The sequence below is a fragment of the Carassius carassius genome, chromosome 22 (genome assembly GCF_963082965.1).
Source record: "Carassius carassius chromosome 22, fCarCar2.1, whole genome shotgun sequence".
NCBI classification, from domain to species: Eukaryota; Metazoa; Chordata; class Actinopteri; order Cypriniformes; family Cyprinidae; genus Carassius; species Carassius carassius.
The window spans coordinates 6,100,828-6,369,154 of record NC_081776.1 but is presented as its reverse complement, the minus strand read 5'-3'; the positions used below and the strand labels follow the sequence as shown (position 1 = coordinate 6,369,154).

The 268,327-nt window shown below is 36.4% G+C and overlaps 7 protein-coding genes across 12 annotated transcripts; 2 read left to right on the top strand and 5 right to left on the bottom strand.

The window, feature by feature from the left end:
• The first annotated feature begins 26,823 nt into the window (after positions 1 to 26,823).
• On the top strand, positions 26,824 to 45,155 carry LOC132098811 (liprin-beta-1-like). The gene is made up of 25 exons (XM_059505021.1): positions 26,824 to 27,021; positions 31,967 to 32,048; positions 32,790 to 32,995; positions 33,554 to 33,643; positions 33,820 to 33,933; positions 34,071 to 34,181; positions 34,812 to 34,925; positions 35,346 to 35,463; positions 36,226 to 36,287; positions 36,646 to 36,730; positions 37,969 to 38,051; positions 38,348 to 38,421; positions 38,797 to 38,848; positions 41,290 to 41,449; positions 41,580 to 41,709; positions 41,789 to 41,920; positions 42,015 to 42,165; positions 42,306 to 42,417; positions 42,533 to 42,621; positions 43,297 to 43,416; positions 43,508 to 43,633; positions 43,720 to 43,908; positions 44,055 to 44,204; positions 44,345 to 44,410; positions 44,496 to 45,155. Exons 2-25 carry the CDS (start codon positions 31,985 to 31,987, stop codon positions 44,571 to 44,573), a joined length of 2,676 nt encoding a protein of 891 aa, XP_059361004.1. The 5' UTR covers positions 26,824 to 27,021; positions 31,967 to 31,984; the 3' UTR covers positions 44,574 to 45,155.
• stab2 (stabilin 2) lies at positions 44,864 to 72,327 on the bottom strand. The gene is made up of 68 exons (XM_059505020.1): positions 72,160 to 72,327; positions 71,372 to 71,499; positions 71,030 to 71,136; positions 68,790 to 68,875; positions 68,636 to 68,702; positions 68,446 to 68,541; positions 68,242 to 68,364; positions 67,819 to 68,015; positions 67,588 to 67,718; positions 67,376 to 67,509; positions 67,112 to 67,194; positions 66,271 to 66,414; positions 65,923 to 66,066; positions 65,737 to 65,799; positions 64,989 to 65,105; positions 64,809 to 64,862; positions 64,642 to 64,722; positions 64,270 to 64,422; positions 63,874 to 63,933; positions 63,001 to 63,096; positions 62,331 to 62,417; positions 62,124 to 62,235; positions 61,851 to 62,028; positions 61,485 to 61,578; positions 61,249 to 61,407; positions 61,076 to 61,171; positions 60,896 to 60,991; positions 60,685 to 60,732; positions 59,887 to 60,023; positions 59,672 to 59,780; positions 59,483 to 59,560; positions 59,197 to 59,286; positions 58,969 to 59,076; positions 58,743 to 58,874; positions 58,531 to 58,659; positions 58,376 to 58,438; positions 58,003 to 58,098; positions 57,452 to 57,647; positions 57,261 to 57,356; positions 57,093 to 57,138; positions 56,101 to 56,180; positions 55,868 to 55,993; positions 55,594 to 55,670; positions 54,555 to 54,626; positions 54,224 to 54,343; positions 54,099 to 54,143; positions 53,935 to 54,015; positions 52,713 to 52,862; positions 52,474 to 52,608; positions 52,288 to 52,347; positions 51,863 to 52,039; positions 51,632 to 51,721; positions 51,378 to 51,524; positions 51,125 to 51,184; positions 50,251 to 50,374; positions 49,879 to 50,028; positions 49,687 to 49,791; positions 49,468 to 49,575; positions 49,193 to 49,386; positions 48,940 to 49,081; positions 48,268 to 48,401; positions 48,010 to 48,175; positions 47,819 to 47,925; positions 47,616 to 47,732; positions 46,684 to 46,833; positions 46,341 to 46,589; positions 45,954 to 46,061; positions 44,864 to 45,713 (listed from the first exon to the last, which is right to left on the bottom strand). The coding sequence occupies exons 1-68, from the start codon at positions 72,244 to 72,246 to the stop codon at positions 45,654 to 45,656; spliced, it is 7,635 nt and encodes a 2,544-aa protein (XP_059361003.1). The 5' UTR covers positions 72,247 to 72,327; the 3' UTR covers positions 44,864 to 45,653.
• A 4,640-nt stretch (positions 72,328 to 76,967) lies between these two features.
• Positions 76,968 to 82,217, bottom strand: LOC132098808 (protein Wnt-16-like). Its single transcript, XM_059505019.1, has 4 exons — positions 81,714 to 82,217; positions 81,324 to 81,550; positions 79,381 to 79,667; positions 76,968 to 77,965 (listed from the first exon to the last, which is right to left on the bottom strand). The coding sequence occupies exons 1-4, from the start codon at positions 81,803 to 81,805 to the stop codon at positions 77,501 to 77,503; spliced, it is 1,071 nt and encodes a 356-aa protein (XP_059361002.1). The 5' UTR covers positions 81,806 to 82,217; the 3' UTR covers positions 76,968 to 77,500.
• An 828-nt stretch (positions 82,218 to 83,045) lies between these two features.
• On the bottom strand, positions 83,046 to 131,091 carry LOC132098807 (cadherin-like and PC-esterase domain-containing protein 1). 5 transcript variants are annotated; one of them, XM_059505017.1, is made up of 21 exons: positions 130,295 to 131,086; positions 122,948 to 123,119; positions 118,326 to 118,420; positions 117,649 to 117,730; positions 113,924 to 114,008; positions 113,677 to 113,833; positions 110,339 to 110,469; positions 109,983 to 110,055; positions 109,652 to 109,822; positions 109,301 to 109,405; positions 108,927 to 109,078; positions 108,137 to 108,190; positions 107,810 to 107,992; positions 107,078 to 107,243; positions 91,992 to 92,049; positions 90,821 to 90,957; positions 87,744 to 87,964; positions 86,454 to 86,555; positions 86,168 to 86,255; positions 85,899 to 86,045; positions 83,046 to 84,541 (listed from the first exon to the last, which is right to left on the bottom strand). In XM_059505017.1, the coding sequence occupies exons 1-21, from the start codon at positions 130,577 to 130,579 to the stop codon at positions 84,308 to 84,310; spliced, it is 2,898 nt and encodes a 965-aa protein (XP_059361000.1). In that variant the 5' UTR covers positions 130,580 to 131,086; the 3' UTR covers positions 83,046 to 84,307. The 5 variants fall into 5 exon arrangements, 4 of the variants coding, with proteins under 4 accessions (XP_059361000.1, XP_059361001.1, XP_059360998.1 ...); XM_059505018.1 differs by having other exon boundaries at positions 91,992 to 92,046; positions 130,295 to 131,085; XM_059505015.1 differs by having other exon boundaries at positions 83,047 to 84,541; positions 91,929 to 92,049; positions 130,295 to 131,084.
• Positions 131,092 to 131,820: 729 nt separating this feature from the next.
• On the bottom strand, positions 131,821 to 140,594 carry LOC132098806 (inhibitor of growth protein 3-like). Its single transcript, XM_059505014.1, has 12 exons — positions 140,442 to 140,594; positions 140,240 to 140,311; positions 139,313 to 139,413; positions 138,386 to 138,451; positions 138,041 to 138,137; positions 137,712 to 137,783; positions 137,516 to 137,632; positions 136,165 to 136,325; positions 135,735 to 135,925; positions 135,025 to 135,211; positions 133,825 to 133,863; positions 131,821 to 132,718 (listed from the first exon to the last, which is right to left on the bottom strand). Exons 1-12 carry the CDS (start codon positions 140,467 to 140,469, stop codon positions 132,602 to 132,604), a joined length of 1,248 nt encoding a protein of 415 aa, XP_059360997.1. The 5' UTR covers positions 140,470 to 140,594; the 3' UTR covers positions 131,821 to 132,601.
• A 3,498-nt stretch (positions 140,595 to 144,092) lies between these two features.
• LOC132098805 (tetraspanin-12-like) lies at positions 144,093 to 157,566 on the top strand. The gene is made up of 8 exons (XM_059505013.1): positions 144,093 to 144,271; positions 144,611 to 144,742; positions 146,128 to 146,210; positions 148,049 to 148,184; positions 152,148 to 152,213; positions 154,056 to 154,163; positions 154,513 to 154,656; positions 156,647 to 157,566. The coding sequence occupies exons 2-8, from the start codon at positions 144,677 to 144,679 to the stop codon at positions 156,947 to 156,949; spliced, it is 906 nt and encodes a 301-aa protein (XP_059360996.1). The 5' UTR covers positions 144,093 to 144,271; positions 144,611 to 144,676; the 3' UTR covers positions 156,950 to 157,566.
• Positions 157,567 to 162,441: 4,875 nt separating this feature from the next.
• LOC132098803 (potassium voltage-gated channel subfamily D member 2-like) lies at positions 162,442 to 266,220 on the bottom strand. Of its 2 annotated transcripts, XM_059505011.1 has the most exons (7): positions 265,577 to 266,220; positions 264,088 to 265,276; positions 177,110 to 177,272; positions 170,331 to 170,429; positions 168,181 to 168,276; positions 167,061 to 167,302; positions 162,442 to 165,122 (listed from the first exon to the last, which is right to left on the bottom strand). In XM_059505011.1, the coding sequence occupies exons 2-7, from the start codon at positions 265,197 to 265,199 to the stop codon at positions 164,942 to 164,944; spliced, it is 1,893 nt and encodes a 630-aa protein (XP_059360994.1). In that variant the 5' UTR covers positions 265,200 to 265,276; positions 265,577 to 266,220; the 3' UTR covers positions 162,442 to 164,941. The 2 variants fall into 2 exon arrangements, with proteins under 2 accessions (XP_059360994.1, XP_059360995.1); XM_059505012.1 differs by lacking the exon at positions 170,331 to 170,429 and having other exon boundaries at positions 265,577 to 266,219.
• Positions 266,221 to 268,327: the final 2,107 nt, after the last annotated feature.

Genomic DNA, 268,327 nt, shown 5'->3' with positions numbered 1-268,327 from the left:
TCACCAATGCATCATGTGCAGTGACTGGGTGCCATCTGAATGAGAGTGTAAACCACTGATAAAAACATCACAATACTCCACACTATAATCCATCACAATAATCCAATTGACATGACTCTAGTCCATTCATTAACATCTTATCAAGCATAAAGCTGTGTGTTTGTAGTAAACAAATCCATTATTGAGACTTTTTATCTTCAAACTGTTACTTATGGCTAAAATATGTCTCATCTATCATTTTGGCAAGTGGAAAAAGTTGTCTCAGTACAGATCAAGCACTATTTACAAGTTAAAACAGTCTAAAACAATTATATAGAATGTCAGTGGATTTTGATGTGAGAGGACAACAAAAGATGGACTTTTTCCCTGAAGGAAGTGTTTTTTTTATGGATTATGGTTTCATATTTTGTCCAGAAGTGACAGTAAAAAAAGTGCAGTGCAGTGCAGAGTATTCCTTGGTGAGCAATTGATGTAATGCTAAATTTCTGTAAATCTTTTCTGATGTAAAAAAAAATAAATAAATAAAAAATAAAAAATTAATGGGTGGCCATTTTGGATGGCCTGAGGGTGAGATTTTTGGGTGAACTCTAACTTTATGGTATAGTCAGTTATATTTGCATCGTTCTCAGTAATAATACTGATAAGTATGAAAGACTAGTGCAGCTTCTGGTCATAAAATTTTTTTTTTTTTTAACTAACACCATTATGCACATGTAAGAACAGGTTCGGTTCAATAGGTCAGTCAAAACACTGTATTTATACAGTATTAAATAGCATGTGCTGATTCCATAACCTAAAATAAATAACGAGTGTATTTATGATAAGTAATGTCAATTAACATTTCAATGATACGGTTCTTATGACACGCCATTAAGTACAGACGCTCCCATGGCTCACATGTCCACAAACATCCATTAGAGCAGCAGGAAGATGCAGAAACCCAAATTACTCTTGCAACTATCTCTTTATTTACAGAGAAAATTTCACACTCTCGCTATGGAGGAAATATCACTTAGATTTGTTTTCATGACACTGAAAGCTATTTAGGAGATGAAACAGTAAAAACAATGTGCAGGGACTTGTTCTTAAATGTTGGCACATTTCAGGCATGTATTTTTGGGTTTATGAAGTACAGCAGTTTTTTTAACTCCTGATTTATCTTAGCAATACTGCATATATGTTCTGTCACTTCTTTAACTTCAGGTTTTTATCCTTTGTGCAATCATACTGTGTAGCCAGAAAGGAGCAAGATAATTTTGTTTTTGAACAAAGTATACAGTGATTGCATGTTAAAGCATATGATGTGTTTTATTTTGTGTTTAAATTCATAATACAGTATAAGAGGTTGCAAAACATTATATTTTAAAGGAATAGTTCACCCAAAAATATTAATATAAAAACTGCTGAATATTTTCTTACCCTCAGGCCATCTAAGATGTAGATTACTTTTTTTTTTAAAATCGGAACAGAAATTTAGCATTACATCACTTGTTTACCAAGGGAATAATCCACAACATGACATCAGTTAACATCTTGTGAAGTGAAAAGATTACTTGTGAATTATTATGTTTTTATCAGTTTTTTCAGTGCAGAGATTCCATTGGTGAGCAAGAGTTTTAATGCTAAATTTCTCAAAATCAAACTCATCGTCATCTTGGATGCTGACAGTGAGTTAATATTCGACAAAATTTTTATTTTGGGTAAACTACCCCTTTAAGTCATTTTTGTGTTGTGGTTCAAAAAAAGCATGCTGACCTTTAACCAAGTTAAATTCGACTCCTTGTTTCTCCTGCCACTAATTAGAAGCCGTTGTTTTCCTTTAATCACATGGTTAACAGACAGTATCCTAGGGCCACTAGTATAATTTGCTACATCCTTTCTCATTCCTTCAAAGGTTAAATTAATTCTTCATCTGTGTTAAGGTTCATTGCCCAAGAATCCCATTGTAGGATTGTAAAAGTCACCCTTTTTAAAACAAAGTAACTTCTTACATTGATTTTTTTTTAAGATTATTTTCTGTATTTCCCTAGCTAGCTAGTACTAATTCAGTGACAAAAAGACAATAATACATTGAATGTGCATTCCAGAAAAACTGTAAATACATCAGCAAAAACATGTTGTTCTCTTAGAATAACTGCTGCTTGACTATCAATAGAGGACCTGCATGAGCGCACATTCACAAACACACTCTAAAATTGCTGATCTTCTTTTCACACACAACTACATAGTCATGCGCACACACATACACACGTCTAAAGATGAGCAGAGGTTAGTTAGAGCCTCATACCGAGTTGTTCTGAGTGATTACCTCTGCATGGCTAACCTGCTGGACACCCCCTGTGATTGTGAAGTCATTATTCATAAAAGAGGCGGTTCTTGCATAACTATAACATTTCTTGTAGTGCATTTCTATCAGTCATGTTTTGATTTAAAAAGCCCAATTGCAATTGTTTGGTAGTGTTCTTTTTGCAAGCTATTAGTATCCATGAAACATTGTTTTGATGGCTGGTATTTTTTCTTTTATGTGAATGTAAATTCAGAATATTTTTTTAAAATGCATATTATTATTAGCATCATTTTTTGTAATATGTGTCCTGTAATGTAATACTTTGAAAGTCAAGTGTATTCTCATTTATAATGCAATTCAGCATAACAAAATTAGCAACAAATAAAATAAATAAAATAAAGAGAGAAAATAAATCTGATTCTAAAATGCATATGCTAATTCTCATAATTGACATAATTACCTACTGTAAGTGTACTAATTGTTTTGTCATTTTCAAACAAAAACACTCAAGTCGTATTTTTCTTTTATTACAAATCTTTCTGTTTCCTCCATTGTCCATGAGGGAAAAAATCAAAAGGAGAAAGCCTGATGAATAAAAACAGTTCTTGCATCCTCTTGTTGGTGCTATCATTTCATCATTTCAAGGATCACCATGGTAACAAATGACATTAAAATGTCAAAACAGAGCAAATTGGAAACTATATGCAGGCTGTTACAATCATGCTCAATTGTTTAGTAACTGATATTTGACAATGTATAGGAATATCTTGATTGTTCTAACAATATGTGATTAGAATGACAATAGGATGCTTTTTTATAATTATGTTGACAACATCTGTTTTAGCACCAATGGAGATTTGTGCTAACAAACAGATGTGCTACTTCATATTAATGTTGTAACAATGAGTATGAAGTATTTTCTATATCTATATAAGGTCAGTTATTAGTGTGGTTTGGCATGCCAACACAAATAATTATTAAATCTGAAGATATCCCTATCAGTATTTTAAAATGGTCATATTTTGACCATAAAGAGCATTATACAGAGATTGTCAATATGAAACACCCTCACAAGTCTCCCAAAACACATCCATGGTGTAACATTTGCATGTGTGTGTGAATATGCCCATGCAAGAATGCTCTGGACCGCAGCTTTACTCTCAAATAGGCGTTCACCATTCATCAGTCTTGCTCTTTGATTGCCCCGTTGCCAAGGCAACCCCATCGCCAGTCAATACTGGGGACTGCCGGTGGAGGTCTTCCTTACTGTCTAGCTGAGCTATAATTAAACTCCAATTAGACTGAGCATCCACTGCAAATCTTCGCCACTGGCTTTTTTCTACAAGGAGGTAGGAAGAGATGGAAGAAATTGTCTCAGTAGGAGCACTCCAACTGCACGTTTGCTTAATGGATGTGTTCAGACCTTATAACAAACTGCAGTACACTAGCGACAATCACCCTGCACTGTATCTGATCAGAAACAGGGACATTTTGGGGAAACTGGCCATTTGCTGCTTTCATCTAAATCAGCTACAGTATAAATGTGGAAAGCTGGTTCCAGGTTGAGACCTCCATGGAGTGGCTTAGCTTGATGCTTAAAGCAACATGATGGAAAAAAAGATGTCTGTGAGCAGCAACTCTCCAGTGACTCACTCATCCTCATTCAGAGAGAGATTAAACTCTCATGCTTACAGCTTCAGATCTTTTACTTGAAGAAGAAAATCACCATATGTATTATATAGAAACAATTTATTATATTTAACTATTTATTATATATAATATAATATAAGAAATAAACATAGTTCTTAAAGTTGAATGGCTCTGATTATTGGGTCTTTTCTGTGTGAAACACGTTTTGCAACTCTTGAATATCTCATAGATGACAGAGCATTCCTAAAAGTCTCTGGAGCTGCAGTGAAATCTAGTTATTATCCTCTCAGCATCTGATTTTTAAAAGAGTAATGTCAACTTCTTGACTGAAGAGTGATGCTATTCACTCTTAGCCACAGCGTATTTTATCAGCATAACTGTTAAAATGTTAAGATTATCACAATGTGGTTAACTTAATAACAAGCCTTTTAAAACCAATATATGCTCAGAAATTAATTAGCGTAGGATGACATTGCTTGAACAGTTTAATAAACAAGAATTTAGTACTAAGCAACTTACATTTTAGAGGCAGTATTGAGAGTTACTTTGTGTGCTTGAAAGTGTTTTGCTTGAAAAGTGTGCTCGTTGTCTTTCTTTAAAAAAAAGGGGGGGGGGTGCTTGGTTTGATATTTTGGTGAAGTAATGACATCAATACATTTTCAAGTTTTGAGTAAATGGCCAAGTACTCTTTCAAGATTAGTTTTTAGCTCTTTTGGAAACATATCTGACAGAAGCATTCATGTGAAACATTAACCAGTGAGACATTTGGTCAAGCGTAGCAGTATAAGAGAGAGCTGAATTGCTTTTACAGCGCAAGTCATGACCAGCAAATCCATGCTTCATAAATCTCTCACTCATCAACCGGGGGTGAAATATTAAAAGATATTTTCATTCATTCTCCACTGATACCAACCCACCAGCAGATCCACTAAGAGAGTCTATTCATGAATGCAAAGCACCCCAATCTCTTCCCTTCAATAGAAGCTAGTGAGAGCAGTTCTGTGACACAGGTGTGTGTGTTATTTATGGTGGTTCTGAGACTGTCTAAAAGTTATATCTACACCTTATGTAATCAGGTACACTGCATTATATAAGAGAAGCTTATGTAAGATCACTGGACAGGAGTGAATGATAGCTCTTACTGAGAAGTTTTCCTGTGAATGAATAGCTGATATTTGATGACCAGGATTAGGGATGTTTTAATCTCATTGTTATACAACCCAAATTCCGGAAAAGTTGGGACGTTTTTTAAATTTTAATAAAATGAAAACTAAAGGAATTTCAAATCACATGAGCCAATATTTTATTTACAATAGAACATAGATAACGTAGCAAATGTTTAAACTGAGAAATTTTACACTTTTATCCACTTAATTAGCTCATTTAAAATTTAATGCCTGCTACAGGTCTCAAAAAAGTTGGCACGGGGGCAACAAATGGCTAAAAAAGCAAGCAGTTTTGTAAAGATTCAGCTGGGAGAACATCTAGTGATTAATTAAGTTAATTGATATCAGGTCTGTAACATGATTAGCTATAAAAGCTTTGTCTTAGAGAAGCAGAGTCTCTCAGAAGTAAAGATGGGCAGAGGCTCTCCAATCTGTGAAAGACTGCATAAAAAAATTGTGGAAAACTTTAAAAACAATGTTCCTCAACGTCAAATTGCAAAGGCTTTGCAAATCTTATCATCTACAGTGCATAACATCATCAAAAGATTCAGAGAAACTGGAGAAATCTCTGTGCGTAAGGGACAAGGCCGGAGACCTTTATTGGATGCCCGTGGTCTTCGGGCTCTCAGACGACACTGCATCACTCATCGGCATGATTGTGTCAATGACATTACTAAATGGGCCCAGGAATACTTTCAGAAACCACTGTCGGTAAACACAATCCGCCGTGCCATCAGCAGATGCCAACTAAAGCTCTATCATGCAAAAAGGAAGCCATATGTGAACATGGTCCAGAAGCGCCGTCGTGTCCTGTGGTCCAAGGCTCATTTAAAATGGACTATTTCAAAGTGGAATAGTGTTTTATGGTCAGACGAGTCCAAATTGACATTCTTGTTGGAAATCACGGACGCCGTGTCCTCCGGGCTAAAGAGGAGGGAGACCTTCCAGCATGTTATCAGCGTTCAGTTCAAAAGCCAGCATCTCTGATGGTATGGGGGTGCATAAGTGCATACGGTATGGGCAGCTTGCATGTTTTGGAAGGCTCTGTGAATGCTGAAAGGTATATAAAGGTTTTAGAGCAACATATGCTTCCATCCAAACAACGTCTATTTCAGGGAAGGCCTTGTTTATTTCAGCAGGACAATGCAAAACCACATACTGCAGCTATAACAACAGCATGGCTTCGTCGTAGAAGAGTCCGGGTGCTAACCTGGCCTGCCTGCAGTCCAGATCTTTCACCTATAGAGAACATTTGGCGCATCATTAAACGAAAAATACGTCAAAGACGACCACGAACTCTTCAGCAGCTGGAAATCTGTATAAGGCAAGAATGGGACCAAATTCCAACAGCAAAACTCCAGCAACTAATAGCCTCAATGCCCAGACGTCTTCAAACTGTTTTGAAAAGAAAAGGAGATGCTACACCATGGTAAACATGCCCCGTCCCAACTATTTTGAGACCTGTAGCAGAAATCAAAATTGAAATGAGCTCATTTTGTGCATAAAATTGTAAACTTTCTCAGTTTAAACATTTGCTATGTTATCTATGTTCTATTGTGAATAAAATATTGGCTCATGTGATTTGAAAGTCTTTTAGTTTTCATTTTATTAAAATTTAAAAAACGTCCCAACTTTTCCGGAATTCGGGTTGTACATCACATCCTGTTTGGAAATACTGATACTGCTTTCCACAGAGGTTTAAGAAATTTATAGAGAATGCTCGTCCCAGTCTTTCTCAGCCTATCTTCCTCACATCCTGAACAAATGAAACAGTAGCTTTAACATGTATTCATATTAATAATCTGAATACTGGTGTGAGTAACTAAACTGGGCAAACAGTTAAACTAAAAAATTACACTGTTAATCTAATCAAATAGATGTAATAAAACTGGGGGGGGGGCATTTTATTTTTATTATGTTATAGAATTATTTTATACTAATCAAACCAACAATTACTTTTTTTGCGTACTTAATCATATTTGGTTTAGCATTTATTTATGCATATTTCTTTCTTTCTTTCTTTCTTTCTTTCTTTCTTTTCAAAGATGCATACAAGATTCAATACATACAAATTATTAAATAACTGTCTTATCATTGTTGTTTATTTTGTCATTAGATGTATCATTTAAAGCAATAAGGTTTGAGATGTTGTACTGTATTGCAAAAACAGATTCTTGTCATGGATTTTAGCACATTTGGAACATTGTATTGACAACTCAAAAGCTAGCAATGTCACTATTCATTTTATAATTATAAATTATAAGAAATGTATCATTTATATTAAGTATTCACAGTATCCAAGTGTTGTATTGGCATTCTCTTTCACATGAGTGTAAACCATTAAAATGTAAAGAAAAATGGATTTCAAAACCATAATGTGTAGCATAATTTCAAAAGCATGTGCAAAAGTTGCCAAAAGCATTCAGCATGCAGTGAGCACTTGTCATTAGATGCAGTAGGAATGACTGGAGCCTTTCTCTTTGTATGCATGTAATGTATTGCGCTGCTGCTCTGTGGGTGATCTGTGAGCAGAATAACCACTGGCAGCAGCTGTACATTTCACCTCAGCCTTTTATGTGCTCACTGCCCTTTTGGGTCCGCTGTCGATGTTATCAGACCTTTTCCTTCTAGCTGCCATGCCACACCTGACAGTGAGACAGTGAGACCAAAGGTGTGTAGAGCCTGTTTTCATGGTGTGATCTTTTGTGGTTTCCTATTTAACTTTATCTGTTTGCTCGCTCAGGTTTATCTAGACACTTGTTCACACTGAGACACTGAGACAAACAGAAGCCAAGAGTGAGGAGAGTGTAAATGCACTTTTGTTTTATACTTGCCTTTTTGCAATTTGACATGTAGTGCATGGGAAATAAAGTGTGTTTTTTTTTCTCCATTGGTCTTATGAAGTATTCTAAGTTGTTGAGATTTTGTTGAGGTTTTTTTGTTAAGCCAAAATCATCACAATTAAAAGAACCAAAGACTTAAACTACTTCAGTATGTGTGCACTGATAAAAATGATTTTGTGGTGCAGTAAATAAAAACAAATGTAATTTCTACATTAAATAATTAAGTTAAGGCAAGAATTAAAAAAATATAAAGTAAATTCTATGTTAGTACTCAATTTAAGCTTGTAGAAATTAAAGTTGGAACTCATAAGTATATTTTATATATTAAGTATACGTTTTGTGACACCTGGAGTTCATTTTCTACTCAAAATGACCCACTCATAGTCAAACACTAATCACTGATTGTTACAGTCATTGTGTGTGGTGTGAGGTCTCCGTGTTCATTTGGCTATTTATTTTATTGAGTGGGCATATTATCTTTAAAGGATAACAGCCTGTCTATATGCTTATTAGCATGTTTGCAAGTGAACCACATGCTTTAATAGCCTTGTTAAAGTAAATTTTATGAACTTACAGATTTTATTTAATTGAATGCTTAAGTTTTATTTATAATATATGAATGCAAAATTTGCAAAAGTAAAACTTACATATTTTTTTTCAGTGCAGTAAATTATTGATATTTAACAGCACACTTTTTTTTTACAGTGATAAGCATTACATGATGTAAAATTTACAAACAAAGAGTCAGCAAAATTAACTGGGAATTCCTAAGTAAACTTAACTTAAAAATGTCTAATTAAACCTACTAATAATTATGTTTAGGATTTTACTTGGCAAATTTTGCTAAATTTACTAGCCTTTTCTGAGTAACAAAACTTTCCAAGCTTTTTTCTAGCAAAACCTACACAATTTGAGTTGAATTACTGAAATAAAAGAACTTTTCTATTCCAATTTTTTTTTAGATGAACCTGTATATATTATATATGTGTGTGTGTGTGTGTGTGTGTGTGTGTGTGTGTGTGTGTGTGTGTGTGTGTGTGTGTGTGTGTGTGTGTGTGTGTGTGTGTGTGTGTGTGTATAAAATACAATAAAATTATAGGTACATTTTACAATGAACCAACAGCTCAAGTAGTTCTCATGTTCTCGCCAAGACAGAATGTAACATGAAATAAAATCTGGATCTGAAATTGATCCCACTGTGTATTCAGCTGTCACACTTTCTTTGAACTCACGTCCCGTCAAACTGAAAGTTTTTGCTGACAGGAGATAAATGGACCAGGCTTTTAATTTACAGAAAATGTCAATCAGAAAATGTCTGGGACAGGACGCTCCTGCTCTGTGCTTCTTCTCACTGCTGGTATCATGAACACAGAGCATGAGAGCAAAGAAACAGCGTGTTCATTCAGAAACAACACCTACTGATGGAAAGATGCCTTGGACAAGTGTAACATTCTCAAGGAACACAGAAGGAGAAAGACTTTCTTCTGTTTTTTTGTATATTCCAGCAAAGAAAACCAGAACCCAAACCAGAACCCAAATCATGTTTTATAATCATAATAAAACCATAATCACTCAAAATACAATTAAAATTAAAATCAGTATCTAAACAACGACTAAAATTTGCATATTAAATTGCAGCTGGCCTTGTGTTCAGCACTTATTTACATATTAATGTAATTGGGTGTCTATTTTCTTATCTTTTTAACCATTTGTTTAACTACTTCAGATGCTTGTGTGATCTTTAATTTCAGCCAAGAGGTCAATCTGTGATGTTTTGATCCTTTTTATTGGTCAAATGACTTTGTGCTTTAGATGTTTAGTGCAACTTCGGCATACAAACGGAAGGTGAAACTTCTATATATGTGCTTTCTGTTAATGTTCATTTGGCTAAATACTTAAGCTAATTTCAACCATTTATTGACACCTTTTTTGGAGCCTTGTTTTTTGCATTTCGTTTGTTTATCTCTTCAATTGCGGTGGGCTAGATTATAAGCTTAAAAAGTCAATGCTGTGTTATCTAAGTGGTTTCTGGTTAAAACAAACAGAGAGATTAAATGCAAAAACTCCAGTTAAGTAAAAATCAATATAAAGTACTGCAATTTAAGAGATAGATCATGATATGCGCAGGTGAAACTGCATCATTGCCTTTTATAAAAGTTTTAAGCATTCAGTGCAGCATCTCTGCATGAGAGCGATATGAATTGGAACCTGTGAAATGAGGTCTACTGTGAGAACTGATTAGAAAGTGATATGGTGGGAGTCCTAACTTCACCTCCGGCATGGGGGAGGTTCCGCGTTAAGGAGAGCATTCTAGGCAAAAGCAAAAGTGTGTGTCGACTTAGCATTGCAAACATGAAAAAGGCAGCCAGCATGAGATCAATATTGGCCCCTTATAGCTGCTCCAAAAAAGACTTAAGCATGGTGTGTTGGTCTCTTTCCTCTAGCGACAGTGAGATTCTCACTGGTTTAATTGGACACTTTAGTGGATTAGAGGATCCTCAATAGCTTGACTCTCAGGGTAGCATGTTAAAACAACAAGAAACCTTGCTAATGCACAAAGTCATCACTCAAAGTACAATAAAAATATGTATTTGTAGACAACACTAATTGATTTTTTTTCACAGAGTCTGCTGGTGCTTTTCATTCAGTCTTTATAAAAAGTCAGTCATGGTTTTCTAAGCTTCGGATCAGCTCTGTGAATCATGATGATGATAATGTAGTTTGAATTTCATGATCTTTAGTTTCTTAGCCTCATCCCCTCCAAGGATGTCTTGTTTATGAATTGCTCAGATAAAGCGGTAATCATATTTGCGTCATGGATGATGCTGAAAATGGCAAAGATTGTGAGTCAGAGAACTGTTCTATGCTCAGTGTCAATGCATGTGATATGAATTGACCTGGTTTCACACCTTGAATGTGAATATTTGTATTATGTGCCAATACACTAAAAAAAAAATTAAGCTTTCAGAAAGGTGTTTTCATAGCAATAATAATAATAATAATAATAAAACCTTTTAGTGAACAGTTGTTAAGATAGTATTTTTTTTCTAGGTGTTAAGAACACTTGAATTATCCAAAAGAACATTCCGCTATAAGAACCGTGTGTCCAGTGCAAAGGATCTAACAATGTTAAATATTCTTTATGGACCCATAGATGTTAATAAAGAGCCTTTATTTTTAAGCCTGGTTTTACACAATATCCCATTTTTAAAAGAGATTATACTCCGTGTTCTGATGAATAGCCTCATAACTTTGGTTTAAATTTAAGTGCTTAAAAGCTTATGGACTTTATTCAGGGAAGACCAAGAGATTAAGATTTTGCTGGTTAGCATGATCTGAAAGTGCTTTTCTAAATTGACAATGGTAATCCAAAAGTAGCTATGCATTCTGCAAAAAAAAAAAAAAAAAAAAAATGCCAGAATTGTATTGTATTATATTAATTTTCTTGGCAGTGTCCAACTTTTGATGGGACTAGAAACATGGACTTTTTGTGGTTTGATCTAATGACAGTATACTTATTTATTTCGGATTTAAGGATAACAACTTTTTTGCTATTTATTCATAAGTGTATGTAAATTGTTGCATAGAATTCAGTAGGTTTCAGTAATAAGGTCCAAGATTTTTCTGAAGTGATATGTGTGTGTATATATATATATATATATATATATATATATATATATATATATATATATGCAATTCTTATTAATTCTGTCAGTGTGCCACAAACCCAACCATTATCACTCCTCATTAAACTGGGAATCACATTGCAAAATGATGTGGTCAAGAGAGGCCCTCTTCAAAGCTGAAGTGCAGAGCATTGTGGTCAGATTCGAAATAGAGCTAAAAATAAATCAAGAGGGAGTGCTCTAGTGTTCTTGCTTCCTTTGTTCAATTCATCAAATCTTTATTTTAGCAGTGCCAAAAAGTTATCTGGTTTATCCACAGTGTGAAATGACCCTCTCAAAGCCGACATAATGTCAAGAGCTTCTGAGCACACACTTAAGTCCAGAGTGAGAAAACATAAACCTATGTGGGACTAGCTGGATAACAGCTACAGAGTTTCTCAGCTATTTGTAGTTTAAAAGTATCACTTTATGTAAAAAATATGGAAATGCAGTAATGATGCTTTTAAAGTGAAGTTTTTACACGCAGTCCATTTTCTAAACCACTTAAACTATACTTAAACATGTATGAATGCCATAGTAGCCTATTGGATAACTTAATATAAAACTGTGGTATTTATTGAAATAAAGTATCACTTTGAGGCAAAAGAAGTTCTTTGGTAATAAAGTCTAAAACAATAAAGCAATGTTTCGCAACCATTTTTTCATATGAAATAATCACACTGTACTCCATTAACCCTATAACCAACATCATGGTAAAATGGTAAAGTGATTTAATTAAATTTTATTACTGTTTCAAAGTGATACTTAAGCTTGTTTTGATGTTATTTGTCATCTATTCTAAACATTTCTTTTATTTATTTATAATATTACTTACCAGCTGATCAACAGTCATTGCAAAAAAAACAAAACAAAAAAACATGAATTAGCTAATGGTTAAGTTATCTGGGAAAAGGACATTTGTAATAGATGTCACTTTGATTTTTTTGTTATGTAATGCAGTATTGCTTATGTGACAAAATATGTTGTCAGATAAAAAAAAGATTCTTTTATTGGTACAAAAACGTCCCCCAAAGGGCACAAATTAGTAATCCAAGTAGGTAGTACTAAAATGCACCCTTATACACCCTATAAGTTACAAATCTGTATTTGAGGTTTCCAGTCCATGGAAAAGTAGTTTTTCTGTGTGCAATGGGCTCTTTCAATTTGACTTGTGTTTAGCTTGGTCATACTTTACTTTCTTTCTTTTTAACATGCCAAGTCTAGCAGAGTCTTTCTATCCTTTTATCCTCCCGAGTTCCTCACATAATTGACTCAAACCTGCTTTTGCCTGCATCAACAATTTACATGAGCAGTCTTTGTCCTGGCTTTTGGCTACCCTCTAATATTCCAAACAATGGTGGTGACCCATAGCCAGATGTTATTCATTACAGCCAAGCAGAAAATGGCCTCTTTTCAAGGTGTTTTTGAGCTGCAAGATATTTACATTACAAGCTGCCTTATGTCTAGCGCAGGAAAATATGTATAAAGCTTCTGTTCATACAAGAAAACATATTGCACATTAACACAGGTAGAGCAATTATACAAATTAGAGAGGGCCATGATTTGTAACACTCATCTTTGTTTTTGTCACACAGATGAATAGCAAACATGAAAGAGCATGACTTTGACTGTGCCAGGGGTTTTCCCCCCTCTAACCTTTAGATTAATTTCCATTGCTCAAGCTGGGCGATGTGTCTCCTATCGCCCTAAAGGTTAATTGATTTCTCCCCTTGAGCACCGAATACTCCGGAACACGGACATGAATAATAGAACAGGACTGTGAATGGTGCCGGCACACTGGGTGACGTGTGCAGATCATCTGTGTGTTGTTCAAGATCATGTAAAACAGACGTCTCCACCCCAGCTGACTCATTCAGACCTGAGGGAGAGGAGAAGGATCTTAGTAGAAAAAATCATGGGAAAAATTGTAACCCTCAGTGTGCGGACTAAATCAGTTTGCATGATTATTTGAACTGAAGAACAGGGTTATTTTTGTATTTTATATGTTATAACTGTTGAATGTTTGATTCTGATTGGTTGATGAATGTTATAAGGTGATAATTATTTATCAGTGAGCACACTGCTATGAAGTAGTTACAGGTTTCATTATAACTTTTGTGTGGGACCCCCCTTGTCATTTTGCGCCCCTGGCAACTATATGTCGCCTGCCTGTATGAGGCTGTTGTGATCAATAGACGTTAGGTAATTCAGAAACAATTTGTATAATTTAATTTAATATAAAGGTTCACAATTTTAATTTGTTTTAGTATTTGACTGGTCACCTGATCTTAAAATGATGGCCACCAGATGAAACTAAAGGTTTTTCTAGACAACTGATGAGTTTTTCTAGACCTCATGTGAGTGTCCATCACTTTTTTACATATTTGTCCAAATTAATTAAACAAATTTTAGATATAAAACTCTTAAAGTAAAAAAAGAAATGTCTAGATTTTCTGATTCTTCAAGAAGCTTTGCAATGTACGACTCCTATGCAAATATAGAGTACATGTAAATGCCAGATACTGCATGTTCCTTTTCCAAGAAAATATGTCTACATCTCACCGGGGAGCTGTCACATAATGAAAGATGAAAATCTTATCCTTCAGGCCACAAAGTAAAGGTCACCACGGCAAGTAATACTCCGCCTGGGGTCAAATAAATGTCACGAGCAAGGTTTCTGTTTGCGTGTCTGGTCTTGCGACGCTCTTGTTCACCTGCTGTGCGCATCTCTCACCTGCTTTTGAATCGGTCAGAAAGCAGGTGGCCAAATCTATGCCATTGCCCTGCAGGATCCACCCAGATCGATTGGTGACACTTCAACGCCTGCGGTGACTCTTTCACACAAAATATGCGTCAAACGGTTCAAGAGAATCAAAATGTCTGGGTTCAGCAAATCAGATAGACCTACACAACAGTCTTTAGCAACAAGTATGGAACTAAAGCACAGTTTGAGAATTTCTCTCAAATGAAGGAATGAGAGAGGCTTCCAAGTGAACGTAGTGCAAAAGAGGTTTGTTAAATGAACACAAAAAGAAGGCAGCGGCGCAGAGGAGATGAGGTTGTTTGCTGAAACACCAGGCAAATTGATTTCCTGGCTGACAGCAACAGCAGCAGCGCGGCCGTGCATCATGGGTTACATAAGCGATCTGCCATCATGATCAAGCTCAGCGGGAAGAAACATGCCAGCGCTCCACCGCCGGCGGGATTGACAGCGACAGGGCCGGCAGCATCGGTTACAGGAAATGCGACGTGGAAATCGGCAGGGCAGAAAATTTTTCCAGCACCCACCTTGTGTCTGTCGGGTGGCATCAAAGCAAGACACTTGGCTACAAAATTATCTAGGCAATAAAGAATGAAATACCTTTTGACATGCTTTGATGCTTTTGACATCACTAGGGTCGGAGGCTTGTTCTGTGTTGTGTTTTCATCGGTGGCTAGAGTTAGCCTTGCTCAACGTCTGAAATTTATGGATGAGCTGGCCTTGAAAATGTGGTATCCTCAGGAAAAGCTAATGTTGAAAAAATGATTGAAGTAAATTAACATTCTTTTTAAATTATGTTTTGCACTGGTAGAGCAGTTTTAAGCTTAATCCTAATAACTACTGTTCAAAAGTTTGAGACTGTAAAGATTTTATCTTAAATTGTCTTATGTGCACCAAGCCTGCATTTAACAAAATACAGTAATATCCCTTATATTGTGTAATACATTTATATATATATATATAAATACATAAAAAATAATAATTGCAATTTATTCCTGTCATGCAAAGCTGAATTTTCAGCTGTTTTCCACTGTTTTGTGAAATTGCACATGTATAAGATTCATTTTAAATCCTTTATAAAAATTAACTCTTCTTGGTAGCACATTTGCATGTTAATTGTAGTACTTTGGCTCCAAACCTCTCCGTGTTAAGCAGTAGTGTTAGAGTCCCAGCACTAAGATAGCTTACAAACTCAATGAACCTTCAGAGAGTTCAGAGGCAGAAGAAAACAAAGATGAATTGAGAAGTCTAGTAGCTGACCGTAAGGGCCGAATCAAATGAAATCAAGCATAGAAAAAGAAAGCAGCTGCTGGCTGACAGGTAATAAGTATCGAAGTCGGAGGTTATGCTCCGGTGTGCTCAGGATACCCGAGTCAATAACCACGAGACGTCCGCGTTCAGATGTTGACATTCAGCTTGACTGACATGCAGGCAATGGGAATGCCAGCTCCTGGTGTAGAATAACACACAAACACAGCTGTCCCTCTGAGTCTCCAGCAATGAAGACAAAGTGGCCGTGGCTTCATTCAATTGATCTCATCAGCTGAAATCAATGCCTGTGCACACGAAATGATCTAAACTGTTACAACTCTCTGTGCAAGGCCAGATGGCAGATGGCCATTCAAACAAGATAAACTTCACAGCAGGTGAGTTTGAGCTTGTGTTCTCTGCCACATATTGTCATCATTTAGTGGGACTGAATGATGTGTGGGTTACACTTTCTTAAAATGATGGTGGCACAAAGTGTTCGAAAAAGCCACATTTGAACAAGAAGACATTATGATTAAAACATTTTTTATTCAGTTTGTTCAAACTCATTATAACAGCAGGAAATAAGCGCACGCTAATTATTTAGGCCTGTCTTAAGTCATCTAACAAAATGCTTCGGGTATTAGAGACATTTCTGTGTGTCTGATATTATTTTGTTTGGCCCTTGGTGCTTGGAAATCTTTCATGCTGACTTTCCTCACATTTTGAGGTGTTTGTCTGTGTCCGTTTTTTTAAGGATTAAGCTAATGTACAGTATTTTTAACATTCAGACAACATATATAAAGAAATATAAAAGAAATAGACTCCATTTAATATTGTTATTATTATTTTCAAATTTTTAGGGACCTGGCATGCAAATTTCCATATTAACAAGGCATCTTTTTTGTAGATGCATATATATATATATATATATATATATATATATATATATATATATATATATATATATATATATATATATATATATATATACTTTTAAAAATAATTTATATTTATTTTAATTAATTGTTTGTACTGTCCCTAAATAAATTGATTTATATTGTATAAATAACATAAAATCAAACTGCAGCAATGTTTTCAAGCAAAAGTTTTTGCCTTCACAGAATCATAAAAATGATATGCATGGCCAAATATTTTGTTGGGCTTTGTGTTCGCTGCTCGCTGCCAACCAGTCTGAAAGTCCTGCCAGCATAATGTCAGTCACACAAATACACACACAGACATCTTCCTTCCCTCTCCTCTCTCTGCCCTTGTCTCGCCTTTTTAATTAACCTCCAGTCCACCCTTAAATCACTTCACACTGCTGAGACGTCTTGCATATGACCTACGGTTCCTCTCGGAGCTCTTCCATGATTGGCTGCCTCTCCCTCAGCACTTCCTGATTGCTTGACAAAGACCCCTCCGACTTTGGGGCTAGAGATGGCAGGGACATTTTTTGCGGCATATAGAGGACAATGCATTCTGATTTTACTGCATTTAAGTGACATATCTACTCAATTTTATACCACATACTGTAGGTTCCAGTTCTGGCCTTTGCAGGTCAGTGAGAGAAGGGATTGTCCACTTTGGACCCCTTTTACTCCAGTAATGGGATTGGACTTTTGTTTTAATTGGTGATTGAGCTGCTCTGTTGCTGCTGCATGGCTGCAGATCAGCTTTCAGAGCCATTAGAGATGATTGAGGTCAGATGTTAATTGCAGACTAGTTCTCAAAAGTGTATTTGGCTATGAATCCCATAACGGCAACAGAGATCTGTATTACAGTGTCAATATAAGTGAAGCAGGGGCAGATGAGACTCTGTGTAATGATACAACATGCAGCAGGATAATAGACTTTCAGTGAAAACTACTCTGATGTGACATCTGTGATTTCTAGATGCAATTTTTTTCCTTGCCGATGTTGCTCATGTCTAAACAGTTTGTCTTAGATTTTTGTGTGCTGTTCTGAGACGATCAAATATAATGGGTAAACAGTCTTATTTTTTTCCTAGTTTCATTAGGTGATAGTTCTGATTAGATTTGTGTCCTCTAAAATAGATTTGAACACTTAATTCAACTTTCATCCAGCAGAGAAACATCTGGTCAGGCCAAACTGAGCTTCTATCTAGCATTTCATTACGGTTTTCTCATTATTTGTTTTTGCATTTGTATGTGCATTTTATAGGATCCCACAGAAATATTCACAGATACCTGTCCTTCACATTTCCCAGTTTTCACATTTGTGTGTTGTTTTTGATTTTATTAAGCTTTCAGCTACCGCTTTTTACCATGTTTAAATGCTTTCCATATTTTAGTGCAGAAAAGAAGAAGAATACAAAGAATGAATAGGCATTATTAATATATTAATAAGAACATGTTGTTGTTGTTGTTATGCTTCACAGGACAGTGGAGAGAATGAACAGACTGTCATCTTGTTCCTTATCTTCTTGTTATTTAAATTAATTTGTTGTTTAATATTATTATTGTGGCATTTTTTCAATAAATAAATAATAGGAGAGCTCAGGTAATGAACAGACATATACACAGGATATTGTCATCTCATTATTCCTATTATTATTATTAAATAAAGTAAAGTATGTTTTTTTGCTCAAACAAAGCACTTGCATCGCATAAAATGGAGGTTAAACCACTGGAGTCACATTGATTACTTTAATGATACTACAAATATAGTCAAATTTGAATTTACAAATTTCACTCCTGCATATTAATCCATGTTCAGAGATCTGGCAGATTAGTGCCAATAAAAAGACCTTAAAATTAAAATAAGGCTCCTTAAATAAAAAAATAATAATAACTTATTAAAAAAAAAGTTGAAATTGCTTAAATAATTTTTATCAGTTAAAGTAACTTAAAACATATGTTGTCACTTTTTCATCTTTACAGTGTACTGTACCTTCCTCAGAGTGATAAAGTGAAAAGTGAAATGAGGGCTTTATGAACTAAGTTGTCAAAAATCCTTACTTTACAACCTTTTAAACATCAATCCAAGTACAAAAGAAAAAAAAACTCTTAGGATGGAGAGAGAAATAAAAGTGTGTGTGTTTGCTTGAGAACTTGGAACAGGCAATAGATTACAAAGAACAAAAAGGGGAAAATAGATCATGAATAGAAAAAACAGAAAAACACAGATGTATGCATTTGTGTGTGCATTTATCTATCTATCCTGCTGTCTGTCCGTATGAGTGTCTTTCTGAGAGTAATAAAGGACAAACAGGCCAGAAGGAATGCTAAAAAGGATTCAAAGTGGCACAGTCACTAAGTGCTCTCTCTCTCTCCTCATAAACAGTGATGATGGCTTTCACGAAGCAGAGCTGATAAAGTCTTGAAATGTTTTATTTACTTCAGAAAGCCGTGGTTTGTTCTCTTCTGTGAAAAACAGTTGGCAAAAAATTATATATAAAAATATATATGATATATATTTTTTAGCAATAATTATTATTATTGTTATTATTATACATTGGTTTACCCAATGTTTGGGTGATCTGGATGTGCAAATAAAAAGAAAGTTCAATGGTTTGATCTACATTAAACTGGAATAGGAGAAAGAATTTTACACCCCCCCCCCCAAAAAAAATCTGCACATAATCATTACAGTATTTGCCCAAAAAGAAATGATTGCTTGCTTCCTGAAGTGGAGAAGCAGACTGAGCTTTGCAATTTTTCCGACAAGGCAAATATAAAAAGAATGAAATTTTAATTATTACACATTCCCTCCTCCACAATCAAGCATATTTACTAATCCATTAGTTTGTCGATTTTTTCTTTTAGTCTTTTCGAAGGTCAGTATCATATTCTTTAAACAGATTTATAGTTCAGACTTGGGGATTGCAGACTGAGAGTTGAATTCATTACCATTTTCAGCAACACAATGAACAAACGCACTTTATGCCTTCTGTCACTCTTCTTCACTCAAGTGTGCTACATTGTGTGCGTATGCAGATGTAAGTACTTAAAACTTTGAACATTTGCCTGGAAAATGAGAGACTTTTTCCACACATATACTCTGACAGCCTAGATTACAAGATGTCTTACACAATCAAAGAGTTATTCGGTTTTCTTTTCCCTTTTTTTTATTTGTATGTTTTGATGTTGCCATAATTTCATGCTATTATCAAAAATTTGTTTGTTTGCTGGCATTTGGTTAAGAAGACGAAATGCTGAGGAAGTCTAGATGTAGCCTGTCCTTTATGAAGTCCTTGTTGGGTAAGACCTCAAAGCATTTGGCACAATATTAACATAGCCGCTGACGAACGTTCACATGGGTGACCTTTTACTGCAAACAACTGTCTTGTGGTATAGCTGACTTTGAGATTACAAGTACTTGCAAGTACATCTCATTGTTTGAGTATCAGCTGTTTGAGGTCGGTCATATATGGATAGATCTAGAGATGAATATTATTAAAATTACAAACTGAAAGGGACAATATTTCATGGTTTATTAAATGTTGGTAATGTGTCCTTTTCCAACCATCAATCTTCATAGGTCACAACAAGCCTTAATCGTGGCTTGAAATGCTTTTGGATGTACTGCTCATTGAACATCATTTCTGATTTTAAATTGTTTGCTGCAAAATTGATGTTTTTTTATCAAAGCATAAATGGCCATTTGTGCTGAAAAGGAAACAGATTGCCTTCAGATTGCCTCCACTACCTTTTAAATCTGGATAATCAAACCTAGCCTTGATCATGCAAATTGCTCCTTATAAGAGAAGCTGCAATACATTTCCCAAATAGTTTTTTCCCCCAGGACAAACATGCCTTTGAATCCGGATCTGCAGTTATTCAGCAATGCTTATCAGACAGTCAAAAGATGATTAAAGCTACTTTAACTTGTCAAGAAGCATGCACAATATATTGGGAGTATACTGTTTAATTGATTGCTTTCAGTTGGAAATTGGTCAGTGTCGGATTATTTTCGTCTATTTTTACATCTACATTTTTACATTTTATCTAATCAATAAATGTAATCTAATCAATCTAATAACATAATTATGTGATACCTAATTTCAATTTAACATTTAAAATTGATTATTATTATTTTTACTATTATTGTTTTACTCAAAATGGGTGTTTCATTTAATTTCACATATTTAGTCTTTATTAACATAAAGTTGTTTTACTTTATTTACTATAAAATGAATACAGTTCATTTGCCAGATTTGTAATATCAGCGGATTCCTTATTCTCAAAATGTATAAAACTTTAAACTTTAAAACTTTACATTACTGCATGGCTTTACCTTTTTGTTGATAGATTTGTTTGGTCTCTAGACCTTTTTGTGATTACATTGTTTCTGATTATGTGAATGAATAAAGAATAAAACTTGAAAAAAGCGAGTTCAGTGTTTCTGGCTCATATGCATGCAGCAGCGAGCTGGATCCGTGGCCTTTACAGGTGAGCCAGAACTGTTGTTATGTAACTGTTAACCTTCAAGGGGGTTGGCATGTTGTCATAACTTCAAATGAGCATTTGAGCAGGATATAATGATCTTGGTTAAAAGAATTATGTAATACTGACAGACAATTAGCCCAATGCCATACTACCCGCCAGCACCTGATCTCCTTTCAAAGGCACCAAACAGCATCCAGAGCTGTTACATAATCAGCTCCAGTCATTAAACACAACAAATGTTTACACAGGAGCTTCATGTTGGGTGCTGTCTTTTTTTTTTTTGGTTCCCATTGTTTCTTTAGGAGGATGTGGGATGTCTAAAGAGGATTAGGCTTTACCAACACTCTCTGCAGAAAATCACTATCTCAAGTCTATTTCTCATCAAACAGAGCCCCATATCGCATGCTGCCAGGCTCGTACTAAAATTAAAAGCTGCCATTTTGATGGTAACTGTAATCAATCGTGCCATTCAAGGTAACAATTCTGAGTAAGGATCATAAGCACAAAAACAAAACTTCTTCAAATGTTAGAAGGCCTTTAATTTGGATGCTTGTGAATGGGTGATGTGTATGAATAGAAATTGGACTCCAACATCAATGAAAACACTGTCCAAAACTTAAGGTTTAGTTAAGTAAATGTATTAACAAGGGAGTTTTTTTTTTTGTATGAAAGTATTACTCTAACCATAAATGAGGTCTAATGTTTATTGAAATAAATTGACTTCAGTAGAACATATGAGTGTTAATCAAAAAATTTAAAAAACAAAAAATTATTTGCTCTTTCAAGTGAACAACTGTCAAACCACACACACAGGACTGCCATTTTAAATCATTATTATCATGTATATATATATATATATATATATATATATATATATATATATATATATATATATAAAGATCTGAAGATGAATTAGCACCAAAAACAATGTAGAATTTTTTTTGGGTTGCTCCTTCAGACACGTTTTTGTTTCCACCAACTGCCAAACTGAACACACAGGATTGTGGGATACCTTAAGTTATGGGTCAACTACTATAATATCACCAAGCTCAGTCCTGTATATATACATCGATTATATTTGCCATGGTTAATAATTATGTAAGGCAAAATGTTTTCCTGTTGTGGCCGAAGCGGGACATTTATTTTGACAGTAGGTCTTTCTATTTAGTGTTTCCTGGTCTTTATTTGAGAAAATTTAATTACTTATGCACACTATTTGTTACTGTATTTACTGTCATTTTTATTCATATTCATATTTATGAAAAAAAAAATTTCTTACAGAACAGGATCATGAAGTTATTTTTCATATGAGATTTATTGCAGCAATATATTATTGTTTTGCTGCAATGTTGTGTGTCATTTACTGTCCTTAAATTAACTGCTTTTAAACCCATCCAGTTGAATGCATCTTAGTAAACAAGCTCATGTCCATGTGCAACAGACCTCTGTAAGTTCTACTCGCCTCTTCAGCCACTTAGATTGTATGATTTACAGCACCTCTCACAATGTGAGACTAATGAGTGATATGATATTGGAACAGGTGGCCTAATGCGAGTCCTTCTGTATGCATAATTACATTTATCATTGCAGAAAAGTGAGTTTGTATAACTCAGGCTGAATGAAAATGAGGAGTGATATGGTTTGGTTTGGTTTGGTTTGGTTTGCCCTTGCAGACAGCACAAATACCCCCCTCAGATGCAGACACCACCATACAAAGATATCAAATTCCTTTCATTTACATGCAAATGACTTGATTAATTAATGCGTGTTAATGTTTTCCAGTTGTGTGTATCTTTCAGTTTTATTTTATTTTCAATGTGCTAATTAGGCAGATAAGTGGGTCTCATTGCCAGTGTTTAAAAGCTCCAAGGAAAGATTGTATTTCATGCATTTAATTTATTGAGTTTCTCCTCAGACTGGTGTTACTTAATTACAGTTTAACTCCAAGACAAACATATTGAAAGTGTTAAAAGTGGATAATGAATAAAGGATCAAAAGTATGTAGACAATTCTATTATTTATTCATTCACATCATCAGAAATAATGCAATCACACAAAGTAGCAGAGCAGAAGAGACGACAGACTGTCCGAAAGACTGATTTATTATAAAGGACAAATCATTATTATCACAAAAGTATTATGCAGTTTTTAATGAAAGACATCAAGGAGACGTATGAATAAAGAAAAAAATGTTAAGAGGATTTAGCACTGAAGGCACTAAAGAAGAAGCAGCATTGCTTGTTATCACTAAGAAAGCATAGGCTTCAGTTTTAGAAGGAAAATTTACATGCACATTGTTATCAACACATTTATTCTTAGTTTTCACGATACATGCATGTTTTAGGTTGATTTTTGGTTGAACATGCATGAATAAATATATTGTGCATCTCAATACTTGTTATGTCCCTAGAATTTCAGAAATTTGAACTACTGATTACTGGTTTGAGATCATAATGGCTTTATTGTTAACAACTTTTTTATTTTAAACCATAGCAGTACATAATTATAAACATACATGTTCTTGAGTTCTCGGAGAGTATTTGTTGTTGTTAGCAACAGACAACTCTGTCTGGTTATACTTGTTGCTTGGTGTTATTTGTGCACCCAAAATAAAATGGCTTTTTACATACTGTACAAGGACACTTCTATCATCTTGCTATCATCAGTAAGACGAAAGGGTACAGTATTCATGTAGCATGAAGGGTTTAGCTTCTCAATTTCATTATTCAAACATTAGCTGATTTGCTATTACCCTTCAGCTGCATAGTAGACCTGACAGAGCAGGGATGTGCACTGCATATATCATTATTTTTAGCTTGCTGTAGCGCCCCAAAAAAAAATATGAAAATGGAGAGACTGAATATAATTTATACTGCACTTCTTGTTTCTTTATTCCAGGCTTGGTTACTTTGTGAAGGTTGTAAAGAGCTGAAATGTCTTAGAAATTAAAACATCTTAATGTTGGGGTTATTTCTTACAAACACAGCTTTTCACTTCACAAGATGTTAACTGATGGACTGGAGTCGTGTGGATTACTTGTGGATTACTGTTTTTATTAGCTGTTTGGACTCTCAATCTGACGGCACCCATTCACTGCAGAGGATCCATTAGTGAGCAAGAGGTGTAATGCAAAATTTTTCCAAATCTGTTCTGATGAAGAAACAAACTCAGTCTTCATCTTGGATGGATGGAATATGGTGAGCACATTTCCAGCAAATTTTTATTTTTGAGTAAACTATCCTTTTAATTGACAGTAGAAGTTTAATTTAAAAATAAATAATAAACATGCAAAAAAAAGAGAGATATTGAGGCTTTAAAATTTGCCGTGGTGACATCCTGTTCAGACCAATCCATGCATGAGTCACTGCTTTACTCACACCAAGCTGGATCTGAAAACTACTCTGAATGACCATTAAGTATATACGGTCATCATTATCAGCAGTTCCACCCCAGCACGCTCACGACAAACAAGGACCATTGATGACTAAATAACGTCATTGCTTCAATGGGAGTTTATTTTAAATGCCTCTAAATATAATCTATTTTTTAAGAACTTTCTTCAGCATTCAAGCTTCTTCGCAGTGAGTATTTAGAGAGGAAAAACAAAAGTGTGCAGGACCATGAGTGAATAATGGACAAGGAAATCGAAACATCTGTGATATGATGAAGAATTTCAGAATATTGAATTGAATTATTTAAAATAATACATTAATAATGAAATAAACAAAGTGCTATTAATAGCTTAATTTATACACAAATAAATCAGTTGTTGCTTTCAGTGTACTTTACTTCTGTGCACGTTCTTCATTCCCACTGTGTGAATATTTGTGTGTATATTTTTAATCACAGGCATTGGACAAGTGTTCTGTTTCTTGGAAAATGACATTCTTACATGCACAGAGGTGAGTGGTACCATGCAGTCGCCCAGGCGAGAGAAAGAGATAGCTGGTCTTCTTCTCGTTAATTAACATGCTGTGTCCTTATACACAGCAAATGAAATAAACAAAGGTCATCTCTGACTGAAACACCTGGATGCAAAAATGATTGCATAAAAACCCCTTTATGTTGGTGGTTCGGTGCGGGGTGTTTGCTGTAATGAGCGTCCTCTGTGTTCTTAGGACAGTGAGTCAATGGTTTCAATGCCTCTATTCACTTGCGCTAAATTCAGCAATACCTCTGCCCACACAAAATTGCTGGGATTCACATGGGAAGTAACTTTGAATAAGTTCTATCCCGTATTCTCCAGTACACTTTGTACTTTTCCAAGAGTGACAACTTGACCCAGGTAGGGTACAAACTCTTGCCTCGTTGGGCAAAATAAGTGTAATGTTTGTGCCATTGAGGAAAAAGGACTAAAATGATTCCCAATGAGCATGGTTGCCATGGACACAGAAGTGCCTCGATCCAAAAGGCAGAGAAAATAGACCGGATATTACAGGTTAATGGAACTTCTCTTGTGCTGTTTTTCAACGTCTTAAGGTGATAAATCATTGGGTACAGACTGTAAAGATGAACCAGCAAATCTCTTTAGATCCTGAAATCATGGGTCTGTCCTGAAACAACATTATTTAAACACTTTAGTGATAGAGGGTCATGCTTAAACAACCTAATACAAATATTTAATTATGATATCATCCCATAGTAAATAATAGTTTCAATAGCAGTTTTATATGTAAAAAAATAAATCAATAAATCAGAAAGAAAGAAAAAACAGCTGTTTCATCAAACTTCAATTGTAAAAAAAAAAATAATAATAATAATTCTAGCATTTGCCTGCCATCTAGTGAGAAGTGTTTGAAAATAACATGTATGTGTTAATGAGGACAACAATAGGGTAAGATGAGGATATACAATCTGAAATGTGATGGCACTGTATACTAGAACATGCATAATATTTTTTACATTATATTTTAATTGAAATATATACTTATATTCAGCTGCAAAATAAATATTATATTATTATCCACAAGAGGGCGATATATATCTCCGTTTGTCGGGAGCTTGTACAATGCAAACGACTCCATATCATTTTGGAAACCTTTTTAGTAACTCTCATTACTGTCGTCGACAAGCAATATATAGGCCTTAACATTATATTATAATACTAGTTTGAGCATATTGAAATAGGTAAACATCTTAATTCAAATATCGTATAACCTTTTTTTATCTTAGCATGGTATATTTAATAATGAATTATTAATGCAATTATAAAAAAGCAAAACATTAGTAAACAATGGATTTAAAAGCTCTCATTAGAGGAAAAGCCATTTATGTTCATTTTTTTTTATTTAGTCCAAAAATATCAATCTGTTTATAACAAACGTGTATATTGATTAATTAATATTTAATTTAAAAATATATATAAATAAAAAATTGTCCTGGGCAATCAAAAACGACGCTGATTAGTTTAGACTGAACAGAAGAAATAAACAAACACCACGTGATAACGCCGCCTGCTTAAATTTTTAACAACAATAATTTAATTTGATTTGAATAATAACATCCAAGAAACTTTCTTAGACATTGAAAATACATCATGAACAGTTTGCTGTGATTATTATTGTTATAGAACCATACCTGACCAAGTACCCTAACGTAACCTGGACGACAAACCGTTTTTTTTTTTTTCCTATTCTTCCCACTAATTCAATTTCTATTTTTACATTAGTTTTTTTTTTATCGCTCTGTTATCAGTTTTTAACAGAACACTGAAGGCTCATGTATGTAAAGTGTAAGTTTTTACTTCTGTTGGGTAACGGAGGATGGTTTTGTGGTTGTGATTGGTTAAACAGGCGCGTGCGCACTCGGACGCACAACTCACAGCTTGAAGCCAAAAGTTCCGCCGCAGCACTCGGTGGAGACACGTTTAACTACATTTGAACACAGTAATATGAGGGACCCTCGGGAATATCTGTTGATTTCGGAGACATACATCTGCTGAAGGAAGTTTATTAGTTCAAATAACGTTAGGGCTCTCATTATATTATAAGGTAAGCTATTTACGAAATTTGAAAAAGCGATTTAACAATATAATGCACTGCATCTCTATTAACGTCACACCTGAGAGTCCTTTACGCGTTTTAAAGATGATAGAATGATGTTTCTGTGCTTGTTTTTTATTTTATTTTTTTGTTTACTCATTCTCCGTCTTCTTTTTATTACCTTATTATAAGCTACAAACGAAATAAATGTAAAATAAATTAATTTAACACATCTAATTAATGCATTTGTACAAATCCCTATCTTTATACGTTTATAACAGATTAAATAGATCTTGCACTTTTTGCAAGTTAATGCTATTTTAGGGTTTGTTAACCTGATTATGTATTTTTGTTGGAGAATATCACATTTGCTGGTGGATTTGTGGAAGCTGAATTTGCTTTTGGGTGTGACTCTTGGTTGTGTGTGAACAAATCCTAAATATGCCTCTGTGTGCACAATAAAAGGACTGTCTTACCCTGTTTGAACCTTTCACAGTGGGAAAAAGTCGGCTATGACATAAGGGATTTTATTATTATTCTTATTATTAATATTATTATTACTCAAATATAAGACCCCAAATTGGGTCCCCAAATTTCCCATGCAGGCTTGAAGTGTGGGTCAGATGTTTCCTATCTTGTACGCCACGTGTTTCCTTTTATTAATTTAAGGAAACCACAGGCAAGCTACAAAATGTCAGAATCAAAGCATTATCAGTGCAGCCATTTGTTTTTGAGATCTTGGTGTTTATGTATATTTGTTGTGAGTGATTGGGGGAAAAAAGGCAACTCTGTTGGCCGCCATGTGATCACATACATCACAGAATACACATATGTATATTAAATTTGACAAAATAGACACATGGTTGTATATACAGGTGTTCTATAAATGGAATAGAATAAGATGTTGGGGTGGACTAAGATGTAGGGTAATGTCAAATAGATATAATTGTAATTGCATATTTTTATTGCACAATGGGGAGAGTTTTTAACTGTTCATGAGGTAGATTGCCTGGAAAGAAACTTTTCTTGTGCTGGCTGTCCTGGTGTTCAGTGCTCTGTAGCGCCGACCAGATGGCAAAAGTTCAAAAATGAGATGACTTGGGTGTGAGGGATCCGGAGGGATTCTGAGCCCTTTTCCTCACTCTGGATGTGTACAGTTCTTGAAGGTAGGAGAGTTGGTGGGCATCAATGATCCTTTCAGAAGTCTGAACCATTCCTCTTCTGATAACTGACTCTGTAGCTGAGCCAAACCAGACAGTTATTGAAGTGCACAAGACAGACTTAATGATGGCTATATATATAATACGGAGAAGTAAATGTTATTTATATATAACATTTTATTTTTGCAATATGTCTTGTTGGTACAATTAAGGATAATATATATATTTTAGTTAAATCTATAAAACAAAGTAGATTTAAGCAAATAATATAATCTAGATTGTTCAAATCATACAACATATTTAATGTGTGCATATTTGCAATATGTTTAAAGTTTATACTTTTGGTTGAATGAATTTTTCACCCCAGTGTCAATTGTATTTATAATAATATTAATGATAATGCTAAATCATCCCATATAGAATAAGAACACATGTCTGGTTTGTGTCGATTAAGGGCTTTACTGATGAAAATGTGGGTGTACTGTACATTACACATTAATGGTTGGGAAACAATGATGAACGGTTAGTGATGTGTCTCTGGTCTTTATCAGTCAACCGCTCACTCAAAAGGTATGCTGCTATCAAACCATGGAATAGAACATGGGATATGCTTTTAATTTTATTCAGTAACTGAATGAAAGTATTTTCTATGCACACTCCAACATCCTTGCCTAATGATTACAGTGGATGGGAATTCGCCACTATGAGCTGATTTAATGCAGAAGGCCACATTTATGTCACATCTGTGTGTTTGTATAGGGTAGCTATAGCTCAGTAGCACGATCCGTCTGAGGGATTGGATGTATTTCAGACGAGGTTCAGCCTGGATAACGGCATGGGCAGCGGGTTGTTTTTCTTTCAGGCTACCCTGACTCCATCCCCTATCTCCACATCTGGCAAATGTCAGAGTATGTAAATAACTTCTACCTTTGTACTCCTAGGCCTGTCTGGGCACCAAGCCAGTCAGTCACGAGCGTCCCTCCTACAGTGCTTTGGTTAACAGCCCTTTAAGGGAATATGCAGTCTGCTGATTTATTGTATATTTGCTAGTAAAACACATTAATTAATTTGCACGAGGGGGTTGACAGTTCTTTGGCCTGGGGGGGTTGTGGGTTAATGATATCTGTGTTTAGAGGAAGAGCTGATTGTGAAGGTATGTGAGAGGGAGCACACATCTGGAGGAGTTTTTCAGGAATCTGGGAGAAGGGGGGGAGGTTCTTGATGGAGCTGGTCATCTGGGTCATGGAGCAATTGGTGCATGGTAAGCAAAGGGCCTCTGGCTGAGACAAAACTTTTAGTACTACAGCCAATTAAGTCAACCAGTTGTTTCGCCTCTTTCCAAATGGAAAGCAATTCCTCAGTCCATTTGCGACTGATTAAAATCTCCTGCATTTACTACTGGAAAATATTGTTCAAAAGTTTGCTTGGAGCCAAAGATCACTCCATATTATCACGAGGGGCTCGCTTTATCCATATGATTTTACATCCAGGCTTCGTGAAATGGAAAATCTAAATATCCGTGAAAGGAACAGATCAGAGCTGGTTCTCATCAGAGTGGATGGAAACACAATATGTGTGATCATACTTGAGCTTCATTTCTCAGATTGCATCTGTGAGTCAAAAAAGTAATTTTTGATTTCATAATCTAAAACTGGTCAAATTACATCCCTGAATTTTTTTTTTTTTTTCACTTCTAAAGCTGTAATCTCAAAAAAAAAAAATATTCACTTTCAGAGTTTCTCCTTGCACTATTTGGAGAAACTGCCAGAGATCCAGGGCTTCCCCCATAGGAAGTGATACAGCTCCTTTTCCTTTCAGGGATGTGGAGAATGTTTTCTTTTAGCCAAAAGTAACTGGAAAAGCCCTGAATTTCAAGCTGAGCGGACCTCCATTTTGGCCAGTGTTTCCACAGGTGGTAATGGATCCAAATGTCAGATCAAATCCAGTAGATTGTAACTTATTTTAGCTCTTTTATTCATTCATCAGTGAGTTTTGTTTTGTAGTCAGAAGCTTGATTTAGTCATGGGGCTCTAAAACAGCTTTTATTTGCTTAGAAAAAGCTACTGTCCACAACATGGTGAATTTTGAGCAAGTGTTGTATACAAAAGGACTCATTGACCTGACAAAATCTATTATACCTGCTCCTCTTGCTACATAAATACTGTGAAGTGACATGAGGCAGTCTAGCCCTTTCTGCAGTCCTCATTGATCAGATAAGTTCTTAATTGAATAGGTTCGTGTTAGAATGAGAATGTAGCTTGTTTCTGTGCTCTTTCTCTGGGGGTTGGTGGTAAACAGACAAACAAAGACCTCTGTGTTAGTTGTTGAGAGTCCCAGCTCTCTTGAAGTCTGTAACAAAATTAAGTAGGTAATTTTTTGGAGCGTTTTACCCCATTTTTGACTTGTATTTGTGACCAGAAGTGTAATCCTATATTCTGATGGGTCAGTATGGTTTACTAGTTCTCCACCAAACAATGGAGCTATTTGTTTTTTATTTTCCCTATTATTTATTCTGTATTGTTTTAGCTTTGATATTTTTAGATAGTTTGCATAGTAAAACTTAAAATTTGTTTCCATTCCCCTTCATAGCACAGCTGTAAAACACACATTCAGAAGGATGTCTTTACCATTGCATTGCATCTTTGTTTTTTTTGAGATTCCTTTAAGATCATAATGTAATGGAACTATTAAAATAGTAAAATATAAAAAAAAAAACATATTTTGAGACCCATGTATTATGTTTTCACATCCCTTGTCCTATAAGCCTGAAGTTAACCTATGCCATTACTAATGTGAACAATTATTAGAATTTAAAACATGAAGTTTAAATAAATTAAATGTCATATTACAACACAAGTAATATTATAATTATTTTCCACAAGTTGGTATGATTCTTTAGGGTCTCCGTTAAATGTCTGCAACATACTTTGGTTTCTGTGCTTGTCTCTTTAAATTTACTATTTGTAGTATCTAAACAAATAAAATATTTCTTAATATTTTGTATGAGCTTATTTTAAAATTTCCATTTTAGTATCCCCCCATACCCTTTTTTATAATTTTTTATATATATATATTTAGTAAGTAATTTTAATATTTAGCTAAAAAAAAAATTCTGTTAAGTTGGTAATTTCGACTTTAACACAAACTATTTTTAATGTTTATTTTTAATGAACAATAACAACACTGTCCTGCATACTGTTTGGGATTGTTGTATGATTTCTTTACGCACATTTGAGCTGCTTCTTATGCATGTTTTGACATGTTCATAAATGAGGCATATCCGACTATTCGATTTAATTTGCCTTGCCAATATACATTTATTTAGAAATAGATTATTCAACGATCTAACCTCTTGTGCAGAGAAGGGAAGCTTCTGTCGAGCTGTAGGCCAGTGGCACTAACAGACTGGACATGAAACCTGTGGGACTTTGTTTTGAAGGACTGAAATTCCAAGCATTCCAAAGCCCAGTGGAGAAAAATCCTGGGAGAATCATTCCATTATCCCACACACAGGTCCTCCCATTCTGTGTTAGGGACAGAAACGCATCACATTATAGTGCAATGCAGGAGAGAGAACATTAGATAGGATTTTTTTTCTTCTATTTTATTATAATTGTTGTTATCAGATATAGCATATAGCATATAGTACGAGGGATTAACTTTTTAATTGTTTTTTATTTTTATAATAATAATAATAATAATTAAAATGGGTGGTTAATGTATGCACCACTAATGACTCTCGGAGAGAGAAAGAGAGCAGTGTCCTTGCTTACCTTTAAATGCTACATTTGCAGGTTTCTTGAAAGGTGATCATGATGTGCGATGCCAGTGAAATGTTGGCAGCTGCTTTGGAGCAGATGGATGGCATCATTGCAGGTACAACTAAACAAATGAAAAATGCTGTGTACAACAATTATTCTTTTTTTTAACCATTTGCAGCTTTAAACAGTCATCAACAGAGTAGTCTTTTTTTTTTTTTTTATTGGCAAATTATTTAAAAAAAAAACTTAAGGCCAATGCACTTACGTAAACTGGCAAGGAGAATAAATCTGCACTCTTGAGTGTTTCTGCAGATTTGTAAGATCTGAGAGTATGCGTAGTGAGCAACATTACAAGCTTTTTCCACTATTTCAGCACTGATGAAATCTAATGTATATTCAGTATGTGACCACACTATTGTCCATCTCTGGGAACATCAGGGACACATCAGAGAAAAATGAAAGTCTTTGCCTGGACCAAGAGTGAGTCTCTTGAAGATTATGTTTTTCTATTCACTCTGTAATTATGGCAGAGGACATCCCACTGTTTACATCTTCTGACAGTAAGCCATCCGAACAGTGCGGTCACAGTCATCCAACCTGTGTTTTGTTTTGGATAGTGCTCAAAGTAGATAAAGCAACAAAAGTCACCCAAAAAGTCACTCAGTACTCATTTTTTTTTTTCTTTTTTAGGTAATACAACCACACAGTCACATTCCAAAAATTACAAAAAATATCACAATAGAAATAGTCCATCAAGTTTATGAACTATTACAACCAATTGAATTGTACACGGAACCCAACAATTTGACTCATCCCTAAATCCCTTCACTGACTCTCATTCCCGCACTTGCCTCAGGTTCTAAGGCTATGAACTTCACCAACGGCCTGTTTGATTGTCAGTCACCAACGTCGCCTTTCCTAGGCAGCCTTCGGGTGCTGCATCTCTTGGAGGACCTGAGGGCTGCGTTGGACCTGATGGATCCCGGGGAAAAAGAAAGTCTACGCAGTCAGGTGTCCGAAACCACAGCTGAGGGTCTGATTGAGTGGCTACAAGGCCAACTGGTGGGTTTTCCTCATTTTATTTTTTGTTTTTTAAAGGCTATTATAGGAATATATATATATATTTTTAAAAATTATTCTTTTAGAATAATATTTGCACTTTTGGCCTTAATTTTGTAAACTGTTTGATGCAAAATCTTTTACATTTTTTCATACTATGTATATATCTGCAAGTCTGACGTAAGATTTCTACCTTTGCATTTTCCGTATTTAACTCCAGTCATGATTCATCTGGATTAAGCACATTTCAGCTCCCCAGTCCCTTTTTCCATATTCAACATGAAGCATACTTGCTTTGTGAAATTTTCACTCCTGAGCAGCAAAATCTTACAATGTGAAAACCTTGCACATGCATCTCTTAGTGCAACGTATCATCAGTACAAACCCCACATTACTCCCTGATGGCAGCATGTGATTTTTATTTTTCAGGTCCCACTGGCGTTTGACTGAATTTGGTCTTTAATTTCATTTCACTGCATTTTTTGATTGTTTAGAGCCTGTTAATGTTTAATGTTGACTAAAAGTACATATAACACTTTAAGCATTTATTTATGTTTCCAGACCAATGGCCATGGATCTGCAGCAGGGGATTTGGTCTACCAGGAGCGACTTTCTCGCTTGGAAAATGACAAAGAATGTCTAGTGCTCCAGGTGTGTTGTCATAAACAAGTTAAAAGACTTTATGGGTTTGTGTGGGATTTTCTTTTTAGATTTAAAGTTGTGTGCCTCTGCTTTCCTATTAGCTGTCAGTCTGAGTTCAGCAATTGTAGTTCTAAATGTCACGCATCACACAAATTCGATAACTTTCCACTCTAATGATCTCCCAGGTAAGCGTTCTTACAGACCAGGTGGAAGTTCAAGGAGAAAAAATAAGGGACCTAGACTCAAGCCTTGAGGAACACCGCATGAAACTGAATGCTACAGAAGAGTTACTACAACAGGTGTGTGGTCTCTTTTATAAGCTTATGTCCGATAACAGAAGTGCACAGCATTTAAGACACATTGTTGTAAGAGTGGTCAGTATTAACGGAATAGATTCCCTCAGAAAAACAGAAAATTTTTTGTAAATTGTGTGTAGGAGCTGGTAAGCAGGAGTGCGTTAGAGACTGAGAAACTGGAACTGCTGACCGAAGTATCAAGTCTGAAATTAAAGCTAGCTGCTGCAGAAGGTGATTGCAGAGAAAGTGAGGTAAGGACCACATGTTTGCACCATCACTGTGAATTTCATAGGACACAGAGTCCCACAAGCCTAATAAATTACAGTATTCCATCATTAATCAGAACCTTAAAAGTGCTCTGAATGCAGAACAGAATGAACTGTATTGACAATCTGAACATTTAATGAAATTTATCCTGGCTATTATGGTTTGACCACCCTATTCTTTCCATAGTGACATTCATTTCTGCTTAAGCTTCCAGTTTTATCCAGCAGAGGGTGAGAGCAAAATGCTTAGTGCCAGAGCCATTTCCTGTTATAAAGCTTTTTTGCCCTGTTTGAGTCCAGACTACACTGCACCCATTCAGCTGTCTCTCACTTGCATGAGCCCAAAAGGGAGTTTCATTTTCAGAAACCAGAAATCCACAGCGGACTAAAAGAATGGGTTAGGTTTCATCTGTTTAATGGAGATTTAGATTTCATATTAAGTATACTTGTAAGTTCTCAGTTTCAGTGTTTTTTCCACTTTGTTAGTGTCCTTGAGGTTGTTGTTTTTTTTGGCCCACTCATCCATCAAAACTCAAAGCAATTTAGCATTTCAAGTCACAAAATTCTTCTTGGCTCTTTGACTTATAGATACTGTATCATGGTCTGTCTCCTTAGGGTCTTTATCAGGATGTGAAAGACATGCGCCTTCAGTTGACTTCTATGGAGTATGAGAGACTAGATTATGAGAGAAGTCTTAACTCTACCAAAGTACGAGTGCCTCATGGTCAGGTGATAATTACACAACATAAGATTAACAGCAGTGAAGTATAACACCAAGCACTTTTCTGTGAATCACTTTACCACACAGAGAAATCCTTGTGTAGTTCACTCTAACCTTCAAACTAGCCACTGGAATGTGCCAAGCTCATGAAATTTATCCACATGCTCAAAGCTGGACAAATTCACATAGCTGGACAGATTCATGTAAAATTGTCTCTTTCTCTTAAATTATTTTTTGTGTGTGTGTGTATTTCTGCCACTCAGTTTTGTTTCCTACATACTTTGAAACAGCGTTGCACATTACTTTCTTAATAATGCTACATTAGATAAGTAAATTTGAGCTAATTTAATATGGGGTTGGCACATGTGGAGCTTATTTTTAGTTATGGAATGTCCTGGGAGCTGTTAATTATGATTTTTATTGGTCAGGAGGAGCTGATATCACTACAAAAGCAGTTGGAGGAGAGAGAACACGCACTTAGAAGACTTCAGGACCAGGCCACGCCAGAAGCCCCAAAAACAGAACAGTTACAAAACAGAGAAAACGGTACACTGAGCATTCTGCTATTTCAACACTATGCACTTTTCAATTTGAAATTTAACTAGTGGTTTCAAAATGTAATTTTAATGCAAAATTAAGAAATGTATTACGTAAGATAAAATATTTACAACAATCTCTCTGTGTATATAGGTGCACTGTAGTATTAAATATGTGCCTGAAAACTTGTTAAAATGTAAAAACCCAATTATCAATATTTTACATGGCATCTCTGTTAATGTGTTTTTGTATCCACTATCATTATTTATGCTGAGTTGCATAAATATGGTGTATGAGTGGAAAAGGTGACTTCTGTGTTTAGACTAAAGGCAGTCTCGCACAGACACATTTTGCATTTATTAAATCCCCTATTAAATGCATGACACAGGAACAAAAACATTTGAGTGTAATGAAGGAGAAACTATCACAGCACACTGTAAGCCCAAGAAAAACTGTGTTGGAATGTATGAGGTATAATAAGGTTTGTATTACACGTCTAGACATGCTTTTTGATTGATGGTGACCTGATTTTGGCTGCAGACTCCCCTGCTTTTATAACTATAAAAATAAGATTTGCTAGACGTGCTTGTATTCTCTCACAATATTTATTCTTTTCTGCAAATCATCTTTACTTCCAGCATGATGGGTATGCAGCTTCTGAGGTGTTTATTTTAGTGATTCCAGAGACAAAATGTTGTCAAAGGCCGTCTTGTTCTGAAATGTTTAGCATGTTGTAAGCTATAAAATGTGTTTTGTGGATTGTGTGTTCAGATTTGGAGGTGCAGAGAATGAGAAGAGCTGTTGAGTCTTTGAAGGCAGCTAATGAAGAGAAGGTAAACAATATGATGTCCTGATCACATCAACCACCTGCCAGCACACACATTATTTCACAGACATTAGTTTCTAATTTTTATTATTTGCCTAAATGTATGAATGTACAGTAGAAGTAGGTAGATTATATACAGAACTGGCCAAAATGATTTTTGTTTTTTAAAACAAGTTAATACTTCTATTCAGCAAGTATGCAGACAATTTATATATGTGTGTGTGTGTATATATATATATATATATATATATATATATATTATAATGTATTAAATCATAATAATAGAAAATTAAGTGTAATTTAATTATTGATTTGCATTTCATTTGATATTCAACTTTACATTGTTTGAATCTGAAACGTTTTAGGATTTGAAGATAAAAGAGCTGCAGCAGTCTCTGATCGGTTACAAGCGAGTTCAGGATATGGTGATGTCTGTGCAGGCATCAAAAGGTGAGATGTCCAGGGCACACTTATTTCTGTCTTTTGTTTATGTATTAATTCCTTAATATTACATTACATTAATGCTCATATTACAATGGCACACTATAAACAGTTAAAAACATTATCTCCTTGAAATGAATTTGAAACCTGTTGACTTTCTTAAAACCTCTGATAATAAGTATACAAGCCTTTCTGCTATAATGTAATACCATTGATCTTTAGTAGGTGAATCTCCTGTTACCATTTACTAGTAACTTGTTGCTAGTAATAATTTAAAGGGGTGGTTCGTGATTTTTGACATCGGACCTCATTTTTAAGTCAGCCTGGTTGTTATTCATTAGTGGAGACATTTTTTTTTTTTAATTATCCAGGGTTTATATTTGGATAGATAGCCGATGCTAGGCTAGCGCGAGTCAATGGGTATATGTTAGCCAGCCATTAAAAACCGTTTTACCCGCTCCACAGTGCACCAAACGGAAATCAATTATAACACTAGACTATCGATGCAAATGTCCGTTGATAGAATAATGTTAGAAATCAAACTTACCTTTCATCACATTGCATTAGTTATAATTTGTTCCCTGTAATCATAAGCCTTGTCGACAGCAGCAGCGGAGTGATATTGATTACCTAGGCAACCAAGTGAGCCGGTCCACACATGACGCAAGTGTATTTACCTGCCGCTGGCACACTGATTATCACTAACATCACATAAGCAGAGCAAAGTAGAGCCGGAGCAAAGTAAAATTCCGCAGCGGCTGAGAAACTAGTTCCTTTAGGATCATTGAGATGAAAGGTAAGTTTGATTTCTAACATTATTCTCTCAACGGACCTTTGCATCGATAGTCTAGTGTTATAATTGATTTGCGTTTGGTGCACTGTGGAGTGGGTAAAACGGTTTTTAATGGCTGGCTAACATATACCCATTGACTCGCGCTAGCCTAGCATCGGCCAACTATCCAAATATAAGGACTGGATAATTTTTTTTTTTAAATGTCTCCACTGATGAATAACAACCAGGCTGACTTAAAAAATGAGGTCCGATGTCAAAAATCCCGAACCACCCCTTTAAATGACATTCATTGCTTAATCAGTACCACTTGTGTCTGTTTTTCCTGGTGTCTTTATGAAATGTAGACACAATATTATTTTGATCTTAAAGAAATTTTCCAGAGAGCTTTTGTCCACATCCCAGTCTAATAGCTCGGCTGATTTATCCTGTCTTATGACTTGTGCTGTTTTCCCAGACAAACCCAGAGCCGAGGACACAAGAGAAGGCCTGTGTGACACCGAGATGTTCTCCACAGGAGGCACAGAGGAAACTGATGAAGTATGAAGGGTCTTACACACACACACAGTTTATGTACACAGGATGTTCCTCAGACTTCCTTTTAGACTCCCTCCTTGCAGTACTTTCATTGTGTTGGTCTGACAGAGAATAACAATTTAACCATAACCCCTTTTTTTGTGTAATGTCAAACGTGTTTTTGTTTGGGAGCAGCATCCTGTGATTTCCGACCAGTCACTGCCTGCTCCTCTTGTTCATTGAAATCTGACTCAGGAAAAATACTGTTCTCTTGCATACTCACATCCATCAGTGTTGTTGTTGTTTCTCATACTGTATAGCCTCAGCTCATTCCATGTTCAGAGCTGCTCCCTGAAGTGACCATACACAAACCTGCAGCTGAGACCACTGACAGGTCTGTTTACTTACTCTGGACGTTTGTTATTTAAACCATGTTCATACAAAGATATATTGATATTCAAGCATGTTTCATGATTGGGGAACTAAGTAGAGATAAAAAAAAATTGCTTAAACGTACTATGTTCAAATCTGTATTGATTTTCAGGCACTTTCCATGAGTAGTTTACAAAATAGGCCTTAAAAATTGAATAAATTAATGAAAAAATATATTTTAGATAAAAATATATTTTTCAGCTAGAATTCATCATCTTACAACTCAACTTCTCCCTGAAGATCATGGGATTTGTGCCTTTTATTGTACACTTTTATTATAAATTATTGCATTATTAAATTTGTGACCGATTTGATTTCTTCCATTCTGCTTTTTCAGTGTCTCTAAAGTACAGCAGCCTGGAAGGTCTCGTTTGACAAGCAATAATGAGGTACCAACTTAATCTATATGAGAAATTATGAACTAGTTATGTTAATAAGATCCTGTAAAAAAAGTTGGAGACTTTGCATGTTTAGCTTTCTGGCACCCCCTGTCGGTTAAAATCTCCACTTGCACACAATAATGCCGCTGTTCTCCTGTAAGCACAATGGCTCCCTTTACAGCGTTTCAGTGTACGAATTGTGTCAAAGCTCTTGGGGGGTACCCCCCACCCCACCCAAAAAAACAACAACAAAACAAAAAACTAATAATATATATTTGTATTTATTTATTTCATATAATAATATAATTTCATTTACTTTACTTGTGAATTTAATTTACTTTGTGTGTTTCAGAACATGTTTTTGCAGCTGAGCATTTACTATATGTAAAATTAAATAAAAATCTATATACTTTGAACAGTGCACATATATGCATTTTATTTCATTAAAAAAAAAAGTTTATCTTGAATGTAGTTACATAACCCTTTCATATTTTCTAGCGGAAGTTGTCATAGTTGGGAAAACTTCTATAGTGGTGAATGAGAGACTACATTAAATATATGTTTCATCACATTAGTGTTTCTACAAGAGGGTGAAAAATAGAACGAATTTGATACGATTACGATGCTGATGACCATTAATCAATTTCGATCTCTTGATTCACTATCAATTCACATGAATAGGACTACTGTACTTACTTTTCTTGGGTTAAATGCAGTATTTTCTTGCATTAATTTGCCTTTTTGCATTGAATTTAAAACCCTTTTCTCCATTTAACCTTAAATACTACACTAATTGTATTAGGCTATACATAATAACGGAAAATAGGATACAATTCATAACAAAAACGGTTGATCTGCATGTTTGTCTTCGGCGTAATAATCAATGCATGTGTGTCTCATGCACAATTTGTGAGAGTTAGCAACCCTGCTTTGTCATCGTTGACACAAAAAAGCCTTCACCTGATGAACATGTTCAGTAATAATGTCCTTAATTAAATTAACTGTTTTTGAGCAGTTAGGCCCTGTGTCAACCAAAGCGTTTTTAGGCAGCTGAAAACGCCCACCTGTGAGCGCTTGAGAACGCTTTTTGTGGGCTGCGTTTTTTTTTCAGTTGAGACCAGTGATCTATATATGATATCTATATTATAGATCAGTGGTTAAGACGCGTTGGTTGCTATGATACAGAATAACCACTAAATTGTTACTTGTATCTGATTTGGTAAATCATTTTTTTTTCTGACTGAAATGCTCTGGATGCTCAGAAACCAGCAATATTAATTTATATTCCATTTTTCTCGTTGTTGCGCTTGTTGACACGTCGTTGTAACAAATAACAGTTGTGACAGTTGATTGGTGTGTAATTTGGCCCGCCCGCACTCTGATTGGTCAGCTGACTAGAAAGTGACAGTGTTGAGCGCAGCGTTTTATCCAAAGTTGAATATTCTTCAACTCTCGGCGCGAGAAAATAAAGCCCAATGCTCAGCGCTCAGCGCGAATAAGACGCTCAGCGCCTGGCACGCTCATGGCGTTTTAAAAAACGCGGCACTCCCTTTGAGAACAACTGAAAAAATACGCTAGCTGCAGGGAAAAACGCTTTGGTGGACAAGCGGCCTTAAGGTTACTAGATTAAAAAATATTTTTCATTCAGAATGTGTGCAATGCTAGCTTTTTTCTCAGAATTACATTAGATGGCTAATTTACAACTAACAATCCGATAGTGAGCTAGCGTCATAAAAAAAACAACTATTGACAGACCAAGATTATAATAAAAGTAACTGTCCGATTCTAAGATAAACACTTATTCAGTAGCAGTAAATTAGGTGTACCAAACAATCATAAAACAAATAAATATTATCTTATCGTCATCGTGAGGTAAAATAATAATGAAGGATCACTCTGTCGGCCAATCACACAGCGACGTCGCTCGCGCCCGCAGTCTGTAAATTCCTTCAGAAAACAGTGTGTGGCGCACTTGAGCGTATTTTCAGACGCACATCTAATTTGAAGTAGCTTTTTATGGGAGCGGCAGCGCAATGCTTTGATAAAAAATAGATAAGGCTATGTCAAATATTGTTTCTATTTTTATATTTAATGAAAAACCAGGGGACCCCCCAAGGTCATTTTTTGGGCCTTATGGGGGGTCCCTTGATGCTTATGGGGGGTCCCGGACCCCCCCAGCCCCGCCTCAATTCGAACACTGCAGCGTTTCACATCACCCAGTCCAGCACACACCTAGTTCATTGTAAAATTAGATCAACATGAGCCTGACAAAGAGCTGTATTTACAATAAAATAGCTGCACTGGGCAATTTTTATTATAAATGATGCTGATTACGAAGCATCTCATTTGTTTTTCATTAGAACTTGGGAGGTTTTTAGAGGCAATCGTTTCTCAAAGCAAAATGTGCAATATCTTAACCAAGATCAGCAAACTTGCTTTTTATAATTTAGGATGAAGCCAGTAAAAATGGAGGCTCTCCATCAGTCTCCCCGACTCGGCCCAGCTCATTGGGGAATGAGAGTTTTGGCTCTAAAAAAACACGTTCCTCTTTTGGACGTGGCTTTTTCAAGATCAGAGGCAACAAGATGACAAGCAGCGCTCCCAATCTGGGTAAGTCAGGCCAAACACTTATATATTTTTTTTCACATTACAGTAGACTTCAGAGATGAAGTATGCACATTTCTTACCAATTTGCTGTAAGATTCACCCTATCGATGGATTGTTGGTTATATATTGGCAGTTGAAGGAGAGCGTAAGGGAACTGAGCACTTGGATTTGGCCGGAGTGCAAACTCGGAAAACAAAAGCATTGGCGACACACTCACCTGAAGGGAAGAAGAAATCGAAGGGGATCATGAAGTTATTTGGAAGGTCTTTTAAATGTGTTTCTTAATAAGTTAATACGTTTCAGTAATTATTAAGATGAAGATATAAACTGTATAATCATTAGGATGAAGAGAAGTCAGTCCACCTCCTCTGACCTGGACGATTCTCCAGAGTCAGAGTTTAGGAGAGGGGGAGTCCGAGCCACAGCGGGACCCAGACTGGGCTGGTCACATGATCTGCAGCGAAGCAATAACAAGTACACGCAGTTTGTTTATTAAGAGTTCTTTCATCTATTTCTTTTTTTCCCCCCCAAGCACTACAAATCGTAATGTTGTAAATGTGTCTGTCAGTGAGCTGGACAGCCCATTTTCCAGGTGGAGTAAAGAGCAAGTGTGCGAGTGGCTACAGAACCAAGGTCTGGGCTTGTATGTAAACCAGGCGAAGCAATGGATCAGCTCTGGACAGACTTTATTGAAGGCGTCTCAGCATGAATTGGAAAAGGTCTCCTGAACTGCCCCACATTTCTCAAATTTGTGTAACATATCTTCATGTTGAAAAGGCTACACAAAGCTCTTCTTATCTATATAGACTATATATTTGTTTATTCTGTGTACTGTATGATGGTTCTCTCTGCGCTTCAGGAAATGGGCATCAGGCATCCTCTACATAGAAAGAAACTGCAGCTGGCTCTTCAGTCGCTGGGCTCAGAGGAGAAAGATGCCATGGGTAAACTGGACTACAACTGGGTTACTCGTAAGTAACAATGTTGAATGTTATTTAAGACTGATAGATGTAAAACTAGGGATGCACTTATAACATTTTATTTAAGAGTGCGAGTACCAATTAGATTAATGTAATTATCTCAAAGGATGGCTGGATGACATCGGCCTACCTCAGTATAAATCTCAGTTTGACGAGGGCAGAGTGGATGGGCGCATGCTTCACTATATGACTCTGGTAGGTATCTAATAAATGAATACTAATATTATTATAATTTAAATATAACAATGCATTTTAATATAGTAATTCATTTTAATTTAATATAATATCTTCAAGAATCGGCTTAAAACCCATCTCTTCCATCTTTATTTGACCCTCTAAATTTAGCACTCACTATTCTACACTATTCTATTCTACAAAAAAAAAAATTGAACTACCTTTCTAATCTTTTTGTATTCTATTTTCTTTTCATTTATTATACAATTATAAAAAAAGACCTCTAACACTAGCTTGCTGTATTATTTTTCTATTCTATCTGTTTTCTTTTTATTTATTATATTATTTAAAAGCCCTTGCTACGTGTACTGCGTTTAAGCTAACTGAGACTTGTTATAGCACTTATATATCATCGCTCTTTTGTTGTTTTTGATTGCTTCCATTGTGCTCATTTGTAAGTCGCTTTGGAGACGCTTTAAAAGCGTCTGCTAATTGACAAAATGTAAATGTAATATATTTTAAAATGCAATTTATTCCAATAATGGCAATGCTAAATTTTGAGCAACAATTATTCAAGTCTTCAGTCTCGCATGATCCTTCAGAAATCATTCCAATGTGATGATTAGGTTTTCAAGAATCTAAATATTCTTGATGAAAACATTTCTAAGGTTGAGGTTTCTACATCTCTTTGGTTAGGATGACCTGTTGGGACTGAAAGTGGGCAGTGTGCTTCACCATCTCAGTATTAAGAGGGCCATTCAGGTGCTACGTATTAACTGCTATGACCCCAGCTGCCTCCGCCGCCGACCGACTGAGGTAGCACAACCTGTCATTATGCTACCACACTTAACTCCACTCACTTTGAAACAGACTTGAATTTTTGCTTTATTTTTGGCCCTTTGATTAGAACAATCCCACGCCAGCAGAAATCTGTCAGTGGACCAATCACAGAGTGATGGAGTGGCTTCGTTCAGTGGATCTAGCAGAGTACGCACCCAACCTGAGAGGAAGTGGAGTCCACGGAGGCCTAATGGTACATGCAGGAAATAAGTTCAAATTCACAGTGCATTTACTTATTATTTTCCTTTTTTTTTTTTTTTTTTTACTTGCCTTTCTCAGGTTTTAGAGCCACGCTTCAATGTTGAAACAATGGCTCTGCTTCTTAACATCCCACCAAATAAAACTCTGTTGAGACGTCACCTTGCAAACAACTTCCATCTTCTGATTGGCTCAGAGGCACAAAGACTGAAGCAGGAGTATCTCGAAAACCCAGATTACACTTTCCTGACAGCCACAGCTAAAGTTAAGGCAAGTAACTGTGTGCAAGCATGCCTTTGGGACCTTGAATGTCACTAATGTTTGAAATACAACAGTAAACAGCTGTTTATTAACGTACAATAACAGTATGCTGATAAAGTTTCTTCTTTTCCTTTACCATCCTCTCCTGCTTTTAGCCAAGACGTCTGTCGTTTGGAAGTTTTGGGACAATGAGGCGGAAGCGACAGGAGGAGATGGAAGAGTATGTTTGCCCCATGGATGTGCAGATGCCTCAGAGCAGCAGTTTCCATAAAGTCCTTTGCATATATGAGGATCAGCTGGAGCAGGTACAGGCAGCTCTGCAGACTAGGATGTAATGCAGCTAAATTGTGAATCGTATTTTAATTGTCAGTTTTTAATACGTTTTCTGTACATAGTTGGATGTTATTGTTAAATTGTTTATAAGATGTTGTTATTCTCTGTGCAGATGGAGGACTCTGAGGGCACAGTGAGACAGATCGGTGCATTCTCGGAGGGAATCAACAACCTGACTGTAAGACAACCACATAATATTCCTGCTGTACTGTATCTACTGTGGTGTCTCTCGTCCTTACCTCAGTTTCTCCTGTGTTCTCCAGAGCATGCTAAAAGAGGATGAGTTCTTCAGGGAAGCGTCCTCGCTTTCACCTGAAACCAGTGTCACAGATGTCGACTGAGACATTTAAAAATGACAACCGTCACTTAAGTCTGCAACTGTGAAATTTGAGAAACTGAAAGTGACTGATTTTACAATGAAAGCAGGAGGCTCCACTCACAGTGAAACTCAAATTACACCATAGATGCCATAACATATTAATTCAATGAAAAGATCATTATTTATTTAGGATTTGCAGTATATGAAAAAAACAACAACCGTATTTATGTGTTTGCACCAAGCTAAAACCAAAGATGACAAATCAAAATTGCAGTTTAGTCTTTCTTTTATATCCCAGGCTATTCTTATATGACCATTTGCTTCATGTTTATCTTTTTTTTTTTTCTTATGGTGGGATGTTTATGTAATTTTATTGGGAGGGAAATATTTTCTTTCCCTGTGAAGTCTGGATATTGTTATTGTTGCTATAACCATATCAGTGAAAACCATGTACTGTTTTATGCATGTGTAAGTCAAAGAAATTCAATTAAAACTAAAATTTTTTTTTTCCAAATCCTGTTTTTAGACTATGCATATTAGTTTGTCTTAGGTTTATTCAAATGTAAGATTATCATCATCTGTGAATCTATAAATTTTTTTTTTTTTTTTTTAAACCGAAAATGATTTTCAGGTGCATGTACTTTAAGGTGATTTGGATAATTAAGCATGTCATATGTGTCAAAGATTGCACCTCCACAAGACTTATGCATAAAAATAGATATGTAGACCTCACAACCATCACAATTTGTATCTCTTTTTCATTTAATTTGTGCTTTGAGCAGGGCAGTTATTGAAAACATTGTATGCTGGGCATTTATTAATGCCTCTAGTGCAACAGAATTTAGAGACTGCTGGTAACCAAATTCAAAACATTTACACATGCAATTAATTGCTTGTCCAAAAAAAAAAAAAAAAAGGCATACACAATCTCAGTGAATTCAGATTGATTTCTCAGTCTAGAGTTCGTGTTCCACTGTCCCATCACTGTGACATGTTCACAGCATCCTCTTCTGTTCTCAAAGAGAACTGCAGCAGAATGTCCCACTGCTCTGCTAAAGAGAGGATTCAAATAATTCTGTAGTTTATGCTTGATGTGCTGATTTCAGCTGTCCTGGAGGAGGTCATAGGATCCACTGGAAATCACTTGATGCTTGTCTTCTTCCTTTTACAAAAGACAAAACAGATCCACTCTAATGTACTTCAATTTGAACACATTAGTTCAATGAAATATTATAGGGAAGGTTGGTATAATGTAAAATAAGTCTTGTAGGACAATACAAATTCTAAGCATTTAAGCAACTATAACAAGCTTCTACCAAGTTAGCAATTTTTGGTTCCCCAAAAATTTTCAATAAAAATAAAGTTGTGTGTCAGGTGGGTAAAAAAAAGCTGTTTCTCTTACATTTGACTCGCTGACCGCTGGAGCTTGTTCTTTTGTGGCAGGGAAAGATTCATATACAGGATTAGTGATGTTTGGACTGGATTCTGATGGGTTCACATCTTCATCATCCTAAAAATATAATAAATTATGTATAAACACACCACATATAGAAAAAAATAAAGTGTATATAACACGGCTGTCAGTAGATTCAATTATTGAATCACAAAAAAATCGTATTGACAAAATCATTTCTGTAATTCCTGCATTTGGCAATTTGTGTGCACGACATTCAGTAGAATACATTTCTACATTCGTTTTTAATTATAAAAAAAATTATTGCTAAATTATTAATCCACTAATGTGAACTTTGACAGCCCTAATACAGAAAGGTGAACACAAACAAGATACCTTGAAATAATGGAACTGGAATGGCTTTGTTTTATGTGTGTAGAAATTGTATCCCACAAATCCAGCTCCTACGATGAGGATGATGAGCCCCAGGACGCCGATGCCCATCCCAGCCTTATGAGCCGGATGGATGGATGGAGGTGGAGGCGGAGGTGCTTTCAATGGGCCCTGCAGAACATGGATGAACCCATTGGATGCCAAAATGTCGGAGTCCATGACATAACGGTCGTTGATGTATCCCGAAGAAGTCTATGAAGATGAGAGTTACGCCAAGCAGATTAAACACGTTTATCCATGTGACTCAAATGATTTGATATAAATGGAAGTAAATTTGCATCCTCACCATTGTTTGAGGGTTCTGGAGATCAGGCACACCTGTGATGGTCAGGCTGTGTCCAAGTCGTGTTCGGACATGAGTGATATTAATAAGTGCCTGCAGTACTAAAGCCCTCCCATCCAGTAGGTGGTGCTCTATGTCTCTGCCACTTAAAGTCTGTTGAACACAAAAGGGTCATTAACCAAGGGGGCCAATATAGGGGTTTTCCAACTAGGTCCTAGATTATTTTTTGTACTGTTAAAGTTAATATGTTTACTTACAGTATTTATAAATTATTTCATACAATTTTGTTTTAATATGCTGCTTTGGAATGATTCAGTATTTATTGTGAAAATTGCTTTACAAATAAATCTGAATTTGAAAACATTTATTTTTATTTGTACACTACTTTTCAAAAGTTTGGGATCATTACTTTTTTTTTAAAGAAATTAACACTTTTAATTAGCACCAGAGAAATAAAATGGATGTAAGGTGACAGTAAAGACGAAATATATATTTTAAATAATGCAGTTTCTTTATGTTTTACTCAAAGTATCCTAACAAAAAACAGCTTCCACAAAAATATTATACTGTTTAATTAATTTCAACTTACATTTTTTTTTTTTTTTACTTTTGAATGTTAGTGTATCAAAAAAATGTTGACAGCTTAATACGAAGTAAATATTTTAAAGATAATATTTTAATAATTTGTTTGGCTTCAGCATAGTGTCAGTATAAAAGCCAATTATTTAATTTTAACAATAACAAGTTGTCTTTATAATATCACACCAAATATTTTTCTCTATAAAATAGAATGTCCACTGTTGAACAAGTCATGCATCAGTGGGGTTACCATAAGATTAAAGAAAAAGAAAAAACACTTTATATTTAAAAATACTTTGAATTGAAAATAAATGGCAGCAAAATGTAAAAGTATAAAAGGTGGATGTGGGTGTCACCTGATTGCTAAAGAGACCATCATTATCAGGTGCGAACAGAGTGGACTGGATGGTGATGTTACTTAGGCGATTCACAAACTTCTTTCCTGATGCTGAAGTGGAGTAATTCAGGATTTGCTAAAAAAAAAAAAAAAAAAAAATCTATAAAATCATTTCGATGCTTTAACAAAAAACAAACAATGAAACAAACAAGCTCTACTCACAGACAGGAAGTTAGACAGGGTTGGTCTGGATGAGAGAACCTGCAGCAAGTTTCCTATACAGGAGTATCCGTCACCAATGTAGCCAGTTTTACACTCACACTTCACATCTGAAACACACACAAACCATCTAAACCCAAATTGCCCCATCTTGTATACACACAGCTTCACAAATATCCCATGATGACTTTTACCTTTCACTCTATAACAGAATGTGTCCCACGTCTCACTCAAGTTATTGCGGACACCATAGTCCACAATCCCCACGTGTCCAAAGCCACATTTAGGGTTAGAGAAGCTCATGGGATACGCTACCCTCGCTCTGTCAAGCCAGCCTGCTGCGCACAAGTTATAACCAGCCTGCAGGACAAACATTACAGAAAAGACACCGGATTACATTTAGACAATGAGTGCTAATTGTATGACAGCTACTGTAACTGTAAGAGCGCCACCTGCTGGGCATAGGACAGCTGTGTGTAGGTAGCGATAGTGCCTTCTGTTTCTTTGCAGGCCTCCTGCGCCATTGTATAGTTGAGTTTGTAGGGTCCCTTTGGTGAGCGATAATGAAAAACCCCCAATGTTTTATCTAAAAGAAGACAAAATTCATTAGCTTAGTTAATTCCCTACATTGACAACATTTTCTAAAGCAACACTGCATGAATTCTTGGCAAGAAAACAATCCCAGAATGAGTTGCGATAAGCAATATGGCATACAAGAAATATTGATTTTAAATATTTTATGCAGTACTAAAAGAGAGGGGTTTTTTTTCATTTTTTTCAAAACAATTCTACTTTGATTTCATTTTAATTTAATTTAAAATAATTGAATATTTTTTAAGTAAATACTTTTTTAAATAAATCTTAAATAAATAAAATTTTATTTTATTAGATTATTATCATCACTTTGTTCATCAAAACCACTTTTTTCTTTTATTTTCAGAAGTCAACAAATATGCAAAAGCTGACTGTAATCACAAGCCAAACATGTCAGTCTTGAGCAACATTTGATTTATTTAAGCCATGAAATAAACTTCATCCAGTAAAATAAGTATACGGAACTATGCAATAAGCATTTTAAACACTATTTATATGCACTAACACTAGTTCATATAAACAATACATACCCTCATAGTGTAAGTCTGTGCACTGAGCATCTGAGTGGCACTGTCCATTATCTTGTAGACAGCGATTGACTGGCAGCTGCTTTGCTTCACAATCAATCCCATCGCCAATATAGTTGTCTTTACACTCACACTTCCTCTTTCCCTGGTGACAGATACATATTACATTGGTTTATGGATGTATTAAGATTAAAGTATCCGTATAAAGACCACATTCTGTTAAAAGAGCTATATTGAAAGAGAAATTTCTGCTTACAGCTCCGGTCATAGTGCAGATAGCGTGTTCGTGACACCCGCCGTTTTCACCGTCAGCACAGGGGTCAACAGGTGTGCACTCATAGCCATCACCAGAGAAACCTTTGAGACACGTGCAGCTCACCTTCTCCCCCTTCTGACTGCACTTAGCATCCTTAGAACAGCCGCCGTTCCAGTACTTGCACATATTGGCCGCTACATAAGAGGTATGAGTGAGTCGACGGTTTCTACTTTTGTTTTATCATCACTTTGCTATTGAGATCCTCATGTATGTACCTGTGCAGGTGATACCGTCTCCTTCATAGAAGGGTTTACAGACACAGGTGTTATTCTCCATGCAGACGCCCTTCTCATGGCATGTCGGATTGCAAACGGGACCATCAGCTGAAACGTCAGAAACACAGGGTGAAATGGGCTTGCAGGTATAAAGCAATGCTTGTCTTTTTCTAGTATGGTATATAACCCAAAAACAAATAATAACCAAAAGGTCTGTACCTAGTTTGTTCTCACATCTCAGACCAGTCCAGCCCTCTTCACAAAAACATGAACCGGTACCTTTAGGACCCTCATCACATGACCCATGTTCTGTACAGTTGCAGGCTTATCAAGAGGACAGAAACCAAGTTTATGATCATATATATAATATATTAAATTTAATAAATTGAAATTTATTTTGAAAAGGCTCACCTTTGCAATCAGGTCCAAAATGGCCATCCACACACAGCTCACAGGCTACACCTGTGAATCCAGCATCACAAGTGCATGTGCCATTGCCTAGATGATCCTCGTCACACTTGCCATGCTCACTGCAAGGGGATCCTGGACCCCCAGGACATGCTGGAGAACAGAAAATGTCCTTAACTTATAACTGTTTTTCTACATACAGTGGCCATAAAAAAATGAAGGTTTTTGAGTGGTAACAAATGAATGGCTAATTTTTATTTATTTATTTTTCATATCAAAAGGGGTGTGTAGCCTTGTTGTAGCCGTTGTATTAAATTTAACCAGCATAGCTCGATAGTTTGTACTGGCGTCTATAGAACAGTGAACACTGCTTACCAAGACAGTCCCTGCCGTAGTACCCAGAACAGCACTTGGGCTTCCATATGACCACTGTACATATTGATTGACATCCTTCACGACTAGACAGCAGCGAATCCGACCGGACACACTTTTGTTCTGACTAGATTTAAAAACACAGTTAAATTAGTGTTTTTTCTTTAATACAGTTAAACGGATACTAGATGTAAATGAGGCTTTTATTACATAGCTGTTATGCCAGTTTACTCCTACAAGTTGACACACACACACACACACACACACACACAAAAGAGTCAATGTAAAAGTTTGGTATTGGTCAGATTTGTATGTTTTGAAGAAGTCTCTTAAGCTCACAAAGGCTACATTTATTTGATGAGAAATATAGTAAAAGTAAAAAAAAAATGAGACAACTAAAATTAACTGCTTTCTATTCTGAGATATATTTTTATATGTAATTTATTCCTGTGAAGACCAAGCTGATTTTTTTTCAATGTCTTCAATGTCACATGCTGTAATTATTAAGAAATCACTCTATTATGCTGATTTAATGTTCAATAAACATGTTATTATTATTATTAATAACGTTGTGCTTCTTAATATTTTTCAGAATCCTTTCATGAAAAAAAGTTGAAATAAGGAGTATTTACTCGATGTAGAAATCTTTTATAACATCAAATCATTCATAGCTGTGATAAAAGGAGTAAGGGCTACTGGCTATAGGTATGTCCTACTCCATGGAAATGGACAATGTAGAGGGAGAAAATGCACCACTATTTAGTATGTGTTTTACAATAAACCCACAACATCTAATAAGAGCAGACTAAATAGATGGCAAATTTTCATATTTTTTTTCTCTATAAAGGTTTGACTTCAAATGAAAATAAAAAAGTACCTTTGGCTTGCTTCCAAGCGGGCAATCCAAAATAGCACGACCACAATACCTGCAAGCCAACTATTGCAAAAAATAAAAATAAAAAATAAAAATTGCACAATGTTATTCAAGATACAAAAGTAAGAAAGGTACATTGATTTGATCTGATCACATTACAGTGATGCAAACTGCACACTACATACTGCACACATTGTACAAAGTACTACAAGTACTTCTCAGATGTAATAAGTGAAAATACTTTGCTGGAACTCACAGTGAAATCCATGGTGTGCTTATAGTCACAGCGCCCCCCGACACTTGGAGGATTAAGCAGACAGTCAATTCCATAAATCATTCCTCCATTGAAATCAAGGTCTCTCTTTACAATTCGACAGCTTTTATGGTTCACATAAAGCTCCCCCTGAGAGATACATATGCATGATATGATGCATAGTTATTAAATAAACAGCTTTTTTTAATCCACAAGGCAATATTTTTTATTTATTTTTTTCCTGCAAAAGTACTCACTATATGTTCTTCCCCCATGCAGGCCACTGACAGATCTGAGCCCTGTTGAGTCTTTAAAGAGCTGGCATGGATAAGCTCTGAGGGCAAGAGCTAGTAGTAACAATAAATTGCAATACATTTAAATGATGCATTATGGAGTCAACACTGAATTTCATGTCATACTATATTAGTCTTGATGTTGAACACCGCCAAGCCCTTTCCACAAAATTTATACACTTGATAGAGACCAACCTTGCTGTCACGCATGATGTGGTATCTAAGATACTCAGCTAGCTGATCACGGTTATGCATGGCATACAGGAAGTCTTTTTGTTCTTGGGCCAGGGCGGCCATTGCAGCATCAGTGGGCAGGAACAGGGTGACAGGCTGATGAATTGGATCCATCACCAACTTCAACGTATCGGTGTCCTTTAAACAAACAAAGTAATATAAGATTTGGATTTTATTAGAAAATAGAGGGTTCCTCTAAATATAACACTTTTGATTTTATATACTGTAATGCAAGAAAAAAGGCACAAGAAATCTGAACCCTAGACACTTCTTTGTGGAGAGAATGTTATATAGAATATATATATATATATTTATATATATATATATATATATATATATATATATATATATATATATATATATATACATATTTTTTGTTATTTTACCTCTAAAAGCTTGTAGAATGTCTTGAATCCATGGGAACTGACCACATCTGAGAGGTTACGCTTTCAGAAAAATAGGACAATTAAAAAAAAAAAAACATCAGTGTAATTTCATAGTTTCATGCTTGATTATTTCTCTTGACATTATAAAATAAAGAATATAGTCAGAATAGTCCTGTGGGGACATACTGGTTTGCTGTCTTGTTCTTTGTCTTTCTGAAAACCTGGGGGCACTAGAACAGTGTCAATCTCATGGAAAATCCCATTGCTACTTTCCAGATCACTGAACACCACTTTGGCTTTGTTATTGATGTAAATAGTGTCCTAGAAACAAATAAAGAGTGTGTCAGTAATATCCATAATATGTATCTCATGCATTCATAATACTGAGTCGTGATTATGTTATCTTTGCATCAAGCATACTGTACCTCAGAGTATGTAATGGTGAGGATGTCACCAGTAAGTGTGGTCAGGTTACGAGGCTGCATGAGGTCTTCTGGAAGGAGGGCACGGCAAGCCACAATGTGGTACCTCAGGATTTTGATTTCCATACGAGTCCGCTTTACAATGTCCTTAACCTAAACAAATGCAGAGACAATAACAAAACCTGCTATCACATCACAATTTCCTCTTACTATTCATGACACTCATTAAGAGACACAGTAGATTTAGAGTATAGATGTACAGTAGACATGTAGATCAAAGGCCATTTGGGTGAATCACATCAAACAGGTTGAAAACTTGTCCAAGTCATATTTTAGCTTATATTATTATTCAAATTCATGACGATGAACAATTTCGATTCTTAAGTTTATCTCAGTCACAATATCATAATTTCCTCACTTTTGTGTTTATTTCATGTCTTTAAGTTCAGTCACATGGCACAGAGACTGGATGGATAATGCTCCAGCCAGTCATGGCACAAGCTGATAGGTCCTCTACTTGTAATTTGTAAACCAATCATATTGCATACTATGCAAACAAGCTAATATGCATGTAATTTGTGTGCTTCTGGTTTAGGTGTTTAATTGGGTTTGAAGCTAAACTCTACAGGACTGTGGCCCTCCAGCAGCATGATTAGACTCCCATTACTCTCCACTCAGCATTTTATCCAATCACACTGCTGCCTATGTACCTGCACAAACTGGTTCATGCCTCGACTTTTCATTGGTAGTTATATTTGATGCTTAAATAGTCAGATAACATATTTTATTTAATGTCAACGTGTCTCTTTCTAAATTTGTCAATTACTAAACAGTTGAGGTTCATTTTGCACAGTATGTGGAAGGCAATAGAATTCACTCCAATGCAGAAACATCCACAAATAGTGCAAGGCTACTTTCGTCCTGGAGGGCCACTGTTCTGCAGGTTTGTTTGATTAGGGTTGGAGCTTAACTCTGCAGGACATGGGCCCTTCAGGACCAATGCTGCCCAGCCCTGTGCTAGTGGAAACTATCTTTTAAAGTGTAATGGTTGTCTTTGTTTGTTGAGCTAAAATAAACTGAGAACTCAAAGATGAAAATTTTTTTTTTTTTTTTGTGAATGCAGTTTTTAGAGTAGCAATGCAAGTCTTCAAATCAGTTGAAAAGTACTGCTGTTGTGATTTTTAAGTCATGATTTTTGCTCCGATTGACCACATTTGAGTCTTACCTCTGGCTTTTCGTAAGCATCTGCATTTGGTGCAAAGACTGTGAAGGGGCCACGATTTCCGAGTTCAGTAATATAATTTCTCTGTAAATTCAGTTAAATAAGTGTCAATTAGGCACAAAAAAAAAAAAACCATCATTCTTAAAAATGACTAAGAATAAGCGTACCGTCAGTCCAGTGTAAAAGTCTAATAAATTTCGGTTTCGAATCTCCTAAAATGAAAGAAATTAGTTGCATTTAAGTTTCTGCTACATTTGTGTGCCTGTGTTATACATTTTGCTGTTTTTCTCACTCTTTGCAGGGTGCCTTTGCAAGTTTCTCCATCTCCAATAAAGCCAGTCCTACAAGTGCAGTTCTTCTCCAGGGGTCCTGTCATGGTACATTGGGCATACCTGTGACATCCTCCATTTTTCTGACAGGAAAAAAATTATAATAATTATAGTGACATTCCATGCTATTCATTTTGATCTTTGAGCTGAGTGCAACAATGTAATTTGTAATACAGTGTTTTTTAAATGGTGGGCTGAATTTCATAATGGATGAACAAGTTGGTCTGATCTGAAAAAAAACAAAAAAAAACAAAAAAAAAAAACAAAACAAATGTAGTTATAAAAAGCACATACCTCAAGACAGACATTGATGGCTTCACATTGCTTTCCATTCCCAGAAAAGCCTTCTTTGCAATTACATGCTGTCTGAAAACACATCAAGTAAATTAAGTGTCATTTCTTCAAACTTATTTTATGGGTGAGTCAAGTCTTTCTCAATTATACATGGGTCTTTTTTCACTCATATTAAATGTAGTGGTTTTCAGAGACATGTATAATTTGATTACAATGTTAAGTCATTGGGAGTGTACCTTTCTAAAATAAGGTAGATGAAATCTAATTGGGAAATTGGGAGGTTTTTGAAATTCATGTTCTGGTATTGATGAATTAACAGCGCAGATAAGATTGGGGGTTGTTTTCTCTAAAAAGTCGCTTAAAAAAATCCCTAAGTTGTGGAAAGAAGCCATAGTTGTGCCTGTGGAAAAGTTATCCTAAGACACTAAATTACTTTATAGACACCTCGCTCTGACATCATTGGTGATGAATGTTTGAGAAATTTGTCTTGTAGATCTGTTAAAGTTTTCTTACCAGACTAAAAGAGGAGTTGAGGATGCCTCATCCACATTGTTAAATATGATTCCGAAACATTTGGAGGGAAGTACTGTAAAACCCATGTTATATTGGTCTTTATAGATTTTTCGTCGGCTATTAATACTATTCAGCCCCATGTTTTAGTAAAGAAAGTAATTACTTTTAGAGTTTAAATTAGAATTTAAGACAGTGGGGTGGTTATTAGATTTTTTTAGTGGTGAATGATTTTATGACATGGTGTGACAGTGCCTTCTTGGAAGTAACTTAAAGAAGACCATACTGTAGATATGGTAATTAATTTGAGATCTAATTCTTCGTTTTCTCAGCCAACTAAAGTACAGGTCAAATGGTGAAATGCAGTTTTGAACATGATTTATTGTGCTCCCTTTTAATTTCTTTCAGTTTTCTTTACTTTATTAAATTTACCTTCATAAAACCTACAGGAACCCTGGACTCACTTTATAAAATTGTATCTGATTTGTTTGCTGGCTGTATGAATGGTCTGTTTATATTTGTGTCCTACCTTATTAGGGCCTGTATGAATGCAGACACCATCTGCATGGCATCCCCCATTATTACCATCCAGGCATGGATTGATAGCTTCAAAGACACACACACTCATTAACACATATAAAATGCAATAAGTTTGTTTCATTTGGAACAGACAGCACTGCATTCACTGTAAATATATTGTGTTTCTCCTAGACCTCAAACCCAGGATATTGGCACTGTAAGTGTCATGGACTACCAGTTGTGTACACTACCCTTCAAACTGGATATTTAACTAACATACTTACAAATGCATACTTTTCCATCGCCTGCATAACCCGGGTGGCACACACATATTCTCCGTCCTGGGAGAGTTCTCTTGCAGACGGCATGGACAGAGCAGCCGCCGTTATTCTCTGCACATGCGTCCACCGCTTGGATTGGAAATAACACCATATAGTACATAAAACCACCATTTAGACTCATTGGCTACAAATGTTATTTGACAGCAGTGTGTTTGAATGTTTCTTGAGATGCTTACCTGTGCAATATGTGCCGTTGCCCTGAAATCCTGCAGCACAACTACAGTAATATGTATTTTCCAACACGTTCAGCAAGCAGCTACAACAAACATCAAACCCAAGTCATAAATGCAATATTTAAAGAGCATAGAAAGTATGAATGTCACAAAAGCAAATCCAGGTCACATTTTACAAAAAGCTAAAGTGCTTAATCAATTGTTGATAAGGTATTTGCAATTAGCCATAGGTGTACACATCTTTTAAAATACAGGACTAATACAAATTTGGGGATTTTGTTTTCTAGATGCATGGTTCTCAAGAGGACTCAACTAAAATATTTTCACAAATTTCAAACCACTCACTCAATTAGAGAAGTATACCTTAATTGCAAAGATTCCTATTACTAGGACACCGTTTACCTGACAGCAAGACTAGTATTTAGACAAGTATGGTAACATTTCACCCAAATTCACATTACCATTCAAAAAACATTTAGTCAGCAATGACCAAAAAAATTAAAAAAAATTAAATAAAAAAGACCTGCATTGTTTTAAAATAGTTCCATTTCAATCAATTTTAATAATTTGCAATGATTTTTGAGGGATCATGTAATGATAAAAGACTGAAAATTCAGCTTTGCCATCACAGTTAAACATTACATTTTAAAATGCATCCAGATAGGACACTTCTTTCAATACTATAATATTTCATATTATTTTTTTTTACTGTATTTTTGATCAAATAAATGCAGCTTTGGTGAGAATATGAGACTTATTTAAAAAATACTTACAAATCTTACCAACCCCAACAAATAAAGCAAAAGATAATGCCTATTTTATTTTTCTTAGAGATTGGAAATGGTTTGATTATGTGTAAAAAATAACGTACAAATTTTCTATTGAACAATAATTTTGTTTTGATTCTGATGTGTAATATGACGTGATCTCTACAGGTTTTGTGTGATATACCCAATAATGTTTACTTGATACAGATGGTAGTACTGTAAACTTACTTGGCACTACTGTGGCATTTTCCTCCGCACATATCTGATGTAATAGCTGAAAAGAGTCAACATAAATGATCTTCATTTTTATTTACAGATTACATTTGATATATACTCAGATGGTGCAAGGCATACAAATGTATGCATCAACATTCGTGTGACAGGTGAGCATCATACCAACGTTGCAGTTTACTCCTCTCCAGCCCAGATTACATGTACAGCTGCCATCTCCATCCACACCGTCTTTGCAGCGTCCGTTGACACACTTACACTCTACAAAAGAAAGATAGTGCATATGCAAAATTAGTATGAGCTAATTGTTTAGAGTATGTAGTATATGAAAGTATGAGCTTTTAAATGTTTAATACCTTGATCACAGTGAATTCCATATTTTCCAGCCTCGCAAGTCTCACACGCGGTGCCGTTAAAGCCCTGGTTGCACTGACAGATGCCTGTGCCATTGATCCCATCCACACACACACCGTTGCCAAAACAGGACTGACCTTCTGGACCCGGACACTTCTCGCAGTTAATACCATAATAACCTGCACAACACTTTCTTTCCTGCAAAGATAGAGAAACGGTTTCTGATATCTGCCTTATTTTAACATATAAGAGGACATGGCCATTTGACACTGGAATATGCAGGGCTAACGGTGTCGTCTGCTTCTAGTTATTTTTCGCTGTACAGAACAGCTTGTAATGCTGCTAAACATTGCAAAAATAGTACTTTTATTATTTTAATGTACCATTATATTATGAACACGGCTAATGAAAAAATAAGTAGCGGCTAATGAATCACTAGTACATTCACAAAAAACTGCTTACTAGTTAGTTTTATGTTTTTAACTGAGTTTTTTTAACTGAAGCTCTGGCTGCTTGTGATTGTGAAAAGTGAATGAATGCATGTTGTACATACAATGTTGACTTTCTCACAAGAAACTTTGCATCCGATGATCAGCATTGTCTCTCCATTGTATACTCGAGTAAACATGCATCTTCTCTTTCGGCTCATCTGGAACAAACAATGAATATGAAAATAGTTGGTTTTTTTCTTCCCATAGGAAATGTGGAAAGATTTCTACTCCTTTTTATCCCTTTGCGATTTCAATTAATTACAATTTTTCAAATAAAAATAAACTAAATTAATTCCCGTACTAAAGATATCCAAATTGTCCATTTGTAATCAAAGTAATATCAAATTTTTCAAGTAAATCGTAACATGACCATATTAATAATATGAAATATTGGCATTCAAACGCTTTTTTTAGGTTGATGTTTTTGGACCACACCAGTCTTTTATTTCCTGAAGGGCAAGGGTTCTCAGTTGGGTGGAAACAGTCCATGCAGCGTCCCTACAGATACAATGTACACATTTAGACTGGATATTTACAGGATACAAGTACAAATTACTTAATCATAAAATAGTTAAATAGATGTACTGCACCATGACAATTTTGGTTTTAGCTCTGTCACAGCGGTTGCTGGGAATGCTCAGGACTGCAGACACGGTGTGGATCACACCTTTACTGGTCTCTATGTCAGTCACGTTCACTTCAGCCTCATTTACAAGCAACTACGACAGAAAAATCTCATATTTATAGAAGACTTAGCATTTGGTTTATTAAGCTGACTTGAAATAATTCAACACTGACTTACTTTCTTATCTTGCCGGAAAATTCCCAGTTGGTACGAAAAGCCAAGCATGGTATCTTTATAGAGTCCATCCACCAAATCTCCATCTTTCAGAGTCTCATTTATTATAATGTGATACTGGGTCACATTCAAATCCTAGAAACAAATACACAAAATTCATAATGCAAAAATGAGACACTAAATAATCAATATCACTTAGGCTGTGTATTTTAGTGTGTTTGTATAATACCATTGACTCCTTGCCCGTTCTACTGAGGTATTCTTTGATCGCACTGTCTGTTGGAGCAAACACAGTAAAGCCTGAAGACTCCTCCATTTCTTTAGTCAAGTTGTGTTTCTGGATAAATGCAAAAAAAAAAGTACAATTCAAAACCAATTCCAAGCCATATGTAAAGGATGATTATTTTAATTCGTGGTGTGGCAGGCCTACAAGACTTAGACAAATTATCCGACTCACCAAGAGAGAGCTGCGGAAGAGAGAGAGATCAGCCCTCTGACTCAACACTTCCAGTAAACCTTCACTCATCTTTCGCTCAGGCATCAACACCTAGAGTGAACAACAGTGGCATATTTCTTCAATCTGTGTGTATGTCATCACTTTATCAGTAAGTGTGCAATTTATTTTAAATTTAAGAAACATAATTTTGCATAACCTTTACTGTGTACACAATTACGCAAGTGTTAGTAAATGAGACACAATGTTGTACTAGATTTTATTAAAAGAAAATACTCTAGGGTCGTACTTTGTCAATAAAATGGATAACTCCATTCTTTCCTGCCATATCTCCAGAAGTTATTTTTCCTCCTGCGACAATAGTGGTCTGAATAAAAAGACAAACAGAAGACATGATAAAGAAAATATCTTGACGGAGTTGAATGACAGACAAAACCGTACTGGGATTAAGTGAACAGAAAAGATATTTCCCTCTTACATCATTGTCTGAGTAAATAGGAAGAGTCCTTTTTAAAAGAGAAAGCAGTTGTGGGGAAGGGGATGCATGGAGATCGCTGAGAGCATATAACCCATAAACAATGTGATTTCTGTGAGAAAAAAGCAACACTATTAAAACGATGTAAAATAATAAAAAAAGATGAATCATCAAAACAAATTAGCTGCTGTGGTTGCATGACAATTGTGTGCCATTACTTGAGGAGACTTGGGAGGTTACTGAGGGTCATCCAGAAGTCTTTGTCTTCTTGACTCAGTTTCTCTCTGGCCTGAGCCGACGGGACGAAAAGTGTGTAATTTTCTGTCTCTGACATCAGTTTAGAAAGATCCGCTTGCTGGAATATTCCAGAACTTATTAGGAACTCAAACATCATTTATACACAATCAGCCTTGAAAATCTAGACATAACATTGATAATAATATCAATCTCAATTGCTTACATTTTACACAATATTACCAGTTAACTTTGTTTATTTTCATTCCAAAACAAATCCACAGCAAAACTGTTGGATGTCTCATAGTGACATAACGAAAAAGAAATGAATCAGAGTTTTTGAACAAACTGAAAGAGTGAATGATTACTTTACTCACTCGTTTAGTTCCCAAATGAATCAGTGTTTCTGAGTGAATTGCTTTCATTATTCCTTCACTTGCTTAAAAACAATAACTTGACAGCATCTATCAGTGTAATATTGTAATCTGCAGAAAGAGTCAATAAAACCACCCTACCACTAAAAGTATGGAGTCTGTCAGGAATGTGCAAACACAGACAAGTGATACAAACAGTGAAAAGCTTAAATAATGCTGTGAACTATATATTAGCAGTCTCTTAAAATACTGCTTGTCCAATCATATTCAAGGACCAGAACTGATTTATAAATAGGGTGAATTATGGTAGCTGGAACATTTTTCCCCCAGTCATCTCAATGCCAGAAAGTCCAGTTTGAATTCACACTCACTCTTAAAGAACATTCTGACTCTAAAAACACAAATTACCAAGATCCAGAGGTTGAATTCTAGAAGATTTGGGTTTGTTGCCACCTCCTGCAAAAAAACAAAATGAAACAACTAATGAATAATGTTAGACAAATATAATTTTTAAGTAATAACAATATTTGAATTATACTGTATAAGACAGTATAAACCTGATCTCTGTATAACCTCAACAAAAAAGAATAGAAAACTAACACAAAATCATATACAGTACCTGTGCTATGGTTCCATAACAGATTTTTCCGTCACCAGCATAACCGTCCTCACACACACACTGCCATCCACCAGGGTTCAAGAACTGGCAGGTGGCCTATGAGAAAACAGGAAAATTCAACATATATGCATTGTATGAAAAAATGTGTGCAGTTCTATGATGATTTGTTTGAGCCCTCACCAGGAAATGACATCCACCCTTCTGCTCCACACACTGATTGACAGGCTCACAATCCCTCCCATTGCCATGGTAACCATTTTTGCAAGCACAGTCACTCTAGGGTAGATTATCAATCATAAAAAATCCTGTAAATCCAAATAGATGGGGTTTTGGAATAACAATACCCCCCTCACCTGTCCTGGGCCTACATAGATGCAGGAGGCATTAGGGTGACACCCTCCTCTGGATGGATCCAGACAGTTATTAATGGCCTGGCACTCATCTCCATCTTCTCTCCATCCGCTCAGGCACTGGCACGTGTGTGTGCCTGGACCAGTTCTTATGCATTTGGCCTGAGAACAAAAGAGAATAAACATGCTATGATAACATGATACCATTAAACACAAGCACACAGATGCATCAGACTTACATTGATGCTGCAACCTCCACGTTGTGGCAAAGCACAAGGATCACTTTCCACGCACATGTATCCATCCCCTTGGAAACCAGGCTTACACACGCACCTAAAATCACACAATGCCTCACTGATAATTTCCTTTCTTAAAACTTATATTTATATATATTTATAAAGCACTTTCTTTTGCAAAAAAAAAATTTAATAAATATATACTGTATATGTCTAAAGCAATAGCAACTGTTTTTGTCACCCCTGAAACCAAAGGTCTCAAAACTCCAGTTCAAGTATAGTACTGAATAAATAATAGTAGCACATTAAATTACTAAAAAAATACAAAATAAATAAAATAAAACATTTCTGTCTGTGTTAGACACTCACGTGAATGCTCCTTTATTGGACACACAGTTAGCATGAGCATGGCAGGGCTGGTTTGGCCCGCACTGCTGGGTCTGCTGCTCACAGAACTCTCCGGTATAACCTTCTTTACAGGAGCCCAGTTTGCATTTACCGCTAGCCTCTGGACGGTTATCACACACGCCGTGTATGCATCCACAAGCTGGTGTTAAGAGGAATGCAAAGAAAAATTGTTACTAAACATTTGGAATATTCCCAAACCCCATTCTATGAGTTGATGAAGAAATACATTCATACTTTTGTCACAGAACAGGCCATATTTGTTGGAGTCCGCACAGTACTGGCACCGTGATCCTTTGAAATTGGGCTGACACTGGCATGTGCCGTTTCCATCGATGCCCTCTGAGCACTACAACAAAAGAAAATATAAGTCTAGACCTTATGACAAATGAAAAAATGCTGAATTGTACAATATGCATGCATGTGAATGTGCATGGGGTTTACCGTCCCATGAGAGGAACAGGGGGTGGTGAAACCACCCGGGCACGGGGAACAGTCTGGTCCAAAAAAGCCTTTACAGCAACGAGGGGTCTGGTCAAGACAAATAATGGCTTATTTGACCAGATCATATTAACCAGCAAAGCTAGATGCAGTTGCAAGTTATTTCATATCCTCTGGTATCAAATGCAGTTATACTACAGGGGCATTGAATGCTTGAATCTGATTGGCTCGGCTGACGAACGTTCTGAGGTGTGCAATTATTTTCTGGGAAACACACGACGAACGTGGTTCCAAGCAGCTCTCCTGACTGCATTACAGTTCCATATCACTTCGAATACTTAACTCTTAATTACGGTCACGCAGTATGCACAAAAAGGAGTTGTCAGCGCTGCCCTGGCAATTTTATCAGTTAGCCTATATAGTGTAGCAACTTAAAGGCCACACATGACATTTCTCACTAGCGAGGAGACAGTGCTGTTTAGAGAATCAAAGGGGTAGCCTAATTCACACAAGCTCTCTATCTCTCTCTCTCTCTCTCTCTCTCTCTCTCTCTCTCTCTCTGCTTTGTGTCGTGGCAGAATCACCACCTCGGGTGTGCATTATTTTTATATAATAATTCAACGGCCCGTCGTCAATTATTCCTTATATAAATACTAGTGAATCAAATACTCACAGTCTTTGTTTCATTGCAGTAGATGGAACAGCCAAGGGTGGGTATGCTTAAGCCAAAAGCCTCCTTTTTGAATACACAGCCTCTGGTGAATGAATCCTGAGGAGACCACAAACATGTTAGGAAAAAAAAAAAAAAAGTTCACCTAAAAGTGAAAATTTGCTAAAATGTGCTCACCCTCAGGCCATCCAAGATGTACATGAGGTTTTTTCTTCATGTGAACAGATGTGGTGAAATTTAACATTACATCACTTGCTCACTGATGGATTTTCTGCAGTGAATGGGTGCCATCAGAATTAGAGTCCAAAAAGCTGATAAAAATCACATTAATCCTAAAGTAATCTAGACGACTCCAGTCCATCAGTTAACATCTGAATGTTTGTAAGAAACAAATCCATTAAGGTTTTTCACCAAAGAATAACCGTTTTGGACTGTTTTCACTTGTAAACGTTACTTGGAAAGCAATATTATGGATAGATGGTCTGAATTTAAAAAACATTTTAATGCCAAATTTGTTTCTTAAAAGCATGCAGCTTTTTGCTTCAGAAGACATTTATTGATGGACTGGAGTCATATTACAGATTATTGTGATGTATTCATCAGCTGTTTGGACTTTCATTTTTACAACACCCATTGCAGAGGACCCATTGGCAATTTGCAAGTGATTAAACAAGTACATTTCTACAAATCTGATCTACATCTTGTATGACTTGAGGGTGAGTACATTATTACTATTTCATTAATGCCAACCTGATGCAAACCTCAGTTGAAACTAAAAGGTCACATTTAAAACAACGGATTTTTTTTATTATTATAACTTAAGTTTTGATGTTTTAAATTATAGCATGCACTAATGGTTATTTCTGAACAAGTTACCAATGATACACCAGTGGGACAGGTAGATTTGGAGACAAGTGTACAGCTAACACATGAACCCTGTAACAAAAAGACAAAAAGACACACCCTCTCGTGTCAGTTTGGTAAATGATCACTTGTTGCAAACAAAAGTGAGGTGGCCAATGTATTGTGCATGTAAAACAAATGACAATTTTAAAGATGAACAGGTTTCATGAGCACTGCCCCCTTCTGGCATTGTTTTGGTAGACCCACAGTGTTTATGTTCTTTCCAGAAAGGCAACCCGTGAATTGCTTATTTGTGGGTGACTTTAAACACTGAACTGGATTTTTGACATAGAAATACCTTCAAGACAGAAAGATGTGTCTATATCTACTGCTAAATCGCTATGACTGGTCACCACAAATACGGCTTACCTTATAAATATTGGTTTCTTTGATGTCACACCTGTGAGGTATGATGGGTTCTATAGATGGAGGGATTAGAATCCCCTCCAGAGAATGAAGACGGCCGTTCTTCGCTTCAACATCCAGTTCCAGAACTGACTCCCCATTGACCAGGATCTGCCCCTATATGTAACAGAATCAGCACATTAACTATTAACCACTAACATTGGACCATTAGAATGTGTATAAATATGTATACATTTAGTGTTACTTTTCAACAGTACAGTAACATTTTAAATCTAAAAAAATAATTTTTTTAATGGATTTAGTTTTAGTTATTTGAGATAAAAATCCTGAAATATTGTCTATTTCAACTAAATATACCAACATATTATTACTCACAGCACTCGTTACATTAAATGTCAGGACCTGGCCGGCCATGGTCACAGCACGAGGATTCGACACAATGAAGCTGGCACTCAGCTGTTCAAAGATATGACAAACAGTGTTTAATGAATCATCTAGAAATGGATTTGTATACATGCATTCACACACATCCACATACAAACCTGAGAAGTGGACACTATGTGATTGCGCATCAGTTCAAGCAGCTTTGGCTTACCCTAAATTGGGAGACATGAAAAGATAATGTCAAGTGATGCTTATGTGACTGGATAGAACATATAGAGAGAATGTTACATTTATATATATATATATATAATTAAACTGTTGTTATAACTGCACTGTACCTCCTCTGAGGTAAGGAAGTCTAAATAGCCAGGCTTCAGGAAGGTAAAGGCTATATCTGTTGGAGCAAAGAGTGTGTAAGGTCCATCTTCTTCTAAAACAGTTGCCATGTTGCTTTTCTGGGAAAAAAGAAATATAAAAGTGTTCCAGAATATATACATCAAAGAATCCTGCAGTCTTGGTGAGCATAAGATGCTACTTTCATTTAAAACATAAAAAAAAAAAATCTTACAAACTCCAAAATTAGAAATGTTGAATATTTCCTCAAAAGGTAATTTTATTTTATAAGTAACATCTAATAACTCACATTCATAATTGATTTGAATGGACTGATTAAAGTAATTCGAAAAAAAGGATGAAATAGGATATGTTTTATATGGTCAGATAAAAATGACCTACAAAATAATAATAAATATTAATAAATAATAAAACTACATTGTATTAAAAAAAAAATGTGCTGGTGAATTTCTGCCAGGACATTATCTAATTAATTTTACAGACATTTCTGTTAACCCTAAAACAACTCTAAATAATGCAATTATTCAATATGTTCAATATGTTCAATTCAAATTCAAAATAAAGGTAAAAATTCTGATTCCTTCATATTAATACAGTACATTACAGGATTAGTTTTATTTTATTTTAGTTTTTTATACAGTATAGAAAATATTTGTCCTATAATAAAAAGGTGATTTCTAACACAAGTTAAATGTCTTATAGTATATTAATTTAGGGTTGTATGGAGTTTACCTCAAGTAGAGACTTAAACTGAGAGAATTTTCCATTTCCTGAGAGAATCTGCAACAGGTTTTCCTGTTAAAAGACAAATAGACATTGTTGGCCCTCTTAACCATAAAAATAATAATAATAATAAAAACATTAAGTAAATGTAATTGTATGATGTTTAAGTTACAGAAATTCTTTATCTTCACAAACCTCTTTCTTGCTTATTACAGTGGAAGGAACTACTTCCATCAGCTTATCAACCAAATGGATGATTCCATTTGAGGCAAAGATATCGGTCTCCACAAGAGTTACTTTCTTACGACTGCCATGGAGACGGATTTTTATCTGCTCTGCCTTGAAAATAGAAGTTTACCAATTACAGAAACAATCTAATGTATACTCTTTTATCTTCACACGCACACACAGACATACAGTGAAAAATAAATAGATCTGAGCGGGAAAGAGACAGGATGTGATGATTCCTCTCTTGTATCCTGCATTTGCACATCCCTGAAAACAATCTGGGCATACACACACAACCTGCATTCAATCACCTACATCAGTCATTGATTCGGCAGCCAGGCCGGTCAGAGTGTAGTAGAGGATTCCCTTCTTCAGCGAGTCAGAGTTCACCTCTCCAGCAACCATGTGCAGCTTAGCAAGATAGCGAGCTCTCATCTCATTAGCCAGCAGGGTTTTCACCTGGAGCAAAAGCATGCTTTAGTATTTGTTTGAATGTATTCACCTGATTTTGCAACATGCAACTAAGCTGTTTTCTGTGACTGTGCAAGACTTCAGTTTATTAGCGGATATAAGTATAATAATAACTAAAAGGATGAATTAGACCACTACATTAAACATTTCTATGCTGATCTGGAATGGTTTATTGCTGGTTTCTTGCTGGTCTAGCTGCTGCATCCATAAAAATAAATTTACAATGCTAAAAAAAAATATGCATTTGTTTTAAATAAATGCTGATATTTTGATCCTTATATTAATCAAAGAATCGTTAAAAATGTATTGCAGTTTGCACAAAAATATTAGACATCTCAACTGTTTTAAAACAGAACCAACAATGTTTTCTGAAGGATTATGTGACACTGAAGGCTAAAGTAATAATGCTGAAAATTCAGCTTTGCATTATAGGAATAGCACTTAATATATTTAAATAGAAAACAGTTTCACAATATACTGTATTTCACAATAATTATAATTACAACAATATGATAAAATGATAAGAAATACCAGTTTGTAATATCAAGCAGAAGTTGTAGCTATAAATAACTGGACGCCTCACACATTCAAGTTAGAAATGGCTGCATCCGTTCCTACATTAAAAAAGGTGGATATGATCGATGATGATATGATCATATGTTGGTGTGTCTGTTTTCTAACTCACAGATGTGCCCTTAAAAGCCTTGTTCACTGGTACAAACACTGTAAACGGTCCAAGGGAGGTCAAAGGCCATGACATGAGATTATCTGAAACAGCAGAAATAAAATTAGCACAACACTGTAAACACAACACTATTTTATGTGTTATTAGGAACTCTGACATGTAAGTCGACATCTAAAAAAAAAAAAAAAAAAAAAATGAAAATCCAATAATAATAATAATAATAAATAAAAATGACTGGGATTGGTTTGCCAGCAAGTCACTCACTGAACAGTGTAATGGCACTGGAGAGCTGACCCGTCCACTCTCCTCCTGGCTTTGAATTTAAGTCCTGCAGCTGCTGAATTATGTTCCCAAAGCATATTTTTCCATTTCCAATGTAACCTTCACGGCACTTACAGCTGAAATGTTTGAAATTGAAAGTGTCGTTTTGAATATGTGGGGGAAAAAAACAACTAAATTGAGAATTTGCCACCTACTCGACTGTTCCTGGTTCCACTGTGGCACAGGTGGCATATTTATGGCAGGAGTCTGGTTTGCACACATCTTTTACACTGCAGCCCTTTCCTTCAACAAGCTTCTCAAATCCATCCAAACACTCACAGTGAGACTGTGTAAAATTGAGAAGATGTCAAACCATGATCAAAGCAATCGGTGTATTCATAATGCTCAGAAAGGTGCAAAGTGTTTTAAAGTGTTTACAAACACACCTTTCCAGGACCATCATACACACAGCGTGTAGAGCCAGAATTGCAGTTGCCCAGGTTCGTCTGGCAAGGGTCGATGGGCATGCAGACACGGCCATCTCCACTGTATCCTTCTGTACATGTGCAGACATGCTGGTTCGGTCCTGTATGTGCACACACTGCGTTTGCGTGGCACACGCCTCTCAGGCAGGGGTTAATTGCTGCATAAACAGTGTAAACAGATCAAGAAGCCTCCAGAAATATATATTCCTATGCTGTGGGTCAAAGAGTTAATTGCTGGTTTGGTGGTAGTCTAACTGGTGCATCAGAATGCTTTTCATGTTTTTTTTTTAGAAACTTTAGAGAAATAGTTTTTTTTTACTAATCTTACCCAAACTTTATATATATGTACCTTCCTACCATTAGTAGTGTAAGTGCAGTACTCACATGTACACTGGGTTCCATCACCTTGATAACCAGGTTTGCACTTGCACAGAAGCTGCCCCGTAGACATATCCTCAAAACAACGAGAATTCGGCCCACACCGCAAAGCAGCACATGCTGGGAGCTCTGAAGAGAAAAAACACACTCACTCTTATGCTGCTTCAATGTCACATGTATCACACACACAGAAATACTCCAAGGTCTTACCTCGATCGCAGTCTATGCCAGTATACCCAGACAGACATGTGCACTGTCCCGTGCCCTTCACACCACTGTCACATATGCCATTCTTGCAACTACACACTAAAGAGCACATGCAGCAGTTAGAGCACTGTACCAACACCAACAAAACACAAATCAATCAATAAAGCTGTACAGAACAAAAAGTCACTCTAACCGTTACTGCACGTGGGTCCATATAAGTTTGCTTTACAATCCTCACAAGCTGTTCCCTTAAAACCTGGCTGCAAAAAAAGTCAAAAAAGTCTCATTGTATGCTCAATAATAGTTTGTTTGTTTCAGATAGAAGAAGAGAAGGAAAGGAAACTTACTGCACATGTGCAAGTCCCATTGCCTGTTATACCATCCGAGCAGACTCCATTATTGTCACAGGGCTTCGCTGCTGATCCTGGACATTCTATTGACAGAATAAAGGATGTTTTTAATTAGATTTCATGATGTTAAAAGTGAATAAACCTTTTCAAATTGTTTGTTTCAATCAGATAAAATGGCCAATTTGGAGACATCAGTCGCACATTTGACTAGGGAATGGTGCTAGCAACACCAAGGTCATGGGTTTGAATCCCAGGTAATGCATGAATTTAACCCTCATGTTGAGATCTGATCATTATTACCAGGAGAGGGTTTTCTTCTTCCACACTTAAACTTACTTTGCTCACCACTTTTCCAAAAAAGTCAAAAATGGCCAGCTTACAAAAAATTGCATATTGAAAGATTTAAAAGCTATTATGAACCAACTGTATATAGCACCTTCAAAGTAACATGAGATTTAATTGAGATTCATTTGATGTAAATGTGAAACATAAAAAAATGTACTTTGTTTTAAATTTTGCTAAGGCAAGGTCAGTAAGATTGGGTGAGAGAGACGTGAGGGCAGATACTTTTCTGTTTAGTTTGAGCAAGACTGATCTGAGATCATGGTTTTCTAGGACTGATCTTTGGTCAGTGGGTTTGGGGATGCATGGTCTCTCCAAAAGAGGATATGAGTTAGCAGAGTTTCTCTGTTCTTCAAACAGCCTCTCGTCTGTTCCACTGACCCACACTCATCCTTTCCTTCCCACCATTGTTGCCCTGGACATTTAGTCCTGACAAAATCCCTTCATAGAGATCAGATCCTTCCCGGCAACTCATAAATACACAGACATCAGCCACAGACGTGTGACAACAAATAAAAGCTACACTTGCAGAATATGCAGACAGTTAGTCATGTGCAGGCTCACTTTCTGCACTTTATTCACATTTTCTGCACTTACTAAGAAGGAAAGTTTTGTGCAAATGGGTAGAATACTAATCTTCACAAATGAACACGTTTAAAACAGTGTCTTTAAATCCAAAAAAATAAATAATAAATGCTATACAAATCAGATTTTTGGACAACAGTTCTGAATTTCTTCCCATAATGCTTCACTAAGCTTCCATAATGCTGACACGTCTCATAGACACAAAGTTCGAATCATTTAACTCTTGAGGAACAATGCAGGAAGTTCTGCTGATAAGAGACCAAAGAAACCAATACAATACACGGCAACTAAAGTGCTTGACTCAGCAAACTCATAGTGGGATCTGTTTGAGTGCTGACAAACAGAGGAAATACTGGAAATGAGACCTCCACAGCTTGTTGGTCAGCAAATTACAGAGGCAGAGACCTGCCATATCCCTCTCAGAGGGAAGGAAGTACACAAATCCCTTGTTCCACAGCAGTTTAAAACTTCCTCTCATAGTGTGTTACAAGACATACGATAATAGGTCAGCTATATATTGGACATACAGCTCCCACAGGAAAAAAAAACTGTGAAAAACAACACATTCATGGTCTCATAATCACATAAAATCGTAAAAATGGAAACAGAAAGGATAAAGTGCGATTCCCAAATATTGACAGCTGTGGAAGGTCACTATTATGCATGCAGGATTTATATCCGTAGTCAAAAAAAGAATGCGAATGGAATTACTATCATGATTTGAAAGCTTATCGGAATCAAATAAGAATTCCAATAAGAGTCACATAAGATCCTGCTGGATAAACTAAAATTCCTACATCCTAGTTTACACCCTAGTTTATTTCTTCTGGAAGTTCAGCTTATCCAGTAAGATCATATTTTATTTTTAGAGGATAGATACTTTTGTTGGTGGTTATATTATGAAAAATTATGAATAATCGTCATAAAAACTGAAAATGAATTATGACAGAAATTCTATTTCCATTCCTTTAGGATCTTTTAGAATGATAGTAATAGCTGTGTTTTTAAACTTCTTTTCCCAGGAGGAACCATGCTTCCCCTTGTTTGTGTTTCAGTCTTGTTAGTGGTCGCATCAGGACAGTTCCTGTCCGACTCTTCCGTTCAAAATATTCCCTCAGTGCATCTTCCCTCACAGAATGGCGGAAATACCAAATTCCATTTAGAATGTGTACAAATCTGATAAGAACACAACAATCGCTGTTAGGCCATATTCATCTGGTTTAAGAGATCACTGATGGCAAAGGTCTTCTATGGAACAGAATTATACACAAACAACCACAGAATTCTTCTTCAATGACCAGAAAACTCACCAATGCAGTCATTGCCCCAGTAACCTGGACAGCACTTGGGCTCCACCGTGTCTTTGTAACACTCGAAGGAACAGCCCGAGACAGACAAAGCTAATGTGATGTGATACCTAAACACAGATTGAGAGATTACTGTATACTGATTGCCTCTGTATTTTGCTTATGCACAAAGAAAACTCCTCATCTTGTCACAAAAGCTGTTAATGATCTGTTAACCTGTTTTGTAAGATATAATAGTATGGTATTTAATTCTGAATAATTCAAAAAGCTTTTAAACAAATTGTTATTGTCTATTTGGCCCCTTTAATAGCAAAACCTTACAAGCACTCACAAACACACATTTACCTGCAGTCCTTTGCACTTTTCTCAGGCTGCCTCTTGGTGTAGCCATCGGGACATTTTACTAAAGGTGTCAAAGAGCAGGAATGACACCTTGATTTAGTCACCACCTGGATGTTCTGATCACAGCGGTTCTGGCCACAGACACCAATAAAATCACACAGAAACACACATACACATTGCATATTAGTTCTCACAACAAAAAGCAAACAAAAGATAATGCAATGCAATGTTCTCCTTCACATGGCATTTTCATAAAACCAATAAAGCATGCGGGATCTCAACAGCTGTGACTGATTTTCCAAGGAGATTTACCTGATTCGTTCATGATTTTCATAGCTGAACAATAACACCCTCAAGATTATTTTATGCAGCATTCCACTGTGCATGTCAGACGATACTAAAGAATTGCTTGCATAATGTATCTTAAAGTGCTACATTTTCCACATTTTTCAACTGCAACCGCAGAAATGTAAACATTCTCCAGCAAAATACAGAGAAAGTATCCCTGGAAATGGATATGGACATTAATATCAAAGAGAACCGCATGTTTTTGTTGTAGGCTGATAAAGTATGTAAAGAGGAAACAAAAAGTAGAGCAAGTTTTGATTTGAGACAGAGTTCAACTGATTAAACTTGGAAAGCTTATGTGTCAGTGCAAGAAAACTAAATCAAACTGCTTTCTCTATTAATTCTACTCTACTAACATGTTAAATCATGTTTTATCTTGCAGTATAACTGTTAAAATCAATATAATAGTTGGCATGTTTCATGAGTGTATCTGTGTATCTCACCTGTGATGGTGCACCAGCTGTACAGAGTATCTCAGTCCCCAGCAGTAGGATCAGACCTCCACAGATTGAGCTTAAGATGAGCTTCATGGTAATTCTACTTTCAGTTTCTCTCTCGCACTCTTTCTGGCTCTCTGAGGTCCTTCACCAGACTGTGGCCACACAGGTTTGCCTTCTGGCTTTTCAACAGTTCCTCTCTCTCTTTTTCCTGTACTGCAACATCATGAGAGTCAGAGGGTGACACCTTCCCCTAAAATTTCAGGAAAATGCATAAATCCCTTTTAAATTACATATGCAGTTATCACTTTTCATAAACATACCAAAGAAACCCATTAAATAGAGAAAATAATTATGCTTGGTGTTGTGTTGAGACCCAATAGCACTGTAAAATAAATAAAACATTTTTTTTTTTTTTTTTTTTTTTTTTTAGCACAAGTAATATTTAAGTTTACCTTTAATGGTTTAATGGTTTGTTTTTTAGAAACATCTTTTTCTTGTTTTAAGAATGTTGTTCTAACACAATCTAGACAAATTTAGTTTAAAAGCCAGAAAAAAAAGAAGAATGAAATAAAAATGCCAATGGAGAAATTTTAGTTAAAGATTTAATTCTGTTAGAGGTTTGATTTTGCAACTCCTTTTTTTCTCATTTGAAAGATGCTGACATATTTTTACTGGAAAACCAGAAAAAAATTCCGATTAATAACAAATGACAAATTATTTTTGCAGCGTGGCAATGAGATCATGATGGAAGCTTGTTTCCACTATGGAATAAAAAAAAAGATAAGATAATTGTGACTTTTTTTCTCCCAATTATGAGTTTATGTATCAAAATTGTAACTTTTTTTCATGATTGTGAATTTATATCTCACCATTTGAATTTGTATTCTCAGAATTGAGAGATTAAATCTCATAATTCTGAGATTACATCTCATAATTCTGAGATTATATCTTGCAATTCAGATTTTTTTCTACAAAAAGTCAGAATTGTGATATATCAATTTCTAATTGTGAAGATAAAAAGTTAGAATTGTGAGATAAAAAGTCACAATAACCTGTTTTGTTTTTTCGTGGCATAAACAAGCTTAAATAGATATTGGTGCCATCAAGGAGAGATGTGAAGAAAAATCCTGATTTCTTTGCCATTGATGCAACACATTTACGATTATGAAGACCAATCAACAAATATTTAGCTGAATAGTGTCAGTGCAATGCAGCTAGAAAGCTGGGAAGAAGCTGGTCAATTTCCAGGAGTGATGAAGCTGCTGTGTGTATGTGTACTGAATAAACAGAGCTCAAGGCAGAAGAATCACAGGATGTCCTCACTCATAAATAAGCCAAGTGGTCAGGTGAAGATACCCTGTCACACACACACTTCCTGTATGTCTTGCTGCATCATGACTTTCCTTTCATAGTTCCAGAAATTTCATACTAAGGAATTCCTTGTAGACCACATGTGTGTGTGTGTGTAATATATATTTGCCAATGAGGTGGTAAGTATGTTTTATAATCATGAGAGTGCATAAACAGTGTTGTTTTTCCCAACTGCTTAGGAAAACAAATGAAAAACTGTATGACCACTGCTCAACTGTCGTTTTTACATGCCAAAACCTATTTGAAATGGTTCTCTGAAATCTGCTCTGAACGGAATCCCAACCAGCTGTAAAAAATCAAACACGTATTTATCCCATTTAAACTATAATTAACACGCCAACCACAAGAACACAATGTACTTTACAATATGCTAACGTATGTGGGTCTACTCACCAGAAGTTTCCTGTAATTGACATTTATACATGAATTGGAGTTTTGAAAGAGATTTTTAGGACACTTTTCATGTACATGTGCATATTTCACACTCGTCTGCTTTGCAATTCTTAAACTGACCTTGACCTGGCTTGTAGAAGAAAGCTGTGCAGTTGCAGGCTATTTCAAATTCCAGTTGTACAAACACAGGGATGTTCTGATTTCCATTTTTTTGTTGTTGTTGTCTCCACATTTGCTTTGTGTTGATTGTGCAACAATTTATGCGTTATATACACATACTGTAAATGATCGATGCACAATCAATCGCTGATGTGTTATTTATGTGTTAAAATTAACACATATATAAATATATATATATAAACAATAACTCATATTTGAACTTCATGGCAAATTATACACTAACCTAAAAAGAAATGGAGCACAATATAGGAATACAGCTACTAAGCTGAATTTTACTTACTAAAAGTATACCCTATCAATCAAGGGGCAGAAAGAATTGTGTGCAACAGGTTTAATTTAGAGGTCTTAATATATTAGGTTTTATAAGATTAAAATTCTCCTATGTAAAACTCTTTTTGGATTTAATTAAACTTTCTTTTTTTTAATGCTAAAATAATGATTCAATTTCAATGTCTTAAATCACTCTCCCTCATGTGGTCTTCTCTGGCAAGACTCTGTGACTCCACCAGAGGGAGGCAGATACCATCATATCACTGATGGATGGATTCATTCTGTTCATGTTCCCCCATATATATAAGACAAGAAAGGTCAGCCCAGTTTATATAGGATCATAACGAATCTCAACTGTAGGATGAATTGTTTTAAAAAAAACATTTCATAGCAATATGGTGAGAGATAGTAAGAAAGAACCAAAGAAAACATACAGAATGAATAAGGCAGAACGAGCACTAAGACGTGTGTAGAATCTTAACATTGGCTCTTCAGCAGTTGTGGGAATCGTTGACATTTAAGCAACAGTTATTTGCAGGAAAACAGTGCTGCCAATCCAAACCCCCTTACGCCTTAACCAACACAACCAGACAGAGCCACGAGCCCCTACAGACTTCTGGGAAGGCGTACAGAGCATGGCACCACTCACAGAGCATGCAGGGATGAGCCAGTGAAAAAACGTGACTCTTGGCTTCAAATCTAATACTGTGTTTGGTTGGACATAACTGATCATTCATACTGAGACAAAAGATGAATGATGATCGGGATGGGCGATGACCCTAGTCTCCAAAGGCTAGCGTGGATCAAATGAACATCCAAAACACATTGTGCTTGTGTGCATGCGGTCGCACCACCCACTGTGAGGCATTGCAAGTCTGCAAGTCTCAACTCAACCGCACACACTCAGAAAAACTGATTAAAAAAAAATTACAATTTTTTTTTTTTAATAAAATAAAATATATATATATATATATATATATATATATATATATATATATATATATATATATATAGCTTAGATTAAAGGAATGTAAAATATTGCATGGATGTGCCTCAAAAGGCTCTGGGGCTCAGCTAACACAGAGAATAAAAGGATAATTTCATTTAAAAGGATAATTTCATTTAAGTATAAGGAGGTGGGGGAACCCCATATTCTTCCATTTATCATACGATTGAATTTAATCTGAAGAAATATTTGTCTTTGTTTTAAGAGTTGTGCTACTTTTTCCTCACCAAACTACACTTCAAGAACATAAAAAAAAATTGTTACAGCTCATTAGCAATGTTGGAACAAAACCTGAAAAGGTAATATTGCAGTACAGCAGATTTGACAAATCATCTAATTTCACGTGTGATTTAACCATTAAACACATACTAAAGAGAATTAGAAGGTTGAAAGAAGGCACTGAGGAAACCAAGAGGTTGGCAGCCACCTGAGCTGTTGGCTACGTCTGAGAGAACAGATGTGTCCACGTGGACTCCTTTTGCCTGCATATCTCCCCTGGATGGGTTGGCACCAGGTTTCCAGGGCTGAAGGTCTGAGCGCTGCTCTTAAAAATACACCTGGAGGGTTGCAGTGATTAATGCAAGTTTTGAACACAAATGATTTGGGAATCTTACTGCCCACAAGGTGCAGAATTGACCAAAATGATCAGGATCAGAATCACGTTTATTTCCAAGTACTGTATGTATACATGTACAAGGAATTTGTCTTGGTATTAGTGCTTGACAAAAGAAAAACAAAAATAAATAATAGAACAGTGAGATAAGCAATTTTAAAAGAAGACAAGTAAAAGCTATACGATAAAAGATGAGAAGGTTCTATTATCAAATCTCTTCTAGGGTGAAATATTAGGTCAAAATGTCTCATTAACTACTAGTATGAATGGTCTTCTGGAGGAACTTATGTTTCTGGAGGAACTAAAGAGTGAGAAAATGGCAATATTTTCAAGAGGGAATCATTTATTGAATAAAATTGGCTTGAGAGTCGGTGTGGAGAATAATCCGATTTTTTTTTCTTTCTTTTTTTTCCATGGACAGAAAAAAAGTCTTTAAAAAAAGCTTGATGCAACTTGCACTCAGTGGTAAAGACAACCACATGAGAATGAACAAGCAGACATTCAGAGTAAAATCATGAAATGCAACGTGAGTGAGACTTTCCAACGACTTTAATAGAGTTGCCAGCATGTGTAAGAACTCACAGGAATTTCTCCTTCTGTCACTCTGATATGTTCTGCCATGAACCGTCACTGTCCTGTTGGCTGGAATGTGGCTACATAAAAGAGCCACTTGAATTAGCATTTAAGGGCTGTTTAAGAGAATGCAGTCATGGTATTTGGCACAACTCTGTTACTTCTAGCAAAGCACTACTCTTTAAGAGATTTGAGAGGAACGGAATGAGACAAACATCAGTCACAAGAAATAAGAACTGGAAAGACAATAACCATGATTCTTCATTTTTGAAATATACACTTAGATTGTAAATCATTAAACCTGCTACTGCAGAACACATCTACACTTTTGGATAATACGTGATTATGTGTTTAGGAGGGAAGGAACAAATGAAGAAACATCAGCAGTCACAAGCAGAAAGAATGTACAGGGTCTCTAAAAAACTTTATTTAAGATAAATTCAAATGAGGTGAAATCGCATAAGTCCTTTGTTCATAATTTAATATGTACATTTAAATCATGAAATAGAAAGCTACAATTGCAGAATACATCCTTTGTTTTAAGGGATTCTCTTTTGCAACCTAAAAAACAATGTATCAAAAATATCTTTTAAATTATCTACATAATTCCCACTATAATTCATCATTAACTGTATGACCCTTCAATTCAAACCCAAACAAAAGCATCTATTTATACTTTTTTTTCTGTTCCCAGTATTTTAGTTCCCTTTATGCTCCAGTTATATTCCACAGTCATATATACAAAATGGCTTGATTTCCACTTGAGGCCCATGGGAAGAGTTATGCATATGGACTTAAAAGGGATTATACAATTTCTCCCTGGTTTTGGATTGGATCGTGGATATTTTGTCAACAGGCTCGTTTGAATAGGCCCAGCTGGGCTGAAAGTGCAAGGAAGGTCCACTTCCACTCACAAGATGACTCCCCAAGTAGTTGCTCTACTTGCAAGTATGCATGTCGTTCATCGTCTCACAGCGGCTACAGCGAACGTAACAGCACCAGACGAACTTACACTCACAGCGCTCTACATGTCGTACCACGTGTGTGTTGTAGCCCCGCCCACAGCACAACAGGTTACAGCCGTCCGGCCCAGCTGAAGTTCTGTTACACCTGCGGCCCCTGGTGCCCATCACGCCCAAGCGCCGGTCCTCCAAACAGTAACTGGGCGATTTGTTGAAGAAGATTAACTCTTCTTTGCCAATAGGCATGTGGCGATTGTCTTTGTCCTTACGACGCACTTTACGCTTAGATCGGTCCACCACCTGAACGCTGTTTTCGTAGCGCTCCTTCAGGTAGGCACCCACACGCGCGAATGCAGCCATTGTGCGCCAACAAGTTTTTACCGCACACGAACCCGACACACCGTGACAGCGGCAGTCTGTCAACATGGTTTTGGCCACTGCCTGTAGAGGAAGAGGATACGGAGATCATTATATATCTGATCCATAACAGATAGAAGCTGGGAAAGCATCTTGTTATTCTAGAAAATGTATGCAGACATGTGAACTGTGATTTGAGCATTATTTCAGCCTTCCAACATTTTTGCAATTTCGACAGACTTTCTTGATTTCAGAAAAAATGTGGAACTAATGTAAATCGGCGTCGAGAGTTAACCTATGTTCACTATAAAACCACATTTCCAGGGACTATATAATTTTGGATGAAGCTTTTATATTCTCCCATCCCTTCATATTCTGCACCATGAAAGCAGAGTTTTTTTATTAGCTGACAACTTTCATGAAATAGGAGCGTTTATTTGGGTGAAGCTTTATGGGGGCCCTTCGCTGACTTGAGGGAAATTTTGTCTTGCTTAAACGCTCCTCGGTGGTTTCCAGCCACTTAGGGTTAGGGTCTCAAAACACTTACAAGTGTTCTTCAGTCAAAGCTGTGGAATTTGGTGCAAATCATTAGCTTCTCATATGAATCAAGAACATGTGGTGAGATGTAACTCATTTGATCGACAAATTGCCAGAGCTGAAACAGCCCGTAACTATCTTTGTTCTTATTTTGATGCTTTGAAATGGTTTTTCTTGTCAACCAGAACGAGTCAAAGATTAATTTGCTGGAGAAAACTGTCATATTTTAAATGGTAATTGCATATAAGTTAGTAGACTTGCTTAAAACCTTATAGTGACTGAGGAAACCTTCAATTTTAGAGATTAGACGGGTTTATAAAGGAGGCTGTAAAATCACAAGAACTTGAATGTGTTATGAATGTTGCAGGAATGGACAGACATTTTCTCCACAATCACACTTTTCATATTTTCTTCTGTTAGAGGGAATTAGTGTATGTACAGGGAAACACAGCACTGAATTAAGAGTTATTTCTAGCTCTTTTGCTGTATTTTTTAAGCAGACAAGCACAATCATATGCAAATTGATGCTTTAGCTTCACATATCACTCAAGACATGAATGGAAAGGCAAAAAATATTAGCCATGTAAAGCAATGACATGTCAGTGTGATTTCAACTTAAAAATCTAATTTAACTACTCATAATTCTTAAAGAGATTTTAAAAAAAATTGCAACATAAGACCTCAGAAATGACCACACACTCTCATGAAGCATATCAAATGGATCAGATTGCATCATTTGCAATACTACATGGGATTGTAGTTTATGCTTTCATAAAAAACGTTAAGTACGAAGTCTTGTACCTTTGTCTGTTTGTTCAATTTTTTTTTTTTTTACAAATAAAGTTTGGGATGTCCGTGACTTCTTATTAAAAGCCTTTATTAAAATACTGTTGACAAAATGAAGGGAAAAATGGAGCAGTCACTAACTAGTACTTTAAAGATTTTAGTTGTTTGTCACCCACCTGTCTTCCAGCCTCGCTGTTATGTTGGTTCATAGTGAACAGGGTGTCCTCAACACGGGCTGATGTGTTCTTTACCAAATTTTCAACAAAGCGACGGCTGAATGAAGTCCCAAAGCCAATGTCATCGGAGCACCCACCCCAGTGCCACCCCTCCGTGGGCGAACCGCTGCCCAACAGGCTCATATCACACGAACACTCTGTCATATTTCCTGCACTGCAAGAGCGAGTGACTGCATGAACCAGGCCGGCAGCCATGACTGCGTAGATAAACGCTGTCTCTTTCGTCCCTTAAAAAACAAAAAAAGAGAATTCAAGCAATTAGCCGTTGCAAGTTTAGTTAGAAATGTTGAAACAACCAAAAATTATGGGAATATAAGATTCACAGAAGGACATTTGTGAGAAGGGTCTCAGGGCAGCAATATCAGAGTCTGGGAATGTTATCTACATTCATACAGAGAAACACTGATATCAAACTATAAAATAAGCAAAACATTTATGGCTAAGGAATTTCTTTCTTATTGTGAGAACAGATGATCTAAAAATTATTAACATCCTTCTAACTGAAAAGATTTTTTTTTTTAAAGTGACCATTTAATACATTAAGTAAATGGTTCTGTGCATTTCGGAGTTTCTGATTAAATATTATTTAAAATAATTAATATACATTTATCACTTTTCAAAATCACTTTATGCAGCTTAAATTTTAATTGGGCATCTAGTCATGATCAATTAATGCATGTAGTTTCTATAAAGCGTACTGTAATAGCTTATATCAAATTACATTTAAATTATAAGACTCATTTTGATAAAATTTAGTTGATAATGTTTTAACTTTAAATTTGATTTCTCAAAAATATCTGCCTATGATTTTTTTTTACTTTTTTCTCTTTGCTATTACTTTCAAGAGAGGTGACCTAAACATTTAAAGCAAGAAGCCTAAATAACAGGAAGAATAGAATTTAATAGAATAGAATAGAATAGAATAGAATAGAATAGAATAGAATAATAAACATTTCAGTTTCATTTCTGAAAGTAAATCTAAATGGTGCATTTTTGGAGCATAGACCCAATATCGAGATATATATAAAATTACTTTAAACCCTGGTTGTGGCTGCATGAAATCAGACCTAAATCAAATTATTGTCCCCCTTGCATCAACTTGATCTTGGAATTGAACTGCTCTGGAAGAGAAACTTTTTTAGGAATGGATTCACAAAAATCCAGCAACAAGTTCTACCATTTCAGTTTTTCTCTTTGTTTTGTAATCACTCTAATCCTGCATGCATTACATTCAGAGCCAGATAAAGACCATAGCAAATTTAGTATAGAGATGGTTAACCCAAAACAGATGTCACAGCAGTTTCCAAAATCAAATCAACTTTTTCATAAACATTTCAAATCAAAAGGGTCATTAAGGGGTCAAAAATAGGATTGACAGTCAATTAAGAAAAACATTTAGATTATTTAAGCAATTACAAAGTGATGATCTCTCAGTACTATATATTACAGAATACATACAGAATTTTTTCATGACAAGTAAAAATAGGCTACTGATTATTTTTGTTAATGTGTCCAATAACCACATGCATATTTGAAATAATTGTTTTCTGCCTTTAGACATAATATTACCATAATTACTAAGGTGAAATCCCATGAGACTAATGCACACCAAAGAAATAATTTAACCTTTTTATTTTTTTGGTTTCTTTGAATCAAAATTCGATAAATATCACTTAAAATTACATTAATTTATTTTATTTTTTCAATAAAAACTATTTGACAGAATTAGTACCATCTTAATATTTTGTGTCTCGTGATTATTTGATCGCGTTAGTCAAACTTTACTACTAACTTTCATTAATAAAATTAATCAAAAATCAGGATTATTCAGTTAAAGCACATTCAAATTAGGCCTGTTTCAGTATGATACATTGCATGCGTACCACTGGTGAGCTCGTAGCCGAACACGTTCGGGTCCCGTCGGGTCGAGCAGTTCCAGCGTTCGTGTTTGAACTGCGTTTGGCACTCGCTGATGCCCAGGCGCGCGCCCTCTTTAATGCTCGGCAAAAGGTGCGGTTTGCGCGCGCACAGCTCCTTCTGCTTGTGCGACAGGGGCAAATGCGCGCAACCCAACTTCTCGGGCACTCCTACAGATGTGATGCCCAACCACCTGTGATGCGGAGTAGTGTGACACAAATATCAGAAGCGGTTCTCCTCTCCTGTCGGCCTGGATTGAAATGCCATAACCAGGCCCGAGGAAAAGGAGACAATTTTCAAACATTTTATTCAAACATTAATTGACAGTAAAACAACATAGCACTTATAATACTTACATCCAACTTCCCTGAGAGCAAAGAGGGCAAACTGTGAGCCACAGAAAGAATAAATGGTAAGTTGCATGTCTCCCATAACCGGTTTTATCCATGTCCAATTCATTTAACAAGTCCCGAACTGTATGTTTGGACAAAGACGATTCATACCGGTCCACTGCATCTAATATCTAGTTTATGTAACATTAATCCACAAACGGGGCTTTTAAATTCACAAATGTTTCTTTTATGTATCCATTAAGTCGCGGGCGTCCAACCACCAACAAGTCACCTTCCCCATCAGTCCAAACTCAAATAGACACGAACAGTTATATGCTGCTATTGGAAAACGCGCAACAAAACGCTCTCCTGTGAAGCCCTCCCACATCGTGATTGGTCGAACATGTCATTAATATTCATAAGATGAGACCGTTCTCAGCACTGATTGGACAAACAGATCTTGGCTTGGAGGCCGGTGAGAGAGTACAAAGCGAGTGCGACTGATGAGCAGAAAGAATCAGTCATTTCAGCAGCTCACTAGAAATTTTGTGAGGTTGAAAGAACCGTGTTAAGGATAAAAAGGACTTGAGTATCTAACAGAGCAGATTTAACTTCGCGTTTAACGAATATTTTGAAACCAAGATGAAAATAAAATTCAGGACAATAGAGAAAGACGCTTAGAGAGGGCATAGTAAAACATTTCAAAGGAAAAAAAAAATTGTTTAATTAATCCTAGCCTAGGCTACTTTAGTTCACACGATGTTCACACTAAACAATAGCTAACTTTCAGAGACGTCGACTTTTATAAAATAACTGTAAAAAAATGTAATAGCCTACAACTCCTAACGTTACTTAATATGTTGGACGTTTAAATGTAGGCCTATTACATTTTACGTTAAATTTCGGCCGCAGTCTGTTGGAAGATTGTCGTTCGCAACAGTTTGTAGTAGCCTAGGCTATGTCACACTAACACATGTCATTAACACAATGTCATTAATAAAGTGATCCCAACTCACTCCTCATCGACGTACCGCCTGAAAGTTCGTTATGAAGAGCACGTTGCTATGGTCACCTGCAGCACCAGGTGAAAATGCGAGCTCTAACTAATCTTTTATCATTACTGAAAATCTGTGTCTGAATTAGAATGTTACTTAATATAGCTATTTGGTTTCCTTTCGATCTAAACGGGACCTCGATTTTACTTATGAACTAGAAATAATGAAAACAATTAAACGTTAAAAATCCCAAATGTATAAACTGCAAATGCAATGTTATCAATGATATATATATATATACACACAAACAGATTTAAATTATATATAAATTATATTTAAATCTGTTTGCGTGAACACAGCATGTCAATAAAATTTGACACATGGTAGAATCAAACTAAATCTAAGACAAAAACATTTGATAACTACATCAAGCAATGCGTTTTAAATTATGAAATTATAATTTTTTAATTGTTCATGATAAGTGATATTCATTGTGATTGTTGGAATCATACATTTCATGCACAGGCGACACAGCATAGCTCTTCAGAAACATCCAAATCACTGACTCTAAAATTCGGACATATCAAAAATAGAGGTATTCACGCACTGCAGAATATTTACAGGTCAACTCATAGTTTCATGTGAATTCGTTACAGTTCAAGTGGAAACTGCATTCGTGCCCATTCTGAGCTCAGTTTAACAACTGGTGGGAAGATAAATTTTATGGGATATTAAAAAGAAATCCTACTAATTTTCTTTCTCCACAAGCCACTTCATGTTAAACAAATTATGGACAAATGAAACACCATGCATTCCAGCAATTTAGAGTAAACCCAGCAACAATATAAAAATGTTTACCATCAAAACAGTATAAATATCTTCTTTTTTGTAAACAGCTTTTCTAACATTTTACACTGATTATTATTAAAGGCGCTGGAAAACACTGGTAGAAAAATAAATATATGAGAAACATAAGATCATAATACTATAACATACAATATACTTCATAAGACCTTTGGCATAGAAAATACTTCATAAATACTTGTGAACCTGGCATGTGAAGGAAAGGCGGTGTAAAGCTAGACTTCAAAACGTCGCCCAAACTTCCACAAACTATACAATGTGAGGCAGGGTGATATCAAAGGCACTCCACAGCAGCCACGAAACATACTGGGAACGTTTTCAGCCCGTGGTTCAGCAGTAGCAGCATTGTGGAAAAGCGTTGTAGGAATGCTTTCGCAAAGGCTGTTTGTAGGGGCCGTGTGACCGTCTCTGTTATTTTTCTACAGTGTCGCACCGTAGCCAATTCCTGCCCTTAAGCCACAGCTGCCAAAGTCATTTTGGAAGGGCTTCAGGAGGTCCTCCCTCACACCCCTTATTCCATCTGGATCGCTGTATACAGAAACACATATGTGCAAACAGACACCTACCTAACTCGTCCTCCAATTTACCACTTTGACCCAGCATATGGTTCAAAGATTCATAGATCCAGACCATTCAGTGTGCATAGTTTAGCCCTTTTACATCGATTTCTCAACACATATACATATTCACAGACACACACACACCTGAAAAACACGCACAGGTAAGCTTCACCAGCCGCTAATTGTCTTTTTGTCACTGTTAGTGAATGGTCCCTTTGACGGCGTGATTCACACATATCCTGCTGAGAAGGATCTCAGAATACACCGCATTCACTGGTCCCTTTACGTGGTAGGACGCGTCAGGTTGAGACGGCGGTTCCTCGTGCTCTTGAGGCCCTGTCTGCTCACTGGCTGGATTCCTGCTTTCTCCTCCAACACTTAAGATCTTTAGCTTACTTTGGGAAGAAGCTGTTGGAAAGGGAAGCTTATAGACCTGCAAACAACAGAAATATTTAGTAGTCACATCTGATTTCTTTTGAAGCTACTCAATTATATTTTGCATAGGGAATATGAGATTTCAATCATGCAAGCAAATAACATTGCCTGTCTGTGTGTGGCTCTGTTCTCTGACATGGGGCACATTTTTTAAATTAGGGATCTAACTCTTATCACATTTCAGTTTTATATCCTCTTAAATTGCCAATTCTTATTAGCTCCCTGCTCTACAAAAGACGTAACGTTAAGAGCTTGTTTCCTCTGAACACTAAACAACAAAATTACATTGTAAAAGTATAAAGAGTATATTATATATATATATATATACACACAAAAAAACATGCAACTTCTCTTAGCAAAAGACCCTGATGTTATGCATCTCGGGGTCTAAATCTGCTGGCCTTTTGCCAGTTCTACAGTGATATCAGTCCCATATGTGAGCTGGTTTGGCATTTCTACCACCACTTCACACACATAAGCCCCTTTCACACAGCCATTCCGGCAAATACACGGGTAAAGTGTTCCTGCAATTGTTCCCGGATCGCTAGATTTTGCACTTTCACGATGCCAGTGATTACCCTGGATATGTGCTTGCTTTCACACACAACCCGTAAAGATCCCGTAACGACACATGACATCAGGGCATGACGTGTAATGTACGAGTCGAAAACGTTAGGCACGTAATACTTTCACTGAAGCAAGCGAACGATCTCGACGTCAGCGCGGAAAGTGAGGAACAAACTGATCTCTGCTTCATTAGAGTTTGCACATATTTTTTCGTCGCGAACGTTGATCTTCCTTCAAAACAGCCGATAAAAAAGTCGGGCAATAACGCGCGTCATCACTTCGACACGGCATTAGATCTGGCTTTTGTTCACACAGCGCTCGTCCCGGGTTGAACCCGGCAATGTTTCTAGGTCCCTGACCCGGGTTCAATGCCGGAATCAATCCAGGGACGTGCTTGCTTTCACACAGAAGGCGACCCGGCAATATGCCGGGTCCGACGTGCAGTGTGAAAGGGGCTTTAGCAAGCTAATACATCTGTTCCCAACCTGCCTTTTATTGGCTAATAAAAACCTGCCTAATTGCTAATTACTCATTTACTGATCCGCCAGGCACTTTAAGGGTGAGATAAAAAAAGGAATGGTTTCTCTTTTAAAAGATTTATGGGGCTTGAAGGCTGGAAAAGTGTTTCTAGCAGTATCTTTTTCCAAATATATGAACAGTAGAACTGATTCAATATCAAAAATGGACATGTGGATCTAAAAAAATATAATTAGCAAAAGTACATAAGTGAATAACTGTGTTAATTTTGTACAGTATAAATGAGAATCAAGTATCTTTTTGCTCTGTACCTCATGGAAATGGCAGGCACATCGTCCTTGCAGGAACTCCCTATAACGACCCATAGTGATACTGAGAGTGTCAATGACCTCATATCCAAGATGCTTGGCACTTTCCAGAATATTATTGTTCACATTATAAAGTTCTTGCACTCCATTCTAGAACCAATGTAAGAAGACAAAAAGGCTGACAAAGTTTATAGATGTCAATAAATAAATGAATAAAGTGAAAATGAAGAATATCTGGTCAACAGACCAGACCCATAGATTTTGTTTCTTACCAGTGGAAGGGAGCGAATACCATCCACAGGCAGATGGAAACCCATTCCTAAAGACTTCACCACCACCATGATTTTCTCAAGACCCTCCCTTGAAGATAAGTTAAAGAAATTATGTTAAACATACAAAGCCACTTAGAAAGATTCTTAACAAACTACATTAAACAAAACCAGCAACTTTAAAAAGGAAGAAAAGCCGTTGCCATTAGAACATTGCTCATTAAAATGTGGTTGAGTCAAGCTAATAATGAACAGGCTGGCTTTGTGTTGCATTTGGGAACGTGTTTACCTCTCTAAAACCTGCTTAATGGTCCTCAAATGGTTCAGGTTCAGCCACTGCACCCCACCAGCGACCAGCACTGTCTGAGGCGAGTTCTCCAGTGGTCGTGACCTGTCCCAGTGGAAGTGAAGAGAAGAGAAGAGGTTAAAGATCAACAGCACATACTTAAGACATAATCAACAATCCATAGCATAAACGGACCAATTATTTCAAGTAAAGTAGAAATATTTACCAAAAATTACTGTACAAAATGTGTTTAACCAAACAAAACTCTGCTTATTAATTTTATAAGTATGGGATTTTGTAATGTTTTGGAAAGAAGACTCTTATGTTCACCAAGACTTAAGTATTTGAGACAAAGTAATACTAAGACATATTACGATTTAAAATATCTGTTTTTCCATTTTAAAATATAATTCATTCCTGTGATGGCAAACTGAATTTTCAGCATTTTTCAGCATCAAGAAACATTTGTTATTATTATCAATCGTGAAAAAAAGTTGTTCTGCTATTTTTTATTTTTTTTTGTGAAGTTTTAAATGATTGTTTGATGAATGAAGTTCAAAAGATCAACATTTATTTAAAACAAAGATTATACATTTCTTTACTGGTACTTTTGAACAATTTAATGCATCACTTGTTAATAAATGTTATACTTTTTTAATAATAATAATAAAAAATAGATCTTACTAACCTCAAACGTTTAAATGGTAGCACCATTTTTAAGTGGTAGAGCATTGTGTTAACAAGTGCAAGGTTGCGGGTTCGATTCCCCGGGAACACATGATAGGTAAAAATTGATAGCCTGAATGCACTGTAAGTTGCTTTGGATAAAAGCATATTTCCAAAGCAACATATATGCATATACATATTTCAACACTTAAAGCTCAACTTAGCTTTTTAATTTAATTTAGCAAAAACAAAATGCATCAGATCATTCAAGCAGCTCCCCAAACACATGTCCTCAACAGATGCACACTATAACACACTCAAACACACACACAATCACATCTGTACAGCATATCCTACCCCTCTGCCCACATCAGTAGCTGTGTGAGATCAACGGCGCGCTGAGCCAGCATTGGTTACCATCCCTGCTGACATACTCTGATCTGACACACGGCCTCCCAACCACATGCAGCCCACATCCCACCATCAAGCATGCTGCCAGAGTCATTCAGTGTGTTAACAAGGCCTTTGCCACTTTAGACCGACACCAAACCCGCACATTCACAGCTTAATGGGTGTAATCAACAGCCACATGGAGACAAACATCATCCAACATGCACATACACAGACCTTTCTAGAAGCTGCTGCAGAGCTCTTTGGAAAGTGGGTCTCTGGGCCTTCGGCAGCCAGAATTGTGGGTAGTAGGAATAGCTGGCAAAAGTTCTGCCCTGATTCAGGTTGTGGTAGACGATGGTGTTGTGGGCCTTGTCCCAGTCCTCCAGAGTAGTGTTAACCCTCTCCATCAGGTAGTACATCATCCCTCGATTGGTGGAGTCGCCGATAAACAGGACCTGAGGGAAAACATGCGTGTACAGTATGTTAGATGTTGTGAGACTAAAACAGGTTAAACCAAGTCCTGGACTGGTTTCTTAAACCCATTATTGTCAAGTCCAGAATTATATGTACAAAAGGCACAATCATTAATTTAAAAGACACAGTCTATGTGTTTTACTAGATTTTATTCATGTTCTTGAACGGTACATGATATCAAACAATTTTTTTTTAAACAAAATATCAATTTATTATTCAGCTGGTCATGTGACCCCAGTGTGGCCACCACCATAAAAGACCTACTATTGCATAAAATGAAATTGCTTTTTCTAGGCCACTGATTTTAGTCTTCATCTCATGCATCTGTGTATCATTTTAAACAGCTGTCCATATTATTAACTTATATTCATTGTTAGTTCATGTTCAAGTCCAATAAATAATATTAATATTAGATACAACTTTTGATTTTAATAATGTATTTGTAAATGTTAAAATTGATATTAAGGATAATAAATAGATTAATACATAAAATATATTTTTCATTGTCAGTTCATGTGAACTTATGCAGTTAACTAATGTTAACAAATAGAACTTCATTGTGAATTACAAGCACTTTTATTATGAATACTGCATATTTATAGTATAATTCTGTCATAAATCTTACAAATAAAAAAACAACAAGAATGTAAAATATTATATAATGGATGTGGTACTACATACAGCATATGTATGTAGATTTTTAAATCTGGACAGACTACAGATAACACAAACATGAAGTAATGAAATAACAATTGTGTCATTATAAGGGCGAAAGATACAATATGGCCTTTTCAGATCACAGTTGCCATGAAGCACTTTACAAGAGTGTGTGTGCGCTTTTGGCAGTGAAGCTGGCAGGAATGCCAGTCTGAATCACAAGATCTCAGAGAGCATGCATTGGCTGACACTGTGGTCTACAGACATGCTCACAAAATTAAGGACACATATTTTCAACAAGAAGTCAGGAGTTGCTCCAAATCTGAAGTTCCAAAAATATATATTCATTTATTTATTTTTTATCCTTGTTCAACTCTCATTTTATGTCAATAGCTGTACAACAATTCTTTAAAAATGTGTTTTGTACAGGAAATGTAACAGTATACAAGTTTGGGAAGATAATGTGAACTCCATACAATACTTAAGGCTGTCTCCAGACTGCAAAAATGGATTTAACATGAAACGAACTCATTCATATAACTCTAAACCTTGACAATCTAAAGCTCTTTTATTTGAAACAATCTTTCCTGAAGAGTTCTTCTTTTCCTGTTGGATGGGCTCGCAGTCAGAGGGCTGTGGTTTGTCTATAGCGAGAGCTCGGGCCCTTGTGTAATGTGGCCATTTGTTTGTGTCAGATCTGATCTTGCGAGTCTTAAATCGAGACGGGGTGGAAAGAGTCATGCTGTGAGGATGAGCGCTGAGGGAGCGTTTGAAACAGGAACAGACTGTAGGTTTGGCACACAGCTTTGAAAACCCCTGCTGGGTTTTAAGCAATAATTTAAAAAACAACCCAAAACACAGGAGGTGTGCAGATCACACATCAAGAAAAGAATTACAATAAAATACAATCTGACACCAAACACAGGAGAGTACAGGTTTTCTTCTCCAGAACCTTTCCCCCATTCTTTCCTAAGGAATTTACACTATACCTATGTTTACATATAAAAGCAGCAGTGTAATTGAATCATGCAGCTACTGTGAGCTCAGCTGTAGATGAAGCTCAGCACCTGCTGTTAATCTCTGATAAACAGCTGCTCATTTGCTATTTGATGTGCCTGCCTTTAATTTATTCCTCAGTACTGTATACACACACATATGGCAAAGCTGTCAGCTGCATACAGAAGAGCTGACGAAATGTATTTTTACATCAAATCCAGGAAAAAATGACTGCTGGAAACACTTTATAATAACTTCCATTAATGATTAATTAAAATATTGAACATTTAAATAAATATATAGTGGCCTCAAAAAGTATTTACACTACCGTTTAAAAGTTTGGGGTCAGTAAGATTTATTATTATTTTGTTTTTTAAGAAATTCATATTTTTATTAGGGCAAGGATGCATTCAATTGTCAAAAATGTCAGTAAATACATCTATAACATTACAAAAGATTTTTATTTAAAAAAATGCTTTTAAAAACGATAAAATCTTTCTACTCAAAGAATCTTGACAAAAATTGATCACAATCCCCCAAAAATTATTAAGCACCAGCACTGTTTTCAACATTGATAATAAGAAAAAATCATTAGAATACAAGAATCATTATTAGAATGGTTTCTGAAAGATCGTATCACACCGAAGACTAGAGTAAACACAGGTATAAGCTACTTTCTAAAATATCTTCAAATAGATAAAACATTGTAGTAATATTTCACAATTTTATTGCATTTTTTATGTATTTTGGAGAGACTGGGGGAATTATTTTAAATAAATAAATAAACTAAAATGTGACTGACACTTAATTTTTTTAGTTTTGTTTAACAGTTATGATCTGTTAAGCATTACATAAAACGTTTATTAAAGTTACTATGGTAAAATGTGTATTATGCCATTTAAGTCATAAGATGATGATGCATACACTCAGAAAAATATAGGTACAAAAGCTCCTGCAGTCTCTGGGGCAGCACCTTTTCAATATGTACCATTTAGGCACTAATATGTACCTTTGAGGTACTAATATGCACCCCTTAGAAATAAATAAGGTACAAAAGTATAACTTTTGAAAGGATACAGTCCCAGTGACAGCTTTTATACCCTCTTTCTGACAATACATGGTAACCAAGCACCCACTGATACTGATATCATTTTTAAAGTATTTTTGGGTTCCTGGTTCCTCACCTTCCGGCACATCATGCAGGTTTGCAACTGAGGTTGGCCCAGCAAGGGGTGATAACAGCTGTCGGGCTGCCAGGCAACCTCTCTCCAATCGCAAGTCCTGTTGTCTGAACAGCTCAGGCATGGGACGACCCATCGACCTGACAGAGACAGCAAATATTTTGTGTCTTTATAGTGCATTATACTAAATTTCCATGACAGGATCTACTCAAATTACAGCATTCACAGGTGATTCATAGTGGAGTGAATCTCTGAGAAGTAATGAAGTCTTATACAGCTGCATGTCAAAATTTAAGCATAAAAAGTTGAATCAGGTGGGAAACTCCAGCTAGAGATGATTACATAATTGTGCCATTTTCAGACAGTCTCCTACATGGCATAATATTCTATTTGTGGCATATATACATATTTTTGCCTTTAATCTGTTCTTTTTCATTGGATCTTTTCTCTCACACACACTGATAGACACACAAACAGTGTAAACAGTTAATTAAAGTAGATTGCCACTGACTCTGATGTACTACCCTGCTGAGGACGACCTTTTTACTTTTATAGCACTGACTGAACCGTCCTCTGAACCTTAACGTGATGGTTTTAAATCAAAACAGCAGAAACACACACTCACAGAACTGAAACCTGCAGAGAAACAACTCACTCAGAAACCTGTATGAAGTGATTAGATTCAGCCATAAAGTCAGCATGGAGGTCCTAACCTTATAATTGAGCAATGATTCAACTCAGGCAATGAATCAGTACATTATCACACTGTAAAAGCAGACACATAAATTACCAAACTCTGGAGTTCACTAGCAAACCTTTCCCATCCTCTAGTGGAGCGGCTAATAAACCGAGAATCTCATGCTAATATAGCCAAACACATGACTTTGCAAATGAAATATATGGTTTTAGGGCCATCATCATCTTTCATCCAGGAGGAACAATATGTGGAAAATGTATCATCTGTCCACAAAACAAAAAATATGTAACAATCGGTTTGACTTACTACCTTGCATGCAAAAAAGAATGCGATTGTAAATCTTACAGCAAGTTTCAGATTCAAATTCCAGATAATTTATTACAAGCCCATGATCAAAACCTGGAAGAAACCTACCAGGTTCATCTCCTGAGAGGCAAGGCCGAGGTGAGGCCTGGGCCTCTTCTGAAGATCTCGTACCTGGAATGAGCTCCAAACCGCAGGGCTGATCTGCTCTGACCACCAGGTCACAGTCCTGCTCAGATACAATAAGAACAGAAAAGAGAAACACATGAGCTTTGAGTCCAGAAAGACTTTTTTTGAGACATGGGTCGCACTCTTGTGTTAAAAATGTAAGCACTCAAGAAAATAAAATAGTTTTTGACAAATAAAGATAGAGTCTTTTCAAAGTTTTTTCACCTCCTTCGCTTTCATGTGGTCATGGACGCAAGGTTCCTCACAGACAAATTAACGCAGGCTCGCTGTCCGACGGCCTTGCTCCTTGTTAGGGGTCAAGGTTTAAACAAACCCAACAGGCTAAATGACAACATCGAGCTTGCTCCGCTGACCCCTGAGGTGCCTCACGGGAGCCATCGAGTCTGGCTCCACTTCAGAAGAACGGCTCTTCGTTCATTTTTTCATTTACCCCCTTCCTTAGCACTTTGCACAGAGGCTTCTCAAAGTCACGTAACATTCCCCAAGTTCCCGCTGCTGTTCTCGACAAAGTGCCACAAGACAACTTAACAGGGATTTTCTAGTTGTATCTGCACACAGTGTGTGTGCGCAAACACAAGCAGGCTTTTGATTCTGAGCAGGCCGGCATAAATCAGAAGGTTAGTCCGAGCCTGGCGGAAACCACCTAGCACTTTGAGCATCGGAGCAAGTGAAAAGTTAGCATACCTCCAGAAAAAAAAAATACATATAATTAATTCACACAGAGGGCAAAGAAACATGAAAGAACAGAGCCCCTTAATTTCATCTCTCTCATCTGTCATTTTTCCATTCCATGGAGAAGAAAACGATGGAAAAAAAGTACAATTACAGTACATCCTTCTGCCTCAATATCACCAGAGAATAATGAATCAACAACATCTGGTTAAATGAGGATTTCATAAAACATGTACAAATGAGAGGACATGAGAGACTGGGGAATAGAATAGAAAACAATTGAAATTTGACAGTATTTATTGATTCACTTAAGTAATTTAACAGGTTCTGTGAAATGATTTGTGGGCAATTAATTTACCATTTACTATACTATGATTTATGATACCATTTATGTTACAGACATAAATGATAGCATAAATTCAAGGATGTTAGGATTATTCATATTCTTGTATTGATGAAAGACTAAAACTGAATTTAAACGCAGCAAGTACATTTAAATGTCACAAAATTCTAATGAACAGTTAAAAACTGAATATATGATTTTGAGGTATGCTGAAGATTACACTATTCAATATTGACATACATTCATATCATATTTATATATATATATATATATATATATATATATGAATATGCTTACCAAGGCGGCATTCATTTGATTTGAAAATTACAGTAAACACAATACAATAAAAAAACTGTTCTACTATAATAATAATGTAATAATTTTTAAATGTATTAATTGTAATATGTATTCATCTTAATAATGCTAATTATTATTATTATTATTAATGTTGTAAACAGATTTTTCCAGGATTATTTGATGAATAAATGCCGTTATTGCCAATAAAATACAAATTAAAATGTATTCAATTAGAAAACAATTCCTTTAAATTAAAAATGATAACATTTGACGATACTACTGTTTTTACCATATTTTTAATGAAAAATGTCACATTGGTAAGCATAAAGACTTCTTTCAACAACATTATAATAAATATTATGTTAAATAAAAATATTGCTTATTCCAAATTTTTGATCAGTAGTGTATATAAACACACATTCTAAAAATACAGTGAGACAGCTTACACACTCTTTTTGCAAGACGGTTTTCCACTGTATGAGTGCGTTTTCAGAGTGTGTGTGAATATTTAAGTTCTGAAAGCTTGCCGAGCCACGTCGTGTTAGTTACAGGGGTCAGAGACCAACAGCAAAGGCAGTGAAATCTCCACTGATCAAAGTGGACCCATGCTGCTAGAAAAGCCAGGATTATTGTGGTACATCAGACCGTGCTCTCGGAGGTCCCTGCTTTAGTACCAGCTCTCACAAACCCCTTCAGATTCCACGAGAACCCTCCGCGTAGCTTTTATCTTTAAAAGTTTGTTTCGAGAGAGAGTCTTAAGCCCTCTGAGAGGAAGGACACATACTTAAGAGGGTTCTTTTAATAAGCCGCCATTGGAGACAAAGCCCTCAGCTGTAGTGCAATGAAAGACATAAAAGTGTACAAGCAGGAGATTATCAGCTTTCATCAAACATGTAAAACCATTCCAGCGGTATCAAGTTAAGCAAATGCTAGTTAAAATGAAACTTTTACAGCAAAAATATACAAAAGTTAAGATAAGGGAACATCATCAACTGTTATGATGAATTGTATAAATATATTTCAGCTTTTTTTTGCCATTCTATTCATTAGAAGATTAAATTGATGATTCGTTAGACTGAATAAAAAATAAGTTAATTGCAACTTTTTACAATTATGACTTTTTTCTCAGAATTGCAATTAATTTGCATTTGTAAGAAAATATACTTTTTTTCTTCATAAAACGTAATGTTTATATTTCAATTCAGAGAAAAATGTCAGATTTGTGAGTTTGTCTCACTCTATTGTGAGAAAAAATAATTGAGATGTAAACTTGAAATTGTGAGAAAAAAGAATTGAGAGGTAAAAATTCGCAATTACCTTCATTTGTAAAAATTTTATTCAGTGGTGGAGACGAGCTTCCTTGGAAATGACATCTTGAAAAAAAAAAAAAAAATAATAATAATAATATATATATATATATATATATATATATATATATATATATATATATATATATATATATATATATATATATATATATATATATATATATATATATATATATATATATATATATATATATATATATATATATATATATATATTTTTTTTTTTTTTACATTTATTTTTGTGAATCTTTGTAATGAAAAGAGTCTATTTTTAAAAGCTCTCCTCAAATATTACCTTTTCTTGGTCTGAAAATAAGGTGAAGAAACAAAGAAATTTTGTCAGATGGGAACTTGATTTGACAAATGTTTTATTACATATCAGTGTGGGACGTCCAGCCAACAAAGAGACTTAGAAAATGTTGAGCGCATTTAAAGACTGTTTATGAATATTCATATCAATTTTAAATTCTCCATAATTTCATTTATTTTATGCAATTCCAACAAAGGACAACAGATAATTTTACTCTATTAATACAATTTTACACATCAGATAATAAAATAAAATAAAAAAATAAAAATATGCAATTCCAAAAGGGTCCTCACAACATTGTTGTTCAGGGCCTAATATAGCCATTTTTATGTGTTAGATCAAGTCGAGAAAGGTTCCTTAATTTATCACATTACCATTGTTTACAGTGTAACAATTATTTCCTTGTCTCCTTTAGATAAACAGAGAGGAACCATGGACAAGTCACTGAATCATTCACTAAGCAGCAGCCAGAAGTGGTTTCTACTTCATATTCATAGTATATATGACTGTTTGTCAAACTGTCTCAGGTTCTGCTTTAAGTTCTATGTCTCCAAACATAACTATGCAGATAAACATACACGAACACACACACATGGATGCAATCATCTGTAGCAGGCCCAAGCCAAACAGCTCATATAGCTTTTGAAAAACAGTATAGACATGCTCTTATAAGGTCAGGTTATCTGAAGAGGAGCGTTACTCCACATCTGGAATGTTTTCATGCAGAAGATCTCTATTAGAGCTGAATGCAGAACTACTGCCAGCTATAAACTAAACAAGCACACACTTATGGAAGTGAGCAGATAAAGCTGAGGCAACATAAAAATACAGGAGGATCTAACTCAAATCCACAGAAGTCAGTCTGCTAATTTCCTTATTTTTGCATTCAATTCACAAATATAGAGAATTTCGGTAGTGGTATAACGTATGCAGTATGCAATACATTATGTGTAAAGTGCATACTATGCAAATTTTATTTAATTTTATTACAGTTGATGTTTATTTTATTTCAAGTAACCTATTTTAATGTTTTAAAATTCTGTTAAATAATTAAATTCATACAAACAAATAAATAAATGAGATAAAAAATGCCACTGCTATTAATGAACACTGTAAGTCTGTATCTGATATGAGATCAGTAGATCCCACTAATACAAACCACATGAGTAAACACACAAACATCTTATTACTGATATTTGCAATGGTCTTCTGAATGATTATTGGATATGCTGACTGTAAATGCATTCCAGGCCAGGTTGAACTGTAGGGCAGGAGGGGTTCATGGGTTTATGACCTCTGATTGCATCAGCATCTGTTCTGAGGGGGTCAGATCAAAGCTGACGAGGTTTGGGGTTCACCTGTTTGAACACTGTCATCACATTTTTTTTTTTTTTACTTAAATTTGTCAGAACTAAAGCTGTCGAAGACCATTTGAGTCTTAATGGAAGATGACAGATGGAATCCGGTGTCGAGTCAAGCTCTATTAAAGGATCTGAGCAATCAAAATAAACATCCATCATCTACAGAAGATAGAACACAAGGATGCAATGAGAAGATAGTAAAATTCAGAATTTATTTCCTTTCTCTGTCAGTCATAACTGACTGCAGAGAAACTGGCAAAAAAATATATATATAATAAACATAATAATAATAATATTTATTATATATATATATATATATATATATATATATATATATATATCACATACATACATGCATACACACACACACACATTTAATTTGTTTTGTTTTTATTAATTATATTCTATTTAAATTAATCACAATAGTACTACACAAATGAAACCAAAAAAAAATAAAAAAATGGGGAAAAAACAAATGCTTTGCATATATATCCATCTTATTTTATGTTTTATATTTTATCAATTCAAAATAAAGTGATTTAACCTCATTTTATTTAATCAGCTTCAGTAATTTATTTATTTATTTTACATTTTCTGTTGTTATTATTGTTTACATTCTATAAAAAATTATCAAACTAATAATTTATTTTGTATGTGATTAAAATACTTTTTCCAAATGTTTAAAAATGTTATATTAATATAAAAATGTTATATTCATATATTGTTATTATTGTAATAATTATCATGTATATAATACAAATAATATATTTAAAGTTTTATTATATTCATATATTTATAATTATTTTTTGCAATTACTTTAATCAGCTTAAGTAATTTTATTAATTAAATATGCTGAGTCATAACACTTTGTAAAATGAAATCCTTATAACTGTCTCCATTTCAACTGCCCGGGTGGGGCTATTTATAAGTTAGCTGTCTCTTCGGTTTCTCTCTTACTATCTTTTCCTCTTTCTCGGACAAACTGTAAGCATTTACTAATTACAGTGAGTAACTTCCTCTGTAATATTACACAGCCCTGTACCACCTGCAACACAAACTCACGGACCCCGTTCCCACTCCACACAGGCATTAAATAAAGTCAAAAGCACACAGCTTGCCTTTAATCAAGAGATCTTTCTGTCCTGTTAGGAGTAGGAGGCAGTTGGACACAGACGCACACTCACAGCTGCTCTTACTTCACCAATCTGTCTCTCGGTAAGAGAGCTGAAAAACTAAAACAGACGATATTCAGGAACGTAAGTGTGAGATTTAACGGCGGGAAATTTCCAGTCATCGAAGACAAATTGGACTAAGGTCAAAAATGCTGCATCTTTACCTTGGTCAGAATGAATCACTGCCAAAGCAGATCTTTCTTTTACTGACAGGAGCAGAAAGGTCTGCAATAACTGAAAATAGTATTTATTTAGCATTCTCATTCATCTCAATGGCAGGGTTTTCTATGGATGCATCTGTGCATGTTATTATGCATATAAATAAATACACAATATATACAAAAATAACTATATGCATATGCACTACTGCAGTTTGGGGTCAGTAAGATTTTTTGAAAGATGTTTCTTATGCTCACACCAAGGCTGAATTTATTTGATCAAAAATTCAGTAAACATTTTGAAATATTATTACACTTTAAAATAACCATTTTCTGTCTGAATAGATTTTAAAATTTATTTTATTCCTGTAATGCAAAGCTGAATTTTCAGCCACCATTAACTCCAGTGTTCAGTGTCACATGATCCTTCAGAATTCATTCATAATATGCACACATTTTTAGGATCCTTTGATGGATAGAAATGTATTATTTTATTTGAAAAAATAAATATTTTTTTTATATTACAAATGTATTTACTGTCACTTATATGATTAATGAATATATATAGTAAATATAAAATAAAAAAGTACACAAATGATCAAATTGATATGAAAAGACAAAAAAACAACAATCCAATTTAAGGTCCACACTGTATAATCTATGAAAGAGGACACAGACTGACTCAAGCATAATAAAGCCTACTGACCGCACTAATAGCGGACTGCCAGTGGTTTTGTTATTGTGAAATAATTGGTACACTGGCTGGACCACAAAAGCACAAGGCAGAGCAGGAAGTAGTCGGCTTATGAGTGAGACTGGAAAACAGCATTTAGCTGGATTTCTCCCCCTTAACAGGGACTGATTAAGAACAGAACAGATATATTTTTTTCAATTCTCTTGAACAAGTGATTAGGTACAAAGAAAAAGTGGGCTGTGGCCAGAACTGTTCAATGAAAACCAGCAGTCAGGTCCAAGATTTACCACATGAGCTCACATTTCTTAACAAGGATCCATGGGGGTTGTTTCTCAGGCCCTAAACCCGTTCTAAACCCCATCTTGCCTTGACAGGGACAGTTCACCCAAAAATTTTAATTCTGCCATAATTTACTCACGCTCAAGTTGTTTCAAACCTGTATGAATTTCTTGACAAAAGATGATATTTTGAAGAATGTGTGTAACCAAACAGTATTTTTCCATAAATACCAGCTACTGTTTGGTTACTCACATTCTTCAAAATATATAATTTTATGTCCAACAGAAAAACACTTAAACGTGTGAACGCCATTGCATTAGGTAATAAAAAAATTCAGAGGCATCTGCAAGTAAATGAAAAAAAAGCTAACTTCACTTTTTAGACACACTTTTGCAATTACTTTTACCTTACTGGTGTCAAATTGATTTTTTAGTGAAAATCTGAAGTAAATTCCCCTCAAGGTTACACAGGTGAACAGCAAAAAAAGAGGGTGAACGGACAAAGCTGGAAATGCAAAATAGGTGTTGAGTCTCCTTAACTCAGCGATAAGATGTACAATCGCCAAACAGAGAGGAGGCTTGTTCTCTGATTTATTCCTGGTCCTCTAGTACTCAAACACTGTGTTCACTGCTCTGTGTGTGTGCATTTCGGATGGGTTAAATGCAGAACACAAATTCTGAGTATGGGTCACCATACTTGGCTGAATGTAACGTCACTTCACTTTCACTGTGGCCCGCTCTGACCCAGACACTCCTGTAAGAGTTTAATCCCAGATCTGACAGACTTCAAAAGCAGAGCTTCCGATCACGCGCACATATGGACTGCTACATAATCTCTTTAATTCCACCCCGGATCCTGATGGAGCAAAAAAATGACCCAAAACCCAGTGTGAGTGCTTGAGATGGAGAAAGTGGAAAAAAAGTGTGTGAGAGGGAAAGAGAGAGATGAAAGGTGTGGGTGGGTTCAAGAGGTCTCGCCTGTCTCTCTCCTTACATCCACCTCCATCAATCATCCCAATCAAAACCGTCGGTCATCACCTGATTGAAACTCTAGTCAAATAATGCAGTAGGAAAACTGAAGGATAAAGGAATAGCAAAATTAGTACAAAAAAGTACTGGATAACAAGTGTTTGTAAGCCAGTTTAATTCCATGAAACAATTTTTTTTCAAAAATTGTAAAACAAATTACAGTATGATGAAGTGCACCTATTATGCGATTTCGAATACTGCCTTTCACATTCAGCTACATTACACACTGCATGAAAGTAAACAATCTGCAAAGTTGTAAAGCTGAAAGTGCACGATAGATAACTGACCAGCCTGAACGAGTCGTCAGTAGCTTGTGTAGTCAACATCATGCCAAGAAGATGCTCCGTGTTCGAAATCACCATCTATAACCTTAAATGGGGCACTATTCGAGGGGACAGCCATTTTTTACTGGTGATTGAAACCTTATTTGAGATAATCGAGCACACTCATTCAATCACACAATGCACAACAATAATGAGTATACAACTGATATATGCTCCATGGCTACAGAATACCCCAAATTCACTGTGAAAGTCGCACACCAAATGAATTGCCGCGTCTTGCCAGAAGATGTCGCCCACGGCTGAATCATCCACGTACGGCGTAATAACATACAGGTATAAATTAAAACTATGCAAAAGCGGCAGTCCTTCAGGTGCACTCAGTGTCCGAATTCGCTCACGTGTTTTCATTTACTCCTTCAAATGAACTGTATTATTGGGCTAATGCAGGGAATAGTAAATGAGAGAACAGGGGGTGATTTCAGATACTGTGTCATACGCAGTGAAAGTAAATTCATTATATTTTCACTTCCAAAAGATTAGGCTGCAAAGAATCAGCAGTTATTTAAAATGGCATAAATAGAGGGACTTTATTCATCTAAAGCAAGTAAAAATAAATTGAATCAAATCAAATTTAAACTAATCTAATTGCCCATAGCTAGTCTGGTGTTTTTGAACTATATGAATACACCTTTATAACTGAAGCAAAGATTGAGAATGGTTAGATATAAAATGATAACAATCTGCTTTTGAAAAAAAAAATTAATTGTTAAATAGGATATTCAGTGAAAAAGTCCTTAAATAAACAAAACAAATAAAACAAAAACAACTGAATAAAAGTGTTATGGAAAAATATATCTAAAAATAAAAATTTAACCTTCAAAAACATCAGCAGCCATAGTTTTAGACAAAGAGTTCATACAATCATTGTTACTTTAAAACAACGACCACTGTTATCAACATAATTCATGTAAATCTTGGTTAATTTTATTGTAACTGGCAGAAATCATAGCTAGCATGGTACATTTTTATAAGTGAGACATTATCTCTTGATAAGTTTTTTCAGTTTTGAAGCTATTTGAGACTATGTCAGAATATGTCAGAAACATGTTGGTCAAGTATAACAATACAAGCACATTACAAAGAAGCCTCATTAACCGTTCTCCGAGTCTCTTTACAGCTGGTATTAAGATCAGTTTTGACTGTCCTTTGTTTTTTTTTGCATTTTCATGTTCACAGGCATCATTAGAATAGTGCCATCTTCACAATTGTCTTTGGTGTGTAGTTTTCACTACAAGATGAAAGCAGGGATTCACACAGGAAGACAGAGGAACATGCGTGTATGTGAGTCAATACATCGATACGAGCCTTCGTGGGCAGGTGTAATAACTGTTCGCATACCTGCCATCCTGCCTGTGTCATCTTCAACTAATTTAAAATCAAATTGCCCCAACAATCAGGCAACATTCCGTTTAAGCCTGACAATACAGAGACACTTGAGAATACTTCAAAGCCCAGCAGGGTGAATGGAGCCTGTGTTTGGTGTTTTGGTAGGGGGTGCTGGTGGTCCTTAACCCCCTGCCCAGTTTACAGACATCCAGCTCTGACCATCATGGTACTCTCGCTGACCCACTGAAGTGGAGGGGGAAGAGATGAGAGAAAAACATGAAACGAGAACAAATGATAGAGCACTTGGTAGGGAAAGAGTCCAGGTGGTTTTTGGGAGTTAGTTAAATGGACTGAAGCAACAGATTCACATACTGACAATTCAGTTTGCAGTTGTTGTTTTTTCTTTTTTTTCTTAAAGCTTGTCAAGATATAGAGTCTGTCAATACATAATAAAATACATTTAAATGTATATTTAAATAAATACATTTTAATTATTTTGAATATAAATCATATCATTTGTGGATTTTTTATAAATTATACGATTTGCAATAGTTAAAAATTTTATGGTGAGTAAGAAATTATTATTATGAATCAGCAGCAATATTAAATTGGCCAAAGGTTGAAAATACATTTTAAAAAAATCATACACACACACACACATATACATATATATATATATATATACATATATATATACATATATATATATATATATATATATATATATATATTCTGTTCTTTAAAATTTTCTATTCACCAAAGAATCCTGAAAACAAAAATGTATCATGGTTTCCACATAAAATAAATGAATAATAATAAATGATTTTGAGCATGAAATCAACATATTAGAATTATTTCTGAAGGGTCGTGTGACACTGGGAGCAATGATGTTGAAAACTCAGCTGTAATCACATGAATAAAATTACATTTTAAAATATACTAAAACAGTTATTTTAAATTGTAATCGTTTTTACAATATTAAGTTTTTTTATTATATTTTGTGATTAAATAAATGCAGCATTGGTGAGCATAAGAGACATCATTAAAGAACATTAAAACATCTTACTGACACCAAACTTTTGAACAACAGTGTATATTATTATAATACACATTTTTTTATCCAATTTATTCAGTATGTTCGACTACTGATTTAGAATACTTGAATACTTCTTTGATTTAGACTATGTTTTCTACCAAAAACACCCAATTTTAACATCTTACACTCATTTTGTTGTTTATATTTTATTTTTTTTCCTGACATGTTGGTGTTTTATCCTTCACTTGGATGTTATAAAATGCACTGAGTAAACGACTTTCAAACTTTCTACTGGTTTTCTCTTTGTCATTTGGTTGAGGTCAGACAAATCAGAAAAAAATCAGATTGTCCAACTCCATTACATCTTTAGCACTTCATTGGTTTTATAAGGCATACAGGACTTAAGAGGTCACACCATTTTAAAATCACCTCTTCTATACATTAACAGTGCCAGGGGTGACACAGGATATGCCCCTTCTCCTAATTACCAGCTCCATATTCCATAAATCCAGACTCCACACACAGACAAATGTGTCAAACATGCTGCGGTACACTTCTCTGCTGGAGAGGGCTTTAGGAGCCGGGGTCAGTTGACTAACGACAACACCAGACGAAAACCCTCAATAGCCATAGAAAGAACAATGGAGAGACAGAATCAAATTTAACTGCTTCAGAATGGAGAAAATTAAGTAACAATCCACCATCCCAGAGCAGCTGAGGTATATTTTAAGGAATAGATCTTTCAAAGCTTTAAGGCTTCAAATATAGATGCAAAAGCACCACAGATGTATCCTTAAGGTGGTCCATGCCACTTGTACAGGTTTTTTCAAGTCTTTTGAAAATATCTTGTCAAACAACATTGGACCCCATTGATATTCACTGTATGGAGAAAAAAAAAGCAGCATTTTTTTGTATTTGGTTTGAAATTCTTCAGTGCAAGTAAATGATTTCCACTTTTTGAGTGAATTTTCCTTTACTGATCCAATCACATACGCTAATCTAATTGCTTTGGCATCAGAGAGTTTAAAAAGTGGTGATTGCTCGTCTCTGCAGAGCTTTTGATGGATACTGAGGGTTCTAATGGCAAACAGAGAGTGTGTTGAGAGGAAGGGCAGATGGCAGACATGGATGACTACATACCGCAGCTTCAAAAGAATACCTTTGCACTGCCACCTTGCCTCCCCTGTCCTTTCTGCGCTAATGTTTTTCACACTAATCTGCCTAAGGATGGACAGAGAAATGTTCTGCGAGTCAGAATATGGATATCGTCATTGGCATGAGCAAAATGCGTTTATATGAGGCCGAGTCAAGTTAAGTTGAGACCCATGCATTGTTTCACTGTTCTCGATCCAGCAGTTTAAAAGCTTGTGTGAACTGCTCCTTAGAAGCCAAGAAGGCTTGTGGTGTAAAAAGATGTGCAGATGCAGTTGGAAAGAATTAAAGAATCTTGCATTGTTTTCCCTCAAGACCACCCTCTGATTTTTAGCTCGAGTTAGAAATACAAAAATGGAAAACGAAAGTGTTTACTTCAGATTATGCTACAACTGAGTTTTGGGAAATTTCCCTAAATAAAATATCTACATATAAATCAACCAATCTCCGTTATGTCTGAATGTCACCTCCAGGCTTGAAAAACACCCATCATGCGCGGGGGAAAAGCGCCAGATCTCTAAAACCACACTGTGGCTTCTGCTGAGGAAAAGAAAAATGCTTCCTACTTCGAATCCATTCCATCACAAGCTAGATGTCATCACAGAGCTGAAAAGAGACAGAGGAACTGTGTGCTCTGAAAGCTTTAAAGCCAACCAGTCACTTAAAGAGATGATTCATGTAAAAATTCTAATTCTGTCATAATTTACTTGAATATAATTCATGCAACACAAAAGGAGATATTTAGAAAAATGTTGCAGTGTTTTGAACAGATAACGATGACGCTTTCACATTATACAGACAAAACAGCTGAAAAATTATTTTAAATATATTCTTTTGTGTCAAGTCATAAAGTTCAACAAAGTGTGTAATCAACTTTTGTGTGTGTCTATTTTACAGCCAACACAATTAAGTTTTATTGGATAAAAAGTCCCGTGTTTTTTATAATCATTATTTTAAAGGTAATGCATTTATGGTAAATGTAACAATGCATTCAAATACACACACACACACACACACACACACACGCGCGCGCCATAAAACTGAGCAAACTGACATCACCACCAAAAATGTTGGGTTATGCTTAAAGTCATCCTTAAATGTGTGAATGAATGAAAAATCTAAAGTGTTGCAAACATAAGCTTCCCAGCTGGATGTTTTCAAAACAGTGAACAATTCATCAAGCTTAGTGCTTGCATTTATTTGCTGGATGAGGTCAGGAAGTCCTGTGTGTATTAATGAGGTACACATGGTGCTGAAAGAAGTGAATTATCCTTTGACACATACTGATCTCTTTTGGTAACGTCAACAAAAGGTTGCTTTCTGACTATACCCATGTGACTGCTAGTCAGTAAATACTGATGCTGCTTATGGTTTTTTAGATCGTGTCCCTGATGCACAAAGAGAAGAGTTATGTGTTTTCCTCGCTGTAAATAAAGCCTCAGAAAATCTTTTGATTGGTCTTTGAAGGGAAACGTGATAAAATGCTTGATTTCCAGCCTATTCTGCTCTCCAGGGATCAAGGGATAAATGAAGGAATGTTGTATGCAAGGAAGGATTGATTCTCAATTTCAATCCTCATACACATTGAAGGACTGTAGACCAAAATGAGATCTTCAACACAGGCCACAGTCTCATCAGTTAGTCCGACTGAGAACTTCAAAACATACAATCAAATCTCTAGCTGTTATTAACCTGATATTAATATTTGTCTTGTCTTTAGTGTTCAACCCTTGCACAGAAAAGAACTGAACAATTGAGAATAAACGGAGCAACTTGATTCATTCCCGATGTTCATTTTACAAAAATACAACTAGCGAATGGGATTAACTTATTAAAAATACTCACAGCTCAACACTTGGTAGGTTTTGAAGTTCTGAATCTTTATAGAAAACACTCCAGTAACTCTCACACCTAACTTATTTATGACTCTTAAGACAGAAAGTGGTTCATGCTCTCTGAAGCTCCAACCAAACATGACTCCCTAGGGGTGGTGCTGTCATCAGCACATGATAACTGGAGATACACAGCCATAAAAAAAAACTTTCATTAGGAACTGGCGCCAGCTAGAAGTCACGAACACTGTCACTCTCCCAATTCTGCTTTTTGCTATTCTGTTGCATCACTTTGATCCAGTTAAGCATGAAATACAATGTAGCCATTAGTAAGTAGTGAGAGAAAATTGGAATAAACCACGGAATATTTAAATCATGCCTAATTCAGTAGCAAAGACAGTGTTAAGGCCCATCCAAACCAAGAATGGTAACTATAAAGATAATTCTAACAATAACTACGCTCTCAGAAATAAAGGTACAAATGCTGGCACTGGGATGGTACCTTTCCATATTAGCATCTCATAGGGACATACTGTATTAGTGCACATTTTGGCGGCAGTGGCTCAGTGGTTCATGTAGGTTGTCTACAAACCGGAAGGTTGGTGGTTCGATCCCCGGCTCCACCTGACCAAGTGTCGAGGTGTCCTTGAGCAAGACACCTAACCCCACCTGCTCCCAACGAGCTGGATGGCGCCTTGAATGGCAGACACCGCAGTCGGTGTGTGAATGTGTGTGTGAATGGGTGAATATGAGGCAAATTGCAAAGCGCTTTGGATGGCCATGTGGTCTGTTGAAAGCGCTATATAAATGCAGTCCATTTACCATTTACATATTAGTATCTATAAAAGGTAGAAAAGTGTACCTTTTTAAAAAGGTAAAGTTTTTGTAGCATCCACACCAATGGATGATAACATTCTGTATATAATAAATGTGCTCGCAGTTTTTCAAAATGATATGTTTAAATATGCAAATAAGGCGTTATGTAATTAAATGTGCTGATTTGCATACAATATTTTAGAAAAAAATAAAAACATTGGATGAAGCCAGGTTCAAAATGACATGTTTCATTTTGTTGAAATATCACACTCAAAGGATTTTATAGAGGGGATCTCTTTTTATCACTCCTTAAATCAGAAAATACTGACAACAGCCAGAAATTTTTTTCATCATTTTTTTTAGGAATAAAACATTGTAGAAAACAGGCAAAATATATATGAACAACCCCTTCTGTAATAACCTTTAGAATATAAGGATAAAACTGTAAAGTTTTGTGTATGTATTACTAAATTGTCCTGCCTTAAATGATCTGGTAAAATATATGTAGGTAAATATAGATGAATATAAATAGAAACTATTAAAATAATTTCTCAATTTCAGACATAAATGTATGCACACACACTACATGAGTCAACACTGTGACAGAAACCTGCTGTGATCCACTATAACTGTGATTCTATGATCAGGGCTATTAGGTGACTGTTACTGAAACTTGACCATCCATGAGAAAGAAAGTGCTGGAATGGTCCAGAATCGGTTCTAAAGACTTTACTGCATTAAAAATGAAATGAAAAATATGAGAACTACACCTCATCTTATGGACTATAAGAATCTCCTGCGTTTAAAATAACTTAGGAATGTAACAAACTTCATAAGCTGGCCGACAAATTCCTTTTAGACAGATGTGTGTGTTAGTGTTTAGAAGAGGAGCTGGTGGGAGTGTGTGTGTTTGTCCTGCGTACCTGCATGAAGCTGCACATTACATACTCAAACATTGGCAGACTGGGCCTGCTTTCACGGTATATGTACAGAGTGTATATCGTCATGACGATGGGCTCAGCCTCTGATTCGTCCATCACCAGAATGTTGATTCTGTTGTTGCCCAGGCCAACAGGGTAGTTTGCCATCCTGAGGGAAACAGAGAAGAGTTCTGAGAAACTGAGTACTTGATTGCATATGCACACACACACACTCTTTCACAAACACACACATGCCCATTTATAATGTCATTTTAATAATTTCCCAATACTTCAGCCTCCTGTTATAATCTCGGGTCAGGGTCAGCTTCAATATGTAAAAGCTTTTTTAACCCTTCTGTGAGTATTAGAGATTACAGGCTGTAAGAGAGTCTAATAGATAGAAATCAGGGATTTACAATCTATGTGTGTGACTTGCCAGGCATGGGAAAGTATATTCATAAATTAATCTGATAATCAAATCAAATGGTGAAGTGAGTTTGAGAAGACACATAAGAAGCCAGATCTGATTACCAAGAAAAAGGCAGTGAAAAACTACACTACTGTACCGTGGACCCTTTGTTCATTGTTTCCCATCTCAAGACTGGACGCCTGCATAGCCCATTCAATTAAGTTTTCATGTTTTTAACCAGAAAAATGCTAAATTGTAATGCTACAGTATTTAATTCTACAATGTGGCAGCCGAGTTTGTGGTTAAGCAAGTTGTGTTTGGTTTACCTGGGTCCACGATGTTCATCCAGGTGAATGTGGCAATGAGGGCTGACTGCTTCTGGCCGGATACGAATGGTGATCACATCAAAGGGAACCTCAGCTCGATATTCCTTCTCCCGTGCATTAAACGCTGGCATCAGCATCATCGGAGGGTCTGTGTACAACTGCCTCAGGTGGGGATCAACACACCTACCTTGAAAATAGGAGTAAGGCACATTTAATAGTTGATTTGTATTATCTGATTAAGTTAAAAACAGTTGGCGTTTTATAAAAACAAAATCAAATGTCTATTTGTAATTCATATAGTCAGGCTAATATGTTACCACATGCTACTTGCCTTTTCTTGACAGCGGGTCTGATGCCTCTGGGCTCTTTGGATCATCCAAGCTGTTGGAATTATAGAAAACGCAGCAATTTTTAATAGGAAACTCAGCAAGTGCTCTATAAATGGTCTGTTAAACACAGGTGATTGGAAGATGTTAGTAGATTTTTTTTTTCCAGGAATAGCAAAAGGGAGCCTTTTAATGGCTTTTCCCACCTCTTTTTTTAACAAAAACAATCAGTGCTGGCTTGAAAAAGTATCTTAATTTGTTTGAAAGGCAATCAATCAATGCAGTATGCTCAAAGACCTTTATATAATCATGCAACAGAGTTGTGTCTCGGTTTGGATTCCAATCCAGCCAGACAGATGCAGACAATTTACTTCCCACCAACCAGCACACAGACCCCGTCATCACAGATAACAAGATGGCTCAGATTGTTGGCTCAACAATAACTTTTTTTGCACAGATATGTACTTACCTCATCTATATTTTCACTGGCTGCAAGTGAAAAATGCAATAATATCTGAAATTATGTTATTCTGACTATGCTTTCACAGGGAAATGCAAATCTGGGTGGGGGAAAAAAAAAATTGTAAAAATAAATGTTTCGACTGGACTGCAGGTGACCCAAAGCACCACAGGCTCTCAGGGTCACCACTATGAAAGACTGAATATAAAATAACGATTTGTATGATATTATCTCCCGAACCCTTGCATGATTTTTGCATGCCTGCAGCATAACTCATTTCAGTGCTGGAGAAAGAATAAGGTTTTACGATATGATCTTGTGTGTGTGCAACCTTTCAGTCTGGTGTTTTCTCGTGTAGTAAAGGCTGAGCTCTTGGAGCAGGGCCATGAGAGCTGGTCTCCATCCATAATCCTGTGCACTGAGGGACTCTGTCTGGATTAGATCATGCTGAGGATCGTCAGGAACAGGACATGTAGGGTAGAGCTGCCAACACACACACACAATTTATTTACCAGAAAAAATGCACAACAAGGACATACATGTTTATCATGTGGAAATTTTACATAGAAAAAGTCTGATTTCACATTACATTAAATCCAATTCAATTACATATGTGCCTGTTAGTCCATATTAATAAGCTTTGAAGTCATCCATATGCTATAGCTAATACGAGAATGTTTGAAAGTGCATAAAATGTGTTTTTACCAGCTGAAAGGGTCCTGGTCTTTTGAGGTGCTGATTAAACTGTTGCAATAAATGCACCTCATCTGGAGGCAGACACAGACCATTTGGCCCTTCACAGTCACCGTACTGAATGACAAGTTCAAATAATTAGACAACAATAAACACTATTGAAATGCTTAAAAAATGACTGCATTTTACAAAGCAACAAAAATGAAAAGGAACTAAATAAATACAAACCGACTGTTTGTAAAGCATGGGAAATGATAAAACTTTTTTTTTTTTATATGAAATGAATGGTCTATATTGTCACTGGCTCAATTGAATTAGTTCACTTGCATATGGTAATACAAGAAAAACTGAAGCGAGTTTCACCTTTTGGTTTTGGTTCTCTTCCTTTGTTCTAAACTGCAAACTAGGCTCCTCAGCATTGCTGCAGCATGCTGGGAAAAGCAGTTTCAGCACATCCTCCAGCATATACTCTTTGGCTATCTGTCCATCAAAGTGAGGGTCCTTCATTCCGTCAAAGTGTAGATCAGTCTGAAGCTAAGACAGAAAGAGACAGACAAATACATGTGAATGTGTATTAATATGCTGCCATCTAGTGGTCAAATTGAGAGCTTCCATGGGAGATGATCTACTGTACAAGTTGTGTGTAATTTTTCAGCATCCTCAAACAAAATTCACAGTGCGCGTTTATCCTTACCTTCACCACTACCGGATCAAGAGAGGAGTTATAGTGCAATGAGAAGGTCATTAATTGAAAACACATCTGACACCTATAAGAAACAACACAGAACACTAAATTTGACTAATTCACTGATCAAAACACAATGCATAGCATATAATTATAAATACGGTTAAATAATAATAATAATGGCTTTTAAAGTCAAATGTAAAATAATAATAATATAATAAAATTATGAAGTACTTTAAAAAAAGTTCTTAATTTCACAAAACCATCAGGTTTAGATATATATAAATATATATAAACAAATGTTTATAATACACTTATAATAAACTAAAATTTTTGTCATTTTCTGGTTGAAGTGTGTTTTTGACCTGGATGAGGGGCTGCTGTCCTTTGTGGTTAATAAAGCAGCTTTCAGGATGTCACTGATGACGTGATTCATGTGCTCAATGGCCTTATGAGAGAGAACAGGACCCAGTCTTTCTCTAAAGAATACCTGCAACTGAAAGAGAGGGGTGTAAATCAGTCTGACACAGTACAAACTAAAAGCTGAGAGGCAAACAGAGATCTCATTACGTCATTCAGCCTCTCTAAACAGATTGAGCAGAACACTCCAATTTCAACACCAGAAATCCTGTTCATCAATAATGATTTAACAATGGCAGACATTCATACCTCTACCGCTGCAGATACAGTAACTAAGACAAAAACTCTCCCACATGGACAAGAGATTGATCCTTGATTTGTGATTGAATGATTTGCACACTACTAGTATCAACACATTAAGTCTAGACAGAGAAACCTTTCCATTGTACAACAGACAGAGGCAGCTGAGCTGAGCTGAAGAGTGATGACAGAGCGCTGCCAGTAGAGGGCAGTAAAAGAACAATAGTCTATTACTACAGTCAACAGGTAAAAAATTAAATAAATAAATCATGACTATCACTTGATTTGTACATAAGGTTCAAAAACAAAAAAGGGGTTTCAAGCACCATCAATAAAATTAAGGCAGCTTTAATTTTTTCCCCATACATAAGAATGTGTCATTTTATTTTTCTCAGAGCAAAAAATAATTACTATCATATATTTTTACCATGATTTACAGAAAAAAAAATCATTTAGTGTAACAGTAGTTTGTACCAAAAAATCTTATCAGGCATATTTAGAACAAATCATTAGATGACATTAAAAACTATTTAAGAATCAGAGTGCAGCCCTAAAATAATAATTAATTGTCATTTAAAATCTAAAGTTTTACCAACTAGACAGCCAGAGGTTTTTTAATCATTTAAAGTATAATGAAATGCAGTATTATCACTTATTCTTTTATATATTTTAATAAGTACAGGCCAGAACGAGTATGTTTGATTTTTACATATATATGCATTCTGTATATATACAACCCGAATTCCGGAAAAGTTGGGACGTTTTTTAAATTTTAATCAAATGAAAACTAAAAGACTTTCAAATCACATGAGCCAATATTTTATTCACAATAGAACATAGATAACATAGCAAATGTTTAAACTGAGAAAGTTTACAATTTTATGCACAAAATGAGCTCATTTCAATTTTGATTTCTGCTACAGGTCTCAAAATAGTTGGGACGGGGAATTTTTACCATGGTGTAGCATCTCCTTTTCTTTTCAAAACAGTTTGAAGACGTCTGGGCATTGAGGCTATTAGTTGCTGGAGTTTTGCTGTTGGAATTTGGTCCTATTCTTGCCTTATATAGATTTCCAGCTGCTGAAGAGTTCGTGGTCGTCTTTGACGTATTTTTCGTCTAATGATGCGCCAAATGTTCTCTATAGGTGAAAGATCAGGACTGCAGGCAGGCCAGGTTAGCACCCGGACTCTTCTACGACGAAGCCATGCTGTTGTTATAGCTGCAGTATGTGGTTTTGCATTGTCCTGCTGAAATAAACAAGGCCTTCCCTGAAATAGACGTTGTTTGGAGGGAAGCATTTGTTGCTCTAAAACCTTTATATACCTTTCAGCATTCACAGAGCCTTCCAAAACATGCAAGCTGCCCATACCGTATGCACTTATGCACCCCCATACCATCAGAGATGCTGGCTTTTGAACTGAACGCTGATAACATGCTGGAAGGTCTCCCTCCTCTTTAGCCCGGAGGACATGGCGTCCGTGATTTCCAACAAGAATGTCAAATTTGGACTCGTCTGACCATAAAACACTATTCCACCTTGAAATAGTCCATTTTAAATGAGCCTTGGCCCACAGGACACGACGGCGCTTCTGGACCATGTTCACATATGGCTTCCTTTTTGCATGATAGAGCTTTAGTTGGCATCTGCTGATGGCACGGCGGATTGTGTTTACCGACAGTGATTTCTGAAAGTATTCCTGGGCCCATTTAGTAATGTCATTGACACAATCATGCCGATGAGTGATGCAGTGTCGTCTGCGAGCCCGAAGACCACGGGCATCCAATAAAGGTCTCCGGCCTTGTCCCTTACACACAGAGATTTCTCCAGTTTCTCTGAATCTTTTGATGATGTTATGCACTGTAGATGATGAGATTTGCAAAGCCTTTGCAATTTGACGTTGAGGAACATTGTTTTTAAAGTTTTCCACAATTTTTTTTATGCAGTCTTTCACAGATTGGAGAGCCTCTGCCCATCTTTACTTCTGAGAGACTCTGCTTCTCTAAGACAAAGCTTTTATAGCTAATCATGTTACAGACCTGATATCAATTAACTTAATTAATCACTAGATGTTCTCCCAGCTGAATCTTTTCAAAACTGCTTGCTTTTTTAGCCATTTGTTGCCCCCGTGCCAACTTTTTTGAGACCTGTAGCAGGCATTAAATTTTAAATGAGCTAATTAAGTGGATAAAAGTGTAAAATTTCTCAGTTTAAACATTTGCTACGTTATCTATGTTCTATTGTGAATAAAATATTGGCTCATGTGATTTGAAATTCCTTTAGTTTTCATTTTATTAAAATTTAAAAAACGTCCCAACTTTTCCGGAATTCGGGTTGTATATATAAATGCACTTTTGTGGATTTAATTTGATGTGTTCACCAAAATGAGATGTCTTATCTTTGACCCATATATATATTTAGCTGTATTATACTGTGTTTTTTTTGTTTGTTTGTTTGTTTTTTTGTACTTCTAACGAGGCTGCCACAAGCACAAACACTGTTGCACACAAGTGGTCCAACACTAAGTTTTGCATAAGATCTATATCATACTCACACACCGAGAACCAGAAGGGAAAGAGCAGACTTTATTGTGATCTGCTTGTTTGTCTGGGCTCTTTTATCAACTATTGAAACTCAGTAAATATGATCTGTGTTTTATTAGATCTCAAAGTACCCTCCAGCTGTTTACAAGACTCTGACTGAAGCCTCCTCAGTAATCTAGCATTACACACACTCACACAGAGAGAGAGCGTTAAACTGCAATGAGAGTGGTGTTTCGCAGCTGTGGAGACCTAATAAACATCACATGGGGAATCAATGCCTAGCCAAGCTTTTATCATCAGTAAACGGCAGCACTGGGATCCAAACTGCAATATTAAGACTGAAATCTTATCGGATTTAAAAAATATAAAAGCTTATTGAAATAGCTAAAAGGCACCTAATAATCACTTCTAAGCTCGTTTGAGTATTGGGACTCAGAGATATTGTTTTATTTTAACAGTAATTGTTTTACAGCTTCCACTTCAAGGAGAATGCTTTCTTACCTCGGTGGCATAACTAGTTTTATCCAAGTGGGGTTTGACCAAGGCTATGCGGTGGACAAAAGCGGTCAGCGGTGTTGCCGAAGTAACCAAGACGTATACGTTTATGGTGGCATTCATGCTCTGAATGTCCGAATGGCTGAGTGTGATTGGCCGCCTCCTGTAGGATACAATCACAATAACGCTGAAGAGAAAATTGACATCGTAATATTTTTGGTTTGCCATTCCACTCAGATGTGGCATGACTTACCATTCATCTTCAGCAACATTTGGGGTTCCCTCTTGTTGAGATGTGGAAGAAGCGCAGGCAGAAGGACGTATTGGTAATGTCACTCCTGAGATGGAAAACAGATGGGAGAAGTGGATAGAGTTTGAGTTCAGGCACATTGATTTCCTCTGTGAGGAAGATACACAGCACATGTATCGACATGAAGGCCAAAGCTACTTCAATTCTTTCCACAAATACCTCCAGACATGTGTCTAGAGATACCACGTTATTAAATCATTGGGTCTGGCCACATTTCTCACATGCATGCTTTGCTTCTGTGAAATGTAAACTGCATCTCTGTTCTAAAACATGCTGAGCTGCCTTACTCCTAACGGTCTACACCGGTAACAGCCATGTAACCTCATAAGTCTACATAGGCAAGAACTCTGCAACCCAAATATGAAGAACACAATAATCACAAATAATTTCAATAGAATTTGATGCTTAGCTAACTGCATGTTAGTCTCAACATACAAATACATAGCACACACAAATACCAGGTCAAAAGAAGTTCAGGTTTATTCATATTTTAAATGTTTGAATGATTTTCAATGTCACAGTTCATTATGGGACCACATTTCGTCATCAAGCAGATCTGCCTCAGAATTTGGTTAAAACCAAAAAACAATTTTTTTTTTTTAAGTTTTTGAACAAAGTCTCTTATGCTCACCAAGGCTGCATTTATTTGATCAAAATATGGTAAAAACTAGGCTATATTAATCCTGTGATGGCAAAGCTGAATTTTAAGCAGTCAATAAATGATGCATTTTGTCATTCTCTGGGTTTGTAATTCTGTGGCATTGCACAAGGTAGCTACCATTGCTAGACTCTCGATCACTATTTGGGATTAGGATCACCGGATTGCAATTATATCTTAATTCAATATGTACAAAAGTTAATGTGTGTGTTTACTAGTCCTCATATCAGCACATGCACAGCTCAGCATTTCTGAGTAAGTGAGTGGTTTTCTGGCAGTAGGGGAGAGCAGGGGCGAAAGTACCATTTTTCAGAAAAACATCATTTTAAAAGATAATGTTGTAGACAGAGATATATTTCTGCTGTGGTCAGTAACTCAGAAGTCTGGTCTATCAATACCAGGTGGTATTTTGTAGAAATGTAGAAAGGCTTCAGTATAATTTCAATTTGAACATAAGTTGCACATTGTTACTTTTGACCCCATCGGTTGGGACGAAAGTAACACACAGGTGGGTTAAAAGTAACACAACAATATAAGCTAGATTTATTTTCTGTTACTCTTATTTTTATTAAGTATACCTGACTATGACCTTGTAAATATGTAACTGCAAACATATTCTGTCTTTTATTTTTGTAAAAAAAAATTATTAAAATTACATATTTATATTTTTATTTTAAATTTAAGTTTCATCAAATGTCTCAAAACCCGACTGTACAAACTTTATTTTTTTATTTTTTTTATTTTTATTTCAGTGTATTTTTATAAAACATTTTTTCAACATGAACAATATAATAATTAAATTACATTGGCATAATATAAATTCTAAACATAATGTAACAGTAGGCCTATTCATGTTTCCATCCAGTTGTTTTTATGCATAAATTCAAAATGTGCATTAAAACATCTGGAAACACTGCAAATTCATAGCTGGAGGTGTAAAAGCTAAGGTATGGCTAAAACCTAAATATAACTAAGGTAAATGCGAGGTAGGAGCTGCCCAGATGTTCCTCTATGTCCAGAAACGCTCTCTCATAAACATCTGGATAAAACCAGACCACTGTTTGTCTTTCTGACCCTCACTCAGACATATTCTTTTGGTATAATATGACATAAACATTTTAATAAATGATGCAAGAGACAGACATTCACAGAATAGCATGTACCGGAACAAAATAAATACTTCTTGTCACTGTAGCGGGACAAAAGTAACAACTGTTACTTTTGTCCCGACAGGAGCTCCTGGCATTGAAACCTGATTTACTTTTATACTAAAAAACTTTGATAATGCAAACTTTAGGATGTGTTAAAGCACTAAATAACCTGTAGATTGATCATTACTGTGACACATGAAACAAAAAAAACAACACAACTAATTAAAAAAAAATTACCGCTTCAATAATTTACTTTTTGTACTCGAAAACAGTTTTACCGACCTAACTGCGGGAAATTATGAGGAAATCACGTGATATTTCTCAGCTCCATCAAGGATTGAATGCTGAATATACCGTCATAGCTGGGAATGCAAATGCAGTAATAGGCTCCGAGAAAATCGCTTTGTTACTTTCGTCCTGCGTTACTTTCGCCCCGGTTCTCCCCTACTGTGCGAATGAAAATTCCTTCAGTGATTCCAGTCACCGTGTCACCATTTAATCAGAAACACACACATATGTCTCACCAGCATCAGAGAAAAGAGGTCACCACTCCATACAACTCAAGCAATACTTAATACTCTCAAACATGTCTATAGTACACATCTCCAAACCTCGTTCAGTTAAACCACATGACACACCAGCCTTGGGCCCCAAAGAAACCTTGGAAAAACATCAAGATCTCCGTAACCCGTGCTTCTGCCAAAGTCAGGGTCACTCCCTACCTAAGTGTGTGAGCTATGCTGAGCTTACATTCAACTTGGTCACTGACCCGTCCATGTCATGTGTATATTTGAGCACTCTACAGTATGCCTGCCTTCCGATACCATTATAAAGAGGGCACCACCTGGCCTAGCCAAACCCCAAACACCAGGACTCAATTGTTCATGTTTCTGTGGGCGTCAGGCCAACAGGAAGGACAATATTGTTTCAGAGTTGGAGACAAAGCCACCTTTTCTGAAGCTGGGCAGCAGTGATGCCACAGGGGCAGCGGGTGAAAAATCAGTCATTATTGTCACAGAAAGTAGGCACTGTTCTCCTCCTCCTCTGAGGTCTTTCAGAAGTGATATTCATAATTGGTTCAAAGCAGTGAAATTAAGCGTGAACAAGTTCAAAGAGCTTTGTAATGCAGCATTCTGACATATGAAGAAAGCGACTTTCTGAAGAAGCGATAACTCACTATGGCTGTTATTAAATGGCATTTATGATGTGCACTTGCCTTTTAATATCCCTGCAGCAAAAAGTTACTCATGGTAAATATCACCATTGACACTGACCTTTATAAGTAATTACAGAGACGAGCTTAACACGCTCCCATACACACCTGACAGAAGTGCGTCACAGACACACACTGCATTGTCAGAGACGTCAGTTAAATTGAGACTGAACTTTTTTTAACCAATTAAAGTGGTTAAAGCGGTTGTTTTGGATCTAGTGCTGTTAACTAAAACTATTAAATTTAATATTTGGCAGTTGAAAAAGAAAACTGAGAAGATAAAATAAAAGCTCCTTCAAAATATTAATATAGATGATACTACAACGACTGATTGGACCCCATTGACTTTCATTACAAAAGACAAAAACTGCTAAAAATAGGTAGCTTGTATTCCACAGTTTGGAGTTAAGTTTGGAACCACATGAGGGCAAATAAATGATCACAGAAACTTCATTAATGAGAACTATTCCGAAAACATTTTTGCACAAAAGTCAATTTTCTTGCAATATACTGCATTCTGTAAAACATCTCCTTTTGTCTTCCACAGAACAAAGTCATTTGAAACTGGAAATCATGTTGTGGCTGCAAAATTGCATTACTTTCTCAGTATCAGTGTTAAAGAAATGCTTAGAACATTGCTGCTCACCTGACAGCTGGCTGTCCGTCAGAAACCGGCAGACTCCGCCCATGTCCAGAAACACTCCTGCAAAGGCTGGTATTATGTTAACCTGTATGAAGATTTAACCCCGGAGGGATCAGAGGTCAGAGTTTAACCAAGACCACACTAACAGATAGTTTAAAAGCATTTTTAAACAGTCAGCCTTCGGTAATGCCTTAAGATCCTGTGAAATGACTAACATCTTATGAACAAGAGTGATTTAATAACTGAGACAGTAAGTAGCAGTTGTCCTTGGATCACGTCCAAAACTATAACCGTCTCAGGAGACTCACAACAGCTGGGGTATTTAAGCAAATCTCATCATTATACAAGCATTACTAAATACAGGTTTCAGATTAATTGTAAGTAAAATTACAAGAATGGTTCAGGTTCTTATAGACTGGTTTTCTGCATTTAGAGTGTGAGATCATAGGAGTTGAGGATGCTGGAATGTTTTATTGCGTCTTGGTTTCTATAAAAATTTCTTATTTTACATGCATTTAAAAAAAAAAATTGGCATTAGCACTTAGTGTTTGTTTGCTTTTCCTTCTCAGTGTCAGAGCTATAATACACCATTTTTTTTATTATTATTCATTGCATTGTATCATAAACTGGAATCTCTTCAAGAGCGCTGGATATCGGCTATAGGGAGTAGGTGGTCTTACCCTTTGTTGGTGCTGTGGATGGGCGAAGTTGATTTTTCGCAGGCAACTTTTTTCAGAGCCCTTTAGGCATATCAAGATGGACCAGTCTCTTCCATCTGTGTTCAAGGGAGAATATATTTAGTAAGAGATTAAGTAAATTAAATAAAGCAATAAAAAAAGGATGGCAAGATCAGCGTTGATTATGTGTTGATGACAGTTTTGCCAAAAACAGAGGATTAAGGCAGTGACACACACAGATTTTCTGCTATCTAAATGAGGATATAGACTTCGACTTTTATTTATTTTTTTAAATAAATTTATTACAATTACAACTACAGACTAATACAAACCATATAGAACTGTTTAATAATATAATTATGTGTAGTCTAAATAGCCAGCAACCTACTGGCTATTATTATTAATAATAATAATTATTATTATTTATATTTTTCATTTGCTGCTTGTTTTCTAAAAAAAAAATAGCTCTCTAATCTTTTTGTATTCTATCTGCCCATCTTGACTTGTTGACATGTTGCCAATTGACCTAATAAGTTGCAAATTGGTCGTCCAGCTGTTCCTTATATGTACATTTAACTTTTCCCGCCTCTTATTGCTACCGGTCCCAACTTTTTTGGAATGTGTATCTCTCATGAAATCTCTCATTTCAAAATGTCTCACTTTCAACATTTGATATGTTATCTATATTCTATTGTGAATAAAATAAAAGTTTATGAGATTTGTAAATTATCCCATTCCTTTTTTGCTCAAAGTTTGTAAAGTGTCCCAACTTTTTGGGAATCGGGTTTGTAAAATGTTATTTTATTAATTTATTTTATTTTATTCGTTTATTTTTGTTTTTAAGTGAAAGGCATTTCTGTTGGAAATGCTGAAATACCATAACTTTACTGATAAATGTTTTTTTAAACTAGAACATCCTTGAAAGTCCCCAAAGGAAGGTTTTGTCATATTTAGCTCTTATAATTGTTAAGGCCAACGGATGTGAAGTGCTTTTACAGATCTAAAAATGAGGACAAGCGTGGATTACTCAATGCTGTGGTAACACTACACACATTCAGGAAGAATCTGAGGCACTGCCAATTTTCCTTTCGCTGCCTTCATCTACACTTGACATTCTTTTAACTTTTTTAATTTCTTTTATGCAGCTTTGAATTAAAGGAGGAGCATTCGTGGTTTTGACAAGTCATCAAAGACACATAGCCCCCTACACAACCTCTCTGCTTGCAAACACTTATGATTTATGAATACATGTCAGCTGTCAAATGTCATTTATACTGCTTTTATTAACCAACCAGAAATATTAAATAAATACATTTGGAATTTTATTTGTTTTAATAAGTTTTAATACAAATAATCATACATTCCTAATTCCTAAACTAACTAATCTAATCTAAGACCAAAAGGAAGTTGATTTAGGAACATGCTTTTAAAACAAGTTGTATGTGCAAATGTAATGTTTAATGCTTACAGAAATTAGAACCATTGAATTAATAAAACTTCAAATTCTTTCAGAAAGAGAGAAACTGGAAAAGACACATCTGGTAGTTATTGTGGTGCTCAGGATTGCTCCAGGAAATGGGTTGGTGTGTATTTAGCATAAAGTCCAAACATTTTGTGCCTGAGTGCCGTCCCAGCCCAAACAACAGGAAATACTGTTTAAAGCCAAAGGGAATAATGGGAAATCAGCCTTCACGTCTCTCCTGATACACTCATGATAATTTCAGCTCATTCTACATTCTGACAGTTAACAGCTCATAATTTCGAACCAGTTCAATGCATTTTAATGTTTCTGCTTGACTGTTTTCCCATGATTCCCAGTGGTGTTCCAGGCCAAAACCTAAGATACAGTTTATAAGTGCTGCATACCAAACAAGCCACAGTTAAATAAGCATCTCTATTATGATCTGGACTGACATAACTGTCACCATGTTTAAATCTACAATCATCGAACCCTTTACAAACATGCATATTCACACACGCTATATACACACAGTTTCATGTGCCAGTAATGTGAAGCACTGGAAGGCTCTGTTGCCTCCAGCATTCCTGGCATTAAGATAAGTGTGTGTTTTATCAGTAATGTCTCTCTGTATGGTTGTGGTAAAGCTGTTTGGGTAGAGCTGTTGACCTGATGACCTCAAAGTTTTTGATATGTCTTTGTCCGCAAACAAACACCTGCTTATCTCTTCACATAATACACATGCACATACTATAATGGTATAGTGTTGTTAAAAAAAGTCATATGGAAAATCTAAAACAATTTTAGTAAATTAAGTTATGTGAAAATCTCATTTCTAGGTCTAGTTAAAACTTTTCCCTAAATTCGGGGTCATTTTGTCAAAATGTATATTCATTTGAAAAATGTAAAATAGAAGCATTTTCACTAATGGTCTCAGATGTTTGGACCTCACTGTATTCTGTTTGGGTTTTTCTTTTTTTTCACCCACAATAATGTGCCATTACATACTTCATTCAGGAAATGTGGCTTTCAAACAGAGTCAAAATAACTCTTTCGAGAGAGAAAAAAAATTATTTTTATATTGAAGAAAGGGCTCAAAATAACATTAAACTCAATCTCAATTTGTGGTAATAAAGTTGTATAATACTACTGTATGCAATAATATGATTATTAGGATTAATATGGCCATATGAATGATTGGTGCTATGTAAGTGAAAGACATTTACAGAAACTAAATGACACCGTTTGCTATAGAGGCCTTCATCTCAGTCACCTTTCTGTGTCCAGTCACGATCTGGAGGAGGAGGAGGGTTTTAGGACCCCAGCTGTGATTGTGAAGCAGTGCTTAAACTGAGCTGAAGACCAAATTAACCCCTGAACCACCTGACGGTGGACGGGAACAACGAACCTCTGAGTTCACGAGCCAGCAGCCAACAACAGTACAATTTATTACACGGTTCTCTTGAATACTTCATTCTTGATTGGTCAATAGCAGCATTCTTCTGTGGTCAAATATTTTTGTATAATAAATCACTAAACTATAGTCCCTGGAAACCAATTAATGATACCTGACATAATACACACAAAATATTGATAAGACACACAAGAATCAAGTCAGAGTTGGTAGGAATACTTGCATACTACATAATATACAGTATGTACTGTGTACTGCATACTCACAAAAAGTATTGGAAACACTACACACAGTATTCAACAGTAAATATTTAAAATAGTAGTATGCTTCAATGTAGTGAAATTAAATAAACTATTATTTCACGTTTGATTTAATTATGAGTTAAACAAAAATTCTATTCAATCATATAAGGTGAGTACAATGATAAAAATGGATAATATTTATTTTTGTCATCCCTTCCAGTTCCTCACATTAGAAACGGATGGTTAAGTAAAGTGCAGTGGATTTGCAGCATGCTTAGGTTGTATACTACACAGTTTGGTGAATTTAGTTCACAGCAGGCATAGTTCTAAACATACCAAATCTGTCCTGAAACTATAGCGTTTAAAGCATGCATGCATATGTGAGCTATGTTCTCAACAGCACATTAACATCATATTTTTAGCATTTTTAGTATAGATTTTGTATGCAGAACATATTTTATGTATTATATGCATATATTCTGTATGCATAATTAAACACAGATGTCCTTACATATAACAAAAGTTGCAGTGCATAGAATACTGTATTCATACTGCAATGCACTTACTTAAGCTTCCAGTCCCAGTGCGGCAAATGAAACATAAATAATTTCAGCCATGATTTAACACAAAAATGGATTAAAGGAATAGTTCACCCAAAGAAGAATATCTGCTGAAAACTGACTAACTCTCAGGCCATCCAAGATGTAGATGAGTTTTGTTTTTTTGTTTTTTTTCATCAGAATAGTTTTGGTGAAATTCTTTATTACATCACTTGTTCACCAATGGAACGTCTGCAGTGCATGGGTGCCGTCAGAATGAAAAATCAAACAGATGCTAAAAACATCCCAATAATCCACAATTAATCAAAATGACTCCAGTCCATCAATTAACGTTGTGTCAAGCAAAAATCTGCGTGTTTGTATTAAAATTCAAACTGTAGGTTACGACTAAAATACGAGTCCTCTGTTCACTACATTATGAATGAAGAAATTTGCCCAGAAGTTACAGTTTAAATTTAAAAAGCTTTAACAAAAAGCTTGCTTCTCATAAACACAGCTTTTAACTTCACAAGACATTAATTGATGGACTGGAGCCGTGTGAATTACTTTTGGATTATTGTGATGTTTTTAGCAGCTGTTTAGACCCATTCGCTGCAGAGGATCCATTGGTGAGCAATAATGTAATGCTAAATCTCTCAAAAAACAAACAAACTCATCTACATCTTGAATGGCATGCAGGTAAGAACATTTGGGTGAACTACTCCTTTAAAAATGCTAAATTAACATTTACTCTTCATTATATTAAAGCTGCTAACATGACACTGCTTGCTGAATTAGGTCATGTGATAACCGTGTATAGTTTAAAGTGTTGATTATGCATACATTTACTACATACAAGATGACAAAAATAGGCAGCATTCAGTGCACTGTAAACTATGCAGTAAGTACTACAGTAATATTCCAAATATAACTTGGATTTACATACAAAAGGACAGGATGTCCCCCCTCACCTCTTCTGTCCTGTCTGAGTGAGGCGCTGGTCTCTGCGTAACGGGCCTGATCCACTCGATACCCCTGCTGCTGTAAGACTCTCTGGTACAACTGGACCTCAGTGTTCGTCGGGGCATGTTGGCCCGTCAGAATAATAGCTTTTCCCACACAGCTGCGCTTAGAATGATAAACCTTCGAGAAGGAGGAAAGAAAAACTGTTTTGCAATTGTATTTATTCTTGATGTTACTTCCTTTAAAACAAAAAAAGAAGAAGCACAATAAACCTGATTTGTATGTTACATATGCTCCATGAAGTTCAAAACAGGGTTTTGTCACATGTGAGGATCACAACAGCAAGGGTTAATCAGAAAAGCAGCTAAGCATTTCAAAAGTACCCATAATGCAGTCTAGCATGGCAATGACCTCTGTGGGCCATCAGGTAGGGAGGAGGGCTCTGAAAACAGGATTAGATGACAGCAGACTTCAGATGCCTGGATGATGGCTGTTGCACAGGAGAATTTTAGGATGTAGTTCAGTTTAGCACAAGAGGAATGCCTGACAACATGAGCCTTATTTAAAGCCATATTAAACATTTCACACGATCATCCAGTTCAGTGTTGCATAACAGAATCAGAGGAACACAGCGTTATTTGGACAGAGCTTCAGCATGGAGTGTGTGACTGAGGAAGGGAGGGGAGCGTTTCCTCTGCTTCAGCATGGATGATACTGTTCCCCTTTCTTTTCTCTCTGCATGGGTTCATCTTTTCCTGCCGTCATGCTGCGCTGTTCTCTCTCGCTCTCTCTCGGGGGTCTACTCCTCTTCTGCTTGTAAATGTTTCCATCTGGGAGCTCCACTTTAATGAAAGGGTCCTAAATGGCCAAAATCAACCCCGGAAACGTAATTTATTCTCCAAAGCAGACTCTTCACTATTGTATAGTAACTACTACATAGGTTAGGGATTTGAATAATAAAACCATAAACAACTTTGACCAACTCCTATTAGAAGATATAATACAGTATACATCAACAATATAATGATATGATTATCAATATTTTTGTTGCTGTTGTTATTATTATTATTATTATTATTATTATTATTATTATTAACAACACTTGGGTTAGTTGCACATTAGTTTTAGTTGTACATTAAGTAACATTTTTTATTTCTAATTATATTTAACACCATTTTTTTAACTATAATAATATTAATATTAGCAAACATCAATACATATTATAATTTTGTTATTGTTATTGTATAATACATCATCATCATCATCATCAACAACATAATTTATAATTAAATAAAAGGCTTAGATATACATTTATACAATAATATATTTATTTCTAATTATATTTAAGTATCATATTTACATTCATTATTATTATTAGTATATGTAAACTAATACTTAAATTTATTAGAAATATACTACTATATAAATGCATATCTTACAATTTTTTTCATAAGTATTACTATTATTATTATTAATAATAATAATAATAATAATAATACATAGTTGTAGTAAATATAATAATTTTATTTCTATTTTTTTTACAACTACAGAAATGTACAAACATTTTATATCAACAACAGCATTAATAATAATAATTAGTATTAAATAATAAATATTAGTTGTAGCACTACTAGTAGTAAATATGATACTTTTATTTATAATAAATATTAAAAGAATATCAGGACATGAAAGAAAAAAAAACATACTCTTACATTGAAGGATGGACTTAACCCATATCTAGATACTAGAATATCAGAGACTTTTAGCCGCCTAACAAGTAACCATTGAACATAACCATCTATAGCAGCTTGGCAACTGCAATCAACCCACAAAGGTCATGATGGAGAGTTTTGCACAAGCCAGCACCGCAAAAAAATCTAGTTTATAACTGTTGTCTTTTCTTTTCACCTACTAGAATTCCAACTTCATCACCAACTCAAAATAAATAAGATGCATCTCATTTGCAGTCATGCTTATTTTCCCACTCTTTCTTCCCTACATCCCCCAGTCTGTCTCTCCTCGCATCTGCTCCCTCTCTCCTGCCCCTCTGTGAGACCTCAGGCTGCAGACACTAATATAAAACATGCAATTACTGGACTGCATTCATTTCACCCTCCGTATCTGGGACCAAGACACAAACATCATTACTTCATTAAAGCGCTGCCTGAAACAGCCCAGCGCTCAAAGAAAGTAATAACAACCAATAAGAAACATCTCATGAAGAAAGAAGGAAATAAAAAGGAAGTTGGAAGGGAGAGGAATAAATATATATTTATATCTATAAAACCAAAAGAGCTGAGAGTGCACAATGATACATTAACTTAAATAAGATCTGAAATTAAATCAAAACATTAAATCCTCTCAGGGAAATCTTCCTTTAATTCTCACCACATAAAAACAGGACGTGAATATACACATAAATATTAATTTAGTCCTCTGGTGCAGGGATCTGTGGAAATGCAGTCAAATCACAGCTGAAATTGCTCTTTCGTGGAAAAGCATCCTCTTTTGTTGCTAACTTGTAAATGATGAACAAGAAAATGTCATTTTAAACTGTGGGAACCAGACATAGAAATCCATGCAAGTCTTGAATGCAAATGAGAGACAGAGTAGATGGTGTTTGGTATGTGCAACTAAACTCTAAAAGAGTTTGGACTACAAATCTATCCTACTATCATCTTTAAAAGCCATCCTCCTAACACCATCCTCATGACTTTTACAGCACACATGGTGCAGAAAAACAAACAAAGACATATGTGCACATGCATGCCATACTGACAGAGAAAAAATGACATATTTGATATATACATCTCAAGTGTTGTATATAATACCACGAAACAAATCTAAGCATAACAACATCTGTGCTCAAATTCAAACAACTCAATCCTCACATGCCCTCTGACCCAGTAAACACAGAGATACAGAACATACCACCCTGACTGATTTGCAGAAATCCTACACACAACCTTAAAGTAATGTGGTGGTACTGGTGATTGTATCGTATTATTTCCATGGTTAATGTTTGGTTGTGAAGGCTACCAAAACATTCAGTGCACTAGTCAGGCTACTGTAAAATATCCAGAAGTTTGTTTGTGTGTGTGTGTGTGTGTGTGTGTGTGTGTGTGTGTGTGTGTGCGCGCGCGCTCAGGATAGCACTTGGGAGTTAGTGTCCATGCCAAAATACCATTATCATCTCATAAACACTACTCTGTTTTCTTACGTCAGCAATGTGGAAAGAAAAGCCAAACAAAATTAACATCATTATTAAAGTCACTCTCAGAACAATTATGCCTTTAAAATCTGACTGAATGAGTTACATTTAAAGCAGCTGTACTCTCCAATATGATTTTTTTATATATATTATATGTGACTGTAAAAATGAACCAACTTGCTTTATGCATCCAGTTAAACGAGATACACTCACACACACACGCACAGATACAGTATATGCCTTCAAAGCATTGTAAAACACACACTTGTGATTACACCCTACAATCCAGATGCAATGTTTGAATCCAGTATAAAGCACAGCTGGGTCAGGTTAACATGTCCTAACCTACAAGAGAGCACTTGAGATGTGGAAAGAAGGGAGAAAACAAAATGTGGGCTCTGTTAGTATTCAGAGGAGACCTCGAGTGAATGATTTACTTGACTAAACATTTGGCATTGGCTCAACATTTTATTCAAACTACCCCCCCCCCCCCCCACAAACTACTTCTCTCTGTTTTTCTGTGCTTTCCTTGCTCTTCCTCCCCTCCACAAATACCTCTCTCTCTCTCTCTGTGTGCCACTCTGGACGAGGGGTTCTGTTACCACTGGCTCCGTGTATAAGGTTCAGAGGTTAATCATGGCTGTCGAAAGGACCCAATAAAAATAACCCTTTTTCCTCTCTCCTAGAGACATATTAGACACAAACCAGATCAAACACACTAGCAAACACATAACATACCAAACCCGCCTCTATGCCACATCTAGACCCTCTAAAACAATGCAACACATGGTGTAGTACTTGTAGTACATGGGACCTCCTGTACTTGTCCTCTCCCCACACAGTCAAAACGGCAGTCAATAAACTCTCAGCATACTTGAACGCGAGTCTCTCTGGGGAGTGTTGAGCCCAACAGTGATGGAGTGCAGTTGTTTGTGCAAACCACAGGCCTAATGTAGATTATAACATGTATAGCATGTGCTAGACTGTAGGTTACACGATCTCCTGACAGCAATGTCACAGCAGAGCTTTAACTTTATGCCTTTACTGTATACATAAATAATACATTACATTTAAATATATTAATGCTATAATGAGTACTAATTATAAATATTGTTCAGTATTATAAATAACTATATTTAAATGATGCTTTAAATTTAAAATACATGGATAATACATTAATAAATAATTACATTTAAATACATTAATGTTGGAATATTATGAGTATTAAATATAAATATTTTTCAATATTATTTATAACTATATTAAATTTAACACTTAATTTAAAATGAACAAATTAAAAATTAAATACATGTTCACTGTAAGATTATTACAGTACACTGTAAGATAATAGAGTATTAAATATAAATAGTGTTCATTATAGTAACTACATTTTACTTTTCTAATTTAACATTCAATTTAAAATTAAACACATTAATAAATAATTACATTTAAATACATTAATGCTTTAATATTTTGAGTATTAAACATTCTAAATATTGTTCGGAATTATACATAACTACATTTTAATTATGCATTAAATGCATTAATAATTCACTAATATTTTTTTTTACAGATAAATGCTGTAATATTATTAATACTAAGTATAAATATTTTCCAGTATTATAAATAACTATATTTTAAATATTTTATGTTTTTTAATATTCTGAAATTACTGTTTTGTATTATTCACTAAACTTCTCAACAATATCTAGGTGCCTAAATATAGTTTGGGTTCCAAAGTTTCATGGGACATTTTGCTCATTTTGTCATTTGCAAGGTGACCATCATAAGCCTGACTGCTTTAAAAACAGTGCCAAACATTAATTTTTAGCGTAAATAATAATTATTGACAATAACAACAACAACAATTATATTATATTTTTTTAAATCTAGAATAGTAATAAATTGATATTTAATTCTGTATTTATATAAAAATATAAAAATTATTTAAAAAATAAAATATTTATATGCATTTCTAAACAAACAAAAAAATAGTGCAGACTGTGTGAGATTAGTATGCGACTCCGACCTTCCTACTGGCTGCTAAAGTGTGATGTCTAAACATATTAGACTGACATATGGCAGCATTCAACGAATTTATTCACATTCACTGTGCGTGTGTGTGAGTGTGTGTGTTAGTGTGTGTGTGTGTGTGTGTGTGTGTGTGTGTGTGTGTGTGTGTGTGTGTGTGTGTGTGTGTGTGTGTGTGTGTGCGTGTGTGTGTGTGTGTGTGTGTAAACACTAGAAGTTCATCCGCTGAAAGTGAATGCAATTGTCTGATCCTGGATCTGAACCAGGTGGTCCAAAAGCACAGACAGACGTGACTTTGTTAACATGAATGAACGTCCTCCAGTGATTTCCAGGGACAATGAGACAGCAATGGTTTGCGGGATGGGAAAACATTTTCACAGTTTTCACAGTATGCACAGCAACGATGGGAATAGGCATCTTCAAATGAACCTTACGAATGTGAAATGACATTATGTTAATTCACACAACAAACATTATGTGCTGTTGTTGAGAGGCTGAAAACACCAAACAAATGCCTAGAATCCTTAACTCGTCAACAAAAACTCCCTCACACTCACAATCATGATGTCCACAAATGCAACAGGTAATTCTTCAATTCCCAACTCTTACCTATGTGTTTATGACTTTTTATATGACAGCACCAGAAACTGCAGGGCACAGTCTACTCTCCCAACACATCAGAGAGCCACTGTTAGTCGCACAGACTGATAACTCTATCCTAACACACACACTCACACTCAAGTAAAGTTCACTAACAGCTGATTGAGGACAGCTGTCATGGCTCTCAGTGTTGACTCCCTGCAAGGAGTTAGTTAGTGCAGGATTATGGGAAGGCATACTGCCCCAGACCCGGCTTAAAACTAAGCCTCTCTCACCTCTCATTGATTTCCTGCCCTCATCTTCTGCCTCACTGCCCCTAAATCTGTTTTCCAATTTCTCTCTCCCTCTCACTTTTTTCCATGATTTGCACACATGCTCCACCTCCTCGTACAGAAGTCGTAAATAAACCTGTGGCTGCATTCTACATGACAGCCGTTCTTTATTCCCGGCATCTCTTCTCAGATCTTTCTATCCCGTACTGACATAACACTTCCCCACAGACGTCAATCATCCCAGCACTCGAAAGAAAGCATGTGTGCACTCATAAATAAACCCCTTCTTCGTGTGCTCTCTTAAACCAATGAAGGTTTCTCTTCCTAAAATACCTCCCATCGTAAATAAACAATAGGTACTCTCTGGCTATTTTTAAGGGGGAAGATAAATATCCCAACACAACAGCAAGTGACTAGAACTTAAGAATAACATTTTTTGATTTTGATTTGTTGCACAGCTGATGTCCAGCAAAACATCCATGGTTTTGAACTCTATAGCACTACCTGGAAATACAACTTCAAGGTTATTTTTCATAGATAAACTATGAAAAAGGTAATGCAAAATAACTTTGATGACAAAACATTTAAATGTTAATATTGTAATCGTATGAGCACTAAATATTTTCAGTATTATTAATATTTTCATTATGCATCATATGTAAAATTAAGTACATGAATAATACATAAATTAATAATTTAATTTAAATAAATTAATGTCGTAATGAGTTTTACATATCGTAAATATTTTTCAGTATTATAAATAGCTCTTTTAATTAATAATTTTAAATGAAATACATGAATAAAATGTAATGCTGTAATATGAATATTAAATATTAAAATTGTGTCAGCATTCTAAATATATCAATTATGCATTAGATTTAAAATAAAATACAAGAATATAACATTAACAGTAACTAAAGTAATATAAAGCAATGCTGAGTCTTACACAATAAAAAGTATTTTTCAGTATTACAAATAACTATTTTAGGCTATACATATATTACATTTTAAATACAGGAATTATACATTAATTAAACAAGATAATGAGTAGGCCACTGAGACTAAATATAATACTTTTGGGTTTTTTATAATAACTACCTATTTATATATTTTATTCTTGAATAAGAAGAAGAAGAAGAAGAAGAAGAAGAAGAAGAAGAAGAAGAAGAAGAAGAAGAAAAAGAAATAAGCAACGATAAAATTAATAAACAGCTTTCAAACAAAGACAGTAGACTACTTACAAAACTATCTGTCTGTGGTGCTTCAAGTAGAGATATGAGTCTCTCTGGGTTCTTGAGGAGTAGTTTATAATCAAACACCGCAGATTTGTTCCTTTGATCCCGATGACTGGACTTGAACCCAGTTCTGTCCCGGTCAATAGTCACAGTGTGATAAAACAGCCCAAACGCTACCCCCAGCACCAGAAGGGGACCCGTGCAGTACCTCCGGCGGAGTGTCCAGATCCCACGGAAAATCATTCCCACTTCTGCACAAACGTTCCTGGCTAGAGTCAAGACACATACCATTGGGAATGTGTGTTTGGTCCCCACATCATCCCTCCGGATCACGCTCAAATGCACAGTTCAGGAATCCGACGCGCTGTGTTAATGCGCGCGTATCTGAGAAACGCTTCATGACACGATCGTGTAAACGCTTGAATTAATTCGACGTGCGCCAGAGCTGGTTGTGAAGACTCGTTTTCAACGGTCCGGGTATCAAAACAGAGGGGAAAGTTTCTCTGAAGGCTTCTTTCCTCTTCTTAAAGCTGCTGAGCCCCACGGTTGATTAAAAACATCCCGAGCAGAGTTACCTCATGACTGAGAGTAATGATACGCCTCCTTCACGCTGAACGCGCTCTCAGAGCGCGCGTGGATCTCTTTACCAATCTGCTGCGAATGTGTGGTTTCGGCGAGGCTTCTCAAACATATTAAAATTAAAGGAATTCTCACACAGGACGTGTTTAGCGGTCATTTACAGTCCGTCTTAATCGTTGGTCAATCTAGACGAGCAAGAGGCACTGTTTTCATTCGGTCTCTCGCGCGCATACGCGTACGCGTTTTTAAACCGTATAAAGTCTTCAAGTTTTAAAAAAACGCGCTTCTAGACCCCTGTGTGCTGCTCATTTTCATAGCTATTTAAATGGAAGTCACTGTAGTAGATTCTGTTAAAGTTAAAGCCAGAAAAAAGAGGATGTTTGGGTTGTATCTTGTGATATTTTTAAGTGCGCACCTGGTTTGCGTTAACCAATTTAATTCCAACAATTTCCCAGCACATGCATTTTACTCATTGGAAAGCCCAAATAAATAAAATGTAATTCATTAATTTTTTTGACATTCTATGGAACTTTGACATTTTCTTATGATATTACCACCTGGAATTAAAAAGCTAATTTACACCAGCTATGTAAAATGTTCACAAGAATTACATTTTAGGTTTACAACATATAAAGTTTAAAACCGTTTTAACCCTTTAAACTCAAAGCAATTTTTTGTTACAAATGGAGTTTTATGGTTTGAGATTAAATGAGTTAATATGAAGAGAATGGCATCTTTAATTATCCCATTCACTTGACTGGGACCATTTAGGAATGGATTCAAGAAGGATTTATATAAAACACATTTTGCTTGTTTCATGAATATAGCTCCATGCATCTCCCCAGTTCTCATATCCTTCCCATGCTTCTACTAAAATCAGAGGGCACTGATTTTAATAGTAATGTTGTTACTACTTGGGAAAAATCTATTGCAATGCACTTTAAGACAGTGTGTACCAAAAGTTCTTGATAATTTTATTGTTTTAGTTTTTTCCCCACATCTTGCAAAACATATCACCACATCAGTGCAGTATAGGCTAGACACAGACACACAAACATACACACAGGTCACAGTTGTTCATTTGTTCTATTGTACACCTTAAGAGCTCCTCTGTAAAGTAAGAAACATTCTGTTCTTTAAGCGGAGCACAACTCATCATCTATCCATTACACACAAATAATCCCACAGAATCATCATTTTCACTGGCGGGCAACAGGGCGTCACTGTTGCCGTTGTATATCCATTCATATCAGTTTCCTTTAAGATTAGTCAGAGCTGAATGTCCTGAGACTTGTAGTCTATAAAGCAGTTCAGGACTACAATTCCCAGTCTGCATCATGTCAATCCATACTATGCCGATATGGATTAGCAGGAGCTGCCAGATGCGAAAGGTCATCACGCATGGCAAGCTGAGGAATGTCTTGAATGTTAAAAAACATGGGCCTCTCTATACCATCTTGCCCATCCGCCTCCATAAAGATTAATGGAGATGAAGAGAAAAAAAAAAGAAAAACAGGAAACATTTTGAGGGCAGTGTGCGCTTAGATTCACCATCTAAAAACACACAGCCTGGTTGTGATTTAAACAAACACACACACAGCAGCCACACCATCTTTCAGGCATCAACATCTCTTTCTCGCATCTACACACCCCGATCACATGGGGATGTAACATGTACACTCTCAGTCGAGGGGGACAGTCATTTCAGAGAGGTTGGCCCAGGTGATCTGGCATTTATTTGTGCCGGCTTCCCCTCCTCTTCATGGCCGCTGTACACTGTGGGCAGTACCACTTCCCTTTGGGCGCCTCGGTCAAACCTACGCAGCCGTAGTGGAACCACTCGATCGGACACTACAAGAATAGATGGGAAACAGTCAGGATCAAATAAATCACTTTTTCTGACTACAATCAAAACACCATAAAAATGCCAAGGAATTGTCAAAAAAAAAAAAAAAAGGATATATATATATCAATTTGGTACACATTATAAAATGTTATATTATAGTATTGTATAGATGGTTTCAACGGCAACAACAAACAAACGTTACTGCGCATGCGCGCTTTTGTGGCCCTAACTTAACTTCCGGTAGACTTCCAAATAGAATCAATAACAACAGCCAAGTCCCTCTAGAGTAGATTTTTTTTTTTTGATAACAAACAAAATATGTTTGCTGCGTAAATCAGGTGAACTTAATGAAAATGCAAATTAATTATTTCCGAGCAGGAGATGCATAAAGCGCGAGAAATAGAGGTTTCCCCAGTAACAGCTGTAAACAAAGCAGAGCTGCGCTCACAAACGCTGCGTTATCAGGCATATAACATGCAAGTCTTCCTTCAGAAATAGTGATATAAAAACACCCGTGCCTCGTTTTTTATTTAAACATATAAATGTAAGGAATTATTATTAAACGTGCAGTACGTAACGTTACTCATGTTTATTCAACGAAGCTTTTGAAAATCGATCAGTTTTAAAATGGTGGCGAGTCTCCAAAAATAACTAAATTGATGGGAAACACATCCCACAGCACAACCACCTTAGCCCAACTTCAGTCTACTCACCACCTTGACTTTAACTGCGTTTGTAGAAGGCACTGCAGCCAGACCTATATACACCACACAGAACTTAGGGCCAGGCGCATGCGCCCGATGAAACGTCTATTCTTACAGAATTGTGACATTTAGTTTGTATAATAATTATATATTTTATTAATACATACAAAATATATATTTATATTCTTATAGCAATTAATTTTTTATTTATATAAAATAATTATTTTCTAATACATAGTAAAATTCAATAATTCATTATATAATTAATATTATATTCACAATAATACTCATGACTGCTTGCTGTCATCTCTGGAAAATAGGGTCGTAAGAGCTGACAGTATGAGCTTGTGTGAGTTGTTTGAAGAGGAAATATGTCAGTGTCTCTGGAGATGAAGGGTTAGACTTACGTCTTGGTTATCGCAGCCGACCATCTCTCCGTATGACACCTGCACAATGACAGTAGATCAGAATGAGACAGAGCACACAAGACAAACAAGCACATACGCACCTGCAGCGAAGTGTCACGGATGCGCACACCTGTGAACAAAGACTTTGCAAGTTTTGTCTTTGATGTCTATTCAGAGACACACACACATTTCTATTTTGGATACTTTGACAAAAGCAATATTACTTTGAGGCCATAAAACAAATGTATTCATGGGGAGACAATTCTTTTGCACTCATACATAAACTAAAACACACACACACACACACACACACACTACCAGAGTCCTTCAGCCAACCGTTACTGGAGTCACACACACTGCACCTCCCTGAACAGGTCTTTGATTTTCCTGTATGATCTTGCTTTATTGGGGATGGTTGAGAGTAGCTCAAGAGAAGTTTTTCCTTTTCAAAACATTTGTTCTGATCATAGCTGGCAATTGTTTAAAGGAATAAACTGTTAAAATAAAATAAAATAAATAATAATACTGGCATAATTTTTTTTTATTATATATATATATATATATATATATATATATACACACACACACACACACACACACATATAATATTTTATTTTAGAATTTTACAATTAGCAAATGTTTTGTTTGCTATTTAGAAACAGTGAAGGAGGAATAAGGAAAGGACATTTTGACTTGTCCCAACTAACTAACCTGCCTAACCAAAACAAGCTTAACAATGCAGTTTTCCTACCGTATTTTTCGGACTATAAGTCGCACCTGAGTATAAGTCGCATCAGTCCAAAAATACGTCATGACGAGGAAAAAACATACAAGTCGCACTGGACTATAAGTCGCATTTATTTAGAACCAAGAACCAAGAGAAAACATTACCGTCTACAGCCGCGAGAGGGCGCTATATGTATTCAGTGTAGACTACAGGAGCAATGAGCAGCATAGAGTGCCCTCTCGCTGCTGTAGACGGTAATGTTTTCTCTTGGTTCATTTCAAATTAATTTTGATAAATAAGTCACACCTGACTATAAGTCCCAGGACCAGCCAAATATAGTACCGGAAAATACGGTAATTAATTTTTATTAGTTAATCAACGTTATAGTAAATCATTTCAATATCAGAATCACAGTAAGAACATGAGGAAAAGTAGTGGCACTGGAATGCTGTATGAAAGAGATGTGAACGCACCTGGTTGCAGATGCAGTATCTGGGTTCGTTTGGGTCGTAGGTCCAGTCCACCTGACTGCTGGTGTCCGTTTCTGTGATGGTGGTCTGTACCAGCTCATGAGCCAATGCAGACGATGACGAGCAGGACGACAGTGAGGAGGAAGAGGAAGATGAAGAGGACTGGTGGTTGGAAGACTTAGTGTTGCCTCTGAAAAGCAAAGTAAGAAAGTGCTAGCAAAACAAATGTATATGAATTTGACATAAAATGTGCCAGAGCAAGTTTCACACTTATAGAGAAGGCACAACGTACAAAAACACCACGAAAGTGACCCTGGACCGTCTTAAGTGTAATTTATACATGAATAAATAAGCTTTCCATTGATGTATGGTTTATTAGGATAGGACAATATTTGGCCAAGATACAATTATTTGAAAATCTGGAATCTGAGGGTGCAGTTCTTAGCAATGCATATTACTAATCGCAAATTAAGTTTTGACATATTTACAGTAGGAAATGTACAAAATATATTCAAGGAACATGATCTTTTCTTAATATCCTAATGATTTTGGCATAAAAGAAAAAAAAAACGATAATTTTGACCCATACAGTGTTTTTGCTATTGTTAAAGATATACCCCAGCGACTGGTTTTGTGCTCCAGGGTCACAAATATGTTTCTGGGTGCCTCATTCAGGAATCAAATAAATGGATAAGCAACAGTGCGAGTCTTACTTGGTCTTGCGTCCTGTGCGAGAGTCTGTGCTGTTGTTGGACGTTAGGGGCTGTGTGAGTGTGTTAGCCAGTGCAGAAGATGAATAACTGCTGGTGTCCCTGCTCAGAGCAAACTCCCGTCCCAGGAAATCATTGTTCTTCACAGCTTCATAGCTGGCCTTAAGACTGGAGGTTCTCCTGCCCTCTTTCATCTGAAAAACATTAACACAAATATGAAGAATGAAGAAACTATTTCAAGTTCCTGCTTGTATATATATATATATATATAAAACATAATATGACACAGCATAACATAATCTGACACAAAAATAACAGATAAGAGAAAAAAAAAGACCCTAAGTGGCCAAAAATAGTTGAAACAGGAAACGAAGGGAGGAGGGGGTACAAATAGATCTAAAATTAGAGGTGAAGAGGGGGATGGTGGTTTTACCTGTGCGGTGGCTTGCACTGCCTGAGCTGCTGCCATGGAAATGGCCCCCGCCCCTACAGTGGGCCCGGCAGGAAGCGGGCTCAAGTTGTATGAGGAAAGCGTTTGGGAGGAGTTGACGTTATACACGCTGTTAGAAGAGGACGTGCTGTTCACTCTGCAGCCTGCAACACACAATCACATATCATCTATGACCAAAAACACTTGTGAGGAACAGTCCTACAGGAGTGGGGACTAACCTCATTACATCATTACACTCATTTCTTCTGAACCATTCGGCAAATACCACACACGGCAAACATATGTGTGGCAGGATTATGACAAATCATAATTGTTGTTTATATCCCTTGACACTGTGATTAGGTTAGGGCTGCAGTTATACAGAATATTTGCAATTATTTTGCTGGAAATATAAAATGACTGTGATTCAAATGCACTTTTTATTTAGCCATAATGTCTTAGATTAGATTAACAATCCTCTCTCTCACAAAGTGCAAGTATGAGAGTGTTTACATGCATCAACATTTTTACATGAAAACGTGTAAGTAAACTTTGCTATTCATTATCATGTATAGTTTTAATGGTAAACTATTAAAAAGATATTAATAAAGAAATAAAATGTCAATATTCATCAGAAATATTAATTATTTCCTGTGTTCATTTAATGAAAAAAGAAAAGCTCACCTTTATTAATTTTTAAAATGTAATTCTTACATAAATAATTCTGAATTGTCACTTTTAAACAACGTTCATCTGACAGGAAAAAATAACTAATTAAAATGAAATAAATAATTCACCCATTTAAGACATTTTTATGCAAATACACTTCCATTCTAAAGTTTGGGTTAAATAAAGGTTTAAAATAAATTCATACTTTCACTGAACAAGGATACATGACATTGATTAAAAGTGACAAAGACATTCATAATATTACAAAAGGTTTCTTTTTCTCATAGAATGCATTGCATCTTTCTAAAAAAATAACGTTGAAACACCAAATCAGCAAAGATTTCTGAAGGATCATGTGACACTGAAGACTGGAGTCATGGCTGATGAAAATTCAGCTTTGCGTCACAGGAATAAATTATTTTTTTATATATTACAATTATTTTAAATTGTGACAATTTCACAATATGACAATATTAAACAAATGCAGTCTCGGTGAGCATAAGTGACAAAAAAAAAAACAAATAAATAAATAAATGACCGATCCCAAACTTTTAACATTAGAGTAAATATTGAGATAGATACTGAATATTGCCAAATGCCTGAAAAAGTTGACGTTCTCTGAAAAAATCTTTCTGACCTGTTTTCACATGACATTGACTCATAAGAGAGAGAATGTATGTTTTACCCGGTGTGTTTTCTTTAGAGGCGTCTGATGTGAGTGTGGAGAGAAGCGCCTCTGACTTGAACTTCTTTTCTGGTACGTGTTCAGTAGTGTGGTGGGCTGGCGTGCTGTACTTCCTCTCTGTCGAAAGACACACAAAACAGGTCAGAGGACTGAAAAAGAAAAACAAGGAGCAACCATTCTCTTGGAACTGACTTACTCTCCACAGTGGCGTGTGAATGTACGTGGTGGTTATTGACAGGTGTGGAGGGGCTGTCCATCTCTAGTGAACCTAGAAAACAGAAAACTGACTTTCAGGTGAACGGTTTCAAATCAGTACAAAGCCACAACATGATCAGTTGACTGAAATGCATCCAGGCTTTTTCAGAATAGCTAAGAAAGTAGTAGTTTTTGCTACACATTAAAAACATAAGGGCATATTCTTTTTTTATTCACATCATCTTAAAAAACATGAGGCAACTCCTAGCTTTTAAGCAATTTTTTTTTTAACTAAAACTATGAATAATGTGATTGACAGGTGACACTCACGTCTCTCCAGGACTTCTGTGATGCCAGCGTTATCTGCCTCCAACTCCATTTTGAACTTAGCCAACTCCTGATCCAACTTTCGCAAGTGTCTATCAACCTAAGTAGAGACACACACACATCAGCACAGGATCAACAGAGAGCAGATCTCCCATAAACCCTCTCACCAGGATCATAGTCATAAACCATCAATCTGACTGGGGGGAAAATTTTTAATCAAGGTGGATTACTGAACTGAATTACAGCACATGAAAAGCAGTGTTGATAAACTGTGGGAGTGGCAGCATCCCTGAGATCCATTTATACATCTATGATGTGCTGCCACCTAGTGGAAACAAAATTACTCACCAGATCATAAATTTGATTGGCTAATTGGACCTTTTCATCTGCATCTTCCAAAGCTTTATAGTAATCCTGATAAACAGAAAGAGATAATATATATATATATATTTTAATGTGCATATGACCCCTTAAATGCAAAACTATGTATCGATGATTAAAGGAATATTTCACCCAATTTGTTTTTCTGAAAATGAACTTACTCTCAGGCCATCCAACATGTAGATGAGTTAAGTTTCTTCATCTTAACAGGTTTAGAGAAATTTAGCATTACATCACTCGCTTACCAATGGATTCTCTGCAGTGAATGGGTGACGTCAGAATAAAAACATCACAATAATCCACACAAATTCAGTCTATCAAATTAATGTCTCATGAACTGAAAAGATGCATGTCTGTACGGAAAGTCCTATCACACAAAAAATCCACCAACATAGTTGTTTATAACTCTTTTGGACTGTTTTCACTAATAAACTGCACAGATCAAAAACTTTTCCCTCCTGATTCAGAAAAGAAACACTGGAGAAAGCAATATTACGGATAGAGGACTCGTATTTTAGGTGCAAACAATGGTTTCCATCTTGATTATTACAAACAGACAGCTTTGCAATCTACAAGATGTTTGACTGTGTGGAACGGAATATGGATTACTTGTGGATTATTAAGATGTTTTTAATCAGCTGTTCGAATATTCACACGGCACCCATTTACTGCAGAGGATCCACTGGTGAGCAAGTCATGCTTAATGTGTTCTGATGAAAAAAAAAATGTATTTACATCTTGGATAACCTGAGGGTGAGTACGTTTTCATTTTTAAATGAACTATTGGGTGAAAATTTCACATTTCTATTTCAGTCTCAATATTATTTTAACTACAGCTGTAATTAATAACAGTGAAACTTGGATGAACTGAGGTGCACAGCATTTACTCTTTACCTTTTTAATAATTTCCATCTGTTCCTCCCTCCATTCAGGCTTGTTCTTCTTGGCGTTAGTAAAGAACTCATTAACCCGCTGCTCCAGCTGATCCATCGCATCTGAACAACAGAACAGGGGCAGGAGTGAGTCAAGAACCCAGCACACATTCACACTGACTAGCCTAGTGCCTAGCATCTGCGTAGATCATTATAAGGTTGTAGGTTCAACCCCCACAAAGGGTGAACGCTCAACCATCACAACTGAAGGCAAGGTATTTAAAGGTAAAAAATGTCCAGGTCACCCTCACCTCAAAGCAGTAATAAAAAGTGTCACATAAAAAAAATACCTAAAATAATTTTATAGTTTTAACTTATGTTTACTTTATATTAAAAAAGAATAATATTTTTTCTGTCAATTTTGGTGTGAAATATTACCTGGGCATGCCTTTGAGCATGAGATTAGAAGTGAAACGGGTCCAGAACGAAGTCCTGTTCTTGTAATAATTATACTATAAGCATGATTAAATTTGTAGGTCAAATTACTAACTAAATTGAGTTACTAAGCAGATCAAATACGGTTTACACTCCATTCAAAACCTATAACGGTCAATAAATAAATGCACAGTGTGACTATGAAGAGGCTATTCGTATCAGTAGGGACAATGGCAAGTGTAAACAGAGCCAAGGGACGGTGAAACCGTGATTTATTTAAATCAATAATGCATGCGAATCCCAAGTTTTTCCTTAGCCGAGTTACACCCATGTTGCTCAACTTGCACATGGACTTATGATGTTGCATGCTGATGTGAAGTGCATAACACATGCATGCTCCTCATGCATTCAAATCCACCGAACAATTCCTCGGTAATATGAAAGGCTTTCAGCATTATTCAAGGTCAGGTGTGACGATTTACGGCAGAAGAGTGAGTTTAAACTGGATTCGTACTCTGCACTTGCAGGTCCATCTCTCTCATTTCCGTAAACCTGTCGCGGAGATCCATGGGTAGCTGCTCGATCACTGCCGGGAGAAGAACAGAGGCGCGTTACAGGCTAACAGCTACGACGCATTCACACGTACAAAACAGCCCTCTCATACACCTAACCTGTCTAATATAAACATGAACCATTAACATAGCTCCTATACTCACTTTCGAGGTAGTCCTCAAGGTACAACATTCTGGCGGAGAGAGCGTTTCAGGCGTTTGGAAGAAAGGGTTTTTTCGTCAATATGGCGTCGCAGGCAGCGGGGAACTGAGAAGGGGAGGAAAAAAACACAAGTTGATAGGGGAGTGGCTTATGTGAAGGGCGTGGGATTTGATTGGACGATGATGGGGTTGCGCGGAAGCTGACGTTTCTTTGAATGGGTTGTTGCATGGGATGTGTAGTTCTTTAATTGTGCAACGCCATAACTACATTGCAAACTGTGAAATGTACGCATTTTAATTTGGATTGTCGCGCCATATATTGGTAATATGCAGATGTACAGTAACACAAATATTTGTGTTTTTTTTTCTAGCAGTGGATGTTTAGGTTGGTTTCTAGCACATAGTTACATTTTTTGTGTGAAATGAATTCTTTCCTTAAATTTAGAATTTATACATAGGCCTAATGCTATGATTATATAACAATATATATTGCATAATGAAAGGATAAAGTCAAATAATATAAAACTATTTTAAAACTATATTTTTTCCTATATATTAGGCTATTTTTTCTCTCTTGCTCAGTGTCATTCAAAGCTTTGCAAAGTTCCTTCTAACTTTCCATTTTACAGTAGCCTAGTAGTGTTTTGAACACGATCTTTATTAGTGAATTTTGTCCTCTAAATTCAAAGCAATTTCATATAAAACACTTGATATGTGTGTGTGTGATAAGAAAGAAAAAATCATGAAAACACTTGATTTATATATATATATATGTGTGTGTGTGTGTGTGTGTGTGTGTGTGTGTGTGTGTGATGAAGAAAAAGTATTTTTAACCAAAATCAGTTTCATTCAGTTACTGAAATGGTATAGATAAGCAAAAAACTATATTCTTATGTTTCTTTAATTTTGCATCATCATGGAGACACACAAACCTGTTACTTCTGACATGGTTTCATAAAGTTTTGGCCTTTGGAGGGCAGCACTGAATGCAATACAGGATGACAATTCAGAAATTTGCTTTTGACAGTTTCAGTTGGGAGCTGTATAGTGTGTATGGCTTTTGATACCGTTAGAAATTAGCCAGTGGAAGACAATGTAACTACCCAGATGTCTCTTGAGACGAAAAACCTCAGCTTGACCCAATGTTTATTGCAGACAGTTATGACTTGAAGCAGTCGTGGTGAAAGAGGCTTTTATAAAACATCCCATTAAAACCTTTTATTTCCCAGACAAAATTACCACACAGCTGGAGACAAGAAGTGTTCCATAAAGTGACATTGCACCTCAACTCTTAATTTAGATCAAATAAAAATATACTCGAGCTCAGGAAATGTGGCCTCTGATGACTCTTCCATGTGCATTTGTGGCAGATTGAAAGCTATTTCTAGTTGTCTTTTTATATTTCTTCTCATCTGAGTTTCCCGGTGCTATATTTGCACACTAGAATATCAAATAATATCAGTCAGTCAGCAGTTAGGATGCTTCAAATAAAACAATGCAGACTGTATTGGTTTTGCATACTGTCTGTATCCTTGTGAACTGTAAATGAAAGTATATTTTTGCTTAAATGTTTTATTTAATGAGTCACTTTCAAGTCTTTAAGTGTTAATATATTTAAAAACCCAACTATTGCTAAAATGAAATATTTAAACCCTGAGTGTAGAATAGAATAGGCCACTTTGTGAGATAACTAACTGAATAAGTATGGAAGTAAGCAAGTCTATTTATAGGGCAAGTCTTTTCTTTACCCAAAACTATCACACGGCTAGATGATTATTATGAACTAATATATACATCTTATTAATAAAATGTTGTAGTTATCACTGCTTTTGTAAATGAATATTTACATGTAACATGGGCACTCTTACTGTATAAATGAGTACCAGGACAGCTGCAGCATATCAACACACATTCCCAGATAATAGCAGATTGTGACAGTCTTTCTCAAGACAATAATACATGCTTCAGATCTGACCTCTTCACCCCGGCATATGATATCTTGGGGGTGGGGATCTGGATACATGCCAAGCACTGCTGATGCATGTGTTTGGAAAATAAATAATGACCATGAAAACATTTTATATATGAGGCCCCTGAAAACTTCATTCACAATGTTTCCTCTTTATAAAATTACTCTCTGATAAAAGCAAAACAAAACAAACAAACAAACAAATAGTTCTTTATTTATTTATTAGAAGTGACATAATTGTAGGATTATTTGAATGACCTGGTTTATTCTTAATCATTTTATTTCTAAGCGTAACAGTATACAGTTGTGGTAAAATTTTCACATATACTTTGCAATTTCTACAAAATGCTAATTATTTTACCAAAATAAGAGGGATTATACATAATGCATGTTTTTTTTTTTTTTTTTTTTTTAGTAATGACATGAATAAGATATTTTACACAAAAGATGTTTACAAATAGTATCACATGAAAAATAGTTGTGATAGTTGTTCACGAGTCCCTTGCTTGTCGTTAACAGTAAAACTGCCCACTGTTCTTCAGAAAAAATCCTTCAGGTCCCACAAATTCTTTTGTGTTTTTTCAACCCTTTCCAACAATGACTGTATGATTTTGAGATCCAGCTTTTCACACTGAGGACAATTAAGGGACTCATACTACAAACAGTTCAAACAATCACTGATACTCGGAAAAACGATGCATTAAGAGCCAGGAATAGCTATATAAATTTTTGAACAGAATGAAGATGTTTACATTTTTCTTATTTTGCCTATATCATATCATATAATATATATGGAGAGAGAGAGAGAGAGAGAGAGAGAGAAAGAGAGGGAGTAATCAACTGTGTGTGTGTGTGTGTGTGTGTGTGTGTTTTAGTACTGCTCTATAGAAGATACCTGCCTTTTTCCCAGAAGAGAAAATAAGTTAAATTTACCATCTTCTTAAAATTCTAAAAGTTTTCACCCCCAGGCTCTTAATGGACAAAAATACTAGTAACTGTTAAATAGTTACCAGTAAACTTATAGTGGCCTAGCAATTAAAGTATTCACTAGTCTTAAGTTAATAGTTTATATCTAAACCTTATTGTAACTTTTTATCTCACAATTATTACTTTTTTTCTTGCATTTGTGAAAAAAAAAAGAGTCTGAATTGTGATATAAACTCACAACTATAATATTGCGAAGCAAGTCAGAACTGTGAGATAAAAAGCCACGATTAACTTTTTTCTTTTTAAAGCTTCCATAGTACATACATAGACACTATTAGTTTATAGGACTATATCAATAAGGCTGCATGTTAAAACGGCTTGCCATAAGCGGGATGGATCCGATGGCCCACAGTGTGCCTTTAGGACCCTGAGGCACCGCTGCTCCAGATGACACTCGCGCGTTTGGAGTAGCCTAGGTCTCTTACAAGCACAAGTTAACACAACACTTGTGGAAAGGCGAGATGCACACAGCTGGAGAGTATATACGCCTGGAATGACTGTGGCAGTGAATGGATAGCAGCGAAACGCCCGACTCGCGCGCAGCTCCGTTGGGAATATTAATATGATTTTACATTGCAGGCGCAAATTAAGCTTTTAAAGTGTTTCCTGCAACTTCATGCTGGACAAAATATAAAGGGATCATCAGTGTAGTGCCTTCCAAACGTCTTACGCTTTACTCTATCCATCCTCCCGGGATTTTTTCTTTTCTTTTTTGGTGTGAAATATGTAGCCTGCTGAGTGATCAATGCATCACCCTTCAAGAGGAGAAAGCTGCAACCTGTTGCTCTTTTAAAAAAATCACGTTGCTTCTTAAAAACCCTACGGATATTTATAACACTATATCAAGACATTCTGGATGCTTAGGACTTATGACATGGTATGATTTTAAAAAACTGGTTTAAGATGTACATGGTCTCCAGCTTGGCAAAGCTAAAGCTGGGCTTCAGCTGTTTTTAGTTGGTCTCTTAGATAATTTAAGATGGTCTGAAGCTGATTTTTTGTTCGTTTAGCTGCTTGACAAAGTGTCCAAAACCACTTTAAAATGAACCAACAGTTCAGTCTGACCAAGCCGGGAGACTAACTAAGACCAGCAACCTCAGACTGTGTTTTCTGCAGCAGCGATCCACTTGACATCTCAAACAAGATGTATGATCGTGAAAGTAAAAATAAATAGATACATGCTTTACGCAGATCTCAAACGGACTTTTCTCCTCAGCGGTTATGGTGCCATGGTGGCAGAAGTTAAAATGAGGTCTTTTGACGAGCAGTTGGTGCGCTCAGAATGGCCCGGGAGGATTCGGTGAAGTGTCTGCGCTGTCTGCTCTACGCGCTCAACTTTCTCTTCTGGGTAAGACGAGTCCAAGTCGGAGCAGGTGGTCCGGCGAGCGCTCACGTTACATGGCACGGTGCTGCTGTGCGCTCTGCGCTCTCCAAGACGCACAACAGCCACTCACTCTACGACACACGCGCAATCTGTGTTCTCTTCTTCCCCATCCTATGGTATCATTATGTAGAGGACAGCCTGAGTCCCAACTATTCTCGAATGGCGCACAGCTCACATTCTGCTGGCGCTATTTTAGGGAATTAAATGTGATAAGCACCAGGGTGTGTTTTTAGACCAAGAATGCCTGCGTAGGGCAAACTAAACCCATGCCACTATTGCAGCATGTCAAACATAGATAGCACAGTGCCTAAATAGGTTTCCAAGCCAACCTTGTACATAAACACAGATCCATGTAATGGTTACTTGGTTTTTTAATATACATTCAGAAAAAAAAGTACAAAGCTGTCCAGGGCACTATCTAAAGTTACAAAAAACTAAAAGGTACATATTTGTAACTTACGCTTTAATGCTACAAATTAGAACCTTAAAAGTAAATATTAGTCTTGTATTATTTGTACATTTTTGTACATTCTAAAGTCTCCAAAGATATTAAGCCACAACTAAAATGCATGAACTTTATTGCATTACACTATCAAACTAAACGGCATTTGCAAGCGAAGTAGATCTATGCAGAACTAATTTCACTTTTCTAAGCCAATTTTGTTTGCCAGCTGGTCCAAATGTAATTTTTAGTGGCTGCACGAAATCAAGGTGTAGTTCATATTGTTTCAACTCTAATTTTAAATAGTAAATAATAAATGAAATCTAAATTAAATTAAATGAAAATCTTTATGTATAAATCAACGCTTTACAATAAGGTTACATTAGTTGTTAACAATGAAAAACACTTTCATTGATCTAATTTCAGCATTGACTAATAAATTATAAAAATTAGAAGTTGTATCTGATATATATATGTCAGTAAGTGTGTGTGTGTGTGTGTGTGTGTTAATATATGTAATATATGCATGCAAATGAAGACTTAACAATGTTTATTAAGTAATTTATAAAAGTATTAATAGAATCAACATTATATAAAGTATAAAAAAGTATAAAGTAAGAGTTAAAATAAAATAAAAGCTGTAATAAAGTTACTGCTAATTGTTAATGCATTAATGTTAGTGTTGTAAACAATAAAATATATAATAAATAAATTTAAATTAAAACTTGAAACAAATATAAAAAGAAAAATCACACTTTTTGGGGGGGGGGGGGGGTTATTTTTGGGAAATGTTTTCTTGTACTATGAAATGTGTGTTTAGTATCATTGTCAAAAATAAGTATACCCATGTTTAATTGTGGCTCAAGTACCATGTTTTCTTCTTCTTTTCTTTTTTCTTATTTCCAAGCTTATGGCCCTGTGTGTGCTGGGAGTGTCCGCCTGCCTCAGGGATCACCTGAACAATGTGCTCACCTTAACCGCTGACACCAGGTGAGTGGTAGCTGACGGACAGGTGTGAGCCGTAAAAACCTTTCATTCAGGGCAGCAGCCCATGTAAAGGTCTAATTTACTGTTTTCCCACTTTTCAGCCAGTCTGGATCAAATTGCCTCGAGCTTATGAAGTAATTACAAGCTTGAATGAGGTGTGCAGTTCTGTAGAAGAAATCAGATAAATGCATTAAGTCGCCAGCTGAGACAGGGCCTGGGTTGAGGTCCATTCATTTGTGTATGTTTTGTAATTGTGTAGAGTTTTCTTTCCAAATCCTCTCAAGCATTAAAGGAAAACTCAGCAAAACTGGAGGAAAAATCCCAAAAGTAACAATATTATCCTAGAGGCGAGTGATATCTAATTAGTGTTGACAAAAAGAAATTTATCACCAAGGTGTGTATTGTAATTCAGAGTTGTTATTGGGGTCTCTATGGCTTACATGAATAGGAATCAGCAGAGAGAAAAAATTGTGTTAAAACCTGATTGTACACAGGCTGCACTGCAGTAATGTGCTGAATCAGCCATCCTTCATCTCTGCAGAATGAAACATTATATCAACTAGAATATTTCAAATTTATACTGATGTGTGTGATCCTCAATTAGATATTTAGCTTTAAAAAATATTCAGTATAATTTAAGCTTGACAGCAATTCTAACATTGTTTTGTTATATATAATAACATATATAATTTTAATATTAATGCATTTTATTTATATATTGTTAACATGTTGTACATGCATGTATGAAAATCATTATATTATATTTCATTATAATTTCTATCATAAAAATCCCATTAAATAAGAAAAATGCATGCAAAAAAATATTTTTCATACATGCATTTTTCATTATAATTTCTATCATAAAAATCCCATTAAATAAGAAAAATGCATGCAAAAGAAATATTTTAAAAGGTTTCAAAATAATACAAATTTTACAAAAAAAAAAAAACCTTTTGATGAATTCAATAATAAAAAAAATATTGTATAAATTGTAAATTGTATGACTAATTAAGGAAAATACAAAATATTTCCTCTTTGCAGAATGAAACAATATGAACTAGTATAAGTTCGCTCAATTGACAGCAATTATTTATGGTAACTAATAATGATTAATTGATTGTATAAATTTTTTCAATTAAAATGAAAAATATGTGATATAACCTACAATGGAAGTAAATGGGGCCCATTTTAGGAGTTTTTGAAACAAGTCAAGAAACACGAGAAATTCAGCTTCTATTTATCTATGTTCAGTTAACTTAAAGTAAACCTGTTTATAAAATTTGATAGTCACTTTAGGGTTCATGGTGTTGCGTTGTCATGGCAAGTGGATATTGTTTTCCACAGTAAAATCATGTTTACATGCATATTATTCACATTTTGTGGCTATTGAAACTGTGAGTATTTTAATGCTTACAGATAGGCCTTAGTTCCACTGTAAGTGTCTCACTGTAAACATTGCAATTGTGGTGTGTAAGATTATGCCACAAAAGCTGGATTGAGCATGTGTACTGAACCCAAAATATTCCTTTAAACTGTACCTTACCCATGTCCTCCCATACTGAAAACAGTGTTGAATCTTAGAGAGCTGAAGCAAAAGAAAGCCAAACAGAACTAGAGACAGCAAGAAACAGGAAGAGAGAGAGCTTGCATTCCTATAGAGTATAATCACAGTTTATTTGCAACTGGTGTATTACTCAAATATGCTGCCCTATGAGAGGAGGAAGAGACAGGATGGATGGATAAATAAACAAAAGGCCTGCCAAGAAATGACTCGTCCTCTCTCTCTCTCTCTCTCTCTCTCTCTCTCTCTCTCTCTCTCTCTCTCTCTCTCTCTCCCTCAGACTGGAGGAGGCAGCCGTTCTCACATACTCCCCCGTTGTCCATCCTGTCATCATCGCCGTGTGCTGTTTTCTAATCATCGTGGCTATGGTCGGCTACTGTGGCACGCTCAAGTGCAATCTGCTTCTACTGTCTTGGGTAAGTAGAACTGGGAAGAGAGGAAAACAAAACAAAAGAAAAGGCAAGAACAGCAGGACCATTGTGTGGTTTGGAATATGTGTGGTTTTGTGTACCGAGAATATTTTAAGTTTAGTTGACCCCAACCACCCTCCAATCAGATTCATGGTTTCTTTATCCATGCAACCACAAATGCCCAAGCTGTATGTTTATGCTGTATGACCAAAATGTAAAATTCACATGAATTGAAATAATAATTAATATTATTTATAATTTTTATTTAATAAAATATAAAACTTTTTGATTAATTTGTTAGACAAATGCTTTTCTGGAATAACATGCAATGATCGTGCACAACAAGCTGAGCAACATGCATTGATGGGTCAGTATGTTGACACCATAACATTTAAATTGACTATATGTGACCATGATCTTTTATGCTGATGTAACAAAAGACCTGCAGGCAGAAAAGGTCATGTTAACCAATGATTTCACAGCATAATATCCATGTTCTAATCAAATCCTGAAGGATTTACTTACAGTAAGTCTCGCCTTACGTTATATATACCAAATATTGTAGTTTAATGTAGTTTTGACTCTGTTCTGCAGACACCTGTGTTTAAAGCTAGTGCCATGTATATATGGCCACATGGTCTCACCTCATAACTACACTAGTATACTAAAAGGTCATATTATTATCCTTATATGAGATATCATGGTGCACCGTGTGTCTAGAGACAAAGAGTTAGACTGCAGTAATATATGAGCACTGCACATCACTCAACATGATGGACTGTCTAGGAGGGCCAAATAGAGGGCACATAGTTATATCAATTGGGAGAGATTTTTTTGTGTTTAGACGGATATGTTGGTGACATTATGACTTCTGAAATTAAGATCTTGACAGGCTGTTAGCACAGATGATATAAATGATTTAGGGAGGAAGGAAAACCCACCCTCTATCTGACCCTTAGAATTAAACAGGCTGTTTTTCTACTTTAAAACAACGGTCCACCCAAAAAATGAAAATCTGTCATCATTTACTCATTCGTATGGGGTTACAAACCCATTTGACATGGATCAGAAAAGGAAGATATTTAACAAGTGTCCAGAATGCTCTTTTCCCTGTAATGAAAGTCACATTTATAAAAAAAAAAAAAAAAAAAAAAAATCATACAAATATAAATGTAATATTAATACATTATTATCATTAATATATTAATATTTAATAATTATAAAATGTGTGTTTATAAAATATTGCATTTTATAAAAACGATCAATCTTTTATTGCTTGTGCAATTCTTTTTACAAGTTTAAGTTATTTATTAAATAAAAAAACATTTATTGTTAATAAAAAACTTTTGAATAAAAATATTTTTAATAATAATTATAATAATGAGAATTTTATTAAAATTAATTGATTAAAACTAATTTTAATAATATAATATGTAATGAAAATAGCTTTAATTAAGAAACACACACACACACACACACACACACACACACACACACACACACACACACACACACACACACACGAATCATTTTCCAACCCCATTGTAATTTTTTACCATAAATCCTGATGGTAAATAAGAAAGGTTCATGCCCATATTACTTGTCAGCTACCATTTTCCAGTTTCTGTAAACATGTTGGACTGTTTTATTTCAAAAGAGCAAGGATAATCCTGTTTTCTATGCAGTCACATTTTTAAATGCTGTGTCAGATTGTGCAACATTTAGAAGTCGAGCAAATCTGATGATGAATTGAAGAAATCCCAGCATGGAGGGGGAGGAAAGAACAGCTAGAGGGCTGTTTTATACCTCGCTGTCCCAGGTGTGTGACGGGCGGGAGTGTGGGGTTCCCGTCTGCTGACCCAGACTGAGGGTCTGTTTTGTGGGACTCCTTGAGCCATCTCTCCCTCCTCCTCCTCCTCCTCCTCCTCCTCCTCTCTTTGGGTCTCTATTCATCTCCTCAGGAGCCTTTCTCCTCTCCTCTCTGCCCCAGTGGGCTTGTGTTACCCAGAGGCTCGGCGACAAAACATATTATCTGGCTGAGATACAATAGGTAAAGCAATCCAGGAGGAGAGCGGGAAGACATGAAGAGAGGAGAGGCGCTTGGGTTACGTGGTCACTCTATTCACCAGCCGCACTCTTATCGAGTGCTGCGACCTGGCCAAGCACACACACACACACACACACAAACTCTTTATCCTGTCAAAGCAAAGAAAAGGAGAGGGTAATCGGGAGATCATGAGAACAGAGAGACGTTCATATTAAATGACGATACATAGCAAAAAAACTTCAATATTAGGCTAAATCCACATTAACCCAACATCAGTATGGTATTAATCCATATAAAAAGTCTATCTAAAATGTAATGTCAGTCAATAATCAATATGGTATCAATATATTGTGTATCCCTAATCACTTGAAAAATTAATAGCACATCTCTCATCAATACATCACCTAACTCAAGGTATCATTAATGTTCACAGCACAGTCTGTTCAAATCTCTAACTGTAAGTAAGCCCCAAAGCACCAGTTTAATGACATTAACAGTAGCCATCTGTCAAAACAAATCTGATATGACTTAATAACTGGCTCTAAATGTATTTCAGTTCTCTTTGCATGACTAAGTGATAAAGGGGGTGTAAATTGTTCCGGTGAAAAGGAAATCCATCCATTTCGACGTGTCCTGTTTTCTGTAACATTAGCCAAAAAAAATGTGTGAGTGTGAAAGAGGAAGAGTAAAACTCTCAACAAATCAATAAACCGAGAGTTCGCAGAGAGAATGTAACCTCTCTTACCCCGAGAAAAATATTTTGCAGATGAGCCAGCTTGTTGGGAACTTCCAGGGGTTACAAGTTCACATTGGACATATTTGAACAGCAGATATTAGCCGGGAAGAGTGTGAAGAGAATAGGTTGTCATTTTTTTGTGGCAGGCATCTGACTGGCCAAATGGACTGAAATACTAATAAAGCAGTAGAACAGCCACAAATATTTAGAGTCTTCCAAATAAACATGCTGTCAGACGGGGGTCTGCTCTGAATGCAGCTCCTAACACTGTCATTCATCTTGATAATCTCTCTCAAAGCGTGTTCAACGAAGGGGAACTATGTATGTTAAAGAGAATTTGAGAAAGACAGAGCGTGTTTGTCTTCAGGAAGGGAGGAGATAAGATGGATGTGTTAGCTCACAGGGCCATAAAGACAAAATCTGTGCATCTGTAGATGCAAAAAAATAAAATAAATAAATAAAAACCTCTTTTGGAGTTTTGATTCTCTTTTGTTCCATTCATTCTGTGCATCCATACTGAATACTATATATTTTTTTAAATAGCATGGGAAAAATTAAGCAAAAAATAAACTATTCAGATAGTAGTATGCTTCATTTTTGTCATTATGTTTGGCAAAATTGTAATATTTTAAAATGTATGAATAAACTCTAAATAGTTCATTTTTATTGGTTTTAAATAAAATATGGAATATATTAATACGTAAATATGAAAATTTGTGTGTGTGTGTGTGTATATATATATATATATATATATATATATATATATATATACACACACACACACTCACGGTTAATTAATAAATACAAAAATTGTTAAGAACATAAATAGCATCAGTTTCATCTTGACTTGAAAAGTTATGTAATTGTGATAATTTAATAAATGGAAGGTCATGTTTAGTGAATTGTATAATGAGATGAGTATGTTCTATTATATTTTGCACAGTATATCTACTGCATACTGCAAAATATTGAATTCCTAGTATGCTATTCTGAATCCAGCCTGTCAAAATAACAAAAAACTCCAGAGAGACGAACTGAGAGACAAACCAGACCTCTGATCCCAGCATACATGAACGCGCACACACACACACCTTTCTCTATGTCTGATCATCAACACCTTTCCTTCTGCCTTATTGTTTCAGAAGATATTTTTAACCAAACAGTTTTTATCTGTGTGTGTTTGCAGTATTTTGGCAGTCTGATGGTGATATTCTGCGTGGAGCTGGCCAGCGGAGTGTGGACGTACGACGAGGTGCGTGCTGCTATGAATAAACAGGAATGCCTACACTCTCCTCTCTCTCACGTTAACAACATGGCCACCACACGGCCATTCCCAGGAGCAACGGAATGAGGATCCGATTTCTAAACCGCATGCTTACGATCTAATCTTAACTATTATGACTTCAAAAGCCCGGCTCTAGCACATTTCCTTTTTGGGGAGTTAATAAGCAGAGCGTTCATGTTTAATTATGTGTGGATGGAGGGCGGAGTCAAACATGTAAATTCTCTAAATGACTCTTGAAGCAAGATTAGCATCTGGCTTTACAGAAACCTGTCCCTGATCTGTGCAGACTAAAAGATTTGATCAGCTAAGGGAAAAAGGGATTGCAGGTAGCATCTGCTTCTGTTAGCCCAGGGATACGAGAGATAAGGCACACCTCCAGGGGAAGATATCACACCTAGCTTTAATCTAGCTTCTCTCTCTCACACATACATAGCTTCTGCTTGATGACACACTCTTATCACCAACCTAAAAACCTTTGTTTGGTGTGATGGTCTTATTGTGGCCTAATGTGATCCCGTGTGTGGGTGGGCAATGAACTTGTTTACTCCGCTGCACCTGGTCTGATGTTAGCTGTTGTATCAGCAGTGCATCCACTTTAACTTTCCTTGGCTTAAAGTCATCATGAAATGGCATTCTCTATCCATCGTATTTCTGAAATGTGGCATTTTTAGGTGTGAAACCGAATATTATTGAGGAAAAAATGAAGAACAAGAATTATTAATCAGAATTTAATTAGACTGTGGAACAGTAGACATCCCAAAGGCAAATGTCTAAAAATCTACATCTTCTCCCCACTTGTAGAGCATAGGTCAGGGTTTTCAAAAACAATAAATAAATAAATAAATAAATAAAAAAGGTGTCAAAAATGAAATAAGTAAATAATACAATTAATACAAATATTTTATGCTTAAAATATTGTATAATTTACTTAATAAAAATAACTCTTAATCTAAAAGTATAAAAAAAACAAAGTAAAAGTTAATAAGACAGTCAACTTAATAGAAAGTAATATTTTCCATATAATATGTATATGATCCATATATATTTTCTTTTTTTTTCTGGATTATATCATTCATATATATATATAAAATTTATTATGTATACTATTTTTATATTTATATTTTTAAATGAATACTATTTTCATTTATTTACAGTATAAGTTACAGTATGGGTCTTTATATATGAAAAATCTCCATATTTGAGTCTTTGAAAAACTAGCCTACATTACATCAGCCAAAATAATAATAATAATAATAATAATAATAATAATAATAATAATAATTCCAGAGGTTAAGTAAGTTATTATATTCTATTGAAAGATCACAAATACTACATGACAATTCCTTTTTATTCTTTATTACGATAGAACAAAATTCATTCATGACTGTAATTTCATGTTGACTTTAAACTGACGAGCTTTAGCAAGTTTTGAAGGAAAAAACATAGATGACACATCTAGCCCTCGGCATTGTGAGTACATATCATATGCCATCATAGTGGTTTCCGAGGTGAAAACAGAAGTGTCTCATGTGGACTGTATATGGACCCTAACCCTAGTATATAAACAACACTTTCACACACTTGAATAGGGCATTTCATAACTAGCCAATAAATTGGTCATGAGAGAGCCTAAAATTTGAAGCATGGATCTGTGTATGGTCCTTTCAACTGCCTGGAAATCCCATTGTTTTTGTTATTTAGGAAACGTAAATACTGAAAGTGTAGGAAATTGATTACAAAATCACAAGGGACCAATTCAGGGCTTTTAAAATTGTGAAAAGATAACTCCTCCTCTCTTTCTCTCTTCAGCCTATGGTACAGAGGTCTGATATGATAAGTCTAAAGTCTCGTATTCCTCATTTCGGCCTGCAACGCTACCAGTGGCTCACACATGCCTGGAACTCTTTACAAACAGAGGTGAGATGTCAAAATCATTCATCACCAGGATAGCAGGGCTATGAGACAAGTTGATGGTGTTTAGTAATTCTACTGTTGACACTGAACGCGAAAATGCTGAGCCAAGCCATTCTGTCAATGTGAAACATTTGATCTTGAAATAGACAAAAAAAAAAATTATTCGCTGCATTTCTTCCCTTCTCTAGCTTTCTTCCCAGTTTAGTTGTCTAGCTTTTGTATATTATGAGTATCATTGGTTCCTTGAGAAATTTATTTTGTTCCTCTATACTCAGATTAATCGCAATTCAGTATGCAGATATTACGAAAACATCATCACTGTCAGTTACTCATTTCCATACCTGTCTTACAGTTAAAGTGTTGTGGAGTGATCTACTTCACCGACTGGCTGGAAATGACAGAGATGGAGTGGCCACCTGACTCCTGCTGCTCCAATCAGTATCCAGGATGTGCCCGCCACGCCCACTACCATGACCTCAGTGACCTTTACCAGGAGGTTAGCTTATTTTGATGTTGTAACCCCCCCAAATTTTACATTATTATTCTAAGATGGATGAAGATGATTTTGCCGTTTTATATTTTGATTTTGGCAGTTTCAGTAATTAAGGTTACCAAACCTCTCTTTACGTAATTTTACCTATTTAATTGGTCTCAGCTGATTTGATCAGTCCAACATAAGTTTGTTAGATGCTTTTACTTGTGACGACATGATCAAATATTGAAGTGCACAAGATGGTCCAATTATTACATGCTATGGTCATAATAATTAAGAAAGTCATTAATGTACTCACATGAGAGGTCCTCTTACATGTTGTCCAATGATGTCTCAAAATAAAGTCATCTTAATTTAGGGGCTTTTCTCAGCCAATACTGATATATGGGGAATATCATGCAATTAATTTGATTAAAATTTGAATAGATTGAAAGCTCTAATTAAAACGTGACTTTGCAGTTGAAAAATTGAGGCCAGAAAGTGTAGAGATTCAATCACCTGCTGAGCGTGTGTTTAATCAAGCTTTGTGTTATGAGCGACTCCAGCAGTGCCATTAAAGTCAGACATGCAGCTCAGAGACGCACCTGTGTGTTGAGTACCAAAACACACTGTCTAGGACAAACACAACACAGTGTCTCATCCACCCTCTTCAAATGTCCTGTCTGTGACTCGTCTGCTACACTATAGTTCAGTCAAGGCCTTTAAAAATGTTACAAGAATTTGAGGTTTGAAGGTTTTTAGATAGATAAAGAAGCACATTTTTATTTGTATAGAGTAAACATTATAAACACAGTGTATTTGTGGTAAAGTAGCCAGCAGAGCTCAGCCTTTCAGACAGATCCCACAGCAGAAGAGTGAAAGCAGAGCTTTATTGAATAAGACGGGAACATTGATCACTAGGGGGAGAGTTAGGAGTGAAGGACTGAGGGTGTGGAGACTGATCCTCAACCACTTCCTGTCTCTATGTCTTTGTCTCTCGTTCTGAATGGATGACTGGGGAATTACTCCACAGTATAAATTCCACACTAACAGAAATTGTTTACCTGCCCTTCCACAATTCAGCATAGAAAATACCCAAAACACACAGGCACGCACACAAGCGGATGAACGTGTTGCATTGCTTGCATATTAGCATGGCAGCTGTTACGCTCACAGAAATGTGGGGGAGTTACATGAAAACAACCCGTTAAGGCGGAAGTGTGAATTTTTTCCCAACCAACCAACCAACCAACCAGGAAATAGTTATATAAAATAAAAAAATCTTATATAAATGAACATTGATATATATTCAGATTTGCATTTATATTCTCCAAATTATAACTATATATTCATGATAGATTTACATTTATATATATTAATTCATATTTATATACTCAGACTTATATTTTTATATTCAGACTTACAACTATATATTCTGAGTTACATTTATATATTCAGACTTTACATAATTATTTTTCATTATATATTGGTTTCAGACAGGAATAGTTCAGATTAATTAAGATTAGCCAGGCCAGATTTTAAAATGTCCATATGTACACACACACACAGAGAGAGAGAGAGAGAGAGAGAGAGAGAGAGAGAGAGAGAGAGAGAGAGAGAGAGAGAGAGTTGATTTTATCCATTGGGCACATGGACATTATGTGGCTACACTAATAATGCAACTAATGCTAATATACTAAAACAATGGCTAAACAGCCACTTAATTACTGGTACCAGTATCTAAAACTAGCAAGGTTGGATGTCAGGGAACAAAAGAGTTTCAAAATAAGATTGGAATAACATTAGAGATTCATTAAACCAAGAAAGAAACAATTAAAAATGGATTTTACAAGTGTGCTCTGAATCAAAATAGGAAGCTAATTAAAAAAATGCATATAAAATGTAATAAAAAAATAGTAAAATTAAATAAAAAAAAACAGTAATACATTTTTTAAAATAAAATAATAAACAAATAATAAAAAAATAATAAATATCTATACATATGTTTTGACAGGGTTGTGGTCCCAAGATCTACAGTTTTATCCGTGGCACCAAACAGCTGCAGGTGCTGAGGTTCTTGGGCGTGTCGATTGGTGTGGCTCAGATTTTAGCCATGACGTTGACTGTGACACTCCTGTGGGCTCTCTATTATGACCACAAACCACCTGACCCAGCATCCCCAGATGCTTTAATCCACACGCACAGCTCCTCAGAAGATGCTTTGAAGCCCAGCCACCCACATCCACGAGTGCCTGAGGCCTGGGCCAATGCGCCCGCTAATGGACACACCCAGTTTGAGATGGAGCAACTTTCCTAGCAGTGACTTCATGGTGACGCATCGGCTACTTCAACACTGCGGAGACACTAAAAATGACACTTGAATGGATCGGACAGCAGCAGTGAACTGGACCAGAAAATGGACCTTGTGGAATATGAAGTAGTCTGGGTGCCTGGATAATACGATTTAAATGGTGTGAATCATTTTAGAGAAAACTTTATATGCCTGTGGATAAGGCAGCTTTTTGTGGTCATCACATGGAAGTTGAAGAGGATTTACTGCGTTCTTCCTAAAGTCATTGCCTCTGTCTCTATAGACTTGAATTCTCCAGAGGGAGGTTTCTGGAATGAACTGTTTCCGCTTAAATCTTTCTTCCTCTCAGTGAAATGGCCCATCACCCACTTATACTGACCTAGTTGATGCACACTATGATTTTGGCCATTTTTTTTGCCATGCGAGACAAGAATTGTAAAATATTTATATTATCATAGTCCAAAATCAATTTGTATTATGGGATTCTCTTCATGTTAGGATCACAATTTACCTCACATTTATTCACAAATTCCTTCTTTCACCAAGCTATGTCAGACTTCAAACACTCCGTCATTTTTTTCTCTCCTTTACTAGTACAAAAGTTGTGTGGTACTATTTAAATGTTTGTTAAAAAGTTAATTAAATTAAGTTAATTAAAAGTAAAAAAAAAAAAGAAAAAAAAAGCTATGTTTTTTAAATATAAATATTTTGTAATAACAATATACACTACTGGTCAGTAATTTGGGGTCAGTAATTTTTTTTTCTTTCTTTTAAAAAAAAATAAAATCAATACTTTTATTCAGCAAGGATGTGTTAAATTGATAAAAAGTGATAGTAAAGAAATATATTATTAGAATATATATTATTAGAATTTTTTTTTTTTTTAATAAATGCAGTTCTTTTTAACCTTTTATTCATCAAATATATTAGACAGCAGAACTGTTTCCAACACTCATAATAAATCAGAATATTAGAATGATTTCTAAATGATCATGTGATAGACTGGATGTTACATGTGACACTGAAGGCTGGAGTAATGATGCTGAAAATTCAGCTTTGCATCACAGGAATAAATTATTTTTTAAAAGTATATTCAAATAGAAAACTATTATTTTTAGTTGTAATAATATTTCACAATATTACAGTTTTTTCTGTATTTTTGATCAAATAAATGCAGGCTTGATGAGCAGAGGAAACTTCTTTCAAAAACATACAAAATAGTAATGTTTCCAAACTTTTGGTCTGTACTGTATATATATATTATTATTCAAATAAAAACACACATGGAGACAAGTTTGAGTCTTAATGAGATTTTTCAGTTAGAATGAAGGACGTTGTTATTAGGATACTTTTGCAGATTTTCATGTCTTAATTTAACAGCTCCGTGGTAAAATTCAAATGGACTCATGCATTAAAAAATGTCAAAAGTAGAATGAATTTTCTATGCAATAATAGTCTGCACATAAAATACGTTATAATAGGGTTAAACTCTGCTGAAAGTTTGAGAAACCTCTTGCATGTGAATCACAGTGCATTAAACACATCGAGAAGATGTTACTGGAAGCCAGTGTGTGTTTGTTCACAGCCACATTTTAGCTAAACTAACAAGTACCCTGAGAAGTTTTAGTAAATTTATTTTTTATCATGGATGAATCAAATGAGTGAATTATGGAAGGTCTTGAACACCAACAAGTTTACGGTTGGTCAATAAAAATAGATGTATTGAACAGTACATATATTTTTTTATTTAATTAAATTAATTATTAATTAATTAATTAATTAAATAATACAGAGTATATTCTACATTTTGTGTAATATAAAAAAGTTTCAATGTTGTCAATTAAGTAGTCACAAAATATTTACATTAATTAACACACACACACACACACACAATCATATTTAATAAAAGGCAATTTTTTTACACTTTTTTTCTTTTAAATAATGTGCACCAATGAATCACATATGAGCCGACAAGTGCATTAAGAAAGTAAAAATAGTCGATTATGTTATGTTGTTATGTTATGTTATTAACTCAAAGGCCTAAAATTTCTTACGAGTGGCCAGACTTTTGTCATAACATTGCAAGGTTCAGCATATTTCACTATGTTATTTTTCAACATGTATCTGAAAGATAATTCACCAATTTCACGCCTAGCAATAACCATAATGCTACATTTCAAACAACTGAGGCATGCAGCAGGGCCCGGTTTTCTTAAAGTGCAGTTACTTCCGCTGAATCAAGCTGATTTTCTGCACAGCGCTCTGTTTCTAAGTGTGAGCATTCCAGAGGTGTCACGCTTAAGTGCTACTGGGTGGAAACACAGGTTTAATTTTTGGCCCTGCTCTGGACTTGATGGGAGACATCCTTGGCAGTGGGAAAGCGAAGGGATTTAGCTCTTGCCTGCTTCATGAATTTTAACAGATGTAAAGCAATGAATAAAACATCTCAACGGAGAGTGCTTTTGAGAGAGGAAGTAAACACATGGAAAAAGATATATTTGAATAGAACTGTATGATGCACTGTACTCTTCATACTAATTTTTAAAAACACAATGCATCATTGCTACACTACATTTCAACATTTCAAGCAGGAGTATCATGAATTTCTTTCACAAGACCTCATTATTAATTTTTTTAAATAGAAATGTCTTAAAATGAATAGCATTCGTGACTCATACTTCCATAACTGGACATACCTCTAATTAGAAATTGATTAGATCGTGAAAAATAGGTGTTATGTAGACCTATAGGTGTACAAAAGTTATGTACCCTTCAAGACAAGTCATAAATATAGTAACTGTGCGTTTTGAGCATGTGAATGACCAAGCAAAGACGTGCGAAACTCAAAACTGCAGAAACCTTGATCTGACTGTAATATCAGTGAGCAAAAATAAATGGATATCATGCATGATGGAAACTATATTTTTAATTATTCGGAATTTCAATGTAGTTTTCTGGGTTTATTGCTCACAATATCATTCTTTTTTAGGCTACTTCCTTGTCATGTTGCCAAATTAAATTTGTGATATTATAATAACTAACATAATAATGAGTTTCCAAGTTGCACTTGAAAGAACAATTAATCTTGGCAAACCATTTTAGACATTCTATAAAATCGCATTAGCAAGATAGCATTAGCCACTGAATGAATCATTTTGCTTCCAGTTAAGACTTTTCTGTAGCAACTTGCACGTCGGCAAATAGAGCGTACAGAAAACATCGCTCACACAGTTTACTACAGAAATATTATGAGTAGTATGTTAGCATGCTAATCCAAACATAGCTGGAGCTCTAGAAAGGCTTCTGTAAGCTTCCTCTTTCCCCACTGTTCATTGCCAGTGCAGGATCTGATTTATGAATCAGAAAGGAGGAAACATGCAGGATTGCCGTCATACAAGCTTACAAAAGACATACTCCTCACTTGTTTCTAACCCCCTCCCCATTCATCTCCTGTGTGTGTAAGAGAGAGACTGACAGAGAGCGCAAAGCTAGCCTTGTAGCATGTTAGCTGTTGTGTGTTCAAAACATAATACTTTTCATCCAAGACACCAACTGAGATCGGTTGACTTTGTGTCATTCGCTGTTGTACAGATGTACAGAGCCTTTCACACGGACTGTACTATCATATAGCCAGTCCCACTCATGCTTACAGTACAGTAAAACGAATCAATGGGGAAATAAAACCATTAACCTTTTCGCAAACAGACAGCTGCAGCTTGTATGAAGTCCAACTACAATATCCCCCTGTGTGCAGCGAGGTCCCCCTCCTTCTGCATCTCTCAGATACGGTCTCTTCCTACAACCGACTTCAAAAGTCTCAATTACCCTTGGCATGATGGGAAATATGCTACTGTGTAGCACTATCGCTCGCCTGCTGGGAGCTTACCACATCCCTGCAGTTAGCTTGCTCTGAGTGAGCTCGAAAATTTGGTGCAATCCCTTGCCTTCCGGACCTCCCCATCCCTCGATTCCCATGTATAATGGAAGATACTGTGCATGTGTAACGTAATCATGCTAAGTGCTTAGAGAATTAGACCGTTGCCTCTATTAACGTTGGTCCCTTTAAATGTGCCACCTGAGAAATGTGTGAAATTCGCAAAATGGTAAAGAGGCCTATGAAGAAAATGACACTCAGCTGGAAATGGAATAGAGTACAGCGTTGCTGATTTGCTGTTATTGTTTATACTTGCGGTGAGGTCTTAAAACAACTTCATAAACCTAACTATTAGGAAATCTTTACCATGTATCTCATTCTGAATGCTATCTCAACAATTTTTGCACAATTGCAGGAAAACTTTGTATGCTCATTCAAGATTTTACAGAGACAGACTTTTTAGCAGTATGCTAGCATATAAATGCTAAAGAAGCTAGCAGACACAACCTAAATTGGTTTCACAAGGTCTTTATAGTCATATGAAAGCCTGTTTCCATCTAAAGTTGTTTTTTTTTAGTAAAAATAATTATAAAGGTAATTGTGACATACATTGTAACATATAGTTGCAAAAGTCACAATTGCAAGATGGAATCACATTGTGAAAAATAACAACACAAATGGATATTTCCAGGGCCGTCGCTAGTGGGGTGAAAGACGGTGATGATTATAGGGGCCCACGGCTGAGGGGGGGCCCCCGGCGATCTCAACAGTCTGGCTGAGGCCAGCCTAAAAAGACTCTCAGGACAGTTGACAGGCCACTGCTGCTTGTGTTCACGAAAGCTTATTAGTATAGTAAAATAAAGTGAACTGTGGCATATTATTCCCAAAAATTCTTCATACAGTGGACTACTAGTGTAATTGATCCATTGCATACCTTTCTATCAAAGTTATCTGACATTATCAAGATGAATTTGTTCTGACACAGTTTAACTCTTGAGTTCTTGTCATATTTTATTACTATTTTCCAAACTATAGCAAATAAACTGTGATAATGTGAGAAATGTTGATGGTGTCTGAATACATTTTGGTTTGATTGTATATTTTTTTTTATATTGAAGACTATGCAGTGCTATTTTATATTGGATTATTCGGTGTCTGTACCTGGACACCTACAAACTTAAAAAAAAAAAAAAAAAAAACCTAAACACTGTGTAAATAGCACTAATAAATAAAAAGAACGAACATACAAATTAAACAATTTCAAACAGGGCCCAATGGTACAACCTTCACCGGGGCCCCACAAATTCCAGCTACAGCCCTGGATATTTCTAATAACTTCAACTTTATCAAGTTTTAACGTTATATTGGACAATGTGACTTCATTCTTGCAATTGTGACTATTTCTTGCTTTACTTAATAAAGTTGTAATTTTGAGATATAAAGACAATTTTTTTTCTTTTTTTTAGGTGGAAACATGATTCAATAATTAACTAAGATTAGTCAAATGATCACAACACCATTGTTTTTTTTTTTTATCTGTATTTTAATAGGACAATGAATTAATTATTTTTATTCATAGACAATGCACCGGACTAAACAACTGGTTTGCTTTTTTTTTTCAGCGTTTTTCAATAATTCATATATTTTAATGTCCAAAACACAAGCTGTAACAATTCCAAAGGACCATCGTCACCTGGTAGTCATTTAAATGTACATTATATAGAACAAACAGGAAGTCTGTTTTAAAAGTCCCTGGTGGATCCTGAAAAAAAAAAAGAAACCCACACGTTCTCTATGAGTCTGTGAGCACATGCACTCTATCAGTTCGGTCAATCCTGTCCTCCAAACAGGGAGAAAAAAATCTCCAAGCCTAAATAGATGGTCCAGGCTTTCCAGTCATTGACTTAGAAAGTAAAATGTGAGACATTACATTTTCTGTCCACTGAAATTAGGAGAAAAGAAGAAACTGTAATATATTTCACTACACCGAAGAACATATTTACAGCACAGGTGCACTAGCAACACTCTCTCATAGTTTTCTGTTTTCATCTTTTCTTTTTTGTATTTTACAACTGAAATACATTTATATATATAATCAACACCTTTTGAGTTTTAAAAATATGCATTTGTGAGATTCTATTCCCCCGGTAACCCTTTTAATACAAAGCATATCTTTACAAAAAGAATTTTGTTGCATAAGTCACATGGGCAAAGCAAGAATGGGTGCAGGCATTGTGCAGGAGGGCAGTGCTGTGTGTGTGTGTGTGTGTGTGTGTGTGTATATTGAGCAAGGTGCATTAAGAGTTCCTCACCACAAATTGCACTGACATTGGTATAAAAAAACAAATCAACGTTATAGTCTATTTTCTTGCCAATTCCAGACATTAAATGGCAGAGAAGAGAGAATTCATCTTTCAGGCACAGAAATGTTTTATCACTATTCAATTAATAATAATACATTTTGAATGAATCTCACAGACATATTTCTGCCCAAAATCAAAATAAATTATATTTTGCTTACTTTAATTCTTAACTGATTTTGTGCATTATTTTCAGGGACAATTAAGCACAACACCTGAAAATCTGTCGTTTCTTAAATGCCAAAATACAATTTTCATTACTGTAATGGCATAATTGACATTTCTGAAGTATTTTTTACAATCATTATGAAGCATTATACATTTGCTTTTAAAAAATACTGTATTACAGTTATGAAAATCACCATTGAAAATGAGAAATACAAAGAACTAAAATTTTGCGTGGAGTGTGCTTATTTATCATTCAAATGTTTTTTTATATGACTTTTAAAACGATTTTATGCTAAATATAATTTATTCTCTTTTGATTTTGGAGTGAAACAAACCTGAATGTGACTTTGCGAGATTTTTGCGTTTTTATATTCAACACTAAGCGTGTTTGGCTGATCACAATGATATAATAATCTCCATAACAGTACTAAGAACCTGATTGGATGATTCTCAACGTGTTATCACACACAGACTGATGCCATTATCCAGTAATAATAGACAGACCTAAGAATGTTTACTGATAAAAGTACATCTTTAAAGGGAGAAAAGAAAAAAAGTCCTGGGTGGGCTCTATGCTCTGGTCCAAGTTGGCCCGTTTCACCATATGTACGACAACATGCACAATAATTTTAACAAATATAATAAATAAGCACGTTATTTTTCTTTTCACAGTTAACTTGCAAACTTTGGAGTATAAAATGGAATGGCTAATATTAGATCTCAAGTCCATAAGCCTCCACTGTCAGTTTGAGAAAGTCACATATATTGAAACACAAAAGGTGTTTCTTTTTTCCGTGTAGCTTTTTGCAACAAAAAAAATAAAAAAAATAAAATAAAAAAAGCTTAACAAACGTCTCATCAGGTCAGGCAAGGAATGAACAAAACATGGGTGGGACAGAGAGAGTGTGATACAAGGTTTTCTTTGTTTATCCCCTGTATCAACAGGCTAATCTCTCAAAACAGCTATTTTTACACACTCATTGGGTTGGAAAAATCAATACTATTTAACTAGGCAAAAATAAAAAGCACACATTCTGACAGAAAAAGCCAATCCTTATTGCTCATGCCAAATTGAGAAAAGACAAAGACTTACGCAAAACATGCAAGAGATCGATCTCAATCACACACACGCAGCACACCCTAGTAGAGCCCAGCTTTACTTTGTAGTATCAAAAGTGTGTACAGCTGTGTAAAAGCTTGTAAAATCCCGCCCCTGCTGGTACACTCCTTATTCGTCCCAATTATCTGCCGATCCCATCAAACTGAAGACAAAAGATTCAAAGACTCACAATACTGAAAAATTATAGAAGCTGTAACAAACACAATGTTTTCCTCTATGGGTTGAGTGTAAGCTTATTGGACCCCATCGTGAGTCACATGATGTATGGGCCTAGAGTTAGAGCTGATGGAGCTCACAGAGATGGAGAGCTCTGGGCAAGAGCTGATTTAAAAAATAAAAAATAAAAAAAATTAAAAGGTCCAGCTATGGCCCATCCTGCTGCAGTGCCTCCTCCACTACACTAGGGGGCTCCATCGATCCTCTCTGCTCCAGCATCCGCTCGCTAAATAAAATGGCTAATGGTCACGGCAGACGGTCTATAACGCCGACACCCTGACAATGTTGCTTTGCAAAAAGTCATGCGAGCTGACTGAGTCTCCGCCCTCGGGTGTGGTCACGGGCGGGGTGGGCATGCTGATGACAGCGGCAGTGATGTAGGACTGCTCTTCTGAATTCAGGGGTACAGTCTCTTCAAACTTGGCATTGAGACTGGAGCGGCTGCATTGGAAGAAAGAGGGAGAGAAAGGGTGGGTGAGAATATAATCCAGCTGATGGGCAATTTCCGCCAGCTGTTGGAGGGAATCATGATAACTTTCCCAGAGTATGCTGGCATAGTGGGGAGCTTTACAGGATTCCAGCAGCATGAATCACTAAGAGAACAACCAAAATACCCAGATATACAGTGAACCCACATAAAATAAACTACACTTTATATCTTATGTGCTAAACAGGACTTATTATGCATACTACACTATATACTGCATTCTATAATGTACTACACAGTTTGTGTTACATACTGTATTTGACATATTACGTATACTTATTTCTTTACACTGCATTCTAAAGCACACTAAATCTGTGCTCTAATATGCATTCTACATTCTCTGTATTAAATATAGTATACTATGCATAATACACTAAGTTGTATACAGTATATGCATTCTGGATTATGTAATGTGTACTGCATATAGTAGTTCACTAAATTCTATGCACTATACTTTGCGTTCATCATGCATACTAGACACTATGCACTACACACTAACACTATGCATTACACACTGTATCGCATATATTTAGAGACTAACTACAAAATAATTCTACATTCTATGCACTAAATATTCCATACTATGCATTATACATGTGCAAACTGCATCATACTGCATAGTATGCCTTATCCACTATATTCTACATATGCAGTCTAGATTATATGCACTACACACTTTTACTGAATTTTACTTATGTACACGAAATACTATGCACTTTAAATTACGGACTGCATACTTAATTTCACATTTGCATACTAAGTAATACAATGCATTACATTCTGCATATTATGTATTACACAATATGCATACTAAATCTAAGCTCTACTATGCATTATATATTCTTTGTACTAAACATAGGGTGACCATATGCGCCGTTCATACGGGACACGTCCCAGCCAGGATTTTAATAATGCCTAAAACATCCAGAGCAGTTTGACCAATAACATGCAGGTAATGTACATAATCGACCAATCGTGGGGCTGCGTGTGAGAAGGTGAGATCTAGAGGGAACGATCAAAGCTAAGCAAATATGCGCACGTGTTTGTCCGTTCGATTGACTTGAAGCATCACTGTGCACAAATCCCCCCCCCCCCCCCCCCCCCCAAAAAAAAAACAAAGTGCGCCACAATGCTTCAAGTCAAACGAACGAACAAACACGTGGAAGCGATTCGAAAGCATAAGGGGCCGTCTGCTCTTTATAGCTCTCATGAATGTTACACAATGATCAACCTGCACAGTGCAAATAGCCAAAACCTGAATATTTTAGGCAATATTAAAATTCTGGCTGGGACGTGTCCCGTATGAACGGCGCATTTGGTCACCCTAACTAAACATTGCAGTGGTTTTTAATTCAAGTGCTGGCGACCCACCGCTCTGAATATTTTGCATGTCTCTTTTATTTAACACACCTGATTCATAAGAAGAGAGCTCCATGCATGAACTGTTTTCCGATTGACAGGGTCCCTACACTGCTCCCTACTCCCTGAGCACAAGAAATCCATTGAAGTTTACTTCGCTTCGGGAACATTCATTCATGGATCTGCACTATGCAACAACCTGCAGCATCTTCACACACAGATGAAACTCACTCGAGAAGTTTGACATGAAATACTTCTGTAAATGCAGTGCGGTGGGTCGCCAGGACTGGAATTGAGAACCACTGACATATTGCATACTACTATACACTTAATTCTACAAATACATTCTCGATTACAAGCACTACATAAACCCCTTCTCCTAACCCCTCTGGAAAAACTCACCATAGTCAGTATTATAAACACTTCTAAATAATACACAGCTCTGGCTTATATATATATTCAGACCGCAACCAGTATCAGTCTATTCTTTCACCTCATGTCTGTGTAAGTGTGCATGAGTGTTGTGAGAGCACCTGTTGCTCATTGGTCTCTCTCTGATCTGGATGGTGCTGAGCTCCTGTATGCTGCCCCTGCGGCCGCCGACCATGTTGGAATTGGAGACATTGAAGCTCTTGCGCTTGTTTCTGCGCGTGCAGCAGGAGGACAGGCCATGTGGAGAGGAGGACAGCGAGGAGGAACGGGACATGGATGGCTTCGTTAAGGAAACCTCCATACAGTTTGTTTCATAAGTTTGCTCATCCACAAACTCATGATTCTGAGAGAGAGAAAGAGACGGGAATTATTTATCACTTTAAGGACTGATTTCTGCATTTGATTATTATATTAATGTGCTTACTGATTATTAAATTGTACAAATAATACAAAGTTGTAAAATGCATAAACATGAGACATTTATGTGGTATTAATGAAACATAATATGTTTAATCTATATTAGGACAATGAAATTAATAATATAGTGTGTGTGTGTATGTAGAGTATCAACAGTGGAGTCCTTAAATCCAGATTCACTGTAGCTTTGGCTGTTTCTCAGGCAGTCCGGCACCCAGCAGGACTGGAATTGTCTCGAGTCTATTGCCCTCGGAAAGCCAGAGCGGGTCACAGTCAGGGGACAACAGTGGCTGTCATTTTCAATTTTCATGCCAGAGTCTGACTAATGATTTCTCTTGAGAGAAAACTGCACTTATTTTTGACAAACCCACAAGCACTGAGGTGCAGAAGAAGTCTGGCCCTGTTTAATGTTAAAGAAATTTTTTTTTCCACTTTCACCTTCGTCTGTACCTCTGCCAGAGTTTTTAAATAGAGTTTAATTCAAATATGGCACACAAAAAAGCAATGTTTAATGTCAGTCATAAGCGATCACATCTTGCCAGGTTTTGCAGCTAATAAAGACTCAGGCTGTTCTTCACACAGAGCTATTTTTAGAAAACATGGCCTTTCTGCACCATATGCTAAAACAATTTTCAACTTAAATAAAGTCAATATGGACAATTGACCAGTAGCTGAACCTACTTCAGGTAGCTTTTGAAGTTACTTAAGAAAAAAACACCTGTATACAATAAGATCAAATAATGCAAAAGCTATTATTGAGAACAGCTTCCAGTTGTGTGTGAAATTTTCTCCTGAGGTTCTTACCGTGGTTTTCTCTAAGCAGTGCAGGAGATGGTGATGCTGGGTCTCAAAAGTGGGGTTGGTCTTACATACCAAAGATTGGCCAGCCTCTTTTGAAGCCTTATTGGAGAAACAGAAAACACTGCTTATCAACCTATCAGCACAGAAAGAAACTGAAAGAAAAGACAAGACAGCAAGGCCCGAATTCTCACAATGATCCAGCAACATTGAGACATTGTTGAGGAACGTTTGGCTAGTTCATTGTGACAACAGTAGGCTCTAGGTTACTGCCACGTCCTGTTCTCTCAAGATCACAACGTTGACAGATGGCTCTTGGTTCAAAAACAGTGGACAACAGAAACAAGAGTATTCCGTGTGTGTCAATATCTACTGAATTTGTATTCAGGATATATTAAATAATGTTACATTAAAAAAATTAGGGAGGAGCATGTTCGATAATTAACCTAATTAAGAAGATTAGTGGTATATATGCACATCAGACTTGCCTCTGTTCATTGACTGTTTTCTAGCATCACTCCACCACCTCATCTCCTCACTTCTAACTATTCCCATCCCCAAATTCCGAGCTCAGAGCCCTCCACTTGGACAGCACACTAAATACACATAACCTTTACTCCATTTATTATATGTAAGTGTGAACTTGTGAATTATTGGAAAGGTATGTGGAAAAGTTAAGTCTTCTGTATTTGAACCATGATGGCCACTGTATCCAAATTCAATAGAGCCTTAATGAATCAGCATGGCACAGTGACCAGACGACTAGGGCAAGGGTGCACAATCCTGCTTCTAAAGGGCCAATGTCCTGCAAAGTTTAGCACCAACACATTTGCCTGGAAGTTTCTAGTAATCTTTGAAGACCTAGGTTGGCTCCAAAATTCAAATAGTCTCTAAGTAGGTAGTTTTTTTTGAACAAGCAATTACTTTGCAAAAAAATATATATATATATATTTGTTCTACATCAGGAGCTCTCAACTCTGGCCTTTAAGTTCCACTTTCCAGCAGAGTTTAACACCAACCTTTATCAAACTCACCTGCCTGTAACTTTCAGATATGTTTGTAAGGGTTGGAGCTAAACTGCAGGAAAGTGGACCTTGAGGGCCAGAGTTGAGAATGCCTGTTCTACGTTAATGAACAGATGCTCCACAACAGGAAGGGAGGTTAGGACCCTGATCTGAGAGGATCGAAACAAAAGTTAAAATGGGAGAAAACACCACCCCTAACCCAGAACTTTTTTCCTACTGTTTTATGGATATTGAGAATTTGGACATCTTTGAAATTCAAACACTTTTTACATTCTGTTTTTGCCTATTCTATGGTAGGGAAGTATGCGATTTTGGATGCAGTCCTTAATTAGCCAGTTCAGGTGTGTTGGATTGGAGCTAAATTTTACAGGTTATTGGCCCTCCAGAAGCAGCGTGGGACACCCCCGAACTAAGGCATTGTTTATCAAGAGTCCGTGTATGGTCAACAGGCACTTGATCAACAAGCCCTGTGGTCTCTGCCTCACATTAAACCCCGCTTCCCATTTAGACGTTGGCCAATCAATGACATGCAGCTCAGACAGTTGCATTCCTCCATGTAATGTGTTCTGATGATGTCATGAAGACAGAGAAATAGAGAGGGAGCACAGGCTAGTCTGGACAGCAGTGAGAAAATCATTCAAAAATGCATGTTAAATAATGTATGGAACAAAAGAGTAGTAGCTGTTGAAAAACGCAGTTAATACAACAAGTAGACAAGATACAAAACGTAATAAAGAGACAAAACCCAAAAGCAAGTAGTTGAGAGATGGGGAAAAGGGTTGCAGTAAAAAACGGGGGCCCCGTTGGTACTGGAGTGGATGGCCGTGGCCCCCGCAAGGCCAAGCCGCATGCACATTGCCATTGGACAAGAGGTCACACATTTATTGTCTCATGACCAGCCACCAGGAAGAGGTGCCGGCACACCTGGTCTAGGCGTAAGAAAGAGTGAAAGACAGAGAGAGAGAATTAGAGGAACACCATGGAAGCGTTGAATGGGGACAGCAGCCCTGTTGGACCTCGGCCCCCTGGCAGAGAGGCGAAAGACCCGGGGGAAAGAGGGGTCCACATGCATCAGCCCATCATGTCAATTTCCATTAAGAGAGACCCCAGCGATTTGGTTTCCACGGTTACCTCCTCCTCCGCGTCTGCCAGCATCCCATTGCGTTTGTACTGCAAATAAGCATTAGCGCCACTGCTCTTCGTTGCACGAATTCTAGCAAGCCTGGTTTTCTGTTCAGGTGGACAAACACACGGGTGTTTAGCCTACTACTTCCTCTTCCTGTGGTCAATGTGTGTTTGTAATCGTGGTGTGACCGGAAGTCTGCATTCTCATGTCTCATGGTCAATATGTGTGTAAATGTGATCGATGGTTGACTGGAGGTTGCATGCTCATGTCCAACATGAAGAATGGTAATGTGTCATTTTTCCCTTTGAGGGACATCAAAAGTATATTATTTATATATGTATATATATATATTTATTATGTGGTTGGGTTTACTCTGCAATAAGTTGATATTTTGATAAATATAAAAATGTAAAAAAAATTTATAATAATATAAAAACAAAAGAAAACAAAAACAAAACAAAAAAAATTAATGAAATAGTTTTTATTCAGCAATGATGCATTAAACTGACCATAATTAACAGAAAATAAATATATAATGTCACAAAAGATTTCTATTTCCAATAATAGCTTATTCTTCCGAACATTCTATTTATCAAAGAATCCTAAAAAAAAAAAAAAAAAAAGATCAAGACCAAAAATATTAAGTTCCCTTTCGAGGGAACTTCGAACTGCATCCTCTAGGGGGCGCTTTGGGGAACACCTTGTCGTGACCCGTGTCAGAAGCATACATTGAAAAAACACCAACTTGCTGGCCGGTGACAGCCTCCGACATCACTACCGGCGCGACTATAAATCAGCACCGGGAGAGCACATCATTATCTTCTCCATCTTCACTGACTGTTTTGTTTGAAGCATGCATTTGAAAGAACCGGTAAGGGCGATCTTTCTCTGTTTATCATGGCGACAACTAGCAAGCGTTTAGACGATGTGTGCATCCATGTCGGCGTTATTTGACACCCGATGACACACGCGATCTTTGCGTCATTTGTTTGGGTGAAGAGCACGCACGCGATGTCTTTGAGGAGGCAATCTGCGTGCATTGTGAGCGTTTTTTCAATGGAAAAAGCTGCGCTCTCGTTCGTCTCTCTTTTGAAAGAAAAAAGAAAAGAAAAGAAAAAAAGGCAGCCATCTGCTTCCCGCGGTTCAGGATCTCTCCGCGCTGAGGCGTGGAAGAAAATGAGCTCGTGAGAATACAGGTGAATCTGTCTGAATGGTTTAAAGAGGGACTTTCCCTTTCGCGCTCGTAAAAAAAAAAATAAAATAAATAAAATAAAATAAAGAGAGAGCCTCGAGAGGATGATGTTATATCTTTAACACTTTCTGATACTGAGGTTAATGCTCTGCTGGGTTTTTACCCAGGAAAAGAAGGAGATATTTGAGGATGGTGAAGAAGCTGAGGCTGAGCCTTCTCAATTCTCCTGCCCTGCATATGTAGAGCTGTTGGAGGTTATTGAGCAAAAAATTACCTTTTGACCATAGCCCTCCAGCTCAGGTGAGCCTTTCATTTGTGCATGATCTCCATACAGAGATTAAAAAGAAATGAAAGATGCCGTTTTCTTCTCGCATCCATCGGTTTCGGTATGAAAGTAATCTGCCGACATCGAGGTGATGCGCGAAAGCGGCTAGGAGGGAATGCCCCCTGTAGAAAGAGCAAAAAATTTTATAAATAATTTATAAATAATTTTTATCTGTGAAAATTTTTTCTTTCTGCAGGGGAAACATCCTCTCTTAATCTCCCTCCTTGCCATCTAAGCCCCTTCAGAAAATCATCTCGCTTAAATGGCAAGGCATACGCAGTAGCAGGTCAGGCTGTGGCTTTATTACAGCACAATGCTGGTGCTTCAAGCATATCAGACTGATCTGCTAAGAAACCTGGATAGAGGAAGGGGCCTTTTTCTGATCAGGTAGCTGAGCTGGGCCGCACCACGGATCTCTCTCCGTGCTACCAAGCAGGCCGCCTCTGCTATGGGCAGGACTATGGCGGCCATGGTGGCAGCGAAGAAACATCTGTGGATGAACATTGCAGACATCGTGAGGAAAAAAAATGCTTTCTGCTCGATGCTCGGGTTTCGCCTTCTGAACTTTTCGGTATTTTTGTTGAGACGGCGATTTGAGAAGTTCAGGGAGATGAAGGCGCGCTCTGCTGCTTTCAGATCCTTCGTTCCACGAAGGTCCAGGTCTGAGCCCAAACAACATAGGGGTCCTGGCCTGTCTCGATCTGAGGATCAAAGATGGGCACAGAAGGCTAGTGTCGCAACTCGCGCTCCTCCCCCACCTGCGGGCAGGGGTTAGAGGAATCGTGGGCCACGGGGAGGTAAGCAGAACCTAAGGGGTATGATCTAGATGAGGCAGCGTTCTTGTCCGAATCGGAGTTATACCGAGGTATCTACTCATTCCCTTTGGGGATTTTTAACCCTCTGGAGTCTAAGAGGTTATCAGGAGAAAATAGCCTCATAACACGTATATGCGTTAATCGACTTCAGAGGGTTAAGTTCTGCTTTTATCCTCCCCTTCCTAATTCCCCTGTAACCACCAGCTCTCCACCTGATCGAGTTTAGGTGGAAACCTCTCGCATAACAGTCTCCTATGCTGGACCTATAATGTTTTTATGGTTCTATGTTCATAGCAACCATCTGACTGATGGTCCAGACTAAGTTAGGGTTAGGGTTAGTTACATGTTTACTAAACATTCGCCAGCAGCAGCCATCCAGCTTCATGTTCCGGTATTAGGCGGCTGAGATCACAGGTTTCTGAGGGAGCCTCCTTGATCATCAGGCCTGGAACAGCACTGCAGGGAATTTCATGGATGTCCGGCCAGGTCACCCCGAGGGGTCTCCTGGCTGCTCAGGGGTGATGTCGCATCTACCGGGAAGTGGAGGTGGCAGTTACAGAAGTCTTCTTGTATATGCTGCCTCAGGTGATGCTCCCCTCGCCCGAGGTTTATAAAATTGAGCTTGCCTCTCCCGTGAGGTTCAGCACCTCTGCGATGCTTAGGAACCTTTAAGTACACACGCTAAGCTTTGTGTACTTACTCAAAACCACATGGTGGTCAGTGTGCACGTGAACACTTTGCGCACTTTCTAAAAATCTAAAAAAAGTGGTAAGTTTGCATGCAAGACTCTGCAAACTTTTGGAAATCTTGTACGATAAGGGTTACGCGCTCCGCTTCGTTCCCTTTCTTGAGATGATTAGACCTTGGTTCCTTGGGATCCATTCAGCTAGTGTGTATTTGTTTATACACCTCAAGCATCGCTTCTCTCAACATGAGGGGCTATTTGGGTGATTCTCGTGGTAATTTAGCAGCGCTCCCCTTTTTCCAAAAAAGGGTCGCCTATGAGCACGCTACTCTGAGCCCAGAGTTCTCCTTTCGTATGAGACTGAGTTCTCAGTTTTTCCCAGAGCGCTCCAGTATTGTTTCCATAGATCGAGTTGATGACTCTCAATCATACTGTTTTGAGATACTCTATTCCATCTATAAGGCTGCTCTATCGGAGTGCCACGAGAACCCCTCCTTAGAACAGTATTTGAAAATCCATGCTATGGTAAGTGTGCACGTGAAGTCTTTGCACACTTTCTGAAATCCACACTGTGGTAAGTTCCCACGCTAGTATTCTGCGTTCTTTCTAAAATCCTATATGGTGAGGGCTTCGCGCGGTTGCTTCGTGCCCTTTCTTGAGTTGGTAAAAGCCCTGTTCATCTTGGGCGCCACTCCACCTATGTATCCTCGGATATCTATCTAAACAGGGTGTTGCTACTAGAGAACTGTTGAGACAGCTCTTTCAGCAAGCTTATGCATAAGCTAGCGGTAAGCCTTGTGTGACAGGCAAGACTTGGTACAAATTCTAGGTTCTTAGCCGTATCCCTTTAAAGGAATCTTTCCTGATTCCAAGCCTTCAGCTCTACCCTGGGCCGAGGCCCTAACATTAAGTTGGGCATGTAGCTTAGGCCTTTTGGCCGTAAGGGGTACTGTCACAGACAGCCGTCTAAACGTCCCAGGGGCAACTCCCATTGAAATGGTAGAGTTGGTACTAAGTGCTCGCCATGATTCTGGCCTGCACTCCCCTCAGCATGGCGGCGTGGGTATGCTGTTCCCCAAAGTGCCTCCTAGAGGACGCAGTTCGAAGTTCCCTCAAAAGGGAACTGTCTCATAGTTCCCTGATTAGGGAACGAGACACTGCGTCTTCTAGCTCCCTGCCATGCTTCGGATGCAAGCTTCAGACGAAGAAGGAAATGACGTGCTCTCCCGGTGCTGATTTATAGTCGCGCCGGTAGTGACGTCAGAGACTGTCACCGGCCAACAAGTTGGTGTTTTTTCAATGTATGCTTCAGACACGGGTCACGACGAGGTGTTCCCCAAAGCGTCCCCTAGAGGACGCAGTGTCTCGTTCCCTACTCAGGGAACTATGGTTACATACGTAACCTGCGACAGTTTTCAAAACTGATAATAAGAAATGTTTCTTGAGCACCATATCAGCATATTAGATTGATATCCGAAGGATCATGTGACACTGAAGACTGGAAATTGATGCTGAAAATACAGATTTGGATTCAATTCAATTTTAAAATGTATACAAATAGAAAAACAGTTATTTTCATTTGTAATAATATTTCACAATATTATTGTTTTTATGGTATTTTTGATCAAATGAATGAAGACTTGATAAGAAAAAGAGGCTTCTTCAAAAAACAAACAAGAAAAATAAAAACATCATAGGCTTTTCTCTTTACATCTCCAGATAAATTGTATTGTTAAATTTCAGTAGAACTAGTATCAATAACTGAAATTTGGGTATTTTTACAATCCTAACGTCCTTTCTCACTTCTCTCTCTCCTACTCTCGTTCTCAGTCCCTAGTTAATCTAAAAAACAGACTGTTGTTCTTGGGTGGACTGGTTGTACTGTTTATCTGTGTGTGTGTGTGTGTGTGTGTGTGTGTGTGTGTGCAGAGGTGGACTGGGATATACTGTTATAACTGTTTGTGTCTCCCATGGGGTGGCTGGAGTCAAACAGCTAAATTAAAAGAAGACACTCATCTAATGAGATATGATGTGATGTCACCACGTCTGTGTATTCTGATCACTCCCAAAGGAGAACTAGTTACAGAACACAGCATCTGTTCTTCCTGTGCCTGGTCTCATTGGCCACGTACACACTGCAGCTAAATACAGTCGTGAGTCCTCTTTTTAGTGCTTAATCTAATTCTGTACACACACAGTTCCATCATTTAAGTTTGATGATGACCAAATACTTGCATAGTATGAACAAAACTGGTTTAAACGACTTAAGAGCATAAACAGTTGAGTGTGGTTTGGTAAACACTGACTGATGTTGCTAACTTTCGCTCTCAAGAAAAGGTTTAAATAACTACGCCAATCACCATTTTCCATACAGACATGAAATGATGATTTATGACAGGAATACTCATGACAGATGTAATGACAGATCACAACACTCCTGCCGTAATAAATTCAGATGTCTAAACCGCAGGCTAATGCATCGACTATAAATGCAGTGTGTGCATGTGGACAGCTTCACTGATTATGGCAGTCACTGTGCAGATGGGCTGTAAAACTTACATTTCAATTTAATTGCGAAAGTAATCAGATTAATTGAGGTTTCGGAGTTAATTGAATCATTTCTTTTAAATAATCCTGAAGCTAAGCATCAGGATATGCAAATTCCATCATCACTGATTGGAGCTGAGTGGCATACCACTTGCTGCCTATTCAAACATCAAAGTCACGGTAAGAGCAAACCCAATTAAACTTATTCCCTTGTTCACTGGTCCATGGCATAAAAAAAATGAGGACATTTGCCTTTAAAGGAATAGTTCACTCAATAAGCCAGGAGATAAATATGCACAGATCAAGTCTTGTTGATCAAGTGAAAACTGTCCAAAATTATTTTAAACAAATATACCAGTGGATTTTGATGGGCAGCAGATGGACTTTTTCAAGATGCAAAGTGTTGTTATGGATTATGGATTGTTATTTTGGCCAGAAGCAACGGTATGATGTAAAAATGCCTCAATGATGGAATTGTTTCCTACAAACACACAGCTTTTCACTTCACAAGATGTTCATTGATGGACTGGAGCCGTGTGGATTACTTGTGGATTATTGTGATGTATTTATCAGCTGTTTGGACTCTCATTCTGACGGCACCCATTCACTGCAGAGGATCCATTGTTGAGCAAGTGAGATGTAATGCTCAATTTCTCCAAATCTGTTCTTATTAAGAAACAAATTCATCTAGATCTTGGATGGCCTGATAGTGAGTACATTTTCAACTAATTTCCTTTTTTCTCTCTCTTTAAATACACCCAAAACTTTGCAGTGTGTATGTGGCCGTTTCCTTTTTATTTCTATTTAGACTCTTTCTCATCCTTTTTTTATATCTGCCATTGTTAAAGTTTCTCTGCCTGTCTTGTTTCTGTGTGTTTGTGTTTTTGTCTGCTGTGCCGAAGTAAGGGATGTGATCTGGGCATGGACTAGAAATGATGGTTCCACAGAGACCTGCAGTTAACAAACCACAGAGACACACACACACCACTCAGCGTGCAGACATCTGGGTCACAAGAACATTGTGCCATGTTGTATTAAATACTATCCCAGTGTCATTTTTCTGTGTTTGTGTGTACATAGTTCTGTCAGGGTCTCTTTGCCACAGCCAGAGCGGCTTGTATTTCAAGAGAACATCTACATTTGAGCCCAGCTCCCTATAACTCTGTGAGATCAGAGGCCGTGGACCCACGCTGGGGTCGTGGGTGGCCCGTCTAGGGTACCTTTTGGGCACGACGCTTCTCTGCACGCTGACTCTGATGGTAGATCCGACTGAAATTGGACACAATGACGGGAACAGGAAGAGCGATCACCAACACGCCACTCAAAGAACAAACAGAGCCAAAGATCTTTCCCATGATGGTCTTAGGAACCATGTCTCCATATCTGTAACACATAAAAAAAGAACATAGATATGGGTCAGCGGCAACAGTTCAGTGACAAATCAAACAATGAAAATCCGAAAATCTATCTATCAATCTATCATGACATCATGGTCTTTTTTTAAAATCCCAAATTCCAGTCAATACAACTTTTTTTTGTCATTTTTGTCAAACTTAAAAAAAATGTAGTATTAAAGGTTATAATATCTGATCTTAAATTAAATACACTGACAGTTATGATGGTGTACATGGGTAAATAAGTGATATTTGTTTTATTGTTTTATTTGTTTTGATATTATGATTTGATTGATGTCAGATGTCAACAAAATGTGTTCTTGCATATACGTATGTGGCTTCCCTGCATATATATATTATAAACAATTACAAAAAAAATTCAAGGCCTTTTCAGCCTCATTTCAAATCCCATGAAAAAAAATCTAATTTTATTTTAATTAAAATTTTTTTTTGAATTGTATAATAGTTCTGTGCAAAAAAAAACCCAAAACAAAACAAAACAAAAAATCCTGACATTGCAGAAATATTTCTGATCTTCACAAGCAGGGTTTAATTATTGCTTCTGTCAGCAACACGCTTCTTCATTTTTACCAGCTCAGCATGATCCCAGATGGCAGCACTAGGGGGCACTAGGGAATGATATAGCATGGGGCAAACATTCACTCCCCAATTCTATGAAAAGCTCTTTTTTTCTGTATTTGACCCCAGGCTTTTTTCCTCATAAAGCATTAACATCCCTAAACTTTTAACTTGATTTTAAAAAATGACTGTTCGCATGTTGTGGGAAGAGCTGCGTGTATGTGTGGGCTGAGTTTCATGCTACAAAGTAGCTATGCAATGAAGTTCTTTCATCCTATGAAGTTCTCTGACCTACTTTGCCAACACTGAATATAAGATTACATTTAAATAATAGCCATTACAATGATACAAAGCAGTCATATTACACACAATATCTTCACACTATGGCATTCATATGAACATGCTGTCTTGGGAACACACAGTACTTGCAAGATTACATTCTTGTTCCAACAAACACACTCCCCTTCTGTTGTACCACCTCCTCTTCATCTTTTTAAAGCAGGCCAATGTGTGACAAACCAACTCCGTCACTGGCATTCAGGAGACGATCTGTCATTAGTCAACAGAATGAAACCATCCTGGTTTATCTCAATCTAAAAGCTGTCATCGCAATGACACTACTTTAACATTTTGATGGCGATGTTTACTAGTTGCACTTATACCATGATATTACCATGTGTTTTTTTTTTTTTTTTGGCATGTATCAAACTACTTGGGCATATATTCATTCATAAAATGCTTTTATCTGAAGTGACTAACAATCGAGGAATATCACAAGCAAGTAGTATGCAAATGCAAACAAATATTGGAATAATTTTTTACCATGGTAGGCCTAAATGCCAAAACACCTCCACAGTATTTTTGCTGTAATCACAATTTTTTTTTTTTAATTTTTACATGTGAATTTATATAAAATGTTTAAGGGCATCTTTCAAGAGTTGAAGAATCGGGTGTAACTGTATGCCCTCAAAAAGCATTATGACTATATTAGCTACACCTCACCTGTAGCAGACATAATAGTCAATAAGTCCATACAATAAAAGTCAAATAAAAGGGTCCAACAGGGTTGTTTTGGACCTAATTGACAAACATTCTTTAAAATACCCCTGTCACTTTAAGATGAAAAAGCAGTTAAAGAATACATCATGGATATGCATTATCTGCAGTATTTTTAACAGTTGAGCTGCAGATTTATTTCCACCTGCACAAATCTCTTCTCAAAGGACATATGCAATAATTTAAAAGAACTAAAAAAATTACAAATACAATTGTGCATTTCTGAAAGCGGAGTATAGTGTGCCGTGACGGCGCTGAGAGGCTTCGGTGCTCTAAGTTAAGGGTCTAACTGAATTACGCCATTGAGAATATGAGCTCAAGGGGCCTGATGCGACAAAGCCTGAGCCATAATTACGGTCGGCACCGAGTCGACCTCTCCAATTAAACGCCTGTAATTAAATAAGCCAGTGAGAGAGAAAGGGAGAAAGACAAGACATGCAAAGAGTTAAGAGGCTCTCGTTTCTGCTTTGTACCATGGTCGACAGTCATTCAGAGCCCTTGAAAATATCCATATTAATGGTTACATGAGCTATTCATGACTGATCAATAGAGAGCTTTGTGATTCCCTGCAACGACAGACAATAGACTCATTATAAGAGACCAATAAAGTCTCTTGTAGGCAATTACTCTCATAATTAGATTTATGTACATGATGAATATGTTGGGCACTAGCTGCTAATCCAAATCCGCACACTAAGCTGTTATTTGAAAAGTGTGTGTGTGCTCTCGCTGGAGCATCACATTGCTCCGCGGCCAGCCTGTACGTAATAAAATACATTGACCTTGCACTGTCAGGTGTGTGTATGTGTGTGTGAAGCAAACTAGAGGGGACAGCAAGGACTCTAATTTGCTCTCTGCGTTTGTCATTTCTTTGCTGCTCACTGTCCAGTACTGTTATGTATGACAGTATCCCTATTAACCCAGCTGACCTGCACTGGCAACCATTACACACACACAGAACACTGAGCAAGCTATTGCAGTTTAGATCATCAGAAGCACTTCACTGCAGCCCAATATAAAAGGCAATCACAAACACACACATATGCATCCCTCTGTCCTCTTCTGAGGACAGTTTTGTCCTCAAACTATAGCTAATTAATCTCACACTCGCTCTGCTTCTGCAAGAAACTTCGAAACCTTGACGGCCACAGTATGATCCAATCAGCCAGCATAGGAAAAGACACCCAATGTCTGTAAGTAAACAGCTCTAAAAAGATGCACACCCAAACACAGTCTTACAGATTACAGGAGGTGGACGAAATCCAATGAGAGAGACAGAGAGAATGAAAGAAAGAATCATAGTATGACTACTAAAAAAACTATTTTTTTCTCCATGCTTTCTTTATGAGTCCATATCTTCACTCTTTGGCTCTAGCGTTATGTGAAATGAGAGGAGAAGGGTGGATGAGTGGAAAGAGACAGTGAGATTAACAAAACCCAGAGCTCACTGACTTAATAGCTCTTGCTTCATGAAGCTCTGGACTGATTGGAGATGAAAGATGCTTATCAAGTTGAATGTGGTGCTCATTAGAATACTGAGAGTTAATGATGAGTGTGTTCCATTTAACTGGCTCTAATTGTTATTCACAGTCACACGTGATGGAGAAACAATCACTCTCCGCGTTTTAATATCCTGTAGTGTTTTGACTGTATCTAAAATCACAATTCACAAACAAACTTTTCAAAAGTACGCAGTTTAAGGCCCCCTAAACAGCATTGTCATGTAAGTAAACATAGTGTTGTGTAAACACCCCCTTAATCTAGGCTGCTGCACATCATCATGAAAGATTATCATTTGCATGTGCTATAACCTTGGCAATTTTAACTATCAAGAGATTTTAAAGCATTCAAGCACAAGACATAAAATAACTCAAAACATGAAGACACGAAAGAACTGAATACCTGCTGTGTTTCAGACAGTGGGCAAACAGCTAATTGAGTTCTCTCATGTCTCACACTTGAATGAACAAATACACCTCACTGATACAAACATTCAAGCACAAAAAGATGTGAAAGAGCTTAATTCAGCACCTGCACGCTGGGTTCTGTGTGCACAGCGTACACTCTAGCAAGGGCCCTGCTTAGAGAGAATTGCACTTATCACCTTGCTGTTGAAGTTTTATCGACCAACAAGACAAAAATTGTAAGTCTGATCGCTTAGAAAATTTGTGATTGTGACTGGTCAGATTAAAGCAACATGCTCTTGCCACCTTATTTCTACTCATTAAGTCTTAACACTGATTTGCAACTCATCTAAGTGAAGGAAGCAAAACAAACGGGTTGTGTTTTTCATGCATGAGTGGCACTCCTGAGATCTCATTCTCCTTTCCTGCACACAGGCGCAGCACTGTAAGTGAAATCTCACAACTAAGGGTTTCATGAAAGGCTTTTGTGAATGCTTTATGCCACGGCGGTTGGAAGCTTCACACAAGACCCCCTCCTCCCTCATCAATAATTCTGTCTATGCTTTCTTTATCCCTCCCATGAATGCTCAACAATCTGTTTTATCCCATCCTACCATCCTACCTCCTTTCATTCTCTTGGACTCTAAAACACACAGACATTTTGCGGACAGACACACTCATTCAGACTCATATCAGGGATGTCCCCTGTTCGAGTTTGGCTAAAGGCGAGACAGATACACAGAGTTTATTGCATCAACAAATGCTTTCTTCTGCCGAGCTCTTAGCACAAGCAGATACAAAGTCCTTGACCTGATAATGAAAGATGTTCTCCTGGCATTCAAATGCAACTTCTAGTTGAGGTATAAAAGTGAAGAAGAGAGAGAGGAAGAGATAATAAGGGTCTTTTATTTTTTCTTATAAACCCACAGAATGGCCTCTTGCTACACTGACTCACAGCAGATCAATCAGAGATAAAGCTCTGAGCTCACTTTTGTGTCCAAGAAAAAAATACTTTACGTGCATGAAGCTCAAGGTGTTCGATTTCCAGAGAAAATCACACTTAATGATCATTATACAGACAGAATGGCCATTTTTACACCGCTGGGTGTTGTGACTGGTGATGCCGTTTGTGTCATGGCTCAGGGATCAGTGTGTGAAACACGAAGAGATATGGAGGAGGAACAGAGCGGGGTCATCACTGATGGTGAAAACGAGGAATGTGAATAGGTTGGGTGCACTGACATTGAAATAGAGGAGGGTGAATAAGCTATCATGGGCAAACACAATAAACTCATAGCCCAATCAATTAGAGCAATCTCATTCCACTACTGCGACTCAATCAGAGTAAATGATCAATAGAGGAGAAAAGAGGTCGAGATGCTAATTTATGACAAGATGCTTAACAACAGTGAAATCTTCTCTGCTCAAAAATCGAGCAGGCTGCTTAATTGTTTTAGGACATGAGTAGACTTGAGTATGCAAACACATTCAATAAGCTGATGCATATATGAAGCGTTAACATACTTAAGGTTCATTGTGTTAGCTATAGTGGAAACAAACCTCAGTAAAAAAAAAAAAAATTGTGTGTTGTTATTCAGCTATCTAGCTACAGCGCAACTTTGTACTAACTTTAAATAATTGGCTTGAGAAGATTTTCTTTAAACCAGCAGTTCTCAATTCCAGTCCTCGCGACCCCCTGCTTTGCACATTTTGTATGTTTCTCTTATGGCTTCATACATTTGTTTAAGCAATTTTTTTGTTTGTTTGTTTAAGCACTTGTCCATGTGTAAAATCTGTGCTCAAATCTGTGAATGAATGTTCCGAAGTGAGGTAATCTTCAACAGATTTCCCCTGCTCAGGAAGTAGGGAGCAATGAACACTGTGTAGGGACCATATCAATGGGAACACAATTCATGCATGGAGCTCACTTCTAATGAGCTGATTATCTGAATTAGGTGTGTTAACAGAGAGGGTGGCGTGAGGACTGAAATCGAAAACCGCTGCTTTAAACTATTAAACTATAGCAGTTCACCCGCAGGTAGCGTTTGCACTAATGTATGATAAACTACAACACAAGTTTAATAAGCTTAGCTGACCATAAAGACAAAACTAATGGTAACAAGTATGCTTACTCTTGCGACATAGCTAAACTTATTGTTTAAACAAACTTTAACTAATTAGCAAGGCCAAGTCCAAGCATTTGCTTCACCATGACAGTTGACCTGAAAGAGGGAATGGATAATAGCATTTACGCTAAAGTTCGTTATAGTTCCCGTTGCAGCAATGCACACTTATATTGCATTAAAAACTAGGTTTTGACACGACAATCCACAAGGACAGTATGTGACCTGAGAGACAAAACTGATCGTAACGTTATTGCTGCTAACATTTGCTAGGTGGCAATAAATCAAGTTTAAACAAGCTTCAAACACCATAGAAAAACGATATTAGTTAACGTCAAGTACGTAGCAGTGCCTCTTGTAGCAATGTGCACTTGTATTACATTAAAAATTGCACTGACATATTTTGGAATGCAATGATGCACAAAACTTGTGTAGCTAGGCCCCTTTGGGCCGTCATCACAGAACAGGCAGTTTCCATTCTCAGTTCTCTTTCTATGCAAATTAAAAAAGCAGTATTAACTATGGGAAATAATAACTGCACCATCTCCAGCCATAATTGAAGCTCTGGATGTTTGTTTTGTGTGATTTTGTTGTATCCAGAGGAGATTTTAATGTTTACGTATTGCTTTCGGTCCAATAGGACTTACGTCGTGACTAAGAGCTAATCAGCATAATTATGATCACATTGCTGCTATTATGTGTGGATGCTAATGACCTACCGGACTGAACTGTGGGAGCTCCCCTGCCTCGCGCAGTAGACTGAGGAAAAGGGGAGAAAAAAAAAAAAACATTTTTCAACCATTTCTCACTGTATAACTACAATATTGTGCATAAGCAACAGACGGTCCACATGGAATTTTCACTGTCATAGCTAAAACTCAAAGACAAAACATTCACAAATTTGGGCAGAAGGGAAAAGACCACTCAAATTCACTTTATTTGTTTTCTCTTATTTTAATTGCTTATGTTGATGGAATATAAAAATATTATGCTTAAATTTGTGGCTTATTGGATTTGCTTACAGCTACCAATAGGTTATTAACTGTTAATATGCACACTACTTCTGCAACATGGATGCAAAGTAAACAAAATCAGTTCGATTAGTGAATAAGAACACATTTTGTGTCTCAAAGTTCAAAAGAAATAGCCGGGATGAGTTCTGGACAAGCTAATAAGGCCATCGCTAACACCAACGCTAATGATCTGAGAAAACGATCTGGGGAATCCAGAGTCCACATGAGGATGAGACGACATTATTGCTGCTAAGTACCTGCAGCAGGTGCTCACATAAGCAGTCGAGTTCATTAACACATGTCCACCGTCATGCCATGTTTAATGTTCTATGACTGCAACAGTTACACTTCTATAATACATTTATGATTCACACATACACTCTTGACCATCTGCTGTCCTCCTAAACGTGCAATCTGGTATCTATAATCAGTAGTGTAACATACCTGTATAATTTAACCTCTATACTGTCATAACAGAGCATCTATGGAAAGTGGTGAATGTGAGAAATGGCTTCATTCTTTCATTCCTCTATTTCCGAGGGAAACTATTTGTGCATACGGCAAGCGAGCGAGGTCAAATCAATGAGCTGTCCCTGACATTATCACAAAGGAAAACTCCTCATCAAATGGCAAAGGCCAATGTGCAATAATACTGTGTGGGAGAAAGAAAGCAGGTTATGATGGCAGAACATGAATAGATATAACATCATTGAGGCACTAGCAGAGGTCACAGTGTATGGCGCTGATGTCAAGTGGCATAATGCTGCAATAATGTTTTGGAAAGTGTCCACAGAGCATTGAGGGAATGCTTAGCACTGCTCAGGTGTGTCCAACACTGGTTCCAGCAGTGAGAGTGAAGATGCTCTCTGCTTCAGTCTGTGCCAACCGACCTTCTCACCACAGCATCTGTTGCTGTCTGTCTAGCTAACACACAAATACACACATAAACACTCCCACGTTCTTACGTGTAAAGTTGAAATTGTGATAATCCTAAAATTAGATATAAATGCAACTTTCTATTACTTGCTAAAACATGTTGCAATTATGACTATAAAAACACACAGTTTCCTTTTTTTCTGTAATAGATTCCAATCTCAAATTGTCATTACGGTCATTATTTATTATTATTATTCATTTTATGTCTCATTATTCTAAATGATGATTCTCATTACTGCAAACCGTGTTGGCCCATACTATAGACAATAATGTGGAATGCATTTGGCTTCGATGAGCCTGCAGGTCCCTGCAGGAGATCCACACTAGAAGAACAGATCAAAACCGCCAAGGCAAGGACGTTTCTCATCCCTTCCGACTGTAAATCATCCTATCATGACCCGGACATGTCCTTGACAGGTTTTGTGAAAATCACCCATGCTTATGCACAACATTCAGAATAAGACAGGTTATTTATACACCCACGCACTGAAAGTCTGTCAGAAAAAAAAAACAGCATTTTTATAAATACAGATCTCATCTGACTCAGTCTCAGTCAGTTCCATTGATTGTCTTTGTAGCTCTGGAAGAAAGGCAGTGCACACAAACATTCGCATGAGAAAGGAAACACAAACATTTGTCAAATGAGAGTCTTATTGCCCTTTTTTTCAGCTCAGAGCTAAACATACAAACACATAATCCAGCTAAATTATTCACACAGACACACATGCACGTATATATTCATAGACAAGCTCCAATTTGACACTTCATTCCACCTACAGACCCGAGCCCAGAGGACAATTAGTCAAGCAGGCCTTGGGCAAGACAGATGCAGATGCCATATTTCTCTCTAATCCATTTATAGTGTCTCTGAGTTTCCATAGTCAGTGTGTGTGTGTGTGTGTGTGTGTGTGTGTGTTTATACTAATGATACACGAAGGATTCCAAAGTTGTATTAGCAAATTTTGTTCTTCAGAATTTTATTTTCTCCAAGAGAAACATCAAATATTGATTGAATTTTACACCATTCTGGCATACATGAGGTATAAAACACAAATTGCACCTTCAGATATGAGGAATGTGAGAATTATACAGCAGTTCTGATGATTTAAAATTTTTCAGTAAGATTAAGTATCTTGAACTAACAATGAACAATACTTTTAAAGCATATATTTATCATGCATATGCCTAATTTGATATGGCTAAGTGTCAATTCATTAAGATTTATCTTGCACAATGACAGTTTGATGGTGCTAAATGTCAATTTTCTGAAAGATCAAACACTTTTTTTAATTTGTTTGACAGCACTTGACAGCATTTGTACTGTTGCTAAGCTATATTATACTATGTTTACATCCGACTTCTATTGTTTGCATCTATTTTGTGAAACTTTTATTCTTACATTTAATATTGAATTGTATAAATATACTTGTGTACATACTTAAAACAAGTACTGAAGTAAGACTCTCCCCTTTAAAAAAAATAGTTTATTTAGTTTAGTTTATTTGCTTTCACCTACAAATAAGATTCTGCTATTCTGGTAAACTTACTTGACAGAATTTTGCAGATTACATCTGGGCTTAAATATTACAACTGGAGTTATTTGAGGCTGTTAACTTGGTTATGAGAAGTTTGTGAAAGCAGAAGAACTGTAAAAACCTGATCAGCCTTTCATCATAAGGTCTTCACACACACACCTGAGTCTGTACGGCGTCTTGTTACCTCTGAAAGACTGTCTTCAGTAGAGCCGCTATAATTCACGGAATAAAAAAATGAGCGGGAAAACTGAGCCAAGGATGGAGAGATGAAAGGCGAGCGAGCTATAAATAGCCCACCTGGGCTGTTTCACTCATCCGTCTGCTTTTGAACTTGTCATCCGCCAAATTGGTGCTGTGGGCCATGTCATCCATCTCTTTTTGGAGAAGGGGTGAGGAGAGGTGCTAGAAGAGCCGTACCCTTGGCAACCATGCAATCCCTCATTCGCACACTGATCCATCACACTATCACATCCAAATCACAAAGACACACACACAAAGGTCCCCTTAACACCACGTTCCATGTCCAGATGGTATCTGGATATATATATATTTTAATGTATTAATTTTCATATACATTAAAACAGTCCATCCAAAAAAAGTGTCATGCAATTGACCCAGAAATCAGAAAAGCAGGAAAACAAAAAAACAAACAAACAAAAAAAAAGTTTTGAAGCACATTGCAAGAGCAAAACAAAAAAGTGCAACACAGTGCTTGGTATGACTAAAAGAGCTATTGCTACTGAGGATCTTGTGATATCAATGTTATATTACAATATATAGTGTTACTGATTGATTAAAGCTTGACAGAAAAATTTACAACCGACGAAAACAAATCAGGTCAGAATCTATCTTAGACTACCTTTGAATATGATGATCCATTCAGATGTGTCTCGGGTGCATTTACATCTGGATTTTAATGATACCAGTTGCAAAGGGCCATTAAAGCACAACAAAATGTTCTCTTTTTCTAATTTGCAACACTGAAATTACATGCTGTGTTTATCAATGTGTTAATGTGCAAATGGAGCTTTTCTTGAAGTGTTTGTGTGATTATCACCTGACAGATCATATTGGCTCTGCACCGGTTCTGATGAGCTAAATACAGTCAGACAATGAGCCTCCCCGTCGATGCTGTAATCACGTTCAGTGCCAATAAATGCGATTACGTTGCAGTTACACACTTACACGAAAAAGCAAAACAGCAAATTTACCTTAGAATTCCTCACACCCCACTCGTCAGATAAAAGAAGTGTGTATTTCTAAGTAAATAATGCCGCTTCACACGTCATTACTTCGAATCAAAGCAGCTCGCTTCTTAAGCAAGTTGATTTACAGAGCGAGGTGAAAACAGCAATCTACCACTGTGAAGCGTGTTTGAGATCTTCTTTGATCTGTGGCGTTTCATTCTAGGGGAAGCATACGTCTTTGATAAACACTACTCTTTTGTTTGTGTCTGTTTGCAGGAATGTGTGCATAAGAGTGTACTGTGTGTGTGTGTGTGTGTGTGTGTGTGAGAGAGAGAGAGAGAGAGAGAGAGAGAGAGACCTAGTACAAGAAAGCAGCACTAGGGGGTGCTCAAACACAAACAGCTCCTTGGCACAGCCTTAGTGATACTCAGAGGTCCTGTGCACAGCATGTCCAAACCAAACTGAACTAACCTAAACCAAACTCTAATCCCAAAAGCAATCTGAGTCGCTGAAACCCGTCCAGAACTCTCACTCTCCCGCACACCATCTGCTCCCAGCCAACAGGGGGCACAACAAAAAAAAGACAAAATTTTGCTTAGCCATGTCTCATGAGCTTATTCAGCTTACTTCAAACACAAGACGCTCAAAACAACTTAATTTGTTAAAAAAAAAGAACAGGTTTAGAAGAACATGAAGGTGTTTTGTTGTTCTGTTTGTCATGTAACCCCACGGCAGCTTCTATGGCTATTTGCATGGCAAAGTTAAGGACTAGTAAGAATCTTTTTTACAAATGTTTTTTTTTTTTAATTTTATACTTACCAAGGCTGCATATATTTGATAAAAAAATACATATTTTGAAATATTGCCTTTTAAAATTCTATTTCTATAATTCTAAATCCATTTCTATTTTAATGCATTTTAAGATGAATTTGTCCTCAGTGTCACATTATCCCTTGAAATCATATCTAATCTAATAATATGATTTGCTCTTCAGGAATTATTTCTTATTTATGCTGAAAACAGTTCATATTTAAAAAAAGAGACTTTTTTTCAGAATTCTTTGATGAATAGAAAGCTCAAAAGAACAGCATTTGTTTGAAATGGAAATCTTTAGTAACATAAAAGTCTTTACTGTCACTTTTGGTCACTTTAATTTAATTAAAGTATTTAATCACTTTCATCTCTATAGACTGACTTTGATCAAATCTTTTCAAGTGTTTGAATAAAACAACTGTCCTTTTTGGATGTACTGTCCCTTTAACTGTGACACACTACTACAGAAAAATGACACCCCCAAAGTGAGATCCGAGTGTAATTGATCATTTCCACAAATTTGCTCTGAGCGATTACAGTTCGTCAGCCCCCAGTGGAATTATGCATCCGTTACGCTAACCTCTCATCCAAGCGTCTTTCGAGATAAATCACACCACTCTTCCGCACTAAAGTGCCAGACTCGAATCTGCTTTCTTATTTTCTGAGTACAATCTATATATTCATATTAATCCATGATCTCAGACGCCACCTGAAAGTCACTAAAAATGGCCAGTCAGACTCTCCCTCTCTGTGCTCGCAGACGGTGCCTATTAATCAAGCACGTCCTCAGGTCTTTACACCGTTCTGCGATCAGCACTCTACTTTGCTCACACACTTTTCGTGTAAGGTATTCCAGCAAGACCTGTTCCAAAAAATCTCAGTTTACATCTGCTTGTTTAACACCACCGTGCAGGCATCACAGTCTCTCCTGAAGGACTTGAGAATCTCTGCATGTCTGACAAACAGGTTGTCTCATTAAGCCTGCTATAAATGTTTTCAGACGGGCCATTCCTCCGCTCACAGTGGCATCTCTGCTTCCCTCCATCCCTCTCTGCTTTCACCTCCATTTCTCTTCTTCTCTCCCTTCACTCACTCTGTCATCACTCAGCAGGGTGCACACTTTGAAGGTGTGATTGCACAGATTGAAAGGTGTAAATAAGAAAGGCTGTGCAACACACACATATATACACACACACACACACACACACACACACAAAGAGACAAAAAGGTCCAACAAAAAGGACATACAGTAGCTGAAAATACCTAGCCGTCTCTTTTTCTGTCTTATTACTGTGTCTGCAGCTATGATGAAGCAGCAGGTGTGTGTGTGACTCAGGTTTTATACCTGTGGAAGAGCAATAGCAGGTGTGTGTGTGCGTTAGCGACAGCTTGTTCTGTTAGCAAACCACAGGTGGAGCGCAGAGGTTGGCCTCCGTGGCTATCTGTCCTGCTGTGTGTGTGGGTATGTGTGTTGTGTCTGTGATTTTATGCCCTCAACCTAGTGAACCTTGTGTGTGTGTGTGTGTGTGTGTGTGTGTGTGTGTGTGTGTGTGTGTGTGTGTGTGTGTGTGTGTGTGTGTGTGTGTGTGTGTTTCTCGTGATAAGAAAACAGACTGGATAAGCCATGTTCGAAAAAGAGTTGATATATGCACACCTGTGACAAAAAAATAATAATGTAATATAATTTAATATATAATATAATATAATATAATATAATATAATATAATATAATATAATATAATATAATATAATATAATATAATATAATATAATATAATATAATATAATATAATATAATAAAACATGGCAAATCATTATCCTTTTGTTCTTAGTTTTGTACATTTTACATTTGAAACTGTTCACAATTTTTTTTCATATTTTCCATTCATCTAGAGTTTATATATTTCTTAATTTCTCATTGCCTCTTATACATTATTATTTTACTGGCAGAGGATTTGTTCATTTTGATTATTATTAATAATAAATCTGGGTGCACACACTAGATATTCTTTAGGGCAAAATGTCCTACTTTGGTTTTTAAATTTTACTGAACATTGATGGGTTTTTTATCGTATTACACCACATATTTTCCAATATTTACAATGATTTTTGTGACAGATTTACTGTAGCACAGTCTATCATGGCTTACTGCTTTAATCTGTGTTTACAAAGAATCTTCAAGTGTCTTCTTGAACACTGAAAATACAGCTTATGTTAAGCATTAACATAAGCATAGCAATTAGCATAGCAAACACCTCTACTGATGGTGTGGCTGTGAAGCTACAACCTCCATCACAAACACCTAGCTTGCATTATCTATCACAAACAAAAGTGCTGGAACATCCTCACATTTAATCTCCTTTCAGTGATTCATCTTAATAACGGGCTTATTGAAAACACATATTCCCCACATAATGCAACAGAGAAAGGCCTTCATTAGCAGATAAAACGGATGGGAAAACTGCCATTAAATTATATACCTCCTTTCATTTTTTTTCCACTATTAATTTTTGCAAAGCCATCTGGCACATAATGAGGTGTAGAGCAGTTTAGATGCACTTTTCAATTAAATCTGACCTTCAAATGACAATGCGGGTGTGAACGAGAGAGATGAATGAGAAAAGTTTTGCGAAATGAGATATTATTCATAATAAGATCATTCTGAACCCTCTAATTACTACTGATAAGATAAACATAATCTGTGCAAGATGTGACACCTATACTCTGTAGACTCATAGCAACAATAAGTACCTCATGATGGGAGATAAATCAAGAGACTGGACAAAAAAATAGCAGGCTGATGATTTCCATACAATAAAAGTGAATGGGCCGTCAAAGTTCAAAATAACAAACAATAAGTAAATAAAATATCATAAAATTACTCCTTAGTACTCCTTAGTACTTAGTACTCCTTAGTACTTAGAGACTATAAGTGTTCTAACAACAACAACAACAGCAATAATAATAATAATAATAATAATAATTATAGTATTTTTGTAATGTATAAAATATTATACAATGTAAAATAAAATGAAATCACTTTTCTTTTTCTTTTTAACCACCAAATTTATTAAATTTAAATATGGAAAAGAGCAACCTGGACATCCTGCTAATGTTCTCCTTTTTAAAATGATTTAATTTTAATTTTAATTTTAATTTAATTTAATTTAATTTAATTTAATTTAATTTAATTTAATTTAATTTAATTTAATTTAATTTAATTTAATTTAATTTAATTTAATTTAATTTAATTTAAGTTAAGTTAAGTTAATTTAATTTAATTTAATTTAATTTAATTTTCCAACGAAGAAACTGAATCATATGAAGGAGAATAAATGATGACAGAATAGTCTCCTATGTCAAGCTTAAAAATGACAAACAAACAATAAATAAATAAATATATACATACATATCCACCACACAATATTATTAAGTCATATGGCTTCTGATTGGCTCATCTGAATGAGTGAACAGCTCAATTTGAATGTACTAAAAGTCTTTTTTTGTATCTCATTGCCTCAATAGTGGCACAGTCAGACAGAACGACTCCAATGGCCACGCTGTTCTTCCCTTCACATTAATACAGCCCACTCTAATCATCAGAATATTACTTGTCAACCTCCCACTTCAGTCAACTACTGTTAATGGCGACCCAAGCTAATATACTATGACTAGCTCACACTGTTAAATAAACCCTTTGAAACATGTCACTCAAGTAAATTGGGCACCAAAAGCATTTGATGCAAATTGTTTTGCAGTGAGATGCCAGTGATGTGAGCTACATTATGCAAAACACTGCTGGTTGGAGACTAACACACAAACACACACATAAACACATGGTGTTACATCACAAAAACACACAATTTCAGTGCATTTGACATCCTCCTCTGTCACTTAGCTCATGCTGCAAGGGTTTCCTGTGAGTTCATCAGCATTTAGACTTTCAGGAGAAAATAGGCTAAGAAAGTGTCTGAGGAAAAGAGATATACATATTTTGTGGAAGTAAGACAATCCAGTTTGTTCAGCCGTCTTTCTTTCCACAAACACTTTTGCCTCTCATCCTGTCTTCCCTCATCCAAGGAAAGCAAAGGTTTATGGATGACAAAGTAAGAGTGGAAAAGTAGGTTGCTGATAAGGAACAGTATTCAGAATGTTTGGTAAGAGCATTCCTGCAAAACTGGGAAATATGTCCACCAGAAACTGCATAACACCTCCACTGTAGCGACGCTATTTGTCCAAAATAAAATAAGATTTTACAGAGTTCAGAAAGAATACAAGATAAGACATATCAAAGACATCAAAATGTACGAGAGCTAAAATAAATAAATAAATAAAAATAGCATAAGGGTAAGTTACATTGTGCTACAAGTGCTATTAATGTAAAAATACTATAAAATGCTTTTAATAACCTTATTAACACAGACACACTCACACACACATACCGTATATACATACATACACAAAATTGAAAAATATTCATATAAAAAAAATAATATTTGATTCAAAATATTTGAAATGTAATAATTTATTACAAACATATTGTTGATAAAAATAAAATGTAAACTTTTCGAAAAACATTTCTTAAAGCTATAATAAACCGACATGAATACAAAGAGATCTAGGCGTGTGTGTAATAGACTAGATTTTTAAAATAATTTTTATTTTCTTTATCACTCATATGAGCCATTGATTCAAATAATAATGTTTACATAAATGCAGATGCAACACTAAACAAAGTATCCAACAAAATATGTGCAAACCTCAAATACAAGTGATTTCCAATAATGATTGAATATCCCCTCAGCGGTCAAGCTAGCTAACATCTCAAAATGATGCACCGAAAGAAACCCAGTGTTTGCAAATCAATAAGCTGCCATCAAAATTCAGCCGAGCTAACTAAGCATCGATCCATCGACCACAGCAAGCCTGAGTGCTTCATCAAGACCTCCAGGCACCAGAGCAGGCGAAATTCAACCAATTACTGATCCGGCTGACTTGATATTCCTCACATCTTCATCAAACATCTGCTTTGACAACCCTGACTGACACACACAGCAACCAATGGTGGACATGTTTCTAGATACGAGCGCCACCTCACTGCAAGCTGTTTGTGTCTGCTTAACATTGCACAAACATTGTCGTTGTGAGGCGAGATGAATGGCCTGTATAAATCAACGGTGTTCTCGCTAGGCTAACACTATGGCATGAATAATGGAGGAGCTGACAGCTATGATAGAGGGCCTACATATATAATACGAGGAGAAGTTACATGCAGGCCACGATGTGACCAAACAGCGCTTGAGCAAAGTTATGAGTCATTAAGGAACCGGATTATAATATACATACATGAACAATGACTATGCTAACATGATTATGATTAGTTGGACAGAATGAGCTTTGAGAGCTCCAACAAAATTAATTAATTATTGCTTGGATAGGGGTTGTCAACTAGGGTTGTTTAAAAAAAGTGGAAAAATACAATGATTAGGTGGGTAAAAAACAAAAAAAAAACAAAAAAAAAACAATGCTAATAAGTAATAAATTCAGCTACTACTGTGCATAATTAGGATCAAAAAAATAAATATGCTCATCAACATTTATTGTTCACTTCAGAAAAATGGTATGACAGTGTTTGAGCAGAAGACAGAAGACAGCAAATACAGCTATTATCTACTTGAATAAAAATCTGAATCTCTGAAACTTTGTCCAAAACAAGCCCAATGACTTTAACGGTATGGTGAGAAAATAAAAAGGAGACATTTTTTGTAAATGTTCCAAAGCGACTTACATTAACACAACTGGATTGTGCTGTATTCCAAAGTTCCATGAATACAATCTGACAACAACGGTATCATAAATTATGATTCTTCACCTCAAATTATGCTAAAATTTGTATTTTTAGGCTATTCCAGCTAACTGAGCATTCAATTGCAAACAAACAGATGATGCCTACAGTATACAAAAGTGATGATTGGCTCTCTAGTAAGGAAAGACTATAGCCACCATGTTGAATGCTAAAAAGAAGAGGAAATCAGTAATGACATTTCGTTGAAAGCATGTTTAGGTTCTAGCATTCAAGGTCAAGTGTTGGATTCCCAGGGAATTGTTGTTTTGATCAAATGTTTACCTTAAATGCAATGCAAGTCACTTTGGATTTACATTTAAGCAGTTGGTATACACTTTTACCAAAAAGCCCTTAACATTGCATTCAAGGTACACATTTTGACAACCCTTGCTTTCTGTGCAAATAGAATACATGACCTTGGCATTGCTAGTTCCATGTCCTACAGTGTGAGCCACGGGAAGCTTTAAATTGGATAAAAGTGTCTCATTTAACCACAGTGAAGGCAACAAAGCCTATAATGGCCCATGCCAATGTGTTAAAAAAGAAGTTTTGAGTGCAGTGAACATCAGAAATGTGAGGGGTGTTGGGGTAAATTGATGACATGCTGTTATATTGCTTGTATACACTTTGAGGGGTGGTAAATTACAGAAAACTGAATGATTTATCATGCAGTTTGCAGACAAGGAAAATCTAGACCTGAACCTTGAACCATGAAAAAATGAACCCGTATTGATTATTTTACAACAAATTTTATTTCTACCTTCAGTCGTCCATCCATCACCAAAAAGATGGATCACGATGGGTGACTGTCCTACAAAAGACTTTTACAGATGCCCCTTTGTTTCATCCTGCTCTTTCTTTGAAGGTGATTTTTGCAGAAACTCTCCATAAAATGTTTTTAATTGGGGTCAGGCATCCCAATCCGTCCTAAAAATTCATTCCAAACCGGACTTTCTTTCTTGTGCAGAATTCAAAAGATGTTTTAAAAAACTATTTCGTCCACACAATAAAAAAATAAAATAAAATAAAAAAACATTGACTGACTTTCCACTGACTTTCATTTTGTATGAAAAAAATGAATAAAATTGAGTGAGTGAATGAATGAATGACTGAGACATTTTTCCAAATATATTCTTTTGTGTTCAACAGAAGAATGTTGTACCAGTTTGGAATGATATGATGGTGAAATATGATAGAAAATGCATGTTTATAGTGTTTATAATGTTTGTAAACATTTGATTTACCTGTATTTTACAGCATCACTGAGCATAATAATAAAATATGGCACTGATTAAACCTGTGTGGTTTCTCTCACTCTCTCTACAGTACAATGCAATTTTGACCTGGTGAGACTTATTTTTCAAAAATGCGGGGTAGTAATTTTCAAAAATGTCTTCAGCGTATTCTTCTTCTTCCATTTTTGCCCTAATTGAGTTCCCCTCAAACCTCCATTTTTCTTTCTCACACTTTTCCCATGATTCGCCTCAGCTCATGTACATATATCTTGCAGACGGTTTAACTTGGTCCTTGGAGTTGGAGTGATCCATTTTGGGGTTAATCAAAAGTGACCCCTGGCTAGCCCTGCAGGTGGAACGCTCCACCATTAGCAACCCTTTCTCAGCTAATTAGCTTTCCCTCACAGGTCAGTAGAAGTTATATACACCATCTTTCTTCCCATCCCCAGAGAACCTGGCATGTGGTGGCATACATGCGACAGGTAGGGATACCTTTTTTTGTTTGTGCGAAATACTGCATGCTCACGTGGATGCTGAACGACAAACAATATTGATGGCTGAGGTGAGAAGGTGAAAGATGTTGTGTTTAAATGAGATTTTGCCAAGAGACGGAGGGAGTATTAGATAAAAAGAATCGTTCCCGCCTTTGTTTGCACCTTATCCATCCATCACTGCGAAGAATGGATCTGGGCCAAATCCCTGTCTGAGGATGGAGAGAGGTTCAGAGAGAGAGAACAAGTGAAAGAGATGTGGGGGTGCTAAATTGAGACACATTATTGCATGATGGGAAGGGTGTCACTTTACATGATCTCTCACTTTGATTGACAGCCGCATTCGGACCAACTCTCGCTGTGAGTCTCATCTAGGTTGACTCGAGATGTGTGCGCATATGCCCCACTTAATGCAGCAACAAAACAGCTACAGACAATACACAGTAGGAGAGTTCACTTATAAATGGACACTGGTCATGGGTGTGAAATATTTTGGATGTTAAAATACTTTCTTATACAATAGTCTTTTGTGAACAGGCAAGTAAGCCATTAGTAGGTTCACTTCCTGAAGAGTGTAAACATGCATCGATCTGTTCGTTTGAGTGGCCTCACATGTCAACTTCTGACTTAATGCTGTGAATTTGGGGCAGGACAAGCTTTTCCATAGGGTTGAAGTGGCTTATTTGGATAGTTTTGCAATTCCATTTGGTGCAGCTAACCACTATTGATGCTTTAAAGTCAACATGAAAACAAATTGACTCTAAATATATGTTCCTGAACCATTTATCAGTGCATGTTAGTCTTTTATCACAAAAAAATAAAAATAAATAAATCTAATTGCTCCTCCTCTTAAACGACTTTCCTTTTTGGCTGACATCACCGAGCCCCCTCATTTTTCAACCCCTCCCTTCCAACCAACGACCAATCAATTTCCAATTAATTAAAAAGTTCTAGCCTACATTTTCTCATTTAATCACATTTTCTTGACAAATTGATGTTGCAAAGTCGTCACTTTTAACTAAATACAGATTTTTTTAATATGAAATACAATGTCTTTGAACAATGAACCTTAGAAAATGAACACTTATTGATTATTTTATGACTAATTTTATTTATTTCAACTTTCAATCATCTATTTGTGACCAAACAGATGGATCATGATGGTGGACCATTCATCCTAGAAAATACTTTTACAAATGCACACTGTTCCATTCTGCTCTGTCAAGCTGGTTTTGAATGCATTTTACTGAATGTAAGCTTACCAAGAAGTATTTTTCACAAACCTATACATTTCTAATGAGTTCAAAAGTTCGAGCCTACATTATTTTCGAATATAACCATATTTTCTTGACAAATTGAAAGATTTCACTATTAATTAAATACATTAGCAGTCCGACTTTAATGAACGTCATATGGTATATATTAAAGTCAATATAAATATGAATTCTCAATACTCATCTTGGAACATATTGTGAACAATTTTCCCCTCTTTAACCACCTCATTCAATTCTAATACATTCTATGTATTAGAATTGAATATGACGCCCACTTTTCAGACAATTACTTGTTCAATGGAAGTTATGTGTTCCTTTACATGTATCTGGAAGTCTACCAAATAAATTCCTCTAAGACTGTGCTTAAAGCAAAAGAGAATGGATATATCTGGATGAATATATTTTAATATTTAATGAATACATTAATATATAAAGTGTATTTAATCAGAAAGTGGACACAGGCAGAAGAGGGTTAAGATTGACATACACCACACATGTCCCATCTACCACTGTCAAACCCATTAGCCACACACACATATAGACAGAAACATCTGATAATTGGCTGGAGGTAAAGGACTACATCTTTATCTCAGAGGACACAAAAGAGTCTAGGGCCAGAGACACTGGCTGGAGGGATGGTGTTACAGTTGTGATAACATCTAGTGATAACAGAAACCTGACAATCCAATCCTTCATGGAAAAACCCCTAACAGTAGCAACCCCCACAAGCACTAACCTGCTGAGAACAGCATATTACCCAGGACAGACCCCTGGGGGACACGTCCTTCTGTGTCATGATGGAAGGGAGATAGGGGATCACATGCATGTGTGTGTGTTATATGTGGGATTTACAGGAAATGAAGAAAGCTGCATGACCAGGATGACACACAACAGGGAATTTAGGGCCTGTTGCTCAAGGCAAGAAGTGAGAAGGAGCCTTGGACCCATCCCCGGAGAGCTGGATGGGATAAGTGTGGGAAAAAAACAAAAAGAGAAGTCAGGCAGAGAGGATAAAGAGAAAAGTCAGCATGTGGCGCAAGCAGATAGATCTCAGCTGGATTTCTGTCGGGCACCATCGATTTCTGAGGGATTTGAACTAAACGGTACTTTGGAGAGTCTACAGAGGGAAAGAGGGAGATATAAACAACAACAAAAAAGAGTGAATGAAAGACACAGAGAGGCTCATAGCATTGCTTGAAATTTTAATCAGCCCTGCCACTGCTGATCTGTGCATTAGCTTCAAGCTATAAATTTTAGTCATGCACAAAGTGCAAATACAAAAGCAGTATTATATGTTTGTTTCATAAAGAGCAACAAAGATTAGAAGAGTAATAGGAGTTAGTCAAAGAGTTACAGATTTTACTTTCTGATATGGGCTGTTCAACGTTTAATTTTTTATTAATTTTAAAGTGAGATTGAAGTTAATGAAACATCTTAAGTGGGTGTAGTTTTGAAGTTCTCCAATTAGGCTAACTCAACTCCATTATGCCAGAGGAAAATTAAAAACAATAATATCATGTTTGCATAGAACGACAGTGTTTCCATGGAAACAATTTGACCGGTGTGAACTGAGCTACACTGAATTTGCAAACTGCAGCATAAACACATTATACAATTGAAGACCGTTTAATTTGGTTTAGCGTAATTAGATTTTAGATTTTTCATTTAATTCTGAAATTACCTATTTTGTGTCATGATGAATGAGCAATGTATAGGTTCGAGTTTGGTTTGCAACATTTCTTAAGCCTGTTTTCTAATTTATTATTTATTATATATTCTCTTGTCACAATATGGACAGACAAGTGGCAAAATATAAAATGCAACCATATGCAAAGAGATTAAAAAGTAAACAATTGTTGCAAACAATTAAAAACTCCAAAAAGTATTTTTTGAAACATTTTGATTATTGAGAAACATGTAGAAACACTGTCATATATTTTAATCAACTGCCAGTTTCTAATTTAACAAGTCAGTGGCATTTAAAGGGACATGGAAAATGCCAACACATGTTAAGCTAAGTAACAACAACTGAAATGCTATATTTATCTCAGTGTGAGCCTTATAAACAAGCAAGTCTGACACATGCACAGGTGAAACCCTTACACCACCAGTGTACACAGTTAGAGCCCGGCATGTGGAAACAAAGGGTCAACCGAGCAGGTAAGACGAGTTGCCCTAGAGAGGTTGATTAAGAGACAGAGAGAAATATAGAGACCATAAGGCAGAAAAAACATGGGTAATAGGAGATTGCTTCTCGGATAACAGAAGACATTTGCTTACGTAACTTTGTGGCTTTCCCAGGAACTTGTATACCAACAACCCTCAGTCCTATGACTGCCATGAAGGGTAAAACTGGAGAAGGTCAGGTGAACGATTACCTAAAACAACTTTCCACATGCATACTATCGCTGACTGTGCAGTTCTGTACTTTATAAAAAAGTATTTAAAAAAATTGGTAAATGGGTATAAGTAATTTTATCAAGCATGATAGATTTCCTGAGACAAACCAATTAACATTTGAAATATATATATATATATATATATATATATATATATATATATATATATATATATATATATATATTTATTTATTTAATACTAGTTGCTCATTGTTGTGCGGTTGTTTTCCAGTCAAAAACTTTCTGATGGATGATGTCAGTAAAAATTATGTAACACAAGACCTAAACTAAAAGTGATATAGCTGTTTGAAAAAAAGAACTTTAATTAAAACGTGAAAGCATGAGAAGAATTAAATATTTAGACAAGAAAAACAAATGCAGAAACACCAAAAACATTCCTGAGTCAATCGCTAATATAATAGCACCTGGAGACATAACAAAACTGGCAACAGCTCAAACCAAAATAATAAAAGTATTTAAAGATAATGCCTTACTGTGATATTACCATTAGTATGATAAAAAAAAATTAATTAGTGTTTTGTGTGCAAAATAAACAGAAGTTACAACATTTATGTGGGAGTTCTGGAGACGAGAGGGAGGGGACACACAGATTAGCTGGCCGCTGAAGACGCTTTCTGGGACATAATTTCTTGTACTTCATCCAAAGCCATATCAGTGTAGAACACACAATACAGGAGATTAGTAATGCAACCCATTAGCGTTCCCCAACTCACCCGACCGCAATGCACAAAAACTTCCTAAGACTTGACAATTACTGCCAGCATCCGAATGCACACACATGGAATCAGAGGTTTGAAAAGATCAAACCAATTTATGCTGAACATATAACAGCCTACTGGTTAGTATGTGCTACTGAAAGCAAACAACAACAACAACAACAACAACAAAAACAATCCGTTTCAATGGACTGATCTGGCCCCAAAAATCTGAAGTAACTAAAGTGGGCCATTGGGTTATGGGGGTTATGTATGACAAAGTGTGGAAATGATTGTACATGCCCTAGATAGTGGTCTGACCTCATATAATAAGTGAACTCAGCACCTCACTGGCACAAGTTAAATGGAGAAACATTATAAAAAGTCCACGATCTTAAATAAGAGAGAGGGAATGCAAATGTATGTGAATGCATGTTAAGCAAAAATGTATGATTTTGACAGCAAATGTGATGCTAAATATATGACATACAGTACAGAACAAAATTTTGGAAACATTACTATTTCTAATGTTTTTGACAGAAGTTTCTTCTGCTCATCAAGCCTGCATTTATTTGATCAAAAATACCTAAAAAAACAGTAATATTGTGAAATATTATTACAACTTAAAATAATAGTTTTCTATTTGAATATACTTAATAAATAATAATTTATTCCTGTGATGCAAAGCTGAATTTTCAGCACCATTACTCCAGCCTTCAGTGTCACATGTAATATCCAGTCTATCACATGATCATTTAGAAATCATTCTAATATTCTGATTTATTATGAGTGTTGGAAACAGTTCTACTGTCTAATATATTTGATGAATAAAAGGTTAAAAAGAACTGCATTTATTCAAAATAAAAACAAATTTCTAATAATATATTTTCTTTACTATCACTTTTTATCAATTTAACACATCCTTGCTGAATAAAAGTATTGATTTTATTTTAAAAAAAAAAGAAAGAAAAAAAATTACTGACCCCAAATTACTGACCAGTAGTGTATATTGTTATTACAAAATATTTATATTTTAAAACCATAGCTTCTTTTTTTTTTTACTTTTTTTTTTTTTACTAAGTATCCTAAAAAGTTTCCAACTTTGATAATGAATCATCATATTAGAATGATTTCTAAAGGATCATGTGATAATGATCCTAAAAATTCAGCTTTGCATCATAGAAATAAATGATAATTTAAAGTATAATAAATTTAAAAACAATTATTTTAAATTGTAATAATATATCACAATATTACATTTTTTTCTGTATTTTTGATCAAATAAATGCAGGCTTGATGAGCAGAAGAAACTTCTTTCAAAAACATTAAAAATAGCAATGTTTCCAAACTTTTACATAACATCATAACATAACATAACATAACATAACATAACATAACATAACATAACATAACATAACATAACATAACATAATATGCTGAATACTGCATGTATGCACAAACTGAAATATCCAAAAGCAATGTTTTGCCCCAGTGACAAAACTGTAACTTCCAGTTGCCTCTGCCACCATGTAACCATCATTAAAATCCCAGTCACAGTTCTCTCTCTCTCTCTCTCTCTGCTCTTGGCAGCAGTGGCCTGCCGCCAGGATTTGGTGCTTAGCTGTGTTTATGTAAGCGGCGATGGCGGAACACGTCATGTTTTAATCTGGCACGATGTAATGGAGGTGTTTAATTACATCTACGCGTACCAGTTTCCACTGACTTAGATACACAGAATGACCCCAAAACAGCCAACTGTGCTGGAAATACAAACTGGTGGAGTTTAGGACAACATAAAACGGCGGTTTCAAACTGAACAACCTGCATCTCTACACAGAAAATAACATGATTATTAATTAAATGCATTGTGCATTTGCTTTGATAACAGTTATAAACTACAAAACCAGCAGAATAATTACACTTGATCTAATTTACAATAGGTAGAACTTATTTTATATTCAAATGGTAATGTACAAAAACCAAACTGCTTCAATTGGAACAGTTACTTCATTTCAGTCACATTTCAGTAGTCACATAGCAACATATTAATCCATATTGTGAAACAAAGTCGCAATTGTGAGAAATAATCATAATGCAGACTATAATTACTGTATGTTCTTTAATGAAAGCCTATATTGCAAATAACTGCTGATAAACATCCAGCTAACAAAAATATGTTCTGAGAAAGTTTTGGTGAATGTTTAAAATGTTTTTCTTGGTTACACAAGCATTAAAGGAACATTATTATGATTTTGCAAACAATTCATTTTGAATGTTCTCTGAACATTCTACTAAAATGTTTCAGAAAAAAAAAAGTTCAATGAACAATGTATAAATAATGTTTTTGTGCTAACAAAAAAGCTTTCTAGAGAATTACGACCAGATCAGACGTCTGAATGGACATTCTATTAAAATACTGAATGAATGTTTGTTCATAACTTAGCTGTGTTCTATTAAGTATAACTGTACAGTACAGCACGCCAAAATAAATACATGTAAGCATGTGGTGTGAAACAGGCCTGAGATGTTGGCTAAACTGAGTTCAGCTTTATTATTAAAACAATTATTGTTCTTACATGTAATCTCAGACCTCAGGGATTGCATTTTTGAATGCAATCTGCTAGCGTGAGTGTGTTTTTACACACGTCTGAATGTGTATTGTAATTCTGCATACCAAAATTTTGCCAATCACATCATCCTAATTATATGTGTGCTGCTGTAGGGAGAAGTGTGTATTTGATTGTTTTTTTGTGTATGTGTGTGTACTGTATACAGCAATGGCGTGAGAATACCTACCCTCGAGCCTTTCATCTCTGTGAGAAATGGAAAGGCACAGTCAAACCAATGTCAAATCTTTAGGGTGAGCAAGAAAGGACATTCCTCTAACCCTTTAACTCCAGCATCCACAACACACACACCTTACACAGTCTATGGGCTTTAAATTAATCTGGCCATGCTGCTCAGTCCTAATAATTCCCAGCCAGATATAAGAACATTAATAAGGTATAATCCAATTACAACAATCCTCATTTACCACCCACAGATGCAAAATACCCACCCCCATACACACACAAACATACGGACAGGGTTCATTAAGTTGCAAAGTGCAGACTCAAAATCACATGCACAAAAACACACACTTATAATGAAGCACAGTGCATGCCCAAGCATGCAATTGCATTATGAGAAATATTAATATTTCCAAGGCTGCATTTGGAAGCAGATGTATCAAATACTCACAAACGTGCAACACTCCTTGCGAGTTTTACAAAATGTAATCTATTACAGAATATAAACCACATGCCAGTCTTCCTGCAGACTAAAAATAAAAAGTAGAGGTGAGATCTTGTATAAAAATGCAACATAAAGCAAAATATTTCCGATTATAACCAGTGCTGTTATGCTGATTTCACCATAAACAATTTTGACAATCTCATGAGCAAACAATCAAAAATAAATATATAAAAAAATAAAAAAATACCATACTCAAAGAAACTCAAATAATAGACATGCTCATCGCCAAGCATTATTGGATTTGACTCCCATCTTTGGTTCCCAATTTGAAATTGAACAATGGATTATTTTTGGGAGCACCCTTCTCGACGGCTTTCACTAAATTGAACAGATACTGTAATAGCTTTTAAAATATATTTATAAAAATTTTAATTAGTCTTTTTTTAATCTTTTTTTAACTGTAAATAAAATAAAGATTACTGTTTTATGCTTTACAAGAAAATACTACTTTATTACGGTATTTCCACTCAAAATTTCAGGTTTCATTCAGTGCATTACTTAATTATTACATTTTTATTGTGTTAAATGCACTTGCAATTTCTAAAAGAAAATAATTTTGGCAAATCCTACACCTTTGTTTCAGCATAAAAAGGTGTAATATGACAACAACACTAGTTAAACACTTATGTGCACACTATTTCATATACTGTGTCTGGTAGGCAGCATACAGTATACAATTATTCCATTGAGAAAATCCTCCTTTTATTCCATAAACCCACTTCAGCGAAAAAATTATTTGATTGCACTGTTCAGGACTGTAATATGTTCCCAAGATTAGCAAAAACGTAATTACACAAATCCATCTCTGTGAATGCAACTGTAATCAAATTACACTTTTTCTTATTGCAGCCCAACCTCATTACAGTTATGTTTTGTAATCCTATTATATAACCAAATTACCTGTTTGCTACTATTCAATTTTAGTATACAAGCTAAAATGCATAACCAAACACACACACACACAAACTTCTGCTTCCTCCTCCTGGAGCTGTCAGTGGGTTCCACACCACATGCTCTGCCAACATCTTCTCCTCTTTGGCTGTCACCCAGGGCAACACAAGACACACTACCCATCACGACTGATACCGTCTGACTGACCGCCACACACACACAAACACAACTCATAATTAGACCTGCGTTTGATTCCTAACCACAATGGTGGCAGACATTGAAATTCAACGCACGATCTGTTGCGTCCATCAGTGTAATGTGAACCAAATATTGACAGTGGCATAATACGTGTCTGAATCTCTCACAGACTGACCTGCGGACACACTCACATACACTTCGCATGATAAACAATATTCCTAATTATCTGCCTTTGTTCTGAAGCCCTCTAATGTGCTGATAATGAGTTAACACAGATGATCATGTTCATTTTCATTCTGCTAATGTCCATCACGAATGCAGTCATTATCTTCTGTAAATGACGGAGATGTGTAAATGTCACAATTTTTTTATATATTATTTGTTCTGTCTGTGACATTCTACTAAACCTGATCTCAATTTTGTTTTTTTACCAGCTCTCCAGAGAATTTACCACACAAACAATAAAAGTGACAGTGAAACTTTCTTCTTTCAGACACTTGCAGTCTGTGTCTATAATCAGGAAAGTGTGGTTAAAATGAGCAATATATTTTTTATTTTCCTTTTAACTTTTTTTTATGTTTGTATAAACTATAAAGCAGCATTGGAACATTGTGTGTAGCAAAAAGTGCAGTGCAAATACACTGAACTGAAAACTGAGTTAATGTTTCCTGTTATCTACATTGTGTTGTGTGGGTGTAATTCTGCCATCCTGTCCTCAGAACAGTCCTTTATTAGCACTTTCTTCTCTTTTAAAGGGTTTTCAATATTTACAGCACCAGGAAGCAACCTTGAATGAGATGGTCTAAAAAATAAGCTATTTTTTTTTCTTGTTAACATTTTATAATAAATTTCAAGCACTATAATTGTATTATAATTAAAATGTAGATATAAACTCAGGAATTAATAAAAAATTTGCAGGTTTAAGAATGTTCAGTGTTATATTTTATCCTTTAATCGCTTGTTTAATACCCTGGATTTCAATTAATGACTAATCTAAAAATGAATACATTTTTAATGTATTTGTCAGGGTTTTGCACTGTCACTATGTTTTATGTTTTTGTTTCTTGTGTCTAGTGTCAGCACATGGCCTTGTTAGTTATTTTCTCGGCCATGTGCTTCTTTAGCCCTCCTCTTGTTTCCTCTTTACTACACCCTCTTGTTACCCTAGTTGGTCTAATTGTGCTCACCTGTCCCTCATGTATTTTCCTCCCTACTTATAGTGCTCCTTACGCTTTTGTGTTTGCTGGTCCGTGGTCATTTTCACCCCCTCTCTCTCTGTCTGTTGATGTAGTTGAATATGTGTCCGTGTCTCCCTGTCTGGCTGGTCTTGTGCCCTTATTTTGTCTAGTCCTTGTAATTTCATGTTCTTGTCTTGCTCCTTGTTTTAGTAATTTTTTTGTTTTTATTTGTAATATTTTTAGTTTTTCTAGTCTTGATTCTTGGTTTTGTTTGATTTATTCTGAGTTGGTTAAATTAGTAAATTCTTATTTTGCTACTTAACCTTTTATTAGCTCATTTGGCTTATATTTTTCCTTGTCTTGAGTTTAATTTGTGTGTTGTGTGTGTGTGGGTTTTTTTGTTGTTGTTGTTGTTGTTTTTTGTGGAGCTTTGTCCCATCTTGTCTTCGAGTTCCTGACCTGTCCTCATGTGTCCTGCCCAGGGTCGTATTAAGACAGTGTGGTGCCCCTGGGCACAATACCTCAAAATACCTCAATTCTGCTTCTGTGTCATTGTCGTCCTGAGCTCATTCTTCACTCGTTTTAAAAAAAAAACTTTCTATCCCTGGAACATTTTGAATTGTAGCGTCCTTGTCTTTCTTTACAAAAATTACACATTTGCGCATACTTGTTGTGGACCAACTCAACTCTGACAGATTGGGGACGGAAGGGGGGGACTGATAGTGGTCATGTAATCTTTATTTATAATTTATTATTATTATTATTATTGTTAAGTTAGTGTTCATAAACGAGTTATGTATGGTCCTTCAAGAATTTCAAGTTAATAATAAAACAATTTACGAAAAATATTTTTAAAGCTTGTGTCATGTGGTGCCCCCCTAGTTGTTGTGAATGGTTGGTGCCCCTGGGCACTGGCCCAAGTGCCCATATGGATTATCCGGCTCTGGTCCTGCCCTGGTTCTACCTGCCTGGCATTTGGTCTGTCTCAACAAGTTCCTGAGCTCTGCTCTATGATGCTTGGTGTGGTATTCTCTATCAACCTGGTCTTGCTGCCCCCTCTGTTGCCCACGTATTCTGCCAGTTGTTTCCTGAAGCCTTCCCAGTGGCCTTCCCTAGCTGTTCCTGTTTGTGTTTCTGTTGTGGTATCTTTTGTGCACTTCACTACCTCTTGTATCAGTCTGTCTTGTCAATAAAACCTTATCTCATTGCAATTGGGTCCTCCTTCCTAGATCCCTGACAGTATTATCTTCGAGCCGCTCTTTTCCAAACAGTGAAATCATATGAAATCAGTGACCAGGGGCTGTCAAGCTTAAAATAAATAAAATCTGTAAAGTGGTTTATTACATGTATATTTTATAAGCCTTTTGATCATTATCCTCCCTAAAGTAGTTTTCAAATTTGATTTTCATATTCATACTTGGCAGGTAATGACGCAGTATGTCATGTCTGACAATGTCAAATTAAATTGATTCACATATCTATTGTAATCAATAATTATATGAATATCTTGAAGGCATCACAAACGAGATTGAAGAGCTTTGGTAAAAACAAAATTATATATTTTTGTGTTCTTTTTTATACTTGACAGCCACTGTCTGCTTTTTATTCTATAATGAGGGTGATGTGTGTGACAAGATTAACACAGAACTTCTTTAAAAGCTGCAACCTGAGTCTCTAACTAGCATCAAGGGAATATAGTAGTGCCATTTACTTAGAGAGAAAGAAAAGAGAGAGACATTGAGATCTGTCTGTAGGCGGGTTGTCTGACACATTCTCTCTTCTAGTACTTGTCAAACATGGCCTCGTGGGCGTTTAGCTTCAGTCTCTCTCATTCCGTTTTTTTAAGTCCAAATGTGACTGGCATGTGAAATAAGAAAGCTTGTGGATTTGTACTCTAAATAAAGATGTTTAAGGGTTCGTATCTTTACAGTGATTCACTCATGAGATGAGAGAAGATTCATTTTGGCAAACAATGTGAGAATCTTCAAGCATCTCATGATTCAATTTTAATTCAGGGAGTCACAATCCAAATTCGAAATGATTCTTAACCTCATAGTAATTTATGAAAACTGGGATAAAAGTCAGTATCCTAACAATGAAAAATTATTTAATTCCAATAAACTCATACACATTTTCAAATTAGTAAAGTAAATATTTAAGATTCCAAAAAAGGTTTTTTTTTTTTTTGTGTGGAAAGATTCAGAATCATTTGAGAAATAATTGTGTTACATCAGTGAGTCATTTCGCCCCACACCCCTATTTAAAAAAAAAAAAAAAACTTGGTATGTTTTTTGTTCCAGACTTAAGTTATAAAGCATGAAATAAGACAGAAATATGCAACAGACTATTAAAATACTAGAGCATTGATGCAAAATGCAGTGACATTTTAAAGTGACATGCAAAAGTTCACCATATCAAAAAGAGGATTGTGGGATGGAAATGAAGATGATTCCTAATTCTATTACTCCCTTTAAAAAAACCTTTGAAAAAAGTATTATCATACTCATAGGACTTCAAACTGTAAACCCAGTAGACAACACGCCATAAAACAAAATGAAACTCAGACGTCTTTACAAGCTGTGGCTCCTTTGGGGCCATGAAAATGAACCCTAATCATGGGTTTTAGTTCATCATTGGAGTAATAAGGGCCTCTTTCTACAAGCTGTGTCATTTATAGATGAATTTAACTGAGATAGAGAGCGAGCAGGAGAGAAAGCATTTTCTTTTTACACATGACTTCTATCAAACAGTGGTTTATGGAGTGGATACATGACCCCTTAGCCAGACATACCCAAATACAGGGGACCCAGAGACACAAACAGCCGCGACACATTGATCTGTCCCTCGTAAAGGAAAACCCTTATCACAGGGCCTGAAGAACCAGAATAAAGCCGTGATTGTGTCCACTCAATAATGTCTGGCAAAGGCAAATTTGTTCCCAGATAACTCAAACACACTGGATATTTCTACAGGAGAAAGAGATGATTGACAGGATTAGGGAGTGTCTTTGGGCTGTGTCCCAAAACTAAAAATACTAACACTATCTATCTATTAATCTATCCATCCATCCATCCATCCAACCAACCAAACAAACAACCACGTGTCCATTCACCCATCCATCCATTTTAGTATCCATGTATGCATCTATACTTCCATCCACACATCCATGTATCCGTCCATCAATCCATCTATCCACTCATCCATCCATCTTAGGATCCATGCATCCATCCATCCATCTTTGTATCCGCCCATCCAACCAGCCATGCAACCAACCACATCTCCATCCAAGCCATCCATTTTAGCATCCATGTAAGTAAGTTTGGGATGCATCCATCCACTCACCATTAGAATATACTGCAATCTTGACTGACTATAATCATGAACTCTTTCATTATGATATCTGGGCTGTATTTTTTCAAGCCTATGAAAAATAGAGACAGATTACATGGGTATGCATCATGTGTTTATTGTAATACTTGGAAACACCAAACAAAATTACCAAAACTAATCTCCTTTGCCCACTTAAGCAGCACCAATCCCTTTTGATGAAACAAGCACATTGACACAGTATATTCTCACAAACGAACTGATGCCAAGGGTGTGACAAAGACAGCAGGACTCTTTCAGTGTAAGTTTTATTTCTCCCAGCGGCAAGGTTTCTATCACGTTTGGACTGATAAAAATGCATTTTCTTCCTCAAGCACATCTCTCTTTTAGTTTGTTCAAAGGAAAATCCTTGGTGCTCTCCATCTGCCTTTCTACACCTGTACAAGGCAGACTGGTGCCTTTTCTTTGCATTGCTTTCATTCATGTGTTTTTTTTTTTGTTTGTTCCCAAAGCCCACTGATGGACAGGAAATCTGGATAGCTGAATTAGGAATTTGGTTCCGCAAAAAAAATCCTACCATCAAAGTCACACTCTTCCCAACACCACCAAATATTTCTCTTCCTCTTTTTTTATGCGGTGTAGCTGAGGGCAGCCGTATTTGCAATCATCAAGGTTTAATGGCTGGTTAAACAGAGCTTATGTTTCTAAAGATTCCTCCTAGCCACAGAAACATTCTCTTCTGCAAACACTGCTGCATACTAATACCGGCTGGCGTGTTGTGAGGGTTAGTAAATGTCTCCAGGGTGTGTGTGTGTGTATGTGTGTGTGTGTGTGTGTGTGTGAGAGTGCATGATGTGTGTAGATGTTGTGTTTGGGAGATGAAGGGCCAGTTTGTGGGAATCTAGAGGAGTTTCCATAAGCTGGCTAATTAAACACTAAGGACTCACTGATGGAATTAACTAAAACCTAAAGCCATCAGGGAAAATACAAAAATACAGTACATATACGCATCCCACAGTGATTACTGGTAAATGCTCATCCATTCTAGTGATGTCTGATTTGCGAAAGCATAATTTTATTCATTGATACACATTTGTAAATAACCCAACTCAACGGAAGACAACTGAAGGGGATAGTTCACCTAAACAGCAAATTCTGTTATTGTTTAATATATTTATGTAGTTATGTACTCTTGCTTTTGAAAAATGCTATTATAGCACCATAAAAGCAAGAAATGCAAGCTGAAAAACAGATGTTTCTATGTTACGACTAATAACCAATAAAGAGTTGATATAAAAAATAAATAAATAAATGTTTATAAATACATAAGTATATTTAGTGTTTTAAATGAAACTATTATATTATTAATAATTATGTAAATCATTGGCTATATTAGTTTAATAATGAATTATTAAATAAATTGTAAAATGATTAATTATTAAAGTGATTAACTTTGTAAGTGAGGGGTATGAATAATTAAATAAACACCATATCAACTGAAATCAATAAAAAAAAAAACTTAATGTCATGAACTGACATTAAAACAGTAAAAATAATAAAAACCCACATGAGAAAAACAGACGATATGATACAGCACAACAATTCTTCAAGAATGTCTAATATTTTTTTCTAAAAAAATAAATAAAATAAATGATAGAGAAAACAACAGCATTGGTTTCAATACAACAGTGATAAAGAGCAGTATTTGACAAAATATATAAAAAAATAACAAAATGGTAGTACTTTGAGCACTTATGAGCGCACAAATAAATCAATTAGCTAAAATGAATTAGACTTCAAGGCTAACCTATTCAAACACTAACAAAGGCCATTTACGATGTATATGTGTATTGATATTATGAAATAATGTTTGTACCAGTGTCTAAGTTCAATACAATTGTAATTTGGTCATTACAGCTCGAACTGGAGGAATGATATAAATTCAGCACCAGCTATTGTTTTGAATTTCTCAGTGCTGAGAATCAATGCACAAAAAAAGGAACCTTCTTCTGTGTGCAGGAATATAAATCAAAAGTTCACTCTCTCCTTCTGTTCATCTAACTGAGAATATGCAATCTATCTTTACCCAAGAGCAGTTCTGTAAAGACAATTACCTGTAAAGATAATTTCACATATCTAGATGGCACAATCAAGTGCAAAGAAGGTAAATTCAAGCTCTTTCTCTGGGGATTTGGCATGTAATTGGCTGACCAGGCTGAACAGTGTTTCCTCAGTGTTTTTGTTCTTCAAGTAAACATGTCAAACATATATATTTTTCAAGCAGACTAATATCTAACACACTACCTCTTTATTTTCCCATCCTCTATTTTAAACAGCCCACAGGGCACAGAAAACTTAATATAGAGGGTTTTCAGCAGTGGGAAGATATTCTAATAACAAACCGGCAAATGCACGCAAACATTCACCCCAATGTAAACATACACTAATATGTATTGCACCGTAAACAACGAATATTAAAAGACGCAGGGGAAAGGGCTTGTGTAACATTTATAAAGACCTAAATGTTCATTCAAGCCGAGCGATGAAAGGACAACTCATAAAATATAGAGCATAACACGCACATACACATACACACAGAAAGCTGATAAATCAATTTTCACAGCATGCCATTACCAAAAGTAAACCAGAGTGGCTTAGTACATGAACTGTTGAATAATTTACAAGCCCGCCAGAGATGACATGATAATTGTGAGTGAAGGACACGGTCAGTCAGGATACTGAAGGCTTAATGTAGGCTATGATTTAATCCTGTAATGGCACAGACTGTTGAGATACACTAGGCTAAAAGTATATGCATATTTCCTAATTAAAGGGCTTGAATATGCCCCTTAAATCAAATGAAGACCAAATATTAATGCTTTGGCATACATTATGAAATTCTAGAGTATTAAAAGAATTAAATTACAATTAAATGTTCAACAAGCAGATGCAGGGCCGTAGCTGGGGTTTGTGGGCCCACGGTGCAGGTTGTACCCTTGGGCCCTATTTGAAATTGTGTAAATAGCAAAGATAAACAAATGAAACAATGTTTAAGTTTTTTTAAGGTTGTAGGTGTCAAGGTACAGAAACTGAATAATCAAATGTAAATAGCGTTGCATAGTCTTTAATGTATAAATTAAACATTATTTAAGATTAATTATTATTTATTTATTTATTTTTAAATTTATTTAATATGAGAAGAATTATATATATATAACATATGAAATCAACACGGAAGTGACTACAACTGCAATTCATCGACTGGCCACTAGAGGCTGGCTCCGAAAGGGAGTCAATCCCAAAGACTCCCCATGTTAAAATGCCTAACTTTACAGCAGAAAAAAAAACGCGTTTTTGTACGCCTGGTACAAAAAATTATTTGGGTCTATATAGCTAATTTTGCCCTTCGTGACAACTGTGAGGGGTGTGAATTTTCTTATAACTTATCCGTTTATATTATATAAAGCCTTAAAGTTTTGCATAATTAAGGATTCAGCCACTTGAGTGACAGGTGGATTGCTGCTGCTGTCACTGCCGTTGAGCAACAACGTCGTGGTTTCAGCAACCAGCTCCCGCCTTTTTTGTCCATTATTCGATTATCCGGGAGTAACACTTGGTGATGCGCTACCAAGATGGCGATGGCCGCCTCCACCCACTTTTGGCTTCAAAAATGCTCTTCGGAGACCAATGGGTGATGTCATGGACACTAAATCCATGTCTTTATACAGTCTATTATATATATATATATATATATATATATATATATATATATATATATATATATACAGTATATATATATTATATATACTTTATATACACACACACACACACACAAACACGTGTACAGATATATAACAAATAAAAATTCATTTCCAGGGACAATGGACAAATTTTCTGTTTAGTCGTCACCATACAAAAATAAGCAAAATGCTGAGATCAGAATCAAGCATTCAAGTGACGTGCAAAAATGATTACATGGTTACAAATGGTTACATTTTCTTTCTTTTTTTTCATCTTTGTAATAACATGCACTGGTTAATTATGGACAATATGACCACAGATATTAATCAAATAAATACAACCTTTATCTCATGGTGCCTTAACACTATTGTAGTAAACCATCAGATTCTAAGCTTATTTGTTTTCCATTGGTCTCCGCCGCTCCCTTCACCACCTGCTTCATCCCAGACTGATAAAGACTGTGAGTGTCATTTTGTTTCATGCTTGGTACTTATCTAGATCAAGGGTAATGCAGTCAAGAGTTCAATACTGTTTGCTGCACTCTAATGAAGACAATTGAACCGAAACAGACTTCAGCTGGGATAAGTGCTTTCTGGCCTGAGTGAAAGAGAGATTACAGATAATTGTTGAACTCGCATCACATGTGAAATTTGGCGTGTCTACATTGATGGACAGCTAAACACATTCGAAGAAATGAACGCTTCAGAGAACAGGTTGGTGAAACATTTGACAGAGGTTGTTAAAGCAAAGCACCTGATAGCTTGTTGATGCCTTTAAACTCCCGCACAAGTACATGACAGAGAGGAAATACACGTGTAGCATCTGTGTGAGGAGCTGGCTCAAGTTCGTACCAAAACTAGACAAGCACAACTAGCAGGGGCATTATGTCTGAGAAAATAAAGAAAATACTTATTAATATATAGTAATATATAGTTATTACTATGAGTAAAGAACATTTTTGTAGTCAATATTATGGAGTATTTCAGCAAGAGCAACAGTTTGAATTTTGGTTTCTTGTATAAAAACGCAGATTTCTGCCTCACAAAATGTTATTTGAGTCACGGAGATTACTCATGAAATACTGTGATGTTTTTATAAGCTGTTTGGACTCACCTTCTGGTGGCACCCATTCACTGCAGAGGACCCATTAATAAGCAAGTGATACAATGCTAAATTTCTCAAATTCTGAAGAAAGAAACTCATCTACATCTTAGATAGCCTAAGGTCGAGTAGATTTTCAGCAGTTTTTTTTTTTTTATTGGGAGGGGGGGTGGTTGACGTATTCCTTTAAAACAGTGGTCTCAAACTCAATTCCTGGAGGGCCACAGCTCTGCAGAGTTTAGCTGATTAGGGTTGGAGCAAAACTGAGCCGAGCTGTGGCCTTCCAGGAATTGAGTTTGAGACAATTCTTTAAAACAATACAATCATTTCAGCATTCTGCACTTCTGTCCCTTACAGCCTCATTTTCATTCATGTCAAATAAAATATGGCTTTAACTCTGACCAAGGTCTGTTGGAACAAAAATAAGAACATGAGCAGGGCAGTGAGGAAAGTGACAGGACAAGTGCAGGATCACAAATGTGCTCTTCATGTTGATGCAAACTGAAAGGGATGGAATAATGACAGTTAAATTATACAGTCTAATTAGTGAACTAACTATGAACACTGTGCCTTATGACTTGATCAACATGATGACACATATGAGCCAAGGGTAATCTAAAGTTGAGTACATATTTAATGTTCATTTTGTCATTTGGGTGAAGATGTTACCTGATAGCTTTACATTAAACATTCACTGGAACATAATTTAACAATTTACAATCTTAAAATTAATTACCAGAAACCAGCATAGCAACAAGTGATTTAAGCTAATTGTTTTTTTTAATTATTCATAAATACAATGAGAAGAAACAAACCATGGAATGCTATGAGAGTCATGTTGCATTTCTTCCTCCTGCTCTGTGTTTAATTATATCACCTGTTCTGTATTTCAATTAAAAGTCCACAAGAACATAATTTAATAAAAAACCCAAAAGCAAAAAAAAAAACACTGTTCTCTTTCATTGATTGATTCATTTTGGTTGGTTGGATTGGTTTGTTTGTTTGTTTGTTTATTTTAACAGTACAATTTATTATTTTTATTATATTTGATACTTCACAGAATCTATGATTTGTATAATATGAATTAAATTAACTTAATGACAATAAATATTTCACATTTAAAAATACACTGTTATCTTTGGTTTGTTTGTTTATTATTTTAACAATTTAATTAATTATTATTATTATTATTATTATTATTATTATTATAAATCAACTGATAAACCAATTAAAATAAATAATATATTCAATATATTAAAATTTGCACTTTTTCATTTAATCGTTAGTTTTTGGTTATTCACTTGCTTTCTTTCATTCAGGACTATTTCTTTCATTTTTTTTCTCCAGCATGTCTGCCTTTCTCAGTGTATTCCATATTTCTTTTCTCCAACCCTTCCTGTCCTCCCGCTGCGTGAGTGAACCCCAAATGAGCTTCTGTAGGGGAAGCAGTCAGGGAGACATTAGCACACAGCTCCTGTTCTCCTGACGTGACTGACTGGCCAGGAGCCAAAAACCAGAGCAGACAGCGAGCAGGTGGGTTTCACTCCTCATGCGAGAGCGGACTGGACCTTTCGTGAAAACACAACTGGGGATATCAGGAGAACAGAAGACAGCTTGAACAGCTATGGTAATCCCTCATTTATATTCCAGGCAGGTTAAGAGGAGGTGCTCACGTTCAGCCCTGTCCAACAATAAGCCCTGATTGCTCAGACAGAAGCCACACTAACAAGGCCAACCTGACAGGATTGGGAAAACAGTAGACTTCGAGAAATGCATATTCGCCACATACATGTCATCATTTACTCACCCTCATGTCATTCCAAATGTATGACTTTCTTCTTTGAAACAAAATATATTTAGAATTTATTTTTTTATTTTTGTCTGAAATGTAAAAAGTTTTTTTCTTTTCTTTTCTTTTCTTTTCTTTTCTTTTCTTTTCTTTTCTTTTCTTTTCTTTTCTTACATACAGTGAAAGTCGATGGGATCCAAAGGGGTTGTTTTGGACCACATTAACTTTCATCATATGGATAATATAGTTATAGTATAATGATAGTAAAATAATAGTAAATTAATAAAATAAATTCTTCAAAAAAAATTGTTTTGTCATGTGGTTGAGTAAATGATGACACAGCTTTAATTTTTTTTCAAATTTAAATAAATTCAAATTATATTTCACATGACAACTAGAAAGCGTCCAAATACATATGATTAGAATAACTTTAAACTAGTGGTGGGCATATATATATATTTTTAATCTAGATTAATCTCACTGTAATCTTGGAATTAATCTAGATTAATGTAAATTAAAATGGCTCATTTGAATTCTGCCGAAGGCATTCAGAACATATGTGCTACCGAAATAAAATAATGACTAAAAGTAACGTTAAGTCTTTGAGAACGGGTTTCTCAAGCCAGGTGGTGCATTAGACCAGGGGCTCATCTCCTGTTTCCAAAATGCATCACAAACTGCTTGAGAAAGCTGTAAACGAATTCCACATTGCACAAAGGTGCAAACAACTTTATGCCTGTTTCACACATACTCCATCTGCAGTGCGTATGCGTTTCGTATTTTTTTACGCACCCATGTTAACGGAGTCCAGCATTCACACGGTTGCGGTCCGTCAGTGCGTTCCAGGAGCGGTGCGTCTGCAGCAGTGCAGTGATCGTTTACGTACCGAGTAGCAGACTGCGTGAAAGCACAATGAGTATGAGTCCGTTCTGATTCTGCACCACATACGTAACGCACACGGACTGCCTATGCACTGCAGACGGATTATGTGTGAAACAGGCATCGAGTTATTTGCACCTTTGTGCAATGTGGAATTCGTTTACAGCTTTCTCAGGCAGTTTGTGATGCACTCTGGAAACAGGAGATGAGCCCCTGGTCTAATGCACCACCTGGCTTGAGAAACCCCTTCTCAAAGACTTAACGTTACTTTTAGTCATTATTTTATTTTATTTGCATCTTTTCGAGGTTTCCATTGGGAAACTTTAAAAAAAAAAAAAAAAACATTTCCCTGAAGCAAACCCGGCGGCTTCAGCTGCATCCATGTTAGCACGTCACGTTTGATGTGGTAATTTCACAGTAGGAATACACGCAGGTTTAAAGACTCGTTCTCGCCCCCTACAGATTCGGCTAGGTATACATCTGCGCTAAAATATCAAGGTGAAAGTCATCATAGCTCGCATATAGACCCATATCCAAGACAATTATGCTAATTGTGTGGATCGTTTAGTTGTATCCCATCAAAACAAGGAAAGTAAGCCAGTGTGCAGTGGAGTTAAGGTGAGAGGAGTGACTTTTTTGCTCTGGGTGGGAATTATGAGCTGTCTCACATCCTCTTCCCTCAGTCAGAGAAAGAGTGGAGCTTATCTGCCGCTTGACAGATTATCCAATCAAACACAGCGCTATTAGTGGGTGGATGAGATTAGCTCTGATCCTCCATTTTCATAGGTTTAAAAGTGATGATTGCGAGCGAGGATTGCCAGTTTATATCCTGCTCTGCAGCGACAAGCGTATCTCTTCATCAGTGCTGAGCAGAGAGAAAGGGTCTTTTCATTTACAGGCTTGGAGAAAGTGGGATAGGGCTGATTCCTTGGGGGGAGTGAGAGGTTAGGATTTTATTTCCCAAGAGTAGGTAACTTTTTCATTTGGATATAGGAGAGATATCTGTGACATTACTATTTACCATGTCTGTTTGTTTAAACTTTTCACTAAATGATTGTGCAATTGCAACCCAGTTTACTTACGTAATTTGATGCAGCACTCCAGAATGGAGCCAAGTGGTTAGAGGGGAGGGTCTAAAAAATGAGAGGACTCGTTGATGTCATCTTATAAGATAAGTTGATCACAGTAGTTCACAATAAGACCAGGAATGCATATAGAGAACTTTACTGGGTCAATTTTGATTTCATATAAACTAACATATTCATTAATGCCAATGTATGCAACTTTCACCATTAGTCAGTCAAAACAGTTTGACAAAATAATAAACATTGCACAACAACGGAGGCTTTCACTGAGGAATCTGTAAACACTGTTCAGGACTCATGACTGTTTTTCTCTGCAGTGCTACGGTGAAATCAAAGTGTGCAAATGCTGCTGTCCCCTAGACGGATTGCTTATCTTCACTAAAGTGTCATGCATAGGATAAGAGACTCATTTGGGATGGAGCTAATCTCCATAAGGCAGGCAATAAACCTGCTCTCCGTCTCCACTCCCAGCACATCTACACAGTGGGAGAGACTAAAGGGGCCCACAGGCTGATCGCCGCACTGACGCGAGGAACAGATTTATGATCCCTGGGTGGTGTGTCTGAATCAGGCCAGTTCAGCTCTCCAGAGCGCCATCGCAGAACCCTCCACAACTCAAACTTTATGCTTTATTTCTAGCACCATGAGACAAGAGAGAGGAAGATGAGAGAGGAGGAAGACAGAGAGGTCAGAATATAATTCATTCCCTTCTGTCTAACACAGGCTCCCAAAGTCCCAATGGTGAACAGGCAAAAAAAGAGATGACAAGGCTCTCTAACTGAACCTGTAGCTATTATATACAGCCACAACAGAGAACTAGATTTTACATTTTCTAAAGAAAATGAGTGGGAAAATCCTGTCAAACTTTTTATTATGATATCAGGGTATTGCAATGGTATTGCTAATGCATTCTTAAAGTTTTTTAATGTGTTGCTATGTGGCTTCCAAGGTGATATGGGTGGTTTCAGGTTTGATTATCCTCTTGCCAAGGCCCAAATGGAGAACAGCCAAAATAAATAAATAAATAAAAATAAAACTGAGCTCTCCAGCTGAACCTATTGTTATTATATAAAGCAACAAAACAGCTGCATTATAGCGCTTTTTAGCAAGTTGCTACAAGTTGTTTCTTTTAGGGTGTTCTGGGTAGTTGCCTTAAGACCATAGTCTCATTTCAAGTCCATAGCAGAAAATTTTGCACATTTCAAAACTCACAGAGCTGCAAAGCAAAAACTTATTCTGCAATTAAGGAATGCAAATTACATCAAAAATCAGACTATCATTCGCATTTACAAAGTGCATGATGTCCCAGAGCCATCTTTCTCCTAATTTCTGTGAATCAGTAAGCACATTCCACAAACTTTAATTTCTTTGCATAGGGATTCCGTCTGAATTGAGAAACTTTTTCCTGCAGTTTCCACTTTCCAGCAAGGTGATAAAACCAAAAGCGAGGCCCCCCAGAGACCCTGACATCACTCTACACCAAAGACAGCAGGGCCCGGTCCAGAACCTTTCATCAGAACCCTCTTATCTGCTGTTATTTTACTGGTGACGTGCCTGTGGACTGATCACCCTTCATCTCTGCTTCAGCAGACACACTACTGCAATCTCAACAAGCTTTCTGCACTCACAAAAAAACAAGAACAGAGAGATAACCAGGGAGAAAGACAGACAGAATGCGAGAAATAGCAAGTGAGAGACAATAACAGAAATTACCCAAAATGCTTTTAGGCAAAGCAGGTATTTTTTGGCAACACGGAGGGTTCTGAGTAGCTCTTGACTGCAGGTGTGTGTATGCGAAGATGGTAAGCACTCTCAGGGTAATGAAAATTGTCCTTCTAAAACGTAAGAGGTGATTGTGGGTGCTCGTCTGATGTCTTTCTCATCCAGAATGTTCCGTAAGCAACCATGTTCATGATGACAATTGAAATCATGATGGAAAAGGCTCAGAAACCTCTAACATGTACCTCTCTCTGTCTCACACAAACATTCATACCAGGATAAAAGGCTTTTTGAGAGCCTAAGATGAAAGATGGCTTCTTTAGGAATAGAAAGAGAATAGCGAAGAAGAGTTAGAGAAGAGAGGAGGAGAGAAGACAGGAGTGCCTACGCACTGTCTGATGCAGTTTTCACGAAACAGTATCAGGACTCAACCCAAAAAAGCCTGCCGGGTCCACAGCTGTTCCAAAGCCTGCAGCGTCACGGGGTCTCGCAAAAACACTAGCCAACAACTATCACAGGAAGAGACAATATGAAATGCTTGTAGCAAAAAAAAACCTGTTTGCTGTTTTATGCATTTTCTTTTTTTCTTTTTATCTTTAAAGTAAACATGAAATTGAAATGTACTCATTTTCTTAATGCAGGTTATTACAATTACCCAAAAGAGACATGGCGCTCTCGCAAATGTATACTGCGTTCAACCTGAGGAACTTTGCGTTCACTCTCAAAATGTTTTTTTGTCTTCCCTTGAGAGACACAATACACAAAAAAATAGAGTTTTTTTCCTCTCATCTTATATTATTTCCATCACAAAAGTTTTAGAAGCAAACCTGAAGGTTTTTCGGGGAATGTAAGTGTTTTGCAGTTTTTCTTCCCTTCTCGTTTTTCTTAGCTCCAGCCCCAATCAAAGACACCTGAACCACCTAATCAGAGTGTTCAGGGCTACTTGACAATTACAGGCAGACATGTTGGAGCAGGGTTGGAAATGAAGTCTGCAGGATGGTAGTTCTCCAGGACCAGAGTTGGAGATTCCTTCTTTTGGGACTCCATATGTTATAGATCAGGTGTGTCCAATCCTGCTCCTGGAGGGCCAACGTCCTGCAGTGTTTAGCTCCAACCAGCTCCAACACACTTGTCTAGATGTTTCTATTGAGTCTGATTACTTTGTTTCAAGTACATTTCATTGTGACTTTCACAAATTTTTTTTAGTAAGTAAAACGCCAAACAACACTCGAAGTTCAAGCAAACACCACTTAAACCATTACTTTAAAAGGTCATGTGAAAGGGGCTTCACATGGCATGACAAGCTTTGTGTGTGTGTTTCCTTTGTATCCTAGAAGACAAATCTTTCTTTCTTTTATCAGGTCTAAATAAAGGGCTCTAAATGGGTGGAGTCAGAAGAGAAGAAGAGAAATGCACCTATGGTGAATAAGCAACATCAATATTCATGAGGTGAGGAGCCACTGGTGTGAGGCATCAAAGTCAGGAAGTAGTGAAGACACTGTTCCTCATCTCCTCCAGACACACTCAATTCTTCACTGTTCTTTTCTTATTTGCATTCTTGGTGTCTCTCTATTTATTTCCATGGATTACATTGTGTTTGTGTCAAGGTACAAGTGTGTGGATCTGCACTAAAGGTCGGTTCACTCAGTGGGAGACCTGAACAGATCTCTCTTCTCGCTGCACTCACTTCCACCTCCACTCCAGCGGACGTGCGCCTTTCTGCAAATTGACCCAGCAGCTAGTTTTGCACACACATACAGATGCTTTCAACAGCCAGATTGTGCTCTTCACTTTATATGTGCATTTGTAAACCACAAACCTTTTTTTGTGCCAATTTATACACTGGTCTCAAAGGTCTCAGTACATGTTTTTATTCATATGTATGTATGTTTACATCAGATGATATGATCTATCAAATGAAGATTGCTCTGATTAAATTATATTTAATTTTCCAAACCTGTATGAGTTTCTTTCTTCTGTTGAACACAGTATCCATTGACCATAATTTTTGTATCCCTAAAAGCTACTGAAAAATTGTATTAGTGTCGCTACTTTTAGTTAGTTACTCCTAAATATTGGTTTATATTCACAAGCCTGAAATATAATTGAAAAGTTGGAGAGCTCCCTCATCTGTGAGCCAGTAAGGATGGGCTCTCAAAACCAAAAGAACATACAATAAAGAACCAGCAATGAGTGAAGTGGGATGTGGGGTGTTTGTTGTGTGCACAATTCTCCATGTTCCACTCTCAAAACAGATGACAGGCACTCCATCAGCCATTAAACATTCACACATTAACAAAAGACGGCAGAGATTGAATTAAATGACACATATCTCATTTCTCAAACCCTTTGAGGAATATCCCCTCAGTCACTGCTGCTATGGTTACACAAACTAGGCACGGTTCCAGGCAAAACACATCAGCTTCTCATAGGACGGGGAAGGAAGATGAGTATGAATTTACTTAGCATAAAGCACACCCTTATCTTCAGCCCGACATTGCATTAACTATCTAGGACTGGTGCATTCATGAAATTAATTCAACACCTGAGTATAACAAAATAACACTGAGTGGATAAAAAAACAAGACTTCCGATAATAGCCACAGAGGGACTGACTCTGATTCCCCAACTCAACACCCTCATCCTATTCCATCTTTATCTCCCGTTTCATGATTCTGTATAAGAAGAAATGTATACTTTGCCGCTGTCATTTGTTTTCCTCAAAACAAGGTAGGAATCTTATCACACAAGCATTACATTTGTGGTAGCTCTGCCTCTTATGAAAGCAGAGAAAGAGAACAGTTAGAGTGTGTGTAAGCATTTTGTTGTGATTATTATAGGCCGTTAAATTTGATTTACACAGAAAAAACATAAAAGGGAGAGAAACAGGGTCTAGAGAGAAAGCCAGTAAAATGACAGTATGGTTTATGAGCGTTGATTGATTAGCTGGTGAATTGACAGAGTCCCATTTTATTGACACAAACCCATGACAAAAGAGTCGGCTGACCACCAGCTATTCATCATGTGATGTCTCAGCCTTACACTAGTCATGTTTATAGGCCCATCACTCACTTTTCGGATGAACATGTAAATCTCTAGAAGTGAACCAGCTGGAACCTTGATGCTAAATTGATAAGTTGCTAAATGCATTACTAGTCTTACCTTCAAGACCGCATGGGAAGTTCTTATGCTTTGGATATCATCGTGTCTACTTTGTTTGAACTCACTGGCCTTTTCAAATTGTTTCTCTCTTTCACTTCCTGACTAAAGCAGCAATTTTGGAACATAAAAAATATGTCTTAAACAACATAAATATATAAATGATTTAGGTAAATATATTCAAATGGGTATATTTGTAATATGTTTTGGCCATTTTTGGCCCATATATTTTAAGTATATTTATGAATATATACAGTGACATATTTATGAATATATACAGGGATGGCAAACCAAACACTGTTTGTTAAAAAAAACTTATTCTTTTAAATGTAAAACCAATAAAATAGCCAATCACTTATTGTCGAATACACCAAAGACAGAGTCAGCACAATGCTAATGCTGATAAAATTAGATTCTGACCTGTGACCCTGAAGTGTTATTAGATGTGTAGCCTATGTAGCCTAGAGTGGACAGCAGGGATTTGGGATACTCTTAACAGTGTTCTTTCACTGTAGAATGGCTTCAAACCCGTTCTAAGCCTCATTCAAACCAGAAGCCTTAATCACAAAGCCCCTCTAACTGCCTGAGCTATCGATCAGCTATGTGAGAGGAGAGTTAATAAGGTATGAAACAAATCACCTCTTTCTTTAAGGTTTTACCTCCCTGCTGCATCTCACATTCCCTCTCGGGAAATATTTTCATTCTCCCCAACTGCCCCTTCATTCTTCTAATAGGACTACTTTCTGTACTTGATTTTGTGCATTTCTGAAATTTGCAAGTGAGCAATTCACAAGCAATGTGAATGCCATTAGTGCACTAGACACAAAGTAAGCAAAAAATGTCAAAACATAAATTAAAAAACAAAACAATAAATAAATATAAAACTTAATATAAACAAACACACACACACACACACACACACACATTGTTATCCCCCTTTATTCAACTCCTTTGTTTCACAAGGTGAATGCTCTAGTTTGGTAATGTGAGCCCATCTGTTCTAAGACTTGTTAGGATAATTAATCCTTATGTGCCCCAAATGACTTCATATTAGAAATGAGGATGAAGGACAAATTAGCTCTCACGACAGAGAGGCAGATACAAAGAGAGAGTGCAGATGGACCCAGTCAATATGAATAAAGCTTTAAAGTGAGATTAAGACCTGTCTCTATCTCTCTGTCTATGTTGAAAGTCTAAGACGGGATACAGTAGGGCTGGAGAAACCTTGCTGTTCAAATACCGTTCCAGTGTACAGTAAACATGGCAGATGGTTTCTGAGCAACAGCAGCTGTTTGTATGTATGTGTGGACACCAGCTTTATGTGTTAAAAATCCATTAGCAGCATTCACTGGAAAAAAGGTCTTGCACTTCTATAAACGAGACCATGCAAGCTACATCTGCAACATACAATATGGGTTGTTGCTCTTGGCTCGAAGGGAATCGCAGTCCATGAAAAATTGTTTAAATAAGACATTGACTGCTCATAAACTGCTTTCATAGAATAATAAAACTTGGAGGAACTAAGTAGATCTCTCTCTCTCACACACACACACACACACACATAGAGAAAAATAGTTTTCTATGATGTTGGGGACTTTTTTTTTCACTAAGCTAATTATAAGTTTCAATCCCCTAATCTTCAATGTACATCCACTTTACACTTTCATTAAACAAGCTGCTTTTCTCATAGGAACTGTTGACTGTCTCCCATAATTTAGAAAAAGAAATAAGTAAACAAACAATAACAAAGTAAAATGCACTGTACTATACAGTGGGTATAGAAAGGAATCGCTCACTTTAAAATAAACACATTTTGTTTCTTTGCAACATGAAATGAAGACAGACACAGTTTTGTTTTATCAATCTGTTTTTTACTCAAAGCAACTTATAACATCCAAGTGAAAGATATAACACCAAAAAAAAAAAAAGAAAAACAATCACTGGATTGGAAAAAGGATTTTATCAGTGCCTTTATCGATGCCTAGAAGCACAGTGAACTCTATTATTAAGAAGTGGAAAGTATTTGGTATAACGCAGACCCTCCCTAGATCAGGATATTGCTTGGATGAAAGAGCCAGAAGAAAACTGGTCAGAGAGGCGACCAAGAGGCCTACAGCAACTTTGAAGCATCTGCAGGATATTATGACAAAGAGTGGTTATTGTGTGCATTTGATAACAATATCACAAATTCTCCACAAATGTGTCTTCTATGGGAGTGTTGCATGAAAAAAGCTACTCCTCAAGAAAGGCCACATGCAGTCACGACTGAGCTCAGGATAGAAGTAAAAATGGATGTGGCAAAATACCATTAAATTCTTGAGGATCACCCCCAAGTCAGTTCGGCTGTCCTCCTGGGGGCCTTTCAAATTTTGCAAAAGTGTGTGCGTGACTCTGCGTGTACTTATGTATCAGCCTGGGCTTGTGTTTTCACTGTATGGTGCTATAAAAACAGATTAGTTTGCTCTACATCTAGACAGGCAAGGTGAGCCAATAAACAAAATTAATTACAAGCTGTCTCTATATCACATACACACGCTCAAAAATACACAAGCACACACCGTAATGCTCTATCATCCTCTCAACGGCTCCTTGGTGGCAGTGTGAAAGTTTACTCATGTAAATCTCCACAGAGAACATCAGTTCAAAGACATATGACTGCAGCACAATGCAGCGCACCTGCTATAAAAGATTAAATGCAAGTCTTGTTGTGTTACAGCGTGTATGCGTGTTTCTAAGAAAAACTGCTGCAGCAACCAGAGTTTTATGTGTATCTTGAAGATAATGAGAAAGGCACTTGCCCATGCAATACAATGCCAACTGAGGGTTACTAAATGTAGCAAGGCCACTACTATCTAAACTAAACTAAGCTGACAGACAGACAGACAATAAAATGTTAGACAGACATAGAACAATAGGTAGATAGAACAACAGACAGAACATAACAGTAGTATCTTGCACAATAAACACAAGAACAACACAAGGCTAAGCTGTGCAGTCCAGGAATGGGTTGAATGCCAAGGTGTAGTGCGTTTGTAAGACATCTGCTGACATTATTGCTGACACCAGCACGATGTATCCTGAGCTGTAAAGGTCAGCAGTCTGATGGACCGTGCATACAGTTCACATATGGTGGTCTTCCAAAGGAAGGCTTTTTTCCCCCTGTACGGAGAGTATTTATTATTTATTCCCCCAGTAATAAATTTAGTAGAAATGTCCCTGGTAATTTTCTCACTGGAACCAACAAAATCATGTGGCTGAATGAATTTAGAAGGGATGGAGAACGAGAAAGAAATGACCCAAGAGTTCTTCTTGCCTGACTTCATCTCTTCATGGGATCTAAGCTGGGAAGTCCTTGAAAAATAAAATTAGACAGAGTGAGAGAGAGGGTCAAATCTGTTCTATTTTAATTAAATTTCTTGCCTGCCAAGGCCAGGGCTGCCCTCCCCAACACCCTCCCTCTTGCTGGTTGCGTTGTAATTGCATTTGCAGCCTCATTTGAGCAGACTGAGTGAAGGCTGATTGTATTGGTCTGGTAATAACCACAGTGGGCTTATGGGCCGCTGCGGGCCTGTGGAAACACTGCCGTACCGATCCAACACACAGAGCCCTTTCCTCCTCCACACACTTTCACTCTAACCCCCACAGACTTGCCATAATTTTCTAGACGCAGATCCCTGATGCACTGAAGAAGATGCATTCTGGGTAAAGATCCACTGTATCTTTTCAAATATGCAGAGAGCTTTTAAAATTAATTGGTTTCTTAAAAAACGACTGCAAGGTTTCTTTGAAAGCAGTTAAAAGATAATGAGAACAGATTTCAAGGAAAAATGGGGATAACAATGAGAGCAATGAAGTAGAAGTGCAGCAATTTAAAGGGTTAGTTTAGCCAAATATTAAAATGATGTCATTAATAACTTACCCTCATGTTGTTCCAAACCCGTAAGACCTCCGTTTATCTTTGGAACACAGTTTAAGATATTTTAGATTTAGTCCGGGAGCTCTCAGTCCCTCCATTGAAAGTGTGTGAACGGTGTACTGTCCATGTCCAGAAAGGTAAGAAAAACATCATCATAGTAGTCCATGTGACATCAGAGGGTCAGTTAGAATTTTTTGAAGCATCGAAAATACATTTTGGTCCAAAAATAGCAAAAACTATGACTTTATTCAGCATTGTGTTCTCTTCCGTGTCTGTTGTGAGAGAGAGTTCAAAACAAAGCAGTTTGTGATATCCGGTTCGCGAACGAATCATTCGATGTAACCGGATCTTTTTGAACCAGTTCACCAAATCGAACTGAATCGTTTTAAACAGTTTGCATCACCAATACGCATTAATCCACAAATGACTTAAGCTGTTAACATTTTTCGTAATCACCACAGAGATCACTCCTGATCCATCAGCAAAACAAAGCAAACTGCCCAGTTTCTTAGTCTCAGCAATCTCTTTTTGACATGTTTTTTGGCATGTCATACAACAGGACAAGATTTTTGAGTAAAAGATCTGATTCCTTTCATACAATGGAATGTACTGCTGTACATCTTCCATCATGAATATCCTCCAACATATGCCACTGACACTGGGAAGATAGAAGAACAAATTTCTGCTTCCACTCTGTCCTCATGCTTTCTTTTTCTGTGACATTCAAGGTCAACCTGAAATCAAAGTTTACTCTGCTACACATTTTTTTTCTCGTTGAAAAGCCTAACATGAAAAAATGTCTTATTGCAGAAATAAATTGGGCTATGAATGTGAACTTTTTTAATGTGGCTGACACTCCCTGTGAGTTCAAACAAACCAATATCCCGGAGTAATTCATGTTCTCAAACAGTACACTGACTGACCTGTTGTGAAGAGAGAACTGAAGATGAACACCGAGCCGAGCCAGATAACGAACAACAGACTGACTCGTTCTGGAGTCAAGAACCGGTTGCATCGGTTTTCGGATCACCAGTACTTCTCTCGGACTCAAGACTCAAGAACGAGTCAGTCTGTTGTTCGTTATCTGTCTCGGCTCGGTGTTCATCTTCAATTCTCTCTTCACAGCAGTTCAGTCAGTGTACTGTTTGAGTGTATTAATTACTCGGGAATATTGGTTTGTTTGAACTCACAGGGAGTGTCAGCCACATTAAAAAAGTTCACATTCATAGCCCAATTTATTTCTGCAATAAGACATTTTTTCATGTTAGGCTTTTCAACGAGAAAAAAAATGTAAAGTAAAGTAAACTTTGATTTCAGGTTGACCTTGAATGTCACAGAAAAAGAAAGCATGAGATAGGACAAAGTGGAAGCAGAAATTTGTTCTTCTATCTTCCCAGTGTCAGTGGCATATGTTGGAGGATATTCATGATGGAAGATGTACAGCAGTACATTCCATTGTATGAAAGGAATCAGATCTTTTACTCAAAAATCTTGTCCTGTTGAATGACATGCCAGAAAACATGTCAAAAAGAGATTGCTAAGACTAAAAAACTGGGCAGTTTGCTTTGTTTTGCTGATGGATCAGGAGTGATCTCTGTGGTGATTACGACTGTTGAATGTGTCCCTACCGCCCCGCGACAGACAATTCCTCCTAGAGTCGTCACCGTGCCAAACGCATCTATCTTCAGACTGCACAACAAACCCACTGTCTGGGAAAACATCCAACTCTTCTCTCTCCTATCCATCTCCTGCTATCTTTAACACTTAAACATCTGACAGACGCAACCACAAAAATAGAAATGATACCCAAAAAGAAAGCCAGAGGATGTTAAAAGCAATTTTCAAATTTGTACAAATTAACATGACATAAACAACTAAACCAAAACAGATGGACAAACAAGGATGCATGATACAACTGTTCAGACATTTTAAAATGAAATCAGATGTAGACAGACTGAATGACAGATAAACAGGCTCACCCATCGACCGACCAACAGACAGATTAAACGACAGAAAGTCCCACAGACAGACAGACTAAACGACAAACAAACGACACATCCAACAGAAGGACAGAATGACAGACAGAGAGACCCACCCATCGACTGGTCAAGAGACAGACTGAACAACAGACAGACAAAACGGCAGACAGACAGAGTCAGGCATTGACCGATCAACAGACCAACAGGCAGACCCATGTATCAATCAACCAATGTACAGACTAAACGACACACAGAAAGACAGACCCAGCCACCGACTGATCAACAGACATACAGAATGACAGAGAGACAGACCTATGCATCAACTGATCAACAGACAGACTGTCAGATAGTTAAACTGACTGTCAGCCCAAAAAGTAGATAGACAAACTGATTTATATACAGATTACCCTAAAACTGCAACATAGAAAGAACAGCATTTTAATGGCACACAGAAGGTATATTTATCGAACAGAAGAAATCTTTCAATCTTTTAGAGTATGAAGCTAAACATAGATGACTTGTCATGATTTTTAAGACATCTAATGTGCCGATGGCATGAAATCTCCACTCCTGTGACCCGACAGAGCTAGTCTTAAGGCATCCGCTCAGAGCTGAAGTGTTTAACGGCTGAGTGTGAACTGTGCAGACAGCACTCAGAGAAACCGTGAAGCCTCTTTTCATCGTCTGTCTTCACAAAGCATCTCCCTCCAAGACAGGTGCACAAACAGAAGAGAGAGAGATGCCGATAAAAGATTCTACTTACAACACAAAACAGTGCATGAATATTTAACACATTACCAAATAGTGAGAGAGAGAGAACGAGAGACAAAGAAAGCAAAACCTGATATCACTGCAGACAGAAGATCACCTGGGATGGAGACTCTGTTACCACGTTTGGAAAAGAAACTGAGTTGACGATACACAGACACACGTGAGTGTACAAATGTGCAAACTTAAATGAATAAAAATATAAATTATAACTCTTCCGAAATTTTTACCAATCAGCATCCAGGACAAGACACAAACCCAAAGTTCTTCATGTAAAACAGACTCTAACCATTCCCGAAACTCACCAGGTTTGCATTGCATATACATTAGTTAGCACAATTGTTACGTGTTGCAGTGTGGAGGGGCTGTCGGACTGATGAAGACCTTATTTGAGCACGAGTTGTGCTCCGGAGCCCAGAGGGAGCTGATAGCAAGGGCTAATTAACAGAGCTTATTTACATCTTTCTTTTCTCAGAGGCTGTTGGACTTGCTACCGCAAAGCTCAGGGCTCAGATTTACACATTCGCACACCAGGAGTATAACTCACACCACCGGTGAAGCCTTATCTAGGTGAAAATCACCCAATCCCTGCGTTTAAGGTTTCCAAAAAGACGTTATTTCCAAGGCCATGGTGATGATTCAGACTGTTTATGGGAGGCCGGTTTTCCTTTGAAAGCAGAAAAGATTAAGCAAAGGAGAAATTCAGACAGCCCTTCTGTAATAGACACAGATGGATGGTGATGTTAAGATGATGGAATAGAGAGAGAGAGAGAAACCTAGGGATATCGAGTAGCGCTCCATTGATCGCGGCTCAGTTTGCTGAGTTGGTTTTGAACACTGGTTATGATGCGGATTAACAGCTAAATCCCCAATGAGTGCTCAGCCTTCAGGATGCTTAATTAATTTAACATGCTGCTCTATTGACAATCTATAGAGGGAAGGATCTTATAGGTATTCAATACTAATATAATCGCCATCCGTTACTGCAAGCTAACCAGTGTAGCTATGCAGCCAAATGTGATTTCCCCACAGAAATGTTCTCTGAATGAAAACAGTACGTTGAATGATTGATAGATTTTTTTTCTTGAAAAATAAAATAGGTTGAATCTCTAATAAAGAAATAAACTATATAAAATAAGACATTATGAATAGAGAATTGCATGTTTTAGTTAACTAAAGGAAAATAAATGAATTACTTGATATTAAATAAATGTTAACTAAACAAAATACGACATAAACTTTATTTTAGCTAGTTGCTTAGTTAATGTCTCTCATTTAAATTTAGTTTAAATTAATGAATTACAATAACTGGTATATTCAGTATATAACAAAATCTAATAAAATAAAAATAAAAAAGCACAACAAAATAATTTAAAATTTTAAAATTAACATAAAAAGTGGGCAATGTAAATATAAAAACTAAAACTGATAATAAAACTTTTATTTTATTTTATTTTATTTTATTTTATTTTATTTTATTTTATTTTATTTTATTTTATTTTATTTTATTTTATTTTATTTTATTTTATTTTACATTTCAGGGCAATTTTTACATTCCCAATTTTTTTTCCAGCTATTCATCCAATTATAAGGATTCATCCAGTTATTCTTTAAGTTGAAATAAACTAAGCAGAAGTACATTATTCCACCTATCTTCTAAACAAAATACATTTACGTAAAATATATACATTTGATAATGGGGTTACTGTAAATATGACTAGTATATTCCCCCATTTTTTGATGACATTCATCGATTACTCATCCAAAAGTGAAATGCCTCTTTAAAAATAAGAAAATAAAACGACTGCTTTTATGAGCTTAGCGACGTAGGAAGTCTGTTTTACTGTAGTAAATAAATCCACTAAATGCCACAGTGGTACCCAGCATCATTCAAAAGAGAGAATCCATCAACTGACTCGTAAACTAGCTAAAATCCTCTCGTGACATTAAAGGTTATTTCCTCCTTGCTAGCATACTGGTCACCTTCAACAGAGGAGATTGAAGCTAATCCATAAACACCAACTGTTTATCACTAATGCATCCCACAATAAGTCTCAGGTCAGGAAAATCAGTTTCACACTGAGTGGCAGGTAAATTATGTTTAGAAAAAGAACGAGCGAGCGAGAGGGAGGGAATATGTGACATTGGGCTACGTGAAGATGGCACAGGGCAGGAGGATGGCATAATCACTACATAAACAGTCATACATCAGTCTGCCAAAGCAGAATATGATGGGTTTTCTGGTTCAGTAGGCACATAAGGGCAGTGTTGGGGAGTAACTAGTTACATGTAACGGCGTTACGTAATTTAATTACAAAATAAATGTAACAGTAATCAGTTACAGTTACTAAGAAAAAATCAGTAATTAAATTACAGTTACTTATGAAAATTGTAACGATTACAAAGAGGATTACATTTGAATATTTACACACATCCACATACAGCTTATTTCTTTCCCAAATTGCACTAAGACATATGGCCCATAATCTCCGAGACGCGGAAAACACATTCGTAGAATCCAGTCATAAAAGTGGAATTCAGCCTATAACGCGGACGCAATATGCCACATTTTGGACGAATAAATCAAAAGTAGGTCAGTACACTTGAATCAAAACCCGATATGGACTGATGTCTGTGAATATTAAGCCGCAAAAAGACTGAATATGAATCATACACGTTCTGCGTGTCTGTGGAAATCAGGCGCTGACTGGACATCGTGAGAACCGGGACTATTCCCGGTGGCCTGGCAGACGATTTGGCCTTCTACTTTAATATAGTTATTGTATAATTGCAGGCCGAATATACTAAAGCGATTATTTCCGAATCCGCCATTCGATAATTAAATCTTTAATAAATCATGAATCGGTTAGTCGTGACTGGCAATGGTTGGGCTCGCGCGCTCTCCGCGCCTCCGCCGAACGGTTTGGATCAGACTCCGAGTAATCAATGCGAGAGAGAGACCGGAGTGAACTGTGTAAGCGCACAGCTGGAGCAGAGAAGCGACACTTCTGTTCAGGGTTTCAGGTGCAGGTCAGTTTCATCTGTAAATATGCTAATGTAGTTTTGTCTTTGTTTACTTAGTCAAGCAGCAGCAGCACATTGCTCACAATCACTCAAAATACTGTATAAACGACGTCATTATTATCTATTGTAATGTTACAGTAGTAAGTTAGCAGACAAATCATCATATTTTATCATAGGTCTAGGGGAGCTAGTGGATACAAAAACACAACGCTTAGGAAAATTAATGTAGCCTATGGTATGGCACTAACCGTGGTTTAACTATGGAATTTGTAGTAAAAATAAATACAAGTGGTAATTAATTTGCCAAAAAAAAAAAAAAATTGCACTTACAAAACATGGTAAAAGTCAAATAAAAATCTTCAGTATTAAAGTCATGAGAGAGATGGGTGGATAATGGAAGTGAAGGTGCAGTTCAGGAGAGAACTTTTAATTACGTTGCATGTCCCCAACCTAAGGATTCAAATCTTTTTCATGTCAGGTCCAAAAAAAAATAGGGTTGTCCATGTTTCAGAATGGGTTGTGGGTGTATGAGTGTGAGATTTCCCAGCCTATTTTTTTCCCAGTCCGCCCCTCATGGAAATTAATGTCTAGAACAGTCACTTCATGAGCATTTTTTACTTATTTTGAGAAACTATCATCATATCATATACAAAGAGACAGCAGTGTTTCAAAAAGACACCAATGTTTCAGGAGTTTAGTACACAAAATAGGACACATGCTTATTAGATAACCGTATTTGAGTTGATGTATATGCTTTTATTTTTTTATTAACTATTTTTCCCCAAACCATTGTTAGATGCAGTTAGTTGCCTGTAGTTATGCAAAGATTTGGTTTCAAAAACAGTTTCTATAAACTATTTCTTTTGATTTTAAATCTGCTTTGAACTTCAGATCAATCTCTAAGTAAAAGGCAGTACTAAAGTCTGATTGTGTGGTGGATGTGTTCAAATGTGATCATCTTAATTCAGGTGATGAAGGATGGTGAAAGTCTGACAGTATTGAGCACTACTTTAAGGTTAAACCTGCATGGTGTAAAATGGTTGAAGATGATTAACAGTTGCAAATTAACATTCATTAGAAATTTATAAAAGTAATCAAAATGTACTCAAAAGTAATTAGTTACATTACTTTATTAAAGTAATTAAAAAAGTTACACTACTATTACATTTTAAATAGGGTAACTTGTAATCTGTAACCTATTACATTTCCAAAGTAACCTTCCCAACACTGCATAAGGGAAATACTATTTCACTGGATGTAGACAACAAGAGGAAAAAATTTAAATTAACAGGGACAGAATGAACTACAAATATATCGGCAGTGCTAAAGCAAACTGTGAATGAGAAGACTAGAGGTGAAAAGGGGGGTAAAGATAAGGATTATACTTTATACCCCATTTCTTTAGCTGTTTAAACCAATAGGACAAAAGAGGAGATATAAAATGAGGTGGTAAAGGTGAGAGAAGAAGATTTGGATGAAACAAACCCTTGTTTTTTTTCAGTCCCTGGTTTTTCTAGCGCTTGCTAATGGAGCGCTGCTTTCTCTGAGTATGTGGTATCTCTTCTCCTCTTATTCGTTTTGATATCTCCTCTCCTCTGTCACCTCCCTCAATCCAGAACAAAGGGCTGTCAAAAGCGATAAGAAAGTCTTTGGAGATCTTCTTTCAAACTCAAGTGGAGAATTAAGAGCCCTAAGCATTCCACCTCTCTGAGCTTCAGTCAGATTATCAGAGTCGATCTCCACTTCTGCTCATTAGCTTCTCTCTTAGTCCAACTTCAGTGATGCTGCATGGGTCAGAGTATTAAAAGAGCTAAATGGGGGTGAAGGAAACGGAAACAAAATAGGGCAAGCAGGGGTAAGATGGCCCCCATTTAGCTTTAAAGGTGCACTCAATATATATTTATTTTTTATGTTAATATGCTGGTTAGGCTGGCTGTTAACTTCACATTTTTTTCCATCAGAGTAGTTCTGATATGCAATATTTATAATTAAATTGAAATAAACACATGATTTAGCATTACATTAATAATAAACGTATTAAAAGGCATTCAAAAATTTAAAATAAAATAAAATAAATTTGTATTACATTAATAATTTATACTTTTTAATAAAATATATAAAAAATATGTATCATTTATAATAAAATGGAAAATAAAAACACCAGAGAAATATTTAAACGAATGCAAAAATAATTGTAAAACAAATTTGAACAAATAATATATTAAAATAAAAAGTCATGATTTAGTATTACATTAACACTTCTTCATAAAATAATTAAAGATATGCATAATTTATATATATAAAAAACATGATTCAGCATTCCATTATTAACATTTCATATATTTTAAAAGGGATTTTATAATTATAATATAGACCGAACGTAATTTGGTATAATATTAACACTTCATGGAAATATTAAAGTAATCCATTATTACAATTTAATTAATATAATAAAATCATGATTTAGTATTAAATGAACACGTTTTCATTAAATAAAATAAAATTATAAAATGATGCACACTGTATAAAAAAAAAGAAAGAAAAAAAAGGCGGTGCCTGGAAGGGTGCTCATCTTACCCTAAAGGCCCGTTCACACCAAGCACGATAACTATAAAGATAATGATAAAGATATAGTTCTAAAAATCGTTCTCAATATTAAAGAATAGCGGAGTCCACACTACAACTATAATGATAAAGGTATAGAGAAACGGTATCATTGGAATCATTTTCAGAACGATTTTTTTCCAGCTGATGAACGATATAAACATTGACATCCAATCAGAATCCATCCTGATGTAACGAGTTTGAGGATTTAACGCGGCAGACGCACGTGCGCTCAGAATAAACAGACGATATCGTTCGCTGGTGTGGACGCTAATATCGTTATCTTTATAGTTATCTTTAAAGTTATCGTTCTTGGTGTGAACGGGGCGTAATAGTAGTATTTTTCATGATGATATTCACTAAGGTACAGTATTTTCCATATTTCCATTTATTGTTTAAAAATCAACTTGTGCATCTTGGCCTTGAGTAACAGCTGAGGTTTCAGTGTGAGACGTATGACGCAACTTTGTTGGTGGTGTGGTGTTTAAGGTTCAGAGCTGGTAACAGGAACACTTTTGGTTCATTACCCACAAGGAGCATGTTATGAGCCATCAACACTGAGCACATCAGCAAACCACTGAACCTCAGGCTGCTGCAGGCCCACTGTTCATGGTGCTGGTATATGATATGGTCAAATCAAATGAAAGACATGGAAACCAATTCCACCAGCCCATGGTCATACTGAATTGTAGAAATAAGCTTATTGGATTAATCACAGCTTTGTTATGGTGCACCATGAGACTGTGCATCTTATCAAATAGACAAAAAGTTCTATCATTTTTGTGTATGTCTATATAAAAGCTGTTGACTATCCCAAAAAGACCACCTCTTAAGTTCTAGTTTATAAGTCATTTACACGAGCAGTGCCAATGAATCTGGCATCAGAAGGTCTTGTTTGTGGCATGCTGTGTTTTGTATGTGATTTCAAACTGAGCTGCCATTTCCCGTTCTGATCACACTGCTGTATTACTGAGCATACAATGCAGGTGTGATCTCTATAAATCATCCTCTAAATAGCTCTGTTATTGTGCGATTTGCCTTTGAATGATCACTGTAGCAAAACATCCGAACAGATGTCGCTATACAGCATACAGCTGTAGTTTCTACAAACGGCTTATATTTAATAATACTTTTAATAACACGGCTCAGATTTCTCCTTACAAAGATTATTCATGGTTTTGGAAACTCCATTCCTCCCAACACTTCATAATATATGATAAATCACTCATTCTGCTTGTTTTGATTTTAATGGTGATTTAAATGGTGAGAATATGGAGGATTCTGTTGATCTTGGGTGCAATGATTACAACGAAATGACACTCATCAGGCACCAAATGAGGGTAAAAACTTTTTTTGTGATTAAAAATATTAGAATGCATCGAGTTCCAAGTACAAAATTATCAAATGAGATAATGTACTTTTCATTTGTGAAGTATTTAATTCACTATCCAAAAAGGCCTCAAAACATTGTTACATTATATTCAATAGTATTTATAAGTTTTTATTTTACTTTTTATCTTCGTTATGTAATGTAATTAGCTATCTCATTTGATGTGTGTGTGTGTGTGCGTGTGTGTGTGTATAAATCTATGTAAATATATGTAAGTATATGATGTGTGTGTATGTGTGGGTGTGTACAAATTATAAATAAAAACAATACAATATTATTCTTTATTCATTTAATTTTCAATTTCGTCTTAAACCGGATTGCAATTATGTTGTGACAAACAAATGGAAAAATCGAAATCTTTGTTGACTCCAACACACATAAACAAAGGAAAATCTAACACGTCTCATAAACCACTGTAGCTGTAAGGATAATTTGAATGAAATGGTAAAATGCATTAAAACAGTCAGAGGTGCCAGTTTGAACACAATCATTACTCAGAAACACTAAAGAGATGGAAATGTGACAGACCTCTTGGCAGGAAGCAGAAACAGAAAAATGAGTGTAGGGGGAAAAGACGTGGGTGAGAAAGAGAGAGAAAAGAACATTCTCATTTGTTATAATTTTGTGTCACCAGGAATCTAGCCACTTTCCCTGGAGGCATCCACATCAGGATTATGCAGCACTATTTTTATTACTCCCTAATAGATGCAACCATATGTACAGACACACACACACACACACACACACACACACACACACAAAGATACACAACATACCCAAGCAGAACCAGGCAATATAACTAATAAAAGAAACCATCAGCCTATGAAATAACCAAAGTGACACCAATCAAGCAAGTAAAATATCAAACCCACATTTGCAATTATTATTTCCTAACATTGAACAATTGGGCGGAACGATGCAGAAAAGAACAGTGTATTTTACAGTTATTATAGCCAAGAAAATATTATTTCATTTGTGTATTCATGGTGCTTGCATCCTGTACCTTGGGGTTATTTCTTATTATTAATTTTAAAAACAGGCATAGGGTTATATTGTTATATTTGTGACCATCACTGCTTTCAACAGCATTTGAAGACACATCAGCCTATATATATATATATATATATATATATATAGTTGCAGTATTTTACTTGCTGATTTCTTTTAGAAATAATTTTATTTTGGTATTTTATATGCTCAGTTAATGGTTGATGGTGTAACATTACTCTAGAATATTTTTTATCCCCAAGGGGGGTATTCATTTTCATTTTTTTTTTTTTTTTTCATTTTTTTCAGTTTGGTCATATACAGATAATTAATATAATATAATATAATATAATATAATATAATATAATATAATATAATATAATATAATATAATATAATATAATATAATATAATATAATATAATATAATATAATATAATATAATATAATATAATATAATAGTATTTTTTTTGTTTTAATTCAAGTGTGGTTGAACTTTTGACTGGCAGTGTATTCAGACATAAATAAAGAATAGCCAGATGACAGATGAGTTTTTAGTGATGAATGAAAGATCACAAGAGGGCTAATGCAATCACCATGAAACTATCACTATATATAGACTTACATGATGCTGAACATATGTATTATAAATCATGACTGCTGTCCCCGTGCATATTTATTGGGGTTACATTTGTGCAGACATGTCAGCGGCATGTAGATTTACAGACATTGAGGAAATTACTGAATGTTGCATTTACAGTATATGTGCACTGAGCATTTGCAACTAAATACAGTAAGGACCAAAAGTCTGAGAATGTATTGAAAATCAGGGATTGAAAATCAATCTAATTTAAACCTATAAATACATTTTAAGTTTTTTTTTATATTTTAAGCAAAGAAACGTGAGATAAATAGACTTTGTGCCTTTTAAATGTTCCAATGAAGCAGAATATAAACAAAACACATGCATAAGCATGTTCTGTGATTGGCTGTTCAGTATGGGGAAGCTCTCACTATTTATGACATCACAGAGTGACAGAGTGTAAACTGGATTGAGATAGAAAACGAAAAAAACAAGACTATGAGGGAATGATAGGCAGGTTAAGAACAGATGATGTTGATGGTGTTAAAAGCTAAAGTCAATCCACAAATTGAATTACATCTTTTATCTGACAGGCTATATCCCATTTGATTAATGATAAATAGTATTTGTCTACAGGCCGCTCCATCAGCCCACTCGGAGTAAGGGATTTTAATGTGAGAAAGCAAACGTTAAAAGGAAATGTTGCTTCTCCCACAGGCACACAACTACGTCTGCACTTCCAACCCCGTCTGAACAAATACAATAGATGCATTACATAATTTAGATAATTGCACTACAAAAAACATTATATTTGTTTAACAAGCAAGATGTTGGATGATGAAATATTTATTCTTCTTGAATTACAAAGCACTGGAAGCACAAAGCACCAACCAACCAACCAATGAAAATTACTACAAATCATCCAAACTGCCTTAAGCGAGCTTGCCAGTGCCACAGTGAATTATTTAATGCCAATGCAAGTGCCAGTCTGTGGTAATCCATTTGGCCTATTACACCAGCTCTGTGTATGAGATTGCAAATGTGTTATTCAGCCGGAGGGAGAAGATATATGGATAACATTCATAATATATGAACATGTATAAATGAATCCAGTTCAGACCAGTTTTTCCAATATATTTATTGAAAAGATTCCAACTCAGAAGTACCAATCATTCACAAATCGTACAGTATATAGTAGTTAATATCTGCAGTCTGCTTGAGGGGGACGAAACAATTCGTAAATGAAACATCGAGATCAGTTTTGTAAACTGATGATTCACTGAAAAGAAAACTCGAAAGAATGAATTATTCAAAAATTTAACATAATTCAAAGTAGTTCGTGTCTGCAGGAAAGTCTACTTGAAGAGGTCCATTAAATTCAGAAGAGTTTTGTGAACTGGTTCAAACGAGTCAGTGAAAAGATCCAGATCTGACTCAAAAGAACAAATCATTCACAAATGCAGTCCATATCTGCACTGAAGTTCAGACTGGTTTTATGAATCGATTTAACCAATTCAACTGACTCAAAAGGAATATGACATCTGTAAATAAAATAAAATCTGCAATAAAGTTCACTGGAAGTCGAGGTGATTTGTGAACAAAAACTTTAGACCACTTTTGTGAACTAGTTCACTGAAAATAAGGCCAAAAGGAATGAATAATTCATGAATTAATATAAAACAGTCCACATGTGCAGTGAAGTCTACTGTAAGGCAAAAAGAGATGAGATGGGAAGATAAACAGGTAAAGAGAGATCTGAGAGACTCTTTCAGTTTTCTTGTCATTTTTCTTTGACATTTTAATCTTCAGTGATGAGGGTCTTTGTGTTAAATTCTCATACACAGAGACTCTCAGCTAAAAAAACACAGTACAAACGCTTTCATAACCACAAATACAGTGAAAAAGCTACCAGCGCTATTTACGCATGCACTCCACACAAATTTCCTTTCATCCTTGACAATTCCAGCACATTATGATGGGGTTTTGATGAACAAATCAGTCACGGACACCCACACAAACACATTCGCACAAAACGCACCCAAGGTGAAAACGATGAGTCACTTGCTGTGTGGTAATCTGTCAAAGCAGCATGATGTTGCCGGAATAACTTTACACATTCACACTATGTCCAGTCTAATGCAGGTCATCTGCTTTTAAAAACACAGAGATGTGTCAGATAAAAACAGAAGGATGTGAGGAATATGAAATGAGAATGTTTTTATTTTTATTTTTTCACACCAGATTGAGTTGCTCGTCCAAATTAGGGTTTTTAAAGTAAAAAAAAAAAAAATTAACCCACCACCAAAACACAATTACTATACCTTCATCTAAAATAAAATGAAACCAGAATATATATATATATATATATATATATATATATATATATATATATATATATATATATATATATATATATATATATCAATAACTATAACAGTATATCAGTTATAATAACTAATAGATCCAACCCACCAAATGTTAAATTTTCACTATTCTTTTCAACATTTTTACTAAAAACTATCCTGTGTGCCTGGAACAGCCCTGCTGAACTTAATGCGCTCTTGGTATTTATGACCCAACAACTAAAAATTATGACTTCATAAATTAAAGAGGAATTTACGCCAGTTTTACAGCGGTTTGACTGTGACATAAAAAAAAAGTGAATAGCAAAATATGTTAAAACATTTAGAGAAATGCAATTTTTACATATATTGAAATAAATCAGGCATCCGTCTGGACTCTGAATCATCATGATTCATGCCGCTAGATTAACATGTTTCTCTTTCCGATTGGAATAAAGTGAGGAAGTGCTGTCCAGTGAAGCCCAGCTCAGGATAAAGACACCAGCTGACCGGAAAGTCTCAATGGTGTGGACAAATGCTGAGTCACTTTGGATAAAACGCCCTGCACTTGATGATGAGAGCAGACGGCACACACACCTTCACCCTTCAGACAGGAAGTTGATAATATAAAGTTATATTTGTTAAATGTTAAAAATTCATTAAATAAATTTAAAATCAAATAATTTTACATTTAAAATATTCATTACATTAATATTTCCATTTATTTTAATTTGTTTATTTTATTAGTTTTTACCATTATTAATATCTTTAATTGACTAGTCGGTTGTTTAACTAGTCAGCTAATGTGACCCATTCCTATTCTGGGTGGATGTCTGAATGTTCTTAAACACACACACATACACACAGGAATGCAAGACAGGACAAGCTACAGGTTACTGAAGAAAAAGGACAAATTAAATCACAAAATAAGGACAGACAAAATCATAATCATCATCAAATGGTCAACATTTAGACACATTAACAAAATCCTTTCAGGCATGCTAATTAATACTGACTTCTCAGCAGATGTCTGTAACACAAACTCTCTCAGCACTAACGTCAGCAGTGCTTTAATCACGACACATACATTTAATGACTGATATTGACGTCCTTTTTTGGTCTCACCATCTCATGGTATGCTGCAAGAATGCAGAGCAGGCCGCTATTGTGCTCCGTGGCATCGCTGTATTTCTTGCGGATGGCACGCCGGTAGAGAGTTGTGTTATTGGATAGCATTATTGTGGAAGATAAAAATAGCAGGTGATTCCCGCTGGCTTTGTGTGCCAATATATCACAAGTGCTTATTGAAATCGGGTACAAGCCCTGCTGGGAGAGCGAGCATGAGCGCATGGGGTTTAGATCACTCAGAACAAGAGAAGAGCACTGTGCTAAAGAGATATTATTGCATTTGCTTTATTTTTTATAGAGGTTAATTGAGTGCATTTGGAAACCACAAAGCTGTGCACTATAATACGTTACAGGTTACTACTTCATTGTGGTTTTCTTTAGCATACAAACACCAACTTTACAAATGCACATAGCAAATGTTATTTTTAATGATAGCTCGCATTAGCTTTTAATGCTAATGCTAATATCCAAGAACAAACTATAAATCTTTGTTTTGTCCTAACAAGCTGCAAGCTAAGTTACTTTGTGTTGCCCCGCCCACTTTGGAATCTCATTGGTCAAGAATTTGTTAAATTATTGTTGATTAACATCACATTTTCTCATTGGTGGTGAATGCATTGCACTGCATTCATTCAGTTTTTGGCTTTGGAATTTGGTTTAATTAAAAGAAAAAAAGAATTATCTAAATTAACATCCTTCGCTGTGATGTAAAATTGCTACAGGGGTTGTTGGATCAAGTTGCGTTTCGCTGCTAGCTAGTTTTTATCAGATTTGGGCTGATTTTGTGATTGCATAGTAGGGTGTAATGGAGGTAGATATCCTGCGTACATGTATCGACTAAATTTTCTCATTTACCAGCAAGTCAAGCCCCATTCATCACCAGAGAGCCTTGAGAAAGAAAGAGAGAGGAGAGCGTGTATGTGTAACATGTAGCATATATCTACAGAGAACTATGCACACCACAGTCTTTTGAATAATTCCCAGGAGACTGTACCTTTCTGTAGTCTTTGGCAGACACCCATCTGACCTTTTTGCTCATTTCTTTCCCCAGTATGTCTCTCTCTCTCAGTGTTGTTTTCTTTCTCTGAGCGATCGTCGGCTCAGTTGCTCAAAGCGTACATGGGGAGTTGGCAAAGCGAAGGAATCTTTCCCTACCACGTCTGCATTTCAACGCAGCTTAAAGTGTCAAACCTGAACACGCTCTCATATAGACTACCCCGTGTTTAACGACACCACTTCAAAGAACCAATCTTTGATCCCCGTTTCATTTGAATTTGTAATGCCTGTTCATAATCACGCCAGCGTGTGCTTTTTCCTTGCCCGCAGGTATGCGTTTCCCACATGTGTGCCTTTGTGTGGACAGTGGCGTGTGTTTCACACCTGCTCAGGTAAATGTATCCTATGGGCTGGATATGGCAGTGTCTCTCTGTGCTCACCCTAGGATCACAGCTGCTGCTAATTACACTTTGAAACCAATCAATAATAAATTACATATGACGCTGTTGGCAAAGAGTAACAGTCAGGGGTGGTGTTGGCGCAGTGGATAAGACACATGCCATTGGCGTGAGAGACCCGGGTTCGAATCCACTGTGAGACACCAATGTGTCCCTGAGCAAGACACTTAACCCCTAGTTGCTCCAGAGGCGTGCGACCTCTGACATATATAGCAATTGTAAGTCGCTTTGGATAAAAGCGTCAGCTAAATGTAATGTAATGTAATGTAATGTCAGGCCATGTTCTACGCTATTCACAACACATACTGTACATGTAACCAATACAACTATGTGTGGAAATATACACTATTGTTCAAAGTTCGCGGTCGGTACAGTTTTTTTAAATGTTTTTGAAAGTTGTACCAAGGCTGCATTTTTTTGTTCAAGAATACAGTAAAATTGTAAAGTTGTGAATTTAATAGTATGAAGTATATTTGAATCTATTTTAAAATGTATGATGTAAGGCTGAATTTTCCACATCATGTTATCAGCATGGTGTTATCTGCTTCCAGCTATTTTTAGCTGTACAAAACAGCTCGTTTTGGTGTGTCTTACCATATTATTCTAATGTATTATCTTAATTATGAACACTCCGGTTTGTAATGTAAACAGTTTTACCATTTACTGCACTTTGTTATTCTTCTTGTTATTTCCCTACAGCGGCTAATGAACCAAAAGTCTCGCACATTCACGGTTTACTTCCCATTGAAAAATGAGGTGGATCAGATAATAAATGCCTTTACTGTCACTTTTGATCAATTGAATGCATCCTTGCAGAATTAAAGTATACCTTTTATATGCACACTAGAGAAATCTGTTAATTTTCCCCATATCACAAATGTAAATGGAGTTCAGTGGGTTTGTTTTGGACCCCATTGACTTTCACTGTGTAAAAAAACAAAAAACAAAAAAAAACACATAACCATTGTAACCACATGACAATTTAAATTTTTTGTTTGCACTGTCACTTTCAGAATTATATCATAATGACATCCTGATGTGTGATTATCTGTATATGCGCAAATGTGACAAAACTGGTTGACAAATGCTCTCTAAATGAACAATTAGTATGCACGCCCTCTGGGCCTCGCAATTACAAATTCACCCCTGAGGTCATGTTACCATGGTAACAGTTCAACCCTCACTGTGACAACTTCCTCCTCCCACCCACGAGAGTCTAAAATGCGAGCAAACTGACTCTGGATCAGCGGTTATGGGCAGGCTATAAGTAAAGCTCTCCTTTTCCCGGCTCTTGACATGTGGCCGTGACACATGGCTGACAAGAGACATGTTGCACATTGGCAGCTTGTGGTAAATAGGCTGTAAAAAAAGTATTGCTGGTGGCCGAACTGTATTTTTGTGATTTCAAGTGTGGGTTTGTGTGTGTGTGTGTGTGTTTGAGTCAGTCCTTCTGCCTTAGGCTCAAAAGTCTTTATCTGTCCTAATTTTCTCTCTTATTCACTCGCAGGAGTGTGTTTGTGCACTAAAGAGCGCTTACTGAGCAAACTATTAAGTTCAGCAATCAAAAATTCAATTTGCCTTTTTGGACAAGCCTACTGCAGAGTGCTTTAATGTCTTTGGCATAAAGCACAATTTATTTAAGTGTATCACACCAGACGCATTATCTACAGTGTCTGATCCGCATAAAAAATTCATATACCCACACAAACATGAAAAGAGAGCTCTGATCCTCATTGAAACATATGTGTCAGGAGTGATCACTTCACGCAGGGTTCACCTGACACCCTTTAGGATGCGATCTGGTGTTATATGGTTGGATGCTCCTCATTAAATTTGGCTCTTTGAGAAGTATAAACAACAATACATTACATGCTGAGCTACATACAACATACATACAACCTGAGCTGGTTTGGTTCGATGCCACACGTGACTCTCTCTTTCTCTCTCTTTCTCTATAGATGTTTATCATTGACTTAACACAGGTCAGACACACAATGCCTACTAAAAATACTCTGACAGCTGTTAGAGTGGAGCCAAGAACAGGCAATACTGCATCCACCAATAACTGGTGAAATCAGTCAGCGTTCAGCCAGTCTTTTAAAAGCAGAGCAGGTAGCTGTGCTTTTAATCAAAACACACACACATGTGTACCTAGATGGAACCAGGCAAAAACAGACAATTTCACAATAATGCAATTTTATGCATGGAGTGTAATAGCCAAATATGACCATATACAATAATGTACAATAATGTTTCATGTATGAAGATTTACCATAGTAATTGCATAGTAAGCAGTTTAATAGTGGTATCTGTAATTAAACTATAGTAAACAAAATTACCATATCTATGGGTTCTTGCAAAAAAATTAAAAAAATAAATTAAAAATCACATCTAGAGTATAATTATATGTAAATATAAAAAAGTTTTTTGAAATAAGTATTTTTTTATGTTTCTAAAAGTATTTATTAAAATATATTATTATTATTATTACTATTATTATTAGTAGTACATTTTACTAAATGTTTTAGTTGATGTGTTAATATTTTAAGAAGCTTAAGCAACTTATTTTAAGTAATATAATAAATATAGAATTAGTGTGAAATCTATACTAGTTGAAATCATCAACATTTCCACAAAAATATATGATTATACCAAAAAAAATAAAAATACATAAATTATACTATTCAGATTTTTTTACTATTTTTATTATAAATACTATATATGTTTGACATTTAAATATATATATATATATATATATATATATATATATATATATATATATATATATATATATATATATATATATATATATATATATATATAATATTATCCACAAATATTGTTATTATTATATTATTATTATTTTTAAATAAGAAAATATGTTTAAATTGAAATAATTTAATACAAAGTTATGTTTTTGGTTTGGATATTACAGCACGACATGAGATTTAAATGAAAAACATCAAAAATCAAGCCCAATAAAGTGCTAGCTTAAAGCACGAGACTTGCAACTGTGTCCATGTGTGAGCATCAGGGCATTTCCACTCATTATGATCACATACTGTACGTGAGTTTCTTCATGCATGTGGAATTTTTTCAGGTGTGCTCCTCTAGCATCAAACCCCCTCACATCCAGCACGTTAGCAAAGGCCTGTCTCATGTAACAGTGTTCGGTGGATTAGTTGGGAGTATTTGAGAAACATTGCAGTAATGCTCACTGTAGGTTAGCATTCAACACCCGATATTGCTCAGTGGTGTTCGTCAGAGGATCACGTGATGCTCATGGTTAAATCTGATACATCTCTGCTGTTTGAGCTCAGGTTAAAGAAGCTGGCTACAGCAAGAAGATAATATTTATACACACAAGAGAACCTGGATTTATACATTCTCATATATATATATATATATATATATATATATATATATATATATATATATATATATATATATAGTAAAAAAGTTGCAATTATGATTCTAAGTTTGTTGCCACAGGTTGTTGCTATGCATTTGCTAAAGTCTTCTCAGTGTTTTTAGTGCATTTCAATGCAATTGCTAGATTAAATAGAATCTTCACTGACTCCAATATATGACGAAACACTGTTGTTGTTTTTTTTAGTTTCATTGAGATTCTTATATCCTTATATTGAGGTTCTAATATTAAGTTATATTATATTATGAATCATTTTTTGTAAAATATTTTCTGCTTTCAGAAAATGCAAATGAGAAATACCTTGTTAACTATATGAAATAAAAAATTGTATATATTTCATTTAAGTGAACATTTAATTATTTATAGGAAACTATAAACAATGACACATTTTCCCTTGGCAACTAACTAAAAATAAATCAGTTTAAGTATTAAAAATTACTAAAACTATAATAAAAATAAATGAATGCTAAATAGAAATATGTGTAATTTCCTTGACCGTAGGAGAACGTCTCAACTCTGAACCTTTACAGAACTCATCATTCTAGCTCTCTTCTATTCTCTCCGTCTCATAAACCCTTATTAGAGAGAATGTGTAGGCCTCCGCTTTCTCTAGAAAAATAAAAATGGGTGTCTGCTGCCTGAATGAAATAATGTGCATTGTTCCCCTTTATCACAGAGCTTCTCCCTCTCTCGCTCTCTCTCTCTCTCTCGTGATGGAAGGTGGGGATTAGCAGGAAAACGCTGTTGCCAGGGTAACTGAAGGCACCAGAGGGAGTGGTCTCCACATTTGTTAAAGTGTACCTGGGAGAAAGTTTAGTACCTAGAAAAACCAGCATGTGTGTGAGCGCTTATAAACGGCTGCGGGTGGCTCTTCTAAATCCCCTGGCTGTCTCGGGTAAGATAAAGGTCGAAGAGAGAGTTTGTGTTTGTGTCTTAGAGATGCTTTCCTGCCACGCTGCAGCGGCACAGAGCGCTGATTTAAGACTCTGTTTGACTGGTTAGTGGAGGCTGGAGTCAGTTAACTTCAGGGCTCATTTGTGGATTATAACTGAATGCTGCAACAAATATTTTACAGTTGACTTTATTATCTTGACATTCATTGCATTTGTCGAGAGATTAAAATGTCCAAGGCTGTCAATGTGAAAAAAATTGCTGACATAAGTAAGACTTAATAAGTGTAAAATATGTATAAAAAAGTTGTTTTTGTGTGTGATATATAACCATATATATACAAATATTTTAATACACTCAAACAAATATGTGAAATGTTGCCTTGGCAGCTAAAATAAAATCAGTTAAAATATTAAATGAATTAAAATGAAAAACTAATTAATAAATGAATGATAAATACGAATTAATCTAAAAAAAAAAGACAAAAACCCATATAATAACTAAGAAACTAATATTAAAATAACAATATTTTATATTATACTTTTTTATATTATTACTGAATTATTAATATTATTTCTTCATATTAATTTGCTGTTTATCCTCCTAAAACTAAAGCAATATTAGCTTTTTTTAATGTTTGTTCCACCACTGATATTAAACAAAAAATTTAAAAAGGTTTCCAATCAACTTGTCTCCCTTTTCTCCTCTCTCGTGCTCTTTCTCTCTCTCTTTAAATAAAGTGCAACTGAAATATAAAATAAATATTGAAAAAAAAATATATATATATGTATAAAATAATAAAAATGGCAAAAAGTGCATAACAAAATTACTAAAAAAACAAAAACAAAAAAAACAACTGATATTAAAAAGGCTAACCCCAAATATTCTACCACAGACATTCAAGAAAGAATGAAAACTGTTCCAACCAACCCCAGTCTCCTTTTTCTCATCTCGCTCACTCTCACCAAATCAAGCACAAATGAAAAGCCTTTCAGTGGCTCCTTTTGCGGTGAGTTATGCTCAGCAGATCGGACTGTAATTGCCCGGTGAAGAGTGAAGTTTGGGAGATGCATCATCCAGCGCTTGGCCTGAATATATGAACGCTGAGAGCATCACCATAAACAATAGAACTATTATGATGATGATGATAGATCACGCACTGAGCAGTGCCGTCTGCTAAATAAACCATGCTTGTATTGCTTTAGCATACACACACACAAATGCACAACTGCTGACTAGTGTCTACTCGATATCCAATGCAACGTGGTGGCTTTGGAGGCGAAGGAACCCAAAAATCTAGTGGTGATTCTGGTCTCACTAAATGGAAACAGAATGTGTTTACAGGATCAAAACTTGACTGGATATAATAAATAAATAAAAATAATTATTTTGTATGTAGAATGTATTTTCTACATTTTTACGCTAAATGCATAATGATAAAATTCATAAAAATTCCAAATGCATAAAAAAGTCAATATGTAAAAGTGTTTTCTTTATTATCATGCTAAAAGTTTATACTACTCATTACATTAAAAAGTTAATAAATTCAAAAAAGTAAAAACTAAAATGAAATAAAATATAAAATTGTTTTGCTACTGTAATTGCATAAAGTTATACAAAAGGTAATGCTGAAAAAAAGAGTGGAGTCTTTCGCTACCTAAATGGACCTTAATTATAATTTCACATAAAATATAAAAATATTGCCAGGGGGAGGAGGCATGATTTTTTTTTTTTTATAAAGATTAAGAGGGCACATAAATAAAAAACATCTGAACAGATAAACCCTTTAAAATAATTACTGGAATACTAATGGCATTTAAATTTAATGGTGACTTTAATCAATATAGTGTCATGGTCACTATAAACTGTTGCTGCATTGGGGGGCAGGGAAAAATATTTATTATTTTTTAACGCACACACACAAATTGCATGAGCATCCTAAATTATATATATATATATATATATATATATATATATATATATATATATATATATATATATATATTTTTTTTTTTTTTTTTTTTTTTTTTTTTTAAGATGATCTATCCCTGTAAGTTTGAAGGATTCTGCACACTCTAGTTGTATTGTGTGGCCTCAGGGTGCGGAGAGATGGCAGCGAAACAGAGAGAGAGAGGGGTGGGGAGGGGGATGGAGTGAATGTAATACAGAAGTTAAGTGGTTAAGTAATGACTGAGGTCTGAAAAGCGATCAGACCCCGTCCAGAAAGCTCCACAGGGATGTTTTTCCACTCCCAGAGTGAGAGTTAACATCTCCAGGCATCCTTCCAGAATCCCACCTCCTTTTTCACATGTATTTCTGTCAGAGTCATGGTGTGTCCAAACTGAAAGAATGAGAAATGTCTTATCCCAGTGGTACACTCATCCAAGCCCCTCTGCACCTCGCTCTTCAGATGCACGCAGGAAAAAAAGAGACGCAAGCTAAAGGTCACACACTCCTTCAAAGTTGCACACTCTCCTCTCCTGAACACCTCAACTGTCTGCTCACTTTTGAAAGCACATCTCGAGTGTGTGTTCCGTCGCAGCCGTTAGCTGCATTCAGATGAGAAGTGTTTTGGGCCAAGATTCTATCCCGATCAGTTACATTCCATTCACTTATGAGCGAGTACATGCCTTCTGCTGCTTACCTGCAACACACGCCACAAATAAATGGACCTGTACGTGAGTTACATCATGCTCATATTTGACACACCACACTTTGGAGCACAAGCGAAGCCAATTCTCCCTACAGTTAGTTACTAATAGAGCCTGTAAATAGAGCTTTCCACACTTCACATTGATTTGACTTTTGGAAATAACATTTCAGCACAAAACATTGATGTATCTGGTTCAACATTCCAGATAAATAAAAATAAAGGTGTATTTACATAAAAATACAAAAAAAGTAGAATGACATAGAATTTGTAATTAAATGATATGTAATTGTAATTTTTTTACACGGATAAATGTGTTTCAACATTTTCAATTTTGACACACCATGCTTTTGACAACTACCAAAGCTAATTGTTCATGCTGTTAGTGACTAATAAGAGCCCATCGATAGACATTTCCACACTTCATATTGTTTTAACTGTTCAAAATGCAACATTTCAGAACAAAACATTGATGTACAGTATCTAGAGCAGCATTCCAGATAAAGATCCAGATATTACCCATGACACATCCGTCATTTATCTGCATGTGTACATTTCAGAAGAATTCATGTCTGGTTCTGGGGAGAAACGAGAGCTTTAAGTCTTTAATCTAATTTCAGTGAGATTCATTAATCTGGCTGTTTTAAGGACCTGCATCAGGAGAAAAGCGCTGAGTCGTGCCGATGTATTCATCACTTCCTGTGCCACATTACCCCAGTCATCAAACGTCGGGCTGGCCCATTTCCGCTCCACTCCTCCTGTCCTTTAGAACTCATTACTCACAGCTATGCATACAGCAACGGGCTATTTACTTGTCGTCAGCATTTCAGCATGGCACGGTGTGTGTGTGAGAGAACCGAGCCGGTTTATCTCTGCAATCTCTATGCTGCGACCATGATCATAAATACTGATCAAGAGTAGTGTCATCATCTACCTGTCTCAAAGGACTCTCTCTCTCTCTTTCTCTCTTCTCTCCTCATTTCCATCTCAGTCATTTGATTTACAGAGATGGCTGGCTGTATTACATATTTCACTTCCCATATTTTCAGCTCATAAAACTTCAACTGGTGGAACAGCAGGGACAAATATGCAAGTACATGCACATGAAAGACTGGACGGCACTGCAGGCGTCAATCATTAGGATTATTAATATTAAGAAGTGGTACTGTGTAGTACCATCTTCAAAACATGAACAAGGTTCTTAGGGGAATAATAAAAAAAGCTAATTCAATTTGATGCTACATTATGTTCTTCAGATTAAAATAGTGGTTTTCCATATCATCTATTAACATAGGAAAGATAAAGCCTCCCCAGTTCCTTAAAGAAACATATACTGAAGTATATATATTGTTATCTTAAGAAATATGAAGTGACATTTTGCCATGGCATCATGGGAACTAAAATAAAAGACTATAGCATTTTTGAATGCATGCCATACAAAACACTTAGATATTCTTACATATTCTTACTCCACAAACTAACTCTAAAAACATGAAAAACAGCAATAGATGGACCGACAAGTCCAGGCACTTCTCCATCTTCCATCTGTTGACATTGTTGATCTGAAAGCCACACTTAATTGGCATCGCTGATGGCTAGCTTAGATCACTTCAGAGTTCATACAATTGGAAAATGGCCCTAGGGAAAATGTATGGGCAAATGGGCAAAATAAATGGAATTCATACTTCTGGAACCCAACATTTGGGCTCAATTTGAACCAGAGCCAGCATATTTAAAGATGAAAATGGCCCTTGGGGAAATGTAGTTCTTTGGGATCTGCCTTGGTGCCTCGTTCCTATAACTTGAGTTCCTATAACTACAGTAGCTGATGCAAAAGCCCCTATTGGTACTAAAAATGTGTTTTATTTATAAATGCATGGTAACAAAGCAGTTTGGCTATTATATCTTGGGCTCTATAAAGTCTTGATATAAATCATGGAATCTAAAATAGTTGAACAATAATATCATGACTTAAAAAAGTTATTTTATGGCATAATGGGAGCTTAAAGTCATTGTGCATTGTACAAAACCATGTTTCACATATTTCACATGTGCTTTTAACATGCAATTGCACATGTGATGTTAATGTGGTTTTACTCTAAGGGAATTGGCAAAACTAAAATATTACTGCATATAAATTATTAAACATTTCATGGACTTTTACCATTTTATAAACTGAAATGACTTTGTCAGTTCTAGAAATCACACTTTTAAAATAAGGCTTCACCATATATCCATATATCCTAAAGTCCTGCAGTTCACTGTAATATACTGTAGGAACAAGTCAAGGCAACAAATGCTTTTCTATTACTGTAACTCATCTTTTTAAGTTATATGAGATTTAACTACATATTTAAGTCAGTGTAGTACAACTTGAATTAGAAATAAGTTGATATGACCAACTTGATTATAATAAAAAAATAATAATAATATGTCAGAAAGTGAACTAAAGTTAAGTTTAAGTAGGTACATTCTTTTTACAGTATAGTGTCATGGAAACTAACAATTTTCTCTTTTTCTAACAGACTTTAAAACCATTTTTGGCATCTACATTTTTCAGAGTGTATAGAAACACACAAACCAACCACAAATTATACCTTCTGCCAGTCTCTGCCTCTCTATCACTCCTTTCCACTCTTTTCCCCTTCCGTTCATTTCAGGTGATATTTGCCTTGGCCCTCTCTGTCATGTAACAGTAACGACTTGAAATTAGACTCGAATGAAGATTTAGCTCTCTCAGAGAAGCGTAAATCCAGTCTAAGCTTTCCAGGAGGAACGGTGAGTGAAGAGTGACAGTGCTGAAATATCCGTTCGCGCTCTCCGCTCATCCTTTTCTATGCCTCATCTCCAGCAAAGGATAAGAAGAGTGCACGACATTTAAATAAGTCATCCGGTGCTGATCACCGCAACCGCTCTAAATCCATTATAAAACTATTACATCAACCTCTCCCTACGACACACACACACTCCTTTGACTTCATATTCTCACTTCTTTTGACACCTCTGCCACCATTTTGCACACAGACTCACACACACTTACAATTATACAGTATTCTAGTTAGACTAAGGCAAATTTCACTTCTCTTCATTTCAGCCCTCTGAATTTGGTCTCCTGCAGTGACTGCAAGATCTGAAACTTTTTATATCTATTTCAATTTCCTTAGAGTACAGATGTATAATATGCTCAGCTAATTAGTAAATTAGGTAATCACAAACACAACCTATTAGGGAATACTAAGAAAGATACAAGAGGGAACGGGTATGAATAATTCCTATTCTTAAATTGTTTTCAATAAGAACCTTTTATGATGAACTTGATAAAATAATTTATTTTGCTCTCTTAACTAGGCATGCTACATGCCACGCATGATACAAATCATGTCATGTATTTTTGCTTTGAAAAACATTCATCCTGTTTTACATTATATTCTTCTAAAGTGTATATAAAATGCAACAAATTATATTATTGTCCTATTTTTTGTTGGGTAGCATATACAACTGATTAAGAACCTCAGAGCACACAGTAGATTTTTCTTGAAAGGTTTCCACTGTACTATGTGTGTTTGTGTTTCTCTATTGACAAAATAAATGGAATTTTTACTTCCGGAACCCAACACTTGAGCTCTATTTGAACCAGACCCAGGATATTTAAATTAAAAGGAACCAAAATGGTTCTAAAAGAGACAATGCAGTGTTGGGCAGCCAATTCTGGGTAAAGCCAACTCTTCTTATTAAACTTGTGGCTCTGGTTTTCATCTTTAGGTTCACACAGAATTCTCCTTGTCATCCAAAGCACTATTTTTCTGTTGATTTCTAGGGACTGCAGCTCTTAGATTTCTCCTGTTTCTGGCAGTTGCTTTCGTGTCACCCTGCGTTTCAGTCTGCTGGTTTTTGATCTAAAAGCTGGAGTGTGTTTTTGTGTGTGAGGAGTACGTTGCAACACTCTGAAAATGTATTTATCTTTGTGTAATGGTACTTCATTGATATTCACAGCCGGCTGTGGATCAATGATCCCTGGCAGACTTGCTATTATTTCATTTCTTGTATCTAAAAGGCGTATCGAGGATTCAGCTAAATTGTTTTGAGCCCGATTTGGCTGAGTCGTCACAAAGGCAATGTGTGGGCTAAAGCACTGAAGTACAGATCAACACACACACACACACACACATCAGTATTCACACTATGGCGCAAAACCTAAGCCAATAACAGCACCCATGATGTCTCCCTCAGCCAATAGAAAGCTACAACCATCCACTACCAGCCAATCAGAATGGTCCAAAGAATAAGAGTGTGGAACACAGTCAAAACTTATAATACACATGAAGCACAGTTCTTGCTAACTGTAAATAAGCCTATAAGAGCGTCAATATGAGCTCTAAACAAGGTAATGAGGGGCAAATCAGGGCAAATTTTGTCAGGTTAAACTTCGTTTTATGTAAATCTATAATATTAATATTAATTGACTTTTTAATCAGTGTCTTTCCAAATCCTTTTGTAGATTACATCGATACGCCAGTAGGTGCATTTTTATATTGAGTCGTTGAATCATACATTCAACCAATTTGTTTGAAATCACTGATTATTTCATACATTATACAAAAGTAAATTACCGAATCATCAATACAAATGATTTGTTCAAAACCTTGATTCATTTGGAGATACACAACAGTTCTGCTGAGGGTTTTTTTGGAATAAGTTTTGATAATGGAGCCAAAACTATTATTATTAGTATTAAATACACGAAAATTACAAATTAACAAATATACACTTCTATTTTTTTGCTTAATCCATGAATGCAAAATCTATTTAATAGGTTAAGCTTTGTTCACGAGAGCACAATATTGAAAATTAGATTGTTAGATGTGACTGCTTTTCCCCAATGGTTGAATGGGCTTCCAGTGAGAGCATCAAAGACAAGTACTGTTCCCTCAGATCACAGCAGTGACTCTCTCTCTATCCATTTGATGAATACCATAAAGACCAGCAAAACAACAACAACAAAAAACTCAACTATCACTATTTAGTTCCCTGCATTGAGTGATGAGGGCAGTTGAGAGGGTGTAATGCATTAGCCACCAAATAAAATGTGGATTCAATTCAAGCGATGTACACACACATGCATATCACTTCCCAATGCAACATGTCATTTATTACCAAGACTGATGCTTATGGAAATGAAGCGTAAAACCAAAACAGAGATTTTCTATGTAAAAGCATCAAACTTTCTAATTACGCAGTGGAGCATGCTGATGTTTTCTATGTACTCACACAAGCATGGTTTTAATTACTGCACTCTCATCAATGGCACTCAAAAAGTTTTGTGCTATTGTTGTGGCCTCTACTAGAATTGAGTGGTGTGTGGGTGAACTTCTGAAGGTGATTCGTGCATGTGTGTGTATGATAATTAGCTTACAGGAGCAATCATTCTGGCAGGAGACACTATCAAACCTGGACAGATGGAGAGTTTGCTGAATGTCAGGCGGTGAGGAGAATGGCAGCGATGTTTAAAACATGAAGCCACGACAGCAGTCCGCACTTCCCATTTTCTTCATCTTTCATCTTGGATTAAAAGAGCACAACCTGCCCTCACATCTTTAGAAAGTGCTGCCCATTCGGCACGTACACATCCTGAAATTCAGTGTTTCAATGCAGATTGACCACTCTTGCCGCCACACCAATCGCACACTGTCTCTTTCTGACTGGCAGTTCAGTACTGCACATTTCCTGTAAGTGCAGGTGTGTATATTTGGCATTGGAGGTGTGTGTAAGTGGAGTGATTACGGCCTGTTGGGGGAAACGCCAGAAGCAGAGAGAGGACAGTCGTTGGTAAATAGATTCTGTGTTTCCCAATGATGTGTCACAGTGACATGTAACACTCTAAACGCCACCCTCCTCCCTCTCTCTCTCTCTCTCTGTAGCTCTCCTATTACCGTCGATCTGTCCTCATCGACCTCAGCTGTCCATCTTCACCGGCTTACCTAAACCGGAAGGGCGACACTATATCTACAGTACAGGACATCTGAAACACCATCACAGTCAATGACCTAGATATCCACAAATATCTACTCAATCAGTAATTTCTCAACATCTACCAAAAACGGGATTACATTTTAGCCTGATTTTCAAGTGGCAGTGTCCAACAGATTGTACCGGTACAAAATAAATTACACGCCATACTAGAATGGACGTAAATAAGCAATTCCAGAAGCAATCCAAAACCATCGCACTTCAAAATAATTTAAATAATACCTTGACGTATTAAATGCTTCACTAACAGAATTTTTAGAGACACGCTTGGTTGAGATCTCTTATTGGCTGTTCCGATGCATCATTCTAAGGCACCATGTAATTGTCAGTAAGATCAATCTCACAGGAACTATTTCTGTCAAAATAGAAAATAAGGAATGTAATTATTTCAAAGAATTGCATTTTATTTGCATTTAAATATCTTAAAATTATATTTTTGTTAGCACTAATCCATAATACAATTCTAAACCTTAAAAAAAAAGTCCAAAGGCAAAATTAAAATGGTTACAGCAAGTATTTGTTCAGATTCAGAGGAAATAATGCATATGTGTTCTATATTTGCATGTAAAAAAGGATGAAGGGTGTGTTAACAGTACAGGATACTAAGCTGTAATGTAATTAGACCTGTTAGTTTAAAACTTGTGTTTCTCTGAACCCAGTCACCTGAAAAGTATTCCTGTGCGCTTTCCCAGTTCTAAAATTATCTACATGGAAGGATATTAAATATACTTCCTCCTCCAACTTTATGGTTAATCAATAGGAATGAGCCAGGTTCAATGCAAGTTAATTATCACTGTTAACTGGTTGATTATTGCCACAAAAAGCAATTTCATCTTATCACTCGTTTTGTAAAAATCACTCTGCAGTAATGTACATACAGGGAAAATCTATGGAGCTGCACAGGTAAAAAGCTAAATACATAGTTTCTAAAGATTGCTTTAAGACAAACAAGTAAGTCTAAATTGGGAAATGTTTGGGATTTATGCATTAGCACAGCTGACTTTTTTTTCTTTTTTTTCTGTGAATGCACCAATTTGAGCTGAAAAAAACTGTTTGCGCCTTAAAGTAAGTAAAATGAACAACAGAAGAAAAAATGGGAAAATAAGACGCCGGTAAGGAAAAGGGAAACATAAGCTGTGTAATAGCATATTCAAGTATTTGTATCCCAACCATAAAATCAGTGTGTCCCCTAGTGTTCTGCCTGACTTGCAGCAGTTACATGGCATCCTCCCACTGATTCACTCCATTTGAGTCTGAATCGCAAGCCCAACAAAAAGCCTCCCTGCTTCAGATTCACACTGACAGGAAAAATCAAATGCAAGTGATCTATTCAGAAAGGACTGTCCAGCATCTGCCTACCAGATTAATATAACTGCCTGATAACATAACACAATGAATGAAACACACAAACTCCAAACAGATAAGCAACATTCAGCCTGATCTAGCAGTATATGCAAGAAGTCAGCATTCAAAGGTCAGTTAAAACAATACATGTTTTTAAATGAAACAGCTTAATAATAGGCTGCATATTTGCATGAAAGATTAACATTTAAAAACTGAACATTTAAGGCAAGTATCTCTACGACTGTATCTCAAATGCAACATTAAATTAATAGCCCATCCTGCACATTTTGTACTAGAGAGGTTTTGACAGAAAAAAAAACACTTGTAAAAAAAGTTTGAAAAGAATCAGCAAGAACAAACAAATCGGTATGTTTTCAAAAAAAAAACACACAAACACACAGGTGAGGATACTGTAGGCTCATTGATTCTCAGTTTGTCTTTCTCGTCTCTTTCTGCATGCAATGAGCATGTTGCGAACTGTTAAAGGCTGCTTACAGATCAGTGTTAGCAGGTCATCTCTCCTGTACCTAGTGAGACTTAATCAATGTACATTGACAAAAAGCCAACTCTTGACTGATGGCAGGCTTTAGCAAAACACTATAGCTCCCTTTCGAATTTCAGCCAATTCATAATTTTTTTTCATACAAAACACTCTCTCACTCTCCTTCAATACTGAGAATCGAATCACCACAATCATTGAGGACTTCTCAGGGTGTCTTCATTCATTTTTTTTTATTATTTTATCAAAATTAATTACTCAGCTTTGGGGTATAAAAACAAGAGAAAATAAGCGTGGGAGAGAGCAAAATGGGAAAAAGCAAGCACCACACAGATAAAGGCATTAATTCAATTAGCCCAGCGCAGACCAGAGCACTGCACAGGAAGCACACAGGGCAAAATAATTAGAAATAGCAAGAGTCCACAATCTTAATTAAACACAAATCAAATCAGTCATGATCTCAAAAAGACAACTGACACATACCGTAGAACGAGAGGAGATGAGCCATGGAAAGAGAAGAATTCTGTGTTTGTGCTTCTGATTGACAGATTGATAAAATGAGGTTGATCTAACAAATATGGGGGGATCGTGTGTGTATGTATGTGTGTGTACCCCACTATAGTGTGTATTTTGTGAACTGATGGAGGAATGATATGAAAATGCGTGGTGAGCTTCTTTTTGTCTAAATATGCCATTTCACATGGTCAGATACATTTTTATCCCATTTGTGCTACGATTAAGCAAAATCCTGGGTTAAGGTATCTTTAAATTATTGGATAATATATTATTTCATGCTTGTAAAATGGCATATATTGGACTACAAAGCCCTAGAGCACAGTAAGTACTGTGCTAACCCCAAATTGTGGTCTCAAAGGAATACAGTTTCAAGTATGAACAGTCTCAAACATGAAACGAGATATTCAGGATTAAAAACTACCTCGCTTTTGAAAGAAAAGATTTTTAACCCCTTTGTGCTTAAGTGCTTAAACCTTCCCATGCCAGCACCATTACTGCTTTTTTCCTAGACAGGCCAAGAAATTAAAAATGAAATGAAAAAAAAAAACTTAATTGAAAGAGGAGGAGGAAGAAAGCCCTCTGACCGTTTCATTCAACTGATTAAAGGCAGCCATCTGAAGAGTGGATGCTCCACTTTCAACGCACTTTTTCTATGGTGTTTGAACCATCACAGAGAATGAAGACAGAGAGAGGAAGCAAATAAAAATGTGGAATAAAATAAAGGTTGGGTAAGAACAAGGATGGTAGGAAAAAAGGAAGACAGAACGAGAGTTAAGGAGAAAGACACTAGTCCAATTAGCCTCTCTGTGTGGAGTAATAGCACGAGTATGAAATGGATGGATGAATAGAGTTAGCGTCTCTTCAGCAACACCACAGGGGTTATTCCACATGACAAAGAGCCTTTAATTACTTCATTCTAGGTTCTTTATTTCCCTGTAGCTGTGCTACTGTGTAAATCTTTCAAATACAGCTTTTCTCTCATGCTCCTATTTGGGCCATGAAACATGTCATGTATTCATCTGTGGAACAAAAAATCTTGGTCAAAACACTTTTTTCTCTTCTCTGCAACCATTATTTGAAACATTTATTACCTTGGTGGAATGTGGCAATCATAAATACGTCCTCTGCAGAACACTGTGGGCTCATAAGCTAGAAGAGTTTATTTATGTATTTATTTTGAGGCATAAACGCAAAACCTCAAACAATGATTCCCATCTAAAGGGTTTAAAGGTTTAGTTCACCCAAAGATAGAACTTCTGACTTCTGAAATCAGTAACTCTTTCAAAAACCCATATGACTTTTGAAAATGGTCTTCTATTTGTTCATATGCAAGTCAATGGGGTTGTTCATAGTCATGGGGTTTCACAGGTTTGGAACAACATGAGGGTCATTAAATGATGACAGAGCTTTATGGTGAACAGTTCATTTAATCAGCCAAGCACGGAGGCATTAAGTCTTTGCGAACACCCTGTTGTGTCTTAGGTGAACTGAACTTGAGTGGCCCGGGATCATCAATAATAAACCTGCATCAGTGCATTTCTCCGGGGCAGTACTCTTGCTTTTTTCAATGTCTGGTAAAGGTGCTCTAATGAGGGTAACCCCACACCGCAATGGTCTTTAAGACACAATAATGAGTCCCTTTCACATGTTGTACCAAGCCCTGACCTTATTACATCCCTGTTGGCATGACCTCTCAAGGAAACAACCTTTCGCCCTGTTCGCAGTGTTGAAAACCACACCAAAGCCTCTTGTGCACTATGAACTTATGATCTTTTCCCTTAGAAGAAATTAAGCCCATTGCTTAACCTGCATTGACCACAATGAATATGGAAGATTAATCCACCAAATCCCTGTCTTGTGTGGCATATCCCAGGGAGGGGATACGTAGCTGGTGGCTGTTGAAGCCTCTGGCCTGAACTGACCTGATGTAGGGTGACTTAATAGACTCTCTATGTTACTCCATCAATCTCTTTACAGCCTCTCAGTAGGACTCTTTATGTAGCTTCAAAACCCCACAGGAGAAGATGGAGAAGCATGAGAGGACAAAAAGGATTGGAGGATTGGACAATGAACGGAGGGAAGTGCATTTCAGTGAAAAGAATGATGGGTATTGTAGAGGATCATGGGGGCATTTCATTTACAAGACATTATCATTGTACCCGAGTGCTTTAAAGCTGATGTATTTACCCCTCTTCACCTTTCTCTCTCTCCCTCATGCTCATATCTGCATGTCTTCAGCTCTGACAGCTGCTCACTTAATAGATCCCATTTGACAGTGCATAAGCCAATTAAAATGCTGCTGATTTAATTGAGCTGGGCAAAATCAGCCTGTGCCAGAAAATGAGTCCATTAAAGAGGCAATAGAGGCCAGTGAAGTGGAGGCCATCCGTGCTGTGAACCAAAGTCACATCCCATCTCTTGCCTGCTCCATCCATACATTCCCCTTTGGGAAGAGCAGGACTCAGTGAGGGCTGAATATTCATGCTGGATTACAGGAAAATGGAAGTCAATGAATGGGTTTGTTCAGTGGCTTCACCAAATGTGTCTAAAGCAAGGTGTCAAATCTTGCTCTTGTAGGGCAACAGCAGAGCATACCTGTAGCCCCAATTAAGCACACAGGAACCAGTCAAATCAAAAGTATGTAGGAACGTCAGAAACTTTCAGGCAGCTGTGTTGGAGCTCAATTCTACATGAAAGTGGCCCTCCAGCACCCTGGTCTAAAGTCATGTCATGATCATGACTGTGCTTCGGTTTAAATTCTTGGGGAAACATTGTGACATATTGTGGAATAAATCGATCTTGAACTTCTGAGCCACGTTTAAAACAACATCCATGCGATTTCTGTTTTCTCCATAATGACATTATGTTAATTGGGAGATAACCAGCATATCTTACCCTACCAGACAGAAAGGCTCTATGCATACTTTAAGCAGAGCAAAAGATAAAAGAAGCCACTTCTTCCAAAAACCCTGAGATGAGCAGCAGACCCTGGTGCATGTACCCATAACTTTTGGGGCTAAAACTGGTTGAAACATTTAGGTAACTTAAATAGAGTTCTGCATGATAGAGGCTATCTTTACGTATAATTCAAATTCTTGATCTTTCAAGAATTTGAACGTGATTGAACGTGCCTAAGGTTTGAGTATAATCTAGCAAGCGTAACTTTCACTTTAATGCTGGCTTTTATCTTAGCAAAAACATTTCTTATAATGTTCTCAAATATCAGTTGCTCTTCGAGGGAACATCACAAGGGCTTCATTACTAGTAATTCAAACCCAACACCAGGTTCACATAATCTAAAACACCTACCTTGTGTAAATAAATCTCTGAATCACAGATCCATCCCTGTCATCCAGTCTGGGAAATGAGGCATTAAAAAGTAATGCATACATTTAGAGAGCCAGGCTCTTGTTCAGTCAGAGCAGGTAAAGTCATTTAGTAATACCTAGACTGGCCACTCACTTACTGTGTGTGTTTAAGGAGAAATGGGAAGGGAATGATATTTCAGATATGACAAAGAGGATATGGATGAACTTGACAATCAAAAGACAGAGGATGAGATCTCATACCTTAGAAACAAGGTTCATCCAAACCCCACAGTCTCAACATTAAACTGTGTCTACAATGTGAAACTTTTCTTTCAGATCAAAATGTAGCCACTCAATCATGAAATAGTCTCAAGACACAGCATCGACTTCAAAGCCCAATCGTTGGCTATTGCTTGTCACAGGATAAACTTGACTTTACCAGGTCAGATCTCTGCTGTAGCGATTACCCCCCTGAGTGCTCATCTTGATGGGCTCACTGAGGCATTGCAATAAAATCTGAAATGAGGGACAGCATGCCTGCCTGCAGAGAGAGGAGATGAGTATATGGGCTGCATCACTGAAGCCCTGCAGCTGTGGGTCTGTTTGGAAGACATAGTTCATAACCAGCTGGCTCCAACAAGTGATCATCTCTCCCTAACACTCACACACACAGCACTCCCAACATCAAGCTTGTGCTGAGCGTTTGCAAGTAATTTCATTTTCTCATTGATGTCATCCGATTTGACGGGCAAGAAATGGCAAGACACAAATTGCACACAATAAGATGTGCCAATAAGCTCTGAAACTAAACTTTCTCTTTCTCTCACTCACAATGGATCTCTTTTTTTCTGCCTTTGCTCCTGATGTCTCCAAACCTCATATTTTCTTTACAGGACAATGCAGACCTGACGAGAAAGTAGAAGGGGAATTGAAATTATTCGAACTCTGTGAGCCATAATTCTTTATAGATCATGACATGCACTACCCATTACTCAGACAACCTAATTTTCTTATTATTAAAGGTTCAGGGTGTCTAAAGGAGGAGGCCTAACATTTCTTGTGTCAAAGACAACATTAGTCACATTCAGTACATCAAAGACCATACTCAGACTTGAATTCATATATATGTATAGAAGCAGACAGATGCTGTGAACCAAACATTATTGAACTAGAGTATAAAACAAGTCTTAAAAACCCAATAAAAAAAACTCCAAAACTAAATGTCTCCCAAAAACATTTACATCTGAAAGGGGCATCATATCAGCCAGGCACAGGCGTCAGATTAAAACTCACAGCACAAGTTGTGACACAGTCAAAGTAATGCACTTCAAAGGCGTGCCGATCAAAGTGTGGGATGTGTACTGGAGCATAAGGGTTGATTAATCCCCTCGAGTATGACTTAGGACCGTGTCGACCTCCCAGCAAAGAAGCAGTCATTTCCTGAGCAACAAAGTGCATCTTGGGGCGACCGCAACATGTGGCGAGCAGATTCAGCACCATGGAGAGCGCCTGCTCTGCACAGGGGGAGGCTTGGAGAAGCCATGCTGAGGCATTGAGTGATGGGATTAATGAATGAATAACACCTCAATAGGGAATGCATTATTGTAATCGCCTTCAGTGCTTAACGTCACATGAATCAGCTGTCTCTCAGTATGTTCACTTACTGTGTGAAAATTACAACAATGTGCCAAAGGTGCTTTGAGACAGTTTGTTCTAAACAAGCAAGGCATCCAAAGGAAAGAAGAGTCCATGCTCAATCTGACACTGGTGAAGTGTTTTATGACAGAAGCACACTTTTTCCTTTACAGTGATTACATTAAGAAATATGAGGGAGAAGTAACTCTAAAACCATATTCCTCATTTCCTAAACTGTCTGAAAAATATTCAAAAGCATTGTTACTGACATTCACACAGCAAATGTATATATAAACTACACAGCCCATTTTACTCACTAGGGTATTTAGGTTATATTTTGCTTAAAGTTTCAGTATTTTATTTTGCAGTTATTCTAAATACTTTATTAATAAAAAATATATAATATTTTATATTATCAATTTAAAAACTACAATATAAAACAGAATTGAACATATACATAAGTTCTAAGTATTTTTTAATAATATGAATTACCTTTTATATTTATATTAAATTGTATATGTGTTTATGTCATAAAAAAGTTAAATGAAGTAGCTTGATAGGTTTTGTCTTTTCAAGCAATGAGACAGTCATGGATAGCCCCTGACTCATGGGCCAGATAGAGAGAGCGAGAGGGAGAGAGAGAGAGAGAGAGAGAGAGAGAGGAGACAGAGAGGGGGAGTCTATTTCTTAGATTTATATCAGTTTTATTGATCTCCCCCTGCCGTTGATGTATTCTATCTCCGCCAGCTCTCAACTTTTCGGGACGTGTTGGTGTAAATGGGCTGCATTGAAGCAGTAATGACAGCAGATCATACGCGCAAAAGCTCATTCGGTAAGTTTGCGCATCACAACAACATCGACTCACCCCAGCGTTGTCATGGTAACGATGGTGTACCAGAAAGCCGCCGGTATGCTGGTGAACTTTGTGGCGGAGGAGCCCTTCTCCGCGTAGAACATGACGGTGGCGAAGATGATGATGGCCATGGTGAGCGAGAAGAGCAGGAAGCCCAGCTCGGACGCGCAGCTCTTCAGCGTGTACCCCAGGATGCGCAGTCCCGCGGAGTGCCGCGAAAATTTGAAAATCCGAAAGACCCTGAAGACTCTGAGGGTGACGAAGGCCCCGCTCACGTCCTCGTTGTCCGTCATGACCAAGCCGATGTAGTAAGGCATGATGGCCACAACGTCAATGATGCTCATAACACTTTTGACGAACTTGTACCTGCTGGGTGCGGCGATCAGACGCAGCAAGTACTCGACGGTGAAGATCATGACGCAGGCCGTATCCAAGCAGAAGAACGCGAGGGCGTAGCGCTCACCGCACGAGACCTCCTTCGCCCGGTTTGGCCCGCTGCTGCACGGGACAGTCTCCACCACGTTGGCCATAACGGAGACGGCGATGAAAAAGCCCGTGACGTAATAAAACACCAGCGCCATGGTGCTCGTGTGCGGGTTCTCAAACGCGCGCCACATGGACTCGCGGAACGACATTTCGGGCAGCACCAAATCGTTGTTGTTTTCGTTCTCCTCATCGTCTTGAATTCTCTCCGTGTTCTCCCTCCTGCGATCTTTGTACTCCTCATAACAGCAGTCCCCTATAATCTCAGGAATGATGCCGAAGAAGGCCAGCTCCTCGTCATAGGCGGAGATGCACTCGTGGCGAGGGTAGTGCAGCTTCCCGGTTCTGTAGAAGTTGAGGATATGCCTGAAAATGTCCGGGTCGCGGTCGAAAAAGTACTCGTTGGTCTCCTCGTGGAAGAAGAAGTCGCGCTCTGTGCTTCCAAGTAAGGTGTCGGGGTACCTCTCCAAAGTATTCCGCCAAGTTTGAAACCTTGTGCCGCTGACGTTCAAGATGATCAGACCGTCCTGACCTCGCCTCTTTTCCCGTGGAGGCGGCGGCATTGGGGCGCTCGCCACGGGCATCCACCCTATGGCCGCGGCGCGCGCGAACGGTAGCCAAGCGGCGACTCCGGCTGCCATGCTGAACCAATATGCGCGACCCGGTGCGACTGAAGCAGGTTTTGCTTTCACAAGTCCTCCACGAGCAGAAAGGGCATCTGGACAGACACAATGCGCAATCACTCGATGTGAAGTTCAAGGAAGACTATTGCTCACGTGCAGGAGAATACTGCATAATGAGTCATATTATTTATCAAGATCAAAGCATTCGAATGGCAAGGTGGAATTACAGTGGGCGTAGAAATGAATGGTGGTGTACAGTATATATGCACTATGCAAGAGTAAAAAAAGGCTTGTCGGTCAAAGACGAATGGCTGAGGAAGCAATGCATACTTTTTTTCTTTTCTTTTTTTTTTTACAGTGTAACCTACTGCTCAATAGCAAGATAAATAACTTACCTCCTCATAAATGGATATTTATGTAAAAGTGCAGGTTTTTACACACAGTTCATCAGTTATAGTCCACTTTGTATAGATCTTCCGCCGTTATGCACAAACAAGTATCCGAAACGCGCTACCGGAGGTGTTTTAGAGCAAATGCAACAAGTTTAGAAGTCAGTTAAAGGATTCACGTTGTCCATGGACATCCTTTTTATCGTCCACAGCTTTTGTGTTTGACATTGACGCTCTTGGAGAAACCTGCCCACAGTGGTCGTTTCATAGGAAGAGAAGACCACCCTGGCAAAAGCGCGTACTGTGTTTTACAAGCAGAAAATTACACTTTCCTGTCCTCTTAACTCCACCCCAACGACCCAAGAACTGCTTCGCAGAGTCTGTCTGCAACCCGAACAAACGTGAACCCGTGACAAATGATTCGCTGGAAGTTGCTTCATCCGCTTCCGACGAAGATCTGTGAGTCTGCGGTGGAGCCCAAGTTGCTTCTGCTCACGGCGCATTGGAGGCGTGTCACGTGCTATGGGCATTAGTTAACACATATGAATGTTACACAGTCTGTGTGAATGGTGTGCAATGTACCATACGAAGTGTTACGTTTAAATGCTTATTTGTATCATTTTATTGTGTCATAAATGAAACGAACGTCATAGCGAACTGTGTAAAGTTATTCAAGGGTAGGCCTATTCTTTAAATTATTATTAATCAAAGTTTCAATGGAATTCAGTGAAGTGCTTAACCCTGAGCTGAGAGACTGAGGGAAAGCGTTGCGGATATTTTCACTTCTCAGGTTATTGAGTCACATTCAGCACTGATAGATGTGCAAGGGGAAAGCCGCTAGATGGAGACAGTTTTCAGAGGTGATGTTAGATTTGACCTGTAAGACCGAGTGGATTCTAGTCGTGAAGGTCTCTTGCTGTGACAAACACAATCAGAAAACTCCAAATGCGATTATACAGTACGTGCTGCAGCTCTCTATACATGGGTCAGCGTCAAATATAAGGATGGCTGAAAAGAAGAAATGCAATTTCTTCATTTTTAGTTACATATATATAGCCGTGCCAATTCTGTCAGGAACTGCGTCGACTGTAATGGATATAACGTGTTTAATCGTTTTGAGACCTACAAATGTTTCCAAATATACATAATTAAAAAAAATAGCTTGACTGAAAATGAAATTATAATCAAATTTCATTATATTAACTTGTTGAGAAAAACGTCAAATTTCTGAAAGTTACTGTAATTATTTTTTTTTTACAGCGCAGCTTCGCCAAACAATTTTTATATTAACCAGGGAACCAAGACAGCTGCGGCAGCTCAGAGCGCCATGTGAGTTTGTGTGCGCGTCCCCGTGATGGATTTCCTGGCGCACAGCCTTCCTCTTCTCTATTGTCTTCCAAATTAGTCACGTAGACATATCACAGATTCAGTGTTTTGCGAGAGAAAAAGAGAGTTATGATCTCAAGGCTTGTTGGGTTTTTCTCTTCAGCACCATGGACAGCAACCAGCCACAGTTGCTCTGCCGCGTTATTGATTATTGACAACGCGATTCAAGTGCTTATAGCCAATTTTCATTATGTTTATGGGATTTATTTCTCTCTCTCTCTCTTCCCCTTTATTACAGTGCTTGAAACGAAGAACTGTATTGATATTCTCCTCCTTCTATACACTTTTCTGCAATTCAGCTTAAATGCATTCACATTATTCACAGTTTAAACTTTGTTTTTTCGTTTTAAGTTGTAGCCTGCTAGAAATAAGATTCATGTTTCAATCTCCCAATTCAAAATAATTGTAATATTTGCATTACTGATTTGCGACTGGTCGTATTGTATTTCTTATCTATAACACTTCCCAATAATACTGTGAACTTTGGTGTAGCATGGAAAACAAAACAGAGATGTTTGTTTTATTTGTTAGTTTGTGAGATTGTTTAGATGTTTGATAAAATTTCTAGGAAAAAACAAATAAAATGAACAGCATTTTACAAAAAACACAGAATAAACTAATTTTAAGGATACAATGTAATATTTAACCATGTCCCACATTTTACATTCAATCATTTTACTGCATTAAAAAAAAAAAAAAAAAAAAAAAATTCCTAATGTTGTGCTATCCAAGTAGTAACATTATCTGGAAACTTTCTACAACATGGCAAGAAAACAAGACAAATTTATTTCCATTTTTGAACAAATCTGCACAATTTGTAGTGTATTCATCGAGCTTAACAATTCAGCTTATCAAAGTTAAACTGTAAATAAATAAATAAAGTAAAAATATATTATTTTTATTACTTAACATTTGGTTCCAACCAAGTGACAGAATAATTAAGGCCACATTTAAACCCTGTTACTTTTAGCTGTTCTGGTTTAGTGTATATCCAGATGGTTGACATACATGCAAATAGAAAATGTTTAGAAAAAAAACCCCTTCAGAGGCTTATAAGCCACATTTTCATTCACCATCAAAATGGTTGTGATACAGCATTTTAGTTACACAGCAGTGCTTGCAAGGCTGCAAAATAAGTTATTTTCCTTTAGGAAAAGCAAATCTACTTTAGGAATGTCATGGGCAACCCACAGTCGCTTTCACACAAAACCACACCATGCTAAACTTAATTAACTTCCAAAGCTAACAGGATTCCCTAATTTAAGCATTCTGTACTGTGACCATGCACTATGTTTGTAACAGAATGAACCAGAATAGTAGTGTTCAGCACCATCATAGTCAATTTAGTGACTTTTGTTCAGAGCATTTCCT

Bases quoted from the DNA above. Each gene is read 5' to 3' on its own strand.
- LOC132098807 (XM_059505015.1), bottom strand. From the start codon at position 130,579: ATGGTATGTGTCTTGACTCTAGCCAGGAACGTTTGTGCAGAAGTGGGA. The intron at 117,731-118,325 runs GTAAGACCACCT...ATCTTCATACAG, and splicing joins ATCCACAGCACCAACAAAGG to GTTAACATAATACCAGCCTT. The intron at 86,556-87,743 runs GTCTGTGTATGT...CCACTGGGACAG, and splicing joins CTGCAGCAGCTTCTAGAAAG to GTCACGACCACTGGAGAACT.
- LOC132098803 (XM_059505011.1), bottom strand. From the start codon at position 265,199: ATGGCAGCCGGAGTCGCCGCTTGGCTACCGTTCGCGCGCGCCGCGGCC. The intron at 167,303-168,180 runs GTAAGAACCTCA...TCTCTCTCTCAG, and splicing joins ACTGCTTAGAGAAAACCACG to AATCATGAGTTTGTGGATGA. The intron at 165,123-167,060 runs GTGCTCTCACAA...CTTCCAATGCAG, and splicing joins GAGAGACCAATGAGCAACAG to CCGCTCCAGTCTCAATGCCA.
- stab2 (XM_059505020.1), bottom strand. From the start codon at position 72,246: ATGAAGCTCATCTTAAGCTCAATCTGTGGAGGTCTGATCCTACTGCTG. The intron at 48,402-48,939 runs GTATGTATTGTT...GTCTTCTTTTAG, and splicing joins CACAGACTTACACTATGAGG to ATAAAACATTGGGGGTTTTT. The intron at 46,062-46,340 runs GTATCTTGTTTG...TTATATTTTTAG, and splicing joins TCCAGTTCCATTATTTCAAG to GATGATGAAGATGTGAACCC.
- LOC132098811 (XM_059505021.1), top strand. From the start codon at position 31,985: ATGATGTGCGATGCCAGTGAAATGTTGGCAGCTGCTTTGGAGCAGATG. The intron at 33,644-33,819 runs GTGTGTTGTCAT...ATGATCTCCCAG, and splicing joins AAGAATGTCTAGTGCTCCAG to GTAAGCGTTCTTACAGACCA. The intron at 41,710-41,788 runs GTCTTTTAAATG...TATAATCATTAG, and splicing joins ATCATGAAGTTATTTGGAAG to GATGAAGAGAAGTCAGTCCA.
- LOC132098806 (XM_059505014.1), bottom strand. From the start codon at position 140,469: ATGTTGTACCTTGAGGACTACCTCGAAA. The intron at 139,414-140,239 runs GTACGAATCCAG...TCTGTTGTTCAG, and splicing joins GATGGACCTGCAAGTGCAGA to ATGCGATGGATCAGCTGGAG. The intron at 137,784-138,040 runs GTGAGTGTCACC...TCTGTTTTCTAG, and splicing joins CACAGAAGTCCTGGAGAGAC to GTTCACTAGAGATGGACAGC.
- LOC132098808 (XM_059505019.1), bottom strand. From the start codon at position 81,805: ATGGATAAAACCGGTTATGGGAGACATGCAACTTACCATTTATTCTTT. The intron at 81,551-81,713 runs GTAAGTATTATA...TCCGCATCACAG, and splicing joins TGCTCTCAGGGAAGTTGGAT to GTGGTTGGGCATCACATCTG. The intron at 79,668-81,323 runs GTACGCATGCAA...TTGTTTTTTAAG, and splicing joins CGGCTACGAGCTCACCAGTG to GGACGAAAGAGACAGCGTTT.
- LOC132098805 (XM_059505013.1), top strand. From the start codon at position 144,677: ATGGCCCGGGAGGATTCGGTGAAGTGTCTGCGCTGTCTGCTCTACGCG. The intron at 146,211-148,048 runs GTGAGTGGTAGC...TCTCTCCCTCAG, and splicing joins ACCTTAACCGCTGACACCAG to ACTGGAGGAGGCAGCCGTTC. The intron at 152,214-154,055 runs GTGCGTGCTGCT...TTCTCTCTTCAG, and splicing joins GAGTGTGGACGTACGACGAG to CCTATGGTACAGAGGTCTGA.